Source organism: Choloepus didactylus, chromosome 7, assembly GCF_015220235.1.
Source record: "Choloepus didactylus isolate mChoDid1 chromosome 7, mChoDid1.pri, whole genome shotgun sequence".
Taxonomy (NCBI): Eukaryota; Metazoa; Chordata; class Mammalia; order Pilosa; family Megalonychidae; genus Choloepus; species Choloepus didactylus.
In genome coordinates, this window is record NC_051313.1 from 61,626,924 (window position 1) to 61,915,281 (window position 288,358).

A 288,358-nucleotide genomic window follows, 5' to 3' on the forward strand; every position below is an offset into this window, starting at 1 on the left:
CTAATGGGTTATTGAAATGCTAAGAGACAAAGCAACCAGGGCCATTAAGGAAAGGTCCACAGGGCAGAGAGATCAGCTTTTCTTTGGGATTTGCATATGCGCCTCAGGGCCTGAGCTCTGCCCTTCCCCTTTCTATGTTCACCAGAACTCCAAAAATCCTCCGCTTTTATTTTGGAGTTTTTCGTGTTGTTTTTTTTCTATGCCTGTCTCCTCTCTGCTGGGCTGGCTGCTCTCAGATTCTCTGGTGTCTGGTCTCAGTCTATCTATGGTTGGAGTTTGAATCAGTAGAATGAGTTTCCAATAAGGGCTGCCACTGCAGTTCTCCCTTCTCCTTCCCAGAGCTGACAGCCCCTCCTCCCATGGGACTGAGCCTGGCAGGGAGGGGCGCGGGTCTCCTGGCTGCAAAAACTTACAGATTTCGCTGATCTCAGCAGTTCCTCATTTTCATGAGTGTTGTATGAAGTATGCCCAAAGTCAGATTGCTCTGTGGTGTCCAGTCCACGCAGTTCCTGGCTTTCTACCTACTTTCCTGGAGGAGTAACTAAAACATACAGCTCACCAGTCCGCCATCTTGCCCCGCCTCCCCAACAATCTCTATTACACAGAATCTAAAACTATTTAGCAAAATTAAGCATTTAGAGTGAGAGAAGTAATTGTCACTTTTCTCTTAGGCCCTGATCAGCTCTCACCTGGCGCTTTAGTCCTGAGTCTCACACTCTAAAAAAAGATGTTGAAACACTGAAACACATTCAGAGGAGGACAACCAGGACAGTGAGGGCAATCAAAGTATTACCAAATGGGGAATAGCTACAGGAAATGGAGATGCTTAACCTACAGTTGAGTCCAAGGAGACACAATAGCTGTCTTCCAGTATATGAATGACTGTCATTTGGAAGAAATGTTAAAGTTCTTCTGCGATGCCTCCTGGGATGGAATTTGGCAAGCTTTGTAAAAGTGAGACCTGACCAAGGACAAAATAAGCTCATCTGCATGTCATTCTTCCTGTACTGGAGATATTTAAAAAGACCCTCTTTTCTGCACACTAGGAAAACAAAAATAATAACCTTTGCTGAAAATTATTGAACACACTTATCAAGTACCATCAATTATGGCATGCTCTTTATTGGGATTATTTCTAATTTGTAAACCCCATGAGATAAGTAGTTTACCCCTTTTACAGATGAGGAAACAGAAGAGATTTAGACTTATCCAAGGTCCCAGATTCACAGTCTGACTCCAAAATATGTAATCTTAATTTCTGCACTGTATAGACTCTCACTTGTTGTCCCACCCTGAAGTGGTAAAATTCTGTGATCTTTCTGAAATCATAAACATCCTATGCCAGTTTGGATATATTATGTCCCCCAGAAAAGCCACATTCTTTAATGCAATCTTGTGTGGGCAGAGTTATTAATCTTTTTGATTAGGGTGTGACCTCTTGATTGAATGTTTCCATGGAGATTTGACCCTATCCACTCAGGGTAGGTCTTGATTAGTTTACTGGAGCCCTTTAAAGGCAGCTCACACAGAGAGTGGAGAGGTGAAAATGCCCCGGGATGTGCTAAGACAAGGCCCAGATGCTTAGAGATGCTTGGAGCTTGGGACAGAAGGACATTTGGAGATGCTAAGCTTAGCGCAGGAGCAAAGACAAGACAAAATGCCCCAAGAGCAGCTGAGAGAGACTTTTTGGAGATGGCTGTCTTGGAGACGGCTGTTGAAAGCAGATGCCTGGAGACATTTGGAGATGCTATTCCAGAATTTGCTTCAGAGAAGATAAGAGAGACAAGCTTGAGACATTTGGGAGAACACCATTTTGAACCCCAACTCAGGAGGAAAGGAACAGCAGACCCCAGCCGTGTGCCTTCCCAGCTGACAGAGGTGTTCCAGATGCCATCAACCATTCTTCAGTAAAAGTATTCTATTATTGATGTCTTAGTTTGGACACTTTTATGGCCTTAGGTTTGTAACTTTGTAACCAAATAAACCCCCTTTATAAAAGCCAATCCATTTCTGGTGTTTTGCATTCTGGTAGCATTAGCAAACTGGAACAGATTTTGGTACCACAGAAGTGGGGTGCTGCTGAGTTTGCAAATACCAAACATGATGGAACAGCTTTTTAAAGGGATAAGGGGAAAATTCTGGAAGGATTGTGAGGAGCTTGATAGAAAAGGCCTACATTGCTTTGAAGAGACTGTTGGTAGAAATATGGACTCTAAAGATACGTCTTATGGGGCCTTAGACTGAAATGATGAGTGTGTCATTGCAAATTGGAAGAAAGGCGATCCTTGTTTTCAAGTGCAGAGAATTTGGCAAAATTGAGTCCTGGTGTCATATGGAAGGCAGAATTTGAAAGCGGCAAGCTCAGATACTTACCTGGAGAGATTTTGAAACTAAATGTCCAAAATGTAGCCCGGCTTCTCCTTGCAGCTTATAGTAAAATGCAAGAGGAAACAGATAAGCTGAGAAATGAACACTTGGTTTCAAAGAAACCAGAAATTGATGATCTGGAAAACTCTGGGCTTTCAGAAAGTGAAACCCCAAAGGCTACAGCCCCACATGAGGATTTATTGAAACCTGGAATCAGATAGCCATTTCAGTAAAAGCTAGGATTGGAGATGGAGTTATCCAAAAAGGATTTGTGGAAAGTCCTATTGTCTGACAATTCTGACCCCTGTAAGCTGCATGCCAAGCCTACAGATTTCTGCAAGATCTGTATAGACAGAACCACTGCCGGTCGGCACTGGAGGGGACAGACAAGGAACAAATTGAAGGAAAAATTTCTTCAAAGACAGAACCATGGAAATTGAGGTCTGGAGTCAAGAAATCTCGGACAAGAAGAGCGGAGCAACCCATGCATGTCGAAATGGTGAATTTGTCCTAGGGGCAGAGGGCGGGTCTTCCACCTAGATGCTCAGGAAGAGTGCTGCTACCCCAGGCCTCAGAGAGGGTGGAGCACATTCCTCAGGGATTGGGGAGAGCCTGGCCACCACCCCACTGTTCTAAAGTGGTTGAGCATGTGCCCCAGAGATGGAAGAGAGTCTGGGTGCTGCCTTGATGTTTGAGGAGGGTAGGGCCGAGAAGAAGGTGGTCTCCCCAATGTGCAGATATGTTGGAGCACTCACCCCAGCATTTGGAGAGAAAAGGGCTACTGCAAAGGCCTTTGGAAAGGGTTGGACTCCCACTCTCTCAAGCCCCAAGAATAAAATGTCATTCTATAAATAACTCTCAGACTTTGAAATCTCATGGAATTTGCCCTGCGGATTTTCAGAACTGTTACAGATCTTTTTGAACCCTGTTTTCCTTTTGATTTCTCCGTATGGCAATGAGAATATTTATCCTATGACTGTCCCTCCTTTGTATACTGGCAGCAGATAACTTGTTCTGCATTTCACAGGTCCATGCCAGAGGAGAATGTAAGGACTTTGTACATATCTATATTGTGATGGAATGAATGTATTTTTGTATTTGGAAAGAACATGACTTTTTGGGGCCCAGGGGGTGGAATGTGCCGGTTTAAATATATTATGTCCCCCCAAAACACCATATTCTTTAATGCAATCTTGTGGGGGCAGAGTTATTAATCTTTTTGATTAGGGTGTGACCTCTTGATTGAATGTTTCCATGGAGATTTGACCCCATCCATTCAGGGTACGTCTTGATTAGTTTACTGGGGTCCTTTAAAGGGAGCTCACATGGAGAGCACAGAGATGAAAATGTCCCACAATGTGCTAAGCCAAAGCCCAGATGTTTAGAGATGCTTAGAGATGCTTGGAGTTTTGGACAGAAGGATATTTGGACATGCTGAGCTAAGGATGCACAGGAGCTAAGACAGGACAAAATGCCCCAAGAGCAGCTGAGAGAGACATTTTGGAGAAGGCTGTTGAAAGCAGATGCTTGGAGACATTCAGAGATGCTATTCCAGAGTTTGCTTTGGAGAAGCTAAGACAAACAAGCTTAAGACATTTGGGAGAACACCATTTTGAACCCCAACCCAGGAGCAAAGAAACAGCAGATGCCAGTCATGTGCCTTCCCAGCTGACAGGTGTTCCAGATGCCATCAGCCTTTCTTCAGTGAAGGTATCCTCTTGTTGATACCTTAGTTTGGACACTATTATGGCCTTAGGACTGTAACTTTGTAACCAAATAAACCTCCTTTATAAAAGCCAATCCATTTCATGGCAGCATTAGCAAACCGGAACACATTCCATGTCTAAATTCTTCAGTGCTTCTCATCTTGTTTCCTACCTAGCCTCCCTATGGAAAAAAAAAAAAAAAAAAAAAAAAAAAAAACATATCAAATACACACTAATATTCTGAGAAGAAATCTTTGCATTAAAAATATAATATATAAAGCTCAAAGGATATATAAATTATATTTACTTCCAAGTCTTGGACACACAACACTCAACAGGCCTTTACTAGTTCAATGATGAGGAGACCAACAGTTGCTGCCAAACACCCCTCTAGCAAACCGTAAGAAAGAGCACTCACTGCTTACTTCACCATGACATCCTCCATCTGCTCCCAGCACTACTACTGCAGCCAGAATGAAAGGAGCAGAAACACTGCACGTCAGTCTTTTAAATGCTGTTCCTAGATCACAGGGTCAGAGCTCTGCCTGTGTCCTGTTGCCTCTTTATTCTGAAGACCCTGAGCTCAGTGACCAGTACTTTGTGACCAGTACATTGAAAAAGCAGGACTCGTGAATGTAACTAGCAAGCATCTTTAATTTTGCCTTCCATTGTCCTTTTAAAATTTATTCAGTGGGAGGAAGTTCTTCCACCTCCCCAGATTAAAACTTGAGCAGTTCCACAACATTTCAGTCCACTGTTAGATTATAAAATGCCCCCAATCACTTTAGTCCACAAACACAGGCTCCATTCTGTACTTAGATCATCTTGTGCCATCTTCCCCATTCCAGTCCCTAACTCATACTTCCAGAACTTCCCCACCATCTTGCTGTCCTGCCAGGGTTATAGCGGGGGAAGGAAGGAGAAGGAAGGGAAGAAAGAAAATTCTAATTTAACAATAGTGTTGCAAGATGGCTCTATGCTATCAGGTCCTGTCAGATGACTAAAGCTCTCGTTTTTGATGCACACCTGAGAGTTCTTTGGTAATCCTCAAGCATTGTGATCTTCTGCAGCTACGTCTTAGATTTGGGCAATGCATCTCCAGGCTGGCCAGTCCCCTGACTCCTTCTGCAGCCCCTAGGACTCCATTAGTGACTTCTAACTTCTGTCTGCTGAGGTGCCATCACTCCTCTAGTCTGTACCATTGAAAGGACCTAAGACGATCTCCACAACAGCTCTCTCCCTCTCTCTCATGCATGGTTCACATCAATCATGAAAAATGCCCACAAATTTTTTATCTAACCAAATTCAGGGATATAAGCTAATCCAAATGTATTCAGAAGTAATTCATTCCTCCAATACCAATGCAGCTGAGCAGCCCATCCCTGACATTGTAGATTCTCTGGGCAGGAGGTGGACAGTGTGGTCTGACTAACTGGAGAGGACACATTCCAAGATCTCCAAGTGGTCTTGTTGAAGTCTCTCTCCACAGGCTCCTAATGCTTCCTCTTGATGGTAGAGGAGGCAAGACTTACAACTTGCCCAGTACCTCTATCCAAAGAATTCCTTTACAAAATTCCCCCGTCCACAAATATCCACTCTTCCAACTCTTCTGTATACACAAAGTGAGTAAAAGATTGGAGTCATAAAGTGGGGTTATAACAGCCTACTTTGAAATTCCAAACAGATGCTCTGTCTCACAACTCACTTTGGTGTCTGATTTAGACCATATCTCAGTACCTCAGTGAAGCTTCTAATTTAACATTCTGTATATATATATTTCCTTTCCCAAGACAAAAATGTATTTTCCAACCATTGAAGAATCCTATTGGCATGGATCTCGATGCAGATGCCATACTACAAGTCATTTGCAGCTATGCAAAGTGGTCTTTAAATTTTTTAATTCATTTTGTCTTCTAAACTCACACAATTATAGTAATGGAAAAATTATGAAATGAAGCAATAAACTTTATATAATTATTTCCTAAAGAGACAGTGAAAACTCTTAAAAAATAATCCTGCAGGCTTAACAAGGGAAGAAGTCCCTCGTGCACTGGGTACATGGACTGAAAAATAAACTAGCACAGCACTTTTATCCAAATGGCTATTAAACTTAAATTTAGCCTAGGTAAGTATTGTTTTGACAGATTCTATTTCTCAGAGACCAACTCCATTTTTCCCTCTCTTTGTTTCAAGGTCAGTGGTTAGTTCTTTATCTTCATATGCTTATATTTTAAAAAGCTCAAGAATTTTTCGTTAATGCTTAAAAAGGGCATAACTCTTCAAGCAACTCTTAACCTAGAGTCATTTCTCATGTTTTTTCTTTCTTCTACATCTTTTTTTAAAATACGGAGTCATGGCTAATAATTCTTTCTCTTAAATGTTCAGATTTAATAGGGTCACACAATGCATTTGCCCTGTCTCTTGTAGAACACAACTATTCTTCTTTCTACACTGAGGTACTTAAGTCACCTCACAGTACCCTCCTTATACGTTCCTAAAGCACCTTAGCCTCCAGCCTAAAGGGCAAAGCACGTGGGGTGACCAGAGAATGTCAGAGGGCATGGAGATACTAACAAAGCTAGACAAGTCTTCAGGAGGCTCACGGTAGCTGCCTATTCTGAAGATGTTTGGATAACATTATTTAAAACCAGCTAACATTAATTTGAATACACTGACAGTATACTCCTTGGTGAAATACTTGAATTGTCTAGACCCAGAGCTTCAAAATATATTCCAACGATAAATTGGACCTATCATATCACCAGCCTCCCATTTAATAACATGTGGTTGCATTCCAGTATGCAGAGCAGTGGTCTCATTCTTAAGAATGAGAAAGCAATTAAGGATTTCTACAATTTAATACATGAATTGAGTTGGAGGGTCATTCATTTGCTTGCAGCACATTACCACACTGTTTACTTCACAAATGAAATGGACTTACAGGTTATACGGAATATTTTTAACTAATCCATTTATCACAAAATAGACAAAGAAGGCAAGAATTAAAGAAACTACTAATAATGCTAAGTACCAATGAGTAACAAGAAAAGAACAGGACAGATAAATTTCCCATTCCCTGTGTGCATTCTTGGTCAACCACAGGAGAAGGTGAAAGCAACAATGGCATAATCAAATCTGTCACTGGTATGCCACCTGGCATTTAATAATCTCTTTACAGGAGAAATCTGTGCTATGACAGAGAGAGCATTTTGAAAACAAATGTTTGGAAATGTTTCTATTGTTATATGATTTTTTTGTTACTGGAAATGGTATGTGTCATCTTCAAAGACTGTCAAAACTAGACACTCGGACTTACAATTTCCTATCCTGTTTTAAAATATCCAGATGAATAGTTTCAATGGTTTGTGAACACATTGTGTTCACCTTCCAATTCATATGCATATTGACAAGAAATTGACAGCAGGAATGGTGGAAACATACTAGATGAATTGAAACAAAAATATTTGCATAACTGATGGCTAGATTTGAAAAATAATTATCATAATTTGTAAGTGAAACCAACAATGCACTTCCTCCACTTGAATCCATGTATCTTTGTGAGTTATAATTTTCAGCTGTGATAACTACTAAAACCATGTATTGAAAAAACTAATCTTAATACCTTCAAACAGCTGTATTGCTAAGTGTTAAGCCAAGATTTTCAAATATAATTAAGCATAGTCATTAACAATGCTTTCATTAAACTAGCATCATTATTATAATACAGCCAAAAAGTGAACAATTAATAACTAAAATGAAATTTAAATTATTTTAAATATTCATTTTACCTTCAGCTCTTCTTTTTAAAACTTCTAGATTTGTATTTCTATAACATATACAATATAGTATTAATACAGTAATACATATAGATCATTTATGGAAAATAAACCCATTTGGGACAAATACTCAAACTATTTTACTGAGAAAGAAGACGAGCAAAAAGCAGAGACCACAGGCTTAGAAGCTTAAGCTCAGTCTTCCTAGTCTAGTCAGGCTCTCCCCAATCCAGCAGCCTCCTGTCCTTTCCTGTCAATTTCTCCCCATTTCCTGCCATCAGGTTTTGATCACTCTATCTTCTAAATACACCAATTTCCCTCATATCTCTGTGTCTCAGCCTAGAATGTTTTGTCCTCTCTTGTCCGTTGCAGAATTCCCACGTTTCCTTTAAGACTTAGACCAAATGTCCCCTCTCTTGGGGACCCTAACTCCATTCCCTGACAGCAAGAGGAGCTATGTTTGTGGGGAGAGATGACAAAAGCGGATGTGGTGATTTCAAGTCTCAGCTTCTGCCACTTGAAATCTATGTATGAGGAAGTTACCGGAATGTGTTGAGCCTCTGTTTCCTCACCTATGAAATGGAGATTCCACATTACCGCAGGGTGTCTGGGAACTGATTGACAGCACAAAGCACACAAACATTCCTGCCATGGATGTCCCAGAAGGAGAAGAGAAGGGTAAAGGGGAAGAAGAAATACTTGAGAAAATAATAGCCAAGAACCTTTTTCTGTAAACGGCCAGAGAGTAAATATTTTTTGCTTTGCAGACAAAATGGTCTCTGTCACAACTACTCATCTGTGCCTTTGTAGCATAAAAGTTGCCATAGACAATATATAAATGAATCAGCATGGTTGTGTTCCAATAAAACTTTATTGACAAAAATGGTTAACAAGGCAAATTTGGCCCATGGACCACAGTTTGCCAATTATAGAATTGTGGTGAAGATTGAAGTAACCCACACAACAAAAGTAAGTCATGTGGCATATAGGGGGTACATAGTGTATTATGTGCTAGGCCCTGGGGAAACATCAGTGTACAAAAACAAACATGGTTCCTGCTGTCAGGCAGTGGGGGAGATGAATAGTAAACAATAACACAATTATATAAATATACCCCAACCACCTAGCTTCCACCAAACCTCACATACACAGAAACAAGCTAATCACTGTCATCACTGGTCCATGCTGGGCTCTTTTGTTGTTTTCTCTTATTTGTGATAGATTCTATGGAGCAAATGTAGAGGGTGTCATGAGAGTGTGTAGCAATGCGTACTTCATTAAGACTGTGGGTGCAGAGAAGACTGCTCTGTGGATGTGACACAAACCCAAGAAATGAAATAGTTAGCCAGGTAAAGGGAAGAGGGAGTGAAATGTGTTAGGCAGAGAGCCCAACATTTGCAAAGGCCTTGAGGAGGAAAAATGTTTGGCCTGCTTTGAGAAACAAAAAGAACGCAGAGTTTGGGGAGTGTATGGAGTCTAAAGATCAGACTGGGTAGGTAGGGAGGGATTGGGGACCCCTATAGACCTTGTAAAGAATTTGGGATTTGATTCTAGGTGCAAAATAAAGCCTTGGATACTTCAATAACTTGATTGCATACACAACATATAGAAGTTACTGTGATTATTATTATGTAATTATTATTAATAAGGCAGCAAAAAGGTTTTTGTGAAGCATTGATAACAAATAACACCTGTTCCAGTTTGCTAATGCTGCCATTTTGCAAAATACCAGAAATGGATTGGCTTTTGTAAAGGGGCGTTATTAAGTTACAAATTTACAGTTCTAAGGCCATAAAAGTGTCCAAACCAAGGCACCAACAAGAGGATACCTTCACTGGAGAAAAGTCAATGGTGTCCAGTAAACCTCTGTTAGCTGGGAAGGCACACAGCTGGCGTCTGTTGATGCCAGGTTGTGTTCTAGCTCCTCTCTCAGCTCCTGTGCTTTCTTGGTTCTTTCCCCAATGACGTTTCTCTCTAAGTGCCTGGGGGTCCTGTCTTAGCATATCCCGGGGCAAACTCTGGGCTTCATCTCTTAGCTAACATCCTTCTGTCTGCATCTCCAAGTGTCTCCAAGTGTCAGAGTCAGCAAGTATCTGGGCCTATTAGCTCTTTTTAAAGGACTCCAGTAAACTAATTGAGACCCATGCTGAATGGGCGGGGCCACTCCTCCATGGAAATAATTCAATCAGAGTTATCACCTACAGTTGGGTGAGTCACATCTTCATGGAAACTCAATCAAAAGTTTCCAACCTGATCAACATTAATACGTCTGCCCCCACAAGACTGCATGAAAGAACATGGCTTTTTCTGGGGTCATAATATATCCAAACCAGCACACCTTTCAAAATAGTCCCCCTTTCAAACTGTCACCAACAACCACTTTCATTTGTGTCATCTGTTTCCTTCTGGGACCCTACCTGATGCAGGACACTAAGAAAGTTGCTTCAGTCCTGGAGCGAAATGTGTGAACCAAAGTGGGACACAGACATTGTTTCTGAACAGAAAGGGCTTGCACCCTTCAGAGCACAAATTGCCAACCCTGGCACCAGTGTCAGTGTGGCCACCAGGGCCATGGGCTGCAGTGGTGGGGGAGCTCTCCATGTGTCTTCATAAGCAAGCCATGGAGCTCAGGGAGGGCCCAGCAGGAAGAACATAAGGGAAATGCACATGAGCTCATGGAGGCACCACCCCTACCCACCCCTACCAGGTTTTCACAGAAATAATTGGCTGGGTCCTTGCAGGGGAGCTGGGGTTCCTGTGGAGGCAGGTGATGCACAAGCCACAAAACTGTTTAAGAGTACAACAGTACTATTTAATAGTACTAGTTAATAGTGCCAACAGTAGTTCAGATCTATTAGAGGAAAAAGACAAACAAATGGTTAAGAAATAGATGAAATGAGGAAAAAAAAACAAAGAAAAAAGATGAGAGGAGAAAGAAAAGAGAAAGGAAGAAGGACACAAAGGAAAGGAACACTCCGGGTCCCCTCAGCAGGAGTGAGCATCGCTGCCTTAGTTTCCTAGGGATACAGAGGGCCACAATCCAGGTGGCCTAAACCAACAGAACTTTATTCTCTTACAGTTCTGGAAGCTACAAGTCTGAAATTGAGTTGGCAGCAGGACCATGCTCTCTCAGAAGACTTCAGGAGAGGATCCTTTTGTCTCTTCCTAGTTTCTGGAGTTGTGGGAAATCCTTGGTGTTCCATGATTCGCAACAGCATAATCCAGTCCCTGCCCCTGTCTTCTGTGTGGCCATCTTGCCTCTTGTCTGGTTCTGTATCTCTTATAAGGATTCCAGTCATAACAGATTAGGGCCCACCCTACTCTATCTTACACCCACAAAGACCCTATTTCCAAATAAGGCTACGTTCACTGGTGCCAGGGGTTAGGACTTCAACATATCCCTTTAGTGGACACAGTTCAACCCATAACATTACTAAGAGGGGAGGGTAACAAAGGGGACCAGGCAGTAACATGGAATACAAAGGAACAAAAACTGAAGTGGGCGCAGAAGCAGACAGAAAGGGGCAGGTGTAGATGGACAGAAAGAGCCCAAGGGAGACAAAATAAGCTCAATAGATTTTCTGAAGTGCATTTATCAAGTTAAATTGCTTTTGTCACATCCTGCTATTTGCCAACATGAGTAAGTTGTTGCCTGTTATCACTGACCTTCACGATTCTGATTAGCTGCTCAGCAATTAACCACTATTCCCTAGACAGTCTTAACTCTGCGCAAGAGGGGACAGCCACAACAGGCCCCTGGAGAGGAGGAAGAAAGATGAGAACTGGCAGAGGAGGAAATGACTGTGCAGGATGCAGGGGGCCTTGCCTGTGGTTCTAAGAAATAATCAGACCATGCATTTTTTTAAATGTACGTGTGCATTCTATCATTTGCAGCACAGCAACTGTTTCCCCCATTTGCTCTCACACAAACCTAAGGCAGAGATGGGTTAAGTTACACGCCAAACATCACAAAGACTATGAAGACACCGAGGTGGGAGGTGAAACCTGGTCACCTAGCCCTGAGCCACATGCTTCCTGTACCTCACCTCAGCTCCTCAGAAGTCAGGTCCTGAACTTTCTTTTTGGAGCACCTTTTTTCACTCCAGTTTCAGGTGATGAGATTAGAGGAGGATTTCTTGAACACCAGGCTGAAATCTTGGCAACCCTTTGAAGTACTATTTTTAGGTTCTCCACTCACCTCAGGAGGGCAAGGGGGATTTGAGACAGAGGGTGTAGTCTTACACAAAGAATTTCAATGCAGGGGCTAACGCAGAGATCTTAAATCACTCAGTACTCCTCCTCTGGCTTACATCAATCCTAAAATATCCCAAAACCGAGCCCAAAGGTTATCATGCTTCTCATCTCTTGGAGAATTGAAAGGTTTCACTATAATGATGAAGATGTATTTCTAGGGCAATAATGTAAAAATTTCCTAAATATGGAGTTGTCCCTATTTCAATAACAAGAGAAACCTATATTTTTATCTTAATCCACATAGATGTACCATAGTGACTTTTTATAAGGTCCTTAAACGGGGGAAAAAGTAAAGTCGAGCAGAAATTAAGGCTACAGTCAGCGTTTTGTTCACGTCAAGCATGATGCTAATACAATAGCTCTGCAACTAGGACAGCTCCAGGGTGAATGTCATGGAACTGCAGGACATGTGAATGGAATCTGGGCCCAAGCAAGAGGTACAGCAATGTAAGCTGATACTCGAGCATCAAACGAGGCTACTGCCTCTCTTAACAGAAATCATTCTGAGACAGCTGTGCCAAGTACGGTTTTATTACTAAGTCCCCATGGAATGCAATTCCAACCAGTATTCAGAGTGGATGAGAAGAGGAAAATTCAAAAAACGATGTCATTGGTTACTATCTAACCTTCCAGAAAATTAATTAAAACTCTTGTTCTTGCCGTCATTCCCCCACCCCACCGGGGGAGTGGGGATGGAAATGAGTTCTTGTGGATGTGAGCTGTCGTCAGCAAAGCCCCGTTGAGTCCCTCAATGCCAAGCAAAAAGCCACCACCCCGCAAGCAGGAGGTACCCAGAGATACCACAAGGCATTTCCCTGATTCTCTTAACCTCCTTTCCCAGGCATTAAAGGCCAAGGGATGAGTTGGGTTCTAAAGGCAGAGATGAAAACAACACTGAAATAACATATAGGATCCTTAAGCAGGACAAAGTGCAACAAAGCAGGGGTGTGTGTTCAGGATGTGGGGACGAAATAGTCCTCTTTATCTATCTGTTAACCTAAACTCATAATGGGAAGGCTTCACTTGGCTTCCTGGATAGAAAAATGGCCAGTTGGGTCATTGTCTCCTTAGTGCAGGATTAAGCAGAGGGGAGATTACAGAAATAAGTGACATTGCAGGTCTCCTTCCTTCTGCATCTGGGGACTCACAACAACCCTATGAGCTAAGCACTATTAATAGCCCCATTGTACAGAATGGAAAACTTGGGCTTAGGGAGGTTAAGTGGCTTATCCAGGTCATGCAGCTAGTAAGTGGCAGGTAGCAGTTGAGGATACAGATCTGTTTGTCTCCAGAACCATGTTTCTTAATCTCAGTCTATACTGCCACATAGCAGCTCTTCTCCAATAATGGAACAGTAACATATTTGATAGGCACATTTGCTTACTGAGCTTTGGTGAGTATGAGACCCAGTGTGTTTCCCAATTACAATAACATTCAGATTCTGTTGACCACAGTTGGACAATTGGGAAAAGCTCAGCTTTGTATATTGTTTCCTATAGTATATTAAAATAAAATTTAAAAAACTATTGCTACTATTATAAAAAATCATGAATGATTACTTTTTGTTTGTTTACTTGTTTTGCAGAAAATCTACAGTGCTGGGCTGAAATAATGCATATTAAATTGTTGGGGAAAAAAATCAAGTCCTCAACTAAAATTGTCTCATGTTAATAGGTTTAGGATGTGAGTTGCACTCATGATTAAGATCCCCTTTGTAAGAAACTAAGCCTAAACCCGGAAGTTGCTTTTAGTAAAAGTCTCATTGCCAAGAGTTTTACGAGGCCTCTGAAAATGATCAAGTTGGCTTACAAGATAAAGATTTGCCAGACAGACGTCCTTGCAATGCACAGCTCCTTGTCTGAAATGAGACACAGCAGGAAACATGAAAATGCAAAGTTGATGAGAATATAATTTATTTAATGGACAAGACCAACTTATTTGGAATAATACAGTTAAGAAAATGTGTTTTCAGGCAGCAGCTCCCTGTTACATTCTATTACAGAGTAAATTGTTACAGTTACCAGACAAATCCCCTGGAAAAAAAAAAAAAGAAAAAGAAAAAGTCAGTATGCTCTCTCAGAATTACTGACGTAACCTTAGCTTTAACAGCCCAAGTATATGATATCTATTCACAATTACAGACTCTTAGACACCCATCTACTCCACATCTGTGTTTCTAGAAGAAAAAAAAAAACCTCTTCTTAAATTGATTTGCCCTTTGTCACTGTCACAGATATGTTTTCCCTGTTTTGACAGGTAGTTGTAATTCTATTAGCAGTGCATCGACTGCCCTGTGAAATCGATCTGTGTTGGGCTGGCTGGGTCTTCTTAAACCGGCTGATTTATTGCTTCTGCATGTTTTTAGAAAGAGATTGCGTGCATGCTCACAAGTGAGCTAAAGAGTCAAGTGGTGGGGAAAGGATGAGGGAGAGCAAAAGAGACACTCTTCTGTCACCACAGAGTACAAAGTATCTAAACAGTGTTTGAAAAAGAATAATTTTAGCTTCACTGTTGACTGTCTTCAGAACAGATGAGCTGTGACCTTTTGTCAGCAGTCTTACTGAGATGCCTGCGGATGCTGGCAGGTATAAATGAGTGTCAATTTCCCTTATTAATTTAGCTTGCTGTATCATGTATAATCTAGAAGATTTTGCTCACCCAAATGTCCCCAATGTCAAACTATCATGTTTGCCTAATTTTGCTCTTGTATTCGCATTTCACAGTCACCAGAATATGGGTAGCTGTCGCCAGGTGGCCCTTTCTCTGCCTGCAATCTTGCCGATGGAAAGAAGAGCACCCAAGCCACTTTGCAGGAGATCACAGTTTGCCAGAGGTCAAAGACAGAACTCACCACTGCATTTTGTTTAAAGACCACATGAGAAAAAGAAGGAAAGGAAAGAGAAAGAGGGAAGGGAAGGGAAGAGAAGGGAAGGGAAGGGAAGGGAAGGGAAGGGAAGGGAAGGGAAGGGAAGGGAAGGGAAAGGAACAGAACATCTGGTCTTAAAGTTCCATCCCAAGATTTATAATGGCATCAGACAATAAATTAAAATAGCATGTGTGGGGAAAAAAAAAGAGAGAGACAACAGAAAAAAAAAAAAAATACTATGTGTGAAACTAGGCAACCTAAAAATAAGTTGATTTTCCAGGCACTAAAGAACAAATCATTGCATAGTAATATAACTTATCAAACTGAAAATGTTTCTAAATATTCCAGTGTTAACTTCTTGAACATAAATATGAATATTAACATCTCACAAGTACCATTTGTAATTTCATCCTTGAGCAGTATAGTGGAGAGGCTAATTCTAAGCAGGAGTATTACTAGGAAAAACTGTTAAGCAGGCACTCTTTCTTCTCCATTTACATTTCCACAACATGATTACGGGACTTCGCTGAGATACTCAACTCAGCCTTACCCTCTGGGATAACACTGGAACTTTCTCCATCTTCTCTACCCAAAACTTCCCAAGTGTTAGGCCAGCTAAGGTAATGAATTTATATGTTTATATAAATGATGAACTAACACGATTTAAGGTATTAAATCTCCCCATAAGATTTTGCTTTGTAACTGGAGATTTTTTTTTAGATATAATAACAACCTAAAATAGAGACTAATGCTGAGAACTTGGGCATCACTGAAAACAGGCTGGCTGATGGGGAGGATATTTGGCAGCAAGTATACCTTTCAACAATTCTGCAATGACACTCCTGACATGGCGCTGGTTCTAAACCACAAGCAATAACTTCTGATCTACAGAGACCTGCAGAAACTCAGAGTCCTCTGCTATACCCTGCCACATCAACTTGGTTAAGCTGGGAGCATAATCCTCTTCCCTGAGGTTCTGGGTTAAAGTTGGCAAAAAGAAGAACTTGTGCAAGATTTGGAAGACAGAAGTAAAATAGTGGCCTTTACTCCTAGAAGGAAGTCTCAGTCAGATATGGTAGCAAACATATGTAGAGGTGCCTGGGAGGTCTCCAGTTGTCCTCACTTTCCTTTCCTCTGTGGCCAGCTCATTTTCCCAACTAGTAACCCTGCTGACCATCAGTGGCCTCAAGCTCCAAGAGCAGCTGCTTGGCTGTGGACCCTCAGAGGCAGTAGCCACATAGAGGCAATAGCTTCTCAAATACTTTTTCCATGAGCCCCTTCCATGGTCCTGGTGTAGTAGCTGGATGTGCATGGCTTCTCAGATTAGACAACACATTTCCCTGCAAGTCTGACTTGTCCATCTTGACCAGTATTTCAGGCCTAATTTTTAATGATTCTTCCTCTGATCCTCTAACTCCCCCACCAGATCTTATTTTCCAGCTCCTCCCACATTTGTACCAGGTCTAATTCCTATAAGAAATCCTCTATTCCCATAATGTGCATGGTTGCTCTGCTTCCTGACTGAACCCTGACAGATACATTACCTTTACAGAGGCCATATCCTATACATGCAAAGCTGGGCATAATTCACAGCCACAGGCTACTGTCTATTACCCAAGTACCATAATCAAACTTAAACCTACATTATCTGTCTGAGAGTCTGATTTGTGTTATACTTGTAAGATGTAATTTACAATTCATTTTTTAAATAGTTCATCATTTTTTAAGCTGAGCCTGATTTCAATATGTGTTCTCTATGCATTAGCTAAGCTAAATTAATGAGATTACAGACTCAAGCTTTCAAAACAAACAAACACACAAACAAACAAAAAACAAATTACTAATGGAGTGATCATCAACAATTACCTTGCCACCCCAACCCAGACAGATAATATCATGCCATATATCCTTTTTGAGAAGGGACTAGATCATGAATATTTATAGTTTCTGATCAAAATCAATATTAGTCCTCAAAAGGGGGATGTGAAATAAAATGAAATATAGCTTCAGTGGCTGAGAGATTTCAAATGGAGTCGAGAGGTCACCCTGGTGGACGCTCTTACCCACTATATAGATAACACTTTTTAGGTTTTAATGTACTGGAATAGCTAGAAGTAAATACCTGAAATTATCAAACTCCAACCCAGTAGCCTTGACTCTTGAAGACAATTGTGTAACAGTGTAGCTTACAAGGGGTGACAGTGTGATTGTGAAAACGTTGTGGATCACACTCCCTTTATCCAGTGTATGGATGGATGAGTAGAAGAATGGGGACAAAGACTGAATGAAAAATAGGGTGGGATGGAGGGGATGATTTGGGTGTTCTTTTTTATTTCTTATTCTTATTCTGATTCTTTCTGGCGTAAGGGAAATTTTCAAAAATAGATTGGAGTGATGAAGTCATCACTATATGATGGTACTATGAACAGTTGATTGTACACCATGAACGATTGTATGGTATGTAAATATATCTTAATAAAACTGAATTTAATTTAAAAAAAGTAAATCAACAATGGGGGGAGGAGGGGAATGGATGTTCTTTTTTATTTTAATTTTTATTTTATCTTTTGGAGTAATGAAAATGTTCAAAGATTGACTGTGGTGGTGAATGCACAACTATATGATGATACCGTGAACAACTGATTGTACACTTTGAAGGACTGTATGTTATGTGAATATATTTCAATAAAATTGCATTTAAAAAAATCAATATTAGTCCTAAATCAGAGATGAAACACTCTAGACATCAGGATGCAGAGTGCTCAAGCCCAATGAATACCCCAGGGTGTGTTCTACCTTAGATTTTGAACTTCTTTTTTAAACTAAATTACCCAGCACATATAAACTAGTGGGCCAGTAAGGTCTGATCACATCCCCCTTAAATCAGTGTGTAATGTATGGCCTCCAGGTGTCACCATAAGAGAGCTGAATCAATTAGGTATTGACACTGATGCTGATTGTAATTAAGTATATAATTTTGAGTTGTTCAAGTTTAATTTCACTAAAATCACATCTTGAAACTCAAGCCTTATATAAGGAATACTGCCAAGAGGAACACTGATTTGAATACATGTTTTGTATGCCCTTGACTCAAGTGAGAGTCATATCTAATATTTGTATGCCGCGCAGAGATGCTATCCATTCACAATCACTATTAAAATTTGAAATGGCATGCACAGATCCTGATTTCTAATTATTTTTTAACTTGGATATGCTTGTGAAGGAGAAAGAAGGGGCTCAAGAAAAGAGAAAGAAGGAAATTGATGCAGTAGGAACCAAGTGGGATATTGAAATATTAGCAAAGAAAAGCAGAAAATCAGGCACTGGTTAATGAATGGATATAATGGGGTTACATACAGATAAAATGGAAGGCCTGAAAATGTAGCCAAAATATATTGTGTGCACCACATGCTGACCATAAAGCATAGGGATCAGGGGAACTGGGAGATAAATGTTGGAAGGTGGTATAGGCTGGTCAGTCTTTCGATCTGATGCTTACGAGTGATTCAATCAGATTTAGCTGGGTGCAGGGTCACATGTTACAATGGAAAGGTGACGGGTGCTCTGAGACTCCTCTTAAAAGAACAGTTTCTGGCACTTAACATGCATAATTTTTAAAAAGAAAAAATTTTTTTTGGATTCCAGAAGGAAAAATACAAACTTCTGCCCTGAATTTTACCCCATTTACTATACAGATTGAAAAAAATATATCAAAAAAAATGCGTCAGTATACATCATACTCAGAGAACTCCAGCTATGATTTTTTCTTGAGTGGGCTAATTTTTAAAATTTTATCTTTAAAATCTTTGACACTAGAAAGATAGCTATAGTATACAGAACTTTTCTTGTTTACCATTAATATCAAGTGCTGACAGAGTACTCAAAATTGAACAGCTACACAGAAAATCATAATTTCTGCCTTTGAAAAAGCAAATGCATTTTTAAATAACTGAACTAATTAGCATGAATTAAGAAAAGCAAACTTTTCTGAAGTTGCTCAGGTATCAGATTACATCTGAAAAATCAAAATTATATCACAATATTCTTGTCTGATTGTTTATTTGTTTTAAGATTATATTTTGCTTTAAGCCAAATAAGCATCAATAATGAGAAAGAAATAGCCCAGGGGCTGAAAATATCATAAAGCACATAAAGGACACTTGGTTTTTTTCTGCCATAAAACTCCATCAAAAAATCACACCAGCATGAAAAAAGTTTTTGCCAGTTTCTGTGTTTCCCCCCTCAAAATAGCCATCCCTGCCAAAGGACAGTGTCTGGGACTATCAGTTATTTGGGTTTGTCAGCAGTCACAAATCATTCAAATGTATTTCCTGCACCCTTACAAAGCAATAAATAAAAAAATTTACACTAGTACCTACCGAACAATAGGATTTGGGTTTAAATAACAGCAGTGTGGATTTAGGATAGATAGAAATAAATATTTTATGGTGAGGCAAGTTAAGACATTGGAAAGGGTCAGATTGAGAGAGACTAGTATACCCCTCTCTGAAACTATTTGAAAACCAGACGTATTTTCTCCAGAAGCCATTATATGCCATGATATGGCACGTGTTCTAGTTTGCTAATGCTGCGGAATGCAAAACACCAGAGAATGATTGGCTTTTGTAAAAAGGGGGTTTATTTGGCTACACAGTTACAGTCTTAAGGCCATAAAGTGTCCAAGGTAACACATCAGTAATCGGGTACCTTCAGTGGAGATGGCCAATGGCGTCCGGAAAACCTCTGTTAGCTGGGAAGGCATGTGGCTGGCGTCTGCTCCAAAGTTCTGGTTTCAAAATGGCTTTTTCCCGGGACGTTCCTCTCTAGCAAGCTTGCTCCTCTTCAAAACGTTACTCACAGCTGCACTGAGTTCCTTCTCTTTGAGTCAGATCATTTATATGGCTCCACTGATGAAGTCCCACCCTAAATGGGTGGGACCATGTCTCCATGGGAATATCTCATCAGAGTCATCTCCCACAGCTGGGTGGGGCACATTCCAAGCAAATCTAATCAGCACCAAAATGTCTACCCCACAAGACTACATCAAAGATAATGGCATTTGGGGGACACAATGCATTCAAACTGGCACAACATCCAAACCACAGAAAAACAAAATCAAGTGCTCACGTGCTACTGGGCTTACATAATAACATACAAAGCAAACTATTCATTGCTTTATTGCTAATCAAACCCTACAATTCTACAGTTAAATTAGAAAAGCAACATGGAGAGGCTCTCAGTCCTCATCCCAACTCTTTCATGAAATGTCTTTTCACATCTTTATTGCCACTCTTCCATTATTCAAATTAACATTGCTTGATCTCAACCATGAATGTGATAATTAAGAAGTTTCATCAACTCAATTCAAAATAATAGAAAGATTTCTGGTCTTTGGGTCAAAAGACCTGAGTTCCAGTTTCACCACCATTTTTATTAGCTGTGTGATCTTGGAAAAATCAGTTCACTGCTCTGTACTTCAAATTATTCATGAGTAAAATAACCCCACCTACATCATGGGATGTTTTAGTTTCCTGGCTGCTAAATGAAATACCATGCAATGGGCTGGTTTGAACAATGGGAATTTGGGGCTTACACTTTTGAGGCTAGAGAGAAGTCCAAAATTGAGGTGTCATCAAGGCAATCCTTTCTCCAGGAAGACATTCTGGGGTTGGCTGCCAGTGGTTCTTGGTCCTTGATTTTTCTGTCACATGGCAATGCACATGGTGGCCTCTCCAGGCTTCCACTGACCTTCAGCTTCTGAGTGCTCCCTCTGGCTTTCTTTCTTTGTGACCTTCTCTCTCTGTGACCTCCAATAATAGGAATAAGACCCATACAGATTCAGTTGGGCCACACCTTAACTGAAGCAATCTCATCAAAAGGTCCTATTTACAAGAGTTCACACTCACAGGAATGAATTAAGTTTAAGAACATATTTTTCTGGGGTACTAACTCCAAACCACCACACAGGGTTATCATAAGGATCATATGCATTAACATTTGTGAAAGTACTTTGTAAACCATAAAACATTAATCATTTGACAGTGTTATTATCATTAGGTGACATTACATACAATCACATTCAATCACAGAAAAACTAAATGCTCTCAGTTAACAGAAATCAATGCAGCAGATGCAGTGAATAGTAAGCAAACACTAATAGGATGGGGCAAGGAATAGAAATCAACTAAAATGTTTATCAAAGTTTCCCTTGAACAGATGGAAACCACAAGGTCTCTGCTAAACTTTATACTCTGTGGATCTCCTGTGTTTTAGGAGACAGCTTTCCCCCGCAGCTTTTCAATCCTTGATATGGCTTTCCACCACTTTTGCTACACTGAGAGTCACTGTGTTAAAACCTGCTGACATCCAGCTCTCAGGAGTCTAGACACTTGTTCCACCTTAGAGAATATCGAATATGAATAATGATTCTCTTTAGTAATCCTGTCTTAGGCCCATGAGGATTTAAATTGAAATTCTGACTGTAGGTTAGCTGGCCTGTCTTTGCCCTGTGGTGCATTGTTAATCTGGGAGAATATAAACTTTTTGAAGGCAGTGGCATGACAAAATAAACTTTTTTATAAGCAGGAGATAACCAAAAACCCAGAGACCCCACATGTAGAATTTCTGCAACACATTTGTCACAAAAATTAAAATTACTTTAAGGTACCTCGCAAATATCAAAACACTAAATAGTAATTGCAAAACCAGGTAAGTGTTTGATGACAGATACAGAAAAAGAAATGAGGTATGGCAGATAAGTTATCTTTTCTTTTGAAACCTAATATGTTATATGAATAAACTGTGAAGTCCGAAGAGGCATTGAATGTCAAAGCTCAGCTAAATATTACCTAGAGACATAACAAAGTACTTTATGGGCACTTTTTGTGGCTGCTTTCTTCACAAAATTCATAGAATCTAGTTTCAAACTTTGACCTGTTAAAACAATATATAACTTGGAAATGCACTGAATTTCTCCAGTAGTTAAAAGAGGCACCCTTAAACCAAAATGCTCTTGTGATAGAACAGCTGATTCAAATCATAAATGCACAATTTCTAGTGAAGATACCAGAACCCGCATTGCCCAATTGGACAACTGGAAGTAAATACAACAAAATGAGCTCAAGAGTTAATTTACTGTTTAATAGGCAATTTAGGCTCTTCAATTTCCCATGTCCATTCTGGTGTATGATTTTTTATCACCTTATAAGTCATCCCTCCAACACAGTTCTGTTATTTCATTTTAGTTTTTTAAACATTGAGGTTCTAGTCTGTACTTTAGTTTGAGAAAAGTGTGTGCTCCTGAAAGCTAATGAAACAACATATATTTATTGCACATTGTATTCTGCACTCTGGGCTCTGTGGCAGACACAGAAGATGGTCCCCATGCAGGAATCAGTAAAAAATCAAGCCTATGGATGGTTGAGTGCTACAGGCTACAAATGCTCTTGGAAATCATTGAAGGAAAACACTGAGGCCTAGAATGGTTCAGTATCATCTCTCTGGAGGAGGGAACTTGAGCTGATCTTTGAAAGATGACTTAGGAATCAGAGAAAAGGATTCTGGATTTTTCAAGTGGGGAATAGTTCATGATCAAATTCCTGGAAGAAAGGAATCAGAAGTCTGGGCTGATGGGAGGGAAAGAATGATGTTAAGAGGTAAAGAAAGATATGTTTGGCTAGGTAGAAAAGGATTACCTTTTGTAGAATCTTGATAATCTGACAAAGAAATCAAACCTGACGCAAAAGCAAAAAGATTAGTGTTTAAGGAAGCTTCAGGTGACAATTATACACACAGGCTTGAATGGGGATGATGCTGGGATCCGGGACACCAGTTTGGATGCAGTTATATAAATCTAGGTGGTAGCATCATAATCCGAAAGCCAAGAGACTTAAAACTAGAAGGGAATTCACTGACTAGTTCAAATTCTTTCTGTTTTCAAATGTGGAAACAAGGGCTTTAGAAGGTTATATGGCTTGCACAAGTTGATCATCTAGCCAGCTAGCAGAGTCAGGACTGAAAGAAATTGCAGAACTTAATAATTTTGCAATAACAATAGAGGTGAAAAAGCATAAAGTTTTCCTCTATGGTTTAAAGTCTAGAGGTGGGTGGTTTAATAGCACCATTATTAACCAGGAGAGTTAAGAAGAAGTAGCTTGGGGGAAAGACAAGGAGTGAGAATTTGATTAAGCTGAATTTCAGGTAATTGTAGACTGCCTAGATAGGCATGTCCTGCAACAATTGGAAATAAGCAACTGCTCAGAGCTGCCAGTTCCTGCACAAACTGCTCTCCTGAACTCCAGTATCACCATATAAATCAGTTAAATATTACCTAAAGTCATAATCAAGTAATTTATGGGCACATTTTTTAACACAATTTTATTGAGATATATTCACATACCATACAATCATCCAAAGTGTACAATCAATTGTTCACAATATCATCATATAGCTGATCATTCATCACCAAAATCAATTTTTTGAACATTTTCATTTCTCCAAAAAGTAAAACTAAAAATAAGAATAAAAATTAAAATAAAAGTAAAAAAGAACACCCAAAACATCTCATACTCCTTTTTCTCCCCTATTATTCATTCACTTTTTGGCCCCCTTTTGCCTACTCATCTGTCCATACACCGGATAAAGGGAGTGTAAGCCACAAGGTTTTCACAATCACACAGTCACACCATATAAGTTATATAGTTATACAATCATCTTCAAGAATCAAGGATACTGGGTTACAGCTCAACAGTTTCAGGTATTTCCTTCTGGCTATTCTATTTCTCTAAAAACTAAAAAGGGATATCTATATAACGCATAAGAACACCCTCCAGAATGAGCTCTTGACTCCATTTGAGATCTCTCAGCCACTGAAACTTTATTTTATTTCATTTCTCTTCCCCCTTTTGGTCAGGAAGTCTTTTTCAATCCCATGAGGCCAGGTCCAGGCTCATCACTGGGAGTCATGCCCCACTTAAGGGGGGAGGGCAGTGAGTTTACCTGCAGAATTTGTTTAGAGAGAGAGGCCACATCTGAGCAACAAAAGAATTCCCTTGGGGTGACTCTTAGGCACAATTATAAGTAAGCTTAGCCTCTCCTTTTCAGTAACAAGCTTCATGAGGGCAAGCCTCAAGATTGAGGACTTGGCCTACTACAATGGTAGTTCCCAAGGCCTGCGAGAATATCAGGAATTCCCCAGGTGGAGAACTTTAATGTTTCTACTTTTTTCCCCAGGCCCTCAAGGGGGCTTTGCAAACACTTTTTATTCTCTGCCCAAATTACTCTGGCATGTAACAGAGTTTCAGGCTAACCTCTACAAACCAACCAGATCTCACCCTCTATTCAAGGTTCCATGGAATTATAGTGTTTGAATAAACTGACCATTCAAGTTAACTTATATAGTGTGCTACAGGAAATGTAAATTTTGCACCAAATAAACATCTCTTCCTCTGGTCTCATACAGAAGTTGAAGTTTTAAAATACAGTCAATATCATCCTTTTCCCCTTAGTCTGGTTTACCTTAATTCTAACCAAGTCCATTTCATTCATATCTCTAGTTGAAGTCTGATCTCTTTTTCAGCTTCATTAACATTTGCTGTACAGGGTAATGCTGACATTCATAGCTGCTGAACTCTGGCTCTGAGTCTCAGGTGTCACACAGAAACCCAAACCAGGTTATATACAAACAGCTCAGCATCTCAGAAATTAGAGACAACTGTTACAACTCATGAATAGATGTGACTACTGTAAGAGCTTACTATCTAGGAACCTTTACCATAAGCCTTCCCCTCATTACCTATTCTCTCAGATTCAATTCTGAGTTTGCACATTATAGTTGTCCATATTAGTGAGGTGTTATGTTTGTCTTTTTGATCCTGGATTATGTCACTCAACATACTGCCCTCAAGAGCAATTCACCTAGTTGCATACCTCACAACTTCATTTCTTCTTGCTGCTACTCAGTATTCCATTGTATGTAAACACCACAGTTCACCATTCCATTTATCGGTCGATGTACCCTTAGGCCACCTCCATCCATTGTGAATCGTGAATTCTGCTGCCCTAAATACCAGTGTGCAATATACACTCATGTCCCTGATCTCAGTTCTTCCAAGCATATACCCAATAACAGGGTTGCAGGACCATATGGCAACCCATAGTTAGCTTCCTCTGGAACCACCACACTGCCCTCCAGCTGGGCTGTACCATTCTACCTCCCTACCAACAGGGAATAGGTATATCCCTCTCTCCACATTTTCTCCAGCATTTGTATCCCTCTGTTTATTTTTAAAACAGTTTTATTCACACACCATACAATGCACCCTAAGTAAACAATCAATGATTCCCAGTATAATCACATAATTATACATTTACCACCACAATCTATGTGAGGACATTTCCATTTCTCCCCCAAAGAAAGAGAAAAAGGAGAAAAAAAACATGAAGAATAAATATACAAAAGATAGAAGAAAAATAAGAATAAAATACAATAAGGTCAGACAATAACATCATCAAAAAGAATCCCATATCACTCCCTTATATCCCCCTCTCATAGGCATTCAGCTTTGATATAGTGCCTTTGTTACAATTAGTGAAAGCATCTTACAATGTTACCATTAACTATGGACTCTAGTTTGGATTGATTGTATTTTTCCCCTATATCATCCAATTTTCAACACCTTGCAGTGTTGACATTCATTTGTCCTTCCTCATTTAAAAACATTCTTCTATTAGTACATTAATCACCATCATTGACCACTCCAGGTTTTGCTAACTTATACAATCCCAGTCTTTATCTTCTATCTTTCCTTCTGGTGTCATACATGCCCTTAGCCTTCCTCTTTCAACCATACTCACGCTCATCTTTGTTCAGAGTATTTTCAATATTGTGTTACCATCACACACTATTATGCTATCCATTCCATTTCTGGATCTATACAATCAATCCTGCCAAAACTTCTGTACTCCTTCAGCATCAAATGTCCGACCTCTAACCTCTTTCTATCTCCTGATAACCTGTGTTCTCAACTCTCAAATTTTGCTTATAAATATTAGTCCATATTAGTGAGACCATACAGTATACCCTTATTGACAGTCTTCATTTCTACACTCTTCCCCAAACCTCCCTCTCCTGTCTTTTCCTATGTGCCTATACTGGTCCCTTTAGCATTTCTTGTAGAGCAGGTCTCTTGTTCACAAACTCTCTCAGTGTCTGTTGGTCTGAAAATATTTTAAACTCTCGTTTTTGAAGGACAGTTTTGCCATATATAGAATTCTTGGTAGGCAGTTTTTCTCTTTCAGTATCTTAAATATATCACACCACTGCCATCTCATCTCCATGGTTTCTACTGAGAAATCCACACATAGTCTTATCGAGCTTCCTTTGTATGTGATGGCTTGCTTCCCTCTTACTGCTTTCAGAATTCTCTCCTTTTCCTTGACATTTGGTAATCAGGTTATTAAGTGTCTTGGAGTAGGTCTATTCAGATCTATTTTTTGGAGGGTACATTGTGCTTCTTAGATCTGTAATTTTATGTCTTTCATAAAAGATGGGATATTTTCAATGATTATTTCCTCCTTTATTGTTTCTGCCCCTTTTTCCTTCTCTTCTTCTGCAACACCCATGACACGTATATTTGTGTACTTCATATTGTCATTCAATTCCCTAAGATCCTGCTCATATTTTTCCACTCTTTTCCCTATCTGTTCTTTTGTGTGTAGGATTTCAGATGTCCTATCCTACTTCCTGAATCTTTTCTTCTGCCTCTCCAAATCTTCTGTTGTACGTCTCTGTTGTGTTTTTCATGTCTTCTATTATGCCTTTCATTCCCACAAATTCTGCCTATTATTTTTTCAAACTTTCTAGTTCTTACTCATGTTTGCCCAATGTCTTCTTTATATCCTTCATCTCTTTTGCCATTTCTTCCCTCAACTCATTGATTTGATTTTTTAATTGATTTAGAATATTTGTTTGAAGATCTTTAATTAGTTGTTTCAACTCCTGTAACTCATTTGAAGTGTAGGTTTATTCCTTTGACTGGGCCATATCTTTGTTTTTCCTAGTGTGATTCATAATTTCTTGTTGTCTAGGCATCTGGTTTCCTTGATTACCCCAATCAGATTTTCCCAGACCAGATGAGTCCAGGTCTCAGGAGAAGGCTGTATGTATTCAGTATCAGGTTTCCCTGGGTGTGAGGGCCAGCAGATAGTCAGACTTTCCTATGAGGCCTACTGACTCTGTGCTTTTCCTATCCCACACAGCATGTGGCACTTGTCAGTCTGCAGCTCCCCACCGGTATAAAGAGTTATGGTGCATTTAATTCTCAGTGGACCCTGAGACTGTAAGAAGCCATGCTTAAGCTATTTCTGTTCCCCACCCCCACCCCCAGGCTCTAGGGTCTGAGTTCACTGAGGGAAGGCTGCCATTTGAGCTGGACCCCACCACCCCACCTTTGCTAAGGGAAGATAAGCCCTTTAGAAAATTATCTTCTACACTTGAGTTTCTCCTATGACTCTCTGTTTTTCCTTTAACTACATCCTTGCCTGGGTCAGTGCTGATGATTGAAAATGCCTGAGGCCTTCTCTAATGAGCTAGTTACAATGAGAGGAAAAAAAAAAAAAAAGGAAAAAAGAAGTCCCCTTTCAGAGCCAGTCCCCAGCCCTCCAGTTCATCATGCAAGAACCAGAGTTGGTACCTGTTTCTGTGTGCCCCTTTTCTTGGGACACAGCCCTTTTCCAGTATTATGAGCTCAGCAGACTCCAAAAGCCTGTTTTTACTTATTTATGTTTTGTTTTTTTCCATCAGCCCCGCCTCCTCTCTGCCAGGAGAAAGCTCTGGGTTCCTTTCCTGCTTGCTCCAGGTTTATCACAGTATGTATTCAGTAGTCTAAATTTGTTAATTAAAACCACATTTGGAACTTGGTTGAGCTACATTCCCTTGCTCCCAGCAGAGACTGCTTCTTTTTCCCACAGTGAAGTTTTCCAACTCAGCTTGCCATGCCAGTGGGGGAGGGGCACCAGCTCCACAGTTGGGGGAGCTTTACTTAAACTTCTATGTTGCAATCTCAGCCATTCCACCCATTCCAGACTGGTGTACGATATGTATTGGTCACAGATGTCCCCCCATCAATTGTTCCAGACTATTTTCTAGTTATTTCTGGCTATTTACTAGTTGCTCTAGGGGACTAACTAAATCCCACACCTCTCTATGCTGCCATCTGTATTACTTATTGAATACATAAATCATTGTTAAGAAAAAAGCAGGTACTGGTTGGAAGCACATGCTTTGGGGGCAGACAGATATTTGAGTCTTGGCTCTGTCAAACTTGTCTCTAGTTTTGTTAGTTTTTGCTTCTGAAGCTCTGTTTCCTTGTCCGTAAAATGGGGATAAAAGTAGTTCTTATTTTACGGGGTTGTTGGAAGGATTAAATGAGATACGTCAAGTGCCTGAACCCCAGTGAGGATAAGATAAGTAGATGCTATTATTAGTAATAATTAATAATAGCAAGTTAGAGGGGCCCTCCCTCTCAAGGATGTCTCAGCTTGACACACTGGGATGGGTTCATGGAAGAGATGTGGAATTACACACAGCTGAGCCTAGGAGTGCATTTTGTAGCTGCTTTCTTCAAAAAGTTCATGGAATCTAGTTTCAAACTTTGACCTGTTAAAACTATAACTTGAAAATGCACTAAATTTCTCCAGTAGTTAAAAGAGGTATCCTTAACTATGACATTGGGACCTCTAATTTAGATTGACCAAAACTGAAATCATTAACTTTATTCCTTAACTTAATGGTCTGTACCATTATCCATGCAGTTCATTCACTGGACAAATATTTACTTTACCGAAGTGAGAAACCTGGGACTCATTTTCATCTCCTTCTTTTACCCCATTGCTGGCAGCCAACTGGTGACCAAATCCTCATTGGCTTCTCCTCCTTGATATTTCTCCATTGCTGTTACTGCCACCTTGGTTTAGACTCTCATCCTCTCAGGCCTGGTCTAAAGCAATAGTCTCTTAACTGGTTCCATTCCTTCTGGCCTGGATCCCATTTTAGCCTTTCTCCATATAACTATTAGATTGATCTTTCACAATGCAAATCAGTTCATCATGTCACTTCTGTAATTATCATTCTTTAATTCCTATTCTCATAGTTTACATAGAGTTTAAGGCCCCCATAATCTTGCCATTGTTTCCTTCTTAAGAACTCACTACACTCCAGCCAATGGAAATATGTGAAATTTTCTGAATGTTCCACGGGGTTATAGCTCAGTATCCAGTATCTTTGAGGTAACTCCATCTGCTTATATTGCCTTTCTCTCCATTATCTTTCATATCCACACTCTCCACCCCTTCTAGCTGGTGAACAACTCTCATATTACAATACTGAACACAAAGATGACCTTCTCTACATAACCTTTCCTGATCTTCCCCCACTAAATAACATTGACCAGCCCTTCCTTTGTACCTTCTTTGTACATTACCCATTTTATTCTTTTGCAAGTATATTTGCGTATAACCCCTTGTAAACTAGATGATCCTTGAGAGCAGAAGCCATATCTTACTCATTCCTATATCTCCAAAAAGAGATAACTCATAGTACATATTTCACAAAAGTCTGTGATTATGTATTATATAGACACCTGAGAATTATCTGAGTAAAGGCAACACTTAAATGAGACTGGAAGTTCAAAATTCCCAAGGAGTTGCCTCAGAGACCAGAATGACAATTAAGGGCAAGACATAAAGAGGCCATACAAAAGAATGAGTACTGTCCAAGAAGCCAAAGAAGAAGAATTTTAAGAAGGAATGGGAGGAAATCATTCAAAGTGATTTTTTTTAATTATTAAAAGGTATCTGTAATACCATTACCATAGCACTGAAAAACTGAAGACAGTCCAAATCCCCAAAATAGGTCATGCTCTAACATATTGATTTGATAGAATATTATGATGCCAATAAAGTATTAAATATGAAATATAAGCAGAAAGATACTTATATAAAACAATGCTAAATGAAAACATAGACGACAAAGTTGCACAACACAATGATTGTGCCCATATAATGATACACGAACTTAAATTAAAAATCAGAAGGCAGAATAAACATAGCTTCTTCATTAAAGCAAAGGAATTAAGTAGAATTTTTTCTGAAATATTTATATGTTTAATTAAATGTTTAATTTTTTTTATATAATGGGTGTTATATTGAATTTAATAAAAAGGGGCCGATATTTATAAATAAAATCAAGTCTTAAATGGACTTGGAAGTTACTCCTTTAATAAAAAAACTAAACCATGTGTAACAAAAATTATCAAGCCATGTACCTGTACTGATTAACATAAGATTTATTTTTTGCCTGTGATGGCCCTCTCTTTAAAACACAAATAACTGGGATTTGAATTTACCAATTCCTTTTTCTGAACTAAATTTCCTAACATTCTTTCAAGTCATTTACATGCTAAGCCAACCAATAAACATATGTTGAAAACCTACATAAAAATAAATAAAAGCATTTGCTTGGCCTAACCACCACAAACAAAATCAAAAGACAATTGACAAACTGGGAGAAAAATCTGTAACATATTTCACAGTAAAAGGGTTGATATCCCTCATATTAAAAGAATTGAGAAAAAAATGAACAAAAATCCTATTAAAAAGTGGACAAAATACAAGAGCAGTCGATTTACCAAAAAAAAAAAAAAAAGATTTTAAAATGACCTGAAACATATGAAAAGATGCTTAACTTCACTCATAAGAGATTAATACAAATGAAAATTACACTGAGATACCATTTTTCACCCATCAAATAGGCAAAAATTCAAAAGCTTTATAATATACTCTGTTGATGAGTTTCTCTCATAGAATACTGGCAGGAATTCAAAATGGTACAACCCCTATGAAGGGGAATTTGATAATATTTAACAAAAACTGCATACTCATTTACTCTGCCTTATGCAGTTTTGTTAGATAATATCGGATATCAACTCAACAATCCCATTTCTAGGAGTTTTATCCAGAAGTTACACTTGCAGTATTATGAGGTTTTTCTTTGCCACATTATTTGCAACTGAAAAATATTGTAAAGTATCTAAGAGCCCAAACATAAGAGATTGAATAAATTAACTATGGTACAAACACAATGAAGTCCTATGGAACAGTAAAAAGAATGAGGACATTATCTATGAATCGATATAGAGTGATTTTCATATCAAATGTAGAGTATATTACCTTTTGTCTAAGAAATAAAAGGAAGTAAAAGAAACATACAATTATCTCCTTAGTTTGGAAAAAAAAAAAAAGGATGGATAAACCAGAAAACAATAAAATTCTTTACCTACAAAGTATATGGAATGGGTTGAAAGGGATAAGAGATGGAGTATATCTAAGTATACTTTTTATAAACTTTTGGAAGCATGGTAATTTTTTACATATTCAAAAATAAGGGAAAATCAACAAGGATGGGAAAAAAACATAAAACCTAAAACTAAATGCTAACAGAAATAAGTGAACCAAACTATATTTTAAACAAGTGAACCAAACTACATTTTAAATAAGTAATATAACCACATATCAGGGAGAAATAAAGAATTAACCCAAATTACTTTTGAACACAGTATTTGGACTACGGACCCACAGTCTATGGTAATAAAAGAATTACAAACAGATCTTGTTTCTTTGTGGTCATAAAGGTGTATTAATTCTGAAACTATTTTATGTGCACTGAAAGGATGAGCAAATAACTAAATGCACTGATGTTGCCAGAAGCCGGGGTTCTCCCTGCAGAAGAAGGTACACACAAATATAGAATGGAGAAAGGCAAGTAAAGAACTTTGTGAATTTGAATTAAAATTAGAAGTACCAGCATGAGCTCATGATTTCTCACACACACACACACACACACACACACACACACAATTTCTATCTGCTAAATGAACTTTGTAGAAATACCCACAATTTGCACCTCAATCTTGGTTTCTAAATGCCGTTGCCTACTAATAGGAACCAGAGCTCCTTGAAGAAACATTGATTCCAGGTCTGGAGCAGGAAAAGTTCAAGGTGCGAAATGAGCTTGAATGCCTTTTTTATGACCAAAAAGTAATGAAATTCTCAAAAAATTGAGGAGAGCATTCAAAAAGACACAAAAGCCAACTTAAGGGGCTTCCTACTGATGTGGGACAATTTAAACATGAAAATAAATACAGTAATGGACTATAACCCACTGAATAAATCCAGGAATCCATGAATCCGTACTGATTCTAGATGATGGTTAGATAGGTATACATAGATGAGAGAGAGAGAGATTTCTAATGTATCTTGTTTCAATATTAATTTCTTTGCTTATTAATAATAATGAATTTTACATCTTTTTATTTCTTCTTTGAATTGTCTGTCCATGTCCTTTCCCCTTTTTTGGTTAGACTTTAAGTATTTTTTTGTGTGTTAAGATATCGTTCTCTCTCATACAAGTCATTTTTTTCTCTGTTGATCTTGGTAATATATATACATGTATAATGGTAAGCCTTTATCATATTTATTGCAACTATTTTTCCCTCTTTGTCGTTTTCTTTTTAATAAAGAGAAAGTTTCTATTTTTAAGACTTCTGACATAAGATGCACATAAAGAAAAAAACACTTATTGCACTTTGCTCCTTCAAACATATTCTTTGACCTTTTCTCACAAAAATGAAATAAAATGTGCCCCAAAATCCAGAATGGAAGAGGAAAGGAAAGAGATAGAAAAGAGAGAGCCAAACTGTAAATCCCTCTGTTATGCCTTAAACCATTCTATTGCAATAATGAAGGACACCAGAAGAAAAAATGTGATCCACTTCCACAGAGAAATTAATTACTTTCTTATATTTGAAACCTTTCCAATGAAAAATTTCCTGTTGCCCAGAAGCACCTTCTAATTAATGATCTTTAGTTTCTCAGGTAAGCTCATTCTACACAAATCCCTTCTCAGCCCTATGAGGAGAGAAGCATTTAAGGAGCAAACTGCAGGCCGAAAGAACAGGAGAGTTTACACAGAGGAAATGTGTGCCCTACTCTTAGGCTTGGAGCCGATGAGGGGGGCTACAAGGATATTAGCCCCTGGCTCAGTGGAAAGCAGTGTGTGCTGGCTCAAGGCTCCAGAGCATTCTTAAAAAATCACTGCACAGTTAACTTCTAAATTACTGAGAACAATTGCAGAGATCAATAGAAAACAGCAACCTCTAAAGACATTTCCTACAGCATAATTTGAAGAAGTAGAATACATGAAGCAGTGAGCCACAGAAAATCAGGTCTTAGCACTAATTAGAAAATTTTTCTAAGCGTTCTCTCTCAAGAAAATCAGTTCATCAGTTAAAAGACCAATTTGAAACATGTTTGGTTTACAAATTTTCATTTGGTCTGAAAAAAATTACAGCTGGATATTTGACTCAACATTCTAAATAAAATTGTGAGACTGATTACTTACTGTTAATAAAATTGTAATGGAAAATTGATTATTCACTAATAGTTAAAACTGTGTTTCAGAAGTCAGAATGAAGACAGCCTATGAAGCAGAAGAAATAAAATACCCACTAGAGTATCCCACTTAATCAGAAAAGGAAGAAAGAAGCTTAATACTTATGTTCCCACAAACATTATTTCCTCCCTTAAACTTTGATTGAATAGCATTTACTTGCAACAACCTAATAAATGCATTACTTCATATTTAGCTATTGATTCCAACTTAAAGATATTTTTTTTCTCTTTACCTTGATTCTATTTGACCTAGAGTAGAGAAGCCACATAGAATATAATATGTGTATTTAACTGTGGATATTTTTCCCAGTATGGTGGTTTGCAGTTCTGTACCCCAGGAAAAAACACGCTCTTAAACTTAACCATTCTGTGGTTATGAACCCACTGTAAATAGGACCTTTGATGAGGTTCAGGTGTGGCCCAGCTGATTCAGGATGAGTCTTAAGACGATTATTAAAGCCCTTATGGGGAAGGCCATAGGGAGAGAAAAAGCTACACAGAACCCCTGGGAGAGAAGGGATAAACTAGGAGAGGCCGCCATGTGCATTGCCATGTGACAGAAAAGCCAAGGACCAACGATCACCAGCAGCAGCCAAGAATTCCATGATCACCAGGGAGAAAGCATTGCCTTGATAACACCTTGATTCTGGACTTATCCTAGCCTCAAAACTATGAACCAATAAATCTAGTTGTTTAAGCCAACCCACTGCATGGTACTTGCTTTACCAAGAAGCAAACTAAAACACCCAGTAAATAGGTTAAAGTCCATTTTTGCCCTTTCTATTAATAGAAAAGTCCATGAGTGCTTAACTGCCACTCAAGTCCACCCGTCTCATTTGACTTTTGTATGTGTGGCTCAACTGTTCACACTGATGTGGTGTCTGAGAATTACAAAGCCCTAAGAATGCATCTGCCAAAAGTTATTCTTTAAGCTGAAAAAGAGCCCAGACTTCAATTAGAGACACGAATGAAGCAGATCTGGTTAAGACTAAGGCAAATCGGGCCAAAGGGTAAAGTTTGAAACTGACTGTGTGTTAAAACTTCAACTTCCATGTGAGACCAAGGGAAGAGATGTTTATTTGGTATAGGATCTATATTTTCTAAACAAGATAACTTCTACAGTCAGTTTGTTCAAACACCACAATTACATTGAACTTTGAATAGGAAGTGAGATATGGTAGGTTTGTATAAGTTAGAGTGAAATAGCAACACATCCCAAAGTAATTTGGACAGAGAATAAAAACATATATGCAGGGCTCCCCTGAAGAGCTGGGGGAAAATGCAGAAGTGTTGGACTTCTTCACCTGGATTGTTGCTGATGTTCTCACAAACATTAAGGACTGACGGCTTGGTATGCTGAGCCTTCTGTCTTGGGGCTTGCCCTTATGCAGCTCATTACTACAAAGGAGAGGCTGAACCTGCTTACAATTGTGCCTAAGAGTCTCCCCTGAGTGCCTCTTTGTTGCTCTCTAACTAAGCGACCTCAGCAGGTGATCTCATTGCCCTCCCCACTATGTGGAACCTGACTCCCAGAGGTGTAAATCTCCCTGGCAACGCAGGATATGATTCCCAGGGATGAATCTGGGCCTGGCGTTGTGGGATTGAAAACATCTTCTTGACCAAAAGGGGGATGTGAAATGAAACGAAATAAAGCTTCAGTGGCTGAGAGATTTCAATTGGAATTGAGAGGTCACTCTGGTGGACATTCTTACACACTATATAGATAACCCTTTTTAGGTTTTAATGTATTGGAATAGCTAGAAGTAAATACCTGAAACTGTCAAACTCCAACCCAGTAGCCTTGACTCTTGAAGACGATTGTATAATAACATTGCTTATAAGGGGTGACAGTGTGATTGTGAAAACCTTGTGGATCACATCCCCTTTATCCAGTGTATGGATGGATGAGCAGAAAAATGGGGACAAAAACTGAATGAAAAATAGGGTGGGATGGAGGGGTTGATTTGGGTGTTCTTTTTTACTTTTTTTATTCTTATTCTGATTCTTTCCGGTGTAAGGAAAATGTTCAAAAATAGATTGGGGTGATGAATCCACAGCTATATGATGGTACTGTGAACAGCTGATTGTACACCATGGATGACTGTATGGCATGTGAATATATCTCAATAAGACTGAATTTAATTTAAAAAAAGTTATTCTTTTAAAATTTGTAATTTTACATAGAAATAAGAAGATAAATTCTCCTTGAGCAGATCAGTTGGGCCCAGTTTTCTCCTCAGTAAAAGGAACATAACCTTATAAAAATAGACTCCCCATCTTTCTTAACAAGAACTTCACTCCCTCTAACCTGACTAATTGGTATGGCCAATTACTGCCAATAGTTCTATCATCCTTATCCCTGTGTACAGATTCAAAATGTGGTATAATTTTATAATTTCACTTAATTCTTCTTATATGCCAGGTCACATCCTATACATAATCCCTTTATATTATCTCAGATATTTTTCCTATACTTGCAAAGCTAAAATTCAGATCCATTGTTCAAATGTCCTTTTCTTTGATTTCTAAATTCACTGTACCCTCTCATTTGTAGGAGACAAAACTAGTTATCATCTATGCTTTATTTTTCTAAATTTTTAATACTTGCTACAGTAAAACATCTAGATACAAGAGAAGAGGGCACATAAATGAATAGGAATTGTAAATACCTATCAACCCCAACTAAATATCAGCAAGAGTACACAGTTACATTCTAAAGTCATATTTAAAATGTCTGCTAAATATTTGGCAGACTGGAATACTAATATATTCTTTTCTTATATAGCTAATTATATTTGGTGTAGAAAAATTTTAAAAATGCAGGGCAAGTATAAAGAAGAAAATAAAAATATCCCATAATCCCTTTACCGAAGATAACTGTTGTGTTTTGCCATTGGTTTCTGACTTTTCCATTCTTATATATGTTGTTTTTTCTTACAATAGTGGGACTCGTGTAGTATAGTCTGTTTTGTAATGTGCTTTCTATGCCAATAAATATATATCTAAAACATCATTCTTTATAGCTGCATTTTGTGAGTATCCTAATTTGGTTATCCACACCTTAAAAGATTTTAGATATTATACCTGGATCTATTTTTTTGCATGTCATTTTTTTTATTTAACAATTGCTTTATAATAGTTAATGCATACTGTCCAGGCCCCATTTGAAGCCTCCTATTGCATCAAAAGATCGGCACTAATGTTTAGCTCAGAAAAACCATGCATCATACTGTGAAATCAAGCTAAATACATTTTTTTTTATTGAACTACTGCATTTAGTTCCTTGGGCTCATCTGCTATCAATTAGAGTGATAAGCAGGCACTCAAAAGCTAGCTTTTCAATTATGTTTTCTACCTTTCAACTGAAATGTTCCTGTCATTGCATATCTTGTAGTAATTTTGAAAAGGCTTCATCTTAGCAACCAAGTGATAACTTTAAAATCAAGAATCTGAACCAATTAATTCCTAACATTAATTACTTCTTTTAAAACAAAAGGCACTTTAAAAAGTAAATGACTGCAAATATACTTTTTATCCCACTAACAGTCCTTATCTCTTTCCCCCCAGTTCACAGTTCTATTGACAGCTCATGCTTAGACTCAAATCATCATTCAAATCATAATTAAAGTATAATTCTGAGCTCTCTTTGTACATGCTAATTCCACAATCACCAGATGTAAAAGCTACACAGAAATTCCTATAGAGTATTATTAGCTCGCAAGGAGCAGAATTAAGATGCATAAAAGTATCTTCTATAGCAAGTAAATATTTTGGTTTTAATTACATTATTACCTTGTTTTATGCTACTAATTACTACAATTTATTGTATAATTGACTCTTAGAGAAAAATATTGTCAGAGCAGTTCTGCAGTCTTAAACTGAAGATAGTATATACTAATGATTTTGCCTAACCTTTCGGGTCTCTAAAAAGTATAATATAGAATATTTTTCTGATAGGTTTGACAAATCTTTCCCTGTTCTGCCGTTAATATATAAAGTTATCATATACTGCAGTTATTTGTGATTTATTTCTCTACAAATCACAGGGCAATAAAAAAAATGTATTTTCAAGTCAGGGACAATGCATTATCCATCTTTATTCCATAACACCCAGCCCAGTGTTTGAAACCTAGTAGGTGCTCAATAAATTTTATTAGATAAATTAATGAATCAATCATTTAAAGTATTCCTTTAGTTTGACATCATAAAAGCATTATTGTTGAATGCTAGCAAGTATCTATTTCAGCCTTTACAGGTTAAAAACCTGCAACCTTTACAGCAAAAGAGTGATTAGAAATAATAACAGTTTCCTGAAGATTGAAAACAAATGAACTCATTCTGAGACTCAGCAGTCATTCATAAGCCACTTGAGCTGGCTGCCCTCCTGCAGTTTATGACCTCAGTCAAGCCTTTCTAGTGAAATAAAGCCTTATGTACACTCTGGGGCCATCTATTGTTCTCTGTAATTTGTATCAAATTTTAAAGGTTATAAATACTTGCAGTGAAATCTAGTTGCAGAGGTACATTGGGCTGTATTCATTCACACTTGGGTGCTTTTTTTTTTAACTACAAAACTGGGGACTGGCATTTACTTAATTCATAAAAACCTAATCACACGTACCTTTGAACTCAGGATGTTCTCCAAATGCCATGATTTATTATGCCCTCCTTGGCCCTGTAACAGTCAGCGTCGTCAAATTCAACTAGGCCAACCTCATTCTCCCAGGAGTTGTAGCTAGCAATAAAAAGTGCAGAGTTACTCCTTACATGCAACTATATATATTTGAATTCTTTTCAGATTAAAAAAAATCTCATAAATTAAATCGAAAGCGACGGTGAAATGAGTGAAAATAAGCATAGTTTAATACATAAATTTTCTCTGCCTACTATTTCTAAGCCCATTCCAGCTTGCTGTGCTTTTTGTTTAATTTCTCTTGAACTAAATGTGCCCTCTAATGGTTAAAACAAAAATACAATCAGAACCATAAAAGAAGTGCCAACATATTAATTGCAAGGTATATTTCTATTTAAAAGGTACTTCTTCAACTCAAACTACATCTTCAAGATTAAAATGGTTGTCTTTAATAAATAACAAGAATAAGGATTTTATTTATTCTGCACAATAGACAACACAATGAGATGCAGTAAACAGACCTACTGTCAAACAGATTTCAACGTTAGTTTCCTTTAAAAAGCATAAAATATTTTTAATGTCTATAATTATCTTGCATGTGCTGATGTTAGAACATATATTGAGGCTATACATATCCTAACATTATAATCTAATCATGCTTTAAATTTTAAAAAGATATTAGATCATTTTGGTTCTTCATTTTTATTTCTCTAATCTTTATGAAAGTCTGCCCCAACCCACCTCCAAAAATTATAAACATATGCACCCAAGAAAAAAAGTTAAATAGCCATGCTTTCATGTTCACAGTTTACTCTCAGTGTTCATGATTTCAAATTTTTTGGTTCAGTTCTAATATCAGAAAGTAATGAAGATTCCGTAATTACCCAATTAATGTGACCAATGGCAATGGTCCATCAGAGAGATTCAGGGAGAAATCACTTGAGTGATTTAACTTGGCTTCCTAAGTTCAGGAAAGTTATCATAGTTTTACAACACAATTTATTTCTAACAAGAATTTAGTCAAACCAGAAAAACATATATAAAGGAAATCTAATTCTATCTGTCTAGAGGAGTAGAATGGAAATCAAAGGCATAAACAGACTATCACACTTCTCTGCCTTGTTTAACCAATATTGTTGGTATTTTAGATAATTTGCCTCTTATCAAAACTTGATAGTATGTTCATAACATAGAATTTTCAAGACCCTTTCAATTGTTAATGCTTAAAAAAGACCCAACTACTTCTCTGCCTCAGAAAGTAAGACCATTATTTTTCTGAGTTTATAACACGGGGTAACTGCCACTGAGGTGAACTGACCTACCAAACACTGCACAAAGTCTGTGATGGAGGAAAGATGGGAATTTAGAATTATTTGTGTGGGCTGCTAACTTCGGCTGGTGCTTTGTCTGCATCACAGGAATGTCTTATTGTAGTTAGAAAAAAAAAATTTACATTTTCCTGAATTAGAGTTCTGTCTTCATCTTTAAGCACTAGTTTTATAAATACATTTTGTATTACATAGAGGACATTAATTTTTTATTTTAAGTGAATACAAAAATATTGAACGGGTTGTGGGCTGAAGGACAGAAAACCTGGATTCTAGCTCTGATTGTGCTACCAAGTGACCTTGATCAAGGCATGAAAGATTTGGATCCTCGGTTGCTCACCTTATAAAGGAGGAGATTGAATTAGATAACCTCTGAGCTCCTTTCTAACTTAAAACTTGAGATGTTTTTTAAATAATACACATGGAAAAAATATATGGGCATTTGTATATATAATCTAAAATTACAGGATATTATTTAGCTTTTTAAAGGTGATATGATTTCTTTCTTGTAGATTTTGTCATTGTACTCAATCATTTTGGAAAAATAGATGATAATATCCGAACATATTAGAGTAGGATAAAATATCTGGTGAATACATGTTTAATCCATAAACACAGGATTAATGTAAATAATTCCCACTGTCTATGGCCCTTATTTATGTTTTGTTTAAGTTGTTTTTCTTTTGTTTTCTTTTGCTTTTTTGTTATATATTCCCACCTCTATCACTTTGAGGACAGGAATTATTTCCTCTGTATCCACTCCCCATGGTACCACTATTCAATAAAAGGGTCTCCAATAAGGTGGACTAACACAATCAAGATTGAATTTACCAGTTTAATGACTAGACTACAACCAGGGCTCAGGAGAGTGAATTATCAATAAAAGATTTGAATGAATGCATTCTCTTATTATTAAAGGAAAACAGACATGATATTTACAGGGTTTTAAGTATGTGTAATAAATGTATGTCTGCACCAAAATCAATATAATGATAAATGATTGGACCTAGAGCTATCTTGGTTGATAAGGATGAAAATAACCACCTAAAATAGTCAGCACAAGTCACAATATGTAGAATGAGAACTGGCTAATTTGCAACCAGTTCTTGAACCTCATAATTTCCCACTGAGAGGGGAACTGGGAATCAAGGAATAATCAATTCACTGGTTCTTCTATGATTTCTCCACACAGCCTCTGCCTGGTGGGACCTCCACTGAGATCGCCTGCAGTTTAGTGGTAGCCAGGACTGCAGGCTGTGCCCAAAAGCCTTAGTGCTTTGACTAAGAAAACCTCCCTTTATCCCTGTTCCCACAACTTCCTCTTCATTCTTTTAGTCTCTCAAGGCAAGAGCCACTCTTTCCTTCTACCGACAAAAACTGAAATCAAGGTTGTGCATGTAGTACAAGTGTAGATCAAATTGATTATCAGGCCCTTCCACACTCCCAGCCTTCACTCCTCGCCTCACTCAGATGCTCCTTTTACTTCTGCCTCTTCACTCTGGGCTCATGATGTGATCATTATTCCTGCCCTCTCAGAACCATATGAAATACAAAGCCTCAGAGAGCACAATGAGGATCGCTCATAACTGTAGCCTAATTCTTTGCCTGATTTCGGATCTCTGATATCAGATATTTTGTCTTGGTCTCTGTGCCAGTTTGGATGTATTATGTCCCCCAAAATGCCATGTTCTTTGATGCAATCTTGTGGGGGCAGACTTATGAGTGTTGATTAGGCTGGAATACTTTGATTGAATGTTTCTATAGAGATGTGACTCAATCAACTGTGAGCAAGACCTTTGATTGGATAATTTCCATGGAGGTGTTGCCCCACCCATTTAGGGTGGGTGTTAATTGGATCACTGGAGTCTTATGAAGGAATTCACAGACAGAAGGACTTCAGTGCAACTGAGAGTGACATTTCGAAGAGCAGCTGCAGCTAAGAGAGGACAAAACACCCCAAGAGCAACATTTTGGAGAACACCATTTTGAAAAGCAACCCAGGAGCAAGCAGACACCAGCCACGTGCCTTCCCAGCTAACAGAGGTTTTCCAGGTGCCAATGGCCATCCTTCAGTGAAGGTACCTGATTGCTGATGCCTTAACTTGGATACTTCATGGCCTTCAGACTATAACTTTGTAACCAAATAAACCCCCTTTATAAAAGTCAATCCATTTCTGGTATTTTGCTTAACGGCAGCATTAGCAAACTGGAACAGTCTCTAATAATCGACTTCATAACCTCCCAGCCTGGGTTTCCAATTCTTTATGGCCCCTAGAATTGCAAATCCCTGAACCCTTCAAATATTAACATATTTATGGAAATATATATATATATATATATATATATATATATATATATATATTTTTAAGACCTACCTCTGCAACCATCAATGCTAGAGACATGAGAAGCAGAATAAGGTGACAGTTAAGACATGGAATTTGGAGCCAAAATAATACCTGGGTTTGAATCCCAGGTCCTTTACTTACTAGCTTTATAATCTTGAACAAGAAACTCTAGGCCTGTTTCCTCATCTGTAAAATAAGGACAAGAGTAGCTACTCATAGAGTTGTCATGAGGATTAATCAAGCTCCTACAGATAAAATGATCAGTTAATGCCTGTCATATAAGTGATCAAAAACTATTAGCTATTTTTAGAATAGCCAATTTAACTTTCTTCCTTGGTTGTAATGGCTGAACAATTTTTAAAAAAAAAGCGATTAAATTTCTTTTAATGACTCAATCATCTGCAATCATAGTTTCTATTTCTTTATAGTCAAGGTGCTTATACATCTTGGTTTGCCCTGTTTATACCTGTTGTCCTGGGGCAATTATTAATAGCAACCCCCTTAATACTCAAAAGTGTCCAGATTTAGACAATAAATTTTATAGTTTCTCTAATTATGATAGAAAGTCCTCAGTGGCTCTCCTGCACAATTAGGAGAATGAAATAAATGACCTCTAAGATCATGACAAATATGAGAATTTTAAATGTATAGACAGAAAGATTACACATGGAAAGAAATATTTTGGTGTTTTGTAAATAAAGTCTGAAATCTTATGCCCTTATAAAGTGCTATTAGCTTTGGTCAAGATGGCATAATTTGGTGGCTTTTTTCCTTTTATTTTAATAAGGAGGATGTTGGAGATTGAATCATGTCCCCCACAAAAGGCATGTTCTGGTCCCAACCCCTGGTCCTCTGGGAGTGAACCAATTTTAAATGCTCTCAGTTAAGGTGTGCCCAAACTGAGCGACCGCAGGCTCTCATCCAATATGGCTGAAGTCCTTATAAGCAAAGGAAATTGTACACTGAAAAAGTAGCCATGGGGGAAGTAAGAAACTGGAAGTCAACAGAACTAGAAAGGAGAAGACAATGCCGTGTGCATTGCCATGTGATGGAAAAGCCAAGGTGCCCCAAAGATTGCTGGCCAGGCAATACTGACCCAGTTAAGAAGCAGGCCTTCTAGACTCTGAAACCATGAGCCAGCCAGTAAATTCCTGTTGTTAAGCCAACCATTGTACGGTATTTGTTTTAGCATCTGAGAAACTAAAACACAGGGCTTAAACTTATGTGTGGAGAGTTACTTTTATTTCACTTGTTCAAAATGCCCAAGAGTCTCTCTGGAACTGCCCCCTCACTCTCCTTCAGTTCTTCCTCTCCTCTTCCTTACTTGTTTTTGTTCTATGGCTGCTCAAGCAAATACCATGCAATGGGGTTGGTTTAAACAAAGGAAATTTATTAGCTCACCCTTTTGAGGCTAAAAGAAACTCCAATTCAGGGTGTCATAAAGGCAATACTTTCTACTCAAAAACCAGTGTTCTGAGGCTAGAAGCCAGCAATTCTTGGTCCTTGGCACCTCTGTCACACAGTAATGCACATGGTGGCATCTCCCTTTTTCTTCTAAATTCCCTTGAATTTCAGCTTCTTGCTTCCTGTGGCTTTTACTCTGTCTAAATTTCATTCTGTTTACAAAGGACTCCAGTAACAGGATTAAGGCCCATCTTGATTGAGGTGGGCCACACCTTAACTGAAGTAAGCTCATCAAAATTTACAATGGATTGTAAGTGTATGTTTACATTGAATTTTACATGGTATAATGGATTTGCAATGTATTTACAATGGAATCACATCCATAGGAATAGATTAAGAACATGTTTTTTCTGGGGTACACACAGCTCCAAAACATCACATTTGCTTTCACCTCTTCTTGTCTCCACTCAGTATGAGGTGAGGTGGGGAGTAGGCAAGAAGAGAGAGCTACACCCCTTACCTTTAAACTTTACCTATGTTCTGTTAAATCAGGGTCCCCAAAGAAAGCTGGCCGGTCTCCAATCCATGCTTGGTGAATAATCACTCCTAAACAAATACTAGCCTAACTTCTTAAATATAGGGAAGAAAGAAATAGACTTGTAACAGTCCTCTGTCACTCACTACGTGATATCTACAGAAAAATAATATTGAATCTGAGAAGTAACAACTTCATTTACTTCATTTCTAACATTTTAAAGTACTTCAAGCCAGAAATAGCTTCTGGAAGATGACAGAATTTTTTAAAGATTAAATTAAAATTTAGCACAAGAATTATTTTTATCTCTATTTATCTCTTTCCCATAATACAAAGTAATTTTTCCAATTGGAACATTATACTATTTCTGCCCGACTTTAATTTAATCACATTGTTTTATTATAAATCATTGATTGATAACACTTGTAAAATCTAGGCCAAATGAATATCACTTATAAAAGCATATATTGCAATCAATACTACTGACTTAAAAAGTTGATTATTACATAAACATAATTCATAATTATGAAAAAAGGAGATTTTTATATACCTCAGTAGAGATGCAAAATTTAATCTTAAATATGAATCACACTATAATAGCTTGATTGTTGCAATGAGCTGAAGGGAAAAAAAAAAAGACAAGGATCCTGCAGAGAACAAGAAATTGTGAAAGCAATCATAGAGGGAAATAATTGTTACATTTATGATTCTTTCAATTATGGATTATGGAGAAGACTGCACGGCAACCTCTTCAGTTTCAAGACAGCATGGTGTTTTATATAATAAGCCTCTGAATAAAACAACTATTATCAATAGTGTTTGCAACTTAATTGGCTACCTTTGAAGCTAAGAAGGATTTTTTGCTTTCTAGCTTTGATTCCTAGCCATATTTTAAAACACTGGCATTCTGTCCAGCTGTTTAACCTCCATTTATATTCTTAAAGTCTCCAGAGGATAGTGCATACACATTTTACTAGAGCCGAGCAACATTTTCACAGGGTAGGAGTAAACCTTATAATAAGCCCAGAATCTGTTAAGAATCCATAAGTTATGTGTTTATCCAAAAACATGCCTCTACTATACCTCTACGTATTATATTTAACATTAAAAGGAACATCACCACAAGTAAAAATGATTAAGTCCTCAAATGAAGCTAGCCTCTAAAGCCTGGACCATTCACCAGAAATAGTATTAAGAAAGTGCCATCCCTATTTAAAGGTTTGCCTAGAAGAAGCCTTGCCTTAAATAGGCTTTGGCCTGGTGAAGGCTGACATTCTCAGAGGCATCTGCCCATCGGAAATACCAGCCACTGAGGATGGCAGCCTCAGATGTCATTTTCACTTCACTGGTATAACTAAAAGAAGGAGACTTACTAATATAATACTGAAAAGGAAGAAAAGAGTGTGGCTAAAAGGGGAGAAGAAGAATTCTAAACAACTTAAATATCTTGGAAGGTAAATTTTGGGCTTGGGAAACACTCATCCCAGGCTAATTTCAATAATCCATGCTATCCGATTTTGCTACAGTGAGGTCCTAGCTATAATACGACAACATTATTTTTAATTCATACCATAAATGAAGTTTTTTGAATGCCCAAGAGTCATTCAATCAGAAATACTAACACAGAAAACACAAAAGAAATGTGAATTATTAGAGAGAACAATATTTAAAGAATACACTGATTCCCAAAGCGAAGTCTCCCACAGTGATATAACCTCAAATAACTCAGTATTTTGATTGGTTTCACTAAGACTATTTCTATTTTTCCTGAATTATCAGTGCTTATTTAAAACCAGTTGGAAGGAAGTAAATGCAATTCTGGGCAGAAGGTCCCAGTCGCTGTCCCCACTACATCAGTGGGTTCCCTGCAGGGAAGGAGACCTTCTGTTCCCCAAACAGCTCCCCTCCACTGCTGTGCCTATACCCTGAAGACCCTGAACAAAGATAAATTATAATTTTAGAGATGTTGAAAGGTTCCCAAAATATCTCCCCTAGAAGTCTGATACTGATAAATTCTTACTTTCTTGGTTTTTCCTGCACATCAAAGGATTGATTCTGGAAAGCCCTTATTAAAATACAAATATGTTACTGGAAGACCTAATGCTTTATCATTGCCTATGAAAGCAAGAACAAATTTGTAATTTTATAAGTTTTTCTGTTAGAAAAGGAATTGAAAAAAATGGGGTAAGTTGCATTCATTCAAACATCTGTTGTCAACCTACCATAACTAGACAAATTGCTAGGAGTCTCAAGACAAATACCATTGCATGCCTACCCTCAAGAGTTTTACTGTTTGGTTGGAAAGTATATAAGATGGACTTTATATGTAAATTATTTTACTGAATGATAAATTCTGGAATAGAATAAGAAATCATTTGATAACAAGGAACTGAAACTCACTTAGAGCAGCTTAAATAAAGAAGATATTAACAAAGAATTAAGAATGTCTGAAAAGCACTTGAAGTCTCAAGAGGGATTCAAACAGGAATTTGTATGCCAAAAGGAACCAAGATAGCACCCCAGTCCTCTCTTTTTCAGACCCCCAAGGATCTTTCAAATATGCTTCTTCTGTAATGCACCACCTCTTCCCATTTTTTTCCTACAGCTCAGCTCTCTCAGCTTGTGCTTATGGCTACCTCAAGCTTGAGATGTAAGAGCTTCCTCATTCAACATCCACAGACAACTAATTCACTCTCTCTGTCCCCATGTCAATTTTTTGCAAAAAGAATCTCATTTAATCCATCCCTGGTTCATGGAGAGAGTTTCTTAAAAATATGGGGATGAAGAGGAAATAATTGCCATCTGAAGTGCAGTAAGGTAATTTCAGGCTCAGACTTGAAGAAAAGGTAGGAATAGTCCAGATAAACAAGGGGAAAAGGGTAGCCCAAGCAGCAAGAGCATCATATTTAAAGGCAATGAAAAAGTGGAGTGTTTTCATTCATCCAAACATATATTATCAACTCCCACAGCTCACATTTAAAGGTAAGGATGGAGTAAAGCAGCCCTTATAAAGAACCATATATAAGGAACCAAAGCCCAAATTAGAAAACCATGGCCAGGAAGCAGTTGATGAGGCTGGGAAGATGGCCAGGGACCACATGATGATATACTTTTTATGCTCTTCTAAAGAGTATGATTTTTACCCTATAGCTGATAAAGGTGGGTTGTAAAAATTTTTAAGCAAGGGGAGACAAATACCTGTGTTTTAGGAAAAAAAAAAAAAATCTAATTGCAGGGTGAAGGATGAATGACAAGGAGGCCAGGTTGAATGTAAGACTATTCAAGAAGTTACCGCAGTAATTCAGACAAGAGTTGACACAGACTCGAAATAAGACTATGGTAAAAAATAATAATAATAATTTTAAAAAGGATGTAGAGGAGAGGGTAGATTCAAAAACATTAAGAAAGTAGATCTAAGATGGAATAGAGTCAGTTCAGAAAAGAAAAGAGTCATAAGCTTTTATGGGGTTTGTGGTGATGGGGGGAAAAAGAAAGCCTAAACCCAGGGCAGGTGCTGAGGGGTATACCAGACAGGGGAAAAAGAACACACTGGGGGAAGTGACAAGTACAAAAGACACACTTTGCCTTCATTCCAATTTTGCCTTGAGCTAGCCTTTCTTATGGTGTCTAAATATTTTAACCTAAATAATTAATGGAAATCTGCAAATCTTCAGGATGTGAGCATGATGAGCAGCAAAATAATTGGTAATCAAACCTTAATCAAAGGCATATTCCAGTTATCCTATCATTCTATTAAAATGCCTGTCAATTTAACCTACTATACAAAAGGATAGAATTCATTCCTAGTGCAGCTTTAACTTGTAGATCTTTCCTTGTTTCATTATGTACCTAATTAGAAGTTTTCACGGTGGTGTTTTTCTTTCAATTCCAGGAATAAAAAGTAAAAAATGAGGAATGTGAACTTCTCAGATGATCCCATGACTTTGAAGCCACATATCTGAATATATGATCTCCTGCTTTTGCATTTAGAAGCCCTGGGGAGCGACATTATCTGACTGATAATGAATGCATATATTTTCATAAGAATATGCAATCTTAGGTAGCTCAGCACAGGATACTGAAGTGACTAGGTATCAAATTAAAGATTATTCTTTTTTGTGTGGAATTCACTCCAGCAAGAAATTGAACAAGCAGATTTAAAATCCAAAAACAGTGGGACCACCTCCTGAGACATTATTAATTATTAGTGGGCCCGTCTTCCAGGCTCTTATCTCCCTATACACCCAATGTTCCCATTGATTTAAATTATTACATTATTTGCTAAATGCGTTCAGTGTGCTTGGTACCCTGTCAAGCAATGAAAAAAGGTCCCATACCTGCCCAGGGGCTTTCTACCTAAGTTGCAAAGATACAATTTAAGTTCGAAAATGTATTGTAGTTGTCAGTTAGTCTTTTCTATTGGCTTAGAAGCAATAGGACAAAACGAAAAGTATATAAGTTCAAACACCTCTTTTTTCTCTCTTGGACCTTCTTTATACTCCACAGCCTCGTCCATTGACCCATTAACAGTATCACAAAAATATGACACTGGTCAGGAGAGAAAGGCCATCAATAGCTCAGAGAAAACTATCAACACTTAGAAACAATCCTGAATGTGTCTTATATCTGATCCTGTTCCCTGCTCTACTGGAGTGAAGCCTGTGTTTGGAAGCAGCAGTAAGCGAAGAGAGCTGAGTGGAGGGTAAAGCCCCAAAGCTGTTCCTACCCTGATCCTACCCTATTCAGTCCGAGCCCTGACATCACCATCAGTGCCCACCACCCTGTCTAAATCACCATCATCCTTTCAGGGGTCTTTTACATTCCTGTGACAAACTTCTGTGACAAATGTCCAGAGAGGTGGAATCTGAAATTTAGGTGGCTCTGATTTAAGTCCTATATGTACCCTGAGAAGCACAGTTAGGATCTATATGTATTTGTGTTTCTATAAAAGAGTAAGTGTAAAAAAAAAAAAAAGAAAAGAAAAGAAAGGGAAAATTGGTGCACCTTTTCACCTATATTTGCCCCTACCACTTCCATTATTAGTAATAAAAACAATGGTTTTTAAAATCAAAAATGTTGGGTTTGATACCTGAAACTATCAAACCACAACCCAGAACCCATGAATCTCGAAGACAGTTGTATAAAAATGTAGCTTATGAGAGGTGACAATGGGATTGGGAAAGCCATAAGGACCACACTCCACTTTGTCTAGTTTAGGGATGGATGAGTAGAAAAATAGGGGAAGGAAACAAACAGACAAAGGTACCCAGTGTTCTTTTTTACTTCAATTGCTCTTTTTCACTCTAATTGTTATTCTTGTTATTTTTGTGTGTGTGCTAATGAAGGTGTCAGGGATTGATTTAGGTGATGAATGTACAACTATGTAATGGTACTGTAAACAATCGAAAGTACGACTTGTTTTGTATGACTGCGTGGTATGTGAATATATCTCAATAAAATGAAGATAAAAAAAATACAATCAACTTCAAAAAAAAAAAAAGAATATTTAATGACAGGAAAATTCGCCTAATAGAATGTACAGGGGAAAAGGTAGAACTAAAAGCTCAGTTTATATCTGATCTCAATTATTTATATATTAAAAATGAAGGAAAGACAAAAAAAAAAAAAGTAAATGAATAATGGGGATGGGGTGGGGTAGAAGGGATGGGATGTTTTGGGTGTTCTTTTTTACTTTTATTTTTATTTTTATTCTTATTTTTATTTTTTATAGTAATGAAGTGTTCAAAAATTGATTGTGGTGATGAATGCACAACTATATGATGATACTGTGAACAATTGATTGTACACTTTGGATGATTGTAGGGTATGTGAATATATCTCAATAAAATTGCATTAAAAATAAAAAAAAAAAAATGTTGGGTTTGCTTCAAGTTCAAAAAGATGATAGGGCAAAAGCAGTGAATCAGGACTCCATTCCATAGAATACAGAAAACCACAGGGAACAGACATGGAAATAGAAAGCAGGCAGACTAACCCTTGGGCCAGTGAAGAAAAGGAAAAGGGGGATAGATGGGTGGGGGGCAAGGAAGTGGCCTGAGGCTCTAGAGGATGCCTGTAGGTTTACTCTAGTAGAAAGTTCTTCCTGCCCCATGACCTCATTGCCATTGCAGCCACCCCAAACTGACCACACCACAAAACTCCATCCCAGCCTCTACAATGGCCTGGGGATCCACCACCAGTTGTCATTAGGGTGTTCCCTGCTTCCTTTGCCCAGCAGGGAAGAAAAAGAGAAGTCCTTTAGCCAACTGCACTTGGGGGAGCAACAGTAATCACTCAACGTCATTTGCTAGCATAACATCATTACACATGGTGACATGAGTTCCACCACCTTAGAGGGCTGAAGCCATTACAGACATTTCTATTGGAGGATGCTTGAAACACAGTAAGGTGTTTGCTACTTATGAAAGCAAAAATGAACAAACATTATCTAAATTTGGACATATGTTATTTTCCTTTGAAATACTTGTTCCCTGAAAGCAAAGCTCCTGTCTGACCATGAATACAGTAAACAGAGCTACATTTCCCAAAAAATCATACATACTTGTATATCTGCTGCATTATTGCCCACTTGTTTTACCTCTAGCTTAGTACGCAAAGAGCCAGCTCTTCAGCAACTGCAACCCAACAAAGCACCAGCAACTACATCCACTTCTACAACTATGTTCAACTCGGCTGCCTCCTCTTGTCATCTCTTTTCTGTTTCCTATCTTTATTCCTTCCGTCCTGAATTCCCTCCCCCATGCATGCATGACACACATTCATTATTGATTCCAAGGTTATTTACTGAGTGCCTACTATGTACAAAATTTGGTGCTGAGTATAAGGTATTGCTCAGGTCCAACTTCCTGGAGTTTTAGCATTCCATTCATGTCTGTTCTACCCCACTAATGTCTAAAATGTCAGCTGGGTCTTGGTCAACTGGCACAATATGAACCCAAGTTCTTACTCCTCATACTCCTGGCATTTGTCTGGAGATTCTTGGATGCATGCACAGTTCTTTCCTTACTGATCTTATGCAATCTTATTGTTTGGACCACCAAAATCCTAGCCCATTTTTTCTGAATGAAATGCAGTTGTTCAATTATTAAAATAAATGAAACAGCTTTCAGTAGAGAAAGAGTTTAATGACACTGTGTTTGACAGAGACCGTAAAAAAGTAACTTCAAAGGTACTTATGTCCAGAAACGACTCTTAGGAGATAGAGAGCAAAAGCAGGTGAAAATTATAAAAAATATAAAATAAAATAAAATACAATTTAAAATAGCTAAATTCCTGAGAGTAAGAAGTACAGCCGTACCATGTAACTTGAAAACACACATTTTCAGGGAAAAAAAATTGGAGTAGGGCTGAGTTTTCACTTGACAAAAACAGTTACAGTGTCACTTTGTGATATGAATAAAGTATGGTCCAATTAGCAAAAATGGAATATATATACAACTTTTTTTAAGTATATGGATATAGCAAATCTGTATGCTTATCACTCAACACAAGCTTGTTAAATAACAGATGACTGTTTCCCAATTTTTAATTCCCACTTGATCCTCTAAACCTTGCGAATATCTAAAAGAATAAGAATAACCAAGTGTGAAGCATATTTTAAAAGCAGATTAAATGATTTAAGAATGGATCAGTCCTCTGCTTTCTCTTAGGCACCCAGACAAAAGCTAATACATGAGTGTCAGATCTGGAATCCATAAGTGTCATAAACACAGAGCTGGGTAATACATATCAGTGTGCTGGAGGGGTCAGGGTGGAAGAGAGAGAAATTGCATTTAAAGACAACATAATATAATTAAGTTTATAAATGTTGGTTAAAGAGCTGTTTTAATTTTATTATAATATATTTTTCCTAGTTTCTGTACTGCCTAAATTCTTCCTATCCAAATTAGTGCCTGGATATTATCCTTCCTTGCCAGTAAATTACCTTTTTATACCCCATCCTTTCTATAGTACTTTTATTCTTATATTTCTCCTGGTTTTCTCATGCCTGCCTCTCCACGCTCCCCGCCCCTCTTTTTTTTCATTATACTACATAATCTATTCTTCTCTCAACCGTTTTAATTTTTCCTAATTTTTTATCTTAAATTGTGTTTGTATATAATCAGGACTATAGGCAACAGTGGTAGCTAACACAGGATGTATAAACAAGCATAAGAACAATAGCAACATCGCCCTTTTTTAAATTAAAAAATAAGTATTTTTTTCTCAGTGAGGATTTTTTCTTTTTTATTGTTGTAAGTATCTTTGCTCATTTGAAGGTATACTTGTGAATCAGCCTTTCCAACAAGAGCCCAAACCCCCAACTAGAAGCCCAGGGAATTCAGGGTCTGTAAAACTTGCCGGTGCCTCCACTCTTTGATGGGTCTGGATGAAGTCACCGATGTGACTCTGAAGAAACAAATGTCAGCGCGACCTATTAAAGTCAACCCTGAGCTAGGTAGCAACAATGAGCTGGGGATTAGCATTGACAGCTCCCTTAATGTGATTCTTTTGGACAGGGATTAATTTAATGTGTTGCTGTCAAATGAAACAAAAAACGAGATGGATTTACTAATGACTCTATTCTATACCACACACTTTTCCACCCCTGATCTATGTCAGAATGAATCTGACAGCAAGAGAAAATAATTTTTAAAATGAAAAGGAAGAAGACATTGCCTTCTTGACAAACTTTCCAGAAGGGAATTTTTACTGGGCTCCCCAGACGCAAGATGAGCGTGGGGTGCGGGGCAACGGGAAAGAAGGCACTTCTAGCAGTCCCGCGGAGTCTCCAGTCAATACCCCGAGCGTCAGGGGGTCGGGTCCCAGCTTTGGTACCAACTTTCAAGATGGCCTTAATTTCTCCAGAACTCAGTTATTTAAATTTCTAAATTTCTTCTTGCCTCTAAAATTCTAATCTCTAGAAGAGGGCCCTCCCTCCCCCCAAACACACCAGGAGCACTAGCCTTGCTCCAAAGACAGTTCTGCATGCTGAATGAGGCTGTGACATAGAGGGGGCGAGTCAAAGAGCGAAGGTTGATCCGTAGCAAAACGGTTTGCCAAGTCAAATGCTAAAGCCTCCTTAAAATAATTTGGATTCTTCTTTGTTCTCGCTAACAAAGAAACTCTAATTCGCAGTTCCCTGGAAGAAAGACAATGCAGACGAGCCATTTGCAGGTGAAAGGTGTCTCGTCAATTAATAATCATTGAATAATTACTGAAGGCTGGCAGAAGCTGTTCATCGAACAGGGTGCTCATAACGTGAAACTGCATTGATTTCCGTATAGACTGGCCATTAATCTTCCTTGTGATTGCCCCTCCACCCCCACCCCGCGCTCGCGCCCCACCGTGAGGTGCACAGATTCCTAGTCACATGTATTTGTATATATTCATGTAAGTTACAGTGAAGTTTGTAAATACCCCGGCCTCCTCGGGTCTGTGAATCTGGGCTCATTCACCCCGATGCTCCATGTCCAGAGCCCGGAGCCCAGGCTCTGGGGGACCGTTGTCCTCGCCCGGCGCCTGGATCCCTGCGGGAGCGTCTGTGCGTCCGTCGGTCGGTAGCTCCGGGCGGTACTGGAGGTGCCGACCCTGGGATGAGCGCGCCGCGGAACAGTGTGGCGAGGGTACCCGAATATCGCGTAGGAAGAGCCTGGGCGAGGCGGAGGTCGTAACGATGGAGCGCCTTCCCCACGCCGGATCCCAGCCGCTGCCCGCGACCCGCGGCGGGGTCTGGCCCAGACCCCAGTTGGGCAAGAGCCGGCGGGAGAGCCCCCAGGCGGCCCACCTGAAAAGCGCACTTGCTTGGGGGGAAATGACCGCTTCCCGCCCTTCCGCCGGCTCCGCGCGCTGTCGGCCCCCGGCCGCGCTCTGCCCTGGCTGCGCGTTCTCTCCCGGTGAGGCGAGCGGTCCCGCCAGAGCCGGGATCCTGGTGCAGAAGCAGAGAGCATCCCGCTTCTGGCACTTAGCCGGGTGACCTTGAGCAGTCACCTAACCTCCTAAAGTCAATTTTTCCCACCCGTAAAACGGTTGGAAGATACCCTCTCCGCGGGCTCCCTGTGAGAATAAAATGAGAGCATGGACCCCCAGGCTCGAGCTCCTTGTACCCTGCCCCTTCGTTCAACTCCGCATCTTCCTCTTCGTTTCTATTTCCTGCGTTCTGTCTTCTCTGGCTTGTTCTGTCGTTTTGATCCTGTTTTTCCTCGGTTTTGTCTTCCCAATGTCCCGCAGACTCCTTTTCATTTTCTTCTGTTCCTTCATTTCTTTTCCTCCCATGTTCATTATTGTAGCCAACAAATTCATCAAAGGTTTCTTTCCACTTCCTAAACCCCAGGCTCCTCAAAGCAACCCCTCCTAATCTCTTATCAGCCCCCTCCCCAGGCCACCCCAAATAAACAGAGCAATCTGTTTACGTGGTCTCAAGACACTCGACCCCTCGCCCAACTCCCAACCATTAAACTTCTGCTATGCGAGACCCCTGGGACCACCGCTGCCCTGAGGACAGGGGCCTCCATGGCTTCTTTATCACCGTGTCCTCGATGCCAGGCCCAGAACCTATGGAAGGCTCAGTAAACGTCTGCCAGCGACCCGTGGGGCAGAAATCAGAACCCAACCTTCCAGAGAAAAGCAAACATATACAGTGTTTCATACTCAAATATGAAAAGAATTTTTTAAATCTTCAAATAAGCTGAAGAATAGTGTAAAAAGAAATTAATAGCACAATGTCTACTCAAGTGCTTTAAAAAACATTATTCTGTGATTTTTAACCTAATAGAAGTGAAGCTTGCATCAAGTTCTTAATTTGGGAAGTTGGTTAGAAGAGAGAGAAAACTGTAACACCACACAGTTGAAGTGTCTGAAGTTGGTGAGCTGCATTTACATTCATTTCTTGAAACTTTTTAGAGATGCATAATATGTTATTTCTTTGTAACAACAAAGCTACTATCTATACCACCATATTATACATAATATAATTAAAATGCCATAAGCTATAACCAAAATTTATACAAGTAAGAACTTTTTAAGAAGACACAAAAGGCAGAGGGGGGAAAAAAACTCTTACGGAAGGCTAGAGAAATTTTAGTTGCTTGCAAGTACCTGAAACCTAAAAGTATCAGATTTCCTTTGAAATTATTTTTCATTTTATTAGAATCTAATTGAAGATCACCTGTAAAAGGTTGGGGGAAGGAAGACAAGTAGAGAAATATCAGTTCTATGCCAAGATTTTTGAAAGAGTAGAAGAACCACAGTACCACCTTGTGGGGAAGAAAGAATTTTTTCATCATCAGTACTATGGTTGTTTTATTTTCTTCTACTATGGTCACACACAAAAAATAAAATAAAGCCATTTAAAACACAAAGCAATAACTTAGATCTATGTGAATACATTGTGACAATAAGCCTTATCTATTAATTTTAAACACACTAGCACATTTATATCAAAACAAGTTTTAAGATTGTGATAAACAAGTTAAATATAATATGTGGTATTGAAAAATCATGCTTCTAATGCTACAAATAATCCCAGAAATCAAATGTTATGTATGAAACAATAAATATAAAACTATGTGCACATCCTAAAAGAAGAATAATTCTTTTAAAAATTGTCCTAAATTTTTCACCATTAAGTACTATTTATGCTTTTTAAGATGTATTTCTTTGTTCGGTTGGTTGGCCCTGGAAAAGAAATGTTCCTAGGTAAATAGAGAGCAATTTTCTCTTTCTTAAAATTGTTTGTCTCTTATGTCTAAGAATGGCAGAGCAGGCAGACATGATGAACCTATAGTTGACAGCTTAACAAAACTGCTCTAGTTGTTCTTCGAGATATAAAGAGGGCACAGATCACAGGGCTTGGATTTTAAGAAGTAAAATTATAAGACTCCAAAACAAAACCTGTTCCTCCTCTACTGTACATCTGGAAATACCTTAAAGGACATGGATGTTTCCTGCTCTAAACCTGTCTTCTATAAGGCAAGAGAGAATTCAGGGGTTACCTGTAGGCATTCTTTATTCTTTGTGCTTTAGAATCACAGGGCTGGTATATCCCTCTGACCTTCAGGAAGGACTAAATCAAAAGCATCCCGGGAAGAGACCAGTGTTTTTCAAACTGTGCTCAGCAGAGCCCTAGGGGCTGTCAAAAGATTATGAGGGGAGGAGAACATGGAGAGAGTCCCCCCTCACTCCCAGCTTCCACCAAGCAACTCTGCTTTCATCAGTTGCACAGACAGAAATTCTGCCCAGAATGGAGTTTAAATAACAGGCTCCAAGGCTTTAAAAACGTTTGAAAATCCCCAATCTCACCTAAACTATTTTGTTTAAGTCTAGTAAGGTATTGCTGTAAGACATGTTCTGATGCTTCCTGCAAGTTTATTATCAAATCCACTGTAAGAGCTGCACACCAATGCTTCCACATACCCTATTCTTTTCTTTTGCTTTTTTAAAAATAAGAAAAAAAGTTTTTACAAAATGTATATGAGTCGGCTGAAAAAAAATTTTTCAAATAAAAAGAAGTATCTTAAGTTAAAAATCTCCACATCCAACTCCCAATCCACTCACTCCCTAGGAGTTATCATAGTTAACATTTTGGTTTGTCCCTTCCAGACCCTTGGTCTTTGTGGGCTCAACATGCACACACATAACACAGAGTTTGTTTCAAGAAAATAGGGTCATACCACATGTTTTTTTTTCCACTCAATAAAATAATAATATCTTTCTATGTCAGTACCTACAGAATTATCTCATTCATAGTATCCAAGGTATGGATGTATTATAGTTTTTTAATCTCATCCCTATTATTGCATAACTTTTGCTTTTCATCATGTAGTTGCACTTGCTCTTTCTTCACCTAAAATATTACCCAACCAACATATATACATATGAATTTCAGTTTTTACATTACTTCCTCAGAGTAACCACCCAACCAACATATACGAAACAACTATTTCAAAATTTTAAGACATAATTTCTCAAAACAATAATCTTTTCCTAAAGGAAACAACTTTTTCTCTATCCAAATATTTTAAACACAAGGAAATAGCGGGATTTTTTGTTAGTTTGTTTTTTAGTATAGTTGCATATTGATGTCTTCACAATGAGACAAGAAAACAAAGAAGCCTACAACTCTTTTAGATTTTCCAATACCTCAGGAATGGGAGTTATGCTTTTTAGAGAGCAATTTGGCTGTGTCTATTAATATTTAATATGTACACATCTTTCAACACAACATCAAGGTGGCTTTCCTAAAGGAATATTCACCACAAGTACATTAATTCATTCTACACATTTATTGAACCCATCTAAGTGCTAGTTATTTTGCTAGGTTTTCAAGGAAGAGTAGCTGGGGGAAAAAATCAGGGAGATTATAGTTAGTAGGAAAAACCTACATTAGATAAATAATCACATAGTATGTATGTAATTATAAACTGTGATAAATATGTAAAGGAAAATGACATTACAATGAAAGATTTAACAGTGGGTTCTCTTCTCAAAGAGCTACAAAATGTTATATCTCTCATTATACTTTACCTTTTAAACACAATCTTTGATGGTATATTTCTAGCATTCCATGTATGTTCTTTCCTTTAAAAAAAAAATATGCCTGCACATACACCCAAGCCAATTAAGTCTAATGATCCTTTGATTGAGACTGCCACATAGCAACTTTCAGCTTTCAGTTCATTTAATACCTTTAATTTTTGTCCCAAATTTATTAAGCTGCTGAAGCCTTTGTTCATTATCAGCACTTTCATTTTTTAATTTTTAAATAATGATTGTGTTAATTAATAACAGTAATATTTGAATATTAAATAAATACTGCTGCTTAGATGAAGCCAAGAACATAAGTGAAGTTAAACTTTTGGCTGGCACTATTTCAAAATCATTGTTAAGATGGTTTAGTAGAGTCCAAATTCAATGTCAAGAAGGTAGTTTAGGTGTCTCAGTGTTTAATGTATAAAGCCTGTAGTTTAACACATAGAAAATGAATGTACAAAAACTAATAGTCAACATAAAATATAAACCATTTTCCATTGTATTGAAGGAGCAAATGCTAGAAGAAAGGTGTGGCCCTTATGGATGATTTAATTTTCAAGGATGTCAGTTGAAATAGTAGTAACAGGATCCATTCACCCAAGCAAAGCTATGAACTCACAGAAAATTCACACGTCTGAACATCTCTAGAGGACAAGTAAAATTTGGCCACTAAAGGTCTATTTGTAAAAGGGAACAAGGATGCTCCTGGGAAATAACTCATTTTTAGGTTATCTTGGAACTTAGGAGATCAGTTTAGCAAAGGAAGGGTAATGAGCTAGCGTGAACATGGAGGGATGATTTTAGCTGCTTTAGCAAGCTTCTGTGAGACATACATAAAGACTTGAAAGTACTAGTTAAGAATTTAAGAAGTCAGAATTACCCCAGCAGGATACACAGAGGTGACAGCCAGAAAATACTGTTTTGCTTCTGTTAGTGTGACCTTGTACATCAATGACCCATTTTTATTCTGTAGCTGATACACCTTGAAGAAATATGAGTTAGATAAAGTAACACTGGACCTTGGACCTTAACTGGGGAAAGTCATTAGGAAGCTGGCACTTGCTATGCTGTTTCTTTCTTTCAAGTTTTGATTGAGTTTTGAATTTTGGAAGCAGGGTTCTTTTCTATTTAAATTATGAGAAGAACAGATAACTACTGCAGAAAGATTGTTCTAGGTCTCATTAATGGTACTAACAGGTATGTATAATGTCTTGAAACTATGGTAGAAAAAAAAAAATTCAGCCCTAGCCTCTGGGGGTTGGGACAGGAATTGAGTGGGAAAGGACATCAGGGAAATTTGTGGGATGATAATGTTTTATATCTTGATAGGGTTTGGATTACACAAGTGTACACATTTGTCAAAACTCAGTGAATGTACACTAAAGATTTGTGCATGTATTATAATATGAAATTTACCTCAAAAGAAAAAACTGTAAGAAAAAAATGGAACTCTTGTTAATGATAGGAATACTGAAATATTTAGGGGGAAATGTACCAGTGTTTTCAATTTACTTTGAAATGTATCAAAAATTAAGATGTATTAAAGGATAGATAGAGGGATGAGTAGATGAATAGATGTGTGATAAAAACAAGCAGAGTAAAATGTTAATGATAGAATCTAGGTGGTAGGTATTTCGGTGTCCACGGTAAAATTATTTCAATTTTTCTGTATGTTTCAATTTTTTTCATAATAAAATACTGGGGAGAAAAATTACTGCTTTAGATCTAAGAAGGTTTGAAGCCTAAAAGGGGTAAGAGTAGGCTAAGACATGATCTGTTTACACCTCATCTAAAACCAACAAAGAACAAGAATGATGGGACAGGCAAGGCCAGAACATCAGCTCAACTCATTTCCCCTGCCTCTGACTCCTCCAGAAACCCACAGATGGTAATACTGATTTTTCTACCTAGAGGGTCAGTCCTTCCCTGGGTACCCAGCCATGCCACATGTAAGCAGTAAGTACAGAAACAGATACCACCTCCTACTCCCAGCCAAGCAGCTGGCACTTGTCCATAACCTAATACTCATCACTGACCTCCATGTGGCTCCCTGAGTCTCTTCTGCCCACAGTCAGACTTAGAATTCAGTGCCTGGGTGATGACTATTGGGCCCCTTTCAATTCCAGCTCGAAGGATCTCTAATTGTAAGGGCTGAGTTTCTGTTTTGGTTCCTGTTATCTCATCAGGTTTCTGTGGTCACTCTCCCAGTTTGGTGACTGAGGGCCAGCTATCACATAAATAGATGATGACTGCTGTACCAGAATGACCCCTAGGAAAGGCAGCTAAAGAAGAGAGCTAGAAGGGGTCCTTGATTTAGAAGGCAAAAGGCTCAAAAAAGGGTTGAGACAGTAGAGGCTACTTCTAAAGAGGCTGAGCTCAAGTCCCATAGTTATTCAACAGATATATTTAAGTCCTTACAATGTGCTAGGCACTATGCCAGGCGCTGAGTAATTCTGTGGTGAACAAACCAGATATAGTTTCTGACCTCATGGAGCTTACAGTGGTGGGAGATGTAGTAAATAAGCACTAAACACACAAATATAAATAAATATACACATTCAAATTACAATTTATTATCAGTACTATAAAAGAAAAAACAGGGTTCTTTGAGATTACATCAAGGGGACCCACTTTAGACAAAGTAAGGAAGGTCTCTCTGAAGACATGTCATTTAAGCTGCAACCACGTGAAGTGTCAGGGCAAGAGGTAGGCAAGATGCAGGGGAGAAGATGCAAAGGTTTCTGAGACAGATTATTGTTAGAAAAAAGGGAAGAAAGCTGGCAGGACTGAGCAGCACAGTAAGGGGGAGCAAGTCACAGGATAAGGTTTTGGACAAATGAGTCGTGTTAAGGCCTTTGAATGACATTTAAGTACCATGGGAAGTATTGAAGGATTTTGGGCAGGGGAATGAAGTCTTCCTGAGTGCCACCTTCCCAGAAACGGTCTGGTTCTGGGTATCAAGACTGCAGAACTGATATAAGAATGTCACATCCAAGAGGTCAGGGTTTTTCACTTCTACTGCTTACTGTTCTATCCCTGATGACTAAAATAGCAGGAGGTCAATAAACAGTTGTTGAATAAACAGCATATACCTAAGGACAATAGGCCTTCTTTATGATTGCAAAATTAGGTCATACTCAGAGTTTCAATGGCTCTGCTCTCCTTCAAGCTTTGAACGATGGATTTAATACCATAGGCATTTCTTATTGCTCCCATAGGGAAGAAAAGCTTAATTCTCCAGCACATACCTCAAGACCCAAAAGTCTCCTAAAATAGATGCTTATTTATTTGGTGTGTTGATCAGGAAAATCTTAGAGGGTGGGTAGAACAATGGTTCATATAAAAAGTACTAGGAAACTTTCAATCACAAGTGAAAAAAAATTGCCAACTATGAAGGGGTGGCAGGAGAGTACTGATGGAGCAATTGTAACTTACTGGTTCATTTCAGCAAGAGTTCAGGGGTGAATCTCCAGGTATTCACTGGATCCAGATGCTCAGGCATTGTCATTAGGATTCTGTCTCTCTCCATCCATGCTCTAGTTCCCTTTACAGGTTTTTTCTCAAGCAAGCTTTTCCCAGCTAGTCACAAAGATGGCTACCAGCAGCTACAAGCGTACAGACTACCAGCCTAGCAACCCTAGCACAAAAAAGAATGCTTTTCCATAGTTCATAGCCAAAGTCTATTGGTTCTGGTTGACCTGACTTGGTTTGCATCTCCACCCCTGAACCAATTACTGTGGCCAAAGGAATGTACTCTCTGCCACACCTAGATGGTGTTCCCACCACCAAACTGGCAGGACAGTCAGCCTCCCCTGAAATCTTCATACTGAGAGTGGTCATTCCTTATAGGAAAATAAAGATACTAATTCCAGAAGAAGGGGAAGTGAATGTTAGGTAGGCAAACAGAAAGGCAACTACAGAGTAGTATCATTTCCATGTGCAAAGAATATTAAAGGCAGAGAATAACTAAAAAATATTTTTTTGCAAAATAATGCACATATGATATGAAACCAAACCTTAAAATAATAGATTCTATGTATATGTACTTCATGTTATGTTTCCTTAAAGTTCAGCTGTGTATAAATTTCACTTGAACACTCCAATTGATGCATGCACCAGAATCCAGTGATCATGAGAAATTCACAGCTATTTATTTATAAATGTTTACCCTGAAATTTGACAGGAAGGTGGTAACTGTTTCTAAGAATTGTATGCATTTCTAATGAGGTATTAACTTAATATTTTTAAAATTAAGCTGAAAGTTGCTACAACATGTAATGTAACACTCAAACTTACATGTTCTACATGATATTAAGAATCATTTGTGCTTTGGACCACTTATTTACTTAATCAAAAATGTATTTAGTTTTGAGTATTTTTATACTTAATCAAAAGCTTAAAATGTTTCAACTATAAATATGGCTGAACCAAATACGAGAACTTTGAGAAATGTTAATCTCAATGAGACACCAGTGGAGTAATAACATAGACCTTGAAACAAACAAAATTCTACAATAATGAAAAGTCATTCTTGAAAGAAAAGAACGATTTAAAATAAAGACAAAAAAAAGAACTAATTAAGTAGATATAACAGATATCCAAAATCAGTAATCTATGTTTGAAGAGCATAACAAAGGAAATGTATCACAACTCTGAGTCTTGCAAAGCAAATACTAGGGAAAAGAATTAAACACTTTGAACAAAACCAATAATCTCCTATTAGCAACTATTAAGACTTTCAAGAACAGCATATATTATGCTAAATATATCTGCAAACAACAAATAATCTCAATTTCAAGCTTCCATGAAGGCAGCAGTCTTTAGTTTTAGTCACTGCTATATTGCCGAAGCTAGTATAGTATCTGGCACATTGTAGATATTCAATAAATTTTGCTCAATGAAAGAATGACATTTATAATCACCCAGTTATTTCCATTATGTAACTTGAACAATTTGGTGGGTCATTTGGAGATCTCAAAGTGAAACTGGCTTATTCAATATAGCACTTACATACAGTGTGAATCTGCAGTCCACAATCAAATAAACCCAGTAATATTCGGCTAGTCATATGTTGGGGTAAACATGTCTTCAGGCCTGAAAAAGAAGCAAATATCCTGCCCACTATCTGTATTTTGTAGACTTGCACTGCTACAACCAAGATTCTAGTGAATTGTTTGGAGAATATGAAGTTCTTAGTGGCTTCCCCCAGAAGCAAACCCTCACAAGGACTGAGTGCACATGGTTTATTCGGGACCTGCCTAACAGGGTAGCAGGAAGGTGATACAGAGAAAGAAAAGCACTCATTACAGTGTGAATTATTAAGTCAGCTAATCCAATAGACAACACAGGGAAGCTCTAGAATTATTCCAGCAAAGGGGTGAAGAGCCACAGTATTTATACTCCTACACTATAGACCACCAGGCACCAGCTTAAGGGTCATGCCCTGGGGGACATTAATTCCGAGGCACTTCCAGCCTGCCTTATGCATGTGGGCAAAATGAGATCTGGCAGATGAAAGGTACTCTGAAACAAGGGTTACTGACCCTTGGAAGTCAAGCAGGTATGTGTGTGAATGAGAATCTGAGGGGATATGGGTGGAGCACCCATAGCATCTGCTACACTAGATGAGTAAAAGCAACTGGTATGTAAGCAGAAGAGACCCTCAAGTAATAAGAGAGGCTATGCAAATAAAATATAACTGTACCTTTAAGGGCACCATAGATAGTGGCTAGCACAGTATATCCTCCGTAAGTCACTGTTGCTTGATGAAGGAATGAATAAATGATTTAGGACTGGGCTGCCCAGGTAGAGATACTCTGGAATGCCACACACAGCCATATAGCCCACTCAAGCTGAGCTCTGAGTTTTTGTTTTTTTTTCTTTTAATTAAGTTTAGTTTTACTGAGATATATTAACATACCATACAATCATCTATGGTGTACAATCAACTGTTCTCAATACCATCCTATAGTTATGCATCCATCATCCCAATTTATTTTTGAACATTTTCCTCACACCAGAAAGAATCAGAATAAGAAATAAAAGTAAAAAAGAACACCCAAATCATCCCCCTCCATCCCACCCTATTTTTCATTTAGCTTTTGTCCCCATTTTTCTACTCATCCATCCATACACTGGATAAAGGGAGTGCTATCCACAAGGTTTTCACAATCACACTGTCACCCCTTATAAGCAATATTGTTATACAATTGTCTTCAAGAGTCAAGCCTACTGGGTTGGAGTTTAATAATTTCAGGTATTTACTTCTAGCTATTCCAATACATTAAAACCTAAAAAAGGGTTATCTATATAGTGCATAAGAATGTCCACCAGAGTGACCTCTAGACTCCGTTTGAAATCTCTCAGCCACTGAAACTTTGTTTCATTTCACATCCCCCTTTTGGTCAAGAAGATGTTCTCAATCCCATGATGCCAGGTCCAGATTCATCCCCAGGAGTCATATCCTGCGTTGCCAAGGAGATTTACACCCCTCAGAGTAAGGTCCCACGTAGGGGGAGGGCAGTGAATTCACCTGTAGAGTTGGCTTAGCTAGAGAGAGAGGGCCACATATGAGCAACAAGGAGGTACTCAGGTGGAGACTCTTAGGCACAATTATAAGCAGTTTTAGCCTCTCCTTTGCAGTAATGTTGAGCTCTGAGTAATAATTTATTTTTTAAAGTTCACTTTTGGCAACATAGCCAAAAGGGATCACTTTGATGTGGGGCTTTTTCTTTGGTAAGAGACAGCCACAACTCTGACTTTAGCCCTAAAAAGCCAAGAAATAATAGATTAAATTGCAGCATTTTTCCCTAATATAAAAACAACTATGTAGTGAATTAAAAATCTAAAATAAAAAAGTGTTTTGAATTCTACTCATCTTTCTTCTTAGTCTCTGCATATCCTAAATCTCCCACATTCTTTCTCAACCTCTACTGATATCTCGAGGCTAAATTTTTAATCCAGATTTTTTATCTTATTACAGTCCTGTGACTACATTTTGGTTCTTTCAGAAATCATTTCTATGCCAGCTCAATATGCTTCAATTGAAGGTGAATTATCAATTCCGATAATATCTATTTTTTATAAATTAAGCTAGAGATCTAGGAAATAATGTATTCTTTGTTTTCCAAAGGGGATCAATCTGAGGCTTATTAAAGCTGATAATGAGTCCCTTAGGAAAAGGTAGAAATCAATTTTGAGCGGGAAAGTTAAGGTAAGCAATATCATACGAACTTGAAAGCAAAACCAACTCAATTTTCTTCAGTTTAATCAACACCATATACCAATTAATATATGCTATTGCTTTTCTTTTAATGAAGATGGTTAATATTGATTAATAATTGTTCGAGTTGTCTGGATTTATGCGGAGGTGTATAATTTACTCTCATCTAGACTGATCAAGAATTGCTTAATTTGATCTCAGAATGAAATTTCCCTTTAGGCTGTAAATTTCATCTAGTTTGGATCAAGATGATGTACTAATCTCAAGCAATTGCAACTTATAAGGGAAACAGAAGTATTAACTAGAAAAGTTAAAGAAATTTAGGGTTTAAAACCCTAACATTAACTGAATGATAATAATTGCTATTTTTTTATCCTCCCAAATTTAACCATTTCTATACTTAATTATCCATGCAGTGTAATAACATTAAATTTGATGCACTCATTACAGTACTGACCACATTCCCAAACACCCCTGAGGATTAATTCCTAAGGATTAATTGATCTTGCACTCTTTAAAATGTTTTACTCTGCTTAAATTACAACTTTAATTTCTTCTACATGACACCGACCAACACCACCACTACCACCTCGGTTGCATCTGCCCCCAGCACCATCACCACTGCCCCTGCTCCAAGTGTTAAGCATAATTGGCCTTAAATCAGTAGTAAATGATGACATAAGAGAAGAAAGGGAATGCTATTAGGAAAACCACAGTGATGTATAACCCTAAAGTATAATTTATCAAATAAGCAAATGGAAAATAAGCATCAAATAAGCAAATGGAAAAGACCTCATATTTTTCCAGGGAAGGCCCATAATTAAAAAAATATTCTTCAAAGTTACAACTAATCATTTATCTTAAGGGATACTAATATGTGCCAAAGCAACTTGATCATCTGATAGCTCAATAGAAGCCTAGAACTGGATATTCCTCTAGCAGCTAGAACTAGTACTAGAATCTATCTTAATAGATCAATAGAAGCCTAGAACCAGAAGTCCAGGTCTTAGCTTCTGGAAATTAGGCTTTGGTGACTACAAGGAGCCTCTGGAGCCCATTAAATTTAAATGTCTTCCTATAGTTACAAGCTATCTGCAGTCTTTTCAAACAATGCTCAGACCTGATAAAAGCAATTTTATAGGAAATTCAATGAGTTCATCACAGCTATACCAATATCTTTCATATATTCCATTCCTTTCAAGCCTCCTTTTGTTCATCTCTCCTACTATAATTGTCTTCTGTTTAACTGGTCTCCCTTCCTCCAGCCCCTCACTCAGAAAGACTGGTATACACAATTTGCTTTTTAGTTCATATAGTCACTTGTGGTTTTGGCAAACAGGAATCAGTTGCAAAAACCTGATCATCCTTTGGGTGAACCAATAACACTGACTTACTGAACTTAACAAAACTGAAAATTACAACCAAGATCAGGATTCCCTACCAGAGCATAATCATCCCATGGGATCCTACTAGAAAGTCTTTAACTTTAGTTTAGTCTTATGAAACATATTATAAATCAGAACAGAATCCCTAACAGCAACTTTCTTCTTTTAAACAACAGGAAATTGGGCCCCAAATTAAAATGTAATTCTTCAAAATGAATTATAAAAATTCTTTATTTAAAAGAAATTCTGCTGCCCATATGTGTATTTAATGGCTCTCACCTTGGACCCGGCTATGAAACAGAAACTAAAGCTGCCCCAGTCACATCAGAGACCCAGTGGATCAGAATCTCCAGGAACAATACTCACTGACTGAACTATATAGGCTGTAGCTAACTTCTATGGTTATATCATATCACCTATTTCCTTTTTCCCATGTAGTGCCTCATTCAAACTAACATTTTTGAAGATCAAGTATTTTCTAGGCATTGTACTTTTACATACTGTTTTCATATATATTGACTCATTTAACCTTTAAAATACTAGAAATGGATTGACATTTGAATAGTAGACAAAATTGATATGATTCAATTTCCTATTGCCATAAACAAAATATTTTAATATTGATAGGAATATAGCATAGTTCATTTAGCTCAATACTTACAGTTAGCATGGTTAGTCAGACATTAAAGATTAATAGTTTATAAGGATTATTTCTTCATTTAACAATTCAGGCTAAAGCTACCAGAATGGTTTAAAAATCCAGGCTGAGATTTCTTCTGCACTTCAGGTAGAAGACTCCATAAAGGAATAGCTGTCATTTCATAATTTATTTCCTGAATTTCTACTAATACCTCAAATATCTGAGTACGCAGTATTGATTTCCCAAACTTGGAAACGTGGTAGAACAGGCAACTATTAAAGATTAAACTAAAACACTGTTTAGTGATGATTTTCTGTTTAGAATATTTCTGTTAATTTTCTAAACGCCTTTGGGCATACTTAAAAGACCCTATTACTTTTCCTGTGCCATGCGTTAAAGTTTAGTGTGTTACATAATTGAATTGATTAACAATTTTTGCAAGATTAATTAGCATCCCAACAGAAATTTAACAGAACTTTTCATTAATACCTTAATCTTGATAGTACCAATTTCCCTCTTGGAGCACTTTGAATTCCCAGAGATGGCTTCTAAATACAGAACCTCTATTTACTTAATGGAGCTTTGCACCACCAAGAGTAGCTCTGTGGGGTGCTGGGGAACTCAGAGGAAGAAGTGAAGTGGGCTGCTTACCAGAAAGAATGCAAAGTAGGCCCTCTCAGAATTGCAGGTTTCAGCCACTATAAATTCTTTACTCTGATTGCAACTTCAGCAGAGTGGAGTGGTTTGTTTGTTGAAATAATGAAGAGTAGATGGCATCCATTTTAGTGGGAAGTTTTAATTTGTGATTCCCTGAGGCTGTGTGAAATGAAACACCCTTATTTATTCCTGTAAATGAAGCCAAAGTGCTTCTGGAATTTCTTCTGAGAAAGATTGTCTAAGAACACTGGTTTGACACATTAGTCTTTGAAATAAAACATTTAATGAATGTGCTTTTGAAGAGAAGAGCACTATTTCTATGAAAATTATTTTTATTTCTGAAGCATGTTCTTATCCAATTTATTTCTGTTTTTAAAAACTGATGCTGAGGTACATCAATGATGTTTAAACTTTGCCTCAAAAGCCCTGAAAATAAAAATCTGTCTATTCTGTCTTATTTTACAAATTTTTAGTTAAAATATCAATTGTTTTTGAAAGCAATCATTAGTGCCATGATAAAACCTTATTATTAAAATTTAACAATCAATCAATTCAAAAGAATTAAATAGTAGTGGGTTTTTGGAAAGAAGAGGAACCAAAGTATAACCTTGCAAAATCTAGGAAGAGAAAGTATCCTAAAAATTAGTATTAAGATTGGGGAGAAATTTAAATTAGCCAGGAGAAGAAAGCATTTTCAAACCCACAAATACTTAAGAAGTCTCCATTACAAATAATTGCTATGCTAATTGTGTATAAATTTAGCTACCCATTAAATCTGTCTCCAATGACATTATAATAGAAAATATTTGGTTAAATCATTCCTTTTACCTAAATAAATTAAACAGTATTTATTTAGAAATGTAGGTACTGTAAGAAAGGGATAAGTTTAGCTTTCACATAGAGACAGCATGGAATAGGGAAAATGGAGGCAGAACCAGCTTAAACAAGCCCTGTGGTAAAGGGAAGAAAGACGGAATCTGCGCCAGCTCCTTATATGGAAAAGTAACCATGGTTACTGGAATGTAAAGAGATATGAGGTAAAATCCGAGGCAGGGACTCCCAGCAGGAAATTTAAACTGAATGAACTCTCTCGGATAGGCTAATCAATTCAAAATCTCGATAATGAGCTAGTTGGCTCTCTTGGATAGGCTGTGTGCCGGTTTGAATGTATTATGTCCCCCAGAGAAAGCCATATTCTTTGATGCAATCTTGTGGGGCAAGCATAATAGTGGGGATTAAGTTGGAATGTTTGGATTAGGTTGTTTGCATGGAGATGTGCCCCACCCAGCTGTGGGAGGTGACTCTGGTGGGATACTACCATGAAGGTGTGGCCCCACCCATTCGGGTGGGCCTTGATCAGTGGAGCCATATAAAACCTGCTGACTCAAAGAGACTGAACGGAGTGCAGCTGTGAGTGACGTTTTGAAGAGGAGCAAGCTTGCTAGAGAGGAACGTCCTGGGAGAAAGCCATTTTGAAACCAGAACTTTGGAGCAGACGCCAGCCACATGCCTTCCCAGCTAACAGAGGTTTTCCAGACGCCATTTGCCATCCTCCAGTGAAGGTACCTGATTACTGATGTGTTACCTTGGACACTTTATGGCCTTAAGACTGTAACTGTATAGCCAAATAAACCCCCTTTTTATAAAAGCCAGTCCATCTCTGGAGTTTTGCATTCCGCAGCATTAGCAAACTAGAACAGGCTGTATAAATTAAAATCTCAAAGATGGGCTAGTTAGTTCTCTTGAATAGGCTGTAACCTCTGTAGTACCCAGCCAATGGGGAAACAGGAGAGGGACTTGCACATTAGGAATAGGAGATTAAAAGATCGCCATCTTCTTCCTCTCGGGTGCCAGCCTACCACGTTTTTGGCTGTGTGTCCTTTCTTGTAAGATCATAAATAAATTCTTTTCTCCTCCAGAACCGAGTGAGCGTTTATTCCTTTACGTGTATTACTTACTTTTTAAAAAATTGTCTACTATATTTTAGGTGCTATTCTAAACACCGAGGAGACAGTGGTGAACAAAACACTTATGATCTCTATTACAGTGGTGCTTACATCTAAGAGGCAGATGTGGGGGGGTGGGTGGGAGGACAGAAAATAAAGAAGGGAACAAATAATTAAAAATGATAATGCCAGATCAGTAAAGGGTTTGAAATAAAATAAAGCTGGGAAGGGGTGGGGAGATGAAAGGGAGGTAATATCACCGCCACTGAGGAGGTAGCAATTGAGCTGAGACCTAAGTGATAAGACATAGTCATTTGTGGGAAATTTTGGAAAAAGCAAATCCAAGTTGGGAACTTCTTACCCATAAGTCCCTAGTACATAAGAACAGAAATACATTACATAGAAGCAGATCTCTCCTAACATTTGCAGGGCCTAAGGCAAGGGTACAAATGGAAGCCCACATATTATCTGTCTAAATGCTTATAAGTCAAGATAACAAACTAATATCCTCCTCTCTCGACAGTATGCCTTTATCAGAATTTGTTGGTATAAGCAAAGCTAGCCTCCAGCCACTGACATGTCCCTCTTGCATCTTACAATGGGCTCAAATCCTGCACTGCAAGGGATGTTATACACCTATATGTGGACACTGCCTGTCCAAACTCCATCTGTACACACACACAAAGAGCTACCCCTGGGCTAGCCCACAGGAGGACAGACCAGTGAAGTAGCTTTAGGGCTGTTGGGATGGATACTTTAGGGTCCTGAGTACCTGGAGCATGATCTCTTCATCCCATGAGGAGGGCATGCTATAGGAGAACCAGAGAAGGACATTTTTAAGTGTTAGGCTCAGAGCAGAGACCCCTCCTGCCCAGGCTTGGGGCAGTACTGCATATGAAAAATAAGCAGCATGTTTCCTTCCCCTCTGCAAATGTATCCAAGCCAAATCTCTACTCCTTCCAAGTTTATACCAGTCAGCAACCAAGCTATCTGGGAAAAAGAGAGCCTCCTAATGGCTGTGATGGAGAACTGTTTTCCCCTCAGGGGAGGATTAAAAAAAAGAAAAAGAAAAATTATTTAGCATTTAATTTCTATAAACCAGTCACTCTTTTAATCTGCATAAATACTTTTGATATAAGAAGTAGATAACTAAAGTTGAAAGCTTAAGTAATTTATTTAAGGTATGTGGCAGAACCAAGATAAGAACTCTAATCATCACAATTCCAAAATCTGGGCTTTGAAGATAAAGCACAGAAAGCCTGACTGTAATTTATATACCACCTTTCTTTAAAGCATAAATTTACTAAAAACATCTCAGAGAAAGGAAAATTAGATAACCAGAGAAACATAATAGCTTTTGTATGAAGATACCCTTCATACAAGGAGGAAGGGGAGGGGGAGAGAGAGGGGGAGGGGGAGGAGGAGGACAAAGGTCTGGCCTTTGTCCTCAGCTTCTGGGGGAGGGGGTGTGACATCTAAACCATCTAAACCTTTGGATTTCCCAAGTGATAGGAGTCTTTTATTCATGGTGGGTGTCTGGACCACACCTGGTAGTTTATGTTAATGAAGTGGCTCATGGTGAGCTCCTAGGGCCACCAGGCATCATCCCAACCTAAGGGGGGTGGGGGAGATGCTGCGGATTGAGTTCAACCACGTGGGTAATGATTCAATCATGCCTTCTTCAAACCTCAATAAAAACTCTGGACGTGGAAATCGGGTGAGCTTTCCTGGTTGGCCACATTCTGTCCATACTGACACACATAGCATCTGAGAAGAGTTAATACCATCCATGACTCTTCAGGGAAAGAATAACCAGAAGCTTTGCCTTTGGATCCTTCACAGACCCTGTTCCATACATCCCTTCCTTTGGCTGATGTCAATACATCCTTTCTCTGTTATAAATGTAACCATAAGTACTATAGGTTGCTGTGAGTTCTATGAGTATTTCTAGCGAAGTATCAAACCTGAGGGTAGATCTGAGAAATCCTGGACTTGTAGTTGGTACCAGAAGTGAGGTTGGTCTTGTGTGGACTCTTCCTTCTAACTTTGTACCAAATCTTAACTCTTTGCAGTTGTGGTCAGAAGCCTTGGGCAGACTTGGCAGTCTGGAGACCTGGGCCTTAACCTAGCAGTTTGGCTAATTCTAGGTAGTTAGAAATACCTCAATATCCAACAGCAGTTAGATAAACAACTCACCCAATATTCTGACTTCTCAGTTTCTGCTCTTCTCATTTCCAAAGACCAACCCCACCACCTCTCCCAATCATATCTCAGATCTTGCCCTCACTTAAAATTGTACCACCTCTGGAATCAAAAATTTGAACATGTCATTCTCTAATCACAATCCCAGATCTACCCAATTTATCCAGGAAACTTCAATCATAACTGTTATTCAACAACATGGCAACCTCTAACCCACTGATCCTTCCACCTATTCATAAGACTGTCCCATTATCTCTTCTTCCTGTCTTCAGGTTAGCTCTCATGGCTCTCTTGCCAAACCCTCTTACCCCTACATGCAGTCAATCACCAAGTCCTACCAATTCTATTTCCTCGGTATCTCTCAAAGATATCCATTTATCTATAACCCTTATGGCCACTATCCATGTTGTCCAAACCACTCTCACCTCTTACTACTACTGACACAGTCTTATAACTTTGGTACTTCCAACTTTTTCATGTCATGGTGCACATACTGAATATGTTTAAAACTTCAAATAGATTTTTTCAAATTTTAATAAGAATGTTAATAAGGTTTCTTCATTAATATAACTTTTTAATCTAAGGTTTACACTTGAAATGGTTACAGTAAACTCTTGATCTCTTCAAATCTTGATAGTCAACATTAAAGAGAAACTTTATTCACACAAGTAAATTAAAAAATGTTAAAGTACTTTTACAACTTTTCTAAAATTTGTGACAGTTGAAATCACATTTAAAGAATCTAACGTCTCCACCTCTACCTTAATCAGCAAATGTAATGTTGGAAATTTCTTGCACTAAGAATGGATTTTGAGATTTTGTGACCAGTTGAACATTTGTATATCAAGTATTTCAAAAACAAAGATGCAAATTTTACACACAGGCACCATCAGAGCAGTCACCTTGCAGCTAGTTTTGATTGGGGGCTACAAAGAACATTAGTTGCAAACACAAGTGTCAGATATTTCTGATGGAGCAGCACCCACCAGAAGCCCCTCTTTCAACTTTGCAAGCTCACCCTTACCAGCTACATTGTGGACACCCAGAACACAAACACTTCCAGCAGCTCCATGGGCCAGATACACTGGAACAAAGCTTCTCCTGGGATGCCAAAGACCTAGGATGAAGATGTGGGGAATAGAAAATAGAGAACAAACTCATGTATCAAAGAAACGCATGGATTTGGGGAACTGTTCTCCAGCAGTGCCAATGAAATGCTAAGGAATTGGCTATCCTCTGGGTACCCCATATTTGGATATAGTACAGCAGAATGGTATTTCTGAACTTTCTGAAAGAATGATCTTTCACTGGTTTGAGCTTGTAGGCAGCCCTTTCTAGGAATGGAGCTCAACCTGAGTCAATATATGAACAGTAAATATTTGTTAGTTGCATACCCAGCAACTATTCCCTGCTTTGCCTCTTCTAATAGTATGCAGATTTTTCATCTGGGTTACAGCTGCTCCTCCTCCTCTAAGCCTTTATGCGTCTATGAGCCCAGGATCTAAGCTAAACAAGATATTTGCATCTTCAAACCTCCCCTCTTTCACCCCTCTCTCAAGGGTACATTTGCCAAGGGATTTTGAAAAAGAAAGTCCCCTGATGTTCTGAGATCACTACTAAATGAGATGCTCTCTGTGGCTGTACTGGACAGTGCAGTATGTCATGTGAATAATGGAACTCCTAGAATATGTGTTCTCAATGGGGGTAATACCACCCTGAGAAAGTGAAAATTGGTTGTTGGAGAAAGAAAAAAATCTTACTCTTTTTCTGTGTAAAACCCAGATATGCACACAGCACATAAACACATATACAGTATGTCCGTGCTATTAAAATTCCATGGAGGGACATTAAGACAAAAATGTCTAAAAAGCCTCCTTGGAGGGGCAATGACATAAAGGTTGAGAACACTGTTCTAGAGCAAAGGCAAATACCACAAAAGGCAGAACAAAGAAATGGAAATTCAATTATTCATGCTATCATTAAGCCTATGAATCAAATGAAACCTGAAGTCTGACCTGGCTCTTGACTCTCCACTTAACTAAGCCAATAAATCCCTTTATTATTTAAGCCATTTGCCCTGGGTTTCCTGTTACTTATAACAAAAATCATACTAACTGATAAAATATGGAAACCTTTGCCTGATATATTATACACATCCACACAACAGGATAGTAAAATGGGGCTCTTTTAGTCTCAGTTTCTGCAAAGTCTCAATGAGCATAGGTGGCAGATATTACCATTTCTAAAATGAGCAAAGGAAGATGAGAATCCAATTTAGAACGTGTCAAAGATATGGTCAGAAAAAGGATTTTGAAACCATTGGCCCCCATCCCCTGAAGAGTATAAAGGGGTTAAAGTTGAAGACAAAGTTGGAAATTAGAGTAGTTTTCAGGGGGCTAATATGAAGATGGGTGGTGGAGGGTGCTCAAATTAGGAGAGAAAGACTTCAAGGAGATCATCTAACCAACTTGACATTTATTTCTGCGGATTTGTGACACAATGGACTGGTGACTGAAGACATGAAATTGTTATGTCCAGCTTCCATCCTTAACTCATGAAAGTTAAGGAGGTTAAAAGGAAATGCAGAGTCAAAATTGAAGTGAACTAAGATGAGCTCAGTTGCCCTCCTTCATTTCTCCAGATTCAAACTGTATTATTACATAGGATTCTTTGGTTCCAAGTGACAAAAATACAACTTGAATCAGCTTAAATGAAAAATGGGAATTTACTGGTTTACACAGCTAAATCACAAAATGGGAGATGTGGATCAAACCTTGGGGGTGACTGGAGCCAAAGCCATCAACGCTGCAGAAACTTCCCCTGTGTTTTATGTCTACTTCTTACCAGGTGTAAACTTCATTCTCTCCCAAACAGCCAGGCTTTGTTTACTCAGTGAAGAATATGGCTGACCTGCGCTTGGATTGTTAACTTCTTTAGAATCCCTCATTACCTCAGGGACTGGTTTAAAGTAACTGTAACAACTGTTTCCTTCTATATTCACTGAAGACAATAAATTTTGCGAGGTTTCTTTAGGACTGAAACTGAAAAATGAGCTTGGCCACAAAAACTCAGTCCACACCATGCCGACCTCTCTGCTGGCTGGTCAAAGAAGGGGGAGGGGAGCCATGACACAGTTCACCAAACAGAGACGAAACCGTAGCATTTATTTTTCCCGCTGGTTCTTAAAGGACCAACCGCAACAACATTCCGTCGTGCTCCACGCCACTTCCGTTCGCGCACTTTAATTATGTCAGCGCAAGAGCTCTCGCGGTATCATCCGGCTGCTGGGTCGCTGTAACGAAAATCTCGCGAAATCTGTTCAACAAGTCCAAGCTAGTCTCTCACCCCTCTGCCCCACCCGCAAACAGTTCCTTCCTTTCTCTTTACCAGTCCCCGAATTGTCCCCTCCCCTCCCTGCAGTCGCAACCCTCCCCCTATTTCCGATTTCAGACCGGAACCGGAAGTGTAGTGGGCGGGCCCGGTGGCGGAAAGAGCTCCGGAGCCGGAGCCGGGACACGGCCGAGGCTGCGGCCCCTGCCCCCGCCGCGGATCGCGGGGTGGCTGGGCTGCGCGGCTCCAGGCTGAAGGTCGGTCCAGAGGCGGGTGGGCGCGGGTCTCCTCCGGAGTGTCCGGGCGCCGCGAGGGATCATGTCTACAGCCTCCGCCGCCTCCTCCTCCTCTTCGTCTTCGGCCGGTGAGATGATCGAAACCCCCTTCCAGGTCCTCAACTTTGAAGAGATCGACTACAAGGAAATCGAGGTGGAAGAGGTGAGCGAAGACCGACAAAGAGGCACTGACCTGGGGCCGTCCCCGCCTCTGCCTGGTCCCGGCGCAAGGCGCCTCCCCGACCCGTTGGTTTCGGGGTCCCCGCAGGGTCCACCCAGGAGTCCCCAGAACTTGGCAGACACCGGGTGTGGGGGGACTCACTACACTCACCTGCTCCGAGGTAGTTTTCTTTTTTCGTCACTTCGGCATTCATACGTTTGTATTTGATAATCCTGTGCCCGAATTTGGGTCACCTCAATTTGTAGGATGAACTGGTGAGATGGTGTGGTCCACCAGTTCTTTTTTCTGTAAATAGTAAATTCAGAAAGACCGTAGCCATTTGTCTGCCTTAGTGCCTGGTACGTAGTGGGCGCTAAATAAATGTTTGCTAAATTAATAACTCACCAAGTCATTGTTTCCCAGGGTACCGAATGGTTCTGTTTCTCTATTTCCATAGAGCAGGACGCGTAATATCAAACATTCTGCTTTCAATTGAACTGGTTAAGATAAATTTCACCATTAGTAATATAGGCTGGTCTGTTATGAAGAAGGATACTTCAAGTAGCATATTCTGAAGAGATAACTAATGATCTCGGTGACAACTAAAATGTAAGACCAGTCTAGAAACCACTGTCAGAAAATCCGAATCCATTCCTTTTTCTACAATAATTTATTTTAGAAGGTATTCCAGGGTGCTTTTAATACATTGCTTCTTTTCAAATTCACAGATGGGCTATTGGTGATAAGGACTATAAATTTAGAAAAGATAGAACAATATGAATATACATTTTAAAGACACACTTTAAAACATGCTAAAAACTTTGAAATTGGAATCTTACCATTTTTAAATTTTTAAAGCACTTTGCATTACATACACCATAAAGAACACAGTATGTCCTACTGAAATGTTATAGGCTCAATAAAAGTTATCTCTACTTTGAAAATCTGAAATTCCTTTTAGGGTGCAGTAAGCTAAAAGTAGTAAGATAATTAATAGTCACTGAATAAATATATATTTTTCCTATTTGATTTTGGAAGAATATTGGATTAATGAATCATACATTTTTGTTGCAGAAAGTAATCTTAGACATCATTGAGACCAGCCTAATTTTTATTTTACAAGGAAGCATTGTAGGAACAACAGGGTCTTTGGAGTTAGAAGGTGCCGTATATCGAATATGCCACTTATTAGCTGTGTGGTTTGGAGCATAGTTTCCTAAACAACCCCTTTGAACTCTATAGTTACCCTAACTGTGAAATACAGGTAATAATTTTTATTTCACTTTGTCTGTATAACAGATCCTATTAGGCACTATATGCACAATACCTAACACAGTGCCTGAAACATGTTAATAGGAAACTGAGATTCAGAGAGGATTAGTGACCTGTGTTAGGGTCATGTGGCTAAAAGAAGATCCATATTTTGGGGAAAAAAAAGGGTGGGGGCTTTTTTTCTGTGTTTTTTTCTGTTGAGGCGATGATAAATTCCTTTTTCAGAAGTGATAGTTGATCCAGCTTTCATGACTAACATTCTTTCTTTTTTAAGAATAAAAATTCAGTGAGTCAGTGTACAAGAATTGCAGTTTTTAAATAAGCCTTTATGTCTACCCTGTGGCAAACTGCTATGCTTATAGACTACAAATTGTTATATAATAATAACTTGTACTTCGTGGTCTACCAATGCTTTCACAGTCTTAAGTTCATTTGATTTTTACAACAACAATTTGCACACCATTTTCTAAAGCTTTTGCTTTCTTGCTTCATGGAAGAATTGAAGTTAGTAAAAAGACATGTATCATTTTGCTGTTTTTCCCCCAAAGCTATTTCACTTTTGATTAGGTTTACATGTGTCCAGAGACCCTTCTTGCAGTTAAGATAATGTTTAAACCTTTGTTTGGTGGGCCTAGGATATTCCTGAGGAATAGACTTTGGTTTTTTTATTCAAAGTTCTTTCGAATATTATGCATTTAGTTTTATTGTGTTTGTTTTCATTTTCTACTACCCATTTCCACATTAAAGATTGAATTTGGACCTTTCTAATATTGAAACCATGACATAATTTCATCATATTCTTCTTTTGCATACATTGGTATGCATCATGAGCACTCAGTGTCTGTTTGTCAACTTAGATTTCACTTTTTAGGTCATCATCATGAATAACAGAACAGAACAGAGAAAGATAACCCAAAACAAAAAGTATTTTGCATTGCTTTCAGTATTTTATACAGTACAAGTATATTGCTTTCCAAATAAAGAAAATCGTATTCCATGTTTCTCAAATAACAGTATAATTGAATCAGCATTAAGTGAATATAATTAGAAACTATGTAATATATAATTCAACCATAGGCCAGATATGCATTTTGTAGAAGCATATTTCTAAGGTCATCAGCTGATTTTAATCCTTACATTCCTAATATTGTGATTATTACGAACATTTTGGCACTTCTTAAACTCAATTCTGGTAACAGATTGTGCATCTCAGCCTCAGAAATCTACTTAGGTACTTGTGGTCATTTACCACGCTGGTCGTAAATTTACCACCATTCTGGATCTGGGTATAAATAATGTTAGAATAAATTGTGAGATATGTACATTGTAGTCTAGGTTGCAAGTTATGGGAAAGGCAGTTTGGTATAGTGAAGTGTTGGGCTGGGTATTTAGAAAATTTAGATGCTATGCTGACTCTGCCACAATATATTTCTGTGACTTTGAGCAAGTCACGTTATTTTCTGGGCTTCTGTTTCTCAGGTAAAATGAGGGTTTGAACCAAGATCATTTAAGGTCTCTTTCAGTTCTAAAATGAAAACATTTATTGTTTCCAGTTTTTATGCTCTGTTTCCACGGTAAGCTTAGAACATTTTTGAGAACAGTAGTCATGATCTCCATGGAATGTCATTGGTAACCACCTAATCCTAGGTACCCAGGGCAAATGATATTCCCATTTTACAGATGTGGACATGTTGTCATAGAGTTTGATTTGCCAGAAGCCACGTACCTAAATAAATGATACAGCTAGGAATTAAATTTGGGATTTCTTCCTCCTTAAGTCAGTTGCTCACTCCACTGTATTTACAATGTTGTTGTAATTCTTTCTGAAGTACTCTGTAACCAAACCTTATTCTGGGAATAGGGAAACAAAATGCAGATTTCCTTTATAGTATTTGGTCTTCAACATGTAATGACCATTCTTTGTGTGCAGTACTTCTAAAGTAGTACAGAAGATGAATGGAAGAATCCTAGGATTTTGTCCTTTAAAATTTTGGACTTAACTATGAGTGAGACTAGAACAAACATGGAATAGTTCATAATTATATTTTCAGATTCAGTATGAATATAGTGTAAATTCAGTATGAATATAGTATCAATTGAGTATTTAAGTCATAATTTCAAAGGATGGTTAATCACAGGGGTTTCCATTGGGTGGGGAAGAGTTTTATTTTGGGGGGAGGTAGTTTTAAGCTAGATTTTGAATAAAAGCCTGAATAAAAATTTAAACTAGGTGAGCATCATAATTGGGACGGCACTAAGATGAATTAGTCTTTGCGAATTGTTCCTCTGCCTATAGTGCTATTCCCCCCAAATTCACATGGCTGTTTCCTTTTTCTTTATTCAAATCCTACCTCAAATCTCACCTTAGAGAAGCTTTCCCTGAACAATCTAGTCCCTTGTCGCTTTTATTATCCTCATAACACTTATCTAAATATTTGTTGAATAAGTAGATAATGTCATCACACCTAATCATGAGAATTTATTGCCCATATGGTTGTATCATACTACCGATGATAAACAGAGGTTATGTTATGTGATTTGGTTAGGGCAGCATTTAAACTAGAATCAAGATGTGATTCTCATTCCAATGTTGATTCCATTACACTCCATTATATTTAGCATATGCGTTTATTTAGCAGAGGTAAAATATGCTGGAAAGGGCCAGGTGCTGTGCTAAAATATTAGAGGACCCTTTCTAAGTGCTAAAAAGACTCTGCTTTGCATGATTGCTTTTTAAAAAGAAGACCCCTAAGAGTACAGTATTGAGCACATTTAACCATTGTGGTCTTAAGCTTCATTAAAGAGACATGCAAAGGTTTTGAGTTGGAGGCTAAAATAAACTAGGAAGGAGAGATATAGATAAGAACTTTGGCAGTGATCTATATTTTATATACTTAATGGTATAAATATATGACCAACTTATAATAGAGAATAGACTAATTTATAGTGGTCTGAATAATCTGAATCTATAGATTTGTTAGTCAAGATTTATTATGGATATTCAGAATTATCAATAAACTTAAGGGTGAAACTTAAGAAATCTGAAATGGTTATTATAGTGAAGTGGTGGCCACAGAGATGATTTTGTGTTGTAGTTGTATAGCTTAAAAGATAACACAAACATGATTTAAAGAAAAATCAGTTAAACAGGTCTTATGGCAAGCTTTAAGAGAATATAAAATAAATTCAAAAGGAAGTTCGAATGATCAAAGCTTAACTTTTATGTTATCAAGTCTGTATTGTCAGCATATGGCAGTTCCACTCTGCCATGGTTTATTAATAGATATTGAAGTTCTCACATAGTTGGAGGCCCCAACTCCTACTAATAAATATAAGATCTATGCTTGTTCTATCATGTTCCAAATTTCTAGCCAGAAGGATGGCAGCATAGCCAGGATCCATTCACATAGTTCACAGAACAGGGCCAAGCCAAACTGACAGCTATAGTCATTGTACTAAAAATAACATGAATTGGGGACAATTAAGAATTATTTCATAACAAATCGAGAGCACGAGGGTATACATTATTTTCTATTTGGTTTAGTTGAGTATTTTGTATATATATATATATTTTTTAGTAACCTGACTTGGATGAAGTAATGGAGAGGGCTTCCATCCTAAAGTAATTGGTTTTTAAGGGAATTGTTTTCTTTTTTAAAAACACATGCAAAAGGAAAAGTTTGATTTTGGTTTTTGTGCCATTCGATACTGATTTCATGGAAATATTCTACATACCATCCCACATATTTTTCTATTATATTTTTTAGTTAAAAAATTAAATTTAAATCTGTTTTACTGTGTAAGAGGCTAAAGTTTTAGACCCAAAATCAAGAAGACTAAACCATTTGGTAGAAAATAATGCTAAAATGATAGGGGAAACTTGCGTATCGTAAGAGAACTAATCTAAAAACATTTTAATTTAGAAAATACTCATAAATTTAAATGAAACTATTTTGTAAATTGGCTTTTTTTTCCCTTTTAAAACCAACATCTCCTTTAAGTTCCTTTGTTCTTCCATTTTTACAGTTCAGGGATTGTGAAGAGTATCTGGAATATTTGTTTCTGGATTCACCATTTTGGGTGGGTGTGTTTAATAAGGAAAAGGGATACTTATAGCTTGGATGTGTGCCCTTTTTTTTTTTAACTGAAAATTGATCTTTAGGGATGTTAATGATAATGTGTTGAAGAAGCTAATTAGACAGTTCCACTATGAATACAGTCCAAAAAGTGTATTTTATTTATGAACCTGAATTAGAAATATTAAGTAAAAGTGACTTTTCTTTCAATGTTTCACAATTATTAGGTTTTTCATTGTTTTCTTTAGTTGCCAGTATGTCTCAATTTGCCAGTTTACATTGTTCTTTTCTACTGATTTACCTTACCATGTGTCAAAAAAAACATTGGGTTTCTTTCTGTAGCTTGTAACACTGGGTTTATTCATCTGGTAACATATATAATCCCCTAGTTACTTCCTTCTGATCTTCTCTACCATTTTAAATTCTTGATTAATGCAACAAAGAATTTTGTTACCAAGCTATTTGTATTTGAAACATTTTCTTAAAAGTATATATATATTTTAAAATCCACACACGAGTAATATTTTCCAGAGTGTTGTCTTACACTATCAGCCTAAGAGAAGTAGAAGGCAGACAATAATGTATTTTCTTAGCCAGTAAGTCTATAAGGCAGTGGTCTCCAGATTTTTTTTTGATCATCTATCTCCCAGCAGTAAAACACTTCTGTTTTGTATACACATAGTTTGAGGTTTGTTTGGTATGTATATTTGCACGTGCACAATGTTATTTACATTATAAAACATATACAAAAGTAGATATTTTTAAACAATTACAAGGTAAAGTAAAAATGAGCTAAACTTAAGTTGTGGCTCCATACTGTCATTTGATTTTGGCTCAAGGTGCAGGAAACATTTAGGGAAAGGTTCATTGTTAACAACAGTAAATGTAAAACCATATTTTGAATTGTCTTTCTTGATAATTTTGAGTTTTCAGGTCAACATCTTAGATTGAATTAGCTTGTTTCACTCAAAATGTGGCTCCTGACAGAGTAATGCTGGGAGTAGAAGAGTCAACTTGCCATCTTCTTGTTCACTTGTTCTTGAATTATTACTACTACCTTCAGTAGATAGTTCCTTCCTAAAAATCTTTTTCATGCTCCTTTCCCTTATGTGAGGATTTGCTTTCATTAAAATGAAATAATATGATCTGTAAATCTACTTAACCAAGGTCAAATAAGCTGCAATATGCTGCAAGTAGGGACAGATGATGGGATCAGTATTTGACATGTTGGACATGAGATGCCTGCAGAAAACAGGCAATGGTTCCAAGGTGGAATTGCCCAAAGGCAGTTTTAAATATATCTGAGCTGGGGATAAAGTCCTGGATCAGAGTAAGATTTGAGAGTGTGAAGGCATGAGATTAGATATTAGACAGGGAAAGAAGAGGACCAATGAAAGAACCCCTAGAAAACATCGACCTCTAAGGTTTGGGCTGAGGAAGAAGAGCCAGTGAAGGAGGCTTGGATGGAATTGTTTTGTAATTAATCCTCTGTTGATAACATTGGGGTTGTTTCTAATTTTTTGTTACTGTAAACTGATGTGAACAGTGTTTTTCAAAACCGATTTTTGCTGACAATAAAAATCTGACCCAGTAGAATTGCTGGGTCAGAATGAATGCACATTTTTAAGACATACCTTGATACAAAATGCCAAATTACACTGGAATTTTAAATTTTCATTAATCTCATTGGGAAACCGAATGTTGTTATTTTAATTGTCATTTATTTGATTATAGAGAGTCCTTGTCTTTTCATATGCCTATTGGCCATTTGTATTTCCTATATGAATAGTCTTTTTTGCTTTCTTCTGTTTTGGGGGGTGGATTATTGTTTTATTAGAGCTCTATATGCAGTAACTCTACATTTTGAAAATATTTTTTACTGCTTGTCATTTGGATTTGAGATACGGATTTCATAGAAAGGTGTTAGATTTTTGTATAATTAAATCTGAACACTTTTTCCTTTAACTTTCTGTCTGTTGTATAGGATTAGAAAGTCTACTCCTACTCCTGATCGTAAGTCACCAGTATCTTGAATTTTCAGTTTTAATTAGTGAGTTTAAATAATTCACTTGAAATTTGTTAGTGCAAGGTAAAGAAGTAATTTTTTGTTTTGCTTTTCCTCCAATAGTCATTTACATCTTTTCTTAAATAAATAATTCTTCTGTTGCCCTCTGCTTTGAAATGACTCTAGGTTGAGCTGGGTGGTTCTTCAGCTCTACGTCGTGTCAATGGGACTTCAATCACCTGGGGCTCAGGTGGGCTGGTGCATCCAATGTTCTTACTAATGTTTGGCAAAGTGGCACTGACTGTCTGTTGTGGGCTCACTGAAGCTCTCAACCAGACACTCAGTTCTTCTTGTGGTCTTCCCATGGTGATTAGGCTTCTTACAGTGCAGTGGCTGGGTTCCAAGAGGAGTAAGGCATAAGCTGCTAGACCTCTTGGCCTGGTTTTGAAGGTCCCAAAACATCACTTCTACTGCAGTCTTGATCAAGCAGCCACAGGCAACTTTGATTCAAAGGAAGGAAGAATAAGCTCCGCTTCCCAGTGGGGGAATAGCATGCACAGACAGGGTGGGAAAGAATTGATAGCAGCCATCTTTGGATACTTGTCTACCATAAGTCCTTTATGACCTCTGCTGACCCTAAATTACTTGTATTTCTTAAAGGAGATTAGGCCTTTTTAAAAACCGTTTCTAAACAGTTGAAAATCTAATTTGAATGTAACATTTTGAAAAGATACTTGGTAGTTTTATCATACTTGCTACTTCTGACTAGCATTTTCTAAGGCTTCCTATGTAAGAGGCTGTGTGTATCTTTTCATTAAAACAGGCCCTACTAGGACCTCTATCTTTTTGGCACCAGAGGACATATCTGACAGCTAACTCTGATTTACTAGTTACATGATCTTGGGTAGATAACCTCTTGGAGCCTTAGTTTTCTCCTCTATAAGATGGGGAATAAAAAAAACAAAACAACAAAAAAAAAAACTGCTACATATTCACCAGATTGTGATGAGATTTAAACTTTTATCATATTTGTAAGCATGCTTTATAAGTTGTAAAATATTGTTAAACAAATGTAAGATGGTATTATTTTTATAGTACATACAAATAATAAAAATTGCACTTCTTTAACATGTTGTTTCATGAAGGCAGTTGGGGGTGGGGGGAGTGAGGAGTATATTGGAATGCCCTGGAGCTTTTTTCATTCTATATAGTACTTTCTGGAACCCTAATTCCCATTCAGACATGTTCTCTTAAGGAGGTTGTATCAGAATTGGGGTGGGGGAGGGACAAAACTTTCCTATCAATATATCTATCATCTTCCCAATCCCGAATAAATAGATGCTTATGCACATTTATTTTTATTTATTCATGTAATTCTGTGTGTATTTCTGTATTTGTTTTTGGAGGTGGTTCAGAAAAATAACTTCATTTTCCTGTAACTCATTGCATCTTGCCTACGATTCCTCAAAAGCGCTTAATCTTGCCACATCAAGGATAACTTGATTAATTCCACTGTTGTATAACTTATCTGTCTCTTTCAGGTTATTTTTTATTCAGTAAATTCAAGATTTGAAGTTACTTCAAAGTTCAGTTTTCCCTCACAAGGATTTTCCTTTTCCCTTCTTCCTGGCAAGACGGTGTCTGAGTGCTATGGAAAACTTCCATAAATGACATCAACAGCAGGGGAGGGCTCTTTGGCCTATGTGATGGCTTCCCTTGAAATGTCTCATCTTATTATTATTAATATGTTTTTAATACATTTAATCTTTTTAATGTATTGGCCTAATACAGAGGTTCTCATCAGTCTCACCTGGAAGGCTGGTTAAAACACAGATCGCAGGACCCCACAGCTAGACTCTGTAATTCAGGGTTGGAGTTCCCAGGTGATGCTGATGTTTCTGACCCAGGGACTACACTTTGAGAACTACCAGCTTAATGCTTTTGCCGCTGTTTTATCTGCTTTCTTCCTGAAATGCTTTTTTTTCTTGGCTTGTGTGACACTCATGCTTTGCCTGCTATCTTAATGACCATTCCTTCTCAGTCATTGCTAGTTCTTTCTTTTCTGTTTGTGCTCTAAATGTTGAAATGCTTCAGAGTTCAGTTCTGGGACACCAGTATCTACATATTATTTTTTGGGAACTTCATCCAATCAACTTACTAGAAATACTGACTATATGCCTGTGACTCCCAAATCTGTAATTGGAGACCTGCCTGACTTCTCACTGGACCTCCAGACTCATCTCTACTTAAATATCTAATATGCATCTTCATATGATTAAAATGGAGCTCTGTGTTTCATTGAGAAAAAAAAAATCTGCCTGCTCTCTTCTTTCTTATCATTCAATAAACTGTTACCCAATCTAAACATTATCCTTGATTTCCTCACCACCCATTCTTCCTGCATGCAGATCATCTGCAAGCCCTTTTGACTCTACTTCTACAACTTATTCCGAGTCTGCCCATATTTCTGCACTATCGTCAATCTTGTTCCACAGCTATTATCCCTTGCTTGGGCAGCCCTAATAGTCTCTTAACTGGTCTCTTAACTGGTCTCTCTATTTATATACTCTAGTCCTCCTACAATCCACTCTTCACATAAGAGTTTTTGTTTTTGTTATTGTTTTAAATAAAAATTACATCACATCTTTCCTTCCTTAAAGTCCTCCAATTGCTTCCCATTGCATTGCATTTAGACTGAAAGCCAAATTCCTTTTTGTGTGTAGAGCTCTATGGGATCTGGCCACTGCCTGTCTCTCCAACCTTATCTTCCTTCACTCTTCCCTCCTCCCACTGTGCATCACACTTAATCACTCCAAGCATTTCTCTAAGTCATCACTAAAGTGTCACCTTTCTCAGTGAGGCCTTGCCTGACCACCCCATCTAAAATTTGGGGGGTAGGGGGAGATGAGGAAGTCCCCACAGGATGGAGAATACATACACAATTATGTCCCTTTTCTTCTTAGCACACTATCATTTTCTAAAAAGTATATTTTTCTTACATATCTTCTTATTTATTTGTCTCTCTCCACAAGAAAATAATAGTGAGAGCAGGATTTTGGTCTATTTTGTTCACTGCTATATTTCCAGTGCCTAGAACAGTGCCTAGCCTGTAGTTAGGGTTCAAATATTTTTGAATAAGGAAATGAATTCTTTTCTCTTAGAGTCTTTACATTAGTTGCTTCTTCTCCCTGATCTTTGGTTGGTTCCTTCTGTCATTCAAATATCAGATTAGATACCTCCTCAGATGACCTTCCCATACTACCAGCCTGAAGTTGTTACTTATCTCTTCATCATATCCTATTTTTGCTCACCACAGTGATTTTTTACAATCTGATATTTTTCTTATTCATCTTTTGGTCTATCTGTGGATTGACTTTTCTGCCCACCACCACCACCATCACCACCAAAAGCACATTTAATATACTTTGTTTTATTTACTGCTTTATCTCTGATATTCCAAACAGTAGCTGTATATCATAGGCACTCAGAAATATTGGTTTAAGGAGTAAATAAATGAAGTTTATCATTCTCTTGGCATAAGCCTCACTTACACACCTTGAAGGCAAAGAGACCTTATCCATCTTTCCCTGCTTGCTGACTAGACCCTTCCCTTGGCTTTCCTTGATGCTCTGAAACTCAGCTGTGCATTTCATTCAGCCCTCCCCACCCCCACACCTCTGTATTTGGGCAGTCTGCCATCCCTCAGCCTCTGGTAAGTAGAAAGCTCAGAGTCAGCCATCTTCTCATCACTAGGTGGCACTTGTGCATCATAAACAGTCATACACAATTTTTGTGACATGCGTGATCTACAAATATAGATAATATTTGGAATCTCTCCATGGACAGTTGAGAATCAATACCTGAGAATAGGAAAATGAAACAAGGAGAGAACACTAAGTACCACTTGCTTTGATGTATTTGTAAATACGTAGTTGAAGAATATATTCCAAATTACCTCGTAATCTATTTCATAGTTAATAGTAATATAAATAGATAGGCTGGTCTCCATACATAATTCTTCTTAGCCTGATGTCATCATGAAATGAAATTTGTTTTAGGACCTGTTTGCTAATTCACCTTGGTTTATTGTGGCAGAAATGAGCACTGCAGCTGATACCATAATTCATAGTCAGCTCCTAGCACTTACTGTTCTCTTATAGTATTTAAGGAAAGGCCTGGCTTTAACCGATGATCATGATAAGATATTCACTGAGGAAAATGTGATCATCTCCTTTTTACTGTTGAGAAAACTGAAGCTCAAAGATGTTAACTTAAGAGCTAATAGGTAGACAGAGCCTACATTCCAACTGACATCTATCAGATTTTCAGGTTCCAGAGCCTTGGTGTGCCCTTTCTGGTATCCCTAATGCTGCCAGGTTTAACCAATACCCATTCATGATAAAGTATCTGGTTGACAGTTGCAAATGACTGATGTTCTTTCCTTTTCTCATGGGTGGTGTGAAGGTGAGCAGAAGCCTAACATCAGGAGGACCCTGAACACCCATATCTAAGAAGAGTGAAAGGGAAAATCACCAAAGGAAAGACCAGCTACTAGAGATTTTGGCCTACGTGGCTGTTTTGCCTCCAGGCAGCCCAGTTTCCTTTAAGCCAAGGAAAGACAAGCTGAATATAGAAGTATGTTTTAGGTCATTACATACTCTAGGCTTATGTAAATACTCTCTGCTGTGTGGTCTTGGGCTTGTTGCAACTGTGTGACTCATTTTCCTCACCTTGAAAATGGGGGAGGGGGCTTCCGGCACACTCTTCTCAGGCGGTAGAGAGCGCACGTCGCGGGGGAATCTTAGCGAGCTCCCCTTCTTTTGGGACTTGTGTTGCCCTGTGTGACTGGAAATGGGATGGAGCAAGAAGCCAAGCCTAAGGGGCAGCCATAAGCCCTCTGATGGAGGTTCCGATGCTTTTGGCGCCTGAAGCCTGTTTCTCCGGACCTAGTGCGTTCTAGTATCCCAGTGACCTGGGCGGCACGAGTGAAACGGCTGCCGAGTCCCAGCGCATCGGGCTTCCGCGCGCCCCATGAACGGGTACGGGATTGTCAAGAGACCCAAGCTCCAGGCGCGCAAAACCCCGCATGGCAAATGTGCCATACCAACATATTTGTATCTACTGATAGTGCTGTAAGCACCTCACTGATTTCCTGCTTCGGAACAAAAGACCCTGGTTAGACCAAAGTTGTTGCTTTTGATGTTGTTACAGTCTGTTGGTGCACAAAAAGACACGTAATGAAAGAAGTTATGTTTTATCTTGGCCAGTATATTACGGCTAAAGGATTATATGATAAGCAATAACAATATATTGTGTATTGTTCAAATGATCGTCTGGGGAATTTGGAGTGTCAAGCTTCTCTGTGAAAGAAAACAGGAAAATATATACTGTGATCTACAGAAACTTGGTAGTGGTCGATCAGCAGGAACCATCAGATTCAGGCACATCAGTAAGTGAAAACTGGTGTCACCTTGAAGATGACAGTGAGCAAAAGGACCCTGTGCAAGAGCTGCAGGAAGAAAAACCTTCATCCTCAAATTTGATTTCTAAACTAACTGCCTCATCTAGGAGAGCAGTTAGTGAGAAAGAAGAAAATTCAGATGAACTAGCTGGTGAATGACAAAGAAAGGGTCACAAATCTGATAGCATTTCCCTTCCTTTGATGAAAGCCTTGATCTGTGTGTAGTAAGGGAGATATGCTGTGAAAGAAGCAGTAGCAGTGAATCAACAGAGCCTCCATCAAATCCAGATCTTGATGCTGATATAAGTGATTGGCTAGATCAGGAATCAGTTTCAGATCAATTCAGTGTAGAATTTCAAGTTGAATCTCTCGATTCAGAGGATTGTAGCCTTAGTGAGGAAGGACAAGAACTCTCAGGTGAAGATGATGAGGTGTATCAAGTTACTGTATATCAGGCAGGGGAGAGTGATACAGATTCATTTGAAGAAGATCCTGTGTGAAAGAAGGGAGCCCACTCCGTCCTCTGTGTTCCTGCAAAAGAAAGTTTTATTCTACTCATTTCTACACGTTTTTATAGCATATAAGGTATGTTTACATGTCTTTAATCTTAAGGGACAATTTCTTTGGGGCTAGACAGGAGACAGGAGCACGGAAGGAGCCCAGCAAGGAGCCCTTATCTAAACTGCAGCCTGCCTTCAGACATGCAAAGTTTTTGGCTTTTTCCCAGCCTGGTGCCCACCTTCAGGCTTCCAGAGTTTGGGAGCAGCCTCCCTGTGTAAGTTATCCAGCCAGGGATCTTTCCATGTCTCCACAATCCTGAAATTTCCTTAGCTTATACGATTGGAAATGTACTTCATGCAATGAAATGAATCTTCCCCTTCCACTGCATTTCAGCAGATGTTAGGCCTGCCATTCATGAGAATTGGCTTCCTGAGGATAAAGGAAAGGATGAAGGGAAAATATCTGAGCAAGCCTAACTAGAAAACTTAACACATGTAGAAAAGGGCTTTTATGTTCCTGATTGCAAAAAAATGACAATGTCTCTAAAGAGTCTTGTGTTGAGGAAAATGATAAAATCACTCAAGCCTCCCAATCCCAAGAAAGTGGGATTCTCAGCCATCAGCTTCTGGTAGCAACATTTATAGCAGTCAAGAAGATGTCAGAGAGTTTGAGAAGAAAGAACTACAAGATGAAGAAGAAAGTGTAGAATCCAGTTTTCCCCTAATGCCATTGAACCTGTGTGATTTGCCAAGGTAGATCTAAAAATAGTTGCATTGTCCATGGCAAAACAGAACATCTTATGGCATGTTTTAGATGTGCAAAGAAGCTAAAAAAAAAAAAAAAAAAAAAATGAAATAAGCCCTGGCCAGTATGTAGGCAACCAATTCAAATGATTGTGCTTATTTCCCCTGGAAGACTTGTCTATAAAAGTAGAATTACAGATTTCTAACCATATAACCCTAAATGTTTAGACAGTTATTTTGGCAATGTGAAATTTATTTTTATTTTTTTACGTATATCAAAGTGAGAAAGTCCATGTAGATTTCTCAGTCCATGTAGATGTCTTCTCTTTAGTCTGATTTATCTACTTAGGGAGGACGTGGGGGATACTGAATATTCACTTCCTTTTAGAAAAATTTCACTTCTGTTTGTATTTTATATTTGGGTTTTAATGTAATTTGAATTAGATATATAGTTCATTCTTTACTCCTACCCCCCATATTTTAAATAATTTCCACTTCCTCTTAAATAAGAACTGATTTTAAAAAAAAAAAATACATAAATAGGACATTTAAATGTAATTTAATTAGTACCTTCTTGTAAGGAGATAAAGTTTGTGTGAACAAATTAATATTTAAATTTTAGGTACTCTTACACCTTTTGATCCTTAGTTTTTCTGCTTTTTCAGAGCCTCTTAAAATACTCTACAGGTGAAAAAGAAATTGATGGTTACATTTGGTGCTATAGAAGCAGAAATGAACCACCTACTCTCCAGCCTCCTTGGTATAATAAGGGATAGATGGTGATGATATTGTCCAATGAGAAGTCTTTGAGAACAGCCATCATTTACCCACAAGACAACTTTTTTTGAAGCTCCATAGTAGAATGTGGAATTGTCCTGTTGGAGGATGGGGGGGGGGGTCCAACTTGATACATGATATCAGGATTTAGTGGGAATCGATTGTTTCTCTTAAATGAAAGATAATTTAAAACACTCTGAAGTACTTCTTGGGATGGGGTACACCGTCCCTTTTAGTTGCCTAGGTTTCAGACCTTTGCTTAAGGCCAGTTTTAGAAACCAGTGAATTCAGAAAGATTTTTCAGATTGCTGGAAAGATCAGCTTTTCTCTAAATTATCCAGAAATTATGCATCACTTCCCTTCAAGAATGGCAGGGTCATAGACTTCTAAAACATCTCTCGAACTCTGTAGATTAATTTATTGATTTATATTTACATACAGACTTCAGCAAAATCATATGACCAAATCTTTAGACAAGTAGAATTGAGTTTTTCTCCTAGGTATGACAGGTTGAGGAAAATAAAATCAACTGAACTCTGAGTTTAGAATAAAACTAAGGGAAAATTTTACATAGCAACTTTGTGTGTCTGTTACTAGCACTAGATTGTTATAGACAGACTTCAGAAAAACAACATGCACACACAACTTACGTATGTATACATATATAAGTAGGAAACACATGGCTGAAGGTATTAATACTTGAGCCAGAGTTATTCACTAATACAGTGAAGCTTAATTAATTTGGAATTTATGATACTTCAACTAGAACTAATGAGTATATCCTTTCTAAGGAGAGTTAGTAGTACATGAAAGATAATTTGTACATTACATTAAAGATGAACAGACATTAAAGATAATTTAATGTACATTCAGTATATGTATGCATTTTATGCTATTTATAAAACATCTGTGCAAATGGAATCTCACTCCAAATGCCTATTACCAATGTAGTCTTGATTGTCTAAATTTTTAGTCTTAGTATCCATATTTATTGATTTACAGATAAACAATTTATTAAATGATTAATAAAATAAATAAAGTGGGGAGGATTAAATGTATTAATACACGAGAAGTGCATAGAATGGTGCCTGGCACATGATGCATATTTAATAAATGTTAGCCGTTTTAGTAGCTTTATACATTAAGCAGGATAAGAAATGTCTGCAGTGATTTGTGTGATTTATGCAGCGAAATCTAGGATGACTATACATCTTAGTTTACCACTACTGTCCTGGCATAGTTATTGTTAGCACCCTTCTTACTCTCCAAAGTGTCCCAAATTAAACAGTAAATTGTTTGATGCCCTACCTGTAGACAGCTTTGTTATGAAAGAGTTTTGTGACGAGTTATTTGTTCATGTAAATTTGTCCACAGTGAAGACTCCTCCAAGGGAAGATATAATTGCTACTTTCTGATTTAGGAAAGGCTTTATGTGTTACAAATTAGAATCACTAACATCCTGGCATTAGACTGCCTGACATCAAACCTCTTTCTACCACTTACTAGCTATGGGGCCTTGAGCAGGTTAGTTTACTTCTTTAAACCTAAGTGCTTGTCCGTAAATGGGGGTGGTATCAGTACCTGCCTCCAAAGGTTGTAAATCAGGTAATGTGTGTACTTAGTCAAGTACCTGCTTCATAGAAAGTACATTAAAAAAAAAAAATTGCCTAGTTAAAAAAAAAAGTACATAATAAATGAGAGCTATATAGATGTTCCTGTTTGCTAATGGTGCCCTTATGTAAAACACCAGAAATGGATTAGCTTTTATAAAGGGGGTTTTTTGGTTACAAAGTTACAGTCTTAAGCCCATAAAAGTGTCCAAGTAAAGGCATCAAAAATAGGGTACCTTCACTGGAGAAAGGCAGATGGTGTTCAGAAAACCTGTTAGCTCGGAAGGCGGATGGCTGGCATCTGCTTGTTCCCAGATTGTGTTTCAAAATGGCTTTCTCCCAGGACGTTTCTCTCTAGGCATCTGGGGGGTGTTCTCTTAGTTTCTCCCAAACTCTGGACTAGCGAAGTCTGCTTTCAAGGGCCAACTCCAAAATATCTCTCTTGGCTGCAGCCGCTCTGCAGTCCTTCTGTTTGTGAGCTTTTATAGGGCTCCAGTAAACTAATCAAGACTCAGGTTGAAGGGACAGGGCCACACCTCCATGAAAATAACCTAATCAAAGTTATTACACACAGTTGGGTGGGTTACATCTCCATAGAAACAATCAAGGGATTCTAACCTAATCAACACTAATATGTCTGTCCCCACAAGATTGCATAAAAGAACATGGCATTTTGGGGGACATGATACATCCAAACCAGCACATTAGGGAAGTAGATTTTTCACTTAAGAAAAGGCTTGACAAAGAGTACTTAGATGTAGTACCACGGTTCTCTAGGAAACAGATTCGGATATATGAATATATATTATATAAATATGTGCCTTTGTATAATATGTGTATATGCATTTCTTTTTATGCATATACATACATGTAATATTTATTATGTATGTTGTATGTGATTTATTTAAGGATATAATCCACGTGGCTTTGGGGGCTGGCAAGTCTAAAATCTGGAGGGCAGGCCTGCAGACTGGAAACACGGCAGGAGTTGACTTGCAGTTTTGAGACCGAATTTCTTCTCTGGAAAACCTCAGTTCTTGCTCTTAATTTGATGAGATCCACCCACATTATCAAAGGTTATCTCCTTTACCTAAATCAACTGATTGTAGACATTAATCACATCTACAAAATACCTTCACAACATCTCTTCTGTTTGATCAAAGAGCTGAGTGCAGTAGCTTAGTCAAGTTGGCCAATACAGATACACGGGGATTTGAGAGATTTTAGTAGATGGCACTAACTAACATCCCTTTCAATGATAAAATCTAATAATTTTGTTCTCATAGGTATCAAAAGCTAGTTTTTGTTTTGTTTTTCTGTTGTTTTTACATTATGGAACATTTCAAACATTTATAAAAGTAAAGAGAATAGCATAACAAACTTCTTTGTACCCATCAGTTGATTCAGTGTAGTACATGGCCAGAGTTTTGTTTTTGTTTAATATGACTTTATTGAGGTTTATTTTATATATCATAAAATTCACCCATTTGAAGGATACAATTCAGTGATTTTTAGCAAGTTTACCAGGTTGTGCTGCCATCACCATAAATCAGTTTTCAAACATTTTCTTCACCTTGGTAGAATCCCTCCTACTCATTTACTGTTAGTCCCAATTCCCACCCTTAGCACCAGGCAACCACTTACCTGCTTTCTGTCTCTATACATTTTCCTTTTCTGGGCATTTTATTTAAATAGAATTATGCAATAGGTGGTCTCTGGTGTCTGGCTTCTTTCACTAGCATAATGTCTTTGAGGTTCATCCATATTGTAACATGTATCATAGTTCTTTTTTTTTTTAATGAATAATACTCCGTTTTTTAGATATATCACATTTTGTCTATCCTTGACTATGGCCAGTCATTTTTCATCTTTATTTTTTTCCTTTCCTCTCCACCCCCCACCCCTATTGAATTCTTCAAAAGCCATTTTAAATTTCTTGAATATGGTAGCTTAAAACATTTGTTATTTATCATATTGTCCTCCTTTTTCCTTTTCTTAACCATAGTCTTTTTGTCTTCTTATTCATCATGCCTATTTTAATTTGTTTTCTGCATCTGACAAATTACTTTCTCTTTGACTCTTTTTATTTGTGGTTTTTGGATTATGTTGAAAATGAGGAGGTGTTTAGACCATAAACTTTCAAAGATAGATGCTTGTGAAAGAAGGGGGCCCACTCTGTCCTCTGTGTTCCTGCAAAAGAAAGTTTTATTCTACTCATTTCTACAGGTTTTTATAGCATACAAGATAGTTTCCTATGTGACTGTTTTCAGGTATTTCAGGGAGGGTACATTTTTTCTAAAGCCATAAGGTGTGTTTACATGTCTTTAATCTCAAGGGGCAATTTCTTTGAGGCTAGACAGGAAACAGCAGGGGCAGGAGATAGGAGCATGGAAGGAGCCGAGCAAGAGCCCAGCGACTATTCCCTTATCTAAATTGGTGCCTGCCTTCAGGCAGGCAAAGGTTTGGCCTTCCCCCAGCCTGGTGCCCGCCTTCAGGCTTCCGAGGCTAGGAGCGGCCACCCTGTATAGTTACCAGCCAGGGAACTTTCCATGTCTCCACAGATACTAGTGTGCATTGCATTATCTCCTCACTTTAGTGAAAGTTCATAGGTGATCAGTGCCAAATCCAGATAGTGCTGACTTCTATAATTTTCTTTGGTTGATCTTTCAAATTGGGTTCCGTGTCGGGCAGTATCTATTTGTTTCTCAGTCTCCTGCTTTTGCTTTGCTTTGTTTACTTTTAAATTTAGGTTGTTGGAAGAGGAGCCTTTGGAGTAGTCTGCAAAGCCAAATGGAGAGCAAAAGATGTTGCTATTAAACAAATAGAAAGTGAATCTGAGAGGAAAGCCTTTATTGTAGAGGTAAGTTGAGATGTCATTTATTGTGTAGTTTTTCACCTAAGATATTTTGTGAATCTAATATTATGTGAAAGGTTGTTCAATTGTCATTTCTCTGTATACTTGAACGTCAGCAAAGTGATTAAACCATTGGTAATGCCATACAACCATTTTCTCGTTCTTGATTAAAAATTAGGGGAAAAGAGATTTAACTACATGAATGAATTCATCCCTCCCTGAGTTAAATTCAGTCTCATTCATGTAATTCAGATCTATTTCAGGGCATAGAATTTTAATTTTAAAATAGAAAAGGAATGGTATTCTCTCCCATTATCTAAAATTAAGAGGGGAAATTTTATGTATTCATTTTTAACTGAATGTTTTAGAAATTCAAATGCGATTATTTTAAGGAAAAATAATTTCAAATTTGCTTTTTCTCATTTAACATAAAGATTTACAACTGTTCTCCTACAAATCTGATGATGAAAGAAAACTCAAATCATGAGATTGTATTACAAGAGTTATTCCTTATTTTATTAACTGTGTTATTTTGTATATGAGACCACAGTACATGATTAAACAATGTTTTTATCACTTTATACCCTTTGGCCAATGAATAATTGAACTTTATGTTATAAATCTTACAGGCTTATGTGTTTATTTAATCACAATTCTAAATATATTTCATATTTTTTAAATGTAAAATATAGGAGAAGTGAGAACAGAATTATAATAAATTCAGATGAGTTTGTAATTGGTTGAATGAGTTGAGAAATGCTGATGAATGATTTGATGCCATTATGAAGAAAGACGGTCTCTAGTAGTATGCTCCAGGAGTCTGGTTGCAGCCTTGCCTTATTCAAGATTTTTATTTGTGATTTAGCTAAGGTCATTAGTTATATACTGTCATATTGGCAGTTTAAAAAAGCTGAGTGAAATAGCATGTGTATTAGATTCTAAGAATCAAGAGTCAAAAGATCATAAATTTTTCAATCAAGGTTATACATACATATAATTTGAAGAGTCAAATAGTTCTTCAAGGGTTCCTACCAAAAAACTTCAGTCCCCTATACCTTCTCCCATGAAATTTTCTGCTTCCCAGAGATAACTCCTTTGCGCTCTTTTAACGAATTATAATGTTTAAATTGTAATTTTAATTTGATCATTTTTCATTTTTTAAATTATTATATCTATATAAGTGCTAGTCATAGCTAAGCCGTGTAGTATCCTATTATTCCCATAACTTTTCTGTATAACCTTTTGTTTTCCTTAGAATTAATCACTGTTTTGGTTTTCTTTTGTTGTTGTTTTGTTCTGTTTTTTGCTTTGTTTCTTGTGTATAAGTTTATCATCTTCTCAATATGTTCAAACACAATAGATTTCTTAGCAATTTTATCCTGAAGAAATTTATCCTGGAGCCATCTGACCTGCTCCAATTTGGATTGACAGCTTTCTAGGTCTTAGATATAGTTGTCTTAGGATCTCCCTTTATCACATCACAGGGATTTCTAACATTCTCTTTTGCGCTCTGTCCCCTTTTTTCATCATCTTCCTGTCTCTTGGTTTACTTCTTCATTGGATGGAACACATACTTTGTAACTTCTTCAGAAAGGCTACAAGAGACCATTTTTTTGAGATCTTGAATGTATGAAAATGTCTAATAGGAAGAGAGAATTCTATTCTCTTAGTTAGTACTTTGAGTGGGTGTGGAATTCTAGGCTAGACATGATTTTCTCTCAGAATTTTGAAGGCATTGCTCCATTTTTTTATCTCCAGGTATTTTTTTTTTAATGCAATTTTATTGAGATATGATCACATAACATACAGTCATTCCAAGCTTACAATCAGTTCACCGTATCGTCATATAGTTGTGCATTCATCACCACAATCAATCTTTGAACACTTTCATTACTCCAAAAAATAAAATTAAAATTAAAATAGAAAAGAACATTCAAATATCCCATTCCCTTCCTCCCCCAATTGTACGTTTACTTTTTTTTTTTGAAATAAAAGAAAATATTTTTCATTAATGGATAATTCAAGTGACATAATTTTACCATTGCAATCAGTTGCCCCTGAGTACCCTCATACAGCTGTGCATCCATCACCACACTTAATTTCTGTTCAATTTTTAGAAACTTTTCATTACTCCAGACAAGAAATAAAGTGAAAGATGAAAAAAGAAAAGGAAACTCGGATCCTCCCCTATCCCGAACCAACCCCCCTCAATTGTTGACTCATAGTGTTGGTATAGTACATTTGTTACCATCCATGAAAAAATGCTGAACTACTACTAACTGCAGTAGGTATATATTTTCTCCCTATATACCCCTCTATTATTAACTTCAGTTGTATTGTCATACATTTGTTCTGGTTCGTGGAAGCGATTTCCAATATTTGCGCAGTTAATCATGGACACTGCCCACCACAGGATTCAGTTTTATACATTCCCATCTTTTGATGTCCAACCTTCCCTCTGGTGACATATATGACCCTGAGCTTCCCGCTTCCACCTCATTCACATGCCATTCGGCACTGTTAGTCATTCTCACATCTTGCTACCGACATGTCTGTTCATTTCCAAACATCCAAGTTCATCCTAGTTGAACATTCTGCTCATACTAGGCAACTGCTCCATTCTTAAGCCTCGTCCTGTATCCTAGTACATTATATTTCATGTCTATGAGTTTACATATTATAATTAGTTCCTATCAGTGAGACCCTGCAATAATTGTCCTTATGTGTCTGGCTTATTTCACTCAGTATATTGCCCTCAAGGTTTTGTCATCAACCCGTTTTTTTTTTCTTTTAATGTGGTTTTGTTTACTCACCATACATTCCATCCTAAGTAAATAATCGATGGTTCTCTGTATGGTCATATATTTATGTGTTCACCACCTTCACCACTATCTATTTAAGGGCATCTACATTTCTTTCACAAGGCAGGAGGGAGAGTCAAAGAAGGTAGAGAGGCAAAAGAAAGAGGAAAAAAAATGACAGCTAAGAAGCAGCAAAAGGAAAAATAACCTCAAATCAAAGCAGAGCAAAGAATCAGACACCACCACCAATGTCAAGTGTCCAACATGTCTCCCCTATCCCCCCCTCTTATCTACATTTACCTTGGTGTATCACCTTGTCAGATCAAAGGAAGCATAACACAATGATTCCATTAGTTACAGTCTAGTTTATGTTGATTGCATCCCTCCCCCAATGCCTCCCCACTTCTAACACCCTGCAAGGTTGACATTTGCCCATTCTCCCTCATAAAAGAACATATTTGTACATCTTATCACAACCGTTGAACACTCTAGATTTCACGAAGTTACACAGTCCCAGTCTTTATCTTTCCTCCTTTCTGGTGTCTCACATGCTCCCAACCTTCCTCTCCCAACTGTATTTATGGTTATCATTGTTCAGTGCACTTACATTGTTGTGCCACCATCTCCCAAATTGTGTTCCAAACCACGCACTCCTGCCTTCTGTCACTCTGTAGTGCTCCCTTTAGTATTTCCTGTAGGGCGGGTGTCTTGTTCACAAAGTCTCTTATTGTCTGTTTGTCAGAAAATATTTTGAGCTCTCCCTCATATTTGAAGGACAGCTTTGCTGGATATAGGATTCTTGGTTGGCGGTTTTTCTCTTTCAGTATCCCAAATATATCATACCACTTCCTTCTTGCCTTCATGGTTTCTGCTGAGAGATCTGCAGATAGTCTTATTAAGCTTCCTTTGTATGTGATGGATTGCTTTTCTCTTGCTGCTTCCAGGATTCCCTCTTTGTCTTTGACTTTTAATAATCTGATTATTAAGTGTCTTGGCATAGGCCTATTCAGATCTATTCTGTTTGGAGTATGCTGCACTTCTTGGATCTGTAATTTTATGTCTTTCATAAGAGATGGGAAATTTTCATTAATTATTTCCTCTATTATTGCTTCTGCCCTTTTTCCCTTCTCTTCTCCTTCTGGGACACCACTGTTACGTACATTATTGAACTTTGTTTCATCCCTAAGTTCCCGGAGACATTGCTCATATTTTTTCATTCTTTTCTCCATCTGCTCCTTTGCCTGTAGGCTTTCAGGTGCTTTGTTCTCCCGTTCCTGATTGTTTTCTTCTGCCTCTTGAGATCTGCTGTTGTATGTTTCCATTGTGTCTTTCATCTCTTGTGTTGTGCCTTTCCTTTCCATAGATTCTACTGGTTGTTTTTTTGAACTTTTGATTTCTGCCTTATATATGCCCAGTGTTTCCTTTACAGCCTCTATCTCTTTTGCAATATCTTCTCTAAACTTTTTGAATTGATTTAGCATTAGTTGTTTAAATTCCTGTATCTCAGTTGAAGTGTACGTTTGTTCCTTTGACTGGGCCATAACTTTGTTTCTTTTAGTGTAGGTTGTAATCCTCTGTTGTCTAGGTATGGTTTCCTTGGTTATCCACATCAGGCTTTCCCGGACCAGAACAGGCTCAGGTCCCAGAGGGAAGAAATATTCAGTATCTGGTTTCCCTGAGGATGTGTCTTAGAAAATTGTTCCACCCTGTGATGCCTCAGGTCATTGTGCTTTTCTGCCCAGCAGGTGGCGCCTGTTAGCCTATAATTCTTGACTGGTGTGAGGAGGAATGGCCGTGTTCCCCCAGGCTCTGGGGTCTGGTTCTGAATGGAAAGGGCCCCTACCCTTTCCTCTTAGAGAAGATAGACCCCCTGGGGGTCATTAGCATTTCAATGGTCTCTCTCTCTCTGCTTGTGCTATCCCCACCCTTCTCTGAGTCACAGCCCTGGGAGCTGGAAATGACTGGGGCTTTCTCCACTGAGCCAAAAAACAAACAGATAGTCCCCTTCAGACCCAGTCCAAGCGACCCTCTGGCTCTCCAAGGTCAGTTGTCACCCAAAGCCTCTGTCTGTTTTTTGGGGATTCATACCTGTAGTGAGCAGTTCACTCTCGCTACTTAAAACCCCAGTTGGAGCTCAGCTGAGCTATATTCGCTTGCTGGGAGAGCTTGTCTCTGGCACCACAAGGCTTTACAGCTCGGGCTGTGGGGGAGGGGGTCTCCTGACTTGGATCCGTAGGTTTTACTTACAGATTTTATGCTGTGATCTCGGGCATTCCTCCCAATTCAGGTTGGTGTATGATGAGTAGACGGTCTCCCCACAGTTATTCTGGATTATTTACTAGTTGTTTCTGATTTTTTTTAGTTGTTCCAGGGGGACTACTTAGCTTCCACTCCTCTCTATGCCGTCATCTTCCCTCCTCCATCCCCCAGTATTGTTTTTGCAAAATACAGTATCGTGATTCTTGATGTTTTGCATAAAATCTGCTTTTTTCTCTCTGTAAACTTTTTTTAAAGTTTTATTCACATCATACAGTCCATCCAAAGTGTACAGTCAGTGGCTCTTGGTATCATATAGTTATGCATTCATCACCACAATCAATTTGAGAACATTCTCATTGCTCCAAAAAGAAAAAAAAAAATCCCATACCCCTTTTCCTCTCCTATTATTGACATACTAATTTCGTTACAATTGATGAAAGAATAGTACAATGTTACTGTTAACTATAGTCCTTAGTTTGCATTAATTGTATTTTTTCCAATATATCACCCTATTGTTAACATCTTGTAATAGTGACATATATTTGTTGTAGTTCATATTAAAAACTTTATTATATTTGTACAATTAACCACAGTCATCATTCACAACAGGTTTTGCCATATTATACAATCCCATGTTTTATCCTCTAGCTTTCCTTCTAGGGACATACACAACCCTTGACTTTCCCTTTCAAACATACCCACACTCAGCATTGTTAATGAAACTTACAGTATTGCTCTACCATCACCTGTATCCAATTCCAAACCTTTACAATCAACCTTATTAAATATCCCGTACACCTTAAGTATCATCTGCCCATTCTCTGTCCTTTTTCTATCTCCTGGTTCTAGGTAACTCTAGATTTTAACTCCCAGAGTTTACTCATTGTAATTAGTTCATAGTAGTGAGACCATACAATATTTGTCCTTTTGTGTCAGGAGTATTTCACTCAACAAAATGTCCTCTAGGTTCCTCCACATTGTTGCATGCATTGGGACGGCATTCCTTTCTTACAGCTGCATAATATTCAATCATATGTATATACCACAGTTTGCTTATCTACTCGTCAGTTGATGGATAGTTGGGCTGTTTCCATCTGTTGGCAGTTGTGAATAATGCTGCTATAAAAATCAGTGTGCTAATGTCTGTTCGTGTCCCTGTCTCTAGAAACTTTTGACTTTATGTTTGTTTTTGTTCCCCAATATTTTAAAGATTCATGAATGATGTGTCTTGGTGTGAATTTATTTTCATCCTTTAAGCTGGATACTGACTCTTTGGGCCCTTTCAATCTGGAAATTTATGTCCTTTGGTTCCAGGAAATTTACTTTAATTGTTTCTTTTATTTCTTCCTCTGTTTACTCTATTCCTTTTATGTTAGGGACTGATTTGGATATTGAACTTACTGTTTCAACTCTATAATTTTCTTACCTTTTTTGCTCTCTTTTCTATCTCTGCTTTTTCTCCAATGAGATTTTCTTGTACCCTCAAATGAGTTTGTCTATTTTTGTATTTTAAATTTCTATAGTCTTAATTATTTATTATGACATTCTCTTATTTCATGGATATATTGTCTTCTATTTTTGAAAATTCCAGATGTTGTTTTCTTTCTTGATTCATATCTGTGTCTACTAAGTTGCGTCTTTTATTTTGTCTGTTTTGAAATCTGTCTTTCATATTAGAAACTTTCCTCAAATGTCTGGTGATCCTGAACTTTACAGTCATATCTAAGAGGGAGAGTTTATAAACTGATTGGAGGGAGTATGTGTGTTTTTGTGCATGCACTTGAGGGTAGTATGACTGGCATATTTCTTTGAAGAAACCTCAGTGTGCACTTCGGGAAGACTTTTCTCTTGGGTGGATTACATTCCAATTTTCTGTTGGAGGGCATACATCTTTGTATTTTGAGAGCCTAGTGAGGGAAGACGTCAGGGAATCCCAACATTCAATATATAAATTTTTATTAATTTTCTCTGTTTTTATTTGTGCACTCATTCCCTCAGTTTTATTTGGGGTAATTTGTGTACCCATCCCCTCAATTGTGTTTGGGGGAGTTTTCTTCTGCTTTTATTTGGGTACACATCCCTTCAATAGTGTTTGGTATTCTCTGATCCAGAGATTCTGTTATATGTTCTCTGAAAGAATAATCCTCTCATATTCTGCTGGGATGATAAAGAGATAGTCATTTAGCTTCTGAAGTCGGAAAGGAGATCTTTGGGTCTAATTTTCCACCAATCCTTCTCCCCTCTTTTATTAGCTCACTTGCAAAGCTGTCTGGTACCACTACCACTCCTCAAACCTTTGATAAGGTAAATGTGGTTGCTTCTCGGTTTTCTTCATTGTCAGTTTAGGGTTCAGCTCTTTTAGGTCTGCTATATTAATTATTGCTAGTTATTTGCAACTTCCAAACTTTTTTAAAAATTTTTGCTGTTTTCTCATTTCACATTTTCTTCTTCATCCTTCTGAGTTATGCCTTTTAAAAAACCCCTTTGCTATTTTAGTGGTGTTTGAGGAAAGAGCAGAATTTAATCTGCTATCTGAAGTTCACTGCTGAATCTTAATAAGATAAAATATAATAGTAATATTACTTCTTCTATTAGGTCAAAAAATCCACAAGTATTGGATTTGGGGCTGAAGAGTGATACAGCTTTCTAGTAGCATACTGTAAAAGATTTAGAGATCTTGGTGGATTTAGTATGAGCCAGCAGTGTGATATAGGTAATAGAGAAGAAGAGAAAGAAGAGAGAAGAGAAAGGTAGAAAAGATCAGGTGAGGAGAGAAGAAAGAGCAAGAAACAGTTTTGGGGCATGCATTAGTAGAAGTTTGAGAAGTAGAACAGGGGAAATGAGTTGAATATTAGCCAAACCCTTCACTGGCATAAGTATGAAATGTTGGATTGGGGAAGATTAAAACTGGAAGTAGGGACACTTGCTAGGAGATTGTAGTAATTACTGCAGCTGTTCTGGCTGGAATTACTAAAGCAGTGGCAATATGAACGGAGAAGAGGGAATTCATTGAAGAAGTGGAGATGAAGATGAGAAGTGGGAAGAGAGTAGGGAAAGAGAGTAAAATAGGGAAAGAGTAGAGATTTTAGGTCAGAATGAAGTTCAAACCTTGGCTGTGCCACTTCCTAGGTGTAATGGGTTTAATCAGCTCACTTAACCCTGAGTTTGAGGTCCCTCATCTTTAAAATGGAAATGATAATTACCTACCTTGCAGAGTTCTGAGAGGTAGATCTATAAAGTCCCCACCAGGATCTGTCACAGAGAAGGTACACTACTCAACCGTAGTTATGAAGACAGTGATGACAACGATGACAAGGCTTCTTCTGACTTGGATATGTCAGCTAAGTAACATCTATTGGATGGTTTTCTGGCATTTCACGGCAGAGTTAATTTCTTCTTCTTCTATGTACTTGTCATGCCTTGTTCGGAACTTCTGTTATAGCACTTTGCACACTACTTAAATTATTTGTTCACACGTCTATGTCCCCAACTAAACTTTGAGACCTGGAGGGCAGGGATTCTGTGCCATTCATCTTGGTATTTCCTCTGACCACAGTACCTGGTCCTAAGAGATGGTGATTGTTGAATGACTGAATAAATGTTTTGCACTATCAAAAGATTTTAAAGATTCTATGAAATTAGTACCTCAAAAATGATTACATTTTAAGAGAAACTTTAATTTGTTGCAGCTTCGGCAGTTATCCCGCGTGAACCATCCTAATATTGTAAAGCTATATGGAGCTTGCTTGAATCCAGTAAGTTTGTCACTTTTTCCTTGTAGCTGTCTATAAGAAATGGCATGGCAGATGTGTGTGGATCTGTAGTTTATGAAGCCAGTTTAATGCTATTTTAGATGTATTTCTGAAAAAGCACGAGTTACCATTATGCATTTGTTAAATTTGTTTCCAGTCCTTTAGCAACACAATATATTGGAGGAGTTGTCTTATCCAATAACCTCACCTGTTTTTGAGTCTTTAGATATCTCATGACAACACTTGTTAGCACAGGAGAAAGTCTCCAAAAGATCTTGTGATTATGTTTTTATATGCATCTCCACTCTTAGACTGCGAGCTCCTGGAAGATGGTCTTGGATCATAGATATCTTTTTTCCCTTTAGGGCCATACACATACTAATGGATAAATGAATGTTTTTTATGCATTTATAGAAGTAAAATTATCTCTCATGTCCCCTAAGATGCTGTAGTTCAGTGGTTAATTTTTCTGGCTTGTTTCCTTTAGGTGTGTCTTGTGATGGAATATGCTGAAGGAGGCTCTTTATATAATGGTGAGTGTCATTAGACCTGTCTTTCTAGTAAATTAAAATAATTGAGAAGCTTTTGATATAAACTGTAAGTTATTTAATGTTCTTCACAATTTAGCATCAGAATACCAGGAGGTAATTAAATTTTTTTTTTTTTTTTTTTGGCTAAAGGTTAAAAATGAAAAGAAGTTACAACATTAGCATGTGAAATTTAAAAGTCTAAGTATATAATTTTTTTTAATTGATACTGCTTTTCATAATGTTAAAAGCATTTAAGTAAAGTAAAAGTTTGCTTTCTAAACATTTAAAACTATGTTCAGACTTTACATTTTTTTTCCTTTTGCCCTCTCTCAGCTTAGAGCCTACTCATTTTAAAGCTCCTTAACTGTAATTCCATTTCTCTCTGCTTTATTGTGTTTTCTTTTCAAGAATAAAATTGTGAAAACTTGCATTACAGAACATTTTAATTTAACAATGAAAGAAAATGTTATCGTTTTGTTGCCACCTTTATGGAGCAAAGCTCTTTCACCTTAAAAATACCAACCATATACATAAATGTATTGTCTCTTTTACTTTTTAATTAGCTAATTTTTAAAATTAGCCTTATTTTTATAGATTGCTACTTATATCGACTACCCATGTGCTCATCATTGTTAATGGGTTTCTAATATACCATTGTTTTATTTGGTTGAACTATTTCTAGTTTTTAGCAATTACAAAAAATACAATTATAAACATTCTTGTTGTAACTTATTTGTTCTTTCTGCAATAATTCTCTGCATCACTCTTGGTAATGTGCCATCAAATTGCTTTCATTTTATATTACTATGAGATAGACTATCAATTTGAAAGAGTATGATAATGTGTATTAATTGTACTTGAACAGTATGTAATGGTACTTATGTAGCAGTTATCCATTCAAAATTGTTAGATATTTCGATCTTCTTTATCTAGAAAAGAATTCCAAGCAGAAGTGAGAGCATGTCTAGAAAAATACCCAGACATATGTTCTGATAGTGCTTGTATTCACCCTGTGTTTTTTGTTATATGCAATAAATTTCTTTTTAGTTTGTGCCTTTCTTTTGCAGTGCTGCATGGTGCTGAACCATTGCCATATTACACTGCTGCCCATGCAATGAGTTGGTGTTTACAGTGTTCCCAAGGAGTAGCTTATCTTCACAGCATGCAGCCCAAAGCTTTAATTCACAGGGACCTGAAACCACCAAAGTAAGTTCTAATGGTGTAATCTCTTCCTTGCCACCTCCAGTCCCCCATTCCCTAATTAAAGCAATTGTTGTATATGAGTTTCTCTTTTCTCCTCCCTTTTGACTTGCTTAAGAGTTTATTTTTAACTCCCTTTCATCATTTAGTCTTTTCTTTAAGCTTGCATTTTAGAATGTTGTCTTTAGTGGAATTCTTTATTTTAGTGGATTTTAATTTTTAATAACTTATACATTAGATTAGCGTACTTCTAGAATCTGTTAACTTGCAAATTTCATTTTGTATGTACAGTATATAAATTGTTCCTAGACTTTTTGTTCACGAGAGCAGGGACAAGTCTCTCTTGTTCCCTGCTGTATCCCCCAAAAATAGCACGGTTTCTGCATATAACAGCCATTCTACAAAAATTTGCAGAGTGGCTTTTATTTGCCCTTTCAGAGGAAGGCCAAAGGATGTTTCTGGTATCTAGGTAGAAATTTAAAATATTTTGAATTTCTCCATGTCGAGAATCCTGGGACTTGAAAGAATTTAAAATTCCTTAAATGAATTCTTAAAAAGGCCCAAACTTTTATTCCTTGTGTAGGAACTCAATTAACAGAAGACAAATGTGGTATGAATGTCCCTTTTCCCTCTGATTTTTTTTTTCTTCTTTATCCACCTACAACAGGATAAAAATTGTTACTTCCCAAGTATCTACCTCCACCACCACCACCACATGAGTCTTCAGAGAAGAGGTTTCCTGTAGTAAAACTACATCATTCACAAACGTAGTCTCAAATTATTCCATTCTTTGATACTTTTTTCAAGCATTAAAGCATTCCTTCTGGGTATAACTCGTCACTCTTGTGTCTAATCTGATGTGCTCTAAGTTGGTTCCAATTTTTGGAATCATCCTTCTTGCTAGTGTACATTATTTCTGTTCCTAGGCTTAAACTGATTTCTCTTCTCTTTCTCTAGGTCCCTAGTAAAATAATGTTTAAACTCCAGATTTATGGCAGTTTTATGTTTTTAACTTGATTCCTGAGGCTGTTGGCTTAGCTACATGCCTTGGCTAGTGAAGACAAAGCCACTTAACCTTTTTTTTCCTGGTATGGAGATCCAGTCCTCCTTTTTCCCCCCTGTATTTATACAGAATTAAATAATCAAAGCAAATTCAGAGAATTCATAGATCTTACCCAGCACCAAATTAGCTAATGATTCAAAGGATACAGGCAAACATCAGACACAGGCTAAGCATTCTTTCCTTGAGGAGCCTGAAACCATCAGATCCAATTCCCAAAGCATTGCTTCCTTTTCTTCCACATTAGGATATGTTCTAGTTTTGGAATAACTGACTAGTTATTAAACAGTATATATGGAAACAATTGTCCACAAAAGTGATAGCTTAAGCAACTACCCCATTCTTCATCCAACCATGCCTCATAAAGCCATAAATTTTAGGTTAAACAACCCAGATTAGATCAGATATACCCTACTAAAATTTTGTAGTAGAAACTCTTCTTTTACTAATAAATACCATTAGCATATTTACATGAAGTCTGGTCGGGGTCGTTTATTCTGCTCAGGCATCCCAATAGTTGAACTCATCATATTGTGTTACAGATCATCTTTGGGCATTCAGTATATAAGTCAGGCTTAGAATAAGAATTGATTTTTTTCAAACAGGATGGGGGAAAGGAAAATTCTTTGGAATGGCTGTACTTTCATATACACTTGTATACACACACCCACATGCTACTTCTTGTTGTCAGTGGGAAACCTACAGATTCTGTAGTCAGAAAGGGTCTCTCAAAATGGCATGTAAAGAAGGCACCCGATGATTTGGTGAGGTATTTTATACAATAACAAGTTGTACTTGTGCCCCCATTTTGTTTATCTTTTGCAAGTTGATTCACATGTATATCAGAAAGAAATGTTTGATTTTATTCTGAACATTGTAAAAGTGAGAATGAAAAGATAATCCAGGTCCAGATTTCGGTGAGCCTTGTATGTCTTGCCAAGAGTGGTGAACACTGAAGCCTTATAAGTAGAGGAGTACTGGCATAAAAGTTAAGATTCAGAAAAATTATTATGGTATCTTGAATGTGCCAGAATGAACCAAGGAAACCATTTATAGAATTTTTACAGTCGCCTTGGTAAAAGGTTGTAAGAGCTTGAACAAGAAAAATGAGAGAGAGAAAACTTTTTGTTGTTGAAGTGTGTATAGAAATAAGTTGCATTTAGCATTTCTTGTCACTCGAATTATCACTGGAAGTCTTTTTGGCAGTTCGGAAATGTAGATAGTGGTTTATCTGGCTTACCTTGGTTACATTCGACTGAAAGAGAACTAATTTTCTAAATAAATTTCTCCAGTTGGAATTTAGGTACAAAGTTATATGCCAAAAGTTTATAAAACTTGTAACTAAAATGAATCTTCATATATTGATATTGAGTCTCTGTTACTACAATATTATGACACAGATTTTATAACCCATCTCTACTTCTGTTCATCATCAAAAGCAAAATCTTCCTAAGTAAGAGCATATGGTGATTGTACTTGGGTGATGGAGCACCTAGGAAAAGTCAGAATATTAAGGTCAGAACATTTCCTGTAAATTCTTCATTCAATCATTTTTACCACAATAGATTTGTACTTTCCCCCCTCCACGCTCATACTCTACACACCAAAAAATGAGGTTTTTATACATGTAAAGAACAGATTAAATATTATCCTGGGATTGAACATTTTTAGAACATTTCAAATAAGGATTGTTTTTTTCCACTCTGTAATAGTTTATTTTATTTTATGAAATTATTTTATTTAAAAATAATGCATGCTCATGGTTAAAAAAATAATCAAATAATACAGAAAAGTATGAAATAGGTCTTTCCTGCCTCCATGGCTTATACTGTACTATACTATACTAAACTCCATGGATTATACTATACATAAAGTTGTTTTTTTCACTTACATGGACATCTTTTCATATCAGTGCATACAGGTATTTACCTCTTTATTTTTAATGGATAAATAATATTCCTTTGTTGCTTCTTAAGTAAAGTGAGTATTTAAAACAAAAACTATTCTTGGCCTTATGAGCAATCTTAGACTTATATGACTTGATTTGTAGTGCTGTTTTTAGAGAATATAATGCTACTGAATCATTTGACATTTTGAAATTTTATAAAGTTTTTAATGTCCTAAACTGGTGCTTCTCAAACTTTCCCAGCCCTCAAAATAAAGTTGTATGGTATAGCTCTAGTAGGTCTTAGGGTAGGATCAAAGTCCAAAGAAGCCTTTGTAAGGAAAATTGCGTAAGAGTTTTGCATTCAACGTCCTATAATATGCAATTTGTTTTAAAATAAATGGTAGGATGTTAAAACACTTAAAACTGAGTAAAAGTGGTGATCCAGGAAGATATGCTGGCTGTAACCAGACCTGTGCGGGCACTCTGCCATTTATCCCAGCATACACTTATCTGCTGACAAGGTGTCATGCCCTAGTTTGAGAAGCACACTAAAATTTAAGCCACAATAGTTATACATTTAGGTTTTAATGTACTATGTCTGCTCATGAGGATGTACTGAAATGTGGCCATTGATTCTTATGGGCACACGATAAAAACAATTTTGGAACTCCAGCAATATAACAGACTGTGTAAACTAAAAAACATCCCATAACAGACACCCAGAAATGCCATATATTATGGCAAACATTCTTTTAGATGCATAAGTGATTTTATAAAAAAAGTAAGGGAAATAAATCATAAGAGTAAAAGATGGAGAGAAGTGAACCCTGACTGGGAAGCAAGCATGGAAGTCAAGGGCTTTCCTGTGAGTCTCTACCAACACCAAGAATATAGAACCCTGGGTTTTAATGGCTCCTGTGTTATTGGAAACAGGTCCTTTATTCTGCCAAAGATGGGGTAGCAGAACTGAGACCTCTGCATAATTCAATACCCTTGGAGGGAACAACTTAAAGAAAGGCTAGAAAAAACCAATTTTCTAATTAGGCCAACTAACATTTCTTTCCCGAGAGTGTCCCCTGATACAACTGTGGCTTTGAATTTATACTACTTGCCCAGTCAGGGAAACCCCAACTAGACAGGTTAAAAGTGCTTTGGGGTTGGCAGTGTCTCAGGATTTCTGGGAATAAATGCAACCTATTTTGAAGTCATATACCCTCAACCCAGGCCCTTTAGGATTCTTACAGATTAAGGTCAGATATGCATCCACAATGAAAATTACCAAAGCCATATGTTACCATTAGTGAAAGTTATCAGAAATAACAAAAAAGCAGAATTGAACCCTCAAAGACTTCAAAGGAATTATCAGATACAGAATATAAAATATATATGCTTAAATTATTTATAGAAATAAAAGAAGGAACTAACATTAGCAATGAATGAAAACTATCAAAAAATGGCCAAACGAATCTTATAATTCTGAAACTACAGTGAATTCTAAGCAGGATAAATCTACTCTGGAACATACCATAATTAGGCTTCAGAACAACAGAAACAAAGAGGAGATTTAAAAATAAACTATTGAGAAAAAGTAGAATGCCTACAAAGGACTGACATTTAGACTGAGGTAGACTTTCCAACAGCAACAGTGGAAGCCTTCAAAAAAACTGAGAGAAAAGAGTTGTCTACCTAGAATTGTGTGCCTGCCTTAAAAATATCATTCAAATAAAAAAGGCAAAATAAAGACATTTTGGTGAAACAAAACTTGAGAGAAGTCACCACAAACAGACCTTCATTAAAGGCAATGCTAAAAGATGCACTTTGAAGAAAAAAGAAACCGTTCTAGAAGGCAAGTCCAAGATTCAAAAAGAAATAGTGAAAAAAATAGACGCAAACATACATAAAAATAAACATTGACCATGTAAAACACTATCTTTTTGCATGTAAGAAGAGATGGAGGAGATTCAAAATAAAGGATTATTTCTACACATTTGCCAAACAGCTCACCAGCCTAGAAACCCTTTAGGTAATGATGAAAGAGTGATTTGCATTTTTAAATGTATGATTAACTTTTTAATTATAATCTGATAAAACTATATTTTACCTTCATAGTTCTTTTTACACTTTCAAAATGCTTTATCCATTTCAGTTCTTATAAGAGTAATAAGTTATGTTGGGATATGAAAACCTAAGACTATGAGTGTGAGTTTCGTACAAGAATCTTAATCAGTAGCTCAGTATATCAGTTGCTTTATCACTAGCTGCTAATTTAGTTCTCACTAATGTGAAATCCGAAACAGTTATTCTTATTTGGCAGCTGACATTCCATATGGTCATTCACGGACCTAATTAGGCTCCCTTCAGTTTGTGGTTCTGCCATCCTCCAGGACTTCAGGGACCTCTCCATTCAGTCAGCAAATGAGGAAAGAAAATGGAGATAATGTATGGGAAGTTTTTGAGCCAGACCTGCAAGTGGCACACATCATTTCCATCCACTTTCCACTGGTTACATCTCAATTGTGGCTCCACCTAAAGACAAAAGCGGTTGGGAAATCTAGTGTTGTATGCCCAAGAATAAGAGGTAATGGGTTTGGTGAGCAACTAGCCATCACAGTCACAGTCTGCCTTTCTGGTCACCAAAGATCTTTACTATTGCTACATGTAAAGTCACTCACCCCTTTGCCAGGGAAGCATTCCAAAGGCTCTTCCAGTCCCCATCCATCTCAGTATGACAGGTCTGGATGTAGCTACTCATGGCTTGGCAATGCATGAACTAAAAAGACAAGTTATCTGTCCCATTCCCCACACCCCTGGTATACATACATATACACACAATGGCACAAGAGAGAGAGGATAATCAGTAAAAAATGCCATTCAGGAAAGGGAAGAATGGAAACCCATTGGTTACTGGTCTGTAGCGGTCAAGCCCTGCAATGTCTGGTCCTTTGGCCCTAGTAATATGTGAGGTTTCTTGATTAGACCCTGATTCTGGCCTTGGAGAGGAACTCCTCTATCCAATGTTCTTCATGATTCCTGGATTTGCCCTTCTATAGGCCCATCCTTGTCTGTTAGTCTCCATAGCTATATCTGAAGTGGGGGGTGAGGTGTTAACCCTCCTTAGAAGCTGTACAGCTTTCTCATCCTGCTTCCTGCTTATTCGTCTCTAGGGTCCTGAGGGTTGTCCTGACACTCAAACAGTCATACTTTTTTATTCCAGGCTTGTGGTTTCTTAGGCAATATAATTTCCCCAAAAGTAAACTTTTGGTCTCTGACTCCGATTAGTCCATTTGCCCAGCTGCAACCAGAATTCTTTCTTAGACAAATTCTTGAACCCAATTTATTTGGTCCCTGGCTCCAGTGCCTTTTCTCATTCTAATACCTTGAAGCTATCACATTTAGATGGGAAGTACTTTTTTGCTTCCTGGATAAGAATGGGTCTTTGTCAGTCTTATTTCCTAATGTTTGCAGTTTAGCAGCAGTCCACTCTTCCAGTCCTTTAAAGCCACAGATTATCACAGGAGACAAGCTTTAACAAGTCTCTTGCCACATCGTTGATTGGGTCTCCATCTTTCCAGCCTCTGGTTTCAGTCCGTACTGCCTGCTGCTAAGGCATACCAAATATATTAGATTTTTAGTTATTGCAGCACCCACTTTGTATCAATTTCTTATGTTGGTTAGAGTGGCACTGCTGTAACAGATAAGCCCTGATAGATCAATGGAGTAACGCAGTACAAGTTTATTTTTCACTCATATAAAGTAAAAAATGGTTGTTCCTTGTTTGACTGACATCTTTTCACATGGTTATTCAGGGTCCCAGGCTTTTTCTACCTTGTAGTTCATAATCCTCTGCATTCAGCTGACATTTGGGAAAGAAAAAGGAGTATCACATTTTTATGGACCAGGCTTAGAAGTGACGTTTCTTGCCTCCATTCCCATTATGTTGGCTGGAACAATCCCATAGCACATCTTGTGCAGGAGTCTGGGAAATGTAATCTAGTTGTTTGCCCAGGAGGGAGAGAAAATGGGGTCAGTGAATAGCTAACCAGTCTTGCTACATTAGGCTAAACTAAGGACTCATTTCTGATCATCATATGGTTTATGAAACCACAACAGATTTGCCAACTTTTTGACCATGATCCAAGTAAGAAATACTGCACAATCCAACACATCTATGTGCATATTCATTGTACAAAGCTGAAACAAAAGTTTCACAAAACGATTTTGACACTTAACTAGTTGTGTACTTGAAAAACACTGAGATAGATGGGTTAAATGTAGGGCAGGAATTTATGTGATATTCATCCATTCCCGTTTTAGGACACCATAATGTTGGCCTACTGGAAGTTTTTAAAACTCAATGTTTTATGTTGATGCAGAGAGAAGTATGGTCAGGAAAGATTATGGAAGTAGAGATGGAGACATCAAAATGTGGGTCTAGCAGTGGCCCTAGGAGAGCTAGAGTAAGGTCAGTTAACTTCTGCTAAAATCTCCCTGAACTACAGGCTGCTATAGAATAATGTCCAAGTAGAATTTCACAGATGCCAGATGCTAACATTTTTCTTAACCCTTTCTATTTCCACAAATGTCCCTTTTGTCATAGAATCAAATATTAGTCTTACAACTTTTGATTTTCTTTTTTTTTCTTCCCCCAACAGCTTGCTGTTGGTTGCAGGGGGGACAGTTCTAAAAATCTGTGATTTTGGTACAGCCTGTGACATTCAGACTCACATGACCAATAACAAAGGGAGTGCTGCTTGGATGGCACCTGAAGTTTTTGAAGGTAAAATGGCAGAAGCATGATGTGATGGATTCTCTGCCTCATTCCATATGAATCCAATCTGTGTTTATAGTTTTGTCCTGTTTTCATGATTTTATTTCAGCATAGTACATAATTATAAGGTATATACTGAAGTCTTAAGGAGATATTAAATAAAGATAGCCTTAGATCCTAAATCTTAAAACAAGCAAGTTCTCTAGCACCTTCTATACAAGTTCAAGCATGGTATAGTTTCATGTTGGTTTCCTAGCAATTAAAAATAGACATTCCTGAAGTTTAAATGAGTACCTTAGAAAGAATAGAAGTAATTGGGTAGAAATATGATACTAAAAATTACAACTAAAGGAAAAGCTTACGTTTACCTTCTTTTACACCTCCAAGTCTCACTCAGGTGCTTAAAGTGGTTCATAAATTTTATGCAAGGTTTCTAAATAAAATTGTCAAGCTATCTCTTAAATGAAAGAAGTCAAACTGAAGATGTGTAGATATGTGATCTGTATGTTAGGAGGTATAAATGCCTACAAAATGCAGATAAATTCAGTAATCAGATTATGGTAATAGCTTCTTTCTTTCTTTTCTTTTTTTTTTTTCTTTTTTTTTTTTTTGTTTTTGGATACATTTATAGCTTGGGTTTTTTTGGCCTTTATTTATATTTAGCTACTCCAGAGAAAGAGAAAATGTGAGCAAGTGTTAAATTATACAAAATTAAATAATAGCCTCTGTTTTCAAGTTCATATGCAGATTACATATATTTAGTGTTGTTTTAAATTATTTATTTTGTTTACCTTTCTGTGAGTTAAAATGCCAAAGTATTGTAGAACAGGAAGTAAAAAATCTGTTTCTTCAAAAGAACGCAGAAATACAAGTTATTGTTAACTGTTTAAAGAAACATACTTCAGACTATTCAGCTATATAACTTTCTCCATTTCTAAAGGATGTCTACTGACAGCACCTATAGCCCATATTAGATTGTAATATCCGGTACTGCTGTATTAAAGTGCACTGCTTAACATGTGTAGCTGTCACTGTAATAATTGTTCATTCATTTTTTTTTTTTTTTTGCTGTTTATTGTGCTGATTCACCCACCAATTTAGTTATCCTGTAAATCTTACTATATTAATTTGCTTACTATAAATTTGTTATTCATAATTTTCATTGCTTACAACTTTTATCTCACCAGATATTGAGAAGAAAGTCTTGACACTAAATTTGAAATTGCTTCTGCCTTGATAGCAGGATAATGTTATCCATCAAGAGAATGGGGGAAGAAAGTTTAAGATTAAAACAATTACAGAAAGTAATGTACAAATGTTTCAGACTCTGTCCAGAGAAAGTAGCAGTCTAAATAAATAAAAGACAAGGCCTGTGGCTTTTGAGAAGATAGAAAATGACTAACATTATTCTAAAGTGGATTTTTTAGTGCATTGTGAATACCTAGTGCATTAAAAAACTTTTTGTTGAAAAGACTTAAGGTACTTCAATTCCACATGTACAGGTCCTGAAAAGAAGTCCTGGAAAAGAAGTCCTGAAATTATACTGTCTTTTTTCCTAGGTAGCAATTACAGTGAAAAATGTGACGTCTTCAGCTGGGGCATTATCCTTTGGGAAGTGATAACACGTCGGAAACCTTTTGATGAGATTGGTGGTCCAGCATTCCGTATCATGTGGGCTGTTCACAATGGTTTGTGAAAATAAATTTTTATTAAATATATTTGTATTTTTCCTATTTGGAAAAATGTTTCTTTCCACTCCCCCAAGGAAGACCATTTATTCCTAACATTGAAACCTGTAATTCTTTGTTACCATAATATTTTCCTGTTACCAGTCTCCCCCTACCCATTTTAAACAAGGTCAGGCTAGGTATGGTCAGTGTGCGGGGCTTAGGAGGTGGTACCGGCTGTGCTGATTAGGGAAAGACCATCAGTAGACAGCCAGAGATGATTGCCTAGGCTGATCCTCCCCGGGGGATAGCGAAGCATCAGACTGGACTGCGTAGAAAAATACAAACCTGTTTATCATATGGTTAAGATAATTGGGAACCAATAGCCTTTTTCTCCTGAAACAAGGGTCTCACCCAGGAGAGAAGGCAAAGAATAATAATGAGTTGTCACTAAGATCATAAAGGTGTAACACAGTGTTTTACAGATCCTTTTTATCTTTTCACCCATCCTTATGAGGTAAGTACTATTATTGACTTACTTTACAGATTAAGAAACCAAGACTTAGGTTAAGTAACTGCATAGGGTCACAAGATTATTAAGTGGTAAAGCTGGAATTCAAAGCCAGATCTTCCTGGCTCCAATGGCATTTTTATACACTAGTCCACAAAAGATGACAGCAAATGCCTGCCTATTTATATCATTCATAGATTTCTCAAACAGTACCATCAGCTGAGGAATCTTGGTTGTTTTTACCAGTCCCCTGTACTGCCTTTAATGTTACTATTTTTATATCATTGTAAGTAATGGCTAGAGCACCGTCCAGTATAGTTTGCTTTCTTTTTTCTCTCCTGTCGATCGTCGGTAAATAATTGAAAGTCAGTGAAGTAAGGAATAAAAGAACTAATTTGTTAATTGATAAAATGACAAAAATCTCCTTGTATCTGAAGTCTTCTTTAAATAGGGACTTCCTAGAAATAGTACAGTCTTGATAATTACACAAAAGTTGACAGTTCTCAGCTTATAAAACAACTGATTCAGAGCATCCAAAAGGTCTGCCTTCCACGGAAGGGTCCTTTGAGGGTTAGTGGACTATAACAACACCATAGTCGACCACTTTCTAGATACAGAAGATGATTTTTCAAGCACATTTGAAATTTTTGCAATGTATCTGAAAATATAGTTTAGGTAAAATTTCCTCAAGCCACTATGTTATTTTTCCTAATAAAATACATTTTAAACCATTATTATTTGTTAAAAGAAAGCTTATAACAAATGAAATTATTAATTAAATTTTAGTCTTACTATTACCATAACACATTATAAAAATTTTAACTTTTAAAAAGGTATAGCTTCCCCTTTATGAAAATCTATACAGATAGAATAAATGTTATCCTAAAAGACAAAATATTACTTTTATTATTCCAGAATGTGCATCTTAAATGACAAGACCTATAAAATAAATACTCCTTTAGAAGTACATATAAAAAGTTTACATGATTTTTTGGATAAATGCATTCTGTCCTCCCCTCCTTCCCCCTGATTTTTAATTATAGGTACTCGGCCACCACTGATCAAAAATTTACCTAAGCCCATTGAGAGCCTGATGACTCGTTGTTGGTCTAAAGATCCTTCTCAGCGCCCTTCTATGGAGGAAATTGTGAAAATAATGACTCACTTGATGCGGGTATAATCCTTCTTTTGAGGGGCTTTGGGTTTAAAGGGATTTGCTATATACTGACTTTTAATGGGACTTTAAAGTAAAGGGGCATGATTGCTATTTTCTGCTTTTTATTTTTCTGTATTTTTCAAGTTATAATGGGCATATGTTTCTCATACAGTTAGAGGATGAAATATTATGGGAGGGCAGATCTAGTTCTTTATAATGGAAAGATAACTAGATTAGATTTCTGGACTTGCTTATTCCCCCTCCTTATATACTAGAGGACACATATACTTGTTTCTGGGAAACAAAAAGGTACTCTTTAAAGCCTTTACAGGACTTAGGTATTTTGTGAGTCTAATACATAGTTAACAGAATTTTAAATTTTGTTTAATACACATCTTCATCAAACATTCAGTTGTTTATGTATAGCAGTAGAGAGGCTGTATTCCCAGACACATATATTAAGGTGATTTTTACTTTTTGGAAAAATGGTTTTTTTGTTGTTGCATATTTTCAACTTTAATTTGCAAGTAACAAGTTGAATTTTCTCCTAGGATGTATAGAATTTTTGAATTTAGAACAACCGTTTTTAAATGTCTATCAGAATTCCCTACTCTATAAATCAAACACTTTTAGAATTATTTGGAATATTTTAGCCCTCTAGTTTTTGATACACTAGCAAAATTTGTCATATGGTGCTTTGGCTTTAAAAATTTCACATACTTATGAAAGTGCCCAAAATTAAGAAAAATTTGTTCATTAGCAGACTCTTGCATTTGCTTTAAGTATAGATTAATAAGAATTTAGCTCATAAATCTTAAGATATACTGTTGCTGTGATTTCCCTAATGGCCAAAGATTTAGTTCCAGCCAGTCTATTGAAAATAACTTTGGCAAACTGGCTTGAATTATTCTGGTTAAGGCTTACTATCACATTTGGGTACCAGCTATATATAGAACCTAGGCATAGTATGTGCATAAGACAGCAACTTAGTTTCTGTAGTCAGATAACTTAAACTTTTGGTATATATAAATTGTTCAAATTCTAATTGCACTTTTTTGTGCTTCATCTAATTTGAGAAAAATAACTTTTGGTTTTTTTCCTTAAATTCCTAATTTTTTGTCCAGTGAATATTTCCAATATTATGTCTCTAAGTCAGAGAGGGACATCTATAATCTATCCTTTTGATATTTAAAAAAAATCAGTTCTAACATTTATTCTATGGTGTGCCAGTCCCACTTGTCAGACTGGAACAGTCATTTCAACAATTTGGAAGTTTCCGTCGTTGATATGAGAACATAAGTTAAATGTGTTTCATGAAATTACCAGGAGTGATACTATTCTATTTCATATGTTCCTCTAGAGAAGCATTTGCTGTTTTCTTCAAGACCTCATAGGCTCCATGTAAACTAGATGCTTAGGTAGGTACATGACATTGGTCACAGTCAAGTTTAAAAGAGAACATTATTATCATGTTTTACAATCAAATTTGAGTACCTGCAAATTCAGTATATACCTTAGGGAATATAAAGCAGCATCTTTGCTACAAATTCCACAAGGAAATCATTAAGATTTGCTTTTCAAGTTGATATTAATAGGATTCTATTTATATTAAAGAAATTTTAAGTTTTGATTTACTTTTTTGTATATAGTACTTTCCAGGAGCAGATGAGCCATTACAATATCCTTGTCAGTATTCAGATGAAGGACAGAGCAACTCTGCCACCAGTACAGGTAAAAGGATAGATCAGAAGCGTAATAACCTGATTTTTTTTTCTCTATTTCCATGAAATTGTAATCAAGAAGCAATGAATGATGTCCCCATTTGCATTTTAACTCCTTCATTTCATATGATTGACTGCAATTTGAGTTTCCAGGTGCATCATTCTGCATAGAGGTATCCAGATTAAAGAGTTTTTGAAGACCTGCTTCTAAGTCTTGAAATCCCTGCATAGTTGTGTATCAAAAGATTGGATATTGTGTTACCATGAACTTCATTCTAAATTTGAAAAAATAGTTTTTATATTTATACTCCTAGATCAAATAGTATTAAAAATTATTATAAATATATATAACAAAACACATTTCTTTGTCATGAGCACTCTACTCTGGTTCTCTTCTATGGAGACTCTTAAGAAACTTATTTTAATTTAAAGTTCTTCTGTTTAAAAAACTATGAAAGTCTAGTTTGTGGTCACCAAAAAAGATAGTAGAAGTAATATTCCAACTTAGAAAAATTGTACTTCTCAAAATAGGTAGCATTTCATTTTTATAGCATTTCATTATTATATTAATTTAACTAAAATTAAAAGGTGTGTGTGAACATGTACACAAATATTTATCCTGCACTTAGAACTTTTTTTACTGGCAGTTGGCTCCTCCCCCCGCCCAAGGAAAAAATATTTATTTTAAGTTGGTTTATTATTTGGCTAGTTATTCTAGAATTCCAATTTTGCTGGAAATATTTTTACTTGCTCTGAATTCTAAAGTGAATGTCTCTAAAATGCTATCATTTGCTTCTGCCTAACCCTTCTCCCTGTTTTCATATTGTCACCTTCAGTCCTTTCTTTCCACCATCTCACTGACACTCAAGTCTTTTTGTGTCCTTCCTTCCTTCCTCACTCCATTTATTTCCACAGTCAATTATTAAAATTTCTGTGCAACTAATCCTCAACTTTCTAGCCCTCCCTTCAACTTACTTGGCTAAACCTCAAGCCTGTTTAAATCCAACACTCAGCTTACTCCCTGCCTGTACCACTGCAGCTAAATGTGGCTGGAAAAAGACATGCTTACTTCCCTCAAATGGGTAGTTAGGGCTGCTGGACAATTGTACTATATTTTAGTCCATATTCTCTCCCATCTTCTAGGCGATTTATTGTATACTTGAGGTTTTCTCCTCAAACTTAAAGCACCTCTTCCCCTTTCCTCACTCTCAGCTAACTGACCTTGGTTTGTTATTTCTCTGAGAAACTTGGAGTAATCAGAAGAGTACTTCCATAAGGTCGCCCTACATCTGCCCATGTTCTGTTGTTACTATGGCTGAAATATCCATGCTCCAAGGCAAAGACCAACCCTTCTATTTGTGCATTATACTCCATCTGCTTTTCCCACCAGTTCTCCCCTCTCCTGCATCAGCAGTTTTAACCCTTCTACTGGCATCATTCCCACATTATATAGTCTGTATTTGCAGTCTCCAGCTACTCTTCCCATTCTCTCTTGACCTTTTGAAGCTTTTGTTAGACCACTGTTCCAGAATTGCCTTTGTCAAGGTCTCCATTGATCACCACATTAGTAAATCTAATGGATGATCTTCAGTTCTCATCTTATTTAACTATCTGTAGCATTTGACATAGTTCATTACTCTCCTTACAGCACTTTCTTCATTTGATCTCCAGAATACCATTCTTGCCTGGGTTTCATCTTATATCTCTGGGCACTTGGTCTCAGTCAGCTTCCTTTGCTGATTATTCCTCATCTCCTTAACCTCTAAATGCCAGAGTACACAGGGTTCAATCCTCTGACCTCCATCTATCTATACTCATTTCCTTGGTGATCTCATCCAGTATCATGGCTTTATATACCATCTATTTGCCGAAGGTTTTCTCCATTCTAAAGCAGATCACCACACTCGTATGTCCAACTGCATACTTTATATCTAATAGAAATCTCTGACTTCATATTTTCCAAACTGCACTCCTGATACACCCTTCAGACTGTCTCCTCCATAGTTATCCCCATCTCAATTAATAGCCACTCAGTTCTTCTACTTGTTCAGGGGGTTTGGCATCTCTCAGATATTATGCTTACTTTTTATGTATATATATTTTGGTGTTTAACAAAATCCTGCTCATTCCCTATCAGTCCCCTGTGGTTTGTGGGTTCATTCATTTGTTCTAGCAAAATAGAGCGAAAATATGTCTACCTGAATTTGCTGATATACTTGAAAGTCCGCTCTTTTCCAGAAGATTCCCAATTCATTTGGCCATTCCTTTTGGTTCTTTTAATTTTTTGTTATGGTTCTTTTGCATCTTATTCAAGTATAGTCTTCTGGATAAATCACTAGACTAAGTCAGTAGACTTAATTTCTATTCTTACCTCTGCTGAATGTTCTTGGACAAGTTTTTTAACATCTCTGGACCTCACTTTTTTCAGCTATGTATCAAAAACATTGGACTCTAGTTCTGCTACAATAAGAGACTTAACATTTCTCAGAAAGCTTGAGTCTCAAAAAACAAGTTGCAGAAACAAATTATTTCAGTGGGAAGAGAAATTTTGGAAGAATTAAAAAAGAGAAAAATGTTCCAGATACTGAACAACAAAGTTATTTTTTTCCCCTAAAGGATTTTTTTCTTTTTTAAATGTATAGAGCTCTGAGTATTTAGCTCTTAAATGTCAAAAAAATGAGAAAATCCCAGGATTTGATTATTCCTGGCTTGTGCTCTCTAGCACTGTCACTAACTCACAGTTTCTTAAACATTTTCATTACCTTTACTATCCACTGGTACTCTTAACAAAACATAAAGCTACTGGAGCCAAATGTTGAGTCAGAAACAACTTTTATTCTGTGTATGTGGGGTAGATCATATTAACCAGTGGCATTGTGCATGATGTAGATTGTTTTCAATTTCAATTTACCCATATCACATTATAAAAATCCATACTGCAGTGGATATACCTTTGGTTGAGCTCTGAAGTCCCCTTCTAACATTAAAAATTCTGTGACTTATTGTCATAGTCAAATCGTGTTCATTGATTTAAGTAGATGGAGTTTGGCTAGGCCATGGGTAACATGCTTCGCCATAGTTCATCTTATCTGTTCTTCATCCCTGTGATCAGAATCTGGGTAAGTCTTTGAGCATGTCAAAGCAAGAAGAAAAATTGTGGTAACGCTACTCTCTAAGTTGTAAAGACAAGAATTTGATTAATTTAACAGTTCTTAACCTCTTTTCTTCTATTAACCACAGTAGCACTTACTTTTTAATCTTACACAGAGAAGATTTCATTAAAAGACAACTAGTTAGACATGTTGGTTCCCTTTTTGTGCCATCTTTAAGTTTTATTTAAAATGGGTTTGTTTGGGTATCTTCATTAACTTTTATAAATGTATTATAATACTATAGTTAATTTCTCACCTACCTTGAAAAATCGTAATTTCTTTCTATTCCTATCTTGCCACATTTTAGAAAAGAATTTAAATTATGTATTATTGAATGAAGTATTTTGTATTCTTCTCAATCTGTAGACATAAAATGTTTCTGCTTTCCTAGGCTCATTCATGGACATCACTTCTACAAATACCAGTAATAAAAGTGACACTAATATGGAGCAAGTTCCTGCCACAAATGACACTATTAAACGCTTAGAATCAAAATTGTTGAAAAATCAGGCAAAGCAACAGGTTTGTTACATTCTCAAAAGTAAGTTGTGTGGTAACCTTGCCAGTTGTCATAACATTATACTAACTGAAATTATTTGCCATATTCCATTATAGAAATCCTGAATCTTGTTCCCAAAGCAGACAGATGAGCTTAGGTAGAGAGGCATATATAAAAGGATTCTCCTACCATTATTACCAATCAAATTGTTTTCCCTTCCAACTATTGCCACCTTTGCCAACTCTATAACTCCTTCCCTAAGTTGATGATCCCCAACTTTAATGGTTGTTGGTTAAAATGTAAAATGCATCTTTTTTGGTAACACCACCCAGTCAGAGGAGTTGTCCTAAATCTGTCATTTCATGCTATTCGGTCTTATTATATTTCTGTTATTATTAGTTTAAAAATATTTTAAGGAATGATTTTCTTCATCTTGCTTGAAGCATTTAGAGTAACTAATAATTTAACTCCCAATTCAAGTGGTTGCCCTTTCATAATGTCAGTATCCCCAATTTACTCTCTTAGCGCTGAGGTTCCCTCGCTCCACAAAACCTCCCTTCTTTCAGAGCAGTGCAGGAGCTGTGAGAATCCCAATTGACATCTTCCTCCTTCTAGGATTGCTAGATCTAAAGAACTTCAGTAATTCCAATTGATCTGTAATTTTTACAGAATGAATCTGGACGTTTGAGCTTGGGTACCTCCCGTGGGAGCAGCATGGAGAGCTTGCCCCCAACCTCTGAGGGCAAGAGGATGAGTGCTGACATGTCTGAAATAGAAGCAAGGATAGCTGCAACCACAGGTAAAAAAAGAACTAAAAGCCTGGATAGAAGTAAAAATGTATATAATCCTTTCATCTTTTGGGTGTGGTTGTTTCAGTAATGGGGATGTCAGGTGATTTGTATGTTTTTTAAAGCAGGAAGTAGGTTTACAGTATACTTCTTAAGCTTCTAGTTATAAGTTCTACATTTATCCCAATTTCCAAATAAGGAAGGTGTGATTTATAGGAATTATTTGGATCATACAATATACTTTCCTAATCACAAGTTTTTCAAGTGTAATTTAGCTCAAATGTGAGCCAACAGTCTAAAGGGCAAAACTGAAATTTTGCCAAAAACAGGATGTTGGTTACCTTTGAAGGATTTTGTGCTAAACTCAAATGTCAGCAAATAGCTTGTTTTGAAGTTGGCAGAAAAATGTACTGCTCTCTGTTCCTCCTTCCTTTCAGTGGCATGAGTTAAGTTGGTTGTGGTTAGTTCTCTTAATTGTAAAAAAAATGATCTTGGTAATTTTAATGAATCTTGGAAAAGGTAGCGTTTAAAATCCATTTTGTCAGTTCTTGTTATGGAAGAACTGGTCTGCACAAAAACAGTTATTTACATACTGTTTTTTAACTGAGTGTCTTTTCTAACCTGGTTTCATTTCAGTAATGCTGGTTTAATTTGATTTCTTTTTGCTCCTCCTCCACCCCTGCCCAGGGATGGAGAGAAGCTGATTATAAAAGTAAATGTGTTTCTGCTATGAAAAATGTGGAAATATAAGCAAAACAGAACCCAAAAAGAAGTCTTCTATAACTGTCCCACCCAGAAATAAACACTTAACATTTTTGTGTATTTACCTCTAGTCTTTTAACGATGTATGTGTATACATGTATATTTCCATGTGTATTTGCATTTTTTTTTTTTAACTTAGCTAACTAAGTTTTACTCTTTCAGGTGTTTTCTTTTTTCATTCATTTTTTTCTGAATAGAATATTCTCATTTCTTGTGGAGCTGTTTTAAGAAAGAAGTTGTCCAAGCTTGGCTATTTCCATGTTTTACTTTTTATTTTTAATGAAAACCTCGTATTGAAAGTATTGTTTTAAATAGTTCACTTGGGGTGCAATTTGGCATTATGGATCATCATGCTATACTTGTCCTCAACTAATCATAATCACTAATTTTATCAACAGTTAGCATTAGAATCAGTTCAGTGTAGTAGAATACGCAAAATAAAATAATAGTGCCTCAACACATAGGGATTATTTCTTACACATAAACAAGTCTGGAGGTAGATTCCATGATCATTAGGAAACTGTGTTCTTTCTGTCTCTCTGTTCCACAATCCCTATTCTTTAGCTTCCATCCTTAAGATTGCCTTGTGGTACAAGATAGCCATTATAGTTCCAGTCATCACAACCACAGTACAGACAGCAGGAAGGAAGGAGTAGGGGAAGGGCAAAAGGACACATTCTCAAGCTTTTTCAAGGAACTTTCCCAGAAGTCCTACCTAACAACTTTCATATAGATGTCATTGGCCAGGTAATATGGTTAAATGGCCACATGTAGCTCCATGAGAAAGAGGGATCTGCAGTCTTTTATCTGGGAACATTGCTGTCTGGAGTAAAGTCAGGATTTTGTTGCTAAGAAAGAAGGGAAGAATAAAGATTGGCAGGGGACTAGCAGTCTCTGCCACATAGAACAACCAAGCTGAGTTAGATCACCAGCCTCCTTCTCTATGAGTCATTGGTATTTCTGTGGAGCTGAATCATCTCAGTGTAGTGTCAGTTGACTTGATGCAAACAAAGAAATACCCTTAGACTTTGGAGAACCTTTTTCACTTCAGGGATGTCATTCAAGATAGCCCTGACAAGTACTTATTGCTACCCTAAAACAGCAAGTGGTGTTATAATAGTAATTGTATGTCATTGCCGGTATTGTTTTTCTAGTTAAGCATTGTGATATTTTGCTAGGATAAAGATAACCTCACAGATTAAAACTACTTCACCCTTTTTCTATTTGAATGTGGAACACATGGTATTATGTATCCTTTGAATTTTACACAGCTCAAATTTTTTAGTGAATTGTCTTTGAAAGGTTCATACTCTGGCTTTTCAACACCAGGAAGGTACCCTAAATTTTGGAAACTATAATGAATATTTAGTTTTCTAGAAGTAATTATGTATAGATATTTATAATTATGAAAGCATACACATTTCTTTGATTCAATAATTATCATTTAATCACTGTTTTTTACTTTATAGCACTCTTTAAGAAACACCTAATTTGAACATATATTTCTGTATTTGTGTAACTGGAACAGAAATGGCAGCTTATTTCTTTTTAATTCTTCTCTTTCTTCCCTCCTTAATCCCAGTACCCCATCACATATCAGTGTTTCACTTAGGTAGATTGTTCCTATTGAACACTTTTAAAATTTAGCTTTCCCATTGCCCTGCAGCTTTGTTTGTCTCTGTCCTGTTTATTTATTTATTTAGCTAATTAAACCAGTGTTTCAAACGTCTTGTATTGGTCATTGTTTGCTCTTTAATCATCCCATCTCTAAGCATGGATGAAAAGTTAGAGAGTTATGCATGCCATTCTGCATGAAATGTTATTAACATAACTATTTGAAAACCATTCTGTTTTTGTAGTTCATCGTTTTCTGCGTTACTATTTGTGGTTGTTTGCATGTATACTGTATATATGTGTTTTTGCAGCCTATTCCAAGCCTAAAAGGGGCCACCGTAAAACCGCTTCATTTGGCAACATTCTGGATGTCCCTGAGATCGTCATATCAGGTATCATAGACCACCTGAGCTGGTCTAATAGCTGCAAAACCAGAATAATGATCCCTGGTACTTTTAAAATGCTTCTTGCTCCAATTTTTATAGACCATGAAAATAGATACCTTGCATTCAATATAATTAGGAGAAGATCGAAAACCATATACATTTATCTGCATTGAAGTAGATTTGAAAATATACTTCAGTTCTTTAATAATGAAGGTAAAATAGAAGGGAAAGTAAATCTTTTCACAGAACGGAGAATGCCAGCCCAGAATTCTACCAGCTTCCTCTTATCATGAAAATGAGCAGATGAACTGAACCCAGACCTTTTTTGTACCCAGCAGAAAGAGAAGAACAACTGTTTAAACAACTGTTTTTTGTTGTCCTTGGCACTTTTCCTTCCTCAATTACTTTTTGAGCTCCCTCTAAGCCTTTCTGTCCCAGCCTCTTTCTGCTTGCAGCAAGTGAATTATGAACTTGAGAAAAGAGAGTTCCAAATACCATTTTGCTTTAACCTAGAAAGCAAACTAAATGAGATTTGCTGTTTTGCAGGGTATCTTGGTAAATAATCATGTAAAATAAATGATCAATTCTGATTTTTGTATATTGTCAGGAAAGTCTTTTTGTAAAGTGAAGTTATTAACTTTTTTTTTTTAATTTGAAAGCAATCACTGTTTATTAACTGACCAGATTATGAAAGTAATCATAGTAGACACCTTAATTCATCCTACTAATAAGCCTATTGATCTGGTCTTCCCTTTTGCCACCATCTCCCCCTTCTACAAAATGGGTGGTCTTTTTCTTCATCCCCTCTCTGGGAGAAGATAATTTGAAGGACAACAGGAAGTTGTTTGCTTCTTTGAAGCATTTCCCAACAGTATAGATATCATGAATCAGGTCTTCCATGCAGATGATGCCATATTTACCAAGAGATCGTGCAGTCAAAGAGTTATCTGTCAAGGCAATCCGCTTCTTATTGATTTTGCCGTAACCACGCTTATAGATTAGTTCGTTTACTGACTTCAGGTTTGGGTACCCCCATGCAGTATATGGTTCCACAATCCTCAGCATGTTAATTGAGGCCTTGTTGAGCTTAACAAAGGTGTCATTGAAGATTTGGCGAAGGCGAAGAAGTTGCAACACTTTTCGGACCTTTGGTCTCACGCCATTGATACCTCTGATCCTGATGACAAATGCCAGTTTGGGTTCCGCATGTACATAGAAGTTGCCAGCTTTTCTTGCCATTCTAGCCATTTGAATCTCAGTTCTGTACATTTGCCTATATTCCTTGTGATAATGCTTGGCTTTTTCGTAGATAAGCTTCCTCCTTGCCTTTCGGAGCATCTTTTGGGCAAACTTCTTTCTCAAGCGCTTGATCTTCAGTTCAGCAAAATTCCTTCACTTTTTCTTGAGGGTTTCCGGCACAGCCGGCACCTTCTTCTTCTCTTCGACACCCTCCATGGTTCCAGCTGGAAAGGAGGCAGTTATTAACTTTTTATACCTAACTCACACATGATACTTCAGTGTCTCAAATTGGTTAACTGCTTCTGTTTCTTTTGGTGGTCATTTCATAGATGACTCTAACTTACAATTGTTACAGAAACCTATCTGGCATATTTACCTTTGACATTGGTTAGTGTACATTATCAAAATTATCATTTCTTGCTGTGCGTTTGATTTTCTTCCACCTCTTTCCCCTAAATTTTGATAAGGAAATATACAGTTTTTCCCACATGCATTCATGGGTGTGATTTGGGTAAATTATTCAATACTTTATACTTTGCCCTGTGATTATCCTTTTAGCATACTGTTGTATTGTAGTTGAATACTTCCGGTTTGCTAATGCTGCTGGAATACAGAACACCAGAAATGGATTGGTTTTATAAAAGGGGGTTTTTTTGGTTACACAGTTACAGTCTTAAGGCCAGAAAGTGTCCAAGGTAATGCATCGACAATCAGTTACCTTTGCTGGAGGATGGCCAATGGCATCCAGAAAACCTGTTAGCTGGGAAGGCACGTGGCTGGCGTCGGCTTGCTCCCAGGTTGCATTTCAAAATGGCTTTCTCCAAAATATCGAATAACCTAATGATTCTTTTCTCCATTAATGAAGAGGAGTGTCTGGCTCAATGTCTCACACATAGTAGAGGTTTGATAAATATGTGACTATTAAATAAATGAACAAACCGTTATTGAGCATCTCCGGTGGCTAGGAACCATGATACAAACATATAGATTGTGCAGTTCTTAGGGACTTTGCCAGTTTGGATGTATTATGTTCCCCAAAACACCTTGTTCTTTAATGCAATCTTTTGGGGGCAGATGATTAATCTTTCTGATTAGGGTGTGACCTCTTGATTGAGTGTTTCCATGGCGATGTGACTCACCAAACCATAGGTGATAATTTTGATTTGATTATTTCAATGGAGGTGTGGCCCCACCCATTCAGTGTGGGTCTTGATTAGTTTACTGGAGCCCTATAAGAGCTCAGATAGAAGGAGTTTGGTGCTGCAGCTGAGAGAGACATTTTGGAGATGGCTGTTGAAAGCAGACTTTTGCTAGCCCAGAGTTTGCCTGAGAGAAACTGAGAGAACGCTTAGAGAGAAACGGCCTGGGAGAAAGCCATTTGAAATCAGAACCCTGGAGCAGACGCCAGCCATGTGCCTTCCCAGCTGACAGAGGTTTTCCGGACACCATGGGGGTTCTTCAGTGAAGGTACCCTATTGTTGATGCCTTTGTTTGCACACTTTTATGGTCTTAGGACTGTAACTTTGTAATCAAATAAATCCCCTTTATGAAAGCCAATCCATTTCTGGTATTTTGCAAAACGGCAGCATTAAACCAGAACAGGGACCATTTTTTCTGTACAAAACCATTTCATATTAGGGTAATTAATTTTAGGCTGATTATCAAAGTAGTTTATCTTATGTTATATTATTGTCACTACTGTTGTTCAAAGAATAAACCATCTTTCACATAGTGATTTTAATTTATTGAGTCATGGGCTGCTTGAGAAATTCATAGTGTATAAGCCTATCTTGTTTTATTACACTTCACTTTATTGCACTTTAAAGATACCGCATTTTTTTGCAAATATCTGTTATGGTGATCAGTGATCTTTGATGTTACTATTTTAATTGTTTTGGGGTGCCACAAACCACACCCATATAAGACAGGAAACTTAATCCATAACTGTGTATGTGTTCTGACTGTTCCATGGATCACTCCCCCATCTCTCCCTCTCCTGGGGCCCCATTCCCTGAGACACAGCAGTATTAAAATTAGGTCAGTGAATATTTCTATAGTGGGTTCAAGTGAAAGAAAGAGTCACACATTTCTCACTTTAAATCAAAAACTAGAAATGATTAAGATTAGTGAGAAGGGCATGTCAAAAGCTGAGTGAGGCCGAAAGTTAGGCCTCTTGCATCAGTTAGCCAAGTTGTGAATGCAAAGGAAAAATTCTTGAAGGAAATTAAAAATGCTACTCCAGTGAAAGCAAAATAGCTTTATTGCTGATAAGGAGAAGTTTTAATGGTCTGGATAGATCAAATCAGTCACAACATTCCCTTAAGCTAAAGCCTAATCCAGAGCAAGTCCTTAATTCTGTTCAGTTCTGTGAAGGCTGAGAGAGATCAGGAAGCTGCAGAAGGAAAGTTTGAAGCTAGGAGAGGTTGGTTCATAAGGTTTAAGGAAAAAGGCCATCTCCATAACATAAAAGTGCAAGGTGAAGCAGCAAGTGCTAATGTAGAAGCTACAGCAACTTATCCAGAAGATCTAGCTAAGATAATTGAGGAACGTGGATACACTAAACAATAGATTTTGTATGTAGACAAAACGGCCTTTTATTGGAAAAAGATGCCATCTAGGACTTTCATAGCTAAAGAGAAGTCTGTGCCTGGCTACAAAGCTTCAAAGGACAGGCTGACTGTCTTGTTAGGGGCTGATGCAGTTGATGACTTTAAGTTGAATGAAGCCAGTGCTTATTTACCATTCCAAAAATCCTAGGGCCCTTAAAAATTATGTTAAATCTTCTCTGCCTCTGCTTTCTAAATGGAACAACAAAGCCTAGATGATGGCACAACTGTTTACAGCATGGTTTACTGAAAATTTTAAGCACACGCTTGAGATCTACTGCTCAGAAAAAAAGATTCTTTTCAAAATAGTTCTGTTCATTGACAATGCACCTGGTCACCCAAGATCTCCCACGGAGATATACAATGAGATGAATGTTGTTTTCATGCCTGCTGACACAGCATCCATTCTGCAGCCCGTGGATCAAGGAATAATTTCAAGTTTCAGGTCTTATTATTTAAGAAATACGTTTCGTAAGGCTATAGCTGCCAAAGTTAGTGATTCTGCTGATGGATCTGGGCAAAATCAATTGAAAACCTTCTGGAAAGGTTTTACCATCCTAGATGCCATTAAGAACACTCATGATTAGTAGAAGGTCAAAATATCAACTTTAACTGGTGTTTGGAAGCAATTGATTCCAAACCTTATGGATGACTCTGAGGGTTCAAGACTTCAGTGGACAAAGTCACTGCAGCAGATGTGGTGGAAATAGCAAAAGAATTAGAAGTGGAGCCTAGATTGCTGCAATCTCATGATAAAACTTGAACAGATGAGGTGTTGCTTCTTAAGAATGAGCAAAGAAACTGGTTTCTTGGGGTGGAATCTACTGGTGAAGATACTGTGAACATTGTTGAAATAACAAAAGATTTAGAATATTACATAAACTTAGTTGATAAAACAGTGACAGGGTTTGGGAAGATTGACTCCAGAATTCTGAAAGAAATTCTGCTGTGGGTAAAATGCTATCAGACAGCATTGCATACCTCAAGAAATTTTTCATGGAAAGAAGAATCCATCAATGTGGCAGACTTCATTGCCTGATTTTAAGAAATTGCCACAGCCACCCCAACCTTCAGCAGCCACCACCCTGATCAGTCAGCAGCCATAAACGTCAAAGCTAGACCTTCCAAAAGCAAAAGATTACGACTCACTGAAGACTCAGATGTTGGTTAGCATTCTTAGCAATAAAGCATTTTTAAATTAAGGTGTGTACACTGATTTTTGGACATTATGCTTTTGCACACTTAATAAACTACAGTATAGTGTAAACATAACTTTTATATGCACTGGGAAACCAAAAAATTCATGTGACTAGCTTTATTACAATACTGAGCTTTATTGCAGTGGTCTGGAACCAGATCAGTAATATCTCTGAGGTATGCCTGTACCTGAGATCATTTTACCTCCACACTGAAAAGGTACTATGTATAATGGAATAATATTCTGACTAAAGAAGTTGTAACATTTAAACTTACATACTGTACTTCTGAACTGTGATTACTTTAAATGTTGGAGGTCAGGAAAATTGAGGCAAATGGCAGTATAACGTAAATGTAGGACTTAATGGGTTACGATTAAAAACAAATGAAATCAACCCACAAAGTAGATTTTATAAAGGACAAAAAACAAGATTAGAAGATGAGGGTCTTTGCATGTGTTTACTCATGACTAGGCAAAACATTTGAGTCATTTTAAATAAATTTCTTAGAGTAATAGTGTTTTCTTAATTTTAAAACTTGGTGAGTGCTGTACATAATGGGGGAAGGAGAAAAAAGAGAGAGAATATGATCTGGATCAGTGGTTCTCAGTCTGGCATGAATTTGCCCCTCAGGATGTTTGGTGATGTCTGGAAACATTTTTGGTTGTCACAAGAGGTCAGTGTCACTGTTATCTATGGGTAGAGGTCAGGGATGCTGCCAATCATCCTACAATATGCAAGACACCCCCCACAACAAAGGACTATCCAGCCCAAAATATCAGCATCGCCAAGGCTAAGAAACCCTGGTTAAATATCTGTGGCCTACAAAGTAGTTCAGTTGGCCAGCGTGACAGCCTTACAGCTAGGTTATCAGGTGAAACCACAGCCATTTTACAGATGAAGAACTTAGATCCAGTGACATTGAATGGTTTGCCCAGAGTCACACAGACAGGACTCTAGCACAGATCTTCTGACTCCAAATCACATTTTGTGTCATAGAAGATAAGAGTAACTGCCTTGCTGCGTCCTAGTATTCAGATTAGAGAGCTCTTAGTCAGGGAGACCCTCTTTGGTCCTTACAACATCAGGAAACCTTAATTCTGCGTTGCCAAAGCAGCAATGCTGTTCAAGTAAAAATATTCTTCAGTTACACATTGTACTAAATACTCTTATTGGTTATTTTTCAGTTATCAAACATTAATCTGTTGGGTTTCACTCTCTTTGACAAAGGATGAAAGCACTAGAATTGAATGGACATAAAAGCCAAACAGTGAAGTGTTGCTAGATTGTATTTTAAAGTTAAATATAAAAATCTAACTCACCCTTTAGGAATATCTCAAGAGACCTTTGTGGCCATCTGCATTATAAAGGAGGGATAATATTTAATGTCCCCAAATTTTTAATACCTCCTAGTAATTTTTTGGTCAAACTGGATTTCCTACAAGTTCTGTGGCATTACCAAATTCTTCTTGGTGTTAGCATTCGAGCCCAGTAGTAAGCATTTTTAAAACTATATAGCCATATTTTTATCTGTGTTAATGGTAAGTAGTTTCAATTCTACTTTACTTTGGCCAAGTGCAATATGTTGAGTATATTTCTTGGGAGAACTGCCTCTTGATAAGATCATTCCTTTATACATCACAAACATTTTTGTTGTTTATTGGTGGTTTACAAATGTATCTTTCTTACAGTGTTTTGCTTTTTTAGTAAAAACTTAGCAAGTTTTAAAGTTAAGAAAAGAAAACACTATTACTCTAAGAAATTTATTTAAAATGACTCAAATGTTTTACCTAGTCATGAGTAAACACATGCAAAGACCCTCATCTTCTAATCTTGTTTTTTGCTTGCATACAACACTGTTGTATATTATGCCATCAACCAAATGAGGAAGAGAAAGGAATCTGTAGCTTCCAGCAGTACTCATCAATTTAGTAAACTATTAGGTCATGCAAAAATTGACCTTTAATACTTAAGGACTCCCTATGAATCAAACTGTACAATTTTTTAGACCTCTTCTAGATTATTCCTGACTCTGAAGAAGTACTGACAAATTCTGGTATAGGTAATCCTCCCTTATTCCACTCCCTACTCCCTACCTGCTCTAAAAGAGTTAGCTATACATCATTGTGGCTCTTTTTTACCAAGCAAGAAACGCAGTTAAGAACAAATCATCAATAGAGTATGATAAGTTGCTGACTGTTTCTGGAGAAGGTCCTGCCAAGTAACTAGCTGTGTGCTGCCTAAGCAAAGTAAATGTGGAAGTTCTTGCCCAGAATTTAGACCATTTGACTCACAGTTGTCTCATGCATTTGCTTATTGAACATTATAAGCTGAAAAATTGGAATGCACTTTGAGAGAAGGAAATAGGCTTTCTTAAATGTTTTCTGTTAAAACATGAAATTTTAAGAGCATAATTCTTTCCTCTTTTAAGCCAGTATGTTCTAATTTGTGGCACTTCTGTTTGGAAAAAAAAGGGGATGAGTGTTGACAGATGATTGGATTGCTTTAGGTTTTTCTGCTGTTTTTTCCCCCTACAGGACTTTAATGAGGATAATAACACAAATGTTTGTTTGTTTGTTTTGTTATTTTACTTGGATTTTCTTGACTTTCTCCTCATTTTGTTTTTGTTATTATCCAAATGTCCAAAAACCTGTGTGCTTTTTTTCCTACCTTCATCTCCAATAAAAATCCAAAAGTCAACGATGAATAGGTAAAATGCCTGAAATTTACTAGAAAGAAGCAGTAGCCTTTTTCTCAGTTTAAAGCCTATAATAAGAGATTAAGTAGTTAGCAAATTTTGTTCATAGTTCTAGCATTGGTGATCAAGGAAGAGCAGCATTCCTGCTCTGGAGTCCTTGTATGAATAGTTACAGTACTTAAGGAAATCAATTTGGATTATAATGCGTTTTGAAATCCACTGGGAAAAAGTACTGTCATACACACATGCATATACATACATATAACCTGTAGAAAAGGGTTAGTTGAAGCATTAGTCTTCTGTTCTTCCCACTCTAATATAAAATTTGTTGTACATGGTTTATACCAGATTGTTGTTATAAAAGGAAACAAATTCCAAAATGCAATTTGCAAGTGTGCATTTTTCCTAATAGTGATACCATATCAGTGTTGTAATTGTAATATAAATATACCTTGAGAAAATTAGTAGATTGGAAGTATTTGTGGAAGATTTGTATTTAACAGTTTTTATTAAGGCTATGTTAATATCATGACTGTGTTAATGCTATGTTAATATCGTAACTGTTTATTCTGAATTTGTTAGTTCAGACTAAATTGTGATGCTTACTTTCATTTTAAGCACTTGAAAATTTTCCAACCCATTCTATAGATAAGCTTGTCTTAAAGCTCTTCTATTTAAGAAACTTGAGTGTGGCACTTTAGTATACTTTTTGTTATTTCTAAGCCTGAAAATAATATGATGTAACATTTAGAGTGATAGAATACCTTGACCAAAGAAGAGGATTTTCTGTCTTACATACTGCTCATAAAGATATGATAAAGAAGATTGAATTTACAAACGTTTTTTAATTAGTCTTATTAAAATATATAAAATATTTTTCCAGGTTCTCTAATGATTTTGGATTTGTTTGTATATTTGTTTAATATTTATTGTTTGTAAAATCATTCTTAAAGCTGAAAAGAATGTTTTTAAGATTTTTCAGCTGCATTTAGATCTTTTAACTGAGAAAAATTATTGAATGTTCACCTTTAATTTCAGTCAAGGATGTTTAGCTTTATTGTATACATATTAGTTTACCAAGAGTATGATAAGTAGTAAAGTAGAATCAGTAGAATATGGAAAGCCCCAAACATATTTAACAGGAAAGTAAATGAGTAGTTAGGTTTCTAATAATTATGTAGCATATTCCTCCTTCATTTCAAAATGTTTTAGATAATTGGCAAGTAGATAGGTACATTTTATCATAGGTGGGGATGAGGATTTTGCAAAATGCTAGACAGCTGGAGGCAGATATTCTTCAAGGACGCTTGGGCACTAATTTGTTTTCTCCACCAGGATTAGAATGTAACCTTTCTAATACTGTATTATTCAATAACAAATAAATAGTAATGCTTGTAAACATTCCCTTAATAGGAGGTATGTAAATTATTAGTGTAATCCTCCTCTCCCCCTCCAAATAGTGACATCAGCCCCAATATGAATAGACAGTGAGATAAAAGGAATTGAGCTCTCTAGATCTGGCAAATTTCTGTGTTGTACATACAGTGCCATTAGCAGCTGCAAATCTCTGATTAGGGACACTGGAACCCTAGGGAAGCTACACTAAGTTATACTTGATCTGCTTCTGTCATGGATAACCACCTCACTTTCAGTAAAATTCTGTATTCATGGCTAATTAAATAAGAAAGTTAATCTAACTCATAGTGAATATTTAGAAAATCTCTTTCCATCATATTGTAGCCTACCAAAATCATTTTTAATCTAAAAAAAATTTGACACTGGTTTATTAAAAAGCAAAACTCATCAGTAATATTGTTTTCTTTTGAGATGATTTTAAAAACCCACCTGAAGGACCTTTCTAAGGGAAGAGACAGAATTGTTGAAATTAATAAAGGAATATATAATTTGTGGCAGCCTAAATGAGAACATATATTTTAAAATATGTTGACCATGAAGCAGTAATATAATATTGCAGTGTATAGCGCTGTACATTTTTTTTATTTCATGTATTTTATATGTTAAGCATACAATGTCCAGCAAGTATTTTACTGTTCAAAACTACTGAACTCAAGATTTCCCATATTTGAAAAGAGGTGTCTCTAGGAAAATGCATTGTTTGATTTTTACATGAAGAGAGCCTTCAGGATGATTGGAAAGTAGAAAAATAGGAGTAGTTGAATTAAGGAATGCTATAAGCTTATTTAAATTGGTAAGAAAAACCACAGGAGTGTTTGGGATCTAAACCAGCACAGAGGAACTCTGTGATGGCTTTCAAATAACAGCTCAAGAAATCAGTTGTACTTAAAAGAGCAGCTTTTTTAAACAGGTGGAGTCTGTCTTTATGATGTTACTTTAAAAAGAACTAAATTGACCTATACCCTGATATTCTTTACCCCTTTCTCTCTTTTTTTTGGGGGGGTGGGGGGATGGGGCTGGACTGAGGATGTGGTTGTCACTCTTACTGAGAAGAGTTATTCTAAAAATTTTCATTTGTAATCTGTGGGTAAGTCATGGAAGTTCCAGAATTCATTACAGAATTAAATACTCAGGACATTGTTTGAAGGTTTCAGATTCCTTGGTCAGGCATCTGTTTACATCTTTTTGCCTCTTGTTTCCTACTTTTTTTTTTTTTTTTCATTTATACTACCATGTGTAATGTAGGTATGCACATCTCAAAGAACCATGCAAAAATGTAAAATGAGTGAGTTTCTAAATTAGTGTTCCGTCACACACACACAAAAATTCAGAGTGAATCCAAATTTACTGTGAACACAACTGTTAATTTTGATTTACAATAATAGGAGATTATTTTTCTTTACATTCATATTTCTAAATTATGACTAAAACTTAATATTGGAGCAACAAGTATTTGTTGATTGCAATCCTTTTTTGCTTCGTCTGAACTGTTTGCCAGATGGTTTATGCCATAGTTATGCTAATTGAATGCATTGCCTAATATTGCTTGCTTTGACTCATGCTGTAGGCTTGAAGGTTTCTCATTCTATGGTATTCATTAACTGTCAGCTTTTCTTTACCCTACTTTCTGAAAGTTTTTATTCCCCTTACCTTCTGTCTCCCACCTACATTTGAATTTGTTTTTGTTGTTATTTCAATGGTGATGTAATAGTTTTTAGACACAAGAGCTGGGTAGTTCCTCAGATTCACAAGTGTTGCTGATCTGAAAAGAGAATTCCAGACACTTTTACAAGCCTGTCTCATCTAAGCTAATTTTAGAATGAATGTGTTAGATGAAATGTGCCTAAAATTGCTTATTAGTCATGGTAGTGGGGATCCTTTTTGTCCCTGGGAAATAGGGTAGTTAAAGGTATTAATCAAAGTATCATTAGTATGCCTGATTCAATAAATGCACAGTTTATTATGTTCATCTGTAATGAAAAGTTGGAACTTCTTACAATAAAGTAAAATTTGAAGTGCATTCAAATTAAGGTTATGCAAAGAATTCTACAAGACAGCCTAAAATAGAAAAGAGTGATGATGACTTCCACCTTCAAGGGTGGTCGTAATTTGAGTTTTTATATTTACTACTCATATATTGCATTAAGCATTCTTTTTCTGTTGTATGTGCACAATAATAATGGGGCCACATGGATTAAGGGGCTATATCCAGGAATGTGGAAATACAAAATTCTAAGAATGAATTCTGTCTGCTAATAAGGCCACTGCTAGAGAGCACATGTTCTCATGCCCACTGTTAAGAAATTACATAATACAGCTTTCAAAGTCAAAAGAATTTTGAGCATTGTGTCAGCTGTTACTCATAGTATTTTGGTGTTTCCTTTTAAACAGCTGATCTCTCATCTTAGAAGATACTGTATAAACAGCCCTATTCCCAAGTAAAAGTGCTGAATGAAACTGTTGCTTAATTCAGACTGTAGAATTCTTTCATAAACTCATTTTTTAATTCTATTATTAGCATAGAAGTTCCGAACATATTAGTCCACTAACCCATTTCAACAAGTATTATATTTGAGAAAAGAATGAGAGTCATTCATCTCCAGTAGGAAATTAAATGTTGTTCACACATAATAAATGACTAGGTTTTGACAAAGACTAATGGGATTAAATGGGTTGTGACTGGGTATAATAAATTTAAGCCTAAACATTCTTTTAGGCCCTGAAACAAATAAGTACTGCTACTGGTTAAAGTCAGTAATGTCTTACAACCTGCTAGCTGTCTTGCTGTAGAAATTATAACGTAAGGCCCTTGAAATAGATGCCATCATCAGCCCCAGCCTCCAAGCATTCATCTGTTTAAACACATGACAGAAGATGGTGGATGAGAGTTCAGCAGCTACTCATGTGGTAGGAGTGGTTATTGTATTAGGACATACTTTGTTGTAGGCCAGCAACTTTTGAGTTAAAACACTGCAGCTGTCTCTCTTCCCTTTGCTTACATCTCTTTCACTCTTCTTTTTTTTTCTTCAACAAATTCACTTATTCTTTTCCCCCACAAACATTTTGTGTAGTTCCAAGGAGCAACAAATTCCAACTTCCTACTTGTAGCAGTTACACCCTTATTGTCTGTCTGAATAGATTTCAGTGTTTTACTGTTTTTTTATTTTTTAAAAGGCAACGGGCAACCAAGACGGAGGTCCATCCAAGACTTGACTGTTACTGGAACAGAACCTGGTCAGGTAAGACCTAACATTCAAATTCTCTGTCTTTGAAGAATATAATAATAATGGGTAAAAACTGATATTTTTCTATAATATACTCTGCAAAATTAGTTTTTTGAGTTGAAATTACAACCTTGACCTAAAACTGTGATCAAGAAGTTCATTGACACTTAGACTTAAATATTTAGGAAAAAAAATTATAGATGCCATTATTAATTTAACTTGAAGGGTACTTTATGAAGATAGATTGATTAAACTGCATGGGAAGATAAGTTCTTCAGTAGTGCTCTCTGTGTCTTATGTAGTTTTTATAAATGTTTTAATAAGGAGGTTTTCAACTCCTTATTTAAATATTCTAAACTATTTTCATTTTTACTGTCCTTAAAATGAATCATTCACATTGTCTTCTTTTTACTAATGAGAGGAATTAATATTTCCTCATTAAGATGCCACTCCCCTACAGTCACATAGAGCATTTCCATACCTGTAGAATTCTAGTATCTTTTAATTTGGTATGTCCACTGGCCTTGTATGTTTGTGAAATATCCTTAAGATGATATTTACTAAGCAGCAGATAGATAAACTCTAAAAAGGCTTCTGTCCCAGTTTTTCTGATTTTCATTCTTTATCTCTGTATTTCTACATGCTTTTCTCAACTCCCATTATCTCTTTCACTGCTTCTTTGTAGATGATCCAGACAGTGCTATATAACTTAAACCATTACTGACTGGTACAGAGTTCAGTAGATTTAACCAACCAGGTATATAAAAGTAGCTGTCAGTTGTTTTTTCTTTTTTATTCAAATCAATAGGCTTGACATATATAATTTATATCATATTCTGCAAAATGAATGAGGACCAATTTATGAGGGATTTTTTTGTGGTTGTACCGAAATAACTTCTGTGACTGCAGCTTGTATCTGAAGTAACAAATATCACATTATGGTCCATATTCATGTAAAATTTTAGCATTATATATTATAAACAATGTGATTTAATTTATGGTAACATATATTAGTACTTTTCACCCAGAAAACTGGGTTTTTTGTTGTTGTTGTTGTTGTTCAATTTTTACAACATACTTTAAATTTTGGAAATTCTTTGTAGTCATTAATAAAAATTCAAAAATACTTTACAGCCTTCAACTTAACTAAAGAAAACCACTTGGGTTTAAATGATAAATATCCTTGATCTTCATTTATTTCTGGAAATATTTTTATTTCACAGCCTATAATGCCTGTACACATTATCTGTATATACATGCACACATTAATTTACTTATATATTTTGTTACATGTTAGTGACCAATTCCTGATTTTACTTATTTAGAAGTGTTTTTCAGTGTATCAGTTCCTGTGGGACTCCAAAAACTTTTGACTGACGTTCCCCATTTTCTCCCTCTCAAATTCTTTGGTTTAATCAGCCCATTTAGTAACAGTTTGACGTCTGGCATTTGCTTTGATTCCTTAGAGGCTTGATGAGCTCAGACTTTTAAACTACTGTTTACTATTGCTACTAATATTCCAGTTATGAGAACCTTTAGCCAAGTGTTCTCCCTTTGACTAGGAATGAGAAGTTTGCCCTAAGACACTTCAAAAACGTCTGCTACAGCAAGTTCTGTTCTCTATAACCTACTGTAGAGGCCTTGCTGTGGTTCAGAACTGATCTCTCCATCCCTCCCACAACAAGCCTTTACTTACCTATTTCCTTACAAATTCCGTATTACTTGGCATTATGAGCATTACCTTTTTAAATTTGTAATACCTTCAAGTAGTAAAATGCAGTACTTGAGACAAACTTTGATTGTTGGAGAATGAATTATCATAAACTACTCCCAAAAGATTTGGGGAGAAGGTGTTTAATGTGACAGTGTAACCTGTTCTAAAACAGATGATATATAGCCATTGTATAGTCAATTTTTTAAATCAATCCACTTTTTCAAAATTACATAAGTATTTTAACCCTAAAATGCCAGATGTTCAGTTTGGGATGATACTGAAAAACAGTAATCTTAATGTACTATGAAAACATTTTCCAATAAAAATTTCATGATAAATGACCATTAAATTTTTTTAATTATTCATGAAGATAACATTTCTTATTTGAAGAAAACAAGTATTCACAATATGGATTTTCAAAATTTGAAGATAGAGCTCTTTTTGAAGTCTGGCTTAGGAAGAGTGGGTAAGTGCTCAGGTCTTTTTTTGGCCATAGAAATGGATAGAGAGCACGAAGAAAAGAATCTGGCCCACCCAGTACAATTATCAGAGGGAGAGAGATAACTTAACAATAAAGTTTAACATTACATCTCATAGAGAAAAGTGAACTGAGTAAAATTTGCACCCTGACTCTTAACTCGAGACATTGTCTTAATAAAATCACTTAGATTTTCCACCTGTAAACTAAACTTAAATGGGTTGCCATTTCTATTGAGAATAGTTAACGAAGCAGACTTCTTAATTAAAAACAGTGATATAAGTACATGTGTAAAAGATTGCAGCTTCATAACATACGACTTACTTATTTTTTTGTTTTTTTTTAATTTTTTAATAAGATTTATTCACATATCATACAATCATCCAAAATATACAATCAGTTGATCACATTACCATCATATAGTTGTTCATTGATTACCCCGATCTATTTTTTTTAACATTTTCCTTGTACCAGAAAAAGTGATGATAAGGATAAAAAAAAAAAATAGTGAAAAAAGAACACCAAAATCGCCCCCCCCATTTTTCCTTGAATTTTTTTTTCCCCCATTTTTCTACTCATCCATACATACATACACTGGATAAAAGGAGTGTGATCCACAAGGTTTTCCAAATCACTCTGTCATCCCTTGTAAGCTATATTGTCATACAGTCGTCTTCAAGAATCAAGGCCACTGAGTTGGGGTTTGATAGTTTCAGGTGTTTCCCTTTAGCTATTCCAGTACATTAAAACCTAAAAACTGTTATCTGTATAGTGCATAAGAATGTCCTCCAGAGTGACCTCTCGACTCCATTTGAATTCTCTCAGCCACTGAAGCTTTATTTCATTTTGCATCCCCCTTTTAGTCAAGAAGATATTCTCAATCCCACAATGCCAGGTCCAGATTCTTCCCCGGGAGTTATAACTTGCATTGACAGGGAGATTTACACCCCTAGGAATTAGTTCCCACTTCGGGGGGAGGGCAGTGAGATCACCTGCCAGGGTGGCTTAGTTAGAGAGAGAGGGCCACATCTGAGCAACAAAGAATAATTCAGGGAGAGATGCTTAGGCACAATTATAAGCAGACCTAGCTTCTCCTTTGCAGTAACAGGCTTCTTAAAGGCAAGTCCTATGATAGAGGGTTCGGCACATCAAGCCGCCAGTCCTCAATGTTTGTGAGAACATCAGCAACCATCCAGGTGAGGAAGCCCAACACCTCTGCATTTTCCCCCAGCTCCTCAGGGGGCCTCTGCATATTTTTTTTTTTCCATTTCTTTTTTAAATTAACTTTCTCAAAAAATTTAAAAAACAATAAAAAAAAAACATTTCGAACAAAACCAAAACAAAGGAATAAGAAAAAACAAATACTCTACAATAACAAATATCCTAGAATTACCGAACCAAAACAAAGGAATAAGAAAAAACAAATATCCTAGAATATCAAATATCCTAGAATTGCTTCCAACATGTTCGTATTCTACCCCAAGAAAATATACAGACTATAACCCAGGAAAAGAATAACAAAAACAGATAACCTAAGGTAACTACATTTCTGTGAACTTGTTCCTACCATACCCACCAGAAATTAACAAACCATAGTCATTCCTGAGCATTCCCAGGACATTCAATTTACCCACAATAACTTATCTGTTCTTATTAGATTATCATTCCCCCTTCACTAACTGCTATCTATCGCTAGGTCCTCTGTGTTCTACATTATAAACCATTTATTTTACATTTTTCAGTGTTCACATTAGTAGTAACATATATGTTTCTCTTTTTGTGCCTGGCTTATTTCGCTCAGCATTATGTCTTCAGGGTTCACCCATGTTGTCATATGTTTCACGACATCATTCCTTCTTACGGCTGCATAGTATTCCATCGTGTGTAATACCACATTTTATTTATCCATCATCTGTTGAAGGATATTTGGGTTGTTTCTATCTCTTGGCAGTTGTGAATATTGATCCTATTTACATTGGCATGGAGATATCTCTTCGTGTCACTGCTTTCAGATCTTCTGGGTATATACCAAGAAGTGCAATTGGTGGATCAAAGGGTAACTCTATATCTAGTTTTCTAAGGAGCCACCAGACTGTCTTCCAGAGTGGCCATACTGTTATACAGTCCCACCAACAATGAATAAGAGTTCCAGTTTCTCCACATCCTCCCCAGCATTTGTAGTTACCTGTTTGTTTAACGGTAGCCATTCTAATTGGTGTGAGATGGTATCTCATTGTGGTCTTAATTTGCATCTCCCTAATAGCAAGTGAAGCTGAACATTTTTTCATGTGTTTCTTGGCCATTTGTATTTCCTCTTCAGAGAACTTTCTTTTCATATCTTTTGCTCATTTTGTAATTGGGCTGTCTGTACTATTGTCATTGAGTTGTAGGATTTCTTTATATATGCAAGATATCAGTCTTTTGTCAGATACGTGGTATTCTGGTTTGCTAATGCTGCCGGAATGCAAAACACAAGAAATGAATTGGCTTTTATAAAGGGGGTTTATTTGGTTACACAGTTACAGTCTTAAGGCCATAAAGTGTCCAAGGTAACACATCAGCAATCAGGTACCTTCACTGGAGGATGGTCAATGGTGTCCGGAAAACCTCTGTTAGCTAGGAAGGCATGTGGCTGGCGTCTGCTCCAAAGTTCTGGTTTCAAAATGGCTTTCTCCCAGGACGTTCCTCTCTAGGCTGCAGTTCCTCAAAAATGTCACTCTTAGTTGCACTTGGGGTATTTGTCCTCTCTTAGCTTCTCTGGAGCAAAAGTCTGCTTTCAATGGCCGTCTTCAAACTGTCTCTCATCTGCAGCTACTGTACTTTCTTCAAAGTGTCCCTCTTGGCTGTAGCTCCTCTTCAAAATGTCACTCACAGCTGCACTGAGTTCCCTCTGCCCATCAGCTCATTTATATGGCTCCACTGATCAAGGCCCACCCTGAATAAGTGGGGCCATGCCTCCATGGAAATATCTCATCAGAATTATCACCTACAGTTGGGTGGGGTGCATTTCCATGCAAATCTAATCAGCACCTAAATGCCTGCCCCACAAGCCTACATCAAAGATAATGGCATTTGGGGGGACATAATACATTCAAACCGGCACACATGGTTTCCAAATCTTTTTTCCCTTTGAGTTGGCTGTGTCTTCACCTTTTTGACAAATTCCTTTGAGTTACAGAAGCATTTGAGTTTGAGGAGTTCCCATTATCTATTTTTTCTTTTGTTGCTTGTGCTTTGGGTGTAAGGTCTAGGAAGTGACCACCTAATACAAGGTCCTGAAGGTGTTTCCCTGCATTATCTTCTAGGAGTTTTATGGTACTGTCTCTTATGTTGAGGTCTTTAATCCATTTTGAGTTAATTTTTGTGTAGGGTATGAGGTAGGGACCCTCTTTAATTCTTTTGGATATGGATATCCAGCTCTCCATGCACCATTTGTTGAAAAGACCATGTCCCTGTTCAGTGGTTTTGGGAGCCTTATCAAAGATCAGTCAACCATAGATCTGGGGGTTTATCTCCAAATTCTCAATTCGATTCCATTGATTAATATGTCTGTCTTTGTGCCAGTACCATGCTGTTTTGATTACTGTGTCTTTATAATAAGCTTCAAAGTCAGGAAGTGTAAGTCCTCCCATTTCATTTTTCTTTTTTAGAACGGTTTTAGCAATTCGAGGAATCTTCCCCCTCCAGCTAAATTTGATAATTAGCTTTTCCAAGTCTGCGAAGTAGGTTGTTGGAATTTTGATTGGGATTGCATTGAGTTTGTAGACGAGTTTGGGTAGAATAGACATCTTAATGACATTTAGCCTTCCTATCCATGAACATGAAATATTTTTCCATCTTTTTAGGCCCCTTTCTATTTCTTTTAATAGCTTTATGTAGTTTTCTTTGTATAGATCTTTTACGTCTTTGGTTAAGTTTATTCCTAGGTACTTGATTTTTTCAGTTGCTATTGAAAATGGCATCTTTTTCTTGAATGTCTGTTCAGTTTGGTCATTTCTAGTGTATAGGAACATTACTGACTTATGTGCATTAATCTTGTATCCCACTACTTTGCTAAATTTGTTCATTAGCTCTAGTAGCTGTGTCTTCAGTTTCTCAGGGTTTTCCAGATATGCAATCATATCACCTGCAAATAATGACAGTTCTACTTCTTCCTTTCCAATTTGGATGCCTTTTATTCTTTGTCTTGCTGGATTGCCCTAGACAGCTCACTTTTAAAATGGTTTTTAATTCAGAAAGTTTATTGCTCATAAGATGCCTTGCCTTCTAGAAGATTTAAAAAGATACTGAGAAGCAAGATTGTAGCCCCCGACATACAGAAGCAGTTAGGCCGTATAATTCTCCTGTTGGACATAAACACTCTCACACAACACCACCACCAGACAAGGTTACACTGAGACTTCAGTAAAATGAGACAAAACAAGCTCATTTAATAATTTTGCTAAGCACATACAAAACAAGGTCACTTTGCCACCCTATCATACAAAGATGTAACTGAATTATGTGTAACTATCATCCTGGAGAAAGTACCCTTGTACTTTGCCAACTATAGTCTTTTAAAAATATGTATCTATATTATAGAAATGTTACTTCAGTGAGAATATCACAGTAAATCAGAATTTATAATCTCTATGTTTTGTGCTTGTATAATTTTAGCAATGAGGGGGATTTTTGTGTGTTTTAAATAGCTTTTAATGATCTAAATAGTAGCAATGGCCCTAAGTTTTTGACTTGTGAAAATATTTTCCTAGTTTTTCAGGTGAGACATAGAAAGCAAAGCTTATTTTTGCCTGAAAAATAATTCCTAATTCCTTTTTATAAATATAGGGTTAAAATTCTGGTCAAAGTCCAATTCTAATTCATGCCTGTTGGTGATAATTTGCCCTTGTGGTTTAAATTTGGCTTAGAATTCTTTTGCTGCCTTAAATTGCTGATGGCGTTTCTGTACTCTTGTAACCACTTCCACATCCAATCCTTGTGGTAAGTCAAATGAATGTATATGTCTCTTAAACTTTGCAGTTAATGTGGTAGTTGTGAAGGAAGGAGTAACCTAAATGGCTTATAATAGTTTGAGAGCATTTGTAGCCATCAGAATTTTAACAGTGATTTTAAAAAAAACTACTATAAAATAAGACTTCTTCTATGGTTGGTTGCAAGCAGTAACATATATTCGAGCCACAAACTAGTTTGATTTTTTCACACAACATAAGTTGTCATGATATGCTAGTTTGAATCTATTATGTTCCCCATAAAAGCCATGTTCTTTAATGCAATCTTGTGGGAGAAGACATTAATCTTTTGATTAGGGTGGGACCTTTAGATTAAGTTGTTTCCGTGGAGATGTGACCCACCCAACTCTAGGTGAGATCTTTTGATTAAATCATTTCCATGGATGTGTGACTCTGCCTCTTCTGGGTGGGTCTTAATTAGATCACTGGAGTCCTCTAAGAGAGCTCATGGAGAGAAGAAACTCAGAGAAGCTCAGAGAGACATTTTGGAGAGAAGCTAAAATATGTAATCCAGAGTTTGTCCCTGGGAGAAGCTGAGAGCCGACACCCAGATGCTTGGAGACGCTAAGAGATGCAGACAGAAAGACGTGGAGATGCTAAGCTAAGAGATGAAGCCCAGAGTTTGCCCTGGAGAAGCTCAGAGAGAGGACTCCCAGATGCTTAGAGAGAAAGCCCCAAGAGAACCAAGCAGAGAGCTGAGGGAGAGAAACTAAGAAAGACAGGAGGCCAGAGACATTTTGGAGAAAGTCATTTTGAAACAATGACTTTCAAGTATACGTTTATGTAGGAACTGATGATAAATGCAACCAAAATTCCATGTACCTGGAAGCAAAAAACCAGCAGACACCAGCCACATACATGCCTTCCCTGCTGACGGAGGTGTTGCAGACACCATTTGCCTTCCTTCAGTGAAGGTATCCTGTTGTTGATACCTTAGTTTGGACACTCTTATGGCCTTAGAACTGTAAATTTGTAACTTAATAAATCCCCTTTATAAAAGCCAATCCATTTCTGGTATTTTATTAACGGAAGCTTCAGCAAACTGGAACACATGTTACTACGTATTTCTCTTATCTATGGGTTGTATTTTTCAGGTACTCAAAATATACAGTTAAGGCTTGTTTTTAAATATTTATTTAGATTTTTAATACAAACATGTTAGCATATTTACATCATCCTTTGGGATGCGTATGTCTTGAAACCTCAAAGACTCATTTAGTTAACTTATGGATTTAAATTTAACTCATGGCATTTCTTATAGCTTTAAAGAAAGACCAGTTTTGAAACTGGAACTGAAAATATTACACCTTAATTTCATAGCTGTACAAAATCTCAGGTAGAAAAAGCAAGTGTGTGCATCAAGTGCTGACTAATAGTTTTTTGGAAAGTAAAAAGTAGAAAGAAATACTGTGGCAAAAAATTTTTTTGGAAATGGATTAAATTTAAGGAAAACCATAACTCATAGGAGATTGAAATAGACTTCTTTGTTTTCATCTCACAAACATTCAATGGCCTTTTTATTTAGTATACAAAATCCATTCGTATATTTTGTAAACCTTAGTTAGACTTTGCTTTAATGTCTCATAACTGATATTGATTCTCACGTCATAAATACTTTTATTTCTCCTTTTCAAATATTAAAATTAGAATATTAACTTAAAATTAGGCTGACTCTGAAATCCTTAAGCAGTTGCTCTTGATTTACCATAGAAATTATACCCCTGGTTAAATCAGTGTACTCTTCTTAAATCATCAAGACTTGCTATCAGTCAAAGAAGGTTAAAAGAACTCAAAAATAATTTCATAATGTCTATACTTGGTTTCTACCACAGATAACGGTGTCTGAGAAGTAAGAATTATACATTCCATCCTGGTTCTCTTTCTTATATATTCTTATTTTTCTTACATACCAAAAGTAAAGAAGCTTAAGTATCAGTCTGAGTGCTGACAGCATGTGTTGTCATTTCATTCACTGAGAATTTACTATGTGGCTATTGTGTATTCAGTAATTTCCTAGATCCTGGGGAGTACATATAAAAGTACATATGGTCTCTGCCCTAAGGAGATTATAATACATTTGAGGAATCACAAACTTTGGGAGTAATAATAAAGCATTTCAGCTTCAAGTATATGTTTATGTAGGAACTGATGATAAATGCAACCAAAATTCAAAAAAAGAAAAAAAAATCATTATGATAGGGTTTAATCAGTGAATATACTTTATATAAGAAGTGGAATTTTGAACTAAGAAGAGAATTGTCAGATGCTACAAGTCTCTTCATAGATTTCCACTTTATATTTACAGCAACGTTATTAACCTTCATTTAGTGAACATTTTATTGTCAAACATTCCATGTACATTTTATTTTATACAAAGACTTGAATTTGAGTGTTTCTTTTAACATACTGACACTGGATGTAGGATTCCTTATGAATTTATCTTTTGTGTTTTTGCTTTACATAACTCCATGTTCTATTTTGAGTCTCCAATTTGGCATTCAGCTCCACTTCAAGAAAAATCGTGTTCATTTAAAAAATTCTTATGAAATTCATTTTAGTTATATATCCTTTGAGAGATTTTGATATATAAAGTATTAGTACTTATATAAAATATAATTTATATAAGTTATGAAACCTGATAATAAAACTTATACTCATGACTACCTAACTTTAGAAATAGTACCAATCCCAGGGAGGTTCCTTGCTTGTTCCTCCCCTGAGGTTGCCTTGTCATTCGCTGGGCTACAGTGCCATCTTCTATCATCTATCGCATTTCCAAATACCCTTTATAAGATTAAGAAATTCACTTCTCTTAAATGGTTTTTAAATTTACTTAATGTGTTTTTCATAAATGGATGTTAAATTTTTTAAATGCTTTTTATGCATCTATTGAAGTTTTTCTCCTTTAATCTGTTAATGTGGTTAAGTTGCATTAATCAGATTCCTAATATTAAGCAACCCTTGTATTCTTAAGAGAAATTTAACTTTTCAAATGATTTTTATTGCTTTTTATACTGCTCAATTCTATTAATAATTTTTAGGGTTTTTGCTTTTTATTTTCATAAATGACGTGGTTTAGTAATTTTCCTTTGTCATACAGTCTTTGTTTGTGGTTCATGTTTTACTGTCATCACAGAAGGAGTTAGGGGTGTTTCTTTTCTCTTTTCTAGAATAATTTATTTAAGACTGAAAATGTCTTTTTCTGAATGTTTGATGGAACTTAACCTTTAAAACCTTTTGGGCTTGGTATTTTCCAGATTGTATAAAGTTGTTGCATGTTTAGTCAGTTTTGCTAATTTATATATTTTTTTTGTATTTTGTCCATTCCACTTTTTATATTTTAATTTATTGACCTCAAAATTCTCTCAGTTTTTTGCTCTCTGCAGTTTTCTTCCCTTTTTCCTTCCTAATGGTGTTTTTTAGAGGGGCCACTTTCTTGATCTATCTAGCCAGAAGTGTATTGATTTTCAAAAAAAAACCTTGTGGCTTTATTAATCTTTTTTTAATTACATATTTGTTTTCAAATATTATCTTTTTTTCTTTTTGGGAGGCTTATTGTTTGACTCTTTTTGTAACTATGTAAATTAGATCCCTAGGTTGTAAATTGTCAGTGATTTCTGCTTTTCTTCATATAAATATTTAGATTTAAATGTTTTCCTCTAAGTGCTTCTTTAGTTGCATCCCACAAGTGTGACTTATGTTAAAATTTAGTTGGAAATATTTTCTAATTTCCATTGTTACTCCTTTGACCAATGAGTCTTTGACCAATGAGAAACATTTTTAAATGTCCAAACTTATAGGGTTTTAAAGTTAATTTTGAAATAAATGTAAAAAAAATAATTTTATTGTGATTTGATTGATACTGATTTTTTAAATTACTTTTTTGAGATTTGCTTTTTAGTGCTTAATGTACATGGTTAGTTTTCATAAATGTTTTGAGGGTACTTGAGAGGAATGCATATTCTCCATTTGTTAATCATAGGGTTTATATGTGTGTAGCTTATTTATTATGAAGCTCTGTGTATGTGTGTGTGCTTTGTGTTTTATTTTAATCTGCTTTTATCTGTCATTTACAGTATCCCACTAAATGATGGATGTTTTCCTCTCTCCTTGCAGTTTTATTGTTCTGAAGCTGTGATAATATAAATTTTGAATTGTTACATTCTAAATTGAGCTACTGAATCTTTCATAGCCCTTTTTCTCTAGTAAATTTTTTTGCCCTTAAGTCTCTTCTCTCTGATTTTAATTAATTTGGGATAGTTTTTGCCTGATTATGTTTTTTCATCCTTTAACTTTGTTTTCTCTAACTTTGTGAATTAGATATGTCTCTTATAAAAACATTTAGTCCATCTGAAAATCTGTTTAAAAAAAATTTAACTGTAGAGTTTAAACCATTTACAAATTTACCGATAAATGTGTACTCTCTTTTTTTGCTTGCGTCTCTTTTTTTTTTTTTTTTCTTGTTTCTTACCTTCTTTTGAATTAAATATATATATCTATCATTCCATTAATTTTTTCTGCTCTGGGAGTTGTATAGTCTACTTCTGGTTTTTGAGTTATTACCTTTGAAATTTTAACAGTCATGCCCAACTTAAAAAAAAATTTAATATCTTTACCCTTATCTTGGACAATAAATGACATGCTTGTCATGTTTATAGCTACTGTTTATTCAGAATTTTTCTGCCATCTTTTTATTTGTTTGTCAGGTAATTCCATAAATTAGTCATTGTTCCCATTGTTTAAGATTGTCAATGTGTAGATTTATGACCATGTATACTAGTGTTCCGGATTGCATCTTGGTACTTACATCAAGGAAATTTTTTCTTCTTCTTAAATATTATGTGCTTTAGAATTTAGAAATTCCTATAGTGATAGTCTGTAGATGGTAAACTCAGTTTTTGCTCATCTAAGAATATGATTTTGAACTCATTCTTCAAAATTTTGTTAACTGAACAATTCTGAGTTGGCAGTTATTTCTTTCAGCACTTTGAAGATATTTTTCCACTTTTTTTCTGGCTTCTCTTGTTGCTATTGAGACACAAACTGGTATTCCTTTGTAGTTAAACTATCTTCCTTCTGGCTGCTTTTACTGTCTTCTGTTTGTCTTTGTTTTCTGAAGATTGACTATAATATTTCCCATGTTTACCTCAATATATGGATTATCTCTTATCTATCCTGCTTGAAATTTGCTGTGGTTGGAATTTGTTGTATCTTACATCCATTCTGGCAATTTTTCATGGATTCATAAGGGAGATATTTTTCTCCCTTCACCCAGAGCCAGTACCAAAAAAGACAAATTGACAATCTGTCTGCTTTTGTAGGGTATTTTTCCCCCCAGTTTACTCTTTCCCTGAAGTGAAGCTTTTCCTGGGCCTTAGCCTTAAGCAAGAAGATTCTCCAGTCTTATTTCCTATCCTACAAAAGCCCAAGGCTTTATCACCTGCTCCTCTGAGTGAACTGGTGGTCAGAACAAAAACTCCAGGCTACTCTGGGAGTAGCAAATTAAAGTACTTGCTACCCTCCTGATCCTGCTTTATTTCTGATCTCACAGTATTTATCTTACTTTCTGGTGAGCTCATCAATTTTTAAAAGGTATTGTGTGTGTGATTGCACATAAATTTTTAATTGCGTGTGTGTGTATATATATGTGTATGTTAATCTAATTTTTAGAGGATTTGTTTGTTTTTTGCAAGAGTGTTTCAGAACCTTTTGCTAGAAACGGAAGTCTGTCCTTCTGCCTTTTAATGGAAATTTTCTCTTATTTTTTTAAATCAAAAATGACATTTTTTTTTCCTCTTGTCACTTCTTTCTATAGGTGAGCAGTAGGTCATCCAGTCCTAGCATCAGAATGATCACTACCTCAGGACCAACCTCAGAAAAGCCAACTCGAAGTCATCCATGGACCCCTGATGATTCCACAGGTGACCAGTTTATTTCTCATTATAATTATCAGGTTTGAATTCATCATATTTATGTTCACTTAGTCATGTCATTGCTATAACCTTTACAGAGGGAAGCATTATACCTTAATTTATATTTTCATCTTAATAAGGTAAAATATTTAGCATTAAATTTTGTCTATTGAGACAGAATTCTTTGCCCTCTGCTTTTCCCCAGATACTTAGCATGTATTTTTTTTAATTTTTTTTTTAATTAGAGAAGTTGTACAGAAAAATAATGCAGAAAAGACAGAGCTCCCAACACCCCATCTTTGTATTAGTGTGGTACTTCCTAATTAGTGTGGTACTTTTGTTTTCATTGATGAAAGAATATTATAATTGTACTATTAACTATAGTCCATAGTTTACATTAAGGTTCCCTGTTTATATTATACAGTCCTATAGCTGTTTGCCTTTTTTTTTATTCTAGTAACATATATGCAAACTAAAATTTCCTCTTTTAACTACATTCAAATTTATAATTCAGTGATATTAATTACATTCCCAACATTGTGCTACCATCACCACCATCCTTTACCAAAACTTTTCTATCAACCCAGATAGAAATTCTGTACCAATTAAGCATTAACTCCCCATTCCCTATCCCCACCCTGGGCCCTGGTAATCTGCCTTCTAGTTTCTGACTCTGAATTTTAAGCATGTATTTTGAAGATACTTTGGTCTGGATTTTTTCCAGTTAGGAAGCATACTGTATTCTTGATAATTCAATATGTGGTTTTCCTATTACAATCCATCCTTCTGGAAGAAAGTAAAAAGTCATTTTTTTTAAGTAACTAAAATCAGCAAAATGGTAAAAATCATCATCATTATCATTATCTCAGTCTTTTGTTTTAAAGACAAGTTAATTATGTATCTTAGTGAGGAAAAAAATGCTGATAGTTGAGTGCTTTGAATCCTTTCTTACTGACAGGGAGATTTCATTTCAATTACAAAACTGTTCTGTCAAATAGACTTAAAGAAGCTTGTTTAAGAGTTATTAGAACTCCCCAAGAGTAATAACTTAACTGGCCACAATATTAGTAAAATCTACCTGTCCAAAGGTAGTGATGGGTTAGTTTTATTATAGGCAAACAGGAATTGATGTGTCATAGTGGAATTAACTTTTTCCCATCATTAACAGAATACCTTAATACACACTCAGCCATATACTCCTACACAAGGTATCATTTGTCAGAGGCAGGAAAGATGCATATATTTGGAAATATAACCATTTGGGCTTTTATATAAGATCAACTGTGTTATTAATAGTAGCATTTAAATTGAAATTCCAAAGTCAGCTTTGTGTAAAGTCAGCTTTGTGTCTACCCAACTAAAGTACTGCTTAAATGTATTTAAAGGTATTTGGCATGGGTTAATCAAGTTTATAATTTAATTTAAAAAATTAACTGTGTGGTTTGTCTGTGTCATGTAAGATAGTAGTCTTTAGCCAGAGTGTACTCTCCAGTTTTAGAAAGTTCAGATTTACTCCTAGGTTTCTCCCCTAGGACAGCCCACCCTGGACTCATCCAGGATGTTAACCACTCTGCACATGTGCAGGATTCATCATAGATGTGCTTCATTCCTGTGTTAGAAACAGAAATGCTCCTGCCAGATTTTTATCATTAATATTCAGACAGCACTCTTTTTGGTTCCTGAACTCCACTGGTGAGGGAATACTCTCCAAGACCATATAACATTTGTCCAGATCTGGCACTCAACATGATAGAGCCTCCTGGCTTCAGTCTAGACTAATCTAGACATGTCGGTCAACATGTGGCAGATTGTGAATTCATGAGGGCAAAGTCAAAATCCTCTTAAGTACCTCTCACTGAACTGCTGTTTTTCCACTTCATGTGTTCTCCCAACCTTCCCACCCTGTCTTGTTTTGTTGTTGTTTTCTTTCTGGTGCCTAAAATGTCACAAAATACAAATAATTAGAAATCATACCTAGGCTCTTGTAATAGTATCAGTTGAATTTTGTCTTTGCGTTGAAATATATTGCAAATGTGTAGTTATAATTTTTAAATAATTTTGAATACAATTTTAATAATTGAGACTTTGGCTTAGGTTTACAATTAATTAAGTCCAACTTTGCATTATGTCTTAAAAAAAGTATTGATAAGCTAATAGCATAAATAATTGGGAAGAGATAGGTAAAGACTTTTTCTTTGAAGGCTCACTGGCCCAGGAATAAATTAAGAGTTAAACAATCTAATTAATTAGATTATTTTTTATATAGGAGAGGTTTCTGTAAATTTTCTGAGAAAAACAAGACACATAGAGATTTAATAACCATAGCACATAATGAGTGCTCTTCTGTTTCAGTTTATAATATAATGGGGTTAAAGAAAGACATACTTATCTAAGAGGATTTAGTGAGAAAGATATGTAGACGCAGTAGAGGGAGATGCAGAGGGAGAAAAAACTCATAAAGGAGGTTTTCCCATGGTTACTTTGCAAAGATGTGGTATAAAACAAGCCCGTTGCTTGCAATCAGAGTAGATTACATTAAAAATAAATTCATTATGCTTTATAATAAAGTAATACATTTGCCTAGTGTTTAAATAGTTAAAAGACAAATGAATAATATAAGACCTGGCATAATCCATGATTTACACAGAACAATGAGATATGTTCTTTATTCTTAAAGCAGAAGGGAAAAAAAAGCATTCCATGTGAAGGGAATGCATACTTACAGAATATGAGATGATAGTAAGTGCTGTGTTTTGTGGGCCAGAAAACAGTATTCACTTAATTTAACCAAACTGGTGTGTGCCTTGACATTCAGGGGAAGAGGTTAGATTTGATCAGCAATTGAGACATTACAAAAACAATCTTTCATAGAATAGCCTAGCTATCTTGGAACCAATTATTACTATTAGATACTAAAAGCTAGATTTCAATTTAGGTATAACTGAGAAAGTGAAATTCCACTTTTTGGTTTTAGAGAAAAGATGAAAATTCAACAAAGGACCGTAAGTTCCTTGCCATGGAAATGACTTTAATTGTTTGAATAGCAGAATCCTTGGCTTTTTCTACCAACCCCAGAATACTGTGAAACACTGATAATATTATACTTAATTCTAAAATACGTATCAGATACAGGGTATCATCATAAGTTATAGCAAATAAAAGATTTCAGAAAGAGTAATAGGAGTAGAAATGTTAAATTGAGGGAAATCTTTCAAAGCACTTCATTGATTTTTCCTGTAAAGACAGTGGGAAATCATTTTTAATCAATTTTAGTTTTGTAGAAAGCAGTGTTTTTCTTGGGAGCATAGTTTGACTACTGTTTCAGGTGGGGAGGGTTAGTCAGAGAGATAACAAATTAAGTAATTTGTTTAGCCACTCCAGGAAAACATTTGTGGTAGTATATATGATTTTAGGGTAAGTTTCCTAAGACTTTACTAAGCAATACTTTATCCGTCTTTCTTGCGCTCCAGTGTTTCGTTTATAAACATTACTTTTTAATATGAAATACAAGCTTAATTATTTAAAATTGTCCTTCCTTTCTCATTCTTGGTTGAGATTTAATAATAATGATGATAACCATCATGACCGTGTGTTGAGTGCTTATCATTTGCTAGCACTGCTTGCTGTTCTTACATGCATTATCTCATTTGGTTGGATTTAGCTCGACTTCTGGAGTTATTTGAAAGCACATTCCCAATGACTTTAAAACACACACACACACAGAGTTATCAGTCAGCAAATATATTAGGAGGTTTCTGAACCATCACACTTAGTTTTACTGGATTGAATGTAGTTCCTCTGCTGTAATCCTGACCTTGCCTTTATCTGCATCACTCCTTAAAGGAATTACTTCTCAGAAAAAGGGCTAAATAAGTAATTCATACAGCTCATTTTTGCTCTACTCACAATGAAAGCAACTACTTATAAAATTGGAAAGTCTGTATTACTTCACAGTTATTCTGCCTGCTTCTGGAACTGTTCTATGTAAATGTTACTGTTGGGACGAGACCATTCCATGCTCCTGATGCAAGTGGCTTTGGCAGTAATACCTCTTTTCAAATATAAACCAAACTGTTCACATAGTTTGGAAAAATTGACTGGTTATTTGAATTTAACCAGTTTAACTATTTTTGGCATTACATTGAGCCACTGTTCTGAACCTCTTCTTTGTTTTCATACTGTTCGTATGCGCAATATAATCCTATCAATGACATCTCTCATTTTCTGCAGTGACTCTCATTGGAAGGGACAGGATCAGGGTGTGGGGATCACATTAGATTCTGTATCAATTGAAAATGGTTCACTGGAAGAGAACATGTCTCTTACTTTCTCTTTCCCCATTAAGAAACACTGATGTTGACAAATTTGAGACAGCTTGATAGTAAGCCTAGCATGATAAAGAATAGAAAGAAAAATGGGTTTCTTTAGGTAGAATCAGTTAAGACAGAATTTAAAATATATGGTTCCCATGTCACTATTTTTGTTTTTTATTAAACAAGGGCCTACAAGCTTTAATATATTAGATTCTGTTCCATTTATAGCCAGCTTAAATTGTAAGTATGAGAGTATGATTGCATTCTAATTGTAACTAGCTGTCCTCTGTTTACCTTTAAAATTCAAAAATAAACTTTTCTTATCATCTAATGCTTTAATCATTTTTCATTATCAGTAATCATTTTTATTTTACAAGTTATTTACCTTAGGAAAAATACGTATACCAATACTTCACACATGCTTTCTTGCTTTTTGTTTTTAATTCTTTATGACAGCAAATAAATAAAATATATGCTTGAATTCCAGATACCAATGGATCAGATAACTCTATCCCAATGGCTTATCTCACACTGGATCACCAATTACAGGTAAAGAAGTACTTCCTTCATGAATGTTTACTTTTTTCTTCTTAGAGAGTTTATCTTTAAAGCTGACTATTGTGTTCCTGTTATATATTCACTTATGCTTGTAGTAGACCTCTTTATACTTTTAAAAATCAGGTTAAAATAAATGATTCTTTCAGTTAGGTTAGTCACATTTAAAGTTGGCAAAATTGTATGTTCTTATCGTAAACATCTTACAGTACTTCCATATCTTTGTTCAAGACTGCTAAGCATAGCATTTCACTCTTTAATTTTAGTGCATTAAAATAGAAACTCATATAAGTTTATTCCTGTTTAATGTATTTTGAGATAGAGTCTCTTTTTCATATTGACTGAAAATATAAGTAATACACCTCAGTGTCTCAGGAGTAGGAAAGCTGTAAACATCTTTTGGTATAATAGAAACAATTTAGCAACCTGAAATGTACCAGCAGAGGCTAAGAGCACTCTAGACATTGTTCTCTGTTAACAACTAAAGTGTTAAAAGAGCAAGTTTAGTTGTACGGTAGCACAACGTTGTGAACATGATTAACAGCACTGAATTATATATGTGATTGTGGCTAAAAAAAGAAATTTTAGGTTGTGTTACTAGAATAAAAATTTTTTAAAAAAATCCATGGAACTGCACAACACAAACAGTGAACCCTAAGTTAAACCTTGGATTATAGTTACTAGTATAATTATAAAAATGTACTTTCATCCCTTGTAAGAAGTGTTCCACAACAATGCAAGGTGTTAATAATAGGGTAAAATATGGGAACCCTGTATTTTCTGCATGATTTTTCTGTAAATCCACAACTTCTCTAATTAAAAAAAAAAGAAAGATATGTATTTACTATCCTACAGCAGGGTCAGAGGAAAGAAGGAGATGAATAATACAATGTACCACAATAGGTATGTAATTTTTTGACTCCTTAGGTGAGGGACAAGAAGTTAAGGGAGTTTCTCCTTTATATTTTTCTCTGCAAGTTAGGAGGTAAGATACCTAAATTTGATAGAGGTAGTAGTGAGGTGTAGTGATGAAAATTACATGAGGAAAATGGTGAAGGTTATAAATGTATGCAAAGAAAAATAAACAAGTGTAAATTTAAGCTCTGAGTTAACTCTGACAAGGGGATGCTGAGGTTTTCTAGGATATGGTTTACCAATTATTTTTCAAAGATCACTGCTTTAGTGCTACAAAAATATATTACAGTGTCTGTCCATCTTAACTCTCATCTTAGCTATATATTGAAAATTGATTTATGTTTTATGTTTTAACATTCTTGACTTATTTTCAGCCTCTAGCACCATGTCCAAACTCCAAAGAATCTATGGCAGTGTTTGAACAGCATTGTAAGATGGCACAAGAATATATGAAAGTTCAAACAGAAATTGCATTATTATTGCAGAGAAAGTAAGTCATATTTTATGAATAAAAGCAAGAATATGTAAGTATTTTGAGTTTGAAATATTTTATGGTACAATATAACACTGTTCGAAGACATGAAAACTTTACAATATTTAGGGTTAGTTGTTAAGCATATTTCCAACTTAGAGATTTTATATATGTGTATGTTTGTTTTAAACACCCTTTGGCTGTTTTTCACACAAATACTCAACTCTTTTGACTATATAATATTGTATTAGTACTAAGGAAAATAAACTGGTGCTGGATAACTTTGTGTTTTATGTCCTTAGAATTTTAAAGTTAAAAACAGTTTAGAGTTATTGTATAAAGATTTGTTGTTTGTCTATATTATAGGTAAAATAAATTGATTTATTTACTAATGCCCAATTGTGCTTTATCTTAGAAACATTTTTCTAGACATAATCTAGGTGTAGTTTAGGAGAGTAGGGCTTTGTTTCGTACCTGGGATGACTGTTTTCACTGGGGAGTTTTATACCCATAAGTGTTTTTCTGAGAGCTTTTAAAGAAATACAGTCCCCTTTCCATACTCCTTCATTCACAGTTCTTAAAAATATCTTTTAATTTGCTTAACTGTGACCCTCTGAAATTTTATACATATAAACCTGATTTATGGTGATAACTAAAATGAAGTATTGTAGGAGAAAATCATGGCAAGTCTAAGTATATATGATAACAGGATTCTTTTTTTAATTTTAGCCTAAACAAATGAAAATTCTTATTTTTTGAAGTAATTTCTGAAAAGTTTTCTGCTTGTGCTTCAAAAAAAATTTTAAAGAAAATAGCTTCAACACAATTCACTGATATAAAAGTTTAAATAAACTCAACTTGGTATCTTAAAGCTAAGAAAGGTAAGGCTAGATAGGTAATGAAATACCACATTCAATACTGCTACAATCTGGAAATTTTAGAATGAAGTATAGAACTCTTGGCACTCTGTTTAAAAAAAAGAAAAATCCTGTATTTCTTATTTCATATACTTAATCTATACTGTTTTTTCACATCCTAATCGTTTAAAATCAGAGTTGTATACTGGAGAACAACAAATAGTGGGGTGGAAGGGAGGATATGAAAACTATGGTAGTTTAAATCAGTTTTAAATACTTGCTTTAAATGAGGAATATGATGAAGAAGTTATTTTATTTGATTACTTTTTGTTCATTATTCAGTTATATTTGGTAGGTTCATTTGAGGAGCTAATCCTTAGTAGCCCTCTCACATAAAAGGGACTAAAAGTTAAAGAACTACACCAGACTGTAAAAGACTGATTGGATGTTTCCTGAAAATGTTTGCAAAAGTGAGTGATGTAAAAGCTGTACTTTGGATTGTTCTCCTAGTTGTAGAATAAGAAAGAGAAATATAAGTTGGAAAGTATCTCATTTAATTAGCTTGCAAATGTTCTAATAGCTACAGCTTTGCACTGTAGTTAAATAAAATTGTGACTTCAGAATATGAGTGTAAAAATAGAATGTGAATGATTTAAAAAAAATGTTATTTTCTTGTAGCTGGTAGAGCCTTTCCTGGTCTTTTATTTTCCCCACCTAGTTAAAAAAGGGGATACTTAATGATATTCTCTGAAGCTTGTATTGTATCATTTTATCTGTTTCACTAATTGTCTAAATAAATTACTTATTAAAAGGATTTTAGTATTGGTGTGGTTATAGTAGAAGAGTGGAATGGTTTCCATTCTGCCCATAATTAGATTTGAATAGTGTACTTAAGATGCATGATAAATCCAGAATAAAAGTTTTAATTAATTGAGCTTTCATCATAGTGAGTAAGTTAATTTTTCCATTGTACGTAATATTTTATTTTGTGGTATCTGTTTTCAGGCAAGAACTAGTTGCAGAACTGGACCAGGATGAAAAGGACCAGCAAAATACATCTCGTCTGGTACAGGAACATAAAAAGCTTTTAGACGAAAACAAAAGCCTTTCTACTTATTACCAGCAATGCAAAAAACAACTAGAAGTCATCAGAAGTCAGCAACAAAAACGACAAGGCACTTCATGATTCTCTGGACCTTTAAATTTTAACATATGCAAAGAAAGACTTTTTTTTTAAAGGAAAGAAAAACCCTTATAATGACAATTCATGAGTGTTAGCTTTTTGGCGTGTTCTGAATGCCAACTGCCTATATTTGCTACATTTGTTTCATCAATATTTGCCTGTTCTCATGGTGGATATGCAGTTAAACTGTCTCTTTGCATAATATTAGGGCATCTGAGACTTGAATAAGCGGCCGTCTCAACTTCAAAACAGATGCCATGAATTGTGGCTGTATGTGCATGCTCATTGTGTGAAGTCTAGGCTAATGAAAACGGGGTATCCAGCTGCTATGTGCAACATTGTCTTTTTTTTTTTTTTTTCCATATTAGAGGTGGAACCTCAAGAATTATTTTATTCTTGTATGTCATCTCAAAAAATTAATAATTTTATTCCAAAAGATGGTATATACCAAGGAAAGACAGGGTATTATAATTCTAGAATAATTGGTGGTACATCACAGAAATATAGAACCCTTAGGGATCGTTCCATGAGGGTCTTGGATCAGTACTGAACTCAGTTCCATCCATAAAATATTTAAAGGTAAGTGGCGGCTGCCATATTTAAGAAAGGAATTTTACCTGGTTTCACTAGACTAAAATTTGATTATGGTACATTGAACAAAGTGGAACTTTTTTTAAGGAGCAAAGATTTTTAATTCTGTGATTGTGTGTTGAAACAGTAAAGCTTTTTTGATGTTAATATTAATCTCTTAAGTGAAATTAAAAGGCAAATGAACCATGATCCAGCTTAAATGATCATTATTTCCTGTAATTATTATTGGACTGTTTTACTGTATATTTGAAAAACTGAAGAGAAATAATGGAAAATGGAAGTTACTGCTCCAGCTAAAAGGCTTGAGCTTAGATTTTTTTTTCATAATATCAAATGAGGAATAAAACTGGCAAATCAGGGAACCAGCTAGTAAGGAAGTTAAAGAAGTAAATATAAATTCATCAAGTATCCTACTTATCCTAGATATCTGAATAATTGATTTTCCTTGTAATCCCATCCTAGAATGCCTGCTGCCTTTCAACACTTTTAAGAGAACATATCAACAGTTATAAAGAGAAATTTTATATTGTAACAAGTATCTTTGCTACCAGCTCGAAAATAACTTAAAAGTAATAAAACTTCATTGAAATAATAGACCTTATAAGCTCTGTTTGTTTTCAGTTGATATTAAAATAAATTACATTTTGATATCAGTACAAGGTGTCCTTTAAACAGGGATGTCACAACCTTGTTTTTAATAGCATTAATGTTTTATGAAGGGAAAATAAAAAGTGAAAGCATAATTGATGTGAGAGTTAGAATTATATCATGATTGTGTTATAGTTTTGCTCTATTTCAGATAAGCAGGTTGATCTAAAAAGTAATCAAAACTTTCTTAAAAATGCTTCAGCAGGTGAATTTTTCTTCCATTATTTTTTCCTCCTCCCACTGAGTTTTATAACGTATTCTTTGTGTATACAAGCAATAAAGGTAAAGGATAGTTTGTATTAAACTGTGTCATTTTTAGATTCTTTAAAATATATTCTTAGAAAGCTTCTGGGAACTAATTGTCTTCCATCATTTTGTTTAAAGAAAAGGAGGTTTATAATTCCCAAATAATTTCATTACCTAGTTGAACTGATAATGGGCCCAACATATTAATAGTAAAATAAATTTGGCACAGAAAAAAAGTATGGACTTAAGAACAAGCATAACACATGCAGAGTATTGCTTCTTGCATGTACATTGCACTCTACCAGAAGGGACTTAGTCAATGTTTAGAGGCTTTTCTAATACCTCAGCACGTGAGATATCCAATCATGGGTGCCAGGGCTTGACATTCTCATTAGGATTCAGCATTATAGATTTCAGATTTTTTTCTAGTCATCAATGTATTTATGCTGTATCATAACATACTTAAAGGGAAATTTTATTACTATTTTTATTACATACAGTCACTTCATAAATATAGCTGAATAGGTAAATGGAAGAAATAGTAGTTTTAAGTCGTAATACCATATGCAAAAAGGCTGTTGAGCAGTTGCTTGTTTGTTTACAATAAATTCTTTGGGATTTTCCGTACTGTACTTGTCCTGGACATTGGATGTAGTTCAGCCTTCTTTTGTTTTTAAGTAGTTACATTGCCAATCTCATAATTTTTAAATCCTGATTCTCCTTGGTGATGGGAGAAAATTATACCAGGGATAATTGAAATATTCACAGCCAATTTCATCAGTGTGCTCACCTATCAAACCTTTAAATAAAGATGGTAACAAGGAGCCAAACCATTTATTAATTCTAGTTATTCAATTTACTCTAAACCTCTTGGAGGAGAAATAGCAACAGGCAAGAAAGTGGCAAAAGGGCCCAAATCGAAGAAATTGACAATCCCTGAACAAAATATATTTTATTCTTGTCTCCAGGGAAAGAGAACAAAACTTTTTCCTAATCTAGGGAAAAATACTCCCCAGCAGTAAAAACAGATTTTTGGAGTCAAATAAAAAACAGTGAAGTATACTTACCTTATTGCAATACAGCATATTGAAGAGTTTGTTTAAAGTTGTTTACAAATGTCTGACTATTTTGCTGAGATAGTTTAGAGTATCGAATAGCTTTCATGTTCCTGGTTTCAACCTTCTGCCTGTAGCAAGAGATCCCAGGCCTTCACTCTTCACCTGCATTTTGTTTCTTTCTGTACATGTGTGTGGTTTTCAGCTGTCAACCTCTTTCTTCACTTCAAATGTAGTAGGTTCTATTTCTCCTATGGTGTTCAGAACATTTAATGTAAGATGAAATAATGCTGAATTTCTTACACAAACTGTGTACTTGAAGGAAGCTTTTTAGATTTATTTTGTTTTTAATAAAACTCAGATTGTAATTCAAATTTTGTACATAAAAACGGTGAATGATTTATATCAACAAATAAGCTGAGAGGCATTGTGCTCCAGCAGTGTGTTAATCTTACACAGAATCTAATAAAAACTGAAATGTCAGTGTTCTTCTAATACTCAACGCTGTCATACCACAATCACGCTTTTTGAGTGGCTGGGTGATTGGCCAGTTCAGACATCATCTCCAATTCATAATTTTTATTTAAATGAGTACTCTTCACAATTTCAGCAACTCCTGGTTTGCATGAAATACAACATAGTATACATTGCTAAGTGATTCTTTTCACTAGAAAAGAATTTGATTTTTCTCTACATCAAATGCTTATAATATTTCTAAGTTATATTTGGTATTTCATTCCTTTATCAACCTACTTGCCTCACCAACCTACATATGCATACATTCTTATGAACTGTACCTTCATTTTAGTAAATCCATCCATTCATTTACTCATTCTTTAAGAGGTTTTTAATGAGGCCCTACCATAAGCCAAGATGATACTGTTGCTAATGCCAAGTTGCAAGTCCATTTTAGTCACGTGGTAGTAAATTGGTATCCCCATTTTACAGATGGGAAAACAGGCTCCTAGAGGTTAAGAAACTTGTTCCTAAATATGCTTTTCCATCATCATGTGTTTTAGGCAGAATCTCATGCCTGAAGACTCTGGCTGCTATCAGGTCATGATGTGACGATGAACAGAAAAAACTTTAAATTGAATGATGACCAGAAAAATGGGAACATGAGGTAGCTTCTAGCTAGTAGACTCAGCTGGAGTGACCACTTTATTGATGGCATCAAAGTCAAGATTGAGACCCACATGTGTCTCTTAAATCCAAATCTATGCTCTAAACAACTTGTCTGTTGTTATGGATTGAATCGTGTCCCCCACAGGACACGTTCAAATCCTAACCCCAGGTGCTGTGGATGTGAGCGCATTTATAAATAGAATTTTCAGAGATCCTTATATTAAGTTGAGGCCAAACTGAATCAAGGTGGGCCTTAAGCCAATGTGACTGGAGTCCTCAGAAGCAAAGGAAATTTGGACACAGTCATAGGAGTGAGGAGACAGAAAGAGACAAACCACCGCATGATGGAGGCAGAAATTGTGTTATGGTTTGCCACAAGTTACCCCCGGAATGCAACGACTTTGGAGAAAGCATGGCCCGCCTTGATTTTGAACTTCTGGCCTACAAAACTGTGAGACAATAAATTCTTGTTAGGTAAGCCAACCAGTCTGTGGCATTTGTTATAGCAGCCCTGGCAAACTAAGAAACTGTACTGTGTTTTAAAATAGTCACCGTGTTCTGAAGTGCTTCAGCTTACCTATACTCATTTATTGGGGTATTGGGTGTCTTCATTCCACTGCCCCCTCACCTGAAAGATGTATGCCAAAAATGGAAATACAAATAATGGTATTGGGCGGCTTGGTCTAGAAATACTTATTCTCTACAAAAAAAGGGAGGCTTACTTTGGCCTTGTTATTTTGTCCTGCTTTTTGTTTTTTAATTGCAGTACAATTTATGAATAACTTGGGCCTTCCAAAATACTTAAACCCACTTTTCAATGACGCTTTTCTGATAAATGAATGGTTATTTGCCTTTATCTATGGATGTTTCATGTTCCTTTTAAATTTGCAAGTAGCGAAATGCATTCTTTATCCTGTAATTTAATGATTAGTGACATCTTTAAGATGCCGTATGGCCACAGGATAGTTGCTTTGAAAGTACCAAAAAATTACTGAATAAAGGCTGGATATTTATCTTCTGAAAAGTAAAAGTAATTTACAAAGTAGAATTACCTTTCAGACTCAATGCTTGTTTTTACTAGTGGATACCTATTTTCTAGTTATTAGAGAAATGACTGAGTTAATCACTGATTGATTCATTTATTAAATTCAAATTAGAAACTGGAGAAACCTGGAAATCAGTGTAACTTCTTTTAGGTTGAAGAATAAATGGCGACATTCCCTCATCACACTCTCTGAAACCTATCTTTTGGCTTTTGATCAGGTTCCTACAAAGATCCTTGAATAAATACAATCAAAGTCTGATGCACGTCTTACTTGCAAAAATTGGTACCACTCTTGTTCATTTTGCATGCATCATAAGATGTTATTTTTTTGAGGATTGGAAACATGCCTTTATTTATAAGCTGCTTATGAAACTGCTGAATCTGTATGTCTACAAAACATCTATTTTTGTACATTAGAGTCATAATACTATTAGTAAAGTACTAGACAACAGTCCTAAAAATTCTTACTAAAACTCATGTTTGACTACATATTTTTATCTTTCCATTCTTTGTTCCAAGGTTTCTGAATAAGAACCTTGAGAAAATGGTACAAATTTCCTTAGCTTAAATTGAACATTTCTTCCCCTGTAAGTTTTTTTCATCCATATCAGAAAATCCCAGTTTCAATTCTCCAGACCATACACACGATCTCCTTCTACTCATTAGGACGAAAGTTTGATTGCTGCCCAAATAATGACTTAACCAGATAGCAGTTTTTTCTTTCTCATTTAAAAAGTCTGAAGTAATGTAATTCCACTCTGCATTCCAGCCACAGGAAAGGGGGAAAGAGCAAGGGCAGCATCACACCTTCTATTCAGGCACAGTCCACAACTGCTTGCACTTGGCCTCACATCCCTTGACCAGACTTAGGCACATGGCCACCCTTAGCTGAAGGGAGGCTGGGAAGTGTATTTATAGTGAGCAGCCATGGGCCTAAGTATTGGGAGTTCAGTTATAAGTGAAGGGTTGAAAGGACATAGGAGACAATGGGCAGCCTCTGCCACACTCCCTTGGGAAGGAAAGTAGGCCACTGCCTCCACTTCCTCTGCCCCCATTCTCCATGGTAAAAGTGGGAATCTTAAAAAGCTGGCCTCTCGCCAGAATGCACAAGCAACTTGCATTTTCATTAAAGTCAAAATCTGACCAACATACTTGATTTTACAATTGTTGTAGCTTGGGAAAATAAGATGTCAAAAATGGGTTTTAAGTTGGAATACTTAAATGGGAAATCAGACTTAAAATATTCAACAGAAAGTTCCCCTTGGAAATGAAACTTTGGGGGAAGGAGTCCATTATGATATCTCAAATATAAAGAGAAAACAAACAAAAAATTAAGGAAAAAATATTTAACAAACTTAGAGGTGTCATTATAAAAAAATATAAAGACAGAGGAAATTAAGTGTATAGTATGTTTCAGGCATTTCTAAAATGTTAACTCATTTAAGAAGCTCAGCAGTGTTAAGCTAGTAAACGAAGGACTCTGTTTCAAACCCAGGAATTATGAGCCTCAGCTCCTATAAAAAGCTCATTTTAATTGGTTTAGAACTTTGAATTCATATTCTTGTAGATAGAATAAAGGTGGCAAAAGCTGGGTTCCTAAGCCTGTTCATAAACATCCATTTATTCCTGGATGGAAATGAAATAATGCCATTGAATGGAACAATTCCAACAAGAACCATTAGAGAAAAATGAAAATGGTTGATGTCTTCAAATGTTGGCATTGTGATTTTTCCCTTTTAGAAATTCTTTTCCTTTTTATGTTTGTTTGTACCTTAAAAATAAAAACCAGGAGGGGAGAAAACCCTAACCGTGTTTCTTTGGAAAGAGGCATCCCACATGACAGCTGGGTGGGCCAGCAACACAGTGACCTTTACCATGGGCACAACAGTTGGAGTCTTTGCAAGCATCTGAGCATCGAGGGAGCTTTCTCCTTACCCACTGGCCCTCAGCCTGGATCCCTGCAGTTGGGGAAGGACCTGATGGGTGGGTAGTCCAAAGGTACGCCATGGATTTGACAGGAATGAAGCACAGTCCCATGATGAGGGGTGTTGAGGATTGAATCATGCCCCCCATAAAAATATGTGCAAGTCTTAATCCGCGTTGCTGTGGGTATAAACCCATTTGTAAGTAGGATCTTTGAAGATGTTATTAATTAAGGTGTAGACTTATTTGTAATTAGCCTCTTCAGACATCTTATTTAGAGGTCACCAGTTTGAATCAGGGTAGGCCTTAATCCATATGGCTGGAGTCCTTATCAGGCAGAGGAAATTTGGACACAGAAGAAACCAGAAGTCAGTGGAAATAAGAGGAGCAAACAGAGCTCTCCATGTGGCAAAGGATTGCCTGAGCACTCCAGACTGGGAAAAAGAAAGGCCTGCCAATATCTTGATGTTGGACTTCTAGCCTCCAAAACTGGTAGACAGTAAATGTCTGTTGTTAAAGCCAACCCATTGTGTGTTATTTGTTATAGCAGCCCTGGCAAACTAAGACAAGGAGTAAAAAGAGGAACGTGAATTTTGATGCTTTTAAAGGTTTTTTTTTATTTTTAAAAAAGTAGTCTGGTGGCCTACATCTCAGAAATTCTGATTCAGAGAATAGAAAGTAGGGCCCAGGAATAGAAAACTCTTCCAGTTACCAAGAATTCTGTTGCACAGCCAAGTCTGAGACTGCCTACGCTACCAGGCAGATGAAAAGAGTATTACGATTGTAAATCTTCTAAATCCTAACTCATCTTTTATTGTGGAAGCTAAGAAAAATCAAACATAAAATTTGCTGTATTTCTAGGATTCACAAAAGGTAAGGACATGGAGATCTAAGGCTAAGATTAGGAAAGATGCAGAGATAGAGTTTTCAAAATCTGAAAAGGTAATCCAAAATATTTTTTAGATAAGTGAAAAAATCTGAGAGGCGGGAAAAACTGCTTTAACCCTAGGAGGGAAACCTAAATATTAAAAAAATCAAAAAGTTTTGCGTATATGAACTTAGCCTTTTCCACATTTCCATCCCTAAGGAGGAAGCATGGAAAGTAAAATTGAAATCAGAAATTGTTTTAGAGGTATGCTAATATCACAATATTGAGCCAAAAAAAAAAAAAAAAAAAAAACAGTCAACCTAAATAGCCGTTAATCAGGGCTAAATAAATCATAATACATAAATTATAGTACAGCTACAAAATATATCCATTAAAAGGTATGATGTAGGTCTATAGTTGGTGTGAAAAGCCATTCCAACAGTAATGAAGCAGTTTAATAAGCTATCAGCATAATTCATTATGTATACAATTTAAAGGACAGTAACTATACAATTATACCATGCCTAAAGGGCATTTGATAATGTTTACAAATAAAATAGGAGGATTAAAATGGAACATCTCAAACTTGATAAAGACCGCTCACCAGTAACCAACAACATATTAAACAGTGAAAAATGGCTGAAGTCATTTTAATTCAATCTGAAACATTTTAATTAAAATCTGAAGACAGAAACATAATACTGTTCAACATTTCTGGATGTTTTTCTAATGCAAAAAGACCCCACCCAAATAGAATTATTAGTGTAAAGATTGGAAATTAAAAAACAAGATTATCTTTATTTACAAAATGTTAAATTATATTAAAAAGACCATAAAACTATTTAAATACAATTAGAATCAATAAGCAATTGATAAAGTGGCTGCATCAGAGGTAAATATACCAAAGCCAATAGCTTTTCTCAATCATAACAATAATCAGAAGTAAAAATGAGATTTTTTTTAAAGTCCTGCTAACTATGATAGCAAGAAAGCTATGAAATACCAAGGAAAATATTTAACAGGAAATACGAAGGGCCAAAGAAACACGTGATGGTTTGAAACTGTACATACCCTAGACCTTTTGATTAGGTTATTTCAGTTAAGGCCTGCCCCAGGTGGGTCTTAATCCTCTTTCTGGAGTCCTTTATAGGGGAATGAAACTCACACACAGAAGACAGACAGAAAGAAAAGCCACAGAATCTCAGAAAGAAAGCCGTAGAGGGAGCAGCCAGAAACGAAACCCAGGAGAGAAGGGCCAGCAGATCCCGCCAAGTGCTTTGCCATGTAGCAGAGGAGTCCGGGATCACTGGATCCCCTGTTGACGACTGATTTGGACATTTCTATGGCCTCAGAACTTTAAGCTTGTAAAAGCCCCATTGTTAGAAGCCAGCCCATTTCTGGTGTATTGCATTTCATATTTTAGCAAACTAAAAACCTATAAAGTCTTAATGAATAATAAAAATTAAGACCTGAAAAATGGCAAAACTTAACTTTTTCCTAAATGAGAAAATAATTTCAAAATTCTGTGTAGATATATGTGTGTACAGATTTGTTTGTTTAATGTAATTTCAATTGGAAATCCAATCGGGTTGGAGTTGAACTGGACAAAATGATTTTAAAGTTCTTAGGAAATAAATGCCCAACAATTGAGGTATAGTATAATTTGCATACAAATCATATTTAAAGTGTACAATTTGATGAGTTTTGCAAGATATATATCCCTTTGAAATGACTACTATAATCAAGATGTTGTAAGTTTTCCCTACTCCTAAAGTTTCCCTGTGCCCCTTGGTAAAAATCCATCTCTTTCACTCCATCCCCAGGCAACCACTAGTTAGCTTTCCATCACTATCATTATCATTATTTTACATTTTCTGGAATTTAATCCTACAATAGATAGTCTCTTTTTTACTGACTTTTTTCACTCAGCATAATCATTTTGATATTCACCCCTAAGTTGTTTTGTGTGTTTATAGTTTGTTTCTCTACTTTTTGAGCACTTTTCCATTGTATGGATATAACAATTTTTTTTAACCCGCTCACCTATAGATCAATATTTTGTATTGTTTCTAGATTTTGGCTATTACTGTTAAGCTGCTATGAACATTTGTGTACCAATTTTTATGTAGACATGTGCTTTCATTTCTTTTGGGTTAATACTTAGAAATAGGCTAGCTAAATTTTATGGTAGGTGGGTGTTTAGCATTTTAAGACACCATCAGACTTCCAAAGTGGCTGTGCCATTTTATATTCCCACCAGCAGTGTATGATATTTCCAGGTGTTCCATATCCTTGCTAACACTTAGTATAGTCAGTCTTTTTAATGTTAGCCATTCTAATAAATGTCTAGGGGTATCTTATTGTGGTTTTCATTTACATTTCCCTGATCATTAATGATTTTGAGCATCTTTTCACATGCTTATTAGCCATTTATATATTTTCTTTTTGACATGCCTTTTAAAACCTTTTGCCTATTTTAATATTTGGGTTGTTTGTCTTCTTAATATTCAGTTGTAACACTTCTGTTTACTCTTGTTAAGGTTATATGTGTGATATTTGTGTTGTGAATATTTTCTCCTTGACTATGGCTTGCCTTTTCATTTTCTCAATGATATTTTTCAAAGAGAAAAAGTTTTTAATTTTGTTGAAGTCCAATTTATTGATTTGTTCTGTTTCGTTTTGTTTTATGGTTCATGATTTCTGAATTCCATCTAAAAAATCTTTGCTTATCCCAAGGTAACAAAGATTTTCCCCTATGTTTTCTTCTAAAAGTTTTCTAGTTTTAGCTTTTATATTTAGGTCTGTGGTCATTATGAATTAATTATTCTGTTTGGTATAAGGTAAGGATCAATGTTCATTTTTTTCATACAGACATCCAGTTGTTGCAGCACCATTTGTTAAAAAGACTTTCCTTTCCCAGTTGAATTGCCTTAATACCCTTATCTAAAGCAATTGTCCATATATATGTGAGTCTATTGGTAACTTTTCTATTCTTTTCCATTGATCTGTATTTTTTTTTCACCAATACCACATTGTAGTTTTATAGTAAGTCTTAAATTTAGTAGTATAAGTCCTCCAACTTTGCTCTTCCTTCTTAAAATTATTTTTTGCAATTTCCACAAAAATTTTAGTAACAGCTTCTTAGTTTCTACCAAAAAAAAAAAAAAAAAAGCCGATTTGGATTTTGATTGGAGTTGCCTTGAATCTGTAGATCAAATTAGGGAGAATTGATATCTTAACAATATTGAATCTTCCAATCCATGAATGTGGTAAATTTCTTTGTTTAATGTTGGAAGTAAAGTAGTTATTTTAGGTTAGTTGTCTTTTTCTTATTCCCTTGTTTTGGTTTGTTTGAAATGTTTTCTTATTGTATTTTTTTTTAATTTTTTTTATATAGTTAATTTTTAAAAAAAAATGAAAAAAAAATATGCAGAGCCCCCCTAAGGTACTGGGGGAGAATGCAGGGTGTTGGGCTTCCCCACCTCAATGGTTGCTGATGTGCTCACAGACATAGGAGACTGGCGGTTTGATGGCTGAGCCCTCTATCACGGGACTTGCCCTTGGGAAGACTGTTACTGCAAAGGAGAGGCTAGGCCTGCCTATAATTGTGCCTAAGAGCCTCCTCCTGAATGCCTCTTTGTTGCTCAGATATGGCTCTCTCTCTCCAGCTAAGCCAACTTGGCAGGTGAAATCACTGCCCTCCCCTCTATGTGGGATCTGACACCCAGGAGTGTAAATCTCCCTGGCAACGTGGAATATGACTCCCGGGGAGGAATCTAGACCCAGCATCATGGGATGGAGAACATCTTCTTGACCAAAAGGGGAATGTGAAAGGAAATGAAATAAGAGAGAGATTCCAAAAGGAGCCAAGAGGTCACTCTGGTGGGCACTCTTACGCACAATATAGATAACCCTTTTTAGGTTCTAATGAATTGGAATAGCTAGCAGTAAATACCTGAAATTATCAAACTACAACCCAGAACCCTTGAATCTTGAAGACAATTGTATAAAAATGTAGCTTATGAGGGGTGACAATGTGATGGGAAAGCCATGTGGATCACACTCCCCTTTGTCCAGTGTATGGATGGATGAGTAGAAAAACGGGGGCAAAAAAAAAAAAAAGGCACCCAGTGTTCTTTTTACTTTAATTGTTCTTTTTCACTTTAATTTTTATTCTTATTATTTTTGTGTGTATGGTAATGAAAATGTTCAAAAATTAATTTTGGTGATGAACACACAAGTATGTAATGGTACTGTGAATGATTGTATGCTTTGTATGACTGCATGGTATGTGAATATATCTCAATAATTTAAAAAATTTCTTTGTTTATTATGCCTTTTTTCATTTCTCTCAACAATGTTTTGCAGTTTTTAGGGTAGAGATCTTGGCTGTCTTTTGTTTTATTCCTAAATGTTTTTATTTCTTCTGACACTATTTTAAATAGCATTATTTTAATATTATTTTCCAGTTTTCCCTCTAATATATAAAAGTTCAGTTGATTTTTGCATGTTAACTTAAATCCTGTGATCTTGCTAAATTCAAATATTCGATTAGTTGTTTTGTAAATTCCTAGGGATTTTCTACATAAGCATTTATGTCATCTATAAATAGACAAAGTTTGAGATCTTTCTTTCCTATCTGTAAGCCTTTCATTATTTTTTCTGACATTATAGCAATGACTAGGACCTCCGGTAAAATGCTGAATAGAAGTGGGTGAGGGTGGGCATCTTTGTCTTATTCCCAATCATAGAAGGAAAGCATTTGGTCATTCATTATTAAAAACAATGATTGCGGTATGGTTTTATAGATGACTTAAATCAAGTGATGAAGTTTTCTCTTTTCCAAATTTGCCAAAATTGTATCATGGATGGGTATTGAATTTTGTTAATGTTTTTTCCACATCTACTGAAATGATGCTGTATTTTTCCTCCTTTATTCTGTTAACATGGTGATTGGCTTACTTTGATTTTCTTATGTTAAACCAGCCTTGCATTTCTGAGATCAACCCTACTTGGTAATAAGCCATTATTCTTTTTATATGATGTTGTATTCTATATTCTAATATTTTTACATCTATGTCCATGGTGATTTTCTTCCATGATGAATGTTTGATAAAATTCATTATCAATGCAATCCTGGAGTTTCCTTTGTGGGAAAGTTTTTTATAACATTATATGTATATAATTGATAGGGAGCTATTTGCATTTTTGTTTTTATGTCTGTTTTGCTTGGTTGTATTTTTCAAGAAATTGGTCAATTTCATCTAAAATCTCAAATTTTTTGGCATAAAGTTGTCATAATATCTTGTTTTATCCTTTTAATGTCTGTTGGATCTGTATTGATAACCCTTTTTCATTCTTGGTATCAGTGATTTGTGTTCTTCCTATTTTTTTTTCTTGATCACTGTATCTAGGGGGTTTGTCAATTTTGCTGATTTCTTTAAGTTGTTAATTTTCTCTGTTGTTTTCTATTTCATTGATTTCTACTTTCATCTTTATTCCCTTCCTTCTACTTACTTTTGATATCTTTTTCTCTTCCTTTTCTATCAAAAAGTGGAACCATAAGATGTTGATTTTAAACTTTCTTCTTTTTTAATATAGAAATTTAAAGCTGTAAGTTTCCCTCTAAACACTGCTTTAGTTGAATCCTACAAATTTCAATATTTTTTTTATCATTTAGCAAAAAATATTTTTAAATTTATCTTGTAATTTCACCTTTGACTCATGGATTATTTAGACATATATTGTTTAACTTCAAAATATTTTTGAGGGTTCCTTGATATCTTTTATTCATTTATAATTTGATCCTATGGTAGTTGGAGAAAATACCCTTTATCATTTCAATCCTTTTAAATATATGAAAACTTGTTTTATATCCAAGAATATGGTCTGTTTTGGTGACTGTACCATGTACACTTGAAAAGAATGTGCATTCTGAAGTTATTGATTGTAAATGTTTTATAAATATTAATATTAATAAGATCATAGTAACTGACAGTACCACAAATCTTACTCCTTACTGATTTTTTTCATCTAGTTTTATTTATTGCTGAGAACACCTTACTTTGATAATGGAATTCTCTTTTTCTCTCTTTAGTTCTGTCAATTTTCATTTCATATATTTTGAGGCTGTGATTGGGTACATATACTTTTATCATTGTTATGTCTTCCTGAAGAATTGTCCCTGACTTCCTTATGAAGTGTTCTACTTTATCTCTGGTAATGCTTTGTTCTTGCTGTCTATTTTTTTCTCGTGTTAATATACCCACACTAGCCTTCTTATGTTTATTGTTTGTATGATCTACCTTTTTCACCCGTTTACCTTTTGTGCTGGTTTGGATATATTATGTTCTCCAAAAAGCCATATTCTTTAATGCATTGTGTAGGGACAGACTGATTAATCTGTTGATTTGGGTGGAAACGTTTGATGAAATTATTTCCATGGAGATGTGGGCCCCACACATTCAGGGTGGGTCTTAATTAAATCACTGGGGTCCTATAAGATAGCTCACAGACAGAAGGAGCTCAGAGCAGCTGAGCAAGACTTTTGGAGAGATGCTTGCTGACACTTTGAGATGCTTGGAGAAGTTTGGAGCAGCTAGCTCAGACTTTGCTCTGGAGAAGCTCAGAGAAGACTCTGATGCATAGATGTGCAGGAGCTAAAGAAGCTAAGAGAGTCAAGCCCATACACATTTTGGAGAAAGCCATATTGAAACACCACCTGGGAGCACAGGACCAGCAGATGCCGGCTACATGCCTTCCCAGCTGACAGAGGTGTTCCAGACACAATCAGCCATTCTTCAGTGAAAGTATACTCTTGTTGATGCCCTAGTTTGGACACTTTTATTATCTCAGAACTATAAATTTGTGACCTAATAAATCTCCTTTATAAAGGCCAATCCATTTCTGGTATATTGCATAATGGCAGCATTAGCAAATCAGAACACCTTTTAATTTTTTTAATTTTAATTTTTATTAATTTTATTTATAGACACTCCATATTCACAAAAAATTCACTCCCTCTCTTACCCCTTCCCCCATCCTTTGGTAACCTTTAATCTACTTTCTGTCTCTTCAAATTTGCTATTTCAAGTCATCTCTTGTAAGTGATATACAATTTTTGTCCTTATGTGCCTTACTTATTTCACTGAACATAAGGGTTTCAAGGTTCTTTCATGTTGCAGCATGTCTCATAACTTCATTCTTTTTGTGACCAAATATTATTCCATCATGTATATATATATTTTATTTATCCACTCATTTGTTGATGGACATTTGGGCTATTTCCACCTTTTGGCTATTGTAAATAATTTTTCTATAAATATTGGTTGCAAGTATCTGAGACCCTGTTGTGTATATACCTAGAAGTAGAGTTGCTAGGTTAAGTAGTAATTCTATATTTCACTTTTTGAGGAACCACAATATTGCATTCCACAGTGGCTGCACTATTTTACATCCACACTAACAATGCACTAGAGTTCCTCTTCAACACATTTCCATATTTTTAATAATAGCCATCCTTGTGGTATGAAGTGGCATCTCATTATGGTTTTGATTTGCATGTCCCTGATGGTTAATGATGTTGAACATCTTTTCATGTGCTTATCAGCCATTTTTATATCTTCTTTGGAGAAATGTCTATTCAAGTCCTTTGCCCATTTTTAAGTTGAATTTTTTGTCTTTTTTGTTGTTGCAATGTAAAAGTTCTTTATAAATTCTGGATATAAACCCTTATGTGATATATGGTTTGAAATGGTTTTCTCCTTTTACTTTCAACATGTTTATATCTATGGATCTAAGATGAGTCTCTTGTCAACAGCATACAGTTGTTTCATGTTTCTTTATCCATTCTGTCAATCTCTGTGTTTTGGTTTGCTAAAGTTGCCAGAATGCAATATTCCAGAAATGGATTGGCTTTTACAATGGGGCTTTATTAGTTCACAAATGTGCAGTTTAAGGCCATGAAAATGTCCAAATAAGGCATCAAGAGTAAGATACCTTCTCTGAGGAAAGGCCACTGGCATCCAGGGCTCCTGTGTCACATGGGAAGGCACATGGCAGTGACTACTGGTCCTTCTCTCCAGGGCCCTGGTTTCAAATGGCTGTCTCCAAAATACCTCTGGGTGTTTCTTTCTCTCTTAGCTTCTCTCTGGCTTTCTTCTTGTTTCTACTGGGGCATTTCTGTCTAAGCAGCTGTGCCGGTTTGAATGTATTATGTCCCCCAGAAAAAGCCATATTCTTTGATGCAATCTTGTGGGGCAGACATAATAGTGGGGATTAAGTTGGAACGTTTGGATTAGATTGTTTGCATGGAGATGCGCCCCACCCAACTGTAGATGATAACTGATGGGATATTTCCTTGGAGGCGTGGCCCCACCCATTCAGGGTGGGCCTTGATCAGTGGAGCCATATAAACATGCTGACTCAGGGAGACGGAACTCAGTGCAGCTGTGAGTGACGTTTTGAAGAGGAGCAAGCTTGCTAGAGAGGAATGTCCTGGGAGAAAGCCATTTTGAAACCAGAACTTTGGAGCAGACACCAGCCACATGCCTTCCCAGCTAACACAGGTTTTCCGGACACCATTTGCCATCCTCCAGTGAAGGTACCTGATTGCTGATGTGTTACCTTGGACACTTTATGGCCTTAAGACTGTAACTGCGTAGCCAAATAAACCCCCTTTTTATAAAAGCCAATCCATCTCTGGTGTTTTGCATTACGCAGCATTAGCAAACTAGAACAGCATCTCTGGGCTCTTTCAGTTTCATCTGTCTTTTGTCCTCTCATAGAGGACTCCAGCAAGAGGATTAAGACCCACCTTGAAAGGGCAAGGCCACATCTCCACGGAAACAACCTAATCAAAAGGTCCCACGCACAATAGGTCTGCCCCCACAAGATTGGATTAAAAGAACATAGTCTTTTCTGGGGTATATAACTGATCCAAAGCAGCATACTCTGCCTTGTGATTGGAGAGTTTAATCCTTTCATATTTAAGGTAATTACTGATAAGGCAAGATTTACTTCTGCCCATCTACTAATGATTTTGTAAGTCATTCCTTTTTTTTTTTTTTGCAGTTTTATTGAGATATATTCACATACCATACAAACCCCCCAAAGTATACAATCATTGGCTCACAGTATCATCACATGGTTTTGCATACATCCCCAGGATCAATTTTAGAGCATTTTCATTACTCCAAAAAAGAAATAAAAAGAAAAAAGAAAACCCAAATCCTCCCATACCCCTTATTCCCCACCCCCCATTATTGACCCATAGTATTGGTATAGTACATTTGTTACTGTTGATGAAAGAGTATTAAAACATTACTGTTAACTATATTTGCAATAGGTACATTTTTTCCCATAAACCGCTCTATTATTAACTCCTTCTAATAGCGTCATACATTTTCTCTAGTTCATGAAAGAACTTTTTATATTTGTACGGTTAATCGTGGGCATTGTCCACCACAAGATTCACTGTGTTATACATTTCCATGTTTTAACCTCCAACTTTCCTTCTGGTGACAAACATGACTCTAAACTTCCCCTTTCCACCACATTCACACACTATTCAGCACTGTTAATTATTCTCACAATAACATGCTACCATTACCTCTGTCCCTTTTCAAATGTTTAAGTTCAATCTACTTAAACATTCTGCACATATTAAGCAACCACTCCCCATTCTTTAGCTTCATTCTATATTCTGGTAACCTATATTGTATATTTTATGTTTATGAGTTTACATATTGTAAATAGTTCATATCAGTGAGATAATACAATATTTGTCTTTTTGTGTCTGACACTTCACTTAACATATGTCTTCAAGGTTCATCCATGTTGTCGTGTGCTTCAGGACTTCATTCCTTCTTAATGATGAATAATAGTCCATCGTACATATATACTGCATTTTATTTATCCATTCATTTGTCAGTGGATACTTGAGTTGTTTCCATCTTTTGGCAATTGTGAATTATGCCACTGTTATATCGGTGTGCAGAAGTCTGTTCATGTCCCTGCTTTCGGATCTGCTGGGTATATCCTGAGTAGTGGGATTTCCAGGTTGTAAGGCAACTCTATACTTAGCTTCCTGTGGTACTGCTAAACCATCCTCCACAGCAGCTGTACCACTTTACATCCCCACCAGCAGTGAATAAGTGTTCCAATTTCTCCACATCATCTCCAACACTTGTAATTTCCTGTTTGTTTAATAAGAGCATTCTAACAAGTGTGAGATGATATTTCATTGTGGTTTCGATTTGCATTTCCCTATTAGATAGTGAGACTGAGCATATTTTCATATGCTTTTTAGCCATCTGTATTTCCTCCTCCTCGGAAAATGTCTATTCATGTCTTTTGCCCATTTTTAAAAAATTTTTTCCTTGTAATTTTATTGAGATATAGTCACGTACCATAAAATCATCCAAAGTATACAATCAGTTGTTTACAGTATATCATATAATTGTACATTCAATTTTTGAACATTGTCATTACTACAAAAAGATAAAAATAAAATTAAAAAATAACACCCAAAACAACCCATCTCTCCCATAGCCCCTTATTACTCATTTACTTTTTTGTCCCCATTTTTGTACTCATCTGTCCAAACACTGGATAAAGGGAGTGTGAGCCACAAGGTTTTCACAATCACACTATCACATTCTATAAGCTATATAGTTGTACACTCGTCTTCAAGCATCAAGGCTATTGGGTTGTAGTTCAATAGTTTCAGGTTATTTCCTTCTAGCTATTCTAATACACTAAAAACTAAAAAGGGATATCTATATAATGCATAAGAATAACCTCTAGAATGACCTCTCTACTCTATTTGAAATCTCTCAGCCACTGAAAATCTATTTTGTTTAGTTTACCTTCCCCCTTTTGGTCCAAGAAGTCTTTCTCAATCCCACGATGCTGGGTCCACATTCATCCCTGGGAGTCATGTCCCATGTTGCCAGGGAGATTTACACCCCTGGGAGTCATGTCCCATGTAGGGGGTAGGTCTTTTGCCCATTTTTTAAGTGGGTTGTTTGTCTTTGTTGTCAAGTTGTACAATTTCTTTATATATTCAGGATATCAAACCCTTATTAAATATGTGGTTTCCAAATATTTTTTCCCATTTAGTCAGTTGCCTTTTCACCCTTTTGACAAAGTCCTTTGAGAACCAAAGTAATTGATTTTAAGGATTCCTATTTATCTATTTTTTCTTTTGTTGCTTGGGATTTTGGTGTAAAGTCTAAGAAACTACCACCCATCAGTATATTGGAGATATTTCCCAACATTTTCTTCTAGGAGTTTTATGGTATTGGTTCTTTTATTTATGTCTTTTATTCATTTTGAGTTAATTTTTGTATAATTAATTTTTTAAATTCTAGATATCTAGTTTTCCCAACACCGTTTATTGAAGAGACCATTCTGTCCCAGTTGAGTGGGTTTGGGAGCCTTATGAAAAAAGGCAGCACAGCAGCTGCCTTTTCCTGCCTGAGCCACTTCTGCCTCTTGAGCTGCCTAAGAGAAACCTGGCATGTGCCCTGGAGCAGGTCATGAACAGCTCTCAGCTAAAGGGCAGATGACTCAGTTTTGTGAACATATCAACAAGAGCAGGGAGCTGCTTGCAAATACCGTATCCCTTCTGGACACTGTGCTTGGGGCTCTGAATGTACAAGAACGCTCATCAGGGGTCCTTGCTGTTTTATTTTGACTATTTAAAGACCCTATGGGAGCCGGGGCAAGATAGCAGACGGGTGAGCTGTATGTTTTAGTTACTCCTCCAGGAAAGTAGGTAGAAAGCCAGGAACTGCATGGACTGGACACCACAGAGCAATCTGACTTTGGGCATACTTCATACAACACTCATGAAAAGGTGGAACTGCTGAGATCAGCGAAATCTGTAAGTTTTTGCGGCCAGGGGAACCGCGCCCCTCCCTGTCAGGCTCAGTCCCGGGGGAGGAGGGGCTGTCAGCTCCGGGAAGGAGAAGGGAGAACTGCAGTGGCAGCCCTATCGGAAACTCATTCTACTGATTCAAACTCCAACCATAGATAGACTGAGACCAGACACCAGAGAATCTGAGAGCAGCCAGCCCAGCAGAGAGGAGACAGGCATAGAAAAAAAACAACACGAAAAACTCCAAAATAAAAGCAGAGGATTTTTGGAGTTCTGGTGAACATAGAAAGGGGAAGGGCCCTGAGGCGCATATGCAAATCCTGAAGAAAAGCTGATTTCTCTGCCCTGTGGACCTTTCCTTAATGGCCCTGGTTGCTTTGTCTCTTAGCATTTCAATCACCCATTAGATCTCTGAGGAGGGCCCGTTTTTTTTTTGTTTGTTTGTTTGTTTGTTTTGTTTTGTTTTAATCCTTTTTTCTTTTTCTAAAACAATTACTCTAAGAAGCCCAATACAGAAAGCTTCAAAGACTTGCTATTTGGACAGGTCAAGTCAAGAGCAGAACTAGGAGAGCTCTGAGACAAAACGCAATAATCCAGTGGCTGAGAAAATTCACTAAACACCACAACTTCCCAAGAAAAGGGGGATGTACGCTCACAGCCATCATCCTGGTGGACAGGAAACACTCCTGCCCATCGCCAGCCCCATAGCCCAGAGCTGCCCCAGACAACCCAGTGGGACGGAAGTGCTTCAAATAACAGGCACACACCACAAAACTGGGCATGGACAATAGCCTTCCCTGCAACCTCAGCTGATTGTCCCAGAGTTGGGAAGGTAGAGCAGTGTGAATTAACAAAGCCCCATTCAGCCATCATTTCAGCAGACTGGGAGCCTCCCTACACAGCACAGCAGCCCAGAACTGCCCTGGGGGGACGGCACTCACCTGTGACATAGCACAGTCATCCCTCAACAGAGGACCCGGGGTGCACGGCCTGGAAGAGGGGCCCACTTGCAAGTCTCAGGAGCCATACGCCAATACCAAGGACTTGTGGGTCAGTGGCAGAGACAAACTGTGGCAGGACTGAACTGAAGGATTAGACTATTGCAGCAGATTTAAAACTCTAGGATCACCAGGGAGATTTGATTGTTAGAGCCAACCCCCCCTCCCTGACTGCCCAGAAACACGCCCCATATACAGGGCAGGCAACACCAACTACACACGCAAGCTTGGTACACCAATTGGACCCCACAAGACTCACTCCCCCACTCACCAAAAAGGCTAAGCAGGGGAGAACTGGCTTGTGGAGAACAGGTGGCTCGTGGATGCCACCTGCTGGTTAGTTAGAGAAAGTGTACTCCACGAAGCTGTAGATCTGATAAATTAGAGATAAGGACTTCAATTGGTCTACAAATCCTAAAAGAACCCTATCAAGTTCAGCAAATGCCACGAGGCCAAAAACAACAGAAAATTATACAGCATATGAAAAAACCAGACGATATGAATAACCCAAGCCCAAGCACCCAAATCAAAAGACCAGAAGAGACACAGCACCTAGAGCAACTACTCAAAGAACTAAAGATGAGCAATGAGACCATAGTATGGGAGATAAAGGAAATCAAGAACACCCTAGAAGAGCATAAAGAAGATATTGCAAGACTAAATTAAAAAATGGATGATCTTATGGAAATTAAAGAAACTGTTGACCAAATTAAAAAGATTCTGGACACTCATAGTACAAGACTAGAGGAAGTTGAACAACGAATCAGTGACCTGGAAGATGACGGAATGGAAAAATGAAAGCATAAAAGAAAGAATGGGGAAAAAAATTGAAAAAATCGAAATCGACCTCAGGGATATGATAGATAATATGAAACGTCCAAATATAAGACTCATTGGTGTCCCAGAAGGGGAAGAAAAGGGTAAAGGTCTAGGAAGAGTATTCAAAGAAATTGTTGGGGAAAACTTCCCGAATCTTCTAAACAACATAAATACACAAATCATAAATGCTCAGCGAACTCCAAATAGAATAAATCCAAATAAACCCACTCCGAGACATATACTGATCACACTATCAAACACAGAAGAGAAGGAGCAAGTTCTGAAAGCAGCAAGAGAAAAGCAATTCACCACATACAAAGGAAACAGCATAAAACTAAGTAGTGACTACTCAGCAGCCACCATGGAGGCAAGAAGGCAGCGGCACGATATATTTAAAATTCTGAGTGAGAAAAATTTCAAGCCAAGAATAGTTTATCCAGCAAAGCTCTCCTTCAAATTTGAGGGAGAGCTTAAATTTTTCACAGACAAACAAATGCTGAGAGAATTTGCTAACAAGAGACCTGCCCTACTGGAGATAGTAAAGTGAGCCCTACAGACAGAGAAAAAAAGAAAGGACAGAGAGACTTGGAGAAAGGTTCAGTACTAAAGAGATTCGGTATGGGTACAATAAAGGATATTAATAGACAGAGGGGGAAAAATCTGACAAACATAAACCAAAGGATAAGATGGCTGATTCAAGAAATGCCTTCATGGTTATAACGTTGAATGTAAATGGATTAAACTCCCCAATTAAAAGATATAGATTCGCAGAATGGATCAAAAAAAATGAACCATCAATATGTTGCATACAAGAGACTCATCTTAGACACAGGGACACAAAGAAACTGAAAGTGAAAGGATGGAAAAAAATATTCCATGCAAGCTACAGCCAAAAGAAAGCAGGTGTAGCAATATTAATCTCAGATAAAATAGACTTCAAATGCAGGGATGTTTTGAGAGACAAAGAAGGCCACTACATACTAATAAAAGGGGCAATTCAACAAGAAGAAGTAACAATCGTAAATGTCTATGCACCCAACCAAGGTGCCACAAAATACATGAGAGAAACACTGGCAAAACTAAAGGAAACAATTGATGTTTCCACAATAATTGTGGGAGACTTCAACACATCACTCTCTCCTATAGATAGATCAACCAGACAGAAGACCAATAAGGAAATTGAAAACCTAAACAATCTGATAAATGAGTTAGATTTAACAGACATATACAGGACATTACATCCCAAATCAACAGGATACACATACTTTTCTAGTGCTCACGGAACTTTCTCCAGAATAGATCATATGCTGGGACATAAAACAAGCCTCAATAAATTTAAAAAGATTGAAATTATTCAAAGCACATTCTCTGACCACAATGGAATACAATTAGTAGTCAATAACCATCAGAGACTTAGAAAATTCACAAATACCTGGAGGTTAAACAACACACTCCTAAACAATCAGTGGGTTAAAGAAGAAATAGCAAGAGAAATTGCTAAATATATAGAGACGAATGAAAATGAGAACACAACATACCAAACCCTATGGGATGCAGCAAAAGCAGTGCTAAGGGGGAAATTTATAGCACTAAATGCATATATTAAAAAGGAAGAAAGAGCCAAAATCAAAGAACTAATGGATCAACTGAAGAAGCTAGAAAATGAACAGCAAACCAATCCTAAACCAAGTAGAAGAAAAGAAATAACAAGGATTAAAGCAGAAATAAATGACATAGAGAACAAAAAAACAATAGAGAGGATAAATATCACCAAAAGTTGGTTCTTTGAGAAGATCAACAAGATTGACAAGCCCCTAGCTAGACTGACAAAATCAAAAAGAGAGAAGACCCATATAAACAAAATAATGAATGAAAAAGGTGACATAACTGCAGATCCTGAAGAAATTAAAAAAATTATAAGAGGATATTATGAACAACTGTATGGCAACAAACTGGATAATGTAGAAGAAATGGACAATTTCCTGGAAACATATGAACAACCTAGACTGACCAGAGAAGAAATAGAAGACCTCAACCAACCCATCACAAGCAAAGAGATCCAATCAGTCATCAAAAATCTTCCCACAAATAAATGCCCAGGGCCAGATGGCTTCACAGGGGAATTCTACCAAACTTTCCAGAAAGAACTGACACCAATCTTACTCAAACTCTTCCAAAACACTGAAGAAAATGGAACACTACCTAACTCATTTTATGAAGCTAACATCAATCCAGTGATTGCACTTCTCGGTATATACCCGGAAGATCGGAAAGCAGTGACACGAACAGATATCTGCATGCCAATGTTCATAGCAGCATTATTCAGAATTGCCAAAAGATGGAAACAACCGAAATGTCCTTCAACAGATTAGTGGATAAATAAAATGTGGTATATACACACGATGGAATACTACGCGGCAGTAAGAAGGAACGATCTCGTGAAACATATGACAACATGGATGAACCTTGAGGACATAATGCTAAGCTAAATAAGCCAGGCACAAAAAGAGAAATATTATATGCTACCACTAATGTGAACTTTTAAAAATGTAAAACAAATGGCTTGTAATGTAGAATGTGGGGGAACTAGCAATAGAGGGCAATTAAGGAAGGGGAAACAATAGTCCAAGAAGAACAGATAAGCTATTTAACGTTCTGGGGATGCCCAGGAATGACTATGGTCTGTTAATTTCTGATGGATATAGTAGGAGCAAGTTCACAGAAATGTTGCTATATTAGGTAACTTTCTTGGGGTAAAGTAGGAACATGTTGGAAGTTAAGCAGTTATCTTAGGTTAGTTGTCTTTTTCTTACTCCCTTGTTATGGTCTCTTTGAAATGTTCTTTTATTGTATGTTTGTTTTCTTTTTAACTTTTTTTTCATACAGTTGATTTAAAAAAGAAGGGAAAGTTAAAAAAAAAAAAAAACAGGGAAAAAAAAAAGATGTAGTGCCCCCTTGAGGAGCCTGTGGAGAATGCAGGGGTATTCGCCTACCCCACCTCCATGGTTGCTAACATGACCACAGACATAGGGGACTGGTGGTTTGATGGGTTGGGCCCTCTACCACAGGTTTTACCCTTGGGAAGACGCTTGCTGCAAAGGAGAGGCTAGGCCTCCCTATAGTTGTGCCTAAGAGCCTCCTCCCGAATGCCTCTTTGTTGCTCAGATGTGGCCCTGTCTCTCTAGCTAAGCCAACTTGAAAGGTGAAATCACTGCCCTCCCCCCTACGTGGGATCAGACACCCAGGGGAGTGAATCTCCCTGGCAACGTGGAATATGACTCCCGGGGAGGAATGTAGACCTGGCATCGTGGGACGGAGAACATCTTCTTGACCAAAAGGGGGATGTGAAAGGAAATGAAATAAGCTTCAGTGGCAGAGAGAATCCAAAAGGAGCCGAGAGGTCACTCTGGTGGGCACTCTTACGCACACTTTAGACAACCCTTTTTAGGTTCTAAAGAATTGGGGTAGCTGGTGGTGGATACCTGAAACTATCAAACTACAACCCAGAACCCATGAATCTCGAAGACAGTTGTATAAAAATGTAGCTTATGAGGGGTGACAAGGGGATTGGGAAAGCCATAAGGACCACACTCCACTTTGTCTAGTTTATGGATGGATGAGTAGAAAAATAGGGGAAGGAAACAAACAGACAAAGGTACCCAGTGTTCTTTTTTACTTCAATTGCTCTTTTTCACTCTAATTATTATTCTTGTTATTCTTGTGTTTGTGCTAATGAAGATGTCAGGGATTGATTTGGGTGATGAATGTACAACTATGTAATGGTACTGTGAACAATCGAAAGTACGATTTGTTTTGTATGACTGCATGGTATATGAATATATCTCAATAAAATGAAGATTAAAAAAAAAAAAAAAAAAAAAAAAAGACATAATGCTGAGCAAAATAAGCCAGGCACAAAAAGAGAGATATTGTATGTTACCACTAATGTGAATTCTGTGAAAAATGTACAATGTTTTATACTGTAGAATGTAGGGGACCTAGAGATACCAATTAGTGGAGGGGGAATGATAATCTAATAAGAACAGATAAACTATGGAGGGTAATCTCAATGTTATGGGAATGCTCAGGAATGATTATGGTTTGTAAACTTTCTTGGATATAGTAAGATCATGTTGGAAGCAATAGAGTTATTTTAGGTTTTTTTTTTCTCTTATTCCTTTGTTTTCTTAAGGGTTGTTAATTTTCTTGGGTTATGGTAGGAACATGTTGGAAGCAATGTAGTTATTTTAGATTATTTGTTTTTCTTACTCCTCTGTTTGGACATGGTTTATTAATTTTCTTGGGGTATGGTAGGAACATATTGGAAGCAAAGTAGTTATTTTAGGTTATTTGTTTTCCTTAATCCATTGCTTTGTTTGAAATGTTGTGGGGTTTTTTTGGTTGTTGTTTGCCTGTTTGTTTTTAATTTTCTGATAAACAAAGTTAAAAAATTGAAAAAAAAATCAGTAGAAAAATGGGAGTAAAAACTAAATGACAAATAGGGTGGGATGGGGGGATGGTTTGGGTATTCTCTTTTCACTTTTATTTTTTATTCTTATTCTGGTTCTTTCTGATGTAAGGAAAATGTTCGGAGGTGGATTGTGGTGATGAACGCATAACTATGTGATCATACTGTGAACAGTTGATTGTATACCATGGATGACTGTATGGTTTGTGAATATATTTCAATAAAACTGAATTAAAAAAAAAAAAAGCACTGGGCCAGGAACATTAGGATTAGTTCTCTAATCCCTTCCCCTCCACTAACATCCACATATGCATCCCCACCTCAGACTCTCACCTATTGGCCTCCCAAGAATAGTCACGTTTTCACCAGTGGATAGATGAGACAGGTTTGGTGCAACCTCATGTTGGTGGCCACTGATGGGCAAGAGTTTAGGCCAAGGAAGACCTTCCTGGGACACCTCTGACCCTGCATGGAGAAGCCAGATACTCCACCTTCTGTATTGTTAGTCCTGCTCAACATAAAAAAAAAAAAAAAAAAAGTAAAAAAGTAAAAAAATTACAAAAATTTAAAAAAATAAAAAAAAAATTAAAAAGACCCTATGGTAGGAGGACAGAAGAAGATGTTGGCATAGAGAGGTGTGAAAATTAGTCCGTCCCCCTGGAACAACTAATAAACAACCAGGAACAATAGTAAATAATCTGGAATAACTGCAGGGGGACAAACATGACCATTCACTCATCATACACCCACCTGAATTGGGAGAAATTCCCAAGATCACAGCATAAAGTCTGCAAGTAAAAACTGCAGATCCAGGTCGGGAGACCCCTCCCCCCATGGCCCGAATTACAAAGACTCATGGTGCTAGAGACCAGCACTCTCCCAAACTGCCAAGCCTCACTGTGCTAGAGCAGCACTTTCTGAGCAAGCAAATAAAGCTCAGCTGAGCTCCAATTAGGGTTTTAATAAGCAAACATGCTCAACACAAGCTACAAATCCCCAAGCAGACAGGCTCTTGGTATCAACTGACCTTGAAGAGCCAGAGGACCTCTCTGGGAGGGAGGGGGAGCCCAGAGGACTGGGTACTGTCTCTGGCTGATAGGTGAAACTGAGGGGGGCTGCTGACTGACCCTGAAGAGGGTCTTTCTGTCCCTTTTTTGTCTCAGTGGAGAAAGTCTCAGCCATTTTCAATTCCCAGTGCACAGATCCAGACAAGGGTGGATATAGCAGAGTCAGAGACTATTCAAATGCAGATGACATCTCCCCAGGGGTGTATCTACCCTAAGAGGAAAGAGGTGGTGCCAAGTTCTGCTAACCACCTTTGATTCAGAACCAGACCCCAGAGCCTGGGGGAAAACAACCACAGGCCACACCTCCTTACACCAGTTGGGAGTGACAGGCTAATAGCCACCACCTGCTGGGCAGAAAAGCACAGTGACCTGAGGCCTCACAGGGTATATCAATCTTCTAAGACACCCTCAGGATACCTGAAACTATTGCCTCCTTCCAAAACCTGAGCCCATTCTGGTCTAGGAAAACCTGATTGGGGTAACCAAGGAGATCAGATGCCTAGACAACAGAAAACTGCAACCTACACTAGGAGGGGTGAAGTTATGGCCCTGGTCAAAGGAACAAATTTATACTTCAACTGAGACAGGAATTTGAACAACTAGTGCTGCATCAATTCAGAAACTTAAGGGAAGCTGTGGCAAAAGAGATGAAGCATATAATGAAAACACTGGCTGTACATAAGGTAGAAATTGAAAGTTTGAAAAAACAACTGACAGAATCTATGGAAATGAAAAGCACAACACACGAGATGAAGGACACAATGGAGACATACAAAAGCAGATCTCACGAGGCAGAAGAAAACACTCAGGAACTAGAGAACAAGGCACCTGAAAGCCTACATACAAAAGAACAGACAGAGAAAAGAATGGAAAAATATGAGCAACATCTCAAGGAACTTAAGGACAAAAAGAAATGCAGGAATGTACTTGTCATTGGTGTCCCAGAAGGAGAAGAGAAGGGAAAAAGGGCAGAAGAAATAATAGAGGAAATACTCAATGAAAATTTCCCATCTCTTATGAAAGACATAAAATTATGGATCCAAGAAGCACAACGTACCCCAAACAGAATAGATCTGAATAGGCCTACACCAAGACACTTAATAATCAGATTATCAGATGTCACAGATAAAAAGAATCCTGAAATCAGCAAGAGAAAAGTGATCCATCACATGCAAAGGAAGCTTGATAAGACTATGTGCAGATTTCTCAATAGAAACCATGGAGGCAAGAAGGAAGTGGGGTGATGTATTTAAGATACTGAAAGGGAAAAACCACCAACCAAGAATCCTATATCCAGCAAAGCTGTCCTTCAAATATGAGGGAGAGCTTAAAATATTCTCTGACAAACAGACAATGACACAGTTTGTGAACAAGATACCTGCTGTACAGGAAACACTAAAGGGAGCACTACAGACAGAAAGGAAAAGACAGGAGTGAGAGGTTTGGAACACAATATTGGGAGATAGTAGCACAACAATGTAAGTACATTGAACAAAGATGACTGTGAGTATGGTTGAAAGAGGAAGGTTAGGAGCATGTGGGACACCAGAACAAAAGATAAAAGATTAAGACTGGGACTGTATAACTCAGTGAAACCTAGGGTGCTCAATGACTGTGATAAAAGGTGCAAATATGTTTTTACATGAGGTAGAACAAATGAATGCCAACATTGCAAGGTGTTAAAAATGAGGTGGAATTGGGGGAAAAATACAGTCAATGCAAACTAGAGATTATAGTTAACAGAAACATTGTATTATGCTTCCTTTAATATAACATAGGCAATATATCAAAGCTAAATGCATATGGGGGGCATAGGGGAAGGGTGTGGGACTCTTGGCATTGGTGATGTCTGACTCTTTATCCTAGTTTAGTTTAAAGCTGTCTTTCCTTTTGTTGCTTCCTAGCTGTCATGTTTTGTTTTGTTTTCTCTCTCTCTCTTTCTCTCTTTCTATTTTTTCTTTTTTTCCTATCTCTCTACCTTCTTTGACTCTTCCTCCTCCTTTGTGGAAGAAATGGAGATGTCCTTATACAGATAGTGGCAATGGTAGTGAATACATAAATATGTGACTATACAGGGAGCCATCGATTGTTTACTTAGGATGGAATGTATGGTGTGTGAACAAAACCATTTTTAAAAAAATGGATTGATGAAGAAACCCTGACACATAAGGACAAATATTGCAGGGTCTCACTGATATGAACTAATTATAATATGTAAACTCATAGACATGAAATGTAAGTTATCAGGATACAGAATCAGGCTAAAGAATGGGGAGTTGTTGCTTATTATGAGCAGAATTTTCAACTAGGGTGAACGTCAACATTTAGAAATGGACAGAGATGATGGTAGCACATTGGGAGAATAACAGTGCTGAATGGTGTGTGAAGGTGATGGAAAGGGTAAGCTCAGAGTCACGTATATCATCAGAAGGAAAGTTGGAGGTTAAAAGATGGGAATGTATAAAACAGCGAATCTTGTGGTGGACAATGTCCATGATTAACTATACAAATATTAGAAATCTCTCTCATGAACTAGAACAGATGTATGACACTATAACTAGAAGTTAATAATAGAGGGGCACATAGGAAAAAATATATACCTATTGTAAACTATATACTACAGTTAGTAGTACTTTAACATTCTTTCATCAACAGTAACAAATGGACTATACCAATACTATGAATCAATAATGGAGGGGAGGTGGTTAGGGGTATGGGAGGATTTGAGCTTCCTTTTTTGTGTGTGTCTTTATTTCTTTTCTGGAGTAATGCAAATGTTCTAAAAATTGAAAAAAAAATTAACTGTGATGATGGATGCACAGCTGTATGATGGTACCATGGGCAACTGACTGTGCACTTTGGATCTTTGGATAACTGTATGGTATGTAAACAATCTCAATTTTAAAAAATCAAACAAAAACATAATAGAGGAATTTTAAACACAGATCGGGTATTAGATGAGATTAAGGAGTTATTAGCTTTGGTCTGTATGACATGGTTTTATTTTTAAATCTTATCAGAGGCTTGATCTGTTGGTAAGTCATACTGAAGCATTCACAGGTGAAATGGTATAATGTCTGGTATTTGCTTTAAAATACTCTAGTGCAGGGGTTGGCAAACTTTTTCCATAAAAGGCCAGATAGTAAATATTTTAAGTTTCGTGGACCACGTCTGTTGCAACTGCTCAACTCTGCCATTGTAGCGTGAAAGGATCTGTAGACAATACAGAAAAAAAAAATGGACATGGTTGCATTACAATAAAACTTCATTTACAGCAATGGGCAGCAGGTTGGATTTGACTCGTGGGGTCATGGTTTGCCAACCCCAGCTCTGGTGCCAGAAAAAGAGAAGGGGCAAATAGAAGAAAAAGATTGACAAGTGTTGATAATTGTTGAAGAGGGATGACTGGCATGTGGTAGTTTATTACAATATTTTCTATTTCAGTGAATTCTGTTAAATCCTATTTTAATAAATACAATAATAAATTTTATTTTCATAAAGACAATTAAAAAAAGACCCTATAGTAGTCATTTTGGACAGGCCCAGAGAATTTGGTGGACTCTGGTTCTTAATTTTTTTTATTCAATTTTATTAAGATATATTCACATACCATACAATCATCCAAAGTGTACAATCAATCGTTCATAGTACCATCAAATAGTTGTGCATTCACCACAACAATCTATTTTTTTGAACATTTTCCTTGTACCAGAAGAAGTGAAAATAAGAATAAAAAATAAAAGTAAAGAACACTCAAAGCACACCCCTTCCCACCCTATTTTTCATTTAGGTTTTTGTCCCCATTTTCCTACTTATCCATTCATACACTGGATAAAGGTAGTGTGATCCACAAGGCTTTCACAATCACACTGTCACCTGTTGTAAGCTACATTGCTATACAATTGTCTTCAAGAGTCAAGGTTACTAGTTTGCAGTTTGATAGTTTCAGGTATTTACTTTTAGCTATTCCAATACACTAAAACCTAAAAAAGCATTATCTATATAGTTCATGAGAATGCCAACCAGAGTGATCTCCCAACTCAATTTGGAATCTCTCAGCCACTGAATGTTTATTTTGTTTCATTTCACATCCCCCTTTTGGTCAAGAAGATGTTCTCAATCCCATGATGTCAGGTCCAGATTCTTCTCCAGGAGTCATATTCCACATTGCCAGGGAGATTTACACCCCTGGGAGTCAGGTCCCACGTAGGGGGGAGGGCAGTGAGTTCACTCACCAAGTTGGCTTAGCTAGAGAGAGAGCACCACATCTGAGCAACAAAGTGTACTCAGGGAGAGACTCTTAGGCACAGCTTTAAGCAGGTTTAGCCTCTCCTTTGCAGTGATGAGCTTCATAAGGGCAAGTCCTGTGATAGAGGGCTTGGCACATCAAACTGCCAGTCTTCAATGTTTGTGAGAACATCAGCAACAATCTAGGTGAGGAAGCCCAGCAGCTGTGCATTTTCCCCCAGCTCCTCAGGGAAACCCTGCATATATATTTTTATTCTCTATCCAAATTACTTTGGGAAATGTCACTATTTCACCAGGTCTCACCAGGTCTCATTTCCTATTAAAACCCACCAGGTCTCACTTCCTGTAAAAAGTGTCATGTAATTATGGTATTTGAATGAACTATGCAAGTTAAATTATTTAGGAAATATAGATCTTGGACCAACTAAACATCTCTTCCCTTGGTCTCACATGGAACCTAAAGTCTCAAAATGTAGTCAGTATTGTTCTTTATCTTTGGCCCAACCTGCCCTTGTACTAACCTCATCTGCTTCATTCATATCTCTAGCTGAAGTCTGGATTCTTTTTCAGGTTTTTTTAACAGTTGCTATATGTACTAATACTGACATTCATATCTGCTGACTTCTAGCTCTGAGTTTCAGGTGTCACACAGACACCCAAAGTTCCAGGGATTGATCAGATTATACACAAAGTGATCAGCATATCAGTATCTGGTGATAGCCATTACAATTCAGGAATATATGTGACTGCTGCAAAAGCTTACAATCTAGGGACCGTTACAATAAGCATTCCCCTGATAATCTGTACTCTAAGGTTAAAATTTGAGTTTACACATTGTTGCCAGTCCATATTGATGAGGCATTACAGTGCTTGCCTTTGTTTCTGGCATCGTTCACTCAAAATACTGTCTACAGGTTCCTTTCACTTCATTGCATGTCTCACAGCTTCACTCCTAGTAGTAGCTCAATATTTCCTTGTATGCACACACAACAGTTCGCCGTTCTGTTCCTCAGTCGATGTACCTTTAGGTCACCTCCAGCCATTGAAAAATCATGTATACTCTCTCCATAAACACCAGTGTGCAAATGTCCACTCATGTCCCTGCTCTCAGATCCTCCAAGTAAATGCCCCCAATGAGGTTGCAGGACCTTATGGCACCCACACACTTAGCTTCATGTGGATCTGGTTCTTAATTTTTAAACAGACTGTTGCTCATTTAATTTAACCAAGTACTAGAGGTTTGTGAAGTTTTCTATGCCCAGTGTTCCTGACTTCGAGACTGTTCTCACAGTTTCAGCTTTCCATCAGTACTTGTAATGGGGAGCACACTCGATACACAACAGACACTTTTTTTTAACTTTGCCAGCAGTTAAAAAATGCACTTGTGGAAAGAAAACAGCCCTTGCAAGGAACTGGCATCCTTAAGCAAGCCATAGACAAGATGCAGATGAATACAAACCAGCTGACCTCAGTACACCCATCTCTGCCAGCTTTGTTTGCTGGCAAAATGCTTTAAACCTACCTTTCCATATCTCAACATAGGTATGATGGATATCTCTAAAGAGAATGGAGCCTATGATGCAAAGCACTTTCTATGTTACTATTACTATGGAGGGATGATCTATATCGGCTGAAGAACTTTGAAAGAGCATTCTACTTTTTTGAACAGGCTATAACTACTCCCACGTTGGCGGTCAGTCACATGTTGGAATCATAAAAAGTATATTCTAGTTGCTATGATATTACTTGGCAAAGTACAACAGCTACCAAAATATGCATCTCAAATTGTGCGTATATTCATTAAGCCCCTTAGCAACACATAACATGAGTTAGCACAAGTTTATTCCACCAATAATCCCTCAGAACTCTGAAACCTGATGAACAAGCACAGCAAGACATTCAGGCTTGGTAACAACATGGGACTAGTGAAGCAGTGCCTGTTGTCTCTCTACAAGAACATCCAGAGGCTGATGAAGACATTTTTAACACTATCATTACAAGATGTGGTGAGTCACATGCAGTATCTGGACCTCAGAAGGCAGAAAAATATGTCCTACACATGAGAGAAAAAAGCAAAATTTTTGCAAGTATTAATCAGAAGGATGGTATGGTCAGTTTTCGTGATAACCCTGAGAAATATAATAACCCAGCCATGCTTCATAACATTGACCAGGAGATGCTGAAGTGTATAGAGCTTCATGAATGGTTGAAGGCCATGGATCAAGAGATTACCATGAACCCCCAATTCATACAAAAGAGTATGAGATCACAAGAAGATGATTCAGGGAGCAAACCATCCAGTTACGCTTGAAATTAACATCATCCTGAGATAAATACAAGAAACTGTTACCCTGGCCGGTGACAAATGTTAGGAGAGCAGCAGAGAGGACCAAGACTGTTGCACCTAGACATTGAGAAATTCATTTGCTTTGTCATCTTCAGTCCTGTATGCTTTCAGAAAACCACTTTCTCTGCAAAGAAAGGGGAAAATAAATCTCAAACTTTAAACTCTGTCATGGATTAACTTATCGCTAGATTAATATTATTATTGCATTGAATCTTCCTTTTTGTTTCAAATTTTAAAAAAATCAATTGACCATAGATCTGAGGATCTATTTCTGAACTCTCAGTTTGATTCCATTGATCAATATGTCTATCTTTATGCCAGTACAAAGTTGTTCTAGTTTGCTAATGCTGCCAGAATGCAAAACACCAGAGATGGATTGGCTTTTATAAAAAGGGGGTTTATTTGGTTACACAGTTACAGTCTTAAGGCCATAAAGTGTCCAAGGTAACACATCAGCAATTGGGTACCTTCACTGGAGGATGGCCAATGGTGTCCAGAAAACCTCTATTAGCTGGGAAGGCACATGGCTGGTGTCTGCTCCAAAGTTCTGGTTTCAAAATGGCTTTCTCCCAGGACATTCCTCTCTAGGCTGCAGTTCCTCAAAAATGTCACTCTTAGTTGCACTTGAGATATTTATCCTCTCTCAGCTTCTCTGGAGCAAGAATCTGCTTTCAATGGCCATCTTCAAACTGTCTCTCATCTGCAGCTCCTGTGCTTTCTTCAAAGTGTCTCTCTTGGCTGTAGCTCCTCTTCAAAACATCACTCACAACTGCACTGAGTTCCTTCTGTTTGTCAGCCCATTTATATGGTTCCACTGATCAAGGCCCACCCTAAATGGGTGGAGCCACGCCTCCATGGGACGATCTCATCAGAGTCATCACCCTCAGTTGGGTGGGGTGCATTCCAAAGAAACACTCAAAGAATTACAATCTAATCAACACTGATAACATCTTCCCACACAAGATTACATCAAAGATAATGGTGTTTGGGGGACATAATACATTCAAACTGGCACAAAAGTCATACCTTTTTTAGTCCCTCCTTTCCTCCACTACTGCTTTGCTTTTTGTTTAGATGATCTTTTATAATGAGCCATTTTGAATCACCTATCCTTCCCTTTTAAATAGATTTTTTAGATATTTTCTGTATGGTTACCTTGAGGATTACATTTAGCACCCTAAATCTATTATAATTTACTTTGTGTTGATTCCAACTTGACTTGAATACCTACACATACATTATAACTAATCACTCTGTCCCTCCCTTTTATGTGCTTTTGTCACAGATTACATTTTTGTGCTTTGTGTGACCAATAACAAAGATTCATGCTTGGTTTTTATGCATTTGAATTTTAAGCCATATAAGAAGTAAAAGCCATATAAGAAGAAAAATGCATTTATACTGACCTTTTTATTTAACCATAGTGTTACTTATACCAGAAGTCTTTATTTCTTTGTACAGCTTTGAATTACTGTCTAGTGTCCTTTCCTTTCAATTGAAGAAATCCCTTTATTATTTCCTATAAAGCAGTTCTAGTGGTAAAGAACTCCCTCAGTTTTTTTGTTTGTTTGTTTGTTTTTCCCAGAAATGTCTTAATTTCTCCCTCATTTTTGAAGGACAGCTGTGCCAGATATTTTATTCTGGGTAACAATTCTTCTCTTTCAGCACTTGAAATATGTCCTCCCACTGCCTTCTGAACTCCATGGTTCTGATGAGAAATCAGATGTTAGTCTTATTAAGGATCCCTTGCAAGTGATGTGTCACTTCTCTCTTGCTGTTTTCAAGATTCTCTTTGTCTTTGGCATTCAGTGGTTTAATTATAATGTGTCTTGCTGTAGATCTCTTTGGATTCATCATGCTTGGCTTTCATTAAGCTTCTTGGATTTATATATTTGTTACCTTTTGTCAGATTTGGGACATTTTCAGACATTATTTCTTTGAATATTTTTCTGCCCCTTTTTCTCTCTCTTCTTCTGTGACTCCTATGATGTGGCGTCCCAGTACTGGTACACTTGATGGTGTCCCCCAGGTTCCACAGGCTCTGTTCTTTACTTTTTCATTCTTTCTTTCTTTCTGCTCCTCAGACTGGGCAATTTCAATTGTCTTATCTTCAAGTTCATTGATCTGTCCTTCTGCCTTTTTTGAATTTCAGCATTTCCACTTGGTTCTTCTTTATAAGTTCTTTTTCATTAAGCTAGTCATTTGTTCATATATCGTTTTCTTTATTTACTTTAGTTCTTTGTCTGTTTTCTTTTAGTTTATTAATCTTATTTAAGAGAGTTTAGAAGTAACATCTTGCTTAGTAATTCCAGAGGCTGAGCTAACTCTGGAATAGTTTCCATTAAATTCACTTTTTTCCTATGACTAGACCATACACTTCTGTCTCCTTGTGTGATTTGTAAATTTTTGTTGAGATCTGGACATTCTGAGTTTTTGTTATGGTAACTCTGGAAATCTAATTCTCCCACTCCTCAGTGTGCCAGATGAAGAACAAGAAAGAAAAGATAGAAAAAAGAAAAATAGGAAGATATAAAAGAAGAAAGAAAGAAGAAAGAAGGATTATATCTGTCAAGGCAAATTCCTCTCCTCTTCCACTCACTATTCTTTTTCAAAAATATTTTGGTGATATGGTATTAACTCTAAGTAGACTGCAAAAGATTAATGATGTATATGGTAATCCCTAGTTGTTGTTTTTTTTAAAGTGAAGCGGTATATAAAAATAACCAGAAGGCCAAAACCAAGGCTGGCATTTGTGCTGGGTCCTTGGGATCCTCCAGAACATGAAACTCACATACACAAAGGAAAGAAAACCAAGAACAAAAGTCACACTGATTCTTTATGTCCCAGTGATACTGGCAGGAGACCAGATACAGCACCACTACTAATAAGAGGGCTGAATCTGAGTCCAGTGTCTGCTTTGGGCCCTGAGGGATATGCCAGACCAAGAAACACACACACATAGAAGGGGGGGTCACAGTCTCTTTACATTCTGTTCTGAGGGGGTGCTATTGAGAGGCTGATGGCATTGCTGCCAGAGGGTCAAAACCAGGGCCAGTGTCTGTACTGGTCCCTCAGGGATCTCCCAGGCCAACCTCAACCTTCAATCTCAACTTTTGGAGGCCAACTTTTCCTCTGCCCATCCTGGGCCTAGCCAGCTGCTCCCAGAATCTGGGCCATTTCTGTAGCCATTGTCTTTTCCACAGCCACCACTACGGGGCCAGGGAATGAGGGCTAGATGCTGGTTTGCACATTCACTTACAAAAGCTGAAATCTCAGTATCCTCCCCCTTTGCCTGGCACTCCTGTGGTTCTAAATGTCCAGTCTGGTTCCATGGTTGCCACTTAGTCGATTCCAATCCCTTTCTCAAGCTCATTCATTTTTCTGGTGGAGGGAGCAATCTGTAAAACTTCCTACTTTGCCATTTTGCATCTCACGCATTTACCTTTAACCTGTGTTTTTACATTTAAAGTATATCTCTTGTAGGCAGGTATAATTGGATCTTGCTTTTATATGCATTCTTATAACTCTGCCTTTTAATTGGAGTGATCAGAGTATTTAACATTTACTATAATTATTGATATATTGAATTTAGGTCTACCATTTTATTATTTTTTTTCTCTTTGACCCTTCTGGGTTTTTTACCTCTGCTCCCTCTAACCTACCTCATTTTGGATTGTTTGAATAGTTTTGGACACCCAGGTTAACTTCATTATTGGTTATTTTCATATACCTCTTTACTTTTTTTTTGAACTAGTGATTACCATATACATTGTTAATCTTTTACAGTCTGCTTAGACTTAATACTGTATCACCAAGATATTTTTAAAAAGAATAGTGAATGGAAGAGGAAAGGAATTTGCTTTGACAGATATAAAGCTGATAATATATCTACTGAATACAAAAGATAATGTTATAGGCACAGGAATGGTCAAATAGACCAGTGAAACAGATGGATTAAAATACATATGAAACAATAAAAGGGTCAATTCATCAAGAAAACATAGCAATCATAAATGTTTATGCACCAAGCCAGAGTGCCCCAAAATTCATGAAGCAAACACTGAGATCACTGAAAGGAGAAATAGATACTTCTACAATAATATTTGGAGATTTCAATACACTGCTCCTGTCAATGGATAGAACATCTAGAAAGAGGATCAATAAGGAAATGGAAATGTTGAATTGTATGGAACATTCTATAGGGTAGGCCACATGTTGGGTCACAAAGCAAGTCTCAACAAATTTAAAAATGTTGATATTATACAAAACACTTTCTCAGACCATAATGGAATGAACTTGGAAATAAATAACAGGCAGAAGATTGTAAAATTCACAACTATATGGAGGCTAAGCAACACACTCTTAGAAAACCAGTGGGTTAAGGAAGAAATTACAAGAGAAATTAGTAAACACCTTGAGGCAAATAACAACAAAAACACAACATACCAGGTGGTTGTGGGAACTTTTCCTCTTTGCTCAAAGCCTTTAGTCCCCTGCCTGACCTAACTGGCTCCCTGATTCAATAGTTTTTGTTCATTGGTTTTTTTAAAGTACTTGGATATTTGAAAGTAAATTTTTAATTAGTACATCATGTGGTGGTGAATATGATTAAAAGGGGAAATATTAGGTGGTATATATGCTACTAGAATAAAAAATAGGACAGTACAGCACAAACAGGGAGCCCTAATGTAAACTAGGGGCTACAGTTAATAGTACAATTATAATAGTCTTTCATCAGTTTCTACAAAGGTAACACAGTAATGCAAAGTGTTAACAAATATGGCAGCTCTGTATTTCTGCATGATTTTTTCTGTAAACCTACAACTCTCTAATAAAAAAATACTTTAAAAAAAAACACAACATATCAAAACTTATGGGATGCAGCAAAGGCAGTGCTAACAGGGAAATTTATTGCCCTAAATGCCTATATTAAAAGAGAAGAGAGAGCAAAAAATTGAGGAATTAACTGGTCACCTGGAGGAACTAGAGAAAGAAGAGCAAATTAATGACAAAGCAAACAGAAGGAAAGAAAGAATGATTACAGCAGAAATAAATGAAATTGAGAATAGAAGAACAATAGAATCAACAAAACCAGAAGTTAGTTCTTTGAGAAAATCAATAAAATCGATAGAACCCTACCTAGGCTAACAAAAAAAGAAAGAAAAAGAAAAAAAGGAAGGAAGGAAGGGAGGGAGGGAGGGAGGGGATGCAAATAAATGCAATCAGAAACAGGAAAGGAGACATAACTAGTGATCCTGCAGAAACAAAAGAGATAATGAGAAGATACTGGGAGCAACTATATGCTAATAAACTAGACAACTTAGACAAAATGGACAACTTCCTAGAAAAGCATAAACAACCAACATTGACTTGAGAAGAAACAGACAACCTCAACAAACCAATCACAAGTAAAGAGATTGAGTCAGTCATCAAAAAGCTCCCAAAAAAGAAAAGCCCAGGACCATATGGCTTCACATGTGAATTCTACCAAGCATTCAAGAAAGAATTAGTACCAATCCTGCTCAAACTCTTCAAAAAAATTGAAGAAGAGAGAAAGCTACCCAACTCATTCTATGAAGCCAACATCACCCTAATACCAAAATCAAAGATACTACAAAGAAGAAAATTACAGATAAATTTCTTTAATGAACATAAATGCAAAAATCCTCAACAAAATACTCACAAATTGAATCTAGCAGCACATTAAAAGAATTATACACCATGACCAGGTGGGGTTCATTCCAGGTATGCAAGGCTGGTTCAATACGAGAAAATCAATTCATGTAATTCACTGCATCAATAAATCAAAACAGAAGAACCACATGATCATCTTGATCGATGCAGAAAAGGCATTTGACAAAATTCAACATCCTTTCTTGATGAAAACAATTCAAAGGATAGGAATAGAAGGGAACTTTCTCAATATGATAAAGGCAATATATGAAAAACCCACAACTAACATCATACTCAATGGGGAAAGACTGAAAGCTTTCCCTCTAAGATCAGGAAGAAGACAAGGATGCCAGCTGTCACCACTGTTATTCAACATTGTGCTAGAAGTTCTAGCTAGAGCAATTAGGCAAGAAAAAGAAATAAAAGGCATCCCACTTGGAGAGGAAGAAGTAAAACTTTCACTCTTTGCAGAGGACATGATTCTATATGTAGAAAATCCAGAAAAATCTGCAGCAAAGTTACTAGAACTAATCAATGAATACAGCAAAGTGGCAGGCTACAAGATCAACACACAAAAATCCGTAGTGTTCTCATACACAAGTAATGTGCAGCAAGAAGAAGAAATCAAGAAAAAAATTCCGTTTACAATAGCAACCAAAAGAATCAAGTACTTAGGAATAAACTTAACGAAGGCCACAAAAGGCCTATGCAGAGAAAACTACAAGAAACTGCTAAGAGAAATCAAACAGGATCTAAAAATATGAAAGAACATACTGTGTTCAGGAACTGGAAGACTAAATATAATTAAGATGTCAATTCTACCTAAACTGATTTATAGATTCAATGCAATACCAATTAAAATCCCAACAACTTGCTTTGCAGAAATATAAAAAGCAATAATCAAATTTATTTGGAAAGGCAAGGTGCCCCGAATAGCCAAAAATATCTTGAGACAGAGGAACAAAGTGGGAGGTTTCATACTACCTGACTTTGAAGCAAATTACAAAGCTACAGTGCTCAAAACAGCATGATACTGGCATAAGGATAGATATACCAACCAGTGGAATCAAAGAGTATTCAGAAATAGACTCTTGCATCTATGGACAATTGGTCTTTCATAAAGCAGTCAAGCCAAAGCAACTGGGACAGAGCAGCCTCTTCAATAAATGGTGTTTTGGAGAACTGGATATCCATTTCCAAAAGAATGAAAGAGGGCTCCTATTTCACACTTTATACAAAAATCAGCTCGAAATGGATCAAAGACATAAACATTATCACTAAGACCATGAGACTCAGTAGAAAATGTAGGGAAATATCTTAAAGATCTTGTGATAGGTGGCGGTTTCCTAGACCTTACACCCAAAGCTCAAGCAATCAAAGAACAAACAGACAAATGAGATTGTTTAGGTTTGCTAATGCTGCCATTATGCAAAACACCAGAAACGGATTGGCTTTTATTATTTTTTTTATCTTCATTTTATTGAGATATATTCACATACCACGCAGTCATACAAAACAAATCGTACTTTCGATTGTTTACAGTACCATTACATAGTTGTACATTCATCACCTAAATCAATCCTGACACCTTCATTAGCACACACACAACAGCAACAAGAATAATAATTAGAGTGAAAAAGAGCAATTGAAGTAAAAAAGAACACTGGGTACCTTTGTCTGTTTGTTTCCTTCCCCTATTTTTCTACTCATCCATCCATAAACTAGACAAAGTGGAGTGTGGTCCTTATGGCTTTCCCAGTCCCATTGTCACCCCTCATAAGCTACATTTTTATACAACTGTCTTCGAGATTCATGGGTTCTGGGTTGTAGTTTGATAGTTTCAGGTATCCACCACCAGCTACCCCAATTCTTTGGAACCTAAAAAGGGTTGTCTAAAGTGTGCATAAGAGTGCCCACCAGAGTGACCTCTTGGCTCCTTTTGGAATCTCTCTGCCACTGAAGCTTATTTCATTCCCTTTCACATCCCCCTTTTGGTCAAGAAGATGTTCTCCGTCCCATGATGCCGGGTCTACATTCCTCCCCGGGAGTCATATTCCACGTTGCCAGGGAGATTCACTCCCCTGGGTGTCTGATCCCACGTAGAGGGGAGGGCAGTGATTTCACCTTTCAAGTTGGCTTAGCCAGAGAGAGAGGGCCACATCTGAGCAACAAAGAGGCATTCAGGAGGAGGCTCTTAGGCACAACTATAGGGAGGCCTAGCCTCTCCTTTGCAGCAAGCGTCTTCCCAAGGGTAAAACTTATGGTAGAGGGCTCAACCCATCAAACCACCAGTCCCCTATGTCTGTGGTCATGTTAGCAACCATGGAGGTGGGGTAGGCGAATACCCCTGCATTCTCCACAGGCTCCTCAAGGGGGCACTACATCTTTTTTTTCCTTGTTTTTCTTTTTTTTTTTTTAACTTTCCCTTCTTTTTTAAATCAACTGTATAAAAAAAAAGTTAAAAAGAAAACAAACATACAATAAAAGAACATTTCAAAGAGACCATAACAAGGGAGTAAGAAAAAGACAACTAACCTAAGATAACTGCTTAACTTCCAACATGTTCCTACTTTACCCCAAGAAAGTTACATAATATAGCAACATTTCTGTGAACTTGTTCCTACTATATCCATCAGAAATTAACAGACCATAGTCATTCCTGGGCATCCCCAGAACGTTAAATAGCTTATCTGTTCTTCTTGGATTATTGTTCCCCCTTCATTAATTGTTCTCTATTGCTAGTTCCCCTACATTCTACATTATAAACCATTTGTTCTACATTTTTCAAACTTCACATTAGTGGTAGCATATAATATTTCTCTTTTTGTGCCTGGCTTATTTCGCTCAGCATTATGTCTTCAAGGTTCATCCATGTTGTCATATGTTTCACCAGATCGTTCCTTCTTACTGCCGCGTAGTATTCCATCGTGTGTATATACCACATTTTATTTATCCACTCATCTGTTGAAGGACATTTGGGTTGTTTCCATCTCTTGGCAATTGTGAATAATGCTGCTATGAACATTGGCGTGCAGATATCTGTTCGTGTCACTGCTTTCCGACCTTCCGGGTATATACCGAGAAGTGCAATTGCTGGATCGAATGGTAACTCTATATCTAGTTTTCTAAGGAACTGCCAGACTGACTTCCAGAGTGGCTGAACCATTATACAGTCCCACCAACAATGAATAAGAATTCCAATAACTCCACATCCCCTCCAGCATTTGTAGTTTCCTGTTTGTTTAATGGCAGCCATTCTAACCGGTGTTAGATGGTATCTCATTGTGGTCTTAATTTGCATCTCTCTAATAGCTAGTGAAGCTGAACATTTTTTCATGTGTTTCTGGCCATTTGTATTTCCTCTTCAGAGAACTGTCTTTTCATATCTTTTGCCCATTTTATAATTGGGCTGTCTGTATTAATGTCATTGAGTTGTAGGATTTCTTTATATATGCAAGATAACAGTCTTTTGTCAGATACATGGTTTCCAAAAATTTTTTCCCATTGAGTTGGCTGCCTCTTTACCTTTTTGAGAAATTCCTTTGAGGTGCAGAAACTTCTAAGCTTGAGGAGTTCCCATTTATCTATTTTCTCTTTTGTTGCTTGTGCTTTGGGTGTAAAGTCTAGGAAGTGGCCGCCTAATACAAGGTCTTGAAGATGTTTTCCTACATTATCTTCTAGGAGTTTTATGGTACTTTCTTTTATATTGAGATCTTTGCTCCATTTTGAGTTAATTTTTGTGTAGGGGGTGAGGTAGGGGTCCGTTTTCATTTCTTTGGATATGGATATCCAACTCTCCCAGCCCCATTTGTTGAAAAGACCATTATGACCCAGTTCAGTGACTTTGGGAGCCTTATCAAAGATCAGTCGGCCATAGATCTGAGGGTCTATCTCTGAATTCTCAATTCGATTCCATTGATCTATATGTCTATCTTTGTGCCAGTACCATGCTGTTTTGGCAACTGTGGCTTTATAATAAGCTTCAAAGTCAGGGAGTGTAAGTCCTCCCACTTCGTTTTTCTTTTCTAGAGTGTCTTTAGCAATTCGAGGCATCTTCCCTTTCCAAATAAATTTGATAACTAGCTTTTCCAAGTCTGCAAAGTAGGTTGTTGGAATTTTGATTGGGATTGCATTGAATCTGTAGATGAGTTTGGGTAGAATTGACATCTTAATGACATTTAGCCTTCCTATCCATGAACATGGAATATTTTTCCATCTTTTAAGGTCCCCTTCTATTTCTTTTAGTAGAGTTATGTAGTTTCTTTGTATAGGTCTTTTACATCTTTGGTTAAGTTATTCCTAGGTACTTGATTTTTTTAGTTGCTATTTAAAATGGTATCTTTTTCTTGAGTGTCTCTTCAGTTTGTTCATTTCTAGCATATAGAAACATTACTGACTTATGTGCATTAATCTTGTATCCCACTACTTTGGTAAATTTGTTTATTAGCTCTAGTAGCTGTATCGTCGATTTCTCAGGGTTTTCTAGATATAAGATCATATCATCTGCAAACAATGACAGTTTTACTTCTTCTTTTCCAATTTGGATGCCTTTTATTTCTTTGTCTTGCCGGATTGCCCTGGCTAGCACTTCCAGCACAATGTTGAATAACAGTGGTGATAGCGGGCATCCTTGTCTTGTTCCTGATCTTAGAGGGAAGGCTTTCAGTCTCTCACCATTGAGTACTATGCTGTCTGTGGGTTTTTCATATATGCTCTTTATCATGTTGAGGAAGTTTCCTTCAATTCCTACCTTTTGAAGTGTTTTTATCAAAAACAGATGTTGGATTTTGTCAAATGCCTTTTCAGCATCTATTGGGATGATCAATTGATTTTTCCCTTTTGACTTGTTAATGTGTTGTAATACATTGATTGATTTTCTTATGTTGAGCCATCCTTGCTTGCCTGGAATGAACCCCACTAGGTCATGGTGTATGATTTTTTTTAATGTGTCTTTGGATTTGATTTGCAAGTATTTTGTTGAGGATTTTTGCATCTATATTCATTAGGGAGATTGGCCGGTAGTTTTCCTTTTTTGTAGCATCTTTGCCTGGTTTTGGTATTAGATTGAAGTTAGCTTCATAAAATGAGTTAGGTAGTGTTCCATTTTCTTCAATGTTTTGAAAGAGTTTGAGTAAGATTGGTGTCAGTTCTTTCTGGAAAGTTTGGTAGAATTCCCCTGTGAAGCCATCTGGCCCTGGGCATTTATTTGTGGGAAGATTTTTGATGACTGATTGGATCTCTTTGCTTGTGATGGGTTGGTTGAGGTCTTCTATTTCTTCTCTGGTCAGTCTAGGTTGTTCATATGTTTCCAGGAAATTGTCCATTTCTTCTACATTATCCAGTTTGTTGCCATACAGTTGTTCATAATATCCTCTTATAATTTTTTAATTTCTTCAGGATCTGCAGTTATGTCACCTTTTTCATTCATTATTTTGTTTATATGGGTCTTCTCTCTTTTTGATTTTGTCAGTCTAGCTAGGGCTTGTCAATCTTGTTGATCTTCTCAAAGAACCAACTTTTGGTGATATTTATCCTTTCTATTGTTTTTTTGTTCTCTATGTCATTTATTTCTGCTTTAATCCTTGTTATTTCTTTTCTTGTACTTGGTTTAGGATTGGTTTGCTGTTCATTTTCTAGCTTCTTCAGTTGATCCATTAGTTCTTTGATTTTGGCTCTTTCTTCCTTTTTAATATATGCGTTTAGTGCTATAAATTTCCCCCTTAGCACTGCTTTTGCTGAATCCCATAGGGTTTGGTATGTTGTGTTCTCATTTTCATTCGTCTCTATATATTTAGGAATTTCTCTTGCTATTTCTTCTTTAACCCACTGATTGTTTAGGAGTGTGTTGTTTAACCTCCAGGTATTTGTGAATTTTCTAAGTCTCTGATGGTTATTGACTTCTAATTGTATTCCATTGTGGTCAGAGAATGTGCTTTGAATAATTTCAATCTTTTTAAATTTATTGAGGCTTGTTTTATGTCCCAGCATATGATCTATTCTGGAGAAAGTTCCATGAGCACTAGAAAAGTATGTGTATCCTGGTGATTTGGGATGTAATGTCCTGTATATGTCTGTTAAATCTAATTCATTTATCAGATTGTTTAGGTTTTCAATTTCCTTATTGGTTTTCTGTCTGGTTGATCTATCTATAGGAGAGAGTGATGTGTTGAAGTCTCCCACAATTATTGTGGAAACATCAATTGTTTCCTTTAGTTTTGCCAGTGTTTCTCTCATGTATTTTGTGGCACCTTGATTTGGTGCATAGACATTTACGATTGTTATTTCTTCTTGTTGAATTGCCCCTTTTATTGGTATGTAGTGGCCTTCTTTGTCTCTCGAAACATCCCTGCATTTGAAGTCTATTTTATCTGAGATTAATATTGCTACACCTGCTTTCTTTTGGCTGTAGCTTGCATGAAATATTTTTTTCCATCCTTTTACTTTCAGTTTCTTTGTGTCCCTGTGTCTAAGATGAGTCTCTTGTATGCAACATATTGATGGTTCATTTTTTTGATCCATTCTGCGAATCTATATCTTTTAATTGGGGAGTTTAATCCATTTACATTCAACGTTATAACCGTGAAGGCATTTCTTGAATCAGCCATCTTATCCTTTGGTTTATGTTTGTCAGATTTTTCCCCTCTGTCTATTAATATCCTTTATTGTACCCATACCGAATCTCTTTAGTACTGAACCTTTCTCCAAGTCTCTCTGTCCTTTCTTTTTTTCTCTGTCTGTAGGGCTCACTTTAGTATCTCCAGTAGGGCAGGTCTCTTGTTAGCAAATTCTCTCAGCATTTGTTTGTCTGTGAAAAATTTAAGCTCTCCCTCAAATTTGAAGGAGAGCTTTGCTGGATAAACTATTCTTGGCTGGAAATTTTTCTCACTCAGAATTTTAAATATATCGTGCCACTGCCTTCTTGCCTCCATGGTGCCTGCTGAGTAGTCACTACTTAGACTTATGCTGTTTCCTTTGTATGTGGTGAATTGCTTTTCTCTTGCTGCTTTCAGAACTTGCTCCTTCTCTTCTGTGTTTGACAGTGTGATCAGTATATGTCTCGGAGTGGGTTTATTTGGATTTATTCTATTTGGAGTTCGCTGAGCATTTATGATTTGTGTATTTATGTTGTTTAGAAGATTCGGGAAGTTTTCCCCAACAATTTCTTTGAATACTCTTCCTAGACCTTTACCCTTTTCTTCCCCTTCTGGGACACCAATGAGTCTTATATTTGGACGTTTCATATTATCTATCATATCCCTGAGGTCCATTTCGATTTTTTCAATTTTTTTCCCCATTCTTTCTTTTATGCTTTCATTTTCCATTCTGTCATCTTCCAGGTCACTGATTCATTGTTCAACTTCCCCTAGTCTTGTACTATGAGTGTCCAGAATCTTTTTAATTTGGTCAACAGTTTCTTTAATTTCCATAAGGTCATCCATTTTTTTATTTAGTCTTGCAATGTCTTCTTTATGCTCTTCTAGGGTCTTCTTGATTTCCTTTGTATCCCGTACTATGTTCTCATTGTTCATCTTTAGTTCTTTGAGTAGCTGCTCTAGGTGCTGTGTCTCTTCTGGTCTTTTGATTTGGGTGCTTGGGCTTGGGTTATCCATATCATCTGGTTTTTTCATATGCTTTATAATTTTCTGTTGTTTTTGGCCTCGTGGCATTTGCTGAACTTGATAGGGTTCTTTTAGGATTTGTAGACCAATTGTAGTCCTTATCTCTAATTTATCAGATCTACAGCTTCGTGGAGTACACTTTCTCTAACTAACCAGCAGGTGGCGTCCATGAGCCACCTGTTCTCCACAAGCCAGTTCTCCCCTGCTTAGCCTTTTTGGTGAGTGGGGGAGTGAGTCTTGTGGGGTCCAATTGATGTACCAAGCTTGCGTGTGTAGTTGGTGTTGCCTGCCCTGTATATGGGGTGTGTTTCTGGGCAGTCAGAGAGGGGGTTGGCCCTAACAATCAAATCTCCCTGGTGATCCTAGAGTTTTAAAGCTGCTACAATAGTCTAATCCTTCAGTTCAGTCCTGCCACAGTTTGTCTCTGCCACTGACCCACAAGTCCTTGGTATTGGCATATGGCTCCTGAGACTTGCAAGTGGGCCCCTCTTCCAGGCCGTGCACCTCAGGTCCTCTGTTGAGGGATGACTGTGCTATGTCACAGGTGAGTGCCGTCCCCCCAGGGCAGTTCTGGGCTGCTGGGCTGTGTAGGGAGGCTCCCAGTCTGCTGAAATGATGGCTGAATGGGGCTTTGTTAATTCACACTGCTCCACCTTCCCAACTCTGGGACAATCAGCTGAGGTTGCAGGGAAGGCTAATGTCCACGCCCAGTTTTGTGGTGTGTGCCTGTTATTTGAAGCACTTCTGTCCCACTGGGTTGTCTGGGGCAGCTCTGGGCTATGGGGCTGGCGATGGGCAGGAGTGTTTCCTGTCCACCAGGTTGGTGGCTGTGAGCGGACACCCCCCTTTTCTTGGGAAGTTGTGGTGTTTAGTGAATTTTCTCAGCCACTGGATTATTGCCTTTTGTCTCAGAGCTCTCTTAGTTCTGCTCTTGACTTGACCTGCCCAAATTGCAAGTCTTTGAAGCTTTCTGTATTGGGCTTCTTAGAGTAATTGTTTTAGAAGAAGAAAAAAGGATTAAAAAAAAAAAAAGTGCCCTCCTCAGAGATCTAATGGGTTATTGAAATGCTAAGAGACAAAGCAACCAGGACCATTAAGGAAAGGTCCACAGGGCAGAGAGATCAGCTTTTCTTTGGGATTTTCATATGCGCCTCAGGGCCTGAGCTCTGCCCTTCCCCTTTCTATGTTCACCAGAACTCGTGTTGTTTTTTTTTCTATGCCTGTCTCCTCTCTGCTGGGCTGGCTGCTCTCAGATTCTCTGGTGTCTGGTCTCAGTCTATCTATGGTTGGAGTTTGGATCAGTAGAATGAGTTTCCGATAAGGGCTGCCACTGCAGTTCTCCTTTCTCCTTCCCGGAGCTAACAGCCCCTCCTCCCACGGGACTGAGCCTGGCAGGGAGGGGCGCGGGTCCCCTGGCCGCAAAAACTTACAGATTTCGCTGATTTCAGCAGTTCCACGTTTTCAGGAGTGTTGTATGAAGTATGCCCAAAGTCAGACTGCTCTGTGGTGTCCAGTCCACGCAGTTCCTGGCTTTCTACCTACTTTCCTGGAGGAGTAACTAAAACATACAGCTCACCAGTCCGCCATCTTGCCCCACCTCCCCGGATTGGCTTTTATAAAGGAGGTTTATTTGGTTAGAAAGCTACAGTCTTAAGGCCATAAAGTGTCCCAGGTAAGGCATCAACAGGGTACCTTCACTGAAGGATGGCCATTGGCATCTGGAAAACCTCTGTTAGCTTGGAACGCATGTGGCTGGCATCTACTTGCTCCCAGGTTGCATTTCAAAATGGCATTCTCCAAAATGTTGCTCTTGGGGCATTTTGTCCTCTCTTAGATGCAACTGCTTTCAAGTCCTTCTAGTTGTGAGCCCCTTTATACAACTCCAGTGAACTAATCAAGGGCCATGTTGAATGGGCGGAGTCAAACCTCCATGGAAACATTCAGTCAGAGGTCACACCCTAACCAAAGATGTCACTCACAGTTGGATGGGTCACATGTCCATGAAAACAATCTATTCCAAAGTTTCAATCTAATCAAGACTAAAAACACCTGCCCCCACAAGATTGCATCAAAGAACATGGCATTCTGGGGGACAAAATACATCCAAACCAGCACAGGGATCGCCTCAAAATTAAACACTTTTGTACATCAAAGGACTTTGCCAGAAAGGTAAAAAAGGCAGCCTACCCAATGTGAGACAATATTTGGAAACTACATATCAGATAAGGGTTTAATATCCTGGATATATAAAGTGATCCTACAACTTAACAACAGAAAGACAAAACCCAATTTAAAAATGGGCAAAAGACATGGACAGATACTTTTCTGAAGAGGAAATAACAATGGCTCAAAAACAATGAAAAAATGCTGAACTTCACTGGCTATTAGGGAAATGCAAATCAAAACCACAATGGGATATCATCTCACACCCATCAGAATGGCCATTATCCAAAAAACAGAAAATTACAAGTGCTGAATAGGATGTGGAGAAAGAGGCACACTTCTTCATTGCTGGTGGGAATGTAGAATGGTGCAACCACTCTAGAAGACAGTGTGGTGGTTCCTCAGGAAGCTAAGTATAGATTTGCCATATGACCCAGCTATTTTGTTACTGGTATATACTCAGAGGAACTGAAAGTTAAGACATGAATGGACATTTGTAAACCGATGTTTATTGCAGCATTTTTCACAATTGCCAACAGACGGAAACAGCCCAAATGTCCATCAGTGGATGAATGGATAAACAAACTGTGGTATGTACACACGATGGAATATTACACAATTGTAAGACAGAACAAAGACACAGAACATATAATAAACGTGGATGAAACTTAAGGACATTATGTTGAGCGAAGTTAGCCAGAAACAAAAGGACAAATACTGTATGGTCTCATTAACATGAGCTAACATTAATGACCAAACTTTGATAAAAGCTGATAACACAGGCTACCAGGAGATAGATAGAAGGTAGAGATCAGGCATTTAATGCTGAAGGACTACAGAATGTTCAGCAAGATTGATTGTATAGAACCAGAAATAGATAGCATAGTACTGTGTGATAGTAGCACAGTATTGTAACTACACTACACAAAGAGGTCTGTGAGTAAAGCTGAAAGAGGTGGACTAGGGCATGTATTACAACTGAGGTAAAGATAGAAGATAAAGACCGGGACTGTTTAACTTAGCAAAAGCTGGAGTGGTCAATGATTGTGACTATATGTACAAATATAAAAATGTTCTTGGGGAGAACAATGAATGTCAACCATGCAGAGTGTTAGAAAGAGGATGATACTGGGGAAAAAAATATACTCAAAGCAAACTGGAGTCTATGGTCAACAGTAACAGTGTAACATGCTTCCATTAAATATAACAAAGGCAATATACCAAAGCTAAATATGTATGAGAGGGGGATTTAAGGGAGGGATATGGGATTCTTGGTAGTGGTGCTGCTGTCTGACCCTACTATAATATTGTATTGTATGAAATTCTATTTTTCTTTTTATTATCTTTTTTATTATTCATTTAAAAAAACTTTTTTTTTTCATAGTAATCAATATATTCAAGTGCTGACTGTGGTGATAAATGCATAAATATATGATGATACTGTGAACAACTGATTGTACACTGTGGATGATTATATGGTATGTGAATATAGCTCTATAAAATTGTAGGAAAAAATACAAATCGGGATAAAAGCCCTGGTGAAAACATGGATAGAGGAATGTACGTATTTACTGTTGGTTAGGAGGCAGAATGATGTAGCCTTTCTGGAGGACAGTGGGGTGTTCCACACGAAGCTAAGTATGTGGGTGCCATAAGGTCCCTGCAACCTTATTGGGGGCATTACTTGGAGGATCTGAGAGCAGAGACATGAATGGACATTTGTACACTGGTGTTTATGGAGACAGTATGCATGATTGCAATAGGTGGAGGGGCCTAAGGGTACATCGACTGAGGAACAGAATGGTGAACTGTGGTGTGTGCATACTATGCAATATCCAGCAATTGCGAGAACAAGTGAAGCTGAGAGACACACACGAGGTGAGTGGATCCTGTAGAGAGCATCTTGAGTAAACTAAGCCAGAAACAAAGGTAAACACTATAATCCCTCACCAATATGGACTACTACAGTGTGTAAACTCAGAATTGAATCTTCGAGCACAAGCTATCAAGGGAACGCTTATTGTAATGGTCCCTAGATTGTAAGCTCTTACAGCAGTCACATGTATTCCTGCATTGTAATGTCTATCTCCAGATTCTGAGATGCTGATCCCTTGTGTATAAACTTGATTGATCCCTGGAACTTTCGGTGCCTGTGTGGACACCTGAAACTCAGAGCTAGGGCTTGGCAGGTATGAATGTCAGTATTAGCACATATAGCAACTGTTAAAAAAAGCTGAAAAGATCCAGACTTCAACTAGAGATATGAATGAAGCAGATCTGGTTAGGACTAACGCAAATCAAGCCAAAGGGTAAAGGATGATACTGACTGTGTTTTAAAACTTCAACTTCCAGGTGTGACCAAAAGAAGAGATGTTTAGTTGGTGCAGGATCTATATTTCCTAAACAATTTAACTCATACAGTTTGTTCAAATACCATGATTACATGGAACTTTGAATAGGAAGTGAGACCTGGTAGGTTTGTATAGGTTAGTGTGAAATAGCGACACATCCCAAAGTAATTTGGGCAGAGAATAAAAATATATACACAGGGCCCCCTTGAGGAGCTGGGAGGAAATGCAGAAGTGTTGGACTTCCTCACCTGGATTGTTGCTGATGTCCTCACAAACATTGAGGACTGGCAGTTTGATGTGTTGAGCCCTCTATCTTGGGGCTTGCCCTTATGAAGCTCGTTTACTGCAAAGGAAGAGGCTAAACCTGCTTATAATTGTCCCTAAGAGTTTCCCCCTGAGTGCCTCTTTGTTGCTCAGATGTGATCCTCTCTCTCTAGGTAAGCCACCTCAGCAGGGGAACTCACTGCCCCCACCCCCAACCGCAACCCCCCTCCCATGTGAAACCTGACTTCCAGGGGTGTAAATCTCCCTGGCAACACAGGATATGACTCCCGAGGATGAATCTGGACCTGACATCATGGGATTGAGAACTTCTTGACCAAAGAGAGGATGTGAAATGAAACAAAATAAAGTTTCACTGACTGAGCAATTCCAAATTGAGTAGAGAGGTCACACCCTTTTTAGGTTTTAATGTATTGGAATAGCTAGAAGTAAATACGTGAGTCTATCAAACTGCAACCCAGTAGCCTTGACTCTTGAAGACGATTCTATAACAATGTAGCTTACAAGGGGTGATGGTGTGATTGTGAAAGCCTTGTGGATCACACTCCTTTAACCAGTGTATGGATGGATGAGTAGAAAAATGGGGACAAAAACAAATGAAAAATAGGGTAGGGGGGGATGATTTGGGTGTTATTTTTTACTTTTATTTTTTATTCCTATTTTTACTTTTTCTGGTATAGGAAATGTTCAAAAAATAGATTGGGGTGATGAATGCACAACTACATGATGGTACTGTGAACAGTTGATTGTACACTATGGATGATTGTATGATATGTGAATATATTTCAATAAAACTGAATAAAAAAACTCAAAAAAAAATACCTATGAAACAAACTAGATTAAATACTTATGAATAGTAACATTATAACTGATGTCAATGGAGAAATGATGATTTAATAACTGGTGCTGGCAAAGATAACCATTCATCTAGCAAAAAGCAAAATGTTCCTCTATTCTACAACTAAATTCTAAAAGTAAAAGTTTAAATACCAAACAAACAAACAAACAAAAAAGGCAGACTTACTAAAAGAATATATATGGGATAGGAGAGACATGTTTCAGCCAGGTAGGAATTACAGAAATCCTTAAGGAAAATACAGGCATATTAGATAGCATAAAAAGCAAAAAAAAAAAAAAAATTGTTAAAGCAAATGATACCATAAGGACAGACAAAAGGCAAGTGTTAAACTTGGAATAAAAAAAATTCCCCAGCTCACATAATAAATAAATATCTTTAATGTTTAGAGACAAATTGATAAGAAAAATAAAAATGGAGCAGTAAATGGCAAAAGTTATTTTTATGGAAGACTTCTGTGATAGGTTGAATTACATACCCCAGAAAAACAATCTTAATCTCATTTTGTGGGTGTGAACGCATTGTCGTAAAGAGGACCTTTTGAGGATGTTATTTTTAGTTAAGTTGTGGCCAATTGAATTCCGGTGGGTCTTTATTCTGTTATTGGAGGCCTTATAGAAAAAGCCACAGTGAGGAGCAAGAAGCTGGAAGTCTGCGGGAACCCAGAAGAGAAAGGAGAGGATGTCACCAAGACAGGAAAGCCAAGGAGCCCAAGGACCACCAGCAGCCAGCATCAGACATCACAATCTTCAGGGAGAAAGCGTCACCTTTCTGATGCTTTGCTTTTGGACTTCTCCTAACCTTGAAAACTCGAGAGAAAAAATTCCTGTTGTTAAAGCCAACCAGTTTCTAGTGTTTGTGACTAGCAGCCTGAAGAAAAAAAACTAAGAAGTTTTCACAGGAAAAGAAAAAAAAAAACCTTAGAGCACCTAAGACCCCAGGTATGGCCAGGAAACAATATCTTCTTTTCACAGGAAGAAAACAAGAGTTCATGGACTGGGACATTGCTCCCAAGCAAAGTATGCAAAGACTCTCATATTTGAGAAAAGATGTGAGGGAGGGAAACACAAGAACATAGCATTGTGAATCAGTCTATAACCATCAAGAAGAGGAGAAATTGTGATTAAGTTTTCAGAGAACTTGTACATCAGAGAGCAGCACATATAGATGAACCATAAATCTCTCTGCACTCCAATAAGGTTTCTGATCTGAAGCACACAAGGCAAAGCTTCAGGAATTTGTACTGTCTCCCTTGAGAGAAGGAAATGCAGGCAAATTCACAAAACTATGAGGAACAAATCCCAGTCTCTGCCTGCCCCTGAGAAACTCAATTCAGAGTTGTGAACAGGCTCAACCGGATACACATGAGCACAAAAAACTTGTGTAGACAAAGGCACCTTTATGACTAAGAGATCAGACATTGAAACAGGAAACCAAAGGAGCTGGGTCATCTTCAAACTCACATATCTTTACAAGCAATGTGATGGACTCTAACTTTGCTTACTCATTCATTGAAGTAGACAGAAGCATCGGTTTCCAACTGTGCTCCTGTTTAGGCCCTGCCATCAGATGACACTTGTCTACTGCTGGGGACATGACAGAAGGTCTGAACATCAGTCAGTTTTCTCCAGAGAAAAGAACCAATGGGATACATGTATATGTATGTATGTGTGTGTGTTATGTGTGTGTATACATATATTTAATATAATATAAAATACAATATTATAAAATACTATAATATATATAAAGAGATTTATTATAAGGAATTTGTTCACACAATTGTGGGGGCTGGCAGGTCTGAATTCCAGAGGACAGGCCAGAGACTGGAAATTGCAGTTAAAGTAATGTTGCAGTCTTCAATCTGAGTTCCTTAGGCTGGAAACTCGAGAAGGAATGGAGGGTGTATTTTTGAGTCAGAATTCCTTCTGATCCTGGGAACCCATTCTTGCTCTGAATACCTCCAACTGATTAGACAAGACCCACCCACATTATCAAGGGTAATCTTCTCAAAGTCAACTGATTGTAGATGCTAATCCCATCTACAAATTACCTCCAAGGGGCAACTGAGCTGGTGTTTGACCAAACAACTGGATACCATAGCCTAGCCAAATTGACATGTAAAATTAATCATCACAGCTCATGAAAATACTTCAGGAAGATACATTAGATTTAAAGCTAATTTAGTTTATTCTCACACTCAGGAGGATTCAGATGAGTCATGCCAATTAGCCATACCAATAATCACATGTAAAGCTGCATACTGTTAATTTAAATGACTTTATCTTAAAATCAACAGAAATCGTGCACCCTTGGGTAGGTCCGTAAGTCAAAAAAATACAGAAAATCTGCATCTTCTTTTCTTCCTTGACTAAAAAAGCTAGTACCAAGTCAGGTTTGTTGCCTGAAATGTTTTAACATTGTTGCTGTAATTGTTTCTTAAGAGCTTCATTTTGTATCTGAACAACCTGCCATTCCACATAAATAACAACGTGTCATGATGACAAGTGTGGAGGTGGTTGGTCCACAATGCAAAGTATTGGAGCAGCCTGTGTTTTAGCAGACTGTTCCATGGGTAAGCAAGAGGCAGTTTCCTCAAAATTAAACATAGTAAAATTTGCCACTCAAATAGAGACAATGCTTTGATTATTTGGAGAAAAATGTCTAATTTTAAACTTAAAAAAAAAGCCAAATGGGACTTGGAAGGATTAAACATATGCTACTTAAAGGACTTCCTTTACCACCTTTGTTCCAAATTGCCTTATTCTGCTGGCTGTTAGGAATGGGGTATTTTATTATCCATTAAAATGTGACATTTCATCTTACAGGACTGTCCTCCCCAGCTTATTTCAAGAACACTCCTTTGATTTTTCCTTCGTAAATACCCATTTTTTTCTTAAGTGATTTTTGTTTATATAAAGAAAAAGAGGAGTGTAAAAAAGGAAAGAACCTTAGTAATGGAGAAGAGTTCAGCTATCCTTTGACATGACCTTGACATGACAAGCTCCACTTTCGATTCTTTTTAAATCCGAGGTAGGCATGCCAACTAATGGTAACAAGTACATTTCTGCTTTCGCTTACATCAGCATTCAATAAAATTGCCCCAGGATGTAGGAAAGGAGCTGCAGTCATCAAAAAAAGCTTTGCAATGAAACAAGATAATAAAACAAAAGGAAAAAGAAAAAAAAGAGCTTTGCTTTGAAGCCTGAAAACAGGAGACTGTAGCTGACTGTGTCAGGGAGTAACAGTAAAGACCTGGGACTTATATACGGGTACTGGTCTTTCCCGGTCACCGCCCTGCTGTTTGATTTGGGGAAAATCAGGAATCCCAGTCCCTCCCTCCCCCGTTTCCCTGGGGTAAAAGCAGAGGGATGGCTTCGGTTCTATTGTAAATGCCTCTAATCAGTATTGTCAACATCATCACATTGTCCCCATTCTTCACTAGGGCTGATTCATTTCCTCTGTCACACAGACGCCTGGTGTTGATGAAAGAAAGAAGTGAAAAAAAATGTTGAAAAACAATTTAGTGCGGATTTGTTGATTTCTCCTTTCAGAAAAGATTTTTTTTCCTCTCGTAAATTACCACAATGTTAACAGCAAGTCTTCCACAGTCCTTTTGAAAAGGTTTTCTTGATTTTAGGCATCAATAAACATCCTGTGAACAAATGTAAAAGTCGAGTTTGCGGTGGAAGATCTCTCTGGAGAGTCTATAAGGAGAGAACAGAGAGAGTTCCTGGACGTGGGTCCCGTTAGTGCCGCCCGCGCCAGGGACGCGCGTGCAGGATCAGCACAACGGAAAGAGTCGCTCTCGGATAACCCGCAGGCTCGCATTCCCGGATAGAACCGATGACCCGCTGTCATCTTGCTGAATTAAACCCGAGGGACGGTGCCAGAGACGGCTGCCTCCAAATACAAGTGGAAATTGAACTTAATACTCTAATCATCATAAACTGTAGTGATGCATTGTGTAAAACCAAAATGTACACTACGGCTAAATGAGTCATTTATAGAATATTCCTTTAGGTTATTAACTTGGCATAAATACTAATCCCTGAAGATGAAGTTGAACAGTAATCACTTTGAGCATTCAAGGACCTTTCGTAATCCCGAGTTTCGTATTTACATATGGTAATTTCCCCAGCGGTAGCTGAGCGGGGCTGATCCTTGCTTTGTAAGCAATAGCATGTGAGGAGGCATGCTGTAACAAGGAATGGGGTTTTCGTCTCTTCTCCCTGTCCCTCCCCCGCCTTCATTCCCAAGTTGAGTTTAATTAAAACTCCTCAGAACTTGGCTCTGTTTAACAAGAGAGCAAAACAAGCCTGAAATGCTGACGTGCTCCTTCACTTCCGCCTGCTGGGTCAGCTCATTAAGCGTCCTGATTTTATAGCCTGTCCTCGGCGCCGGGCCACAGATTGCGGGGAGGGAGGGAACCTCAGAGCAAAGAAGCAGAATACACCTCAGCAAGTAAATCAACAATTTGCCTAACTTTTAAAATGTGTTTTAAAGATGAATTTTAATTAAAGCAATTTTTTCCAGATTATGTATTTTTTTATTAGAGAAGTTGTGGGTTTACAAAAATATCATGCAGAAAATACCGAGTTCCCATATACCCCACTCACACACACTACTATTAACCCTTGGCATTAGTGTAGTATCTTTGTTATAATTGAGACAATATAATTATACTATTAGCTATAGTGCATAGTTTACACTAGGGTTCACTGTCTTGTACAATACTATGTTTGGTTTTTTGTTTTTGTTTTTATTTTTGTTTTTTAGTTTTATTCTAGTAAGATATGTACAATCTAAAATTTCCTCTTTTAACCATGTTCAAATACATAATTCAGTGATGTTAATTACTGTGAGGACCCAGGGCCCGGTATCCCACCCCCTCCTCCATTACTGAGATACTTGCAGCCTCCCATGTGACCAGGCAACAGGCCCCTCCCCTCCCAGGGGGGGAAAGTATTAAAACTTCCCTCCCTAATCACTGTTAGTAACCAAATCTCTGGAGACCTTGTTGTAACCATACCTCACGAGAAACTCCATTGTCACAAACCTTTATAAACACACCCAGTGCCAGTTTGAATGTATACGTACCCCAGAAAAAGCCATATTTTTTGATGCAGTCTTGTAGGGGCAGATGTATTAGTGTAGATTAGATTGGAATCCTTTGAGTGTTTCCATGGAGATGTGATTCAATCAACTGTGGACAAGACCTTTGATTGGATAATTTCTATGGAGGTGTTACCCTACCCATTCAGGGTGGGTCTGAATTAAATCACTGGAGCCATATAAATGAGCTGACAAACAGAAGGAGCTCAGAGCAACTGAGAGTGACATTTTGAAGAGGAGCTGCAGCTAAGAGAGAACAAAACACCCCAAGAGTAATATTTTGGAGAACGCAACCTAGGAGCAAGCAGACGCCAGCCATGTGCCTTCTGAGCTAACAGAGGTTTTCTGGATGCCAATGGCCATCCTTCAGTTGAAGGTACCCCATTGTTGATGCTTTACCTTGGACACTTTATGGCCTCAAGACTGTAACTTTGAACCAAATAAACCCCCTTTATAAGAGCCAATCCATTTCTGGTATTTTGCTTAATGACAGCATTGGCAAACCGGAACACACCTCCTCCCCTCTTTGGCACACCTCTCTCTCTCTCTCTCTCTGCAGAATGGTGGAACACTGACTTCATTCTCCCAACCCGTCACCATCAGGAAAAATCATCTCCTGTTTTGTAAGTCCCTATTTAAGCTCATGGGTAAGTCAGTGCCAAGTGTGTTCTTTGGTCTTGGGGCTATCTAGGTTGGGACAATTACCTTCACAATATTTTGCTACAATCACCACCATCCATTACCAAAATGCTTCCATCACCCCAAACAGAAACTCTGTACCAATTAAACATAACTCCCCATTCCCTACCCACTGTGTATAGTTTCTTAAATAGTTTCAAAAGACATATACTAATGAGCAGTCACTGCCCCACCCCTGCTGTAAATCCATTTCTTCTGATATTTACCACCTATCTGTAAATAATATGCTCACACTATTTCTTGATTTATCAATTTTGCATACCAATTTCAACTTCATATTATAGTAGTGAAGGATTTAGCTAGTTTACACACACCTCTCCCATTCCCCCGCCTCCTTTCAGCCCAATATAGTAGATTACAATTGGGGATTAAATCATAGTTGATATTATTATGACTATATAACTAATATTCACTGCAGAAGGACCCTGTTAGCAGCTGACCTACACTTATCAGGCTGGCAGATTCCCTACTTGCCAGGACATCCAAATATAGTCTATTCCCATATGCCCCATCCAAGATCTCCTATCACCTTCTGCTGGACCTTTCCAAAGTCAGCTGCTGGTCTGAGTAGCCATTACTTTCAGCTGGGCACCTTGTTCTCTAGACACCAGGCTCCACCTTCCAGGCTGAAATGCCTACCAACCTTCAACTGAATGTCCTCTCCCAGCTCTTGCCAACCGCAGAGAGGTGTCTGGTCCATATTCTGCAACCTGAGTCTATAACTCACATGTGCCAGGCAGAAGGCATTGAGGCCATCTGCATCCCATAGGCGGTTTCTCATCTGCATTTAATCCTTCAATCACCCTTTACATTAAAGTTATGAAACTGCTTCTACTTCTTTTTGAGGTGAGAGTGTGTAAGTGTTCAATAAATTAAAGGTTAATAAAAAAGTTGCTAGAATCAAAAAGTAGTAATGGATCAGTCATGTTGACTTCGCTTATATAAAGAAAAAAGTCATCCCCAAAGAAGATTTTTCCAGGTATTCCTAATACTGCCCCACATTTTAGCTTTTTTATTGTAATTGATATAAAAATTAAGTTAAAGATATAATGTCAGAGAATGTTCTTTCTTGTTCTTTCTTTTCTTCTTTCTTTCTGTAGGTGATGATCTTTTTCAAACAGCTGAGGGATTCAAGAGAATTTTTTTATTAGGTTCAATCAATGGGAAGCTACCATGACAAGCAGACCAAGTTCCAAGGCTGTTGTGGCCTCAGAATGGTGTGTTTGCTGTCAGGTGTGTTGCTGGAGAGCACTCCCCAGGTGGCGGCACAGCCTTCCCAAGTCATACGGTGGCCTCGGCCTGTCTCCCACCCTGCAGATGAAGGAGCAGGTGGGGTTGTGCGGACGGGAGGTCCCAGCATCCTGACCACACACGCTCCTCCTGCTCTGTTTCCCCTTCCATGGAAGGTGTTTGTTGCTGCTGCAAAAACCAGCCGCTGTTCCGAGTGTCTTACAAGTATTAACTCATTAAGTGCTCATAAAAGCTTTGGAGGTGGGTACCGTTACTACAAATGAAGAAACAAAGGCAAAGAGAGGTGAAATAACTTCCCTAGGGTTACCCAGCTAGTGAGTGGCAGAGGTGGCACTCAGTGCAGACAACTTGACTCCAAGTCTTAACATTATGCGGAAGTCAAAGCTCCCTCTGAGAGAGATAATAGGTGAACGGTTTTAGAAAATGTATAAGGCCCCGAGAGGCATTGAAGCAAATATATTTTTTTAAATCAGATCCTTTTCCTCGAGAGAATAAAAGATTACCAGCAGTTGTGACCTGTCTATCAGATGACTATTAGGAGAACTAAAATGTCTTTATAAAAAAAATCAATTATTTATGAAATGACAGTCTTCAGAAATGTGGCCATGAAAAAGGAAGGAAAATATCCTGCTAAAAAGTATATCCCCATTTTCCACTTTGTGTTCTCTATGAAAGAAAGCAATGGTGACAGGCTTAGTCAACACTGGGAAGTATAGAGAACTAAAATGTGATTAGTATTTTATAAGGATGCCAATGATCTGAAAAGTGGGAAGAGGCAAGCATTTCAACAAGGGGCAATATCTGTGGGAGGATGGGGATGAACATCTTCAAGAAAAAAAAGAGATGATAATATATGAGGATTCAAGGGAAACATCAAGGACAGCCACCTTGAGTTCTGACTCATTTCTTTTGAAAGAATTCACTCATCTACTGGGGGCCTTGCAGTAGGGACTCTGAGACAAATGAGTGCCTGCCTTAAGAGTTAATGGGTTAATGGGGAAAACCAGGGGGCAGATAAGACAGACAATGACCACCCACTGTGAATGTACTATCATAGAATTAGGCCCAAAGTGCTGGAGGGAGCACCTAAGGAGGGGGGTGTGTCCCATCAAGCAGCTTGGGGGCTAGGGCAATATTTGGAAAGAAGTGATGCTTTAGCTGAGTCCTGAAAGTTGAAGAGAAGTTGGCCAGGCAAATATTATGGAGAAACATTCCAGAAGGAGGGATGTTCAATGGCCTGAAGTGAAAGAGATCACTGAGCCTCTTGACCTCTCAGGTACTGAGGGTCCTTCCTTACAGATGGAGCAGAGGGTGTGAGGTGGGCAGGGTGAGAGATAAGAATCAAGAAGGGACTGGGTCATGCTGTGTTTTGTCTGTCCTCTGCAGGGACTTGGACTAAATTGACAGTCACAGGAGCCTTGATCCGAGTCATGGTCACCCCTCACTTGAGCTGCTGCAATCGCATCCTAACTACATCCTGGCTCTGCTCTTGGTCCCTGTGATGGTTAGGTTCATGTGTCAACTTGCCAGGTGATGGTGCCTGGTCAACAAGCACTGGCCTATCTGTTGCTGCGAACACATTTCGTGGACTTAAATCATCAGTACGTTGATTGCATCTGTGGCTAATTACATCTGCAGTCAGTTGGCCAAGGGAAGTGTCTTTCGCAGTGAGAGATGTTTAACCTAATCAGTGGAAGACTTTTAAGGGGGAGATGATAGCTTTAGTGGACAGAAGAGAGAACGTTTGTCTCTACTTCGGCCAGCAAACTTCTGCTGGGGAATTCATTGAGGATCTTCACTGGAGTGCCAGCTTGCAGCCTGCCCTACGGAATTTGGACTCGTGCATCCCCATAGTTGTGTGAGATACCTTTATAAAATCTCATTTTACAGATATCTTAGATATCTTCCGTTGGTTCTGTTTCCCTATAGAACCCTGACTAATACAGTCCCTGCTGGTTATTCCCACAAAGCAGCAAGAGTGGGCTTGATAAAATATAAATAATATTGTGATTGTCACTGGCTTAAAGCCCTTCGGGAGATTTCCCATGGTATTTGGGATAAAATCTGAAACACTTTACTTGGCCTAGAAAGCCTTACCTTGTAAGGCTGCTCCCTTCAGTTCCATCCTACACCCTCTTCCTCTTGTCAGTGGCATTTCCTTCTCTCTAACCTTCTCCCAGGTAACTCTTGCTCAGCCATCAGGTCCCAACTTAAACGACAGTTCCTCAAAGAAGCATTCCTTGATCCCCAGTCTAAATTGTTATACTTAAGAGGAAAAAATCATTCTGTACATCTCCCTATTTCTGTCTCTTACCTCACTTGTCAGCTCTGCAAAGGTCCAATTTCTGATTTATTCACCACTGTATTCCCAAGGGCTAAGAAAGTAGGCATTCCAAAATACTTGTTGACTGAATGAAGAAATGGATGTGACGGGACTGATTCACATTTTAGATGCTAGAGGCTCTAGAGGCAGAGGGTTTGGTGGGCTAGATGCATGGCTGAGACCCCTGGGGGCCGCCATGTTAACTAGGAGCCTGACTGGAGCCCCATATGAGCTGGGAGACCTGCCTGTTACCACCACCCCCAGAGCACATCTCCTAGCACAGTGCAGCACAGGGCACTATGGGGGTCTGCCTGCTGCTTGGCTTCTTCCCTTACTCAGCTCTGCATTCTTGGAGGGCAGCTGTCACGCCTTTTTTCACATTTCCAGCAGCTCCTCAAACAATGCTTGTTGAATGAATGAACGAATGAATGGAGATGGAAAAACAAACAGTGGTGATCTTGGGCAAGATACTTAACCTTTTAAGTCTTAGTTTCTCCATTGGTAAAAGGGAGACAGTGATGGTCCTTACCTCATAGGATGCTGATAAGAAGTATGAGAAATGGAGCAGAAGGGGCTCTCAGCACAGGGCCTGCTCATGGCAGGGATGCTACTCAAGGGTGCTGTGCAGTCTTCCTGCTCTGCAGATCTAATTAGAACTGATGTTTAAGGTAAAGGGACAAAATTTCCACCTAGTGGCCAGAAGAGTGTTCTAGCATAAGCTTTACGAGAGCAGGACCACTCCATCTTGTTCCCTCTGATATCCCCAGTGCCTGACACAGAACCAAGACAAGATGTTTGTGGAAGGAATGAACGTTTTGTAAGTGAGACCGATCAGTACTGAAACGGGCAGCCTGTGAGGCAAAATGCTCCTCTACTTGGAAGTGACCGGGCCAAGAGTGTCCGTCTGTCAGAGATGCTGTAGAGGGGATGCCTGCCCTGGGTGATTCACATTCTTTAATTCCTCTTGTGAGACAGCAAACTCTTCAGGAGAATGATTGCAAAGCCTTCCTGCTTCCTGTACTCCCAGCACCAGGACAGTGGCTGCTACATACAAATCCCTCCCTTGATGCACATTTGCTTGTCCAATGGGAACGAAGAAATACAAAACTCTCTAGAGATAAGGGCCACTGAACGTAGTACTTTTACCATCTCTTGTGGGAAAAGGGAAGCACTCAAATTGCCTCAAAACTGAAGATATGAAAGAAACCAAAATTTGGGGTTAATCTTAGGAGAGTCTAAGTTTAAGGAGGGAAGAAAGTTTCATACAAAGGTAGGAGCCTGAGACTTCTATAAATTGAGTTTCATTTAATGTGCCTTTCCCTAGCAACTGCAGAAACTTTTGTATTTCCACTTAGAAATTTCTAAATATTATTTTAAATGCTAATATTTTACCTAATAAATCTGTTCAAATATTGGAGGCAAGCTATTGATCAGTGATTAGCTAAAAAAAAAAAAAAAAAAAAAAAAATTGAATAAAATGAATAAAATCCCTTTTTCCCCCAGCATAACCAGATGAAGTTGCTTACAAGAGGAATGAAATGGCTGGATTTCCTGAATAGAAAAAGTGCCTTAGGGATATTTTCTGTTTATAAACTGTGATTGAAACGCCCTATTTTATGGGTCTGGAGAGATTAAAAACTTGATTTAGGTTTCATGCATATTGTCCACACTGGTTTAAGTACACACATATATAGACACACACACAGACACACACACTTCTAGTCCAATGGTCAATATATGCAATTTGATAAGCACAGATGTGACTGGAAATATTAAAATCAGGTAATTTGATTGCTTGCTTTCTTTGCACCTATTTGAGTTATAGATGCTTTCCCAGCAGGGATATAATCAACTCCCACATGCCCAAATCAGAATCTCAGAGATAGGACTTGAAGTCCATTGACAATCAAAGTCATTTCTGACAACAGCCCTGGTTTCTCTTCCTCCGCCGGCTGACTGAGGGAGCCATCTCCAAGCAGCTCTGCCTGCAAGCTGGGCCCTGCCCAGCTGCCCTGCGTGAGTACCTGTGGCCCAGAGGCCAGGCACCAGGGCAGGGGTGGTCTGCTTCGCACAAACCACACCATCACTCGGGGGCTCCACCGTAGCAGTCCCACTACTGTACCTGACAACATTCTCTCAAGAGAGAGCACAGTGGGCCCACCAAGACTGATTAAAATCGGCTTCATATTGTTTCCTTTTACTTGCTTCATTTGATAGAAACAGAATCACCAAATTCAAAAGGCTACGGGACAGCAAAGGTGAATGAAGTAAACAGCTAATATCAGACACCATTTTAAAAGAAACTGCCTGGATAAGCCTTTAATAGAATTTCCCAGTTTACAACTCTGAAAATGAAGAAGGCAAGTTACCATGGAAACAAATAGTCTGTTTAAAGAGAGACAGGATCCTCTCCCAGTGGAGCTCTTTCCAGGAGGGAAGAGGGGCGAGGAGGGAAAAAACAAGTCCTGGAATTGGGACTAGAACAATGAAGGGATGTTTTCTCATTATTAATATTTTTACCAATGAAATCTGATTGGAGGTTCAGCTGAAGACTATTTCATTTTCTGAAGTATATTATTAAAAACCTCAAATTAGATATTTTAGGTAATTAAGCAAAACGACATTTTATTGATCATTCCCTTAAATTTTTTTCTTTATTCATCTAGTAGTATATGCTGGTGACAAGTGAGACCCTCCAGTACAAGGATGTATAAAGCCAAAGAAGAATCACTTTTCCAGTTCCTCCACTCCCAACACACACACCCTGAGGCAACACCCCATTGGCTCTTTTATTCTACCTCAGCCTTGTTCATTTATACATTTAAAATAATATGTACAAATGTACAGGAGTGTTGGATTTTGTTTTTGCTTTTACTTACTTTTACTAAAAAAGAATTATATGATACATATATTCCTGTGTAAAAATTCCTAAAACCTAATGTTATAATTAACTAATTATGCTTAGAATTAGGGGTTCTCTGGATCAGGAATTTGACTTAGGCACAGCGCGTCTCTGCTGGACGGTGTCAAGGCCTCCGGTGGGAAGACTCAGAGGCTGGAGGTGCCTCGATGGCTGGGAGTTGGAGTCATCTGGAGGTTTCTTCACTTACTTGTCTGGCAGTTGAAGCTAGCTATTGGCTGGATCCTTATCTGGGCTGTGGTCCAGACACCTACGTGTGAGCTCTCCACATGGGCTGCTACTTTGAGCTTCCTTATAGCATGACAGTTGAAGTCAAAGGTAGAGTCCCAAGAGAGCAGAGCAGAAGCACATGGTGTTTTTATAAACTAGCCTCGGAAATCACATTGCATCACGTCCTCTGTACTCAGTTGGCTGAGGCAGTTACAAAGGTCTGTCTAGGTTCAAGGGGAGGAACTCAACGGAGAAGGGTTAAGGTCATATTATAAGAAGAACACAAGGGAGGGGAGATCTTTGGAAAAAACAATCTGCCACAACACATTAGTTTGCAACTTGCTTTTATTGTAAAATATTTCACTGACATCCCTACAAATCCATAGATAAAGATGTATTTCCTTTTTCTTATTTCTTTATAATTACAAAATTACCTTAAATTCCTCAAATAACAAAAATATGGTAACAAAACCTAGAAAACATAAAAGAAAAATCTTTCTACAATCTCTCTCCTTAACCCAATCACATTAATTATTTTTAGCCTCTTCTCTCCATAATTCCCTAATAATATACATAGAATGTTGCATTTGTTTTTATAGTCCCCTAACATATAAGCCCCAAATTCACATCTCAATGTAGATCTTCTGGTTCGCTAATGCTGCCATTTTACCAAATACCAGAAATGGATTGGTTTTAAAAAGGGGTTTTGTTTGGTTAAAAATTACAGTCTTAAGGCCATAAAGTGTCCGAGGTAAGGTGTCAACAATAGGGTACCTTCAGTGGAGAATGGCCAATGGCGTGCGGAAAACCTCTGTTAGCTGGGAAGGCACATGGCTGGCATCTGCTCCGGAGTTCTGGTTTCAAAAGGGCTTTCCCCTCAAGACATTCCTCTCTAGGCATCTGGGGGTGTTCTCTTAGTTTCTTCCAGGCAAACTCCGGACTAGCAAAAGTCTACTTTCAACGGCCATCTCCAAAATGTCTTTCTAAGCTGCAGCAGAGAGCTCCTTCTGTCTGAGCTCTTATATGGCTCCAGTAAACTAATCAAGACCCACAGTGAATGGGCGGGGCCACACCTCCATGGAAATAATCAAATCAAGGATGTTACCTTCAGTTGGGTTGGTCACACCTCCATGGAAACACTTAATCCAAAGATTCCAACCTGATCAACACTAATAACGTCTGCCCCCACAAGATTGCATTAAAGAACATGGCATTTTGGGGGACATAATACATCCATACCGGCAGGCTATGTTATTTTCATTACTTTTCTTGCTTGGACAAAGCAAAAGTAAGAGTGGGGCATGCCACAGGAGTAAGTACTCTCAAACTTTTTTTTTTTTTTTTTTGCTTTGCCTAATCCTACTTAAACTCTTTAGGAAAATCACATCAAGGCTTTTTTAGTCCTCCATCTTGTCTATCTAATGAACAAAATAGCAGAGACCCAGCATGCTGACTGGAAAAGTAGCGTCATGAATGACTTGTGCTTATTCCCTTAAGAGCAAGTAGGTGACGGACCTTGGTGGAAAATGCCAGCAGATGAACCTGAACCTACTATTAAGCTACAAAAGCTTGACTCTGGAGTTGCAACAAAAAGCATGGATCTAGCATATTAAAGATCATCCAAGCTAGAGGTTCCTAAGCACTACTCCAAACTATTCTGGTTTTCATACATTGGTCTGCAGTGAAATGGGAAAGTAATAGCAATATGATGGGTTTTTCATCAAGTTAAATTTATTCAAATAAAAAAAAAACAGGTCTTATATTCTGATACCATTCCTTATTTGGGTTGGGATCAACCTTTATTTTCTTTTATGGCATAATTTTGATAATAGATTTTTCTGGCTTTCCTAATTAGCGAAATAAAAAGCTGGCAATCCTACAGTCATCCCTAAACTGAAGTTTAAAGTTCTTACTGACCCTTGACATCCCAATGTCTGTGAACCACTGACCCAGTCCAAACAGCCTCCTTATTTAGGGTCTTTGGGTTTGATATATAATGTTTGTCAAACGAGATTAAATTCTGAGGCAGATAGTAACTGCTTGTATTAGAGGAGGATCCAAAATTCTGAATGCTGTGTGTGACAGTCCAGTTGTATGCATGGACCCAGGAAGTCATTTATCTTCAGTCTTACCTCAGCCATCAAATCCAGTCAGTAATGCAGCCTCGTCTGCCCCAGGGCTAGGAGAGGTGAAAGCCTTAATTGTTCAACGTGTGGAGGGCTATGTAAATGCAGAGCGTCTTTATTGTGCTGCATCCCAGGAGCTTTTCATCACAAAGGCTGCTCAGCATGTCCTATAATAGCTGGTGAAAAAATGTGAGGCGGGATATTCTAACATATCAAGTATTTCCCTGGGAGTTCCTAATTTCAATAAGAAGAATATTCTCTAATTAAAATGCTGCTACAGAATTTTTTTAAAAAAACAAATTGCCATCTAATTTTCCTTTCATCTGTTCTTTTTTTTCCACTTGGGTTGCAAGATTTTAAAGAAATTTCCCCAAACGCTTCAGTCTGTGGTGGCTCTATTTCATTCTGATTAAACTTCAAAAGGACAAAACGAAAAGCCATCATAACAAGCTAAGCCTTTTTCCACTTCGTTTACACAGTAAGAGAGCTTCTACAATGTTCCTGATACTGTGTGGGATGTTGGTGAAACAAAGACAAATATTACACGGTCATTGCCCTGGCTGTGTTCAGTGTTTCAAGGAAGCGATCAGCCATGAACAAAACATTATATTGCAATATAGTGACATTAGAAATACGATCGCATTGCTACTTATATAGAAATTTGTGGAACAAAGCTGTGACAGAGCTGGCACTTTATTTATTTATTTATTTATATTTTGGTAATACGTATACAACATAAAATTTCACATTTTCAAGTAGGTGACACTAATTACTTTCACAATGCTGTGCTACCAACACCTCCATCCATTACCAAAGCCCTTCTATCACTCCAACTTGAAACTACACCCATCAAGCATCAACTCCCCATCCTCCTCCCCACCTGCCCCCTGGCAATTGGTAATCTACTTTCTGTCTCTATGAATTTGCATATTCTAGTTACTCTGTAACCGAGAAGTTAGGATTTAAGGACTGATTATGATTACTGAATCATTATATGGACATTCCTTTTTTACTTTCTGGTATATTAAGAGTAGACAGAGGGAAATACCTGAAACCTGAATTGTAATCCAGCTGCCTCTGTCTCTGATGATGATTGTACAGCCTTTAACTTGTGCCCTCATGATTGTAAAAACCTTGTGACTAACCTTCACTTGTACCCATTTATCTAGTTTTTTGAATTTACAGTCTTATGATCACTGAAGACTGCCCCTAATGTTTATTAATGAAGGGTCTTGGGTCAGCCCAGAACTAACACACCCCAAGTCCAAAGTTATCTTGATAACCGAAGCTGGATCTAACCAAAATGAGCCCACCTGAGATGCACAATAGCTTAGACTTTAACCTACAAGTCACCTATACCTCAGCATACTAAAAATCACACACATCATCATATTAAGGCCACCATTTTTTTACATACATTCTGTGCATGTAGTCAATCTGTGCATGCTCAATAATTAGATCACCTCTAATTATATCATCTGGAGCCATTGTACTCATTATCCTAAAACATGCCCAACGTTTGACATTTTAAAACTATCAGAATTACTGCAGTTTTGGGAGACAGATTTTGGACCAATAGGCCATCTTTTCTCCTGCTTTGCACTTAGCAATAAAACTTTTTCTCTCTTTAAAACCCCAGTGCCTCATGAATTGGTCATTTGAGTGCACTGGGCAAAAGAATCCACTGCCTTGGTCCGGTAACAATTTCATTTTGTGTCTGGCTTATTTCACTCAACATGATGTCTTCAAGTTTCATCCACATTGTAGCGAAGATGACCCATTAAATGAATTTTAAGGGATGATTAAAATTTAGCTGAGGGAGAGGGAGAAGAACATCTCAGACAGATGAGGCAACACAAGTTCAGGCCCAGGGGTGGGAGATGGCATGGTGTATGTGTGTGTGTGTGTGTGTGTGTGTGACACTCTGTTTCCTCACCTGTAAAATGGAGACAAATACTACCTCTACTGCCCACCTGTGTGGGAAGGCATTTAGTCTCCACAAAGGGGTCTGGCCTTTGTCCCAGCTCCTGGGGGATCGTCTCTACAAAGCTGAAATTTCCTGAGTGGTAAAATGTCTTTGTTATTCAGGGTAGGCTCCTGAACCACACCAGATAGTTTATGCTAAGGAGGTAACTCAGGGCCAGCCACACAGGTAGCCTTAGGTTGGGGACTGGCACACCAAAAAGATCACCCTTGTGATTAGAGGGTGAGGGCACTCAGCCACTGAAATCAGCCCAGGCAGGGGAGGGCAGGCTGGAGACTGAGTTCAGCCATGTGGGCATTTATTTGATCAATCATACCTATGCAAAAAGTCCTAATAAAAACTCTGGATGCTAAACTCAGGTGAGCATCCTTGATTGGTAACACATGTCAGGAGGATGACATGTCCTGACTCCACAGGGAGAGGACACAGAAGTTTTGCATTTGGGGCCCCATCTGACCTCACCTTGTACATTTTCTCCTGTCTGGTCCTGATTTGTATCCTTTTTGCTAATAAAATTGGAATCTGGGGTCTAGCCCTTTCTTGAGGTCTGTGAGTCATTCTAGTGAATGATTTAGCCTAAGGGTGTGGGAACCCCTAGATTTGTAGCCACCTGGTCAGAAGTGTAGGTGCTCTGGGAACCTCCAAACTTGTGGCTGGTGCCTGAAGTGAGGGCAGTCTTGTGGGGATTGGGCCGTTAAGTGGAGTCTGACCTAATCCAAGCAGGTGAAGTCAGAACTGCATTGTGGTTGGTGCCAGAAGCCACTGTACCAACTCTCAGGACCATCACTGTGAAGAATAAGTGAGATGTTGTATATAAAAAAAGATAAAATAACCATCGAGGCCAACACACATACAAGCCATGATAGTTACTCGGCAGATGTCTTGCCATTGCCATTCTATTCTAATTTGGGAACTAACTCTTTATTAAAGTGTTATCATCATACAGTCTTCTAAACTGCCCCAGATCCTATGAGGAACCAAGTGGCATTTACTTACATATACACATTCATAAAATAAATGTCTGTTTGTAAACTAAAAGGAGAACTACGCGCGCGCACACACACACACACGCACACACACACACACACGAGATGATAGAGATAGACAGACAGATGTAAAATTTTTCCTCTGTACGAAACTCAAAGGACTACTTGTTAAAGCAGGTGAGATGTCTGCCCAGACCACCGGTTTAAAAGATTGTTATTTAAAAACGGAAATCGTCTGGAAGCAGACAACTGGAAATCATTCTTCACTGCAACTGAAACGGAGGAAGCCATCTAATTCTTGGAAATTTAGATGCTCTTCTAGTCATTTAGCACAAAAATGGGCCTGGCTCAATCTGCTCTTCACATTTTGGTAATTTAAAAGGACATAACAGAATTTTATTTTAATGATAATTGCAAAATCATGCAGAAAATGTAAATGCACATTTCATGATTAGCTTGCAGCATAAACTATGGCTTCTATTAATGTATTCCAATTTGTAATTCTTTTCACAGTATGAGATTTGAAAGCTGTGATTAAAATTAATTAGGTTAAGTAAAGTTTATCCCCCCTGAGCACTGCTATTGGGAGAAAGCAAGAGCAAAACCGAGCTACATCTGGCTCTGCAGGAAGCTGTGTCTTCACAAGGAGTCAGCTGACTTCTTTTCTCCCCACAGAGGTTGCATGCTGCTTATTTGGCATATCTCAAGCATTATGTATCTTCTCAAGGAGCTAATTGAACCATTAAACTATTCTTTGCTGGCTCACAAAACCACAGAGGCTGTGACTACATCATCTTCAAATAAGGGCATTAGATAGATCCATCAATTGTTTAAACACAATAAATCATTGGAGAAACACATACATCTGGTAAACCTAAGGGAATGGTGGCCACCCAGAATTTAGTGCCATAATTGCTTTCAAAGAGATAGCCAAATGAGGGAACAATATTAGAGATAAGAACTAATTCTCAAAGCTCTCTGGTTTGCAAGTAACAATCTCCCATATTACCTCACTTGATACCCTCCACAATCCTGACCAGGAGTCTTTATTGTCGACTAATTTCACAGATGAGATGCTAATGCTAAACAAGGTGCCCAGGGTCAAAGAGTGCTGGAGATTAGAGGTTCTTCTCTGTTCCAGTCCTATTCACCTTGTAGGCTCCACAGCTACTGAAAACAAAACACAACAAAACTTTTAACTCATCCCTGGTTAATGTTTTCATAAAGGGTTGAAATTCATTACCAAGTCATGATGCCTTCTCTGTGCTCATGATGGATCCCCACCTCCTAAGAACTCATTCTTTCTGGCTCTTCTCCCTGCCTGGCCTGGCCTTTTCCAGGGAAGACTGGATGCTCCTGTCTTTAATTTGTGGTGATGCACAATGGCAAGACCTTGAGGAACCTCTCCCAGGGCACTTTAAATGATGTCTCCTACATGAGCAGCAGTCCAGTGTAGTCATGAGAGCAGTAGATCTGGAGCATGGAAAACTGGATTCTGTTCATAGTTCTGCCATGGACCTTGGGTGAAGCATTTAATCTCTTCCTGTCTTTAAAAAACATGTGGGCTTTTGCTTACTAGCACTGTCTGATAGAAATTTCTAAGATAAGGGAAATGTTCTGTATCATCACTATTAAATATGGTAGCTAAGCTGCAAGTAGCTACTGAAACTCAAAACATGGCGAGTGCTACTGATAGATTGGATTTTTTATTTTATTTAATTTTATTTGGTGAACTTTAAATAGCCACATGTCACTAGTGGATACTATATTGGACAAAGCAGGCAGATGATCTCTTAAGCTCCTTCCTTTACTAGAGTTCTATCTAAAATCAAGTTGAACTGGGGGGCTATCTAGTGGGAAAGATGGAGGAGCATGTAGGACCTGGTGATGACCCTTATATCAGGCTCCAGGAGAGTAAATGGAGGATGAATTGCTGTTTTTAAGGTAGATGGTGTAAAAATAGTTCTTCTCTATTGCCAAAGGAAGTTGGGCCAAGGAAGCCTAATTATATGTTAATGTGCAGCCAGTTCCCAGAGCATATTGCTTGTGTAATACGGGCATCTGCTAAAATATATATTTATATTAAAAAAAAATTAGCAGGGACGAGTCTCCAGAAACTTTTCCTTGCAGAAGCTGCCCATATTCTTGCCATCTCATCTTTTGCTGCCTATTGGTGAGAATTTAGTGAGATGCTCTAACTTCTGCCAGTCTATGACGTATAAACTACATGGAAGTATGTCTTCACTCAACTGGGGAATAACTTTCTAACATTAAAACTGTCCAGCAATGGACAGACTGAGTAAACCTGTCAACTCCTCTTCTCTGAAAATCCATTCAGTTCAAAAAACATGCACAGCAATGATCTAGGGGATATTGAAAATCAAGATGAGATGTGCCCCTGACATTCAAGGGGTAAGGACTCTGGAATGAGTGAGAATTCGGTGGCCTGTGTTACAGGTTAGAGGCAGCAAACTAACATGGAAAGTTTTTAAATAGGCTTAGATTTTTTATAAATATGCCCTTGTGAGAATGTGCAACACTTGATAAATTTAAAATTTAACTAAATGTATATTTACAGACTTTTTCTTTTTTTTTCCCTTGCAGATATAGTCACATACCATACAATCATCCAAAGTGTACAATCAGTTGTTCACAGTATCATCATATAGTTGTGCACTCATCACCACAGTCAATTTTTTAACATTTTCATTATTTCAAAAAACTAATAATACAAATAAAAATAAGAGTATAAAAGAACACCCAAAACAACCTATCCCCCCATCCCTCCGTCCCTCCATCCCCCCCCATTATTCATTTACATTTTTGTCCCCATTTTTCTACTCATCTGTCCATACATTGGATAAAGGGAGTGTGAACCACAAGGTTTTACAATCACATGGTCATACCGTGTAAGCTATATAATTATACACTTGTCTTCAAGAATCAAGGCTATTGGGTTCCTGTTCAACAGTTTCAGATATTTCCTTCTAGCTATTCCAATACACTAAAAACTAAAAAGTGATACCTATATAATGCATAAGAATAACTTCCAGAATGACCTCACAACTCCCATTTGAAATCTCTCAGCCACTGAAACTATGGTTTGTTGCGTTTCTCCTCCCCTTTTTGGTTAAGATTTTCTCAATCCCATGATGCTGGGTCCAGGCTCATCCCCAAGAGTCATGTCTCACGTTGACAGGGAGATTTATACCCCTGGGAATCATGTCCCACGTAGTGGGGAGGGCAGCGAGCCCACCTGCCAAGTTGGCTGGGAGGGGGAGGGGAGTCACATCTGAGCAACAAAGAGGTTCTCTGGAGGAGACTCTTAGGAACACTTACAAGTAGCTTAGCATCTCCTTTGCAGTAACAGGCTTCGTAAGAGCAAGCCCCAAGATTGAGGGTTTGGCCTACTAAATTTGTAGTCCCCAATGTTTGGAGAATATAAGGAATTCCCCAGGTGGATAAATTTAATATTTCCACATTTTCCCCCAGTCCCTCAAGGGGGCTTTTCAAATACTTTTTTATCCTCTGCCCAAATTACTCTTTACTGGGACCTCACACCAACCTGCACAAACAAACCAGAACCCACTCCGTATTCAAGATTCCTAGGAAGGATTTTGACCCTATTATTTCAATAGAAACGCTCAAATTTTGCATCTCAAGGACTTGGTACTTTCTGGGGTAAAGCTCTGATTTACTTGTTGTTGTAAAAAGGAGAAAATCTCCCACAGAGGAAAAGGGCACGCAAGCATTGTTTGATACTCTTAGGGCAGCTGATTCAAGGGAACACTCCAGCATTCTTAAACTAAGGAGTCTCTGGAAATAAAGAATATTCTCCTGAAATTCAGAAATTAAATGAAAGATTGATTTAAAAAACAAAACAAAACAAAACAAAAGCAAAACAAACAACAACAACAACAAAAACAGCATGTGCTTAGAAGTTAGAGTACCTGGCGGGGGAAGGGAGTGATATCCTCCAGGCAAGAAGGGGCTGAATTGACTCCACAATTCAAAGGGTATCAAAGGGTGGCATTTACTTACATACATTGAGACCCTTAGTCTCAGACCTTTCCCTTCCCCATACAAAATGTCCATTTTCCAGCTTACAAAACCATAGAAGTTAGAGGTAAAGGGGACCTTCGTGTGTATTTTGCCCAGCCCTTCCATTTCACAGCCAGGAAAAAAGGTTCAAGGATTCATGCATTCTGAACTGGGACTCTGTCACTGCCCCTCTCTATGTTAATCTGAGACACTAATTCTGAAAGACCTTTCAGGGCCCCTTCAGTACTGCTATCTGCATCCCCATCCCACTCCCAGTCAGCAGAGGGTGGAGGTTTTGACTTCTAGCTTCTGACTGAAAGTCACATTTTCATACCTTTCTAGAACCGGTACCTCCTAGCAAATTTCACCACGGAGACTTTAGTTTCCTTTTCTGCAAAATGGTTAATAACATTATCAACTCATAGTGGCTTTGTGAGGAACAAATACCACAGAAAAGCCTTGAGAAAGCCTTTAGCATTGTTCAGAATAAGCACTCCATGAAACACTCCATGGTTTTATATTAATATTATTATCAAAACTGAACTATTCTGAAGTGAACTTGCAGAATTAGTTTAGAGCTTTAGAAATAGGCCCTACTTCTTACTAGCTATGCGATCTTGAGGGCATTACTTAACCTCCCTTAGCTGCAGCTTCTTTTTTAAATGGGGAGCTCACCTCTCTCCCAGGATCTCTTTGGGAATTAAGATACAGTGTATAGAAGAGAAGCAGCAGCGCTTGTATCCAACACAGAGCAGATGCTGGAGAGTTGTTGATGTATCCTTCAGCAAATCATGTCAAGGATCCTCTCAGGAGAATCAGAAGACCCCAACACACAGGGCAAAGAGCATCACACCTGCTCTCCACCACGCACCTGAGCAAAGTGCTTTTGGGAAACTCGGCTGTGCGGGAGGAGACTCGTGGTCGCTCCCTACTCCTTGTCTCTTTTCCCGGCAGCTGTCTCCGGGACAGCTTAGTGGGGGCTGAGCTTAGTGGGGGCTTCAGGAGAGGGTCAGCGTTGTAGGTCCAGCTTCTTTTATCTAATCCCAGCGCCCAAGATGCAACCCCCCGACCCCAGACCAGAGCTAAAGTCCTTACAGCCAGAGAGAAAGTCCAGGTCCTGCTCCAGATCTGTGGTCCCCAAAAGGGGGTACGCACTCTGGGCACAGTGATACATTGGTGTACAGAAAAAAAAGCATTAAAACGTTATCTCTATATTAATTTCTCATCCTTTAAAAATGTCTGTTTTTTAACAATATATTAATATAGTAGTAATCTATGTACCTAATAAACAGTAATATATACCTAATAAATAAATATACTTAGTGAGGTGTGTGCTCTCAAGCAAGTTTGGGGACTTCTGCCCCAGAGGTGAGCTGTACTTGGGCCCGAGTCAGCCTCCAGGAGACTGGACAGGGAGGGGACTTTAAGGGGAAAATGAGAGGGGCCGAGTTTAGAGGCGTGCAGGACAGGTTTGCAGAAACTCTCCAGTCTGCCAGGAGAATTTCGGAGATCAGAGAGGGGCTGCACCACGCAGAAATTGTTCTGAAGTCTCCTCTACGAGATCACGCAGGAAATCCCAGGACCAAGGCCAGGACTGGGTGAAAATTCAGTCCTGACTGTGGACACCAAACCTCGGGGTGCGTGTTGTCCTCTGGGTGGAGGTGTGTTCTAGGAAATGGCCTGTAGTGGCAGGGGTCTCCTTCCGCTTCTGGAAGGTGGATGTGGAAACTGGGGTCAGCAGAGGTAGAATGCTGGTGAAGCGGGAGCAGGATGCTAGGAACCGGAGAACACTTGAGTACTTTATAAAGTGGCTTCACATTTGGGACTCGTAACCGCCTATTGAGTAGGTAGACTCGGCGTTAACTTCCAATTTACTAAGGGGAAACCGAAGGTTGGTGCCAGTTGCCCAAAGTGACTCAAACGAGCCTTTAGTCGACTAGGCAGGTAGGTGTCCTTGGCCCTACCTTGACTCTCACAGTTTTTTTAATGCTTCTATAAGGGGGTGGGGGTGGTGATCAAATTTAATGGGGAAATTAGGATGCAAATTTGTGAATAAATTGTTCCTCTTAAAAAATTTCGTGAGGTCTAAGATTCCTCCCAGACCGAGTTTTGCTCTCTTTGACCACTAGGTGGCAGTACAAGCAAAGCCTTCCAGGGATCCCTTAGCGTCGATCACCCGGAGTTGTGACAGGTTTCCTAACCAGGGTGAGATTACTCATCCCATAACTGCAGTGTCCTAGTATCAGTTTCTGTGTGTTTGGTTACCTGGAGTTTTCTCTGTGCTCTCTGACCTCATCGGCTGCGTAGTTTTGCTGGGGAGGTACCTGCTATGGGCCCTTCAACTGAATTGAACATAGTGAATGAGGGAAAGCTTAGCTGGATTCCCCGCCCTTTGAATACACAGTCATTTCCACCCCTATGAGTAAGCAGGGCCCCTCCAGATCCTGGAAAGAGATTCTCCAGTTCTCCTCCACCGGGCTGCAGAACCAGGTCTTTAGGCTGCATAACATCCCAATGATTTTCAATGTGACCAGCTACAGGGAAAGTGCTGTTAAAAGGAGATGGGAGGCCCAGAGGCTAGGATTTACTGGAGTGAAAATTTCTCCCGAGACATTGTGTATTGTATTCTCATCACAAAGGAGGACATTTGGGGGGATGACTCAGCTCACACGCCTCTAGAAAGGAGCACCTTACACCAAAATTATATTATTAATGCTAAATAACGTATATTGAACACACTATATTATATTACCTCATTTAATCTCACAATGACTATACGAGGTATATGGTATTATTTTCACCACTTTCAAACAAGGAAACAGCATTTGGGAGGTGTGCCTAAGACCTTGAATTTTAATTCAGGTCTATCCTATTGAAAGCCTATAATTTGTCTTTCTATATCAATGTTTAGCCCACCTCTGCCACAGAAGTTGCACAGATGGAGCCCCGTGTTCTATTTCAGAATTCTTTGGTGAAGTAGAACAAGATATTAAACTGGGATGCTAAGATGGAAGACATGGGGCTGGCATTGCCCTCATCTGCCAGGCTGGGACTGGTGTAAGGTGGCTGCAGGCCTGGCTCAGCAGATGTTCAGCTGGCTGGGCCCATCCCTAAGGCCAAGGAGGTTTAGCAGTCATCAGTTTTGATCCCAAGAAACAGAAGACGACCCAGGTAATTCAGATGAAGAAGCAGGTGGCTCAGCAAATGCAGCCAGCACATGTGGACATTTGCACATGCTCCCTACACACATAAATAAATAATATTTATTATTTAATACACACATCATAATAATAAAACGTGAGTTTTATTAAACCAGAGTTATATAACATGGCATTCACTGCTTCTCCTTTGCAGTTCTGAACGAAACCCTAAGTAAGGTCTTAGAGTTAATTTGGAGGCAGGATGAAGCAAGCCCAAGGTTCTTCACTCATGGAGTAACACCTCAGAATTGCAACTCTCCCTCTAGGTTTATTTACCAAACATTTGTTTATGATAACTCTTTCACTGGTCTGTATCAAATGAGAACAAAAGGACATTGTGGTGTGGTGAGTTTTTCATAAAGCTACATTTAGAAGATAATAGAAGACAATCCTTTATTCTGAGATTCTGTCCTTCCCACTTTGTTAAAATGCTGTTTCGGAAGCCATGGTGATAAGAAATGGAAGTTGATATTTATCTTAATGAACTTCCCTGGAAAAAATTAAAACTTAGCAAGCCTAAGGAGTTCTTCCCTGTTCTTTTGCTTTTTAAATTTTACAGATCAATATCTGGGAACCCCTGCTGTGGGCAATCCTCAAACTTTGTTCACCTGAGCGAGCACATTAGGCGTGTCTAATATACTGCCATCTAGCGATGCTCCCAGCTCACATTCGCTCGCTCCTCTGTGAGCATAAATGGTATGCGTGCGGATACGCCGCATGCTGTGTGTGTGTACATACTGAATTAGGTGCCGACGAGCAGAGATGCAGGTTTTGAAAATTGTGTAGAAAGATTTGGAGCAAACAAACCACTTGCTCCCAGCCCATGTGGGCAGAATTGAAAGCAGGTGTGTGGGATTAGTATTCTCTTTTCCCCAACACCCAGCACCAAAAGGCCAGCAACACAGAAAGGTTCGTGCTGGGGAGTGTTATCAGCTACTGGATGTAAGCAGTTGTAGAGGAAAAGCCTTCAAGACTAAACTTGAACCAAATGTGTCCACAATTTAACTCACACCTTTCAAACGACAGTCGTCCCTTGAAACTCTGGAAGGACCCAGCAGACTATCAAAAATGGGTAAGTTTATTTTTCTACCAGAGCCTTTTGTCCTTGAGGGGGAATGTGGGTTTGCAAATACAGACAGTCCTTGCCTTTTGAGTGACCTGAATGTAGACAGGGCCTGCCTGCCAGTGGCTTGCCTGTCTCACGTCTGTCCTCCTTAGCAGCTACAGACTCTGCAGCCCTCCCCTGTCAGCCACCCATCAACTCCTCCTCCAAGCTGGCCACTCAACCACCAGACAAAGTGGACTTGTTTTCTGACTGCTAAAAACAAACAAAGGGAAAGAAGGGGGATGGGGAAAGAAATGCTTAAAGCCCCAAGGCTGGGAGGGACAGGAGACTGGTGGTTGCTTCCTTAGAAGACCTGCATCTGGACAGCCCTTCTGAAATCCAGAAGACCTTGTTGAAAAGGCCTTCAACAATATGGCGGTGTATAACTGACTAGAGTCATCACGAATCATGTTGGGGAAATTCAGTTTCTGGCCGTTGGTGTACAACCAGGCAGTTGATAACTTGCTAACAGGTTGTGTTCTGAAAGGTCAAGAATATTAGTGGTATTTGAAATTCAAAACACGTTCACACATAAAACCAACAAGCTATAGTGCTTTGGTTCCCAGGCTAGCCCAGGAAATACATTTAACCTATTCAGTAATTCTGACTGCAGTTTTGACCTCCTTTGAACCATCTGAGCTTTCCCTGAGTCGGGCAGAGTGTAGAGTGGGGAGGTTTCTGCAAAGTCTTAATCATTGATTCTTTTAATAATTCTCATTAGGGACTCTCAGCACATGAGAAGCATACATGGGGAAAAAATTAGAAATAGAGAAATCTAAATATAATTAATCATATTTGCCAAGGGGATGTGTTCAAAGAATTCTTAGAGAAGACAGCAGCCAATAGTTAAAAACAGAAATCCCTGAGGTTGTGACGGAGCCCTCGTTCTCCTGGGCACCAGGGGCTTACTGTTCTTCCATTCAATTTTCTCTTTGCCCAACTGCCTGTCAGACTGGGTACTGCAGGACCACCCTGCCCCACGTTGGCTGTGCCTCATGGTAGGTGCTCAAAAAATATCTGATGAACTGAACATATCCCAAGAACAGGCACCATCTACTTCTTCCATTCATTCTACATATATAATCAATCTACATATATAATGAACTAGGCATGTGCTAACTATTGGGGCTAAACAGTGAGCAAGATAGATTGGTCCCCGATTTTTTGGCTGTGGTTGGCTGAATAATGGTCCCCCAAAGATGGCCTCATCCTAATCCCTGGAAACTATGAATATGTTACCTTACATGGCAGTAGGGACTTTGCAGATGTGGTTAAATCAAGGATCTTGAGAGTACCCTAGATTACCCAGGTGGGCCCAATATAATGACAAGGCTCATTATAAGAGGAAGGCAGGAGGGTCAGGGTCAGGGAAGAAGTGACAAGGAAAGCAGAGGTCTGAGTAAGGCCACAAGCCAAGGAATGCAGGCAGCCTCTAGAAGCTGGAAAAGGCAAGGAAACCAATTCTTCCCTAGAGCCTCCAGAAGGAATGCAGCCCTGTAACACACTGATTTTAGCCCAGTGAAAATGATTTTGGACTTCTTACCTCAAGATTCTAAGATAATAAATGTGTTGCTTTAACTCACTAAGTTTACTGTATTTTTTTACAGCAGCAATAGGAAATGAATGCAAACTGAATATAGCCTTAGCTTATTAAACATTTTGCATAATGTTTAACAGACACTAAAAATGTAATCCCAATAAGATGTACAATATACTACAGGAAGTAGAGAGTGTTGATTAGCTCATTCACCTTACTATCTCCTCACAGATTGGCTTAATAATTCATTCTTCTCTTTGCCAATCAGAGTACTTGTCTAAGGCAGTACTTTCCTGGGATGGCAGGAATTGATTATGTAGCTTCAGCTTCAGGATCTGAGGTTTCAAATGCTTATCAAAGACATTTTGGTAATAAAATCTTCTCTATAATGACAACTTGTACTTAGGAAGTATTTGTTTCCCTAATTGACAGTCAAATTTGATTTGATTTTCTGGTCATGGCTCTCTTAAAAGTAGAGAGGAAAAATCTTATTTGCATCCCATTTCTCCAGTGGGGGGAACTGAGGCATAGAACGAATAGAGTTTCCTTTGATACCTAGGAGCAAGAATATGAGCTCAGCTGTTTGATACCTAAACCAAAGGTCTTCCCGTGGCGCCTGCTCATTGTTTCCCAAGGCATTACGAAAGGGAGAGAAAGGAATTAAAGGCCTGGGAAGAGAAAGATAGGTTACTAGAGGGAGAAGGGAGGAATTCTGGAGAAAGACTAGTAGTCAAGACCTTATGAGATAGGCGAGTCTCCGTTTATAAATTAAAACCTAGGAGGAAATTTTGACAATTGGGCAAGTTTCATTTTGAAACTCATTTAACCCTAAAACTCAAAACGAAACTCCAGGGGTATGAACCCACAGGAATCAAAATAAAAACAAGTTTTCACAAGACCCCTGCAAAGCTAAATATAGATTTTTCAGATAGCTCTACTCATCTCTAAATTCCTGACTTTTTAGACATTTTGACGCATTATTTTAAAAAAAGAATCACAAACAAAAGAAAAATAGTTTTGATGGAGGAGGCGGAGTAAGGGCTGGGCGCGCGTGTGCCCGTGTGCTTGCTTGCTTTCCGCCCCCTAAAGCATCGGGATGTTTTATGTCTCATTTGTGGTGACTTGCACTGCTAATATTTTTTAATTGTGGTCAAAAGAAGCTGACTAAGAGTTTGTGCGTTTGCTGGAGGAGGAAGCTTAGCTGTAGCAATGCCACTGTTTCGAGTTCCGGGACTGCCACTCTCCTTGTTTAGGACCCGGTTTGCTTGGGCGTCCATATGACCCACTCTGCGTTCTGACATAATGAAAACCGTAATTAAAATTGGAAATCAAAGTACTCCGGCAACAGCAGGGAACATGAGGGCCCCCTCCTTTTTCCACTCATCCCACCTCACCTCTGCGCATGGAAGGAATTGGAGAGAGGAGGCGTCAGGACTGGCGAAGATGATCGAGTCTCTAAAATGTCCTGTCCCTCGTGAATCCTGTTCGGAATCACCTGTGGCCTGAGGGTTACCCCGGAAGGACGGCCTCCTCGGGTTCCTCTAACGCACGGTGAGGGCTTTGAACCAGGACTTTTGAACTGCTGAGCAATTTCTTATTAAGAAGTGCACACTGGAGTGTCAGGTGGAGCTGCAAGCTTTTATTTGTGGTGGGTTGTTTTCCTGCCACGGTCGTTGTGGTTTACCGTCTGAACTACCTAAGAGGGTTCAAGACTGCTTTGCAAAATCCAGCGACTCTGTTTGAGATTCGGTGCCTCTCCCGCCCCCGCCTGGCCCCTCAGTGACACACACTGCTGTGTAACTTCAGTCAGGTCAGGCTGTATTTTCACCGTGTGAGTTACCATCAAGAGAAGAATCACCTATCGAAAGGGCACAAACATCAGATTTTTAGCACAGTGGATATTTCCAGGAATGGTATTTGGGGAAAAATTAAGATGGGTCTCTGGATTGCTGGGCAAAAGCTGAATTCCCAAGACTGACTACTAAAATCAATCATAAAACCATGCAGCCCACAAAAGGAGTGGTTAAATCAAAAGCCTTAGAATTTTGCAAACCTAGCAATCCACTTCTAGGAATTTATCCTAAAGAAATCATCATGAATATACAAAAAAACTTAATAAAGTCACAAAGATGTTTATTAGGAGCTTGTGTATAATAGCAAAAAAAAAAAAAAAAAAAAAAAAGGAAATAAATTTAAATAGCCAATACAATTGAATAAATTGTATTATAGCCACAGTTGCCAGAAAAAAATAGCTTGTGTTTATTGAGTGCTTACTATGGACCAGGAATTGCACTTAAGTCTTAATGTCTATTATCACATTTAATCCTTAAAACAACCTAAGGCTCAGAAAGGCAAAGTTCCTTGCCCATAGTCAAAGTGCTAATGAGCTGTGCACCTAGGATTTGAATCCAGGTGGACTTAAGGACCAGAGTCCTCCCACTGGTGATGAGCCACCTTTTTAAAAGCGAGGTCTCAAAATTGTCCATGTAATATCACACTTGTGTAAAAGCTTTGAATACATACATAGAGAAGAAGTGGAAGAATATATAGCAAAATGTTTATTTCTGGGTGTTGAGGTTCCAGGTAGATTTTTGTTTCCTTCTTTTTGCTTATCTGATTTTTTTTTCCTGCACTGAAGTGCAATATTTTTTATAGTAAGAAACACACTGAAGTATTTAGGGGTAAAGGGCCATCATTTCTGCAACTTGCTCTCAAATGGTTCAGAAAAAAACTGGTAATATACTTGCACACTGAGAAAAAATGATACAGCAAATGTGGTAAAAATGCTAACCATTGGAGAATCCCTGTAAAGGGTATATGAGAGTTCTTTGTACTATTCTTGCAACTTTTTGGTAATTCTGAAATTAATTCAAATTAAAAAGTTACCCTCCTCCCCAAAAAAGGAGTTCTAAAATGGAAGATGTCCAAAGTTGAAACAGAAACAACTTTATACATGTAAATGCCAAGAGAACTGCCAACTCGTGTATTCCAAGAATCAGAAAAGTTTATTTGAAGAAAAAAAATCAAGGTTTTACATTACAGCATAGATGATTCTCAAAGGAAAAGAAAAGGTAGAGAAGTCAGTCACAAAGAGGTGAAAAAGGAAATACCAAAACAAAGTTCTCAGTAGTTTAGACAGTACAGCCTAACTTGATTCTCATATGCTATTTTCTGCACATACGTGAGACTCAAATAATTTAGGGAGAGGCCTGGACAAAGAGTCAGAAGACAAGGTTTTGCCTCACCTGCAGGGAAAGAACGAGTCCCAGATCATCTTTACAGTCTCTTCAAGCTCTGATGGCGGCTTTGAGTTGCTGGTTACTTATTCCCAGAAGGCAGTCATCACTGATAACTATTTAGATTACATTTAAAAAAGAATGCGGATAGAGGCAAGCCAGAAAGGCTTTCCTGGTCTTCTGACAGGCCACTTGATATTTTCATTTTAGTAGAACAGAGATTCTTATTTTGTGCCAATTTTAAAGCCCACTTTCAACCAAAGTGTCTAGTTTAACCATCTGGACAAATACAGGGAACAGTATGTCCGTAATTTGGATATATCTAAAGGAAAGAAAAAAGTCACATTACTAAATGGCATTATTTCCAATGACCCATTTCTCTGTCACTAATTTCTATAAAAATCTGTGCATACTGCAAAAACTAACTCAATGTGATTGGCATCATTTTTCTCGTGTGCAAGATATTGTGCAACCAAACTAGCTCGCTGCCATTTGAAGGAACCACTTGTTACTTTCATTCCAAGGTTGGTGAAGGGCAGGGCTGGTGCTAATGGGTCTTGCTTAGGGGTAACCCCCACCCTCTCTCTCAAACAGCCTAGATAAATATATGGTTTGGCAAAAGCATATTGAATACATTACGTGTACTTAATTGAGTCAAAGAATAATAGGTCCATTTTTATTCCATTCTCAAGTTGTTTCGTGTTCAGCATTCCTTCACCACAAAGGTTTGCTAATTGTTCCAATTTGCAATGCTAAGTGATTTGTGCCTAGTAATTCCATAAATGTTGCATTTCTGGGTTCTTACAAAGCAATTCTGCTTCACAATGCCTCTAAGTAGCCGTTTGTAGGGAAACGATCCCACAAAGAACATGGGGTGAGTCAGGACTTTGTCCAGTCGTCATGTGTGCATGGTTTGTGGGTCCCTGGAGATAAGGAGAGTAGCACAATGATATATTGACTGCACAGGATGCCACCCACGGACCATTCAGATAGAATTAACAGCCAGTGGGAGGGTGTCTGGGTGGGAGGTTTGTTGTGTGTGTATAGATGTATTTTTCCTAATGTATCTTAAACTAGTTTGAAATACAAATAGGAAGATTCTCTTTTTAGCCTGACTTCTTATGGGAAGAAAAGCTTAGACAAGGAGCTTGGTAAAATTCCAGGCTACCAGCCCCACCTCTACTTTAAAATCTTTTAAACCCTTGTCTTTCAGTTCTATGAACACTTTCTGCTTTGGGCCATCATCATGAGATACAAAGGAGATGTCCCTTTGAGTCCTAAACCTTCCTTTTAAAGGGAAACCTCCTCCCAAAACCTGTACTGGCCATGGTGTTTTGGATTTTTGTTTTTAATTTTTGGTAACGGCAAAAATGCTTACAAATGTAAGCATAAAGCATGACCTACTGGTAATAACAAAACTGACTCTAAGGGTGGTAGTTAAATCATTTAGGTCACTCCCCTTGAGAGTATCTGAGGAACCAGTGACAGTGATTAAGAAGCTTGCATCTGTCCCGGGACCAGCAGACTCGCCATCCTGCAGAGGAAGGATTGCAGCTGTCTACCAAGGAGCTTTTAGTTACCCTGACAATAAAGTTAAAGCCTTCTTCTGGAAATGATACTAAAACAGAGTTATTATTGTCAAAAAAACAGCTGATGTTTTCATGAGCTTGGTTGAGACTGCGTTTTCGTATTTGAACTTAATGCACTAACCTACATCACGCCATGTGCTCTTGGGTCTGCCTTTCTCTAGTCCACTTTATAGAGGAGGCAGGAAACAGGATTTTGCAATTCTTTGTATAGTATTTTGCAGACAAGGATTGCATACGTTGTGTCTGAATTAATAATTTGTCCATTTTCAGAGGGAGAAACTAGACAGGAAGACTGGCTTCCCTGGAGATTCACACAGTGGGTTCATGCTGTTGGGATAAGGGTATCCTTTAGAGGCTACTTGTTTCTTAGGACCCTCAGTTAGTGACTCCTGAACCTGCTGTCAGTGCAGTGGCCACCAGGGAAGCAGAAGTGACTCGGATTTAAGGTAGTGGCTCTCAAACTCCAGTGAGCAGAAGAATTTCCTGGGGATTTGTAAAAAATGCGGGTTCTGGGGCCCCCAGTAGGAATTGATTCTACAGGCCGGGAAGGACGTGTGTGTATGTGTGTGTGTGTGTGTGTGTGTGTGTGTTGCATTTTAAACAAATACTCCAGGTGATTCTGATGCAAGTAGTCTGTGATGAGAAACATTGTTCTATCAACTCTGATGGAGAATAGTTGGATATATGCTTTAATTCATAATTTGGGGGGTTTTCAGATTTTCCATTCAAAATTCTATTATTTCAAATATTTTTCCTAATATAAAACATTTAGGACATAAAAAGATGCTCTTCACCATTATTCTTCAGGGAAATATAAATGAAAACTATGATGAGATACTAATACATATTCATTATAATGGCTATAATCAAAAAGACAAATAGTAGCAAAGACAGATGGAGGATGTGGAGAAATCCAACATCATACTTTGCCGATGGGAATGTAAAACGGTACGGCCACTTTGGAAAACAGTTTGGCAGTTTCTTAAATGTTAAAAATACACCTATCGTATAACCTCTCCTGGATATCTACCTAAGAGAAATGAAAACATCTGTCCACACAAACACTTGTTCATAACAGCATTATTCACAATCACCCGAAGCTGGAAACAATCCAACTCACCACCTGTGGTGAAAGGATGGACAAAATGTAGTATATCCATACAGTGGAATATATTCAGCACTAAAGAAGAATCAACAACTAATACAAGATACAATATGGATGAACCTCAAAAACATGATGCAAAATGAAATTAGGTAGACACAAAAGACTACATGTTTCATGATTCCATTTAAATGAAATTTCTAGAAAAGGCAAATCTGTATAGAGAGCAGATCAACTGTTTGTGGGATCAATTGTGAGCTGGACAAAACTTTTGGAACAGCTGGAACTGTTCCAAAACTGGATTGTGGAAATAGTAGCAGAACTCTATAAATTTATTTAAAAATTCATTAAGTGTAACAGTTACAATGAATGAATGTTAAATTGTGTAAATTATACTTCAAAAAGCTGTTTAAATAAGCAGCAGGCTCTCAAAAATGACATTTGAATGGTACATGAGGGAAATGAATCAACCAATTAAAGAACTGTTTAAAAGTATTTGAGATGGTAAGAGATAGTATTCAAAGAAGCATACACCTACATATGATTAAATGCCTTTCTCACATTGTCATCAGCTGGGGCCTAATGTCGGTCTGACTAGTGGATGGCTTTTTTCCCAGCTCACTGTGAATCACTATTTCAGCCTCAGCCTTCACCAACTTGTCCCCAACTTTCCAACTGCTCTCAGCTATTCTCATCCTTAACTACCATTAGAATCTTCTCCTTTAGGCTAACTACTAATAGGCTAATTTGGCCTTTTAGCTTTCTTAACTGCCAGAAAAGACCGTCCACCATTCGCTCTGACTCCTAGGCTTTCTTTTCCATGTGGCAGGAGAAGAAAAAAGAGTTTTCAGTCACATCATATGTCTCCATGTCAGCAATTCAATTGTTCCCTTAGCAACCATCGCTTTCACTGTCGGCTTTCTGATTCGCTCTGCTTTCCCAAAGAGCTTACAGTCACAAAATATCTTGGTTTATGCCAGAAGCTGTTTTCTAAAAAGGCCAGTATCTCTTCTAGAACAAACTATTTTTAAAACAATATTCAAACACAACATGCCATTTTAGACAAAGGTGTTAATGGGGACAAAGCCGAGGGTATGGAGCCCCTTAGGGTCATTTAGTTTATACCGAAATAAGGGGTGACAGATGTGCTGCTCACCTCCTGGCCAGGATGTCGTGGGTCATAAGTGAAATCAGGAATGGGAAAGAGGGTGAATCACACCTGTGGGAGCAACCCACTGAATCTTCTGCCACGGAGGGACAGAGGTGTTGTGTTTGCACGTGGACCATTTCAGGTTTACCATTTTTTTTCCATCCGTCTCCTTATGGAATATACTGTCCTTCTCAATGTATTTCTCTAGCCAGGTGAAAAATAAGACAAAGAGTACCCCAAAAGTGTGGATTTCTTCATTATTCTAGCCATTATGTATTTTCCAAGAGGATCTATACAATTTTTTTCCTTAAAAAGGACATGTTTCCTAATGCCTGTCACTCTTCAAGAAGCAAGAGCATCTCAGAGGATAGAGAGTGTGTGAATACTTTCAAGGAAATATTTCCCAAACACCTTGAGAAGTATTTGGAGTTTGTGATATTTCTCTTCCACAAGCTCATCTATAGGAATAAAATCACTTGCTAACAACTTGATAGTTTGTGTTTTTTTAATATATAAGAATAAAGAAGTTTTTTATAATGATTTGAGGGCACAATGGCTTTTAAACATTTTGAAGAACAACAGTTCAAACAGTTGATATCAGATATCGTTAATGAACCTTTTTTGAGTATTAACTCTTGTGCATGAGGGAGCTGGGCATATTAATTACAAGATATTGCCACCTGCCTTATTTTAATATATGCATGGGGTAGGTTGAATTATGTACCCCAATTTAGACATGTGTGAACCCATTGTAAATAGGATTTCTTAAAGATGTTGAGTTGTTAGTTAAGGTGTAGGCCAACTGAATGAGGTTGGGCCTTAATCTGGATTACTGGAGTCCTTTAAAAGCAGAAGAAATTCAGACATAGTGAGAGAGACCCATGGGGAGGAGCTAGAAGCCAGACATCAAGAGACTCCAAAAGAGAAAGGAGGGGGGGCATCACCGCTGACGGGAAAGCCAAAGAACCCTAAGGATTGCCTGCCAGCCGGAGTGTTACCAACACCAGGAGGGAGCAAGCCTTCTAGCCAGTGCCTTGATTTGGACTTGTGGCCTCTGAAACCATGAGCCAATAAATTCCCATTGTTTAAGCCAATCCATTATATGCTATTTGTCAGGGCAGCCAGGCAAACGAAGACACTCCACATATTTGGGGTTTTGTTTTTTAAACTCATTTTATTTCAACTTTTCCTTTAAATCAATTCTGTTCCTAATACAGGCAGGTTGTCTTTGTTATTTGCCCATATTAAGGACATTTCCCTATACTTAAATTATTAAAAAAAAAAACAGTTAATACAGCAGCTATTGACCTTGTGGGCTTGTAAAAAAAAAAAAGGTAGGAAATCCTCTGCCATCTTTTATAACCTGCCGGGAGAGAGGCTCTGGTCTGTTAGCATGTGCTCCTGCTGCTGCTGTCTCAGCTGTGTTTCATGAGTGTCCCCAAATCAGTCCTTTATGGGGTTTTGAAAGACTGTATTTAAGGCCAATTCACTCCTTCAGTTTACCCAAAATAATATTAAGGTATCAAGAATGAAAAACTCAAACAAGTTAAGGTTCTTACTCCACTCAGAAGGCCTTGAAGATAAGATTTGCAGGTGATTTATCAAATAAGGCCCAAGTGTGAACACACCACCTTTACCTAACCCACAAAGGGTGAAGATCTGTTTACTTTCAATTAAGAAAAGGTAAATGACTCATAATTTGAATTTGCCTTGGAGGAATTGATAACATTTTGTTTTATTATGATGGGAGAATAAAGGTCTCCTTAATTCTTCTGTTCTTAATAAGAACTGTGAATTCTAGACTCATGCAGGCAGATGTGCTGCATAAGTTGTCAGAGTTGCTGAACAATAGGGGTTTTCTCCTTCACCTCTCTGGGTGTCGGTTTCCCAGACAGCAGAGGCTGGGGATGGGATGACTGACCCGTGATTATACTGTATGTTTATACCTACTTCCTTCTGGTAGTAGACCGCGGAATTCCATGGTTTTCCGCTTGCCTGCCCCAGCTGCCTGGACCCTCTCCCTGGGACATTTTCTTTCTCTGGCAACTCAGTAGCTCTCACCTTCACTGTTCGAACATGCTGGTTCACTCGGGTCTTTCTTTCCCCATAAACCACCATCTGATTCACAGATGTTAAAGGGAAGAAGGAAAAAATACACACAGACACATAAACATATAAATAAATACAAATATACACATAGATACTTATAAATATATGTATACATGCATATATAAAAATATATATATATATAATATGTGTGTGTGTATATATATATATACACACATAAAAAGGACTGAGGTAGCCCAGAGTTTAGCACTCTGAATTCCATCAAGGTGACTTTCCTTGGCAGGAAGTGAACCGGTCAGTATTGCCGCTCAGTCATGTGGGGCCCATCAAACATCCTTACTCCTGTCTTGTGAAGGCTGGCCTGCCATCAGCCCTGCTTTCTAGGCTAGAATGGCCAAATCAGGATCTCTTAACTTGTAGCAATTTCTAGACCTAGGGCAGTGTACCTCAGGAAAGAGTATTCTACCACCCAAACTCACCCTAGACCCAAACACACAAACACACACACAAACACACACACACACACACAGCCTCCCTAACTTTTCATGGGAACTGTAAAAAACCTGTATATCCACTGGTAATTTTCTCCGAGTTAAAAATCTGGTAAGAGAATGTAAAGCTATCACTGTTAAATTTGACCAATCATTTTATAAATGACGAGCTAACCTCTTAGTCCTAAGCTTTTTGACACTCATTCTGAAAAGAAGAAACACAGCTCTCCCTCTGCTCTTGTCTCTAGTTTTGTCATCCAGTCCTTTCCCCGGCCATCAGAAAAGAGACCAGAGCCAAGATGATTCCCATGTTAAGTAGAAGCTTCAAGGATGTGACCTGGTATCATTTTTGAATGAGTGAATGAATGAATGAATGAATGCTGTGTGATTACCAAAGTAATACTGATGTTCATTTTGGAAAATGGGATTCTGGTCTGTAAGTTGGTGTGTCAAGACAGTGGGGAGAGGGGAAGGAAAGAAATAATTAGATATGCAAAGGCATAGAGACAGAAAGTAGAGTACAGGTTACCAGGGGTGAGGGTAGAAGGGGGAAGGGAGAGGGGAATGGGGAACTAATGCATAATGTGTGTAGGGTTTCTCTTTGGGGTGATGGAAAAGTTCTGGTAATGGGTGGTGGTGAGCATAGTACAATTGTGAATGTGATTAATTCCACTGAATGGTATGCTTGGGAGGGCTGAGAGGGAAAGTTTTTGTTTTATATATGTTCCCACAACTAAAAAAAGAGCAACTAAAGAGACAATGACAATTAAATGTAATACATGATCCTGGACTGGATCTAATAATGTACGAGAAAAGGCCTCAAAGTACATTATTGGGCCAATTGAAAAAAAAATTAAATATAGACTGAAAACTTTATATCAATGTTAAATTTCTTGAACATTACAACTGTACTTAATGAGGTCACTTAAGTGAATATCCTTGTTCTTAGGAAGTATACATGGAAATATTAAGTGTTCAAGGATCATGATGTATGCAAATTATTCTCAAATGTTTAGAAAACAGCAAGAGAAAGTGATATAAGGAATATGGCAAAATATTAAAAGCTGGTAGATTTGGGTATCTGGGTAGAGGATATGTTGTTGTACTCTGTATTGGTTTTGTATTATTTTTGCCAGTGACATGTAAGTTTGAAATTACTTCTAAAAAAATTTTTTTAAATAGTACATAATATGATATGTACAAGACAGGTGCTGTAAAGCAGAGTAAGGGAGCTTCAGGAGCATGGGGTTGGGGTGTGGCAGGCAGGATGCAATTTTAAATAAGGGGTCAGAGTAGATCCCACTGAGAAGGTAGGATTCAATGAATGACTTCCATTCACCACAGAGATTAACTGGAAAACCCACATCTAAATCCACAAAGGAGAAATGTGATTGGTCCTGGTGGGCCCAGGTGTCTACCGCTGGTCCAAACAACTATTACTAAGGAAGGCAGAGTCACAAAAGGCAAGTGTGGTTTCTGGAAGCTCACCCCTGTAGATGGGTGGGAGGGTGAAGGTCATTCCCAGAGGAGGGAGAGTATTTGAACAAGAAAGAAACCTCCAAATGCACCTGCCATTGGAGGGATTTAGGGACCCCCCTGTTCCACTGGGTGCCTGTCTTGTCTTTATTGTTGTTGTTTAAGTAGCAATCCAATCAAGCTGTTCAGATGACCTCACTGTGGAGGGTGTGTGTGGTAAACCAGTCCAGCCCTTGCTGTCACGTTCGTGGGAAGGCATGTGCTGCTAACTTCCTGCTGAGTTGCTAAAGACAAAAGAGGACAGAGCTGGTGTTAACAAAGAAATTTGCTGAATGTGAACTGACTCAAAATGACTGACGATGCTCCACGTGCTGAACTTTCAGGCTTGTTTCTGCCTCCTGGGGAAGGGCTGCCCTTTTTTTTTTTTTTTTAGGACAAGCAGACCAGTTTCTCCTCTCTAACCTGAAAGAGCAAAAAGTCACAGAGAATTTAGGGAGTGAAAGGGAAAAAGACACGTGACATACTGGATGATATAATGGCTGAAGCCATTCGATTCAGGTCATTTCCTTCTAAGGGAAGACAGAAATAGAAGTGAGGAATTTGATAAACCCTAAGTCATCTGCTGCTCTGCAAGGAAAGCCTAAGAGAAATTTTGAGTTTACGTTCTGGCTGGGAGGGAACCCAGTGGACCCTCAGATGTTCACAGCCTTGTCTGAATTGTTAGCCTTTGGAAAGCAGCTTCTGGTAAGGAGACAAGTGATATTTACAAATTTATGAATTTAGAAACCTCAGGGTTCCATTATTACAACCAAGTACTGTAGGAATCTTGCTGAGTTTAAAAGCAGAATGTAGTTCGTCTACAGCCGAGAGGCTACCACAGAACTGTACAGACCTTGAGTATAGTACACACACACACATACACATACAAATGCACACACACACTCCCCACTCCACCAGCATTTGCAGGAGGTGGAGACTGAAGCCATAATATGAAGGCCTCCCTGCCAGTGGATGAAGATGCCACAGAAAGGGAGAGACGTGGCAGAACCAAAGAAGTTTCTTTCTTTGCTGTGGCCAAAGGAAGGGTAAGTGTATGTTTGTGGTTTTCTCTTTTATGGGAGGTGGTTGCCAAAGCCATCCAAGTCTGACTAATAAGCAGGTAGGTTACCTGAAATAAAGTCCTGGCTCTGGCTTGCACCATTCAAGGAACCAGAGGCCACTGGGAGCCGCTTGGTAGACAGAAGAGACGTTGTCCTGGGTCACCTTTGATCTCCTCGCCTAAACTAGCCTGCTTCCTCAGAGCAAGCAATTAATGCATAATCACAAGCAAAACTATTTGCCAGAGTCAAAATCAGGAAAATGTTTTCTGGGTTGCCTTTGGGTCTCAAGAGAATTCTAAGCACCAAACAGCCTGCAGATACAGGCTTTTATTGTACTTATCTGGGTCTCCATCATTTGAAATACATCTTTCAGAGAGTACTTTCCCTGACAGCTCACCCTCTGACTATTCCAGAGACCACACAGCAGTGACCCCCAAAAGCATTTTGGAGAATCCTAAGCCCATGAGAAGCTGGTCTATAAAGCCTGAGGATTTTGGCTTTTTACAAACCCAGCAGAGAGAGGTCCCTAGGGTTTTCTAGAGCAGAAGGAAAGCCTCATGAGTGCAGCTGGCTCTTCTCTTTATAGAAAGTTCCATCAAAGGGGCTATTGGGGCTCACTTCTCCCTGCCACACCTTGGCACATCTCCTGTGAATCAGACTTCATTAAGCAGGACCCATTCTGAGGTGGGTCCAGTCTGCATGCAAGATGCCCATTGGCTTGGACCCAAGGGTTGCTGAATGCTACGCTGTGCCCTGCATTTTAAAGGGCACCATTGCCCAGTCTTGGCCTCTCCCAGGAATCTGGGCTTGACCTTGCCACTGTAAAATCTATTTCTATGCAAGGAGTAACAGTACCATAACTCTTTCTCTCTTAGATTGTGTGCCTCTTATATTTTCCAGAGACCTCACTGAGTTCCTGAAGAGGCATCAGCAGGAATCCATGAAACAGTGAGTTATCCTTAGGGAGGTTGGGAGCTCAAGGAGATTGTGGGCACGCAGGGGCCAGTAGAGAGCCCTGGGGTGAGCTGGCTGCCTCAGCTCAGTTACATCCATCACTCGGGAGATGTCTTCAATGTCAAGATGACATTCTTTCCTCTTGAATGACCTCAAGCAGTTGTGAGGGGGTAGTAAGTAGCACTTTGGGTCCTCTATAAAAAGCATGTGTAGTGATTGTGAAGAATCTATATTCCTTCACGTGTGTGGATGACTTAAGGCTCAGAGATCGAGGCAGGGGAAGAGCATAGGCTTTTTTTTTTTTTTAATTAAATATAGTTTTATTGAGATATATTCACATACCATACAATCATCCATGGTGTACAATCAACTGTTCACAGCACCATCATTTAGTTGTGCATTCATCACCCCAATGTATTTTTGAACATTTTCCTTACACCAGAAAGAATCAAAATAAGAATAAGAAATAAAAGTAAAAAAGAACATCCAAATCATCTCCCCCGTCCCACCCTATTTTTCATTTAGTTTTTGTCCCCACTTTTCTACACATCTGTCCATACACTGGATCAAGGGAGTGTGATCCACAGGGTTTTCACAATCACACCATCACCCCTTGTAAGCTACGTTGTTATACAATCGTCTTCAAGAGTCAAGGCTACTGGGTTGGAGTTTAATGATTTCAAGTATTTACTTCTAGCTATTCCAGTACATTAAAACCTAAAAAGTGTTATCTATATAGTGCATAAGAGTGCCCACCAGAGTGACCTCTCGACTCCGTTTGAAATCTCTCAGCCAAAGAAGCTTTATTTCGTTTCATTTCACAGCCCACTTTTGCTCAAGATGTTCTCAATCCCACGATGCTGGGTCCAGATTTATCCCCAGGAGTCATATCCTGCATTGCCAGGGAGATTTACACCTCTGCGAGTCAGGTTCCACGTAGTGGGGAGGGCAACAAGATCACCTGCCGAAGTGGCTTATTAAAGAGAGAGGGCCACATCTGAGCAACAAAGAGGCATTCAGGGGGAGACTCTTAGGCCCAATTATAAGCAGCTTTAGCCTCTCCTTTGCAGTAACAAACTTCATAAGGGCAGGCCCCAAGATAGAGGGCTTGGCACACCAAACCATCAGTCCTCAATGTTTGTGAGAACATCAGCAACAATCCAGGTGAGGAAGTCCAACACTTCCGCATTTTCCCGCAGCTCCTCAGGGGGGACCCGAATATATATTTTTATTCTCTGCCCAAATAACTTTGGGATGTGTAGAGCATAGACTTTGAGCCATATAGACTTAAGTTCAAATCCTAACTTCCTAAGCATGTAAACTCGGACAAACTATTTACCCTCAATGAGCCTCAATTTCCTTATCTGAGAAATAGGGACAGTGATGTCTACCTTGCAGGGAGGAATACTGTAACTGGATTAAAAGAGAGGTACAATAATTAGCTAGCACAATACTTGGCACATGCTAAGTAGCCAATAGAATGTAGTTGTGGCTGCTTTTGCCCTTTTTAATAAAAACAGTAAAGGTAGTAAGAAAAACAGAATGATTTGGAGAGGTGTACTAAAAACCCTCCCTGATGCCAGGAAAGCGAGTTAATAGGTTAGGCATATAGAAATAAGGCAGTGTTGGCTCACCATTCCTAACTCTCCTTCCTCCTTGTTTCTTCTCCACTGTGTGGAGGCCAGAAATGGCCTCATTCTTCCAGTCTTCCTGGCAGCAAAAGTTTGCTGTGAGACACAGTTCTGGCCAAAGAGATATGACCAAAGAGTTTCTTTCCTGATAGAGACATGGCTAGTGTCACTCTTCCTCTCCTTCCTCCTGCCTGGAATGTGGACTCAATGCCTGGAGCTAAGGCAGCAGCTATGTTGCAGCTATGAAATATTAAGCCAACATGGTAAGGATGTCAGAGGGAAAATGAGAAAGAGCTTAAACTTTTGTTGACATCATTGAGCTACTCTATCGGCCCTGGGCTGCCAATGTTCAGACTTACTAGTTTCGTAAGAAAAATACCCTTCTATTTGTTTAAGTGACTCAGATGGGTTTTCTGTTGCTTACCACTGAAAAGATTCTTATCTGATAAAGAGCTTTGTTACAAGCTTCTGAAATACTTGCTGATTGAGCAGAAAAATCCACAGTCATTTAGACTTCATAATCAACCTCTCATGACCATAAGCTTTGCAGGCATTAAATAATCCTAAATATTTTAATGAAAGTGAATATACATCTATGTTTGTATGTATACATGCATATATTTATATAGTAGCTTATGAAACCTGAGAGGTTTGACTTAGATGCAATTCTTGATCTTAGTATGCATATGTACATCACAATCACAGTGGAACTCTTCAAACATACCCGTGCTTGGACTCCAACCCTGAAGATTCCTGCTCCATGCATCATAGATGAGGCCAGGGAATCACACATTTTAAAAACTCCACAAATACCTGTGAGGCACAGTCCTGGGTGAGAGCTTCACAGAGCCTTCCTTAACAGGAAACTAAGCTCAGGAAATTCTGTCTCCTAGGTAACTAACCCCTCCAAGAGTCAGACTGGAAAGGTACAATAGCCTTAACAAGTAGTTTGGCATAGCTCTACTATTTTAATTTAACTGAATTATTATACATAATTACAAAAAGTTATCAGGCTCCATAAAATACAGGATTTCTATGCAACCCTTTCCCGTAAATTGTACAGGCTTCTATAATTTTGCACAGCACACGGTCTGGATAAATCATCGTTCAACCTGTGTAGGGACCAGAAATACCAGAATGTCACATTATTACCTTATTTTAATAACCCAGATGACCATGTTGGAAACTCGTTACGATAGTGGGGGGCCCATTGGCTAAACTGACAAATAGGTAGCCTGATGACAAGGCAGGCAGCTAAGTTCTCGTCTTTTGAAATGTTGCCGGAATGTGCTCAGCCCCGTAGGATGTAAAGGGTCCGCAGAGTAAAACCAGACTCATTCCCATTGCTGACCCAACATGTTTGCTCTGATATTTCTTCATTTTTCACATTATCAGAATAACATACTTGCCTATATTTCCTGTACACATTTTAAATGACATATTTATATACATAAAAAAATATGCATAAGGTCTGGAAGTTTTTTGTTTGTTTGTTTGTTTGTTTTTACTTTTTAACCAGTAACAAGATGTTTGGTTTATGGGCCAAATCTGCTGGCTTGTCGATTGATTTTTTTATCCTAATATACTTTGTCTCAGTTATTGCTAAGTAATCTAAGATTCATGCATAGACACTATGTTAATTCCTTTATCAATCCACCTTTGAGAAATGTGTTGGTGTTCACCTTATAATATCTGTTGATACAATTTACAGCAGGCCATTCTCATATCACATCTTTAGTTTCCACTGGTAATAATGATGGTAAAAGATAACTTTAACAAGTTCTAACTGTATACCAGGCACTGTGCTATAATACTCTTCATGGAAATTATTTTATTTAATCCTCACCGCAACCCAATGAGGATGCGTCCTGGTATCGTGGCCATTTTACAGATGAGTAAACTGAGTTTAGGAGGTTAAAAGACTTGACTGAAGTCACAAAGTCAGTAGGTGGTAGAGCCAGGCTTTGAACTTACATACTCCTGATTCCAAAGTCCGCCCTCTTAACCACCATGCTCTGTTAGTACCATTTATCATCTACACTTATAAACCATTTTTGTCTTTCAGACATGTTCATGAGAGCCTTTATAACAATTATCTTATCATGGCTCACTGTCAACAAGCCCTTCAGCCATATTCTGCTATAGTCCATCTATAAAATCTTTTGAAAACAGATACAGCTATGGACTTGAGTTACACCTTATTTGTTATACATTATTGTATTTCCAAAGATGCTGGTGTGATGGAGAAAACACAGGTTTTGGAGTCTGATGATTTGTTGACATGGCCCAGGCTTGATATTTAATCCCTTTAAGCTACAGTTTGCACACTGGTAAAGGGGAGATATTATTAATGCTACACTCCAGCTTCTCCAGGGTTATGATGATGGTTAAACAAGCTAATGCCTATGAGAAGTGCTTTCAAACCATGGCATGATACACGTTATCTTTTTATAACTTTCTTTTCAACACAACCTTCCTGACTGGTTTCACTCTAATCCATGGTGACAAATCTCAAACTGGCCCTCAGCACTGTCTGGTGATCTGACCCCACTCTCCAAGTCTGTTAGCTTTCTTCAAAATGACGATTTCACACCTGCTTTCTTCTCAAAACTTCTACAACACGCCAATTTTCACTGAAGACTAAGCCTCACACATCATCAAGAAACTAGAAGCATCATCAAGAAACTAGAAGCAACCAGGAAGATCTCTCTCATCATGCTATCACAATAACATCCCTACCTACTCCCAGACTTCTTTCCCATCACTAAGGATCCAGCGCCTCACTCTCCAAAGACAAACCGACCACTCCTGGTCCCAGCTCCCCTGGTCTTTCTCAAAGATTTTGTTCCTCTGATTATTGCTTTTCTCTCCAGTATCATCCATCCCACCCTCCCCACCACAGTATGACCCTCAACACACAGGTGCACCCTTTATTTTCTTGAACTTTTAATTTTGAAATAATTTCAAGTCTGTAGGACAGTGGCAAAAATAATACAAAACCTATACAGAAAACTCCAACATACCCCTGCTCCCAGATACCATTATCAAATTTTAATCCTTCGCCACATTTGCTGTATCATTCTATCCATCCATCTATCAATCCATCTACCTCTCTGTATCTATTTATCTATCAATTTTCAAAACATTTGAGAGCATACCATGTATACATCATACTCCTTGAACACCTTAAGAGCAGTTATTAAGTTCAAGAAATTTAACATTGATGTAAAGCTTTCAGTCTATATTCCAGTTTTTTCAAATGTCCCAATAATATAATAATAAAAAGGAGGGGCTTTTCTCCTCCATTATGAGATTCAGTCCAGGGTCATATATTGTATTTAATTGTCATTGTCTCTTTAGTTGCTCTTTTTTTTTTTTTAGTTGTGGAAGCATATATATGAGTTAAACTTTCCCATGTCAACCACTCCCAAGCATACCACAGAGATTAATCACATTCACAATACTGTACTACCCTCACTGCCATCCTTACCAGAACTTTACCATCACTCCAAAGAGAAACCCTACACACATTATGCATTAACTCCCCACTCCCCACTTCCTGCCCAACCCCCCCAACCTGCACTCCACTTTCTATCTATGCGTTTGCATATTCTAGTTATTTTACATAAGTGGAATCATATAATATCTGTCTGTTGAGTCTGCCTTATTTCACTCAACATGACGTCTTCAAGGCTCATCCATGTAGTGGCATGTATCAGTACTTTTTTTTTTTTTGGATAGAGAAACGTTTTACTCACATAGAGAAGAGAGAGAGCAAGGTCAGCTTCATAGTGGGCATTGGTCTCCCAGGGCCAGTGGGTTCAATCTGTGGTCTTTGCAGGCAGATGATCTATGCACAGCCCAATTGTGCCATAGTGGAAGGATGCTGCTCCTTCCCTGCCAGGAACAGACACAGCAGCCAAGGTGGGCCAGGTGCCATAAAATTTACACACTCGGTCTATACATTTACACGGGCTTAGGACAAAAGGGAAAAGAATGTACGGGTAGAACACTATCTGAGATGTCCTAAGAAGGGAACTGGCCCATATTTATCATCCCATCTTAGAAACTAGGCCAACACATCTAGTCCCTAGCACAGGGTTTATTTGTGAGTCCCAGGGAAAGGCATAGAATTCTAGAATTCTAGGTTGATTCATTCTTTTTCAAGGCTGAGCTATATTTCATTACATGTGTATATTGCATTTTGTTTATCTATTAATCTGCAGATGGACATTTGAGTTGGTTGCTTCTACTTTTTGGCTATTGTGAATAATGCTTCTAGGAACATTGGTGTACAAATATCACAAGTGTACTCTTGTACCTCCCAAATTATAAAACAGAAAGAAAAAAAACTCCTTGACTCCATATTCACAGCCAGCTACCACCTCATTTCTCTGCTCTCCTTCACAGCAAAATTTCTTGAAATAGTTGCTTGTAGCCAGTGCCTTCACTTCCTCATCTCATATTCTATTTTCAACTCACTCCCGCTGAGTTCCTGGCTCCACTGTTCATGTTACAGAATCCAGTGTACATTCTCTGTCCTCATCATATTTGAACTCTCAGCAGAAGTCAACAGAGTTTACCACTCTCTCCTTTCAAAACACTTTATGTTGCCAATTAACACACTCTCCTGTTTCTTCTTCTTTAACCTTGTTGGTGACCCCTTCTCAAGCTCCTTTGCCAAATTCGTTTCATTTTCCTGACCTTTAAATGTAAGTGGCCCAGGGTTCATGCTCTGACCCATTCTCTTCCACACCTGCATCTATTCTCTAACAGTCACAACCAGCGTCATGGCTTTAAATATCAATTTCCAGCCACTTCCTCTTCCATAAACCAATTACGTGGACGACTTGACATTGCCATATGGATGTTAAATGAACATCTCAAACTTATGGCCAATCAAAGTTCTTGATTCCCCCCTTACCCATGGTTCCTCTTCCAGTCTTCGCCATCTCAGTAAATGGTATCATAATGTCACCACCAACTGGTACTATTAGATGGTACCACTTGCTCGTGACAAAAATTTAGGAATTAACCTTGATAACTTTCTTTGCATCACCCCCCACCCCCCACCCCAGTCCAAATCATCCAAAACCTCTCAACTGCACATCTAAAACATCGCCTGAATCTATTTATTTCTCTCCACCCCTCTGCTAAGACATTCTGATGAAAGCCATCATCATCTTTCTTGGGGAATACTTCAGTAACCTCCTAACTGGTCTCATGGCTTCCCTCTTGCGTCCCTACTATCACTTCTCTTTTTAAAACACAATAAATGGGAGAAAGGAAGGCTCTTCCTTACAGTTGAATTCCAAGTAATAAATACTGAAGCAGTGATGGATTTAGAAATCCATCAATGGTGCTAAAACTAGTGGGTTAAAGTTGAATGAGCAACAGTATATTTACATAGTTTCAAAGAAACTCCCCACAGATTACTTATCAATTACCTAAGGAAAAATGGTAACTCTACAGAGAAGAGATCTGGGGGCTATCACTTTAACCAAGTCATCAAAGCTAGTGTCACCAGTACTGGGATACGCCTATTATATGCCTTTTGACATAATGTACTGAGATGGACAAAGCAGCACTTCTGCGACATCCCTGCCCAAAACACACAACTTGAATCGAATCATGGGGAACAACCAGGCAGACCCAAGCTGAGGGACATTCTACAACATGACTAGCCTGTGCTATTCAAAAATGTCAAGGTCAAGAAGGACAAAGAAAGCCTGAGGGACTGTTCCTGATTGAAGGAGCCTGAAGACGCACTGACAAGCACATGTAATATGTGATCCTGGATTGGAACGGGACCTGGGAAAAACAGCTATCAAGAGCATTTTGGGGACAATTGATGAAATTACAATGTGGAAAATAGATCAGAATAATAGTAATTTATAAGTGTTAAATTTCCTGAATGTTGACAAGGGTACTGCAGTTATGTAAGAGAATGCCTTTGTTTGTAGGAAATAGATTATTGATATAGTTCATGGTAAAGGGGCATGATGTCTTCATTTTACTCTCAAATGATTTGGTGAAATATGCATATATGTAAGAATATATATATCTATACAGAGAGAGCTAAGAGTAAACAAGTGGGGCAAAATGTAAGCAACTGATAAACCTGGGTAAAAGATGGATAAAATCACCTTGTGCTATTCTTACAACTTTTTCTATACATTTGAGATCATATCAAAATAGTTTACAAAATACTATACCCATCTGATCATATTTTCATGCTTCAGCCCCTCCAATAGCTTCCCACCATACTTATAGCCCTACATGATCTGGTCCATATCTGCCTCTCAAATCTCATGTCGTTTCACTCTTTTTCATCCACCCTGCTCAAACCATGTCCAAAGTCCTTCTGTCCCTGAAATATGCCAAGTTCTTTCTCATCTTAGGGCCTAGAAGCTGTTCCTCTATCTAGAATGCTCTTCCTCTCAACTTTGCAAACTTGGTTCCTCCTTGACATTTAGAGATCAGCTTCAAGGTCACCTCCTCAAGGAAGCCTTCCCTGACCACACCCAGGCACTCTCTCTCATCCCACCCAATATTAACTCTCTGCAGAGCACCTACCACTCTACATTTTCCTTATTTGTTTATTTCCTTATGCACCTACTGGACTGTAGACCATGAAAGCAGGACTTCATTCATGTTCACAGCTGTCTCCTTAGTGCCTGGAATAGTGCTGGCTTATAATATATGCTCAGTAAATATTTGCTGAACGAAGCTGGGTGTTTGCTATATATTTTGATAATACTAAATATTATTCCCATAATGAAATAAGACTCATAGTAATAGATAGAAGCCCTGTGTCACCAGTCATGAATACTCTTTCCTATATAACTCCAGGGTTTTTAGTCCTGGGATCATTCTGGTTATATTCAGAACACTAGATATTTTGCTTCAGTTCCTTTTTTTCTAGGGAGCCAAAGATCATCAAGCCCCTTCCCATTGGGACACTTGGGGACCAAGGCAATTACTAAGAGGACAATGGGCATTATGTACTCCGACACTTCCCAGAAACCATGCCTGCATTGCATAAATAGCAGGCCTTAGGTTTGCAGTGATTATTTTTATCCTCATTGTTTTGATTCTATTGATGAAATATCCTCATATGCCAATTCCTAAGAGCCTGACAATAGTAATAGTTGTCATAAGTTGAGGACCAAGAGAGAAGTTTGATCCTGCTGTCTTCTGCCAACTCCAAGTGGGGTCTCGGATTTGCCATTTGAGTTCTCTGTGGCAGCTGCTTGCCTTTGAATTTAGAGAGTGGCTCTTTCAACTCTGTGAATGAAGCATGGGGCCTGCGAAATCAGAAACCTGGGCCTCCTTCCCTCTGGTAACTGATCTCCACAATTTCCTGCATTAGTCGCATTCACGAGCGGCTATAAAAGAGACTCTTGATCTGATGTATGAAATTCATACCTGTCATCATCTTTCATCCACTCCAGGAGGCCTGTCAATAGGACTGCCCTTCAAAATCGTCCCAGAATGTTCAGGAATATCAAGTCTCCCTGTTAAGCCATATGAAGGCAGCTACCCCAGGGAGAATGGGAGAAGTGTGTGCTGACATAGAAAACAAGCCACTCCCAGTGCCTGTGATTCCCAAGAGGTTGGTCCTGCTTGCTGCAGATTTGCAGGGACAGATGTGCCTGGTAAGGGGATACTGCTCCAAGGCACCACGAGGCAGATGGATTAATTATACCTCCTAATGAAAAGTGGCGATCCACTGTGGCCTGAGGGAAGGAAGGTTAGAGGCATAACGAAGATATATGAACTTGGACACATGCGCCTGTCGAGATGTGCAGATGGGGAAAACGACAACATGGTCCATGCGAGAAGATGCTCTAGCTTCTCTCCCCAGACTGCCAAGAACAGCCCGGCCTGCTCCCGGTTCCCCATCCACATCCACTGCTGGGTGGGAGTCAAGGTGACCAGCAGCCTCAAATTACCAGACCCAGTGGTAGCCATTACAAATTAAGCAAATCTACATTGCAACAACAGAATAGAAATAGGCTGAGGAGGATACAGTGTGGCGGTATCTTGCTTCTTGTTAATTACCATCTGGGTGACCTTGGGCATTTTAATTAACCTCCTTAGCCTCAACTGTCTCAAACATAAAATGGAAATAATAATAGCACCCACCTCACACAGTTAATGTGAGGGTTAAATGTCAATACATATAAAACCCTTAGCACTGTGCCTGATGCAGGATAAGCCTTCAGTACATTTTAGGTATTATATTAGTTTCTTACTGCTAATGTAACAAATTACCACAAACTTAGTGACTTAAAACACAAATTTATTACCTGTCCAAAGTGAGGCTGAAGGGACTAAAGTCAAGGTGTTAGCAGCACTGGAGCCTTCTGGAGCCTCCAGAAAGAGAATCCATTTCCTTGCCCTTTCCCATTTCTGGAAGATGCCCTCATTCCTTGGCTTGTGGCCGCATTATTCCAATCTTGGCTTCTGTCATCTTATTACCTTCTCCTAACATTGGCCCTTCTGCCTCCCTCTTCTAAGGACCCTTGTGATCACATCTCAAGATGCTTAATTTAATCACGTCTGCAAAGTCCATTTTATCACACAAGGTAACATGTTCACTGGTTCTGGCGATTAGGATGTGAACACCTTTGGAGAGACCATTATTCTGTCTACCACATATATAATTACTATTTTCATTTAATAGTAATATATGTAAATCATCTCAAATTACTTCATTTGCATCTCTGCTGCTTTCATAAAATTCAAATACTTTCTGTGACTTACGTAACCCTACGTGACCTGGTCTGTGCCTATCTCTCAGATCTCACCCTAATCACTTCCTCATCTACCCTGCTCTGAGCTCTCCAGATGTCTGTGTCTGAAATATGCCAAGCTCGTTCTCATCCTAGGGCCTTTCTGTAAAGGCTAGAAAACAGACCCATATACCATTTCATTTGTTCAGCAAGGAGGGTTATCATGAATATAATGAAGCCAGAACTCCAAGTCTGGATGCAAGAGAATATACTGATGAAAGGAAATAGACATTCTTATTATGTAAGGATTAGACTAGTGCCTACAAGTGGGAAATCAACTCTCTAGTTGACATACCATTACCCAGGATGATGCTTAGGGTATCTGGATAATCAGCTCATTGACTCTATTTTGCCAATGAGAAAACTGAATTTTACAGAGGTTAACCTTGCCTGGAAGAGCTTGTGACTGGTAGAGCTAGGACTCGAACCCAGACCTGACTCCAAGAGTTCTTCTCTTTAGTTCTCACTCTATACTTGCAGAAAGATTTTCAACATCAGAGTCCTCCATCAGTGTTAGGGGCTATTAGAATCTATTCCACTCAGTGGAAAGGGCTTTGAAGACCAGGAGGGGCCAGTCAGGAAGCCTACACTGAAAGGATATACTTATCCCACAGAAGTTGGTCAAATAGCTTGCTTCCCCAGAAGAATGCCTTAGGGGACCACGTGGCCCACACCTGCCCAACCAGTTCCCTTGACTCACCTGCCACTGGACCCAAGCCCTCTGCCCTTCAGCAGCCTCAGGGCCTATGCCCCAACTTTCCACCCATGGTTCCTCCCCCTATCTTTTCCCTCTGCATCCCTTGGCAGACACCGTCTCTTCCTTTACCAGGGATCTCCTAGTAGCAACCATATCCTTTGCTTCTTAACATATAGTTTTAGCATCACCCAGAAGCTTATTGGAAATGCAGTATCTCGACTCCTACCCCAGACTTTCTGAATTTGAATCTGAATTTTCAAAATATCCTCACTCGAATGATTCATCAGCACATTTAGGTTTGAGAAGCACTGATCTTGCCCATTTCTTGACAGAGTCTCCATCAATTTCAAAGTTAATAAATTGGACCCATTGTACATGTCACTCTGATTTTCCTGCCCCTGCACAATCAGAGCATCTGCAGCAAACTACTCAAATCACCATTTTTAGCGGCTCCACCAGGCCTATGCTACTTCCCCTATGAGCCCACTCTTTCACCCCAGAGGCAATTATTTGACTATTATAGGCAAAGCAAAATAGAGTGTTATTCACGTGTCAATTGATATGAGTTCCAGTCACAGCATCTCATTGTTATAATAGAATATATGTTAAAGTAGATATGATTTCAGTATACCCATCCTAGGCTAGGGGAGTATGGTGGTTTCCACTTAGGTTATAGACACAGCAAACAGGGAGTTAGATAATAGGCTTCTGCCTGGCTCTGAAGCTTTCTTGTTAATGTGCTTAATTTTGTCCAGCCCTTGAAGTTAAGATATATTATTCAAGAATAATATATCTTAAACCAAAGTCAAAAAGACTTGTATTTGCCACATGAAGATACTTCCAGAAAGGTTAAATGTATTCTTCAAGACTGCAATGGGAGGGCACAAGTTTCTAAATCCCAAACCTGTACAGTCAGAAATAAGAGTGTAACAATAACACTGGCAATAACAATGGCTGAAGTCACACAGCATCCATCTCCCAGCAGCTTAGACTGCTTTACAAATATGACTGCCAGATATTAAGAGTCAGGTATTATCTCTACTTTTACCTTCTAGAAAACAAGGCCCAGGCCAATGATATGGCGATCATGATTGAGCCTCAGTGACAGTTCAGCTAGTGCAACCATTTCTCTATTTAGTTTGGGTTCACAGCATTAGGCTATAAAGAAGAGTAACTTCAGTCAAGTGCACCCACATCAAAGATTTCACATTGAAAAAGTCATTTTCAGAAAAGGGATGTGTTAAAAGGTCAGATGGAAATTTCCCCTTTCCCACCCCAAGCGCTCAAAAAGTGAGTAAGTGCCACTGGGTTTAGGTTCTTCAAGAAGGTGGCGATGGGCAAGAGCACTCACTTCTGTGTAATGCATGGAAACTGGTTTAAGAAGAAACATGAAAATAAGTGCAAGGATTCATGGGGGTGGGAGTTAGGTGATCTTCCACCATCTGATGGCAAGTATAGAGGGTATAATTTATTTCCTATACAGTCAACTGTCTAAATTAGGAAAAAGAAATGGTTGCTTGAACTGACTCTCTGGCCCTACTTCATTTTTTTGTTCTTCTTGTTTGCATTGCCTATTCACTCAGAAAAGCAGATGAGAAAAATTAGACAATATCTTCTCCCTTTACCACAGTCACTAATAAACAGAAAGTCCAAATTTTTCCAATATTCATTGACTTTTCCTCAGAATTTTTGACTCTGTTGATAAAACTCAGGCAATAAAATTGTACTTTGAGGTAAATATTAAACTAAACCAACCCACCAGTGAGGTAGCCAATCTTTTCCAGGAAATGAAGTGAATAATTAGAAAAACTTAAAAACATTTTCCACCGCCCACAGTCCCTGCTTTCCCTTCCTTCTTTCTTGTTTAATTTCCTCACACTAAGTACTTTTTAATGATGCTAGTTCTTAATGAGAAGCCTTATCGCTTGTCCCAAAATAATTGACCAGGTGAAGCAAGTTCTTGGCTTTAATTCTGCCTCTTGGAACTTTGCTGTTATCTCATTCACTCAGTCTTTTGGATCTTTCAAAAGAGTTAACTGAATATCTCAAATTTGGCCTGTTAATATGGAGCAATAAGGAAAATGTGTTTCAAATTGTTTCATTCTGTCATCTTGAATGAAAATCCTGGCCAATAAATGTTTTCAAATGGCCATGTGTCTGTAATTTAACATTAAGAACCCGAAGTATAAGATTAAGCCAAATGAGTGCTGCAGGGGAAAAAAGCGCCAGTTTATTCCGAGTAGTTTATTCTATTTCTTGTTCCAGTTGAACATTCATTGTCTGCCCTCCTCCTCCTCAATTTTTCCATCTCCACAGGATGTATATTAGCTCCAAATGGTTGAAGAAACAGACATAGGTATTATTTTTTGGAACTTTGCACTAACCCGACAATGCAATTTATATCATTTACACAGAGCCCTCCATGTTCTAATCAATTGTAGCTCTTCTGCTCTGGGAAGCAGCACCAGATGTTACGTTTCCCATGAGGCTCTGATTAACAGAGTACCAAGGCCCCAGCAGAAACCTGAAAAAGCGGCAAAGAGGCAAAACTTACCTTTTTTGCTCACTGACCTCATGCTGGTCTAGCAGCAAAGAACAGATAGAAATTGCACCGAGAAATTGGCTATCAACAAACAGCTGACTCGTTGAGACTGATCTGAGTTTTCCACTTGAGGGCTTTTATGGCCTCAGAATGTAATGCAATACCTCAAAGCATCTCATGCAGCAGTCTGTATTTCCAAAGAAGACTAGCTTCGAAGAGCTTTGCCCTTCGAAATAAAGCTGAGGCTGGAGGTCCGTGAGGTCGGTCGCTGCGCTCTGATGGAACCTTGTCCAAGGTGTGTCAGGAAAGGCATTTAAACTAGCTGAGAAACATCAAGAATCCCTCTTGCTGTTTCAGAATAATGAAATGTCAGAAACCACAGCATCAGGCGATTTGGAGGCCAGGAAGCCCCAACCACAGACACCAACATGTTTACAAAATAATCTGACCGTCCAAAGCAAACTTTTGGTGGATTTGGTCTTGACCGCTACTTTTTCCATAACTCAACCTGAAAGTAGTTTTCACTTGATTCCACTTTTCAAAGAAGAGGAGTCTGGGATTTTAAAAAATTTACACCTCAAGCTCCACATTAAAACAGTCACACATCTGACAAATACATATAATCAAGACAATTCAAAGCTTGAGCCAAGTATACAGGTATCATCTTTTTCTTCTCTAGCTGTTTCTAATGCTGAGTCCTTGGTGCCTGTTACCAAAGCGCAGGTGGAGAATAGATATTCTTGACTTCATGCAGAGAGGATAGGGACCACAGCCCAAGGCCATGGAAACAAAAGACATGAAGAAATGGAAACCTGCGAAAGACAAATCCTGTCAAATAGCATACAGTCATATGCAATAGACAGCCCTTATTTTTAACACAGGGCTTTAAATAATAATTAAATCTGCATTCCTGCAGCTAGAGAACAGCAACCCCTCTAGCCTTATTAAATCAGATCAAGTTTCTTTGTGAAGTCAACATTATTGACTGCTATTTTTCTCTACTCCCCGTATGTTTTCCTTCTTCCTTTGCTTAGCTCTTTTTTTCTATTCCAAAGCCAACAAATCACCCTAAATTTGAATTATTGCATTATTGTCCAGTTTGGCTGTCTGCCTCTAGTTGCTTTCCTCATGTAATCCATCCCAGATCCCATCATTGAGTTATTTCCCTAAAATTCTATTTTCTTCTTCAAGTGACTTCCTTGCTTTAGAACCAGCAATGGCTTCCTATTGTCTGTCCTCTCCAGTTTAGTGTTAAAGAGCCCCTCCACCATCTAACTCTGCCCTCATCTCTACAGCATCATTTCCCACACTCTATTTGAGAGACAGCCTTCCTCCAATATTCTGTAAGGATAGCTCTCTATTCTGAGTCTATCATGGTAAGATTCTGAATGGTCACCTCTGGTGGGTGGGAGGGAGGGGAAGCAGACACCCAGATCACCTGAAAGAAGCTGAGCTGGTAACTGGAGCTGGGAAAGAGCAGCCATTCCTCGGACTTAAAAAGCCGCCAGCCATCTTTGCACTGCAAATGAGCTGAGGGTGGAGAGACCTCGCAGGCAGGAGATAGGAATCAGTGGGGTGGTCTGAATGGACAGAGCTTGGAAGCCCAGGTTTCCGCTGGCACAAGCAGGGAGGAGGCTTAGAGGTTTGTGGCTCCAAGCCTGCAAGCTCCAGGAAACACAGGTCTGAAATGAGCTCACAGCCAGCTCAGAATCAAGGGGACAAAAGCTGAGCATCTCACCATAACAAACAGCGAGTGACACGCTTCAGGCAAACTTCTCCAAAAGCAACTCAGGCGCCAGGACCTCAGGAAGCCTTCTCTGACCTTATACAGGGGGAGAATTGGACACAGAGAGAGGGGAGAATGTGTGGACTGCCAGAAAGCCACTGCCAGAAGCCAGGAGAGAGGCACGGAGCAGAGTCTTCCCTACAGACTTCAGAGAAAGCATCACCCTGCGGACACCTTGACTCGGACTTCCAGTCTCAGAATTTCTGTTGTTTTCAGCCACCCAGTCTGTGGTACTTTGTTATGAGCCCTAGGAAACTAAGACAGCAGGCATGTGTAACAGCTCAATAAAGGAAAGCCAGCAGTACGGAAAGGAAAAACGCAGGGCAAGATCGGGTGAACTGGAAGCTTCTTGGGAACAAGGACTCCATCTCACCATGGCTGAGCACAGCTCTGGACAGCACACAAAGTAGGGCCTCAATAGGTACAACTGAGGCAGTCCTTGACTGATAGGCCAACACCATTTCTCATATTCTCGAGTCCTTCTCATTTCTTTTTCTTATTAAATGTGGAAGCCCAACAATGTGATTACTATAAATCTAAGAGCTTTCTTCCAAAACTAATGGTTAAAATTACACCAATCAAATTTCCACATGTGCAGCTTTAGTGCAGCCATCTTGATATATGGATACAGTTTAACCTTCTGTATCATGGTGCGCAGAGCTTTGCAGCATTTTCAAGGTTGTCTGTGACTTGACTTCCTGATGGGGCTGTAGCAGCTCTACGACTGTACTTCGAGAGGGAGGGGCTTGCAGTCGCCGGTTTTGTATACACAGTTTTTCTGTGATGCACAACTTAGCCTGCCACTTGGGGAAATCTGGACTGCAGGGTCTAACTTCAAAAATGCGAAAAAAAAAAAAAAAAAAAGAATTCCCAATCCTGGTTTCCACTTTGGCCCTAACTAGCTACTATTGTGCACCATATGGCAGGGCATATGTTTCTTGCTGCACAAATTTAAAACATCTGAAAATAATACTTTCCTGATCGAGCAGCCATTAGGGATGAGGCAGCATTTTTGAGCGAAAGACTGAGTCAGTGGTGAGCCCAAGAGGCAGTGTCAGAGGAACGGCCACTGCCACTCACCCCAATTCACCTCGAATCCAGAAACAGCTTCCAGGTCCGTGAGTGGGAAGGGAGAGCTTCATCAGCCTCCCCAGCCACCACCCCCTGTTCTGCCCGCAGGCTCACATTTCACTGCCCAGAGTAGGAGCTTCAAAATACAGAAGAAAAAAAACACACATACAATTCGAAAAGCAATACTAAAATATACATATTTTAATAGATTAATTTTGGGGATCTTACCTGTGTTTTTGTTTTTTTACAAAGTAGTTCCTAGGCCCTGGAGAGTCTCAGGTACCTCATGGGAGGAAAGGTAATTACTCTTCCATAAATTACCCTGGATTGGGCAGGAAACAGATAGTTCAGATGAGCACATGCTACCGTTTTGCTAACAGAATGATCATGTAACTCCCTGAGATTCAGGAAGGGAAACTGAAGCACAAGGAGATTGGGCACCTCTGATGGGGAAAAATGAGATGTTTGGAGACTTCATACCCGTTGGGTTGTGAAAGAGTAAAACACAGAGAGCAAGCTGAGAAGGCCCAGGATGGCCTGATCAATACCGGCCACTGAGGCAGCACAGCTGCTGCAGCACCCCCATGTCAGGCCTGGGGTGAGGGCAGCCTTCCCAGGCAACTCCCAAGGGCACCGCTCAGGGAACTCTGCTGAGCCAGCACACAGCCACCCTCCAAAAGCAGCTTCCGCTAAGCCAAGAGAGCTGCCCAGGAGCCCAACAGGAAAAAAAAAAAGACTTAGCATTCAAGGCACTGCTCGACCTTACCTTTCCTAGCTCCTCACTAACTGCTCCAAACCAGTCGCCTCTCCCTGACAAGCGCACACTTTTCCACTCCATTCATCTGACCCCCCCCCCCCCACTAGCAGAAGGGGCTCTCTCCCATCTGCACCCTTTCCAGATGCTTTTGGTCACAATTAATCTCTCTTCCCCCGCTCAGCTCCCACATCACTAATCTGGCTGGTCTCTCTTGCATCACTTATATTCGAGTGATTTACATAAATGCCTTTTCTCTGTAAAGATGGGATTTTTGATCCCTGAAGAATTCATCCCTCCATTTCATAAATGTTTCTTGCTGCCTCTGTGCAGGCACTGTGTCAGGCACTGGAATTTGAGTGATGAAGGAGATAGGTAACATCCAGCTCTTCAGACACCTTGCGTTGGAGACATGATACCTGAAATGTGATCCTGGGACAGGCAGCTTCGGCATCACCTACGAGCTTGTTAGAAATATGGACTCTCAGGCTACCCCCAACCCTACCAATTAGATTCTGCCTTTTAACAAGATCCCCAGGTGTTTTGTGTGCACATTAAAGTTTGAGAAGGTTTGCTCTAGAGGGACAGACGACAAACAAACACATGCACAATCAAAAGCTGGGTAGAACTATTAAAGAATCAGCAGGTTGAGAGGATGAAAAAACCAGTGGGGGTGAAAGGGGAGACAGAGATTGTAGATAATACAATGAGAGGCCACTCTGAGCAGAAGCCAGTGCTCACTGACGCCTCTAATACAGTGCCTTATATGTAGCGAATGTCGCCTTGTTCCATTCCAAACAGGGTGAATTGAATTAAACCTAGCCTGCAGAGTTGAGGAGACCCAACGTGGGCTAGGTGGCAATGAGGAACTAGCTAGGAAGGGAGAGTGATCTTCAAGAGTGAAGGACCAGAGAAGTGACACAGCAAAGGCCCAGAACCAAGGTCAATGCCAGGAACCAAGGTCAACACCCAGAACCAAAAGGTCAATGCCCACCCTCTTCATTGCAAGGGGCACTGCATTCTGCGCCTCTAAAATGTCTCCCAACACTTCACATCCTCATCCCTGCTTTATATTTTCTAACATACCCATATTTTCCTTACTTGTCTTCTTACTCCCCGACTAGAACATTAAATCCAGGAGAAGAGGGGATAGGATTTGTTCACTGTGATGTGCCAGGCACCTCCAGCAGTGCCCAGTGATGCCTGGGGGTTAGCTGAGCTGGCTGCAGAAGGGGCTGGGTGGTGGTATCGGGGCAGCAAGGTTCGTTCCTGGCTTTGACTGCACCGCCTGACTGGGGGCTGGTACCCAAGTCCTCACCTAACCAAGGCCACCCCCAGCCTGCCATCTGCCTGGCAGCGCTCTGCCCGTGCTGCCTGGCTGGGGACCACCCCCACCAGTGACTGGTTTCTTCCTCTCACAGGGGGCAATGTACTGTTAGCCTTCCCAGGTCTTTGGTGATCCTTTCACTACCTCAGAATTTTTACTATTTTGTCTACTTTCACCTTTAATTATCTTTTAGCCTGTTTTTTCTTATTTATCATATATTCTTTTTGTTAACATTTTTCTTAAAAATTTATCTTTTATTTTTCTCTGTCTTGAACAGGGAACAGGAATTCAGTTCTATTGCCATGTATCATCGATTTATTGAGTTTCCACTATATGCCAAGCTCCACGCTACAAGCATACGTGTAGGGAGACCCTCTCACCCCACCCCAACACACACCCACAGATAAACCGTACTCTGAACTAGGGAGGCCAAAGGCTCTTCGGAGACTCTTCTGCACCCTGACCCGTCTCAGATGCTCCCAGGACTCGTATATAGAGTTCCCGGAGGAAGAAGCACAGATATTTACCCAGAATTGGGGCCTCAGGCTCGTCAGCAGGGCTTCAGATTGAAGGGACCAACACGTCACCCTCAAGGATGGAGCGACCCTTCAGCCCCACCCACCAGCAGCTCTGAGAGCCTCCTCCAGCAGAGGCAGGCTGAGCCTCTCAAGGTCAGGTTTCAAATCAACTCCAGCATCAGCCAGAATAATGTATTTCCTTTATTCTCAGAAACACCTTTTATCACATTTGAATGTTACTGAAATCAAGACACATCTTATGAGCATAATGCACACTTGATATGCAAGTGTTGTATTTCATTTTCCCCCCAAAAGGATGTTAATAAATCAGTTATGATTTTAGTCATTGAGGAAATTATGATCTATGACTGACATTTTTTTTAACCTTCCCAAATATTTGCATTTCAGTCACTAACCAGATGCTTTAACTGTTTTAGAATCTGATATTTGAGAGAAAATGTCTAAGGGTCATGTTAACTATCTGTTCCTTAAGGTTTTTTCTAAGACCTATTCCTGGGCCAAACTGTTCTTATTTTGCTACAGAAATGTCTTTCCTGGTTAAAATTTAACAATGGACTCTAAACTTTTATTGACATAAGAAGCATCCATTCATAGATCTTTTCTTGAACTGTACCTAATGTACTTTATATAAGGATCCATACAGTAAAGTCCTTCTAAAATTAACTGTCAGGAAAATTGCTCTCAGTCTGGGCTGATTTCATGCCTTGAACTGACCATCGATTAAGTGCAAGTAAGGTGGCAAGAGACATGAGACGAGGAAACTCCTTGAACCCTGGACTTCTCTCCTTGGTGGGAATCTGCAACATTTGATTAACGTAATAGTTCCCGCACTTACGCTCCTGGCCAAGGTCAGGCTGAATGCTTCACCCACATTATATCAATTAATTCTCACAGCAACCCTATGAGGCAAGTACAATTTTAACCCTATATTTTACATAAGGTAACTGAGGAGCAGAGAGGTAGAGAGTTAGGGTGAGCCATATGAAATTGCTATTTTTGTAGATAAAAAGTATCAAATGTCAGCAACATTATATGGTCCAACATAACCATATGCTCAAGATAATAAACTTCCTAAGTGGCAGAATGTAGATGCAAATGCACAAAGCCCAGGTTTATGGGCAAAGTCATGCCTGGAGGAGGGGCACCACTGGAAAGCCATAACATCATTAAATCTCATTAGAATATTCATACAGTGAAGCCTAGGAGGGAGAGGAAGGGACTGGAAATAATTGTCTGCATGAACTAAAGCCATATGGTCTTTCCAAAATATCTCAATTTTAAAATGAGGGCTTCTGCTTCAGTTCGAACACATCCAATTATAAGCATTGTTGCAAGCACCAATGCTAAAAGACAAAGACTATTGTTTCCAATCTATATCATTATGACATAAAGTGTATATGCATGTAATAATAATAATGATAGTAGTAGTTAATGCATGTTTTTTGAGCACTCATCTAGTGCCAGACTCTGATCTAAATGTCATACATGTATCAATGCAGTCAAACCTTGCATGAGTCCTACAAAACAGGTACAGTGGATTCTTGTTATTAACAGAAGCTATGTTCTATAGAGACTCTGTGAACATTGAATTAGCGAATACTGAGTCATTACTCCTCGAGGAAATACACAGGGAAGTTCCTATGAGACTTTGGTCACAACATTTTCATGAACTGGTCGACATATAACTTGTTTTATGTGTGTTCCTATTATAAGATACCTTATTTAATTTATATTGTTGATTCAGTACTGAACTTACAGCCAACAGCACTGTAACTTGTGCCTGAGTGAAGCTTCTCCAACACGTATTTTTCCCTTACAGCCCATGGCAGCCTTCTTGTGCGCAGGGACACTGGACAGCACTTCAGCACTACGCTTGGGGGCCATTTTAAACAGTGAAATCACCAACAGAAAATAAACACAAAAATGTGGAAAACGTGGCATTAAACGTATTGCGAAAAGGACTCGTTTATAGTACGGAAGTTAAAATAAAAAGAGCCTCACCTTGTTTGACCTTCACTGGGAACATACCTGATGACAACTTAAATCTTTCACTGCTCTGCTTTTGTCCGGGAAGGACAGCAAAATCTCTGTAAGGATCAACTATACTTTGATGATGGCTATTTTGTTTGTACCCACTCTCCTAGAACAGGTGTCCATTTTAGAAGATGGTCACTTTTTTTTTGCATACTATGTGGGACTCTCCTGGAGAGCTTCAAGAACAAAAGGTCTTTTGTCTATAAGGAACATTGACTGGAAGCAGAAACTTAGAATCAACCCTGATTCAGGCCCTCAACACATTTTTGTTAAGTGAAAAAACACAAAAGTCCCAAAATGATTTTCCTAGGCTTTTCTGATTGTACTTCTCAATATTTGTATCTCCAGAGCTTTAAATATGGAGAGGTGAAATAAAGTCCACAATGATGGTGAAAATCTTCTGAAATGCATTCTGATATTTTTACTAAGTAGAGATGTGACTAGATATAGCCTACAAAAGCCAGCTATATTTAGAAATGGGCTTTTTGTTTGTTTGTTTCACCCAAAGAGCAGTATCATAAAAAGGTTTCAGCCTTTTTAGGTGGAGGAAATATTTTGTAATGGTTTTGTGCAGTCGCACGTTCTTTCTGTGGGTAATACTCTCTCCCCCTCGCTACTTTCAGCTGGAGCTCCTTAGAAGCAGGACTCTCTCTGCTTTGACCACAGAGTATTTTTAGTTCCTCTGACACTATTGGAAGTGGGTGTAGTAGAGTCAGCTAACAGTTCTCTCTAATTGTTGCATCAATTGCACAGAAACTTAGGGAAAAAATGATTGAAGCTCAAGTCACAATCCTCATGGAAAAGGTGTGATGTCTGTCAGTTCTTCCAGTTAAGCAGCATATCTTGCACTTTTAAAGCCTGTTGTTTTGCAAGAAGCCTTAGGTGAAAACAATGAGACAAAACCAAGCTTTGTGAAAGACAATGACTTTCATTCAAATACCTCTCATTAGCTCCTTTATAGTCTCCTATTTTGCACAGACTTGTATCCAGAATTATCCTGTTCTATTAGCTAGTGTGGTGTAGGCTCAAAAAAAAAAAAAAAAAGAAAAAGACAACTTTTTTTCTTAAAAGCAGAGGGGGGAAAATTAAAGCAAAAAGGCATTTCTTTTAATTCATTCAGTCTCGAGTGTTCACTGGTTGGAGAAATTGTTTCTAGTCAGTCCCCTTTCAGCACTTTATGGAAAGAGCTAAAAGCTTCCCAGAAGTGCAGATTTCCCCAGTGCATGCTTGAGGTTTAAAATAACTCACTTCTCTACAAGGGAGGCAGCCACACAATAGGAGACAAAGGGAAATGTCCTTTCGTTTCTTTTCTCTCTCTCTCAATCTCTCTCTTTTTTTTTTTTTTTTTTTTTTGCTTGTTGAACATGACGTATTTAAAAAGTCCTAGAAACTGGAAGAGGAAAACAGCTCATGAAGTCTCCGATCCATTTCTGTTTCCTTTCTCTTTACATTATTCTTCAGCGATTAATTCCATCAAGTCTTATATATATGGCGAAAGAAGTCATACCCACTACTTCCCAAGAAGTCAAGTCCTCAATTTATTGGATTTTGTGTTCAAGACATTCAGACTTCTGGTCTGGGGTTCAAGCTTATTGCAGTTCAAGTCCACAGGCTGGCGTGTGAGGAAAATGGATGGCTGGAAGGTGATGCCTGGGCAGAGCTGCTGTGAGAGGAGAGGACCGGGGACGATGGAGGGGCTGGACAACCACTGTGCTGAGATGCCGGGGAGATGCTCCAAGGCTCCCTAGCTGGGGGTCAGGGAGGGGAGGGAGATCCGTGCCCTGGGCACAGCCTTTGGGATTCACCTGCCCATGGACAGCCCATCAGACTGCCCTTAACAAACTACTGGCAGGATCAAGCATAAGCAGCCAACCACAGAAAACAGGATTATCTACTGTGAAAGGTCCTGATGGATGAGCACACCCTGGTCCCATCCATCATGGGTACTGATGTCCCCCGTAACCTTTTCATTTAAACTGTCAACAGATTGTATTTGTCTATGTAACAACTTTGTCCCTGGTTTCACCAACCCATGTATACTACGGAGGTCAGATTTACAATTAGGCCTAAATTACAGTGGAGCTTCAAGCCTCCACTCCTTCTAGCGAGTCCAGTCTTTTCCAGAGTATAGCTCTCTCCAAATATTTTGGAACTTCCCCAGAGCTGCTTCCATGTATCTGTGAACTGGTCTTCATTATCATTCTCTTGAAGTGACAGCACAAACCCAGATGAAGGCCTCTTTGCCTGATGCCCCAGCCCCGGCCGTCTCTGCCAGCATTCCGGGGCAGGTGAAACCAGAGGCCCACTGTTGCTGAAGGCCATGCTGAACGCCCCAGCAGTCCGGCCATGTGGCTTTGACCAAGCCACCCATCTGCTGACCCTTGTGCTTTGCTGTTGCTGCAGTTACCACCTCTGCTGACACAGAGCCACCCACCTCCACCATCCTTTGACAATGAGCCCAGGTTGGTGAGGCTCCTGGTGAATAGACTAGCTGCTCCTTCCTGTTACTCTCTCCAGAGATGACCCACAGCAACACTGCCTGGGCCCCAGATAGCACAGCTTTTCAACTGAATATCACAGCTCTTTCAATGGCCACATTTGCAGCCATCTTCCTGAAAGTTCTCCTGTGGCCGCAGGTGGCTGCCTCAGCAGCATGGCTAGTACATTTGCCTAGATCAGCAAAGGTTCTAGTGAAGATGCAGACCCTGGTACAGAACCAGCTCACCTCTAGATCCACCTTTTCTTGAGGTGAGGTTCTTACCAGAGACCTTGTTGTCCTCTCCCTCAACCTTTGGTCTCTGGCACCCAGGCCATCAGTCACAGTTTTATGACTTAATTTCTCCTTGGTGGGGGCAGAGGGGTGGAACCCCATTTCCCAGGTAACTTTATGGAGGGACAGGGATATACAGAGCTTAGAATACAAATAATTGTGTTGGGGGAGGGATAATGTAAGCCCCAGACACTGAGTACGGCCATATTTTCCTGATGCAAACACCAATTGAATCAGATTTTCCTTGTGCCCACTCAGACTATGGCTATTAAATTGTCTATAGCCATCATTTATCAGTTCATTTATACAACATTTATTGAACACCTATGTGCCAGTTTTAATGTCTTATGTCCCCCAAAATGCCATTATCTTTGATGTAATCTTATGTGGGCAGACGTGTTAGTGTTGATTAGATTGTAAATCTTTGATTGAATGTTTCCATGGAGATGCAACCCACCCAACTGTGGGTGATAACTCTGATTGGATAATTTCCATAGAGGTGTGGCCCTGCCCATCTGGCATGGGCCTTGATTAGTTCACTGGAGCACTATATAAGCTCAGACAGAAGGAGCAAGCTTGCAACAGCCAAGAGGGACACTTTGAAGAATGCTCGTGTTCTAGTTTGCTAATTCTGCTGGAATGCAAAACACCAGAAACGGATCAGCTCTTATAAGTGGGGTTTATTTGGTTACACAGTTACAGTCTTAAGGCCATAAAGTGTCCAAGGTAAGGGGGTACCTTCACTGGAGGATGGCCAATGGCATCCCAAAAACCTCTGTTAGCTGGGAAGGCACATGGCTGGCATCTGCTCTGGAGTTCTGGTTTCAAAATGGCTTTCTCCCAGGACATTCCTCTCTAGGCTTCAGCTTCTTTCCAAAATGTCACTCTCAGTTGCTCTTGGAGCATTTGTCCTCTCTTAGCTTCTCCGGAGCAAAGTCTGCTTTCAACGGCCATCTTCAAACTGTCTCTCATCTGCAACTCCTCTCTCAGCTTCTGTGCATTCTTCAAAGTGTCCCTCTTGGCTGTAGCAAGCTCGCTCCTTCTGTCTGAGCTTATATAATGTTCCAGTAAACTAATCAAGGCCCATGCTGAATTGGCGAGGCCACACCTCCATGGAAAGTATCCAGTGAAAGATCTCACCCACAGTTGAGTGATCACATCTCCATGGAAACCTCCAATCAAAAGTCTCCAGCCTAATCAACACCAATACATTTCCTGCCCACACAAGACTGTATCAAAGATAATGGTGTTTGGGGGGACATAATACATCCAAACCAGCACAGCATGTAAGCTGAGAGAGGAGCTGAAGCTTACAGAGATGTTTTGGAGATAGCCTTTGAAAGCAGACTTTTGCTCTGGAGAAGCTGAAAGAGGACAAATACTCCAAGAGCAACTGATAGTGACATTTTGGAGAGAAGCTAAAGCCTAGAGAGAAACGTCCCAGGAGAAAGCCATTTTGAAACCAGAACTCCAGAGCAGATGCCAGCCATGTGCCTTCCCAGCTAACAGAGGTTTTTGGGATGCCATTGGCCATCCTCCAGTGAAGGTACCCCCTTACCTTGGACACTTTATGGCCTTAAGACTGTAACTGTGTAACCAAATAAATCCCCTTTTATAAAAGCCAATCCATTTCTGGTGTTTTGCATTCCAGCAGCATTAGCAAACCAGAACAACCTCCAGTGCGCCAGGTAGTATGCTAGACTTTGGAAATCCAAAGAGAAATAAAACAGGGTCCTTTAACTCAAGGCACAGACTGACACCTAAACAATTACTTACAACATAACATAAATGTCCATTATAGAGCTATGACATGCTATGGAACACAGAAGGGCAGAAGATTCCTTCTGCCTGGAAGATTTAGGGAAAACTTCTAAGGGTAGAAAACATTTAGGCTGGGTGTTGAAAGATGAGTGTGAGTGCCTAAGGGATGGAAGCTGTATTCCATGGGATTCCAGAGAAAAAGACACAGTAGTAAGCGTAGTGCCAGAAACATGGAAATTCATTGCTTACTTAAGGAAGCAGTGGAACAAGGTGTGACTAGCACACATGGGCAAAGGGGAAACTGGAATGGCAGGAAATGAAGCTGGTCAGGTACTTGGAGCAGCTCACAAAGAGCCTAGTATGCCCTTCTAAGTACCTGTGATTTAGTTCAATTTCAGAAAACATCTATTAAGCACCTGCTTTGCTTCTGGCATTCTGCTGGGTACTATGGATGGAACAATGGTGAAAGAATGGCCCTATCCTTGAGGAGGCTAAATCACTCGGGAGACAAACTTGGGGAGAAATAATTTCAACATGATGCTGTGACAGAAGGATGAACAAGGTGCCCTGGGGTAGGCTTCCTGTAAGCATTACTGCTGAGGTTTAGTCTTAAAGGATGAGAAGGTATAATGCTGCAAAGACAAAGGATGAAAAAAGCTTTCCCAGCAGAGGGAATAAGCACAGTGAGCAAAGACATGGGGACACCAAACAGTATTGTGGTAGGTTGAATTATGTAGCCCAGAAAAAAAATATATTCTTAATCCCATTCCTGTGGGTGTAAACCCATTGTAAATAGGAACTTTTGAAGATTTTATTTTCAATTAAGGTGTAGCCAACTTAATCAGGAGGTTCTTAATCTTATTACGGGAGGTCTTATTTTAAAAAAGCCACGAGGAAGAGCAGGAAGCTGAAATTCAATGGAACCTGGAAGAGAAAGGAGAGGATGTCACCATGTGACAGGAAAGCCAAGGAACCCAAAGATTTCCAGCCAGCTAAAATGCTACTGATCCCAGGAGGAAGCAAGCTTCTAGTCTCTGAAACAGTGAGCCAATAAATTCCTGTTGTTTAGGACAAACTATTGTTTGGTATTTGTTATCACCCCCTTCCCCCCACCCCACCCCAGAAGCTAAGTCAAGCATCATTTATTGTTTCTATTTCTTTCAGTGGAGGATGATTAGAAGCAGCTAGGTTATTCTGAAATATGCAGTAAGAGGCTGGAAGTGGCAGGAAGTAAGGATGGGATGACAGGCAAGAGCCAGGGCACTAAGGGCCTGGTGTGCCAGGCTCAGACCTTGGGACTTTGCCTTGTAGGAAATGGGGAGCCATGGAAAGTTTCAAGCAACAGAGTGATGTGATCAGTTTGCATTTTATAACTCACTCTATCTACAGCACAGGACACAACAAATCTGGAGGCAAGGAGACTAGGCTATTGCCATATCCAGGCAAGAGATCCTGATGTCTTGAAGGAAGAGCATGGAGGGAAGTGACTGATTCATTTTCACGGATATCTTCTGGTAAGCTAACCTTCTAAATGATATTATGTTATGCTAGATGTGAAACTTTAGGTTTATATCTGTTGTTATACCATATCCCCCACTCTAGTCCCTAGACAGAAAACAAATTACTGCTTTAAGAATGAGTCCAGACAAGGCTGTTTTTGTAAATCTGGTTTTGTTAGGATCCATCTATATTCATTTGTGTTATTTATTATTCATGGCTGCTTCCACACTAAGAGGCAGAGTTGAATATTTGTAACAGAGACCACCAGGCCTGCAAAACCTAAAATATATACTATCTGGCCCTTTCTAGAAAAAAGTTTGCTGAATACTGTTCTAGACATTTGAATGTGGACTATATGTAATTGTATCACATAATGTTAAATTTGCCTACTTGAGACCATATTATGGTTACAGGTAGAATAGTCTTGTTCTTAGAAGAGGAGAGCTGAATGTTTATGGGGAAACTCTCAAATGGTTGATAGCTAGCTAGGGAGATAGAGAGACAGATAGCTAGAGATAAGGAAAAAGTGGAAAAATGGTAACATCATGAATCTTGGTGCAGGGCAGAAGGTTGTTTCTGTATTATTTTTGCAACTCTTCTAAAGTTTGAAGTTTATCAAAATTAAAAATAGGAGACAAAAAAAAAAGAAAGAATCTACCTTTAGAACTCAATTTCTTCCTGTCCTTCTCTGCAGCTTCTCAGGCACTTGTGACTTTATGACTTTATATGTGCTAGCCAATTAGAATAAAGTGTCAAATGAGGGAGAAAACCATGGTCTCTCTGCTCTGTAAAGGGTATATGCCAACTGGTCACAACCCATTAGTTTGTGGATTCTTTTTTGTGTTAATGTCTTTTTTTTTTTCTTTTGGATAACTGTGTCTTGGACTCTCTAACTCTCCACATACTGTGCATGTAATGCTAGCAAATCCTCATGTAGACGGACTGTAAAAATAGCAAATTAGTGGCACAATTTTCCTACTTGTGTTTCTACAGTTTTCCAGAAATTGAATAATTCTTCTCATGTTCATTTGCCACTTTGTATCTCTACTTGTCCCATTATTGGATCTGATTTCTCTTTGCTATTTTTGGTTTTAAGAGCTGAGAGTTGACAGAGAGTTCACAGTCTAATTGGGGACATGCAACATATACCCAGAAAGAGATGCATGAGAACAATTATCAAGGAACATACAGTTTCATACTTTATGTCCCAGCAGTACCAGAGCTAGGAATATATCCTAAAAATTTTCTCAACACAAGATAACAAAGTGATATGTACAAAAATTTTCTTTGCAGTTTGTGGTGATGGGGAACTGAAGGTAATCTGGAATTCAATGGGGGAGTGAATAGGCAAACGTGATGAATGTCCACCACGGAGCACTTTGCACCCTTAAGAAGCTCAGAATAAATATGTGCATAGCAACAAGAATGATCTTAAAAAACAGTGCTTGGTGAAAAAAATGTGAGAGACACAGTGATAGATAACAATAGCAGTCATGGAAATTAGAAATACATGCACACAAAGACACTAGTATACATTTTATAAGAACACTTAAAACTAAATTATGCACATTAAATACTTTAAAATGGTGGTAATGGAAAAGGGGAATGGGATAGTAGGGAAATATAAAATTAAATTAAACAATTCATTTTTATGAAGAGGTTTAAGGAAAAGAAAAAATAACTTATTAGAAGAGCCAAGTAACCATATATGTGGTGAGTGTGAAGCCAAGAAGCAATCAGAGGGAGGTAGTTTATTTGGGGAGTCCCTGGAAAAGGTGACTTTTAGGCACAGTACTTCATCTTCACCCAATACATCCCCCCTAACACTTCTATTAATCCCATTTAACATAAACTAATAATAGCTAATTATAACACTAACTATATTTTAAATATTCAGTCAGTGCCAACATTCAATCCTATAAAATTTACATGCATTATTTAATTTAACCTCCACAAAAATCCTACAAGATAAAGATTACTATCATCTATTTCACAAACGGGGAAACTAGGCCCAGAGAGATTAATTAATTCATTTGTTCAAGGTGTCATAGCTAGGATGTGGCAAAACAAGAAAAATTCCTAGGTCTATTTTGACTCTAAAGCCTGTGCTCTTAACATCTTTTCTGGGGATGACACATGGTATACACACAAAAAATTTCTGTTTAATGCTGAACCAAAGAATGCAGCATTGCTTTTAGAGCTTTGTTCCAAATTTGGAGCCATACAAAACAAATCTGTGTTAATTAACGGGCTTGTTATGAGAGGTAGCCCCAGCACTGGCCCTGTCTAGGTTTATTCATTTACTAAACAAATTTTGACTGAGAATCTACAACATGCCACAGACTGTTCTAAGTCCTGGGGATACATTAATGAATAATTCAGGAAGATTCCTGTTTTCATGGAGTTATATTGTGGTGGAGGGGGTACTGAAAATAAACACAAAAATGAAGAAGAAAAGTTTCTGAAAATTGCTCAGAAATGAATAATTAGTGATAAAACCCTATGAAGAAAATAAAGCAAGATGATATATTGGAGCATGCCTTGGAGGCCACTTAAATTGTAATGAGAAGCTATCAAAGGGTTTTTGGTAAGGGAATGTTGTGCTCTGAATTATATTTTTATTACACTACTCTGGGTTCTGGGAGGGGAATGGATTGTAAGGACAAAAATGGGAACAGAAGACCAGTTAGAAGACGTGTTAAGAAGCCCAGCATGGCATCTGGTTCTGGCCACATAAGAGTAGCTGGTATTGTAGTTACCCTCCTACTGTAAACAGCTATAAATCCTGAACAAATATATAAAATGAGTCTTTACAGACACTGGACAAGAACCAATGAAGAGAAGCCCAACATTCACCATGGCTTTCTCCCTAAGGACATTTTCCAAACTCTGGCAGAGGAAAATAAAGCCCAAGTAGCCAACAGTGATCTCCCTGGACAGAGAAAATTTGGGGCTGCTAAAATGACTGAAATTTAAGAGGTAGGGTACTGGAAATGAGGGATCCCCTCCCTCAGATAAAGAGCCTCCAAAATTTTAGTAACAATTCTCATGTCCTTGTTTATGTCTTAAGTTTTCCATAAACAAGCTGAAACCAGAAGAAACTTGGTAAATTATAGCTACTGGGCAGTTGAGAACTAAACTTTGAAATTCACACAATACTGAGAGATGCTGAGGTTCTGGCCCTTCTAGAGTTGGGGGAGGGCATGTAGTTAAGGCCCCAGAAGGATATGTTCTGGGTTTAAAGACCATGTTTTAGTACTAAAAGGTATAGCTGAGGTAGATCACCTTAAGTGAGCCAAAGCCAGTCTTCTATGAGATCAAGGTAACCTATCAGTTATCTAACTGTCTGCCAGAATAAAAGTCTACCTTCTTTAGAGGAAGATAAATATAATTTAGAATCTCTACAATGCATCATCCAAAATATCCAGCATATAATAAAAAATTACTAGACATGCAAGTAGCAGGAAAAGTGACTGATAGTCAAATGATAAAATAGTCAATGTAAGTGGATTCAGAATAATCCAGATGTTAAGTCACAAGGAAAAGGCTTTAAAAATAACTATGATTAATATGTTAAAGAAAATAGAGAAAACATGGATGAAATAGAGGAAAAGATGGAGTATTTCAACAGAAAATTAGAATCCAATAAAAATCAAGTGGACGTTTTAGAACTGCAAAATACAATATCTGAAATTAAGAACTAATTGGGTGGATTTAATTTTTACTCATCAGAACACAGGAATAGTAAACTTGAAAACAGGCCAATAGAAAATATCTAAACTGAAGCACAGAGAGGAAAAGATAGTAAGAATGAATGAATGAATGAATGAATGAAGAAATAAAACAATATAAGAGAAATGTGGGACATGGTCAAAGATTTAGCATATGTGCAATTGCAATCTTGAAAGGGGAAAGCAAATGGGACAGAAAAAGTATTTGATTAAACAATGGCTGAGAAATTTCAAAATCTAATGAAAGACATAAATTTCATCATTCAGGAAGGTTAAATACAAAGAAAATGATACTTAGACATATCATAGTCAAAGAGATCATAAACAATAATAAAGAGAAAATCCTAAAGGCAGCCAGAGAAAAAAAGAGTTATGGCTGATTTCTCAACAGAAAATATATAAGCTATAAAGCATGGAATGACATCTTGAAAATGCTGGGAAATTTTAAAAATAAAAGAAAAATGAAAAACTGACAAACAGAACTGTATACCCAGTGGAGAAAATTTTTCAAAATGAAGATGGTATGAAGACATTCTCAGATAAAAACTGAGATAATTCATTGCTAGGAGACCCACAGTGTAAGAAATGCTAAAGGGAAGGGAATTCTTCAGGCTAAAAGAAAATGATCTAAGATGAAATCATAGAAAAGCAAGAAAGGAATAAACAGTATTGGAAAGGGAAACTACTAGATGATGGATGATGGATCCCGCAAAATGAGAGAGTAAACTAGGAAAGAGGAAAACAAAAAATCCAGGAAACATGAGGATCCAATACAGGGGACAAGTAAAGTGAAGTCCCAGAATAACCAAGAAGTTAAGCAAATTCCAGCTGACAGATGTGTATTGAGTATAGAGAGAAACACATCCAGTTGGAGTAGAAAGATGGAAGGAACTAGAAAAGATGTTTTCAGGTAAAGAATGGAAGTAAAAGAGTATTCAAATGGTTTAGCCATATGGAAAACTGTTTTGAGCTGTAGGAAGTTATAGGGAAACAAATCCATAATTTCAAAGAAAATGAAGCAAGTAAAAAATTGAGGTAATTATTATTTCAAAATAAAGGAACATAAACTTTATGGCTCAGCAGTGAACACTATTTACATAGTCAAGATGAAAACACTGAGTATGGATTTAATTAACAAATATAATACAAATATATGTGGGAAGATGTGAGGGCAAAGGGGCTATATGGAAGTTAAAACTGTTATCTACCATAATAAGTCAAAAGATAATTCTAAAGTTTAAGTATCAAGAGGCTGTAATATATACATGTTAGTTAAAGAAAATATGCCAGTAAAAACCAAAGGAAACAACTAAAAGTATTTAACAGAGTTGCCTCTGGAGAGTGGGATGGGTCTGTGTGCAAATGTAGCAGTATTTTGTTATGAAACATTTAGCATTATTTGACTTTTTAAACTACACATATCTATTACTTTGTTAAAACAAAACAGAACACAAAATAAAGGTACCATTTACCTTTTTTTTCCCCATTTGCTAAACCAAGAAGGACCTTGAAAGAGAGAGAAAGATATGCCAAATGAGTCATGCCTTTTTCAATTTATTCACAACCCTGAAGTCATCGTGAAAACTACCCTTTCCCCCAAATTTTATATACAAAAATTTCAGAGGATTTTATTGTCCATTCAATAGATGATAAAAGGGTTTGCAGCCAATAATCCAAATTTTAAAAATAGTTGGAAAAATCCATACAGTCACAAAGCACACATCTGCTTGCTATTTGGATATTTGCCAAAACAGAAAGTATTGTGTTCACTGGACCCAAACTTAAAGAATCCTTAATTAATTCAAATCACTAACTACCAGAAAAATTAAATTCAGTGATGACAGATGTTTAGAAAAATGTAGGTAGGAAGACTAAATGATACTGATACAAAATACAGAACTGGCTATATACTAAGAATGGCTGGCAAAAATCCTGGGTTACTTTAGAAAGGAAAAAAGACTGAAAGCACAATTCAACTCAATCTTTTTCTTTTTTTTTTTTCCTCTTTTCTTCTCCTTTTTCTCCTTCTCATTCTCCTCCTTCTTTTTTAAAAAAAGCATGTAGAAGGAAAATAACATTAAGAACATTATGGGGGTATGGCACACGGTGTATGACAATTATATGGAACCACAAAGCCCTCATATGTATCAGACTCTGACTCCCATGCATTGCCTGTTCTGAAATGTTCTCTCTTAGCAAATACCAGGGAAACAGCTGTACAATTTCTTATTTTTATTGCTAACACTTACGACCATTTCCCTAATTCTTTTGTATCCAATCCTACTGCCATTATTTCTACAGTAATATTCAATTACAGTATTTGATTTAATAAGGTCTAGAAAATATTGAGAAAGGTTTCCAATACAACTGGCCATTGGTAAATAATTCTTAAGATAAAAGCTAAAAGAGCTGGATCTAGTAAGTCACAAGAAAGATAAGAGAACATAAAGATTGTATCTTCAGCTTATATCCCGACTAAGAAAAGAACATAGACATAGAACATTCATATGAAACTAGAGATCACTAATTTTTCACATATTAACTTTTGCTGCTTTGGCCATCTATTATTTTCCAGACCAGGCTCCCAATACTTTACTAATAAATTAGTCTTTGGGAAGCCAAACAAATTCTAAAAGGAACCGTGCTCCCCTTCCCAGATTATCCCTAGCTCTCTAAAGAGCAGTAAAAGAGCAAAATAATGAAATTACTTCAAAGATTTAATTTTCACCAATTCAAATATTATTAGTTTTCAAGTATTACATTTCTTTGCACAGTGTACACTTTCTTGCCAGTGACTTGGTACAAAACTTGATCTTCCAATTTAGCTTTGCAAACTTGACCTTGAACTAGACAGGGGATTGCAATATTTTCCCCATCTTCACTTTTATAAAATGTCTCAGTTTTCTTCAGTAGTACTTTTTTTTTTCCTTTTTAATTTTTATTGAGATTGTTCAGGTACCATACTATTATCCAAAGATCCAAAGTGTACAATCAGTTGCCCCTGGTACCCTCATACAGCTGTGCATCCATCACACTTAATTTTTGTTCAATTTTTAGAACCTTTTCAGTACTCCAGACAAGAAATAAAGTGAAAGATGAAAAAAAGGAAAGGAAACTCGAATCCTCCCATATCCCTATCCAACCCCCCTCAATTGTTGACTCATAGTGTTGGTGTAGTACATTTGTTACTGTTTATGAAAAAATGTTGAAATACTACTAACTGTAGTATATAGTTTGCAATAGGTATATATTTCTTCCCTACATGCTCCTCTATTATTAACTTCTAATTGTATTGTCATACATTTGTTCTGGTTCATGGAAGAGATTTCTAATATTTGTACAGCTAATCATGGACATTGCCCACCCTAGGATTCAGTTTTATACATTCCCATCTTTTGATCTCCAACTTTCCTTCTGGTGACATATATGACTCTGAGCTTCCCCTTTCCACCTCATTCACACACCATTCGGTACTGTTAGTTACTCTCACATCTTGCTACTGACACCTCTGTTCATTTCCAAACATTTAAGTTCATCCTAGTTGAACATTCTGCTCATACTAAGCAACCGCTCCCCATTCTTAAGCCTCGTCTTATATCTTGGTACCTTATATTTCATGTCTATGAGTTTACATATTATAATTAGTTCCTATCAGTGAGACCCTGCAATATTTGTCTTTATGTGTCTGGCTTATTTCACTCAGTATACTGCCCTTGAGGTTTTGTCATCAACCCATTTTTTTTTGTTTTTTAAGATGGTTTTGTTCACACACCATACATTCCATCCTAAGTAAACAATTGATGGTTCTCTGTATGGTCATATATTTATGTGTTCCCCACCTTCACCACTATCTATATAAGGGCATCTACATTTCTTCCACAAGGCAGAGGGAGAGTCAAAGAAGGTAGAGAGGCAAAAGAAAGAGGAAAAGAAAAAAAAATGACAGCTAGGAAGTAGCAAAAGGAAAAGTAACCTTAAAACAAAGTAAAGAGTCAGACAACACCACCAATGTCAAGTGTCTAACATGCCTCCCTATCCCCCCCCTTTTATCTGCATTTACCTTGGTATATCGCCTTTGTTACATTAAAGGAAGCATAATGCAATGATTCTATTAGTTACAGTCTATAGTTTACATTGATTGCATCCCTCCCCCAATGCTTCCCCATTTTTAACACCTTGCAAGGTTGACATTTGCTTGTTCTCCCTCGTAAAAGAACATATTTGTACATTTTATCACAATTGTTGAATACTCTAGATTTCACCAAGTTACACAGTCCCAGTCTTTATCTTTCCTCCTTTCTTCTGGTGTCTGACATGCTTCCAACCTTCCTCTCTCAACCATATTCACAGTTATCTTTATTCAGTGTACTTACATTGCTGTGCTACCATCTCCCAAAATTGTGTTCCAAACCACACACTCCTGTCTTCTTCTATCACTCTGTAGTGCTCCCTTTAGTATTTCCTGTAGGGCGGGTGTCTTGTTCACAAAGTCTCTCATTGTCTGTTTGTCAGAAAATATTTTGAGCTCTCCCTCATATTTGAAGGACAGCTTTGCTGGATATAGGATTCTTGGTTGGGGTTTTCCTCATTCAGTATCTTAAGTATATCACACCACTTCCTTCTTGCCTCCATGGTTTCTGCTTAGAGATCCACACATAGTCTCATTAAGCTTCCTTTGTATGTGATGGATTGCTTTTCTCTTGCTGCTTTCAGGATTCTCTCTTTGTCTTTGACATTTGATAATCTGATTATTAAGTGTCTTGGCATAGGCCTATTCATATCTCTTCTGTTTGGAGTATGCTGCGCTTCTTAGATATGTAATTTTATGTCTTTCATAAGAGATGGGAAATTTTCATTGATTATTTCCTCTGTTATTGCTTCTGCCCCTTTCCCCTTCTCTTCTCCTTCTGGGACACCAATGATACGTAGATTCTTGTACTTTGTTTCATCCTTAAGTTCCCGGAGATGTTGCTCATATTTTTTCATTCTTTTCTCCATCTGCTCTTTTGCTTGTAGGCTTTCAGGTGTTTTGTTCTCCAGTTCCTGAGTGTTTTCTTCTGCCTCTTGAGATCTGCTGTTGTATGTTTCCATTGTGTCTTTCATCTCTTGTGTTGTGCCTTTCATTTCCATAGATTCTACTAGTTGTTTTTTTGAACTTCCGATTTCTGCCTTATGTATGCCCGTGTTTTCTCTATAGCCTCTATCTCTTTTGTGAAATCTTCTTTAAACTTTTTGAACTGATTTAGTATTAGTTGTTTAAATTCCTGTATCTCAGTTGAAGTGTACATTTGTTCCTTTGACTGGGCCATAACTTTGTTTTTCTTAGTGTAGGTTGTAATTTTCTATTGTCTAGGCATGGTTTCCTTGGTTACCCCAATCAGGTTTTCCCAGACAAGAACAGGCTCAGGTCCCAGAGGGGAGAAATATTCAGTTTCTGGTTTCCCTGAGGGTGTGTCTTAGAAAATTGCTCCACCCTGTGATGCCTCAGGTCACTGTGCTTTTCTGCCCAGCAGGTGATGCCTGTTAGCCTATAATTCTTGACTGGTGTGAGGAGGTATGGCCATGTTCCCCTAGGCTCTGGGGTCTGGTTCTGAATGCAAAGGGTCCCACCCCTTTCCTCTTAGAGGAGATAGACCCCCTAGGGGGAGGTCATTAGCATTTCAATGGTCTCTCACTCTGCTTGTGCTATCTCCACCCTTCTCTGAGTCACAGCACTGGGAACTGAAAATGGCTGGGGCTTTCTCCACTGAGCCGAAAAAGAAACAGGTAGTCCCCTTCAGACCTAGTCCAAGGCAACCCTCTGGCTCTCCATGGTCA

At 38.0% G+C, this 288,358-nt stretch overlaps 2 protein-coding genes, 1 long non-coding RNA gene and 2 pseudogenes across 4 annotated transcripts; 3 read left to right on the forward strand and 2 right to left on the reverse strand.

Annotated features, from left to right (window-relative positions):
* Positions 1-14,025: 14,025 nt before the first annotated feature.
* LOC119540904 lies at positions 14,026-53,628 on the reverse strand. The gene is made up of 3 exons (XR_005218118.1): positions 53,142-53,628; positions 38,098-38,211; positions 14,026-14,136 (listed from the first exon to the last, which is right to left on the reverse strand). It is a non-coding gene; the product is annotated as an uncharacterized LOC119540904 (long non-coding RNA).
* Positions 53,629-74,951: 21,323 nt separating this feature from the next.
* MAP3K7 (mitogen-activated protein kinase kinase kinase 7) lies at positions 74,952-161,586 on the forward strand. 2 transcript variants are annotated; one of them, XM_037842639.1, is made up of 17 exons: positions 74,952-75,071; positions 94,263-94,373; positions 103,117-103,182; positions 103,667-103,712; positions 104,777-104,915; positions 112,510-112,634; positions 114,185-114,313; positions 115,847-115,977; positions 117,609-117,690; positions 121,224-121,354; positions 122,001-122,130; positions 124,807-124,887; positions 137,211-137,275; positions 150,277-150,382; positions 155,174-155,235; positions 156,531-156,646; positions 158,491-161,586. In XM_037842639.1, exons 1-17 carry the CDS (start codon positions 74,952-74,954, stop codon positions 158,669-158,671), a joined length of 1,821 nt encoding a protein of 606 aa, XP_037698567.1. In that variant the 3' UTR covers positions 158,672-161,586. The 2 variants fall into 2 exon arrangements, with proteins under 2 accessions (XP_037698567.1, XP_037698568.1); XM_037842640.1 differs by lacking the exon at positions 124,807-124,887 and having other exon boundaries at positions 158,491-158,671.
* Positions 86,161-89,136, forward strand: LOC119539262 (E3 ubiquitin-protein ligase Mdm2-like). Its single transcript, XM_037842641.1, is given in 5 exon segments — positions 86,161-87,571; positions 87,573-87,655; positions 88,130-88,376; positions 88,460-88,467; positions 88,714-89,136. Coding segments are annotated over 5 exon segments (468 nt in total). The 5' UTR covers positions 86,161-87,514; the 3' UTR covers positions 88,787-89,136.
* On the reverse strand, positions 125,593-126,336 carry LOC119539261 (annotated as a pseudogene).
* Positions 161,587-177,720: 16,134 nt separating the features above from the next.
* LOC119540292 lies at positions 177,721-191,961 on the forward strand (annotated as a pseudogene).
* The last annotated feature ends 96,397 nt before the right edge of the window (positions 191,962-288,358 follow it).

Bases quoted from the DNA above. Each gene is read 5' to 3' on its own strand.
- MAP3K7 (XM_037842639.1), top strand. From the start codon at position 74,952: ATGTCTACAGCCTCCGCCGCCTCCTCCTCCTCTTCGTCTTCGGCCGGT. The intron at 115,978-117,608 runs GTATAATCCTTC...TTTTGTATATAG, and splicing joins TAATGACTCACTTGATGCGG to TACTTTCCAGGAGCAGATGA. The intron at 156,647-158,490 runs GTAAGTCATATT...ATCTGTTTTCAG, and splicing joins GCATTATTATTGCAGAGAAA to GCAAGAACTAGTTGCAGAAC.